This window comes from Nycticebus coucang, chromosome 4 (assembly GCF_027406575.1).
Source record: "Nycticebus coucang isolate mNycCou1 chromosome 4, mNycCou1.pri, whole genome shotgun sequence".
NCBI lineage: Eukaryota > Metazoa > Chordata > Mammalia > Primates > Lorisidae > Nycticebus > Nycticebus coucang.
The window spans coordinates 47116732-47405089 of NC_069783.1; the positions used below are offsets into that span (position 1 = coordinate 47116732).

A 288358-nucleotide genomic window follows, 5' to 3' on the forward strand; every position below is an offset into this window, starting at 1 on the left:
ACTGCTCCTCCATCCATCTCTGATAGTTCCCTCACATTCTGCTTCGGCCTCCTCCCACTGCAGTGCATCTTTCTCACAGACGGAGAGTCATGGTGAGATATGTATCGCAGTAGTCACAATAACACTTGGGCGTATTCCCTCCTGCCTATTGGCAGCTCCTTCAAAATGTAACATTTTTGTTTAGTAAGTTTTATGTAGTTACATTATACATGAGACAGTTACATATTTGTGCAATAATATTTTTAAATTGAAGTTTATTTATTATTTATTTTTTTGTTAGTTCTCTATCACCCTGAGTAGAGTACTGTGGCATCATAGCTCACAGAAACTTCAAACTCTTGGGCTTGAGCAATCCTCTTGCCTTAGCCTCTTGAGTAGCTGGGACTATGGGTGCCCAGCACAATGCCCACCTAGTTTTTCTATTTTTAGTAGAGAACTGAGCTCAAGTGATCACCTCAACCTCCCAGAGTGCTAGGATTACATGTGGGAGATACCCCACCTGGCTATTCTTCTATTTTAATTGTGAATTATTTTGGTTACATAGCTTTGAAATAATTCCAAACACTTACATAGTTTCCTACACGAATAACATATGTTTTACTGAGACAAGAACTTGGAATTTAATCTCCTTTCCCTCAAGAATTTTACATCATATCTTTTTTTTTTTTTTTTATTGTTTTGGGGATTCATTGAGGGTACAATAAGCCAGGTTACACTGATTGCAAACTTTTAGGTTATTAAGCTTATTATTTTTATTTATTTTTTTGTCACCCTCGGTAGAGTGCGTGGCATCACAGCTCACAGCAACCTTGGGCTTAGGTGATTCTCTTGACTCAGCCTCCCGAGTAGCTGGAACTACAGGCGCCCTCCACAACGCCCGGCTAGTTTTTGTTGCAGTTTGGCTGGGGCCGGGTTAGAACCCGGGGGCTTTAGTATATGGGGCTGGCGCCCTACTCACTGAGACACAGGCGCCACCCCATCATATCTTATTGAACCCCATATTTGAGTTATTGACCTCAACGACTGGACTCCAAAATCACAGCCAAGCACCTCATAACACAATGGACATCCATGCCATACTGCGTGTAAAAGGGCAGTCCCATAAGCTTGTAATACCATGTTTTATTGTATCTCGTCTTTGTTTCAATATGTTTAAATACTTACACAAATATGTACCATTATGCTACTGTTGCCTACAGTATGCAGTACAATAACATGCTGTTACTGAAAAGAGGTGTGTAGCCCAGGAGCAATAGGCTACACCATATAGTCTAGGTTGGTGTGAGCACACTATGTTGTCATCCAAGGATAAAATCACCTAACGAGGCATTTCTTAGATTGTATTTCCATTGTTCAGTGATAATGACTTACCTCCTATAAACCTAAGAGTTTGACAGATGCTTTGAGAGCTTGTGCTTGGAAGGGCTGCACTCTTCTGGGGTGCTTCTCCAAGGATTGAGAGCTCACGCTGTGGTACGTGGCAGGGCCACCCTCTGGTAGCCTTTGGGCTCGCCTCAGAAGCCTTGCAGGCCAACATCGACAGTGCTATTTGGCATCTAGAGACTTTGCCAGGAATCTCTTCCATGTTGGTTACGCCATCTCTCCCAAGAATCTCTCCTACTCTCCTATACCTTTACTTGCCACAGAAGCCTGCTTTCTTAACTGAGCATCTAGACTTTGATAATTTTGGAACTCACTCACTACATGATTAATATAGTTCATCTTTCCAGTGTAATCTCTATGAGATTCGTTTTGGTTATTCTCATTCTCCTAAATCATGATGAGAAAAAAATTCCCTTTGTGTAGCAACAAACCATGTGAGTCATGAAATCACACTTTGATCAACTCCTTATTTTAGGCATATTAAACAGTTTTGAGGATTTTTTTTCCTAAGGTTGGTGGCAGCCTGGCCACACTCCCCCCTCCTCTCTGCTCAGGTTGCTTCACAGACAACAAAACAGTCTTAAAGCTAAACAATGAATCAAGAAAACCAAGCACCACATTAATAGTAAATTTAGCAGTTGGTTAAATTACCTTTTGCAGATACTTTAATTATATTAAAATTCACTTATTAGTTACTATACAATTATTTACATAGAATATTATTATATTCTAAGGTGAATAAGGAAGCAAAGTTCAGATGGGTAGCTATGAAAACTATGACTAAATAGTTGTGCTTTATTTACTCCTGCAGGAAGTTGTGGGCATTCTCAAGCTTGTGAAACCAGCAACTGGTTTTATAATTTGCTGAGTGTGAGAACAAAATTTGAAGTGGGATTGCCATCCCCAAATGAAATGATATGAACCCAGGGGAACTCAACTAAGAAAAAGTTTCTTTTCTTCTATTTTTTAACTTAAAATCTGTTTTGTTGGATATAGGTATAGCCACCCCTGCTCCATTTGTAAGGAATATCTTTTTCTGTGCCTTTGCTTTTAGTCTATGTATGTTCTTAAATCTAAAGTGAATTTCTTGTAGATTGCATATAGTTGGGTCTTAGTTTTTTATCCATTCAGTACTCTAGGTGACCTGATTGGAAAGTTTAATCTAATTATATGTAGAATAATTATTGATAGGGAAGGATTTACTATTGCAATTTTGTTAATGGTTCAAGAAAAATTTTAAAACAAAACAAGGAGTGATTGAAGTAATGGCTAAATTTATTCTAAAATATGTAATGCCTGCAACATACCACATATAGCTAATGCAAATGCTGAAGAAACAGGAGCTGGTCCATCCCAAGGACCCATGCTAGAAATAGCACATGATCCAGATGACATGGGCTGAAACATGACAAGGAATCATTTTCTATATGAACTGACAGTAAGGAAGAGAAAAAAAAATTGTTTTTTTGAGATGACTATTGAGTCTCACTATGTTGCCCTTGGTAGAGTGCCGTGGTGTCACAGCTCACAGCAACCTCAAACTCTTGGGCTTAAGCGATTCTCTTGCCTCAGCCTCCCAAGTAGCTGGGACTACAGGTGCCCACCACAATGCCTGGCTATTTTTGTTCTTGTTGTTGTAGTTATTGTTGTATACCAAGCCCGGGCCGAGTTTAAACCCGCCAGCTCTGGTGTGTGTGGCTGGTGCCCTAGCTGCTGAGCTATAGGTGCTGAACTGAGAAAAAAATGTTTTACCAGGAGTCAACATCAAGAATAGGGTGGCGCCTATGGCTCAGTGAGTAGGATGCTGGCCTCATATACTGAGGGTGGTGGGTTCAAACCTGGCCCTGGCCAAACTGAAACAAAAAAAAATAGCCAGGCATGTGGCAGGCACCTGTAGTTCCAGTTACTCGGGAGGCTGAGGCAAGAGGATCGCCTAAGCCCAAGAGCTGGAGGTTGCTGTGAGCTGTGACTCCACAGTACTCTACCACCGGTGACAAAGTAAGACTCTGTCTCTAAAAAAAAATAAAATAAAATAAAAAAGAAGATAAAAATAATAATAATAATAATGGAAAAAGAGTCATTCGTATAGACAAAGTATTTAGATTTGGGTCTTAAGGGGGAGTGGGGGATAGGGGGACGTTAAAAGATCTTCACCTCAGCAGCTACTATCCCAATGTTCATATCTGCAGCTAAACTCAAAGGAACTGAAGAAATTCAAGACATGTCACCCCAAAATATGCTGCTTTTCTAATTGTGTTTTCTTTTGGCTTGGGAAATGGGAAATTTTAAGCTGAAGGCAATTGAGAAACAGCAGGTGCAGGAAAGGTTTTCATGAATGATAGGACAAATTTAGATCAATGCACTACTTTTCCCAAGTATAGTTGTATTTTAGTCCCTAATTCCCCCTTTCCTACATAAATAGGCTAGAAATTCCATTTTATAACAGCTTAACAACAATAAATTCTCTCATGAGAATTTGTACAACCTTCTTATGTTTTTTATATACAGGGTGTATAGTTACTATTTTAAATTGCACATGAAACTTTTAATGAATTCTTTTCATATTTGAGGTACTATTGTTAAAATTAAAGGGGCATATATGGGTTAATAAGACACAGCCTCAGTCCTCCAGAAATTTAAATTTTATCATGTTTATGGTTAGAAATTACTTTTAGGGCGGTGCCTGTGGCTCAGTGAGCAGGGCACCGGCCCCATATACGGAGGGTGGCGGGTTCAAACCCAGCCCCGGCCAAACTGCAACAAAAAAAATAGCCGGGCGTTGTGGCGGGCGCCTGTAGTCCCAGCTACTCGGGAGGCTGAGGCAGGAGAATCGCCTAAGCCCAGGAGTTGGAGGTTGCTGTGAGCTGTGTGATGCCACAGCACTCAACGGAGGACAATAAAGTGAAACTCTGTCTCTACAAAAAAAATAAAAAAATAAAAAAAAAAAAAAGAAATTACTTTTAAAAAATAAACACACACATATATCTTTAAGAGGTTGAAAGGATGTTTGCTTTACAATTTGATTTAATCTTGTTTTTGAAAGCTGGTGAAAGTGGAAAGGAAGCACCCTTAGCTTTTCAGCACCTACTATGGAATGTCCAACATCTGATAAAGTGTCATTTCTTATTGTGAAATGAAAGCATCTGTCTCTTGCTGCAGATATCTTGGAACCATCGTGTAGCTGTAGAAAGCTCCCCCCCCCCCCATTTGAGGCAATATCAGGTGCTTTATTTCCTGACCTATTCACATAAAAATGAATTTTAACCTTAAATAAAAACATTTGAATAAGGAATTTTTCACTAGTTCAACTCAAGTAAATAGATACAAGCCAAAGGGTCTTTGTTAGGAACCTTTTATGTGGCCAAGACAATGTTAGGTGCTACAAATTAGGGAACAAAGGGGACTGTACAAATCACAGGGCACTTAAATTTATGGGAACATGATGTTGCCCATTTCCCAAGCCAAAAGAAAACACAATTAGAAGCAGAGAGCATGGGGTGGGAGATGGACCACAGTGTTTTTATGTGGCATTTATATAGAGTAGAGTGGGTACTGTTTAAAAGTTTTCTGTCTTGATGACCCTTTCTCGGTTCTTTAGATAGAAAACCAGGCTTTTGTTGTGATCATTGATGTTTCTGAGTTGCCAGCCTCTCTTGCACCCAGTATGGGATATAGGAGGCTTTTAAAAAGAAAAGCGGGAATTCTTTACTGTGTCTTGGGGTTGTGAGGTCCATAACTGGGCTCTCACCTTCTCTCCACCACTATATACAGCGTGTATAGTTACTATTTTAAATTGCACATGAACTTTATGGCCACCTTGTATAATATCTAGAATTCATAGCTGTTTTTAGCAGAAGGAATAGAAGAAAGTATATTTACTCCATATTGTCTCTGCCTCTCCTGATATTTGAAGCACCTCAGGCAACAATATAGACTATTCAAGATGCTGCCGCTTACATTTTATAAAATGAGACAAATTAGAAAAGAGGAAAAGTACACTTATCGTGAGAATAAAGCTGGCTGGTTCTCTGCAGGTCATAGCCTTAAGTTCAGACCATTGTTTTTTATCTCCATCTTCTTCAAATTTAAATTTAGGTCAGGGAATTAACTGGAGACAATGAACATTAACCTTGCTAATATTTCAATTCATGTTCATGTATGATTATACACATTATGATTAAAGAAATGAAAATGGAATCATTTGTTAGCTGGAAGTTACTGAATCCTTATCAAGCCCTGATGAGAATGTTGAAAAGTAGCAATGAGGAAAATTGTGTTTGAAGTCATCCTGCACACTGTCTGTGAGTTAATTACAATCAGTAACTTTCATATGTACACAACGTTTACATCTCTTGAATATTAAAATATTTTGAAATAGGCAGTAATATGCTCATTAATAGTGCTCCACTAAGTAATAAGGTCACCAACTGGCCATAGCATTGTGTTATACAGTCGCTTTAACTGAAATCCTATTGGGGTTGGGGGGAGGGATTCATCATGGTGAAAGAGAATCTGATGTTTAAATAAAAGTAAGTTGATTTTGGAGTTGTATGAGAAAATGGAAAATGTTACAAAAGTGCAGAGTATAAAATAAATCAGAAGTGCCAACATTGTAACTATTTCAAAGTTACAGGGCGAGGCAGAGATTATCAGAATTTTCATTTCCTGAAAGATGTAAAAGATGAAACAGAGATGGAGAGACACAGTGCTACTGGGTTTAGTGCATTGGTTGCAAAATATTTAGAAACTAATTATGAATATTTGCTGTCTCAGGCTATATGCTCAAAGACTAACTTGTATTTTTCCTTTTTTTTTTTTGAGTCGCCCTGGGTAGAGTGCCGTGGCATCACAGTTCACAGCAATCTCCAACTCCTGGGTTTAAGTGATTCTCTTGCCTCAGTCTCCCAAGTAGCTGGGACTACAAGTGCCCACCAAAACGTCTGGCTATTTTTTGGTTGTAGTTGTCATTGTTGTTTGGCAGGCCCAGACTGGTTTTGAACCCACCAACTCCAGTTGAGCTACAGGCGCTAAGCCTAACTTGTATGTTTCATTATCAATAAACATTATTTAGAGTCTATGCAGTTATTGAAATATCCTGTATTTGACTGTAAAGTTTAATATGTAAAAGATAATACATTGTCTCTAAACTATCTTTTCATTTACATTTTTATCTAACATATCTTCATAAATATGGCCTTTTATCACAGTTAGCAAAGTGAAATTGTTTCTTTATTTTCAGAATAATATCACTAAAACCTTCAGGCAAAAATAATAACAACATACAGAATGCAAATAAATTAATCTGATTATTAAGATTTGCTTAATTGTTATAAAAACTGGTATTGATTACCATGATATATTAAGTAAACATATATTATAGTCTGTAAACAAAGCAGGAAAGAATGAAAATCTGATGCTCTAAATTGTGATGGGCATTTGGGGAAGAGCTTTGGCACAGGTGTAATAAGTAGTCAAAGAAGGACCAAAGCTCAGCATTCCTTTTTTATTCTTTATTTGCTAACATAAAAAATAGTCACTGCCAAATTGCCTCACTGAGGCATTGGGACCTTGAAATTTCAGTTTTAGCACCCAAAGTGCTTTGTGTATGCAACATACTTCCTCTCTGAGTTTGGAAAATTGACAAAAGAAATCTGACCATTACATAACTATAACAGTCGACCTGTTTCATGACAATCCTGGGTCAAAGCTATCAAATTTCAGTTCATAAAGACTCCTTTACATATTTTTCAAATGCTCTTTTGTCTGATAGGACACTCAAAAGGTTACAATGAGGGAAAACCAAACCTACTTTAGCACAGGCCAATCAGAAATGGGCCCTGTGTTAGTTACTTCATGCCATCTAACGAGTTACCCCAAAATTTAACTGCTTAAAATTACAAATATTTATCATCCCACATAGTCTCTGAGGATCAGGAATCTAGGAGATATTTAGAGGGTAGTTCTGGTTCAAGGTTTCTCACAAGGATACAGTCAGGCTGTCAAGAGAGAGCCTGAATCATCTGATAGTTCAACTGGGGATGGATCTATTCCCAAGCTTACTCGTGCGAGCGCAGGTTTTTGATACTTGCTGACTATCGGCTGGAATCTCAGTTCCTTGCCTTGTGGACCTCTCCCCAGGCTACCCGAGTGTTCTTATGACAGATGGCTGGCTTCTCCTAAAGCGAGTGATCTGAGAGAAAGAGAAAGAGCCCAAGATTAGCCATTTATAACCTAATCTTAGAAGTGAAATGCCATCACTTCTGCTTTATTTTACTGGTCAACCAAAAAAACCATGGTACAGTGGAAGGAGGGGTAAACACCATATTGTGTATACCCGGAAGCAGGGATACCTGGGGACCATGTTGGAAGCTTGCTTCCCCAGGTCCATAGCAGATTGCAACTTAGATTTGCCTAGAATTTGTCTTAACGCATAACCTCATCTAAGGGGAAGAAATTACTAGAGACCATTCAGACAGATTGCAGGGGTCAAAAGGAAAGTTGTTGACATTTCTCTGCCAACATCACACAATCTGAGTTGCATAACCTGAGTATACCAAGTATAATAAGCAGTAAGAATTCAACTCTGAGTCACACTTTTTATGGGTACCAAGGTCCAAGTTTAATTTCAAGAAAATGCAATGATCTACAGTATAGGCCCGAGAAGGGTATGATATATAATTAGGTAAAACAGTATGTTGTCTCAGAAAGTTAGGTGCTTATCAGTTCTATGCATTTAGTAGTTAAATATTAAAACCTTGCTATGAAAAAGATAGAAAACATGAGACCTTTCAGTTTTCTTATTTCCCAGCTTAAATAATTTAATTGGATTTTATAATATCAGTAGGAATCAATGATTGCTTTTAGTTTTCCTTCTTTGGGTGAATGCTTTTGGTAGTATAACCATTAAAAATTACTATAAAAACTTCTTGGATTTTTGTAAAAGAAATTTCTAATACTTTTCATCTTAGGAAAGTTTTCTAAAGGGTCTCATGTCAATCAGCTTCTTGAAACTCACAAACTATAATGTACCTGACCCAGGAAAATCAAACACAAGAGTAGTAGGACAAAATACTTCTACTGCACTTACATGAAAAAATAAATAGACAGCCAATGTTTTTTGAGACAGAGTCTCATTATGTCACCCTCGGTAGAGTGTCATGGCGTCACAGCTCACAGCAACCTCAAACTCTTGGGCTTAAGCAATTCTCTTAACTCAGCCTCCCAAGTAGCTGGGACTACAGGCGATCACCATAACATTTGGCTACAAACAGCCAATTTTAATCCAAATAGGATTAAAAAAATTTGGGGGGGATCAATATAAGGGTACATACAATTGGGTTACATTGTTTGGATTTATTAGGTAGCATCTGAATTTTATTTTATTTTTATTTTTTTTGAGATGGAGTCTCACTGTGTTGCCCTGGGTAGAGTGTTGTGGCATCACAGCTCACAGCAACCTCAAACTCTTGGGCTTAAGAGATTCTCTTGCCTCAGCCTCCCAAGTAGCTGGGATGACAGGCACCTGCCACAATGCCCGGCTATTTTTTTGTGGTAGTTATCATTGTTGTTTAGCAGGCCTGGGCAGGTTCAAACCTGCCTGCCCTGGTGTATGTGGCTGGTGCCCTAACCACTGAGCTATGGGCACCGAGCCTAGCATGTGAATTTTAGTTGAGTCCTTTACCCAGGAGTTGTGCCATATACCCCTACATTGAACTTATTAGGTGGGAGCTTAACCAGGCCCCCTCCTTCCCAGTGTAATTTAATTGTGTTTTTCTCTTTTGTGGGCCTATAGTGGTTCATATACTAGTTTCAAGTTAGTATTGAGTGCATAGAGTGCTTTCTTTTCCATTCTTGAGATGCTTTAGTAAAGAGAAAATTCTTTAACTCCATCTAAGTAAATACAAAAGATAGAGTACCTATCTTTTTTATGGTTGAAGAGTATTCCATAGTATACATATAGCACAGTTTATTAATCCATCCATGGGATGATGGGCACTTGGGTTGTTTCCACATCTTTGTGATTGTGAATTGTACTGCTATAAACATTTGTGATAGGACTTTTAATCATCAAATAACCATCTAGTTAAGTCAAGACCTATGTGCAGGCTAGAAAGGCTATTTTAAAAGGCAGGGTTTACATAGGATTCTTTCTTCTCTATTCTTGTGATACTTTACTAATTTGTTCCACTTCCATCCAGGTTAATACAAAGGATGTAAAGTCTCGGTCGTTTTTAATGGCTGAATAGTATTCCATGGTATACATATACCACAGCTTGTTGATCCATTTCTGGGTTGGTGGGCATTTAGGCTGTTTCCACATTTTCGTAGTTATAAATTGAGCTGCGATAAATAGTCTAGTGCAAGTGTCCTTATGATAAAAGGATTTCTTTCCTTTTGGGTAGTTGCCCAGTAATGGGATTGCAGGGTCAAATGGGAGGTCTAGCTTGAGTTCTTTGAGGGTTCTCCATACTTCCTTCCAGAAAGGTTGTACTAGTTTGCAGTCCCACCAGCAGTGTAGAAGTGTTCCCTTCTCTCCACATCCATGCCAGCATCTGCAGTTTTGAGACTTTGTGATGTGGGCATTCTCGCTGGGGTTAGATGATATAGTAAAGGGTGGAGGGTGGGGTAAGGGGAGAGCAGAGACAGGGAAGGGGGAGGGGATGGAGGTAGGTAAGAACAGAGAGAGTGAGGTGGGGGTGATGGTGTGTGACACACCTTTTGGGGACAAGACACAATTATAAGAGGGACATTACCTAACAAATGCAATCAATGGAACCAGGTTCTTTGTACCCTTAATGAATCCCCAACAATAAAAAAATAAAAACTAACTAACTTACTAAATAAATAAAAAGGCTCAGCGCCTGTAGCTCAGTGGCTAGGGCGCCAGCCACATACACGGGAGCTGGCAGGTTCAAACCCAGCCTGGGCCTGCCAAACAAGAATGACAACAACAACAAAAAAATAGCAGGGCATTGTGGTGGGTGCCTGTAGTCCCAGTTACTTGGGAGGCTGAGGCAAGGGAATCGCTTAAGCCCAAGAGTTTGAGGTTGCTGTGAGCTGTGATGTCATAGCACTCTACCAGGGGCGACATAATGTAACTTTGTCTCAAAAAAAAAAAAAAAAAAAAGGCAGGGTTTAAACATTATCAGGAGATGACTTCTTCCCTGTTCTAACCTCCAGGTTATCTGTGCTTACATTTACCCTCAGACTCAGCTAGGTAAGAATTATTGCAAGTCAAGAGATTGTTTCTGCCTGAGGAGGAAAACAAGCCTGGCTGGTATTGGAGTGCTGACTTTATTTTAGCAGCGCTTTTTTAACCTTCGCTGTATATTAGAATTATTCTCAGGAGGGGGATTCAGGCTCCAAACTTTTTTGAAGCTCCCCAGGTGATTTTAATGAGCACCCAAAATTGAGAATCCTTGCCTTAGGACACTGGGTTTCATTTCAGCGCCCATCAAAATCACCTGGAGAGCAAGTTAAAGTTACCGAACGCTGGGTTCCCCCTACCAGTTTCTGATGCGGTACATATGGGGTGGGACCCAACATTTGCATATTTAGCAAGGTCACAGATGATACTGACGCGGCTGTACCGCATTTCAAGAACAGGTCTTAGAAGAATCTGGCTCTCTTTTTTTTAATTAATATTAAATCCTACTATGAAACTAATTTTTGGCTTTCATATGAAAGTTATAACCCAGTTATAACCTAAGAATATGGGGAATGGGGAGAGGGAGAGGGGAGGAAGAGTCTGGCTCTTGTATTTTTAGATAACAAAGAACGGAGTTCAGCTGCAAGTAGGGAGCAGTGGGAGGAATGAAAATTGGTAAATGGAGAGGACAGATACACTAGCTTCCCTCTTTCCCGTCTAATTTAAAGCTTAAGCTGGACTGGGATCTACCACTTCATTGACCCTCCCTTGTCTTCTCATTCTTTATTTCACAGATTGAGGAAATACAGTCCGTTCAAGGGTGACGTGAAGGGCTCAAGGATGCTTACGCCAGGCCTACCCACCCGTCTTAGCAGGCCTCCTTGCTCGCACAGGCCAACCCCAGCCCCACCCCGCCCAGGCATCATCTCTTACGTAAATCCTGCCCAATTCAATAACCTTCCTTTCCCGCCAGGCCACGCCTCCGGCATCCTCCGCGGTTGCGCTTGCCTCGCAGTTCAAAACGTGCTCCACGTGACCCTTGGCGGTGCCCTGCGTGCTGCGCAGGCGCAGAGGGCCAGGCGCTGGAGCTGCTGTCATGGCCTGCCTCAACCCGGTGGTAAGGAGGACCCCAGGCTCTGTGTGGAGGGAGCGCCTTGGGACTCCGGCTTCACAGCAGCTGAACCTGCACACTCTTTTGTTCCCCCTGAGACTTCACAAACTTTCATAAGAGCAGAAGCTCTTTTTCACCTTCGTGCAGGAGAAAACCGTAAGGGCCAGTAGCTCAAACGGAAGTTGGGCCTGGGCCCTCTGGATAAACAAGCGTCCGTTTTCCTCTTCCCGCTCAAACTGAGGTTGTCTAAGTTGTGTTGAGAGGTGGCGCTCACTCTTGACACTGCTGATTTCCTGTAATGTTTAAAAAATTCACAAGTTCACTTATGTTAATTTCAGTATGGACGCTGGTGGGATAATAGTAACATATTTCATGTTACCCCATCACATATTTTTAGTGTCTTCCCCTACCCTTCCATTTTCTCATCCTGTAATATCTTAATGCTTAAGTGTACAACCCACATGCATTGCCCTCCAACCCCTAACGGGCTCCTGAACCTCACGGTGAGAATTTACAGGCTACAATGCACTTACCTATACCATCAATCTTAATTCGAATTGAAGAAAAGTAATCAATTATTTATTATCAGTTCATCTCAACAGACTTCACATTTCATGAAAGGCAATGTGCTTGTCCAGATCTGTTATTTTACGGGTTTCATATGCAACATAAAAAGGCTCATTTTTAGAGGCATGCTATTTTAAGGTATATCCATTTTATGATAATGTGTTAAGATATGGAAAATATGTATACTGTGCTTGAATTTAAATTTACCAGGTATACCAATTTACCTGATTGTAAATTCCAAGGAGAGTTTTTGTTTTGTTTGTAGAGGAGTTAAGATGGATTTTTGAACTATACGTAGTTTTAATAAAGAACAGAAAAAGCAATATAAGGTCTGACTATAGTCCCAGAAGAGAAACTATGTTCAATACCTACTTTGTGAAAAGTTGTATTCTAATGGATTTTTTTGTTTTTATTAACAATTTTTTTTTTTATTTTTAATTTCAACTTCCTTGTTCATTCTTCTTTGTTTGAAGTACTGTTTTTTATCTTCCTCTGGCGGGTTCTTGATATTAGTAGAGACGGGGTCTTACTCTGGCTCACATGCTGTTACATACAGGTCTTGAACCTCTGAGCTCAGGCAATCCATCCGCCTCGGCCTCCCACAGCGCTGGGACTACAGGCGTGAGCCCCCACGCCCGGCCTTTTTTTTTTTTTTTTACTACTGCTATTACACTGTAAGGATCTTAAAGACATTTTTAGCCTTAGGAGTATTTTCTTCTAGCTTGCTAGCTGAGACTAACACGAAAGCATCAATTTAGTATTCCTTTATCAGGGTAAACAGTTTTAGAAGAAGCAACTCTTTTAGGGACACTTAGTCTTAATGCAGATACTTGTGAGTAACATTTAAATAATGTTACTGATTGGCCTATTCATAGGCTTGCCCTGGATCTTCTGAAGATTAGTTTAAAATGTAGCTTCTATTGGCAGGAGCAGGAGTATTTAGACTGAGTTATTTACTGGGTAGTATGAAAAAGCTATCCTAGAATGGCACAATTTTCATTTTGGCCTGATTGAGCAATTTGAAATAAGAGCAACTCAACTAAATTCCTGTTTTGCCATTTCTTATTAGTGGAACTTCCACTAGATCAATATTGTCAGCACACTTAGCACTGCCATTTTGAACTGGGGGATAGTGTGAAGCACAGTTAACATAGATTTGAAGGACTGTGTGTGTGTGTGTGTGTGTGTGTGTGTGTTTCCTTTCTGCCCATTGTTTCGTTGATATAACCAATGTTTAATGTGGATAGAAATCTGCTTAATTTTGTTTTAATGACATGTTTTTGTCAAGAAGCATTTTAGAATGTTATTTAGTTTCTGCAGTGTGCACATTGTGGAAGAGTAGGGTTTGTTCATGTCCTTCTTAGTCTCTGGTAGGAAATCTATTTTGGTACAATTATACTTTTGCTTGACAATGGTGCAGAATTTTTAATTTTTTGACTTTAGGTATTTCGAAATGGGATGGGCTTTGGTTACTCTTATTATAAGTGCTTACCCCAGTATTACAGCTTGGAGTTTATTTACATTTGTGGAAATAATATGATGGACCCTAAAAAAAGCTCTTTGGGCCACTTTGAGAAAAAGGTAAATTGAAAACAGGTATAACTCCAGCTGCCTCCATTTCCCTTTTAAAAAGGAGTGGAGAAGCTAAATGCTGACGCAAAAGCCAAGTAAGATAAGAGTAACCATACATCTTTATGGGATTATCAGCTCTTATGTTGTTTTGTAAGTCAGCCTTGTAGATAAGCTGAGACTATGGGTCTGAAGCTACCACAATTTGCAGAAAGCTATGACTGTACTGGGAGTAGGATGTACTTAGTAAAAAATTTTATGGTGGCTTTTCTTTAAGCTATAAGATTAGAAAGTGTACGTTGCATATCTTTGAAGGCTAAATTCAAACTAAAATCAAATTTGAGAAATTAAAACTTTTACAATTCCTTTTACGTAGCCTAAACTCTACAGATCTGTAATTGACGATGTAATTGAAGGAGTGCGGGACCTATTTGCTGAAGAAGGTGTAGAGGAACAAGTTTTGAAAGACTTGAAGCAGGTTTGTAGACAATACAAGTTTCTCTTCCTGTCTTTTGTTGTTTTTTCAACTTAAACTGATATGGTTCTAATCCCTCAATTATAGTATGGTACTTACCCATTCATCATGACAATTTAATTTAAACAAACTTAAAAAATAATAAATATGCTAGTACTATTTTAAAAAACAAACTTTTTTTTCTTTTCTGTGCAGCTTTGGGAAACCAAGGTTTTGCAGTCTAAGGCAACAGAAGACTTCTTCCGAAATAGTGTCCATTCACCTCTGTTCACCCTTCAGCTGCCACACAGCTTGCACCAAACATTGCAATCATCAACAGGTTGGATACAGTTAGTAAATTAGTAGTACTATTTGTATCTTCAGAACAAATTCTCATTTGGTGGTGTGTTTTTTTTGTTTTTGAGACAGTCTTACTTTGTCACCCTCTGTAGAGTGATGTGGTATCACAGCTCACAGCAACCTCAAACTCCTGGGCTTAGGCGATTCTCTTGCATCTGCCTCCTGAGTAGCTGGGACTATAGGTGCCTGTCACAATGCCCAGATATTTTTTTTGCTGCAGTTTGGCTGGGGCTGGGTTGGAACCTGCCACCCTTGGTTTATGGGGCTGGCGTCCTACCCACTGAGCCATAGGCGCCACCTTGGTAGTGGGTTTTTTTTATTATTATTTTTTTTTTGAGACAGTCTCAAGCTGTTGCCTTAGGTAGAGTGCTGTGCTGTCATAGCTCACAGCAGCCTCCAACTTTTGGGCTCAAGCGATCCTCTTGCCTCAGTTTTTTCTACTTTTAGTAGAGATGGGGGGTCTCGTTTTGTGCTTAGGCTGTTCTCGAAACTGTCAATTCAAGCACTCCACCCTGGTGGTGGTTTTTAATTAGAGTGGTATTCTTAAGGTTGAAGTCGTCATGTAATTATTTCTATTATATGAGGACAGTATAAATCATCACCATGTAATTATTGATTAAAAAAAACCCTAGGTTATACAAACTAGTTTTTATTTTAAATATTGAATTCTACAAGGGTGATGAGCTTTACTTTAGAGGAACAAGTTATATAGTTTGAGGGATATTGGACACCCATTGTTTGTTTCAGAGAATGTGATTTGGTTTAGTTAAGGATTTTTTTTTTTTTTTTTTTGAGATAGAGTCTCATTTTGTTGCCTTTGGTAGAGTGCCATGGCGTCACAGCTCAGAGCAACCTCAAATTCTTGGGCTTACATGATTGTCTTGCCTCAGCCTCCCAAGTAGCTGGGACTACAGGCGCCCGCCACAATGCCCAGCTATTTTTTTTTTTTTTGGTTGCAGTTGTCATTGTTGTTTAGCTGGCCTGGGCTGGATTCGAACCCACCAGCCTTGGTGTATGTGGCTAGGGCCGTAACCACTGTGCTACAGGCACCAAGCCAGTTTAGTTAAGGATTAATCCAGCGGCCATTGCTAAAGTTGCAGAGGGAAAGGTAAGTGCTTGCGTGTTTGTGCACTCTCTTTTTTACTTTCTATGTATATTTTACATCTGTTATTGTATTGGAAGCAAAATGGAAAGTTACCAAGAATATGGAGATTATTCATGCTGCCTTACTGTTTTGGAAATATAAAATGATGGCTAGATAATGACGGTATGCATTTTATCTTTATTTTAAAATTTATTGAATCTAGATTTCTGCTTTTAGGACAGTGGTTCTTAACCTTCCTAATGCTGTGACCCTTTAATACAGTCACTGTGGGTCGCAATCCACAGGTTGAGAACCGCTGTTTTACAGAAATACTTGTCTGTATTTTGTTTATCAGTTCAAACTGGAAAAGACAAGCTCATAAAAGATAAAACTGATCCTATCCTATCTTTCTAGCTTTTGTTTCTTCTTTTTTCCTCTGATTCTCATGCTACTTATGGATGTATATGTGTGTGTACATACACATACAAGTTTTATCAGGTTTAGCTGAAATTCAATAGAGTTGTGTCTGTAAGAAGTGAGGGTAGATTTTGGATTAAATTATCAATGATAACTAGATGGTATTTTTCATGCTTGGGAAAATTCATGTGAAAATTGTATGTGTCAAGGTGAAGAGGAAATAGGATGCTTTGTACCTCTTCTGTTACAAAATGGGAGAATTTAAATGTGGCAGCAATTATAACTTTTAAAAATCAAGTAGATTAACAATAGTGAATTACCAGGCACAAGTTTTATTTAATACTATGCTGCTGTGGTTATAATCTTGCTTTATAAGAATTAGTTATGACTGGCTTGGCGCCTGTAACTCAAGTGGCTAAGGTGCCAGACACATACACCTAGATAGTGGGTTTGAATCCTGGGCCTGCCAAACAACAGTGACAGCTACAGCCCAAAAATGTCAGGCGTTGTGGCGGGCACCTGTGGTCCTGGCTGCTTGGGAGGCTGAGGTAAGAGAATTGCTTAAGTCCAGGACTTGGAGATTGCTGTGAGCTGTGGTGCCATGGCACTCTACCCAGGGCGACAGCTTAAGGCTCTGTCTCAAAAAAAAAAATTAGTCATGACAGTTAACATTAAGTTGTACATTGAAACATAAAATTAGTCATGACAGTTATTATCATTAAGTTGTACACTGAAACATTTTTCATCAGTTGTTGAGTTCTTGGCTATGCTTTAATTTTTAACTTCACTGTTTTATCAGAACATCCCATTTACTTCTGTATTTAAAGTTCTTTTGGAGTGTTTTTCTTTATTTTATTAAAAAATTTTAAAGATTTTTTTAAACTTAGGGTTGGCCTGAGAGTGTGGTGAGAATGCAGGAGGAAAAGCATAGCTAACATTTCTCAGGTTGTCATTCAAAACTGTAATACTTGATTTTGCCGCAAGATGGTAATATTACCAGTGATTTAAATCACAAAATAGTCTTGCAACTAATTTATCTGGCTGATTTTCACTTCACACCTTTTTCTTAGTTGGTGTCTTAGAAATTAGAATAATAGAAATAATTACATTTAAAATAAAGCAGTTTTTATTCTCTTCTACATCATTTATAATGAAGAGGATTAAGAAGTACACATATCCTTTAAAAATACATTATAGACCTGTGCCTGTCTCTCTTCATTTCTAGGTACACCACAATAAGATTCTTTTTTTTTTTTTTTCACAATAAGATTCTTGAAATAAATAGGTCTCATAAAATTGAAAGTACTTTTAAATTATATCTTATCTTGGTATGCTTTTAAAAGCCTGATTAAAATAAATTTCTTCTTTAATCTTTTAATCTCTTCTGATAACAAATTTAAATTAATTCTACAATTGAATAAGTCTCTTGCTTTTGTCTGTTTCAACTTAAAACTTGTTTGCTCTACCATTTTTTTGGTTTTTGTTTTTACTGTATTGTCCATTTGTTTCGTACTTTCCTCTAGCTTAAGTTCTGAAATTTTTTTGGTCTTAGGACCTCTTAATACTCAGAAAAATTAGGGACCCCAAAGAGTTTACTTAATATATAGGTTGCAAGTATCTATTTACATATGGATTAGAAATTAAAATGAGAAAAAATTTTAAAATGTTATTAATTAAAAAATTCAATTATATGTTAACATAATAACATATAAGAAATAACTGTTTTCCAGAACAAAAGCTATTTTGTGAGAAGAGTGGCATTATTTTACTTTTCTGCAAATCTTGTTAATGTCTGGCTTAATGAGATGTACAAAAAGGAGCTGGATTCTCATATCTATTCCTACTTATTTATTTAAATTTTATTGTATATACTTAAGGTGTGCAACACGATGTTTAGTTATGTATATAGTGAAAAGGGGGTTATAGTCAAGCAAACATATCCATCAACCCACCCATTTTTTTAAATTGTGGCAAGAGTACCTAAAATCTACTCTTTTTAGCAAAAATGTTGAGTACAGTAAGATAAAGTGTAGCCCTCATGTTTTACATTAGAGCTCTAGACTTGTTTATCCTACATGGCTTTGACTTTGTATCCTTTCAGTGACGAGTTTCCATTTTCTCTTTCTCTTCCATCTACATTGATGTGAAAACATAAACCACTATTTTATTCTCTATTTCTGTGTATTTTACTTTTTTAAAAAAATTTACATATAAGTAAGATCAAGCAGTACTTTTGTGTCTGGCTTATTTCATTTAGCATATTGTCCTCCAGATTCACCCATGTTGTGACGAAGGGCAGAATCTCCCTCTCTTGAAAGCTAAATAATCAACTGTATATAAAATATTACATTTTCTTTATTCATTTGTCCATTGTTAGGCACTTTGCTTTTTCTATATCTTGTCTGTTGTGAGCAATGTTGCAAGGAATATGGAATTGCAGATGTCTTTATGAGACAGTAATTTAATTTCCTTTGGGTATATACCTGTAAAAGGGATGGATGAGTTATATGGTAGTTTTATTTCTAATTCCTTAGGAACTCTACACGGTTTTATACAAAGGCTGCAGCATTCTACATTCCCACCAGCGTTCCAGGGTTCCCTCTTTTCTGTACCCTAGTCAGCACACTTGTCTCTTTTCTTTTTGATGATAGCCATCCTAACACGCATGAGGCGATATCTCATTTTAGTTTTGATTTGCATATCCCTGGTGATTACTGATGTTGAGCATCTTATCAAATACCTATTGGCCATTTTTATATTGTCCTCAGAAAAAGATCTATTCAGGTTGGTTGCTTATTTTGTCATAGGATTATTTATTTTTCTGCTATTGAGTTTATGAATTATTTGTATATTTTGTATATTTTAGATATTAACCCTTTATAAGATATATGGTTTGCTTTTCTCCAAATCCATAGGCTATTTTTTTAATCTTGTTGGTTGTTTCCTTTGCTATACAGAAGCTTTTAAGTTAGGTGTAGTCTCATTTTTATTTTTTATTTTTTTTCCTTTTGTAGTCTTGAGTTTTTGGTGTAATGTCCAAAAAAGTCATTGCCAAGGCCAGTTTCAAGGTTTTCCGCTGTATTTTCTTCTAGGAGTTTTATGGTTTCAGGTCTTATGTTTAGGTCCTGTATCCATTTTGAATTGATTTTTGTGTATGATGTAACGTAAGGGTCCACTTTCATTCTTTTGCATATGAAAATTCACTTTCCCAGCACCATTTAGTGAAGCAATTATCCATTTGCCATTGTGTCCTTAGTGTCCTTGTTGATAATTAGTTGATCACATAAGGGTTTATTTCCGGGTTCTGTTCTGCTGGTCTGTATTTCTGCATTAGGTCAGTACCAAGCTGTTTTTTATTTTTTTTTTCTCCCCAACAGATTTAGGGGGTACAAGTGGTTTTTTGTTACATGGATGAGGTCAGTGTAGAGGTCAGGGCTTTTGGTGTATCTATCACCTGAATAATGTACATTGTAACAGGTATTTTTGATCCCTATCCCTCCCACTTTCCTGCCTTCTGAGTTTCCAAAGCCCAAGATACCACTGTCTTTGATCATGTATATCCATTGTCAGCTGCCACTTATAAGTGAATATATGTGATATGGCCATTCCTGAGATACTTTACTTAGCATAATAGCTTCCATTTCCATCTAAGTTGATGTGAAAACATTTTCATTCTTCCGTATGGCTGAGTAATATTCCATAGTGAATATATACCACATTTTCTTTATCCATTCATCAGTTGCCCATATCTTTTCAATTGTGAATTGTGTTGTGATAAACATACAATATGTGCATGTGTCTTTTGGATATGATGGCTCCTTTTCCTTGAGTAGATCCCCCCTAGTGGAATTGCTGGATTGAATGGTAGTTGTGCTTTTAGTTCTTTGAGGAATCTCGACAATGTTTTCTGTAGAGGTTGTACTAATTTACAATCCTAACAACAGTGTGAATGTGTTCCCTTTTTGCTCCATCTGTGCCAACATCAAATGTTTTTTAATTTTTAATTTTTTTTTTTGAGACAGAGTCTCACTTTTGTTGCCCCTGGTAGAGTGCTGTGGCGTCATAGCTCACAGCAACCTCAGACTCCTGGGCTCAAGTGATTCTCTTGCCTCAGCCTCCTGAGTAAGCTTGGGGACTACAGGTGCCCACCACAACACCTAGCTATTTTTTTTTTTTTTAAGAGATGAGGTCTCACTGTGGCTCAGGCTGGTCTTGAGCTCGTGAGTTCAGGCAGTCCACCCACCGTAGCCTGTCAGAGTGCTGGGATTATAGGTGTGAGACACGGCCCCCAGCCTAATGTATTTTTCATTTTTCAGTAAGGGCCATTATTAACAGGGTAAAGTAGTATCTCATTGTGGTTTTATTTTTTTATTAAATCATAGCTGTGTACATTGATATGATCATGGGGCATCATTCACTAGCTTTACGGACTGTTTACCAAGTTTCACATATACCCTTGTAAGGTGCACCGCTGGTGTAATCCCACCAATCCCCTTCCCTCTACCCACCTCCCTCCACCCTTCCCTCCCTTTCCCCCTTCCCCCCCTTTCCCCCTTCCCCCTATTCTTAGGTTGTAACTGGGTTATAGCTTTCATGTGCAAACCCTAAATTAGTTTCATAGTAGGTCTGAGTACATTGGGTACTTTTTTTTCCATTCTTCAGATACTTTACTAAGAAGAATATGTTCCAGCTCCATCTATGTAAACATGAAAGAGGTAAAGTCTCCATCTTTCTTTAAGGCTGCATAATATTCCATGGTGTACATGTACCAGAATTTATTAATCCATTCATGGATCGATGGGCACTTGGGCTTCTTCCATGACTTAGCAATTATGAATTGAGCTGCAATAAACATTCTGGTACAAATATCTTTGTTATGATGTGTTTTTTGGTCTTCTGGGTATATGCCCAGTAGTGGGATTACAGGATTGAATGGCAGATCTATTTTTAGATCTCTAAGTGTTCTCCATATCTCTTTCCAAAAGGAATGTATTAATTTGCATTCCCACCAGCAGTGCAAAAGTGTTCCCTTTTCTCCACATCCACGCCAACATCTCTGGTCTTGGGATTTTGTGATATAGGCTAGTCTCACTGGAGTTAGATGGTATCTCAAAGTAGTTTTGATTTGCATTTCTCTGATGATTAAAGATGATGAGCATTTTTTCATATGTCTGAAGGCCATGCGCCTGTCTTCTTCAGAGAAGTTTCTCTTCAAATCCCTTGCCCAGCCTGCGATGGGATCCCTTGTTCTATTCTTGCTAATGCATTTGAGTTCTCTGTGGATTCTGGTTATTAAACCTTTGTCAGAGACATAACCTGCAAATATCTTCTCCCATTCTGAGGGCTGTTTGCTTGCTTTACTTACTATGTTCTTGGCTGTGCAGAAGCTTTTTAGTTTGATCAAGTCCCAGTAGTGTATTTTTGAAGCTGCTTCAATTGCCCTGGGGATCCTCCTCATAAAATACTCACCCAGACCAATTTCTTCAAGGGTTTTCCCTGCATTCTCCTCTAGTATTTTTATAGTTTCATGTTTTAAGTTTAAATCTTTAATCCAATGAGAGTCTATCTTGGTTAATGGTGAAAGGTGTGGGTCCAGTTTCAGTCTTCTACAGGTTGCCAGCCAGTTCACCCAGCACCATTTGTTAAATAGGGAATCTTTTCCCCACTGGATGTTTTTAATTGGCTTGTCAAAGATTAAATAATGGTAAGTAGCTGGATTCATCTCTTGGTTCTCTATTCTGTTCCAGACATCTACTTCTCTGTTTTTGTGCCAATACCATGCTGTTTTGATCACTATTGATTTGTAGTATATTCTGAGGTCTGGTAGGGTAATTCCTCCTGCTTTGTTTTTATTTCTGAATGATATCTTGGCTATTCGAGGTTTTTTCTGATTCCATATAAAACGAAGTATTGTTTTTTCAAGGTCTTTAAAGTATGACAGTGGAGCTTTAATAGGGATTGCATTGAAATTATATATTGCTTTGGGTAGTATAGACATTTTAACAATATTGATTCTTCCCAGCCATGAGCATGGTATGTTTTTCCATTTGTTAATATTTTCAGCTATTTCTTTTCTTAGAGTTTCATAGTTCTCTTTATAGAGATCTTTCACGTCCTTTGTTAGATAAATTCCCAAATATTTCATCTTCTTTGGCACTACTGTGAATGGGATAGAGTCCTTAACTGTTTTTTCAACTTGACTGTTGTTGGTGTATATAAAAGTTACTAATTTATGAATGTTGATTTTGTAACCTGAGACGCTGCTGTATTCCTTGATCACTTCTGAAAGTTTTGTAGTAGAGTCCCTAGTGTTTTCCAGATATACTATCATATCATCTGCGAAGAGCGAGAGTTTGATCTCTTCTGACCCTATATGGATACCCTTGATCGCCTTTTCTTCCCTAATTGCGGTGGCTAAAACTTCCATTATAATGTTAAAAAGCAATGGAGACAATGGGCAGCCTTGTCTGGTTCCTGATCTGAGTGGAAATGATTCCAATTTAACTCCATTCAATATGATATTGGCTGTGGGTTTGCTGTAGATGGCCTCTATCAGTTTAAGAAATGTCCCTTCTATACCGATTTTCTTGAATGTTCTGATCATGAAGGGATGCTGGATATTATCAAAAGCTTTTTCTGCATTGATTGAGAGAATCATATGGTCTTTGTTTTTTAATTTGTTTATGTACTGGATTACATTTATAGATTTACGTGTATTGAACCAGCCTTGAGATCCTGGGATAAAACTGACTTGGTCATGATGTATAATTTGTTTGATGTGTTGCTGGATTCTGTTTGTTAGGATCTTGTTGAATATTTTTGCATCTATATTCATTAGTGATATCGGTCTATAATTTTCTTTTCTTGTTGGGTCTTTTCCTGGTTTGGGGATCAGGGTGATGTTTGCTTCATAGAACGTGTTGGGTAGTCTTCCTTCTTTTTCTACCTTTTGGAACAGGTTGAGTAATATAGGTACTAATTCCTCTTTAAAGGTTTGGTAGAATTCAGACGTGAAACCATCTGGTCCCGGGCTTTTCTTTTTAGGGAGGTTTTGTATGGTTGATGCTATTTCCGAACTTGATATGGGCTTGTTCAACATTTCCACTTGATTCTGGCTAAGTCTTGGAAGGTGACGTGCTTCCAAGTATTGGTCAATTTCCTTCAGATTTTCATATTTCTGAGAATAAAGTTTCTTGTAATATTCATTAAGGATTTTTTTGATTTCTGAGGAGTCTGTTGTTATTTCGTCTTTGTTATTTCTGATTGATGAGATTAGAGATTTTACTCTTTTTTTCCTGATTAGGTTGGCCAAAGGTTTATCTATTTTATTGACCTTTTCGAAAAACCAGCTTTTTGATTTATTGATCTGTTTGTTGTATTATTCTTTTGTTTTCAATTTCATTTAATTCTGCTCTAATTTTGGTTATTTCTTTTCTTCTACTGGGTTGGGGGTTGGAATGTTCTTCCTTTTCCAGTTGCTTGAGATGTCCCATTAAGTTGTTAACTTCCTCTCTTTCCGTTCTCTTGAGGAAGGCTTGTAGTGCAATAAATTTCCCTCTTAGAACTGCCTTTGCGGTGTCCCAGAGGTTCTGATAGTTCGTGTCTTCATTGTTGTTTTGTTCCAAAAAATTGGCGATTTCTTTCTTAATCTCATCTCTGACCCAGCTATCATTCAGCATAAGGTTATTTAACTTCCATGTTTTTGTATGAGTATGCAGATTCCTGTTGTTACTCAGCTCAAGTGTTATTCCATGGTGGTCCGAGAAGATGCATGGAATAATTTCTATTCCTTTAAATTTACTAAGGTTAGACTTGTGACCTAAGATGTGATTGATTTTGGAGTAAGTTCCATGGGCTGATGAGAAGTATGTGTATTCAGTTTTGTTGGGATGAAATGTTCTGTAGATGTCTGCTAAATCCAAATGTTGGATGGTTAAGTTTAAATCTAAGATTTCTTTGCTCAGCTTCTTGTTGGAGTATCGATCCAACACTGCCAGAGGAGTGTTGAAATCTCCGATGATTATGGAGCTGGAGGAAATCAAGTTGCTCATGTCTGTTAGAATTTCTCTTATAAACTGAGGTGCATTCTGGTTGGGTGCATAGATATTAATAATTGAGATCTCATCATATTGAGTATTACCCTTAACAAATATGAAGTGACCATTCTTGTCCTTCCTTACTTTTGTTGCTTTAAAGCCTATTGTATCTGCAAATAAAATTGCAACACCTGCTTTTTTCTGATTACCATTTGCCTGAAATATGGATGACCATCCTTTCACCCTGAGTCTGTATTTGTCTTTAACATTAAGATGTGACTCTTGTATGCAACAAATATCTGGCCTGAGTTTTTGTATCCAATCAGCTAACCTATCCCTCTTTAGAGGACAGTTTAAGCCGTTCACATTAATGGAGAATATTGATAAGTGTGGTGAAGTTTTGGGTACTGAGTTTTTCAAAAATCCAGTGGGCATTTTTAATCCTTTTGCCAGTGTGGAAATTGGAGTTTGATCCGAAGTTTCTGAGTGAGTTTACTTTTGTGGTATAGGATTGGGTTGGTCATTATGGAGGATAGGTCTGAGAATATCCTGAAGAGCTGGTTTTGTTATGGCAAATTTCTTCAACATATGAATGTCATTAAAGTATTTAATTTCTCCATCATAAATGAAACTCAGTTTAGCTGGATACAAGATCCGGGGTTGAAAGTTATTTTGTTTTAGGAGATTAAAAGTCGGTGACCACCCTCTTCTGGCTTGAAAAGTTTCAGCAGAGAGATCTGCAGTCATTCTAATATTCTTCCCTTTGAAGGTAATGGTTTTCTTTCTCCTGGCAGCTTCGAGGATTTTTTCCTTCATATTAACTTTAGTGAAGTTAATTATATGCCTGGGGGATGTCTTATTGGGGTTGAGTCGTGCTGGGGTTCTGAAGCTGTCTGCTATCTGAATTTCAGAATCTCTAGGCATGTCTGGAAAATTCTCTTTCATAATTTCGTGCAGAAGGGCCTCTGTGCCCAGCGAGGCCACTTCATCTGTTTCTGGAACCCCTATGATTCGGATATTTGCCTTCTTCGAATTATCCCAGAGCTCTCGGAGAGAGTGATCCGTTTTTCCTCTCCATTTCTCTTCCTCTTTGAGAGTTTGGGAGCGTTCAAAGGTTTTATCTTCGATGTCAGAAATCCTTTCTTCTGCTTGCTCCATTCTGTTGCTGAGGGATTCTACTGTATTTTTCAAAATCTTTGAGGGCTGCAAATTCTTGCTTTAGTGTGTCTAAGTCTTTGGTGGTTTTGTCTTTAAATTCGTTAAATTCTTGAGACAGCTTTTGAATTTCTCCTCGAATTCCTAATTCCACTTTGTTAATCTTGTCTGCAATCCAAATTCTGAATTCGATTTCTGACATCTCAGCCAGTTGTTTATGAATGGGATCTTCAATTGCATCTGCCATATCTTTCCTTTGGGGGGGGTTGATCTATTCTGGTTATTCATGTTACCAGAGTTTTTCCGCTGATTCCGCCCCATGGTTGTTTTACTCCCTCTGATTATTTCCCCAGGGGCTTTGTCGAGGGCCCGTACAGTGTTGTGGCCTGAGAAACTGGGGCCCTGTCTGGTGTGGTGGGGCTAAGTCTCTCATTGTGGTTTTAATTTGTAATTCTCTGATTAGTGATTTGATAATTTTTTTCATATATTTGTTGGTCATTTGTCTTTTTTTGAAAAATGTATGTTTATGCTTTTGCCTATCTTTTAACAGATTGTTTTTTTCTTCCTGGTTTTTTGAGTTAATTGTAGAGTCTGGGTATTAGTCCTTTGTCAGTTGTATCATTTGTGAATATATGCTCTCCTTTGTAGGTTGTCTCTTTACTCTGTTGATTATTTCTTTTGCTGTGGAGAAATGGTTTAGTTAAATTAAGTCCCATTTATTATTTTTATTACTGTTAGTTTTTGTCGTATTTGCTTTTGAGGTCTTAGTCATAAATTCTTTGCCTAGGCCAGTGTCCAGCAGAATTTTTCCTGTGTTTTCTTCTAGAATTTTTATGATGGTAGGTCTTACATTTTAGTGTCAATCTGTCTTTAGTTAATTTTTATGTAGTGAGAGATAGGGATCCAGTTTCATTTTTCTGCATATGGTTCTCCAAATTTCGCAGCAACATTTACTGAGTAGGAGATCCTTTCACTAGCATGTGTTTTTGTCCTCTTTGTAGAAGATCAGTTGCTTGTAGGTGTATGGTTTTGTTTCTGGGTTCTCTATTCCTTTGATTTATATGTCTACTTTTATACCATGCTGTTTTGTTTATTAAAGGCTTGTGTAAATTGAAATTGGGTAATAGGATGCGTTCAGATTTATTCTTTTTGCTTGTGATTGCTTTGGCTATTTGGGCTTTTTTTTTTTTTTTGATTCTTTATGAAATTTAGGATTGTTTTTTCCAATTCTGTGAAAAATGATGTTGGTATTCTTGATAGGAATTGCATTGAATCTGTAGATTACTTTGGGCAGTATGGTCATTTAACAATATTTATTCTTCTAATTCAAGAGTATGGGATGTTTTCCATTTGTATCATCAGTGTTTTTGTAGTTAGATCTTTCATCTCCTTGGTTAAATATATTCCTGAGTATTTATTTATTTATTTATTTTGCAGCTATTGTAAATGGTATTGAGTTCTCGATTTGATTCTCAGCTTGGCTGTTATTAGGGACTACACATGCTGCTAAGTTATGTACATTAACTTTGTAATCAGAGCTCTTACTAAATTTATCAATACTAAGAGGTTTTTGAGGAGTCTTCAGGGTTTTCTAGATATAAGAAGATCACATCATCAGCAAACAGGGATTGTTTGACCTCCTCTTTTTCGATTTGGGTGCCCTTTCTTTCTTTTGCCTAATTGCTCTGACTAGGACTTCCTGTACTGCGTTGGATAGGGGCATCCTTGTCTTGTTCCAATTCTTAAGGGGAATGCTTTTAACTTTTTCCCATTCAATATGATGTTGGTTGTGAGTTAGTCACATACAGCTTTTATTATTTTGAATATGTTCCTTCTTTTTGTTGTTGTTGAGGGTTTTTATCATGAAGAGGTACTAGATTTTGTTGAATGCTTTTTCTGCATCTATTGAGGTAATCATATGGTTTTTGTTTTTAATTCTATTATGCGATGAATCACGTTTATTGATTTGTGTCTGTTGAACCATCCATGTGTTCCTGGGATGAAACTTGATTGTGGTGACTTTCTTGATATGCTGTTGATTCAGTTTGCTGGTGTTTTCTTGAGTATTTTTGCATGTATGTTCATGAGGGATATAAATTTGTAGTTTTATTTTTTTGTTGTGTTCTTTCCTAGCTTTGATACTTGGCTGATACTGGCTTCATAGAGTGAGTTAAAGAGGATTACCAGTATTATAGAACAATTACTCTTTCCAGTATTATAGAGCTATTTCCAGTATTATAGAACAATTTCAATAGGGTAGATACTACATCTTTGTGAGTCTGATAGAATTAGGCTGTGAACTCATCTGGGGCAGAGCTTTGCATTGTTGTTGAGAGATTTTTAATTATTGTTTCATTCTTCCTACTTGTTATTGGTCTCTTCAGGATTTCTATTTCTTTCTGATTCAAACTTGAGAGATTGTGTGTTCCAAAAAGTTATCCATTTCCTCTAGATTTTCTAGTTTATGTACATAGAGATATTCATAGTAGTCTCAGTTGATCTTTGTATTTCTGTGATATTAGTTGTAAGGTCTCCTTTTTAATTTCTGATTGAGCTTATTTGAATCTTCTTCTTTTCTTGAATAATGTTGCTAGTGGTCTATTGATTTTGTTCATCTTTCCAAGAATCAGCTTTTCCTTTCATCGATCCTTTGTATTTTGGGGGGCAGGGTTCAATTTCATTTAGTTCTGCCTTGATTTTTGTTGTTTCTTGTTGCCTTCTTTGCATTTTGTTTGTTCTTGTTTTTCTGGGAATGATTTTATTTCTCCTTTCACTTATGAAATTTGGTTTTGCCATATACAAAATTCTTGGCTGACAGTTATTCTGGTTAAGAATTCTAAAGATGGAACCCTAATCCTTTCTGGCTCGTAAAGTTTCTGCTGAGAAGTCTGCCATTAGTCTGATAGGGTTTCCTGTAAGTTTCTTGATGCTTTCATCTTGGAAGATTTTCTCCTTCACTTTGACTTTGGCCAGACCGATGACAGCATACTTTGGTAATACCCTATTTGCAGTGAATCTTGCATGAGTTTGATGACCTTCTTGTATTTGGATGTCTAAATCTCTGGACAAACCAGGGAAGTTTTCTCCTATTATTCCTGCAAATAAGTTTTTCATGCTTTTTGCTTTTTCTTTCTTCCTCAGGAATGCTTATGATTCTTATATTTGGCTATTTTACATAATTCCATATTTCTGCGAGACTTTGTTCATTTCTCTTGATTCTTTTTTCTTTATTTTTGACTGGGTTAATTCAAAATCTCAGTCTTCAAGCTCTGAAATTTTTTCTGTTTGGTCTAGTCTGTTGTTAAAACTTCCCACTGTATTTTGAAATTTCCTAAATGACTCTCTTACTTCCTGCAGTTCTGTTATGTTTTTTACTTAAATACCTATTTCTTTAGTTGATTTTTCATTCATGTCCTGAATCTGTTTGTTTTTTTTTTTTTTTTGCTTTCTTTGCATTGGTTTTCAGCTTTCTTATTGATCCCACTGAGCTTATTTGTGATCTATATTTTGAATTACATATGTGGCATTTAAAAATTTTTTTTTGGTTGGAGTTCATGGATGGAGAGCATTTGATCTTTTGAGGGTGTCAAAATAGCTTGATTTTTTCTTTTATGAATTTCAGAATATTATGAGTACAATTATTTTGGTTATATGAATAGCTTTTTTATAGTTTAAGTTATAAGTTATATGCCCCTCATCTAGATAGTGTGCATTGTACTTGTTAGGTTTTTTTTTTTTTTTGTAGAGACAGAGTCTCACCGTACCGCCCTGGGTAGAGTGCCGTGGTGTCACACGGCTCACAACAACCTCCAGCTCTTGGGCTTATGTGATTCTCTTGCCTCAGCCTCCCGAGCAGCTGGCACTACAGGCGCCCGCCACAACACCCGGCTATTCTTTTGTTGCAGTTTGGCCGGGGCTGGGTCTGAACCCAACACCCTCGGCATATGGGCCCAGCGCCCTACTCACTGAGCCACAGGCGCCACCCTTGTTAGGTTTTTTTTTAAGAGACAGAGTCTCACTTTGTTACCCTTGATAAAGTACTGTGGCATCATAGCTCATAGCAACCTCCAGCTCTTGGGCTCTTGCCTCAGCTTCCTGAATAGTTGGGACTATAGACACCCACCACAACACCCGGCTATTTTTGTGTTGCAGTTTGGGGCCAGGTTTGAACCTGCCACCCTCAGTATATAGGGCTGGTGACCCGCGCACTGAGGCACAAGTGCGCCCTACTTGTTAGTATGATTTATCCCTTCTCTTCTGCCCTCTTTCACCTGTTTGCTTTCTGTTGAGTTTTACCATCAAATGTGCACATGGGTGTTGATCAGTTAGTACCAATTTAATAGTGAGTACATATGGTGTTTGTTTTTTCATTTTTGTGAAACTTCATTTAGAAGAATGATCTCCAGTTCCATCCAGGTTGTTACAAAAGGTATTAATTAGTTCACCAGTTTTTTTTAAATTACTGAGTAGTGTTCCATGGTATACATATACCACATTTTATATTAATCCATTCACTTATTAATGGGCACTTGGGTTGGTTCCACATCTTTGTGATTGTGAATTTTGTAGCAGTAAACATTTAGGTGCATGTGTCTTTTTGGCAAAATGACTTTTTACCCCCACTGGGTAAATACCCAATTTGGAATTGCTGGATCAAATGGTAGGTCTCCTTTTAGTTCTTTGAGGAATCTTCATACAATTTTCCATAGAGGTTGTACTAATTTGCAGTCCACCAACAGTGTATAAATGTTCCACTTTTTCCACACTCGTGCCAGGATCTATTTTGGATTTTTTGATAAAAGCCATTTGTAGTAGAATTAGGTGATACCTCATTGTGGTTTTGATTTGCATTTCCCTGATGATTAGAGATGTTGAGCTTATTTTCATATATTTATTGGCTGTTTGTCTACTTTTGAAAAGCTTTTGTCATGTCTTTTGCCCACTTTTTTATGGGGTTGTTTGAGTTGTTTTTTTTTTTTTTTTCTGATTTGCTTGAATTCTTTATACATTTTGGTTATAGCCCTTCATCACATATGTAGCGTGCAAATACTTTCTCTCATTCTGTATGTTCTCTATTCACTCTACTGATTATTTCTATGTCTGTATAGAAGCTTTTTAATTTACTTAGGTCTCATTTGTTAATTGTTGTTGTTGATGGGATTACCTTTTAGGTCTTCCTCCTAAATTCTTGGCCTATGCTAATGTCTATATGAGTTTTCCCAGCATTTTCTTTTTTTTTTTTTGCAGTTTTTGGCTGGGGCTGGGCTTGAACCCACCACCCCTGGTATATGAGGCTGGCGCCCTACTTCCCAGCATTTTCTTCTGGAATTCTTATAGTTTCATGCCTTAGGTTTAAGTCTGTTATCCATTGTGAATTAATTTTTGTGCGTGGTGGAAGGTATGTATTTTATTTAAGTTTTCTACATGTGGCTGTCCGGTTTTCCTAGCAACATTTATTGAATAGGGATTTCCCCTCCAGTGTATGTCATTGTCTGCTTTGTCAAAGATCAGATGGCAGTATGAGGATGGTTTGATATCTGGGCTTTCTGTTCTGATCCATTGGTCTAGGTCTTTGTTCTTGTGCTAGAACCATGCTGATTGGTTACTATGGCCTTGTAGGATAGTTTGAAATTTGATAAAGTGATGGCTTCCAATTTGTCCTTTTTGCTTAAGGTTGGTTTGGCTATTTTGGTTATTTTCTGGCTCCATATGAAGCACAGAATTATTTTTTCTAGATCTGCAAAAAAATGGTCTTGACATTTTTATGGGGTTTGCATACATTCTGGTACAAATATCTTTGTTATAATGTGATTTTTGGTCCTCTGGGTATATATCTAGTAGAGGAATTATAGGATTGAATGGCAGATCTATTTTTAGATCTCTAAGTGTTCTCCAAACATCTTTCCAAAAGGAGTGTACTAATTTGCATTCCCACCAGCAGTGTAGAAGTATTCGCTTTTCTCCACATCCACGCCAACATCTCTGGTTGTTGGATTTTTTTTTTTATTAAATCATAGCTGTGTACATTAATGCGATCATGGGGCACCATACACTGGTTTTATAGACCGTTTGACACATTTTCATCACACTGGTTAACATAGCCTTCCTGGCATTTTCTTAGTTATTGTGTTAAGACATTTACATTCTACATTTACTAAGTTTCACATATACCCTTGTAAGATGCACCACAGGTGTAATCCCACCAGTTACCGTCCCTCCGCCCACCACCCCCCTTCCTCCCTTCCCCTTTCCCCTTCCTCCTATTCTTGGGTTATAACTGGGTTATAACTCATGTGAAAGCCATAAATTAGTTTCATAGTAGGGCTGAGTACATTGGGTACATTTTCTTCCATTCTTGAGATACTTTACTAAGAAGAATATGTTCCAGCTCCATCCATGTAAACATGAAAGAGGTAAAGTCGCCATCTTTCTTTAAGGCTGCATAATATTCCATGGTGTACATATACCACACTTTATTTTATTTTATTTTTTTTTGTGGAGACTGAGTCTCACTTTATCGCCCTCAGTAGAGTGCCGTGGCATCACACGGCTCACAGCAACCTCCAACTCCTGGGCTTAAACAATTCTCTTGCCTCAGCCTCCCGAGTAGCTGGGACTACAGGCGCCCGCCACAACGCCCGGCTATTTTTTGGTTGCAGTTCAGCCGGGGCCGGGTTTGAACCCGCCACCCTCGGTATATGGGGCCAGCGCCTTACCGACTGAGCCACAGGCGCCGCCCATACCACAATTTACTAATCCATTCGTGGATCGATGGGCACTTGGGCTTTTTCCACGGCTTAGCAATTATGAATTGGGCTGCAATAAACATTCTGGTACAAATATCTTTGTTATGGTGTGATTTTTGGTCTTCTGGGTATAAACCTAGTAAAGGAATTATAGTATTGAATGGCAGGTCTATTTTTAGATCTGTAAGTGTTCTCCAAACATCTTTCCAAAAGGAATGTATTAATTTGCATTCCCACCAGCAGTGTAGAGGTGTTGCCTTTTCTCCACATCCACGCCAACATCTCTGGTTTTGGGATTTTGTGATATAGGCTAATCTTACTGGAGTTAGATGGTATCTCAAAGTAGTTTTGATTTGCATTTCTCTGATTTTTAAAGATGATAAGCATTGTTTCATATGTCTGTAGGCCATGCACCTGTCTTCTTCAGAGAAGTTTCTCTTCAAGTTTCTTGCCCAGCCTGTGATGGGATCACTTGTTCTTTTGTTGCTTATACATTTGAGTTCTCTGTGAATTCTGGTTATTAAACCCTTGTCGGAAACATAACCTGCAAATATCTTCTCCCATTCTGAGGGCTGTTTGCTTGCTTTACTTACTGTGTTCTTGACTGTGCAGAAGCTTTTTAGTTTGATCAGGTCCCAGTAGTGTATTTTTGAAGCTGCTTCAATTGCCCAGGGGGTCCTCCTCATAAAATACTCGCCCAGACCAATTTCTTCAAGGGTTTTCTCTGCACTCTCTTCTAGTATTTTTATAGTTTCATGTCTTAAGTTTAAATCTTTTATCCAGTGAGAGTCTATCTTAGTTAATGGTGAAAGGTGTGGGTCCAGTTTCAGTGTTCTACAGGTCGCCAGCCAGTTCACCCAGCACCATTTGTTAAATAGGGAATCTTTTCCCCACTGAATGTTTTTAATTGGCTTTTCAAAGATCAAATAACGGTAAGTAGCTAGATTCATCTCTTGGTTCTCTGTTTTGTTCCAGACATCCACTTCTCTGTTTTTGTGCCAGTACCATGCTGTTTTGATCACTATCGATTTATAGTGCAGTCTCAGGTCTGCTAGCGTGATTCTTCCTGCTGTGTTTTTATTTCTGAGTAATGTCTTGGCTATTTGAGTTTTTTTCTGATTCCATATAAAACGAAGTATTATTTTTTTGAGATCTTTAAAGTATGACAGTGGAGCTTTAATAGGGATTGCATTAAAATTGTATATCGCTTTGGGTAGTATGGACATTTTAACAATGTTGATTCTTTCCAGACATGAGATGGTATGTTTTTCCATTTGTTAACATTCTCAGCTATTTCTTTTAGAGTTTCATAGTTGTCTTTATAGAGATCTTTCACGTCCTATGTTAGATAAACTCCCAAATATTTCATCTTCTTTGGCACTACTGTGAATGGAATAGAGTCCTTAACTGTTTTTACAGCTTGACTATTGTTGGTATATATAAAGGATACTGATTTATGAATGTTGATTTTGTAACCTGAGATGCTGCTGTATTCCTTGATCACTTCCAAGAGTTTTGTAGTAGAATCCCTGGTGTTTTCCAGATCTACAATCATATCATCTGCGAAGAATGAAAGTTTGATCTCTTCTGAGCCTATATGAATACCCTTGAATTCCTTTTCTTCCCTAATTGCAATGGCTAAAACTTCCATTACAAAGTAAAAGAGCAGTGGAGACAATGGGCAGCCTCGTCTGGTTCCTTATCTGAGTGGAAATGATTTCAGTTTAATTCCATTCAGTACGATATTGGCTGTGGGTTTGCTGTAGATGGCCTCTATCAGTTTAAGAAATGTCCTTTCTATACCAATTTTCTTAAGTGTTCTAATCGTAAAGGGATGCTGGATATTATCAAAAGCTTTTTCTGTATCAACTGAGAGAATTATATGGTCTTTGTGTTTTAATTTGTTTATGTGCTGAATTATACTTATAGATTTACGTATATTGAACCAGCCTTGAGACCGTGGGATAAAACAAACTTGGTCATGATGTATAATTTGTTTGATGTGTTGCTGGATTCTGTTAGGATCTTGTTAAATATTTGTGCATCTATATTCATTAGTGATATTGGTCTATAATTTTCTTTTCTTGTTGGGTCTTTTCCTGGTTTGGGGAATCAGGGTGATGTTTGCTTCATAAAATGTATTGGGTAGTCTTCCTTCTTTTTCTACATTTTGGAATGAGTTGAGTAATATAGGTACTAGTTCCTCTTTGAAGATTTGGTAGAATACTGATGTGAAGCCATCTGGTCCTGGGCTTTTCTTTTTCGGGAGATTTTGTATGGTTAATGCTATTTCAGAACTTGATATTGGCCTATTCAGCATTTCCACTTGATTCTGGCTAAGTCTGGAAAGGTGACGTGCTTCCAAGTATTGGTCAATTTCCTTCAGATTTTCATATTTCTCAGAATAAAGTTTCTTGTAATATTCATTAAGGATTTTTTGAATTTCTGAGGAGTCTGTTGTTATTTCATCTTTGTCATTTCTGATTGATGAGATTAGAGATTTTACTCTTTTTTTCCTGGTTAGGTTAGCCAAAGGTTTATGTTATTGATGTTTTCATAAAACCAACTTTTTAATTTATTGATCTGTTGTATAATTCTTATGTTTTCAATTTCATTTAATTCTGCTCTAATTTTGGTGATTTCTTTTCTTCTACTGGGTTTGGGATTGGAATGTTCTTCCTTTTCCAGTTGTTTGAGATGTCCCATTAATTTGTTAACTTCCTCTTTTTCCGTTCTCTTGAGGAAGACTTGCAGTGCTATAAATTTCCCTCTTAGGACTCCCTTTGTGGTATCCCAGAGGTTCTGATAATTCATGTCTTCATTGTCGTTTTGTTCCAAAATTTTGCAAATTTTCGTTTCTTTTTTTTTTTTTTTTTGTGGTTTTTGGCCGGGGCTGGGTTTGAACTCACCACCTCCAGCATATGGGACCGGCGCCCTACTCCTTGAGCCACAGGCGCCGCCTGCAAATTTTCTTCTTAATCTCATCTCTGACCCAGCTATCATTCAGCATAATGTTATTTACTTCCATGTTTTTGTATGAGTATGCAGATTCCTGTTGTTACTGAGTTCTACTTTTATTCCATGGTGGTCCGAGAAGATGCAAGGAATAATTTCCATTCCTTTAAATTTATTCTGGTTAGACTTGTGACATAAGATGTGATCAATTTTGGAGTATGTTCTGTGGGCTGTCTTATCAGTATGTGTATTCAGTTTTGTTGGGATGAAATGTTCTGTAGATGTCTGCTAAATCCAAATGTTGGCTGGTTAGGTTTAAATCTAAAATTTCTTTGCTCAGCTTCTTATTGGAGGATCTATCCAACACTGCCAAAGGAGTGTTGAAATCTCCGACTGTTATGGAGCTGGAGGAAATAAGTTGCTCATGTCTGTTAGAGTTTCTCTTATAAATTGCGGTGCATTCTGATTGGGTGTATAAATATTAATAATTGAAATCTCATTATATTGAGTATTACCCTTAACAAATATGAAGCGACCATTCTTATCTGTCCTTTTGTTGGTTTCAAGCCTATTGTGTCTGCAAATAGAATTGCAACACCTGCTTTTTTCTGATTACCATTTGCCTGAAATATGGACAACCATCCTTTCTCCCTGAGTCTATATTTGTCTTTTAAGGTAAGATGTGACTCTTGGTATACAGCAAATATCTGTCCTGAGTTTTTGTACCAGTCAGCTAACCTTTGCCTCTTTAGAGGACAGTTTAAGCCGTTCACATTAATGGAGAATATTGATAAGTCTGGTAAAATTTTGGGTATCGAGTTTTCCGAAAGTCCAGTGGACATTTTTAATCCTTTCACCACTGTGGAAGTTGGAATTTGATCAAAAGTTTCTGAGTGAGTTTACTTTTGTGATAGAGGATGGGTCTGGTCATTATGGAGGATAGGTCTGAGAATATCCTGAAGAGCTGGTTTTGTTATGGCAAATTTCTTCAACATATGAATGTCATTAAAGTATTTAATTTCTCCATTAAAAATGGAACTCAGTTTAGCTGGATACAGGATCCGGGGTTGAAAGTTATTTTGCTTTAGGAGATTAAAAGTCGATGACCACCCTCTTCTGGCTTGAAAAGTTTCAGCAGAGAGATCTCCAGTCATTCTAATATTCTTCCCTTTGTAGGTAATGCATTTCTTATGTCTGGCTGCTTTCAGAATTTTCTCCTTCATATTAACTTTAGTGAAATTAATTATGATATGCCTGGGGGATGTCTTATTCAGATTGAGTTGTGCTGGGGTTCTGAAACTGCTATCTGAATTTCAGAATCTCTTGACATTTCTGGAAAATTCTCTTTTATAATTTCACGAAGAAGGGCCTATGTGCCTTGCTAGGCCACTTCATCACTATCACGGATTCCAATGAGGTGGATATTAGCCTTCTTTGAATTATCCCAGAGCTCTCTGAGATAATGCTCTGTTTTTGCTCTTTTACTCTTTGAGAGTCTGGGAGCATTCAAAGTCTTTGTATGCAATGTTAGAAATATTTTCTTCTGCTTGTTTCACTCTGTTACTGAGGGTTTCTACTGTATTTTTCAGATCTTTGAGGGCCACAAATTCTTGCTTCAGTGCGTCAAAATTTTTGCTGGTTTTGTCTTTAAATTCGTTAAATTCTTGAGACAACTTTTGAATTTCTCCTCGAATTTCTAATTCCGACTTTTGAATTGCTCCTCGAATTTCTAATTCCAGATTTTCCTTCATTCTGTTAATCTTGTTTGCAATCCAAATTCTGAATTCGATTTCTGACATCTCGGCCAGCTGTTTGTGAATGGAATCTTTAGTTACACCTGCCATGTCTTTCCTTGGTGGGGTTGATCTGTTCTGGTTATTTATGTTACCAGAGTTTTTCTGCTGATTCCGCCCCATGATTATTTTACACAATTTGATTTTTCCCTTGGAGCTTTGTCAAGGACCCGTACAGTGCTATGGCCTGAGAAACTGGGGACCTGTTTGGTGTGGTGGGGCTAAGTGGTTCTATCTTGTTTTCAGCTGGTCCTTGTCTGACCCTAGTGAAACAATTTCTCTGGGTTGAAGTCTCATCTGTGGAGAAATACCAGCAATTAAGTCACCCCACCCCCCACAGGCAACAATTGGAAAAGGAAAATCAAACCTTCCTACAACTACACACCCACGGCACCACTTGAATAGTCCTCAGGCAATTGGGTCAGTTCAAAAGGTCCAAATCGGTTGTCTCAGTGAGCACCTGTCTCAGGCAGGAGAGTTTAAAAGGTCTCTGGCAACTGGATCGCAGGGGTCTGGTGATAACTCAGATATGACTTGCTCCGCTGCTCCGTGAAGTCAGGAGGACCCACCCAGCAAATAGATTATCTGGGAAGGTTGATCCTGCCTTCCCCACCTTGCACCTTGGTCACATCCAGTCAATGATAGCCCCGCAGGGCTGTGACCTAGTTGCCTCTAGTGAACAGATACTCTAGGGGTTTTTACCTGCCTGAATCACAAGGAAATATCTGCTCAGCAAGGCCGCTGTGCTCTGTCTCTGTCCATCTGGGGGAGGTGAGGCCTAACAATCTCGGGTGCTTGATGGAGGCTGGGGGGTGTTCACTCAGTTCCAGCCCTGCCCCTGATTGATGTTACTGACAGAACAGAACAGAACAACTTTGTGGGAATTTGTTTCTGTCCCTGCTAAATTCCCCTGCAGAAGAAAAGCTGTTTTGAGTTCCCAGGGCCTGCGCCTGTCTTTGCTCCTGCAGGTTTGTATTCGGTTAGCTGTCAGTTCTAGCCTCCTGCCTTCCTTTGTCTATAGGCTGACGATCCCCTGAGGGCTGGGTGCATCTTAGGCTCAGTAATGTGGTCCTCTGGATCAGCCCCGCTCTGGGAATGTCCCAGCTCTGTGCATGCATTTTCTAGTCCCCGCGCTCCACCCAGGCCGGTACCGCCTCAGGCAAACCCTTTAGTCATGGGGCCTGCGTTCCCATCCCAGATCTTTTCTGCAGTGGTTGCCACCTGAGAAGATGCCCTGCCTTCTCTGGTTGCCCAGGGAGACAGGGTGTGTGGCTTTGGAATATCTGGGAGTGAGCCCTATTGTTGCCAAAAATGGCTACTGCTCTGCGCCTCTGGGCACCACCGCTCTGGTGTGGTTCCCTCTCAGACGATCATCCTCTCCTCACTCCAGTGCTGCGGAATCAGCACTGACCAGCTGCAGTCTAGGCCCTGTCCACACCTCTTGAGAAATCACCCAAGAATCTGGATTCCTGGGGGACAGGCCTCCAGACCTCAGAGTGAGAGTGGAGGGAAGCGCTGGGAGCTCAGATTTGCAGGTAGAGAACATATACGGTTTTATACAGTTTTATGCCTGGCAGGAGAATCCCTGGCACCCTAGTAGGGGAGGTAGGTCCAGTTTTTAGAGGGTCTCTTGCATGGAGTGTAGTGGGAGGACCTTTGAACTCTGCTCGTTTGTTTTTGGGGCACTCTGAGCCATTCTCATGGGGGAGGTGACTCCCATCCGCTTGGTGATGGATTTTGTACCTTTTGTTTGTATCCTTGGGGTCGCAGCTCGCCTCAGAGGGGTTGATGTGTGTTCTTCAACCTTCCCTCTCTGTCCAGCTCTAATCTACCAGGTTACGTGCTAAGTTTCTGTCCTTTAACGCTCCTTCTGGACGGGAGCCTCTGTGGAAAGCTGGCTTCAGTCAGCTATTGTCTCCGCCCCCTGTCAGTAACCTCAAACTCTGGGGCTCAAGTGATTCTCTTGCCTCAGCCTGCTGAGTAGCTCAGACTGCAGGTGCCTGCCACAACTTCCAGCTGTTTTTAGAGACGAGGTTTCACTCTTGCTCAGGCTGGTATCAAACTCATGAGCTCAGGCAATCCACCCGCCTGAGCCTCCCAGAGTGCTAGGATTACAGGTGTGTGCCACCGTACCTGGCCCATGCTGTTTGGTCTTCATGTCACAATCTTTTTTTTTTTTTGAGACATTGTCTCACTATGTCACCCTCGGCAGAGTGCTATGGTGGCATGGCTCACAGCACCCTCAAACTCTTGGGCTCAAGTAATTCTCTTGCCTCAGCCTCCCTAGTAGCTGGGACTACAGCACCTGCCACAACGCCTGGCTATATTTTTTGTTGCAATTGTCATTGTTGTTTAGCTGGCCTGGGCCGGGTTTGAAACCGCCAGCCTCAATGTATGTGGCTGGTGCTGTAACTAGTGTGCTACAGGTGCTGAGCCATGTCACAATCTTTTTAATGATACTACCAGTAATTATGGGATAAAGGGAAGGGCAGAACAGAAATATTGAGAGGTTTGTGGTGGTTTTCATCTTTCAATATTCAAACTCCTAAATATAGGTACAAACTGTATGTCTAGTTGTTCTTGACTTAGATCTGTTGAAAATTTTAGCAATGTGGTTGGTTCTTTAAGTGATTTGAGGGTTAGAATATTCAGTTTTGTCATTAGGAGACACCCATATGCTAATGAGTAGTCATAAAGAAGAAATTGACCAGCCTTTGTATTTTTTGAATCATGTGACATGAACATTAAGATTTGGAGTGGTTCAAAGCTGGGCCAAGAACTGTGTAACTATTTATTTTTTATTTTTTATTTTTTTTTTGCAGTCTTTGGCCGGGGCTGGGTTTGAACCCGCTACCTCTGGTATATGGGTTGGTGCCCTACTCCTTTGAGCCACAGGCGCTGCCCAGAGCTATGTAACTATTAACTGCCACAATGTTTCAAAGAATTTTTGATGGTGGGTAGAATGAATACACTTAGGAATGTGAATATGGTGATGCTATATTATCATATGACAAAATTTCTCAGATTATGTTTGTGAGATTTAATTCTTCCTATGTCATAAAATTTATTGTTGTATTAAATATTTCTAGAATGTATAAAGAGCAAAACTATGACTCTTTTACTTTGAGTAAAAATACATTTAAAAATTACTTGGTTATTAAACTCATCTTGAATATTTAAAAAATGTGTTTCAGGCACATTTAATGGTGTATATCACTTGAGAATATATATAAATTGTGCATATAACTTGTGAGTTTAATATTAAAATTAAGTAGAAGCTATATGAAATTGCGCTATAAAATCCTGTTCAAAACTTTTATTCTGATGTCCATGAAGAAACTTTAAGGACTCTCTTATAGGTTTGTTTGATTTCTTTAAATATAGAGAATTATCCTTCAGGATTTATTGCAAGGTATTTAAAAGAAGATGATTGCTGCTATTTTTCCTCAAAAAAATTCATTTAATTGCTAGAGACAGTGTGTGAACAGATTTTTGTTTCCTCTTAGGCTATCACTTAAGCTGTAGCAGTTTAAGCTTTGCTCACTTCAGCTAATTAAGACTAATACCATTGTGTTCCTGCCAGTCCATTTCTTTCTAATTTAGTTTTTAAAAGAATGCCTGTTAATACACAGAACTGTAGATGAGCAGAGAATAAAAATAATTCTGTGCTTCTTTAACCATCAATCTTCAGCCTTCTGTTGTTTTAATGTGGAAAGAATTGTTAGTTTAAAAAATGTTTGTTCTTCTATTTATTATACATGATGGAACTATTCTGTTGTCAGAAACGGATCATTGGGGCAGTATTCTTTAATGTAGTATATGAAGAACAGGTAATAATAAATATTAATATATAAACATGCTAAAAAGCTCTTGTTTTTATTAATTACAAAATAACATTCTAAGATTCATGTTCGGCTGGATAAAATGAACCTTGAGCATTTAAGGTGTGTGGTTACATTAATCAACTGAGATACTCCTACTGTAATTACTATTTGTTCTTTACACATATTTTTTAATGATAGATTACATTTACAACCTGTTGGTCAACATTATAGATGTATTATAAATGGAAGGATGGTTAGCACAGAAAATTGGCCCATGATAAAGGCCCAACGTGCTTTGGTGCACGTTGAATTGATTTCTCCTGAAAATTTATACTCATATAAATTTGTTCATATAAATTCATATAAATGATGTGCATATATATATATATATCTATATATATATATATTTTTTTTTTTTTTGAGACAGAGTGTCATTCTGTCCCCCTGGGTAGAGTGGCATTGTGTCATAGCTCATAGCAACCTCAAACTCTTGGGCTCAAGTGATCCTCTTGCTTCAGCCCCCCAAGTAGCTAGAACTACAGGCACTCACCACAACGCCTGGTTAGTTTTTCTATTTTTAATAGAGATGCGGATCTCACTCTCGCTCAGGCTGATCTCGAACTACTGAGCTCAAGCAATCCACCCACCTCAGCCTCTCAAATGTTTTCTTATATTTTTCTTAGCAGTTGTACTTCATTGCAAAGACTTTAGGAGACATATTCTTGTTCATTTTTTCCTAAAGCTATGTAGTTGTGTTTGCTTACTTGGCCATAAAGTACTGTAAATAACTCTTTGTGAAATGAATAAATTTTTTCATTTTTGAGATTCTGTCTCAGAAAAAAAATCTGTACTTAGCAATTTTATTAAACTAGTAGATTCTAATGAATATATAATTATTTTGTTTTCTATGCAGCATCGCTAGTTATTCCTGCTGGTAGAACTCTTCCAAGTTTTATCACAGCAGAACTGGTATGTAGCTTATTTAAAATTTATTGAATGTTGGCAGAATGCTGGACAGATGTAATTTATAATCTTCTAGTTGATTGGGAAAAGATGTGGTAAGGAATGGGGAGACAGGAATAGCTCCTATAGATAGATGGAGCAAACATTTAGGTGTTCAGACATCTTCTTACCAACTTTTCCTATCTTCCAGAACAGTTGCTAGCATCTGCTAAGACTGTACCTAGGAGGTTAGGGAATTTCTGAAGTTATATTGTATATGTGTAGCATTTTAATATGCTGTATAATGTTGTATACTTGGTAGATCCTAAACAGATAACTTTGAAATGGTATTTTTTGTGATTTCTCCCTCCCCCACCAGAATTGAGTGACATTATAGTTTTTTTACTTTAATTAAACAGAATATTTTGATCATTTTCTTTACCTCTATTTATAGTTTTCCTTTTGGTCTTGGAGGCAGGAAATCAAATACAAATTAACATAGAAAATCAGGCAGAATATAAAATTACAAATTAACATAGAAAATCAAGTAGTTTTTCAGGTGGGGAAGAATAGCAATTTCCTAGTACTAATGTTATATAATCAATTAACTTTTTGATTTTCTTCCAGCCTATGGGCTACTTCTCTAGGGCAAAAGGTTTGGTGGGCTAGTTATTTCCATTTCTTCATTAAGAACAGTTAAAACCCTCCTTAGGATTTTTGTCAAGAATGGTGCTACTTTTGATAAGAGACCAATGAAGAAATATCTCTGAACTTTTGGAATTCATGGAAACATAATTTTTTCTACTTAAATTATACGCTTATAAAAAGTAAACACACAGAAAATTATGAAGTGAAACCTGAAAGAGCACTGTAATCTTATACTCTAAAGGTCACTTGTAGCTGATGTTTATCCACCTAGTTTTCTTTCTTCTCATAGTAAAAATAGGATTACTTTCTCTCCTGTTTCTATATATATATTTTTTTTATTTAGTAATAGAGATGGACTCCTTTCAATGCCAGTAAATATGCAGGATAGATTAGCCTTAGTGAATGTTCCACAGTTTAATTAACCAACATTTGCTGGTGGACAATTTAAATTGTTTTCAGTATTTTTCTACTAGTATTCCATTGATTATACTTCTATATATGTCTTTGCACCTATGTGTGATAGTAAGGAGTGGAATTTCTGGGCCAAAGGTCATACATGCTTTCAATTTTGGTATATATTACAAAATTACCTTTTAAAAGGGTTGTTTGAATATCCACTCATTCAAGTGATGATTTGAGAGCCAGTTTTTATCACATCCTCACCAACACTGAATATTGTTTATCATCTTTTAAAGTTTTGCAGATCTGATAGGAAAAAATATTTTCTTGGCTTTTTTTTTTTTTTTTTTTTTTTTTGAGACAGAGTCTCAAGCTGTCGCCCTGGTTAGAGTGCCATGGCATCTTAGCTCACAGCAACCTCAAACTCCTGGGCTCAAGAAAGTCTCCTGTCTCCGCCTCCCAAGTAGCTGGGACTACAGGCGCCCCCCACAGTGCCCTGCTATTTTTTTTTTTTGGTTGCAGCCATCATTGTTGTCTGGCGGGCCCGGGCTGGATTCGAACTCGCCAGCTCAGGTGTATGTGGCTGGTGCCTTAGCCGCTTGAGCCACAGGCGCTGAGCCTTTCTTGGCTTTTGATTTTGTGTTTTTTTAATTTTAAACCCCTTTGATTTAATTATTATAAAATAAAATTATACACGATCACACTATCTACTTAAAAATACCATTAGTGATCAACTTAGAGACTAGTGGACCCTTATAAATAGTGTGGTTCTTATATTTGACACCTTGAGAAATCTGTGGCCCAGCTAAGTTATCTATGTATTGGGCAAGTTTAATGAGTCAGTATTCAAATTGTTCATTAAGACTTAAGGGCTTCATTGGTAATAACTGTAGAATTCATCTTAGTCTTCAATGGGATGATCTAAATAAAATATTAAAAGGTAATTTTATTTAAAGAACTTAGTCCTCATGTTAAATGTTGTCAAAATATTGTCCTATTGTTCAGAACTTTCGGATATGATACCCCATGAAATCAGTGAAAAAAGATGCGAGTCCTTTTCTAAACTTCTTTCTTTTTTTTTTAAATTTCAGAATGTTTGGGGGTATGCATGTTTTGTTGTAACTTTCTGATGTAATTTCTTAAATTTAGGGCACCTCAAACTCCAATACAAATTTTACTTTTCCTGGTTATCCTATTCATGTACCAGCAGGTATGACACTACAGACTGCATCTGGTGAGAGTATATTCTAAGAATATTTTGTTTTTACCATTGGTACTATTTTCTGGACTTTGTTTCATGATTTTTAATAAACTATATGCTAGAAGTTACAGGAACTTATAATAACCGACTTTAAAAGTAATACTAGAGGGTGGTTGTTACTGTTATGGAGGCCATCTACCACAAAAGATACAGCCTGTGCTGTATTTCATCTCATTTCTCTTTCCCAACATTGTATAAAATGCTTTGTGTTACATAATAAATTTCTCGAATTCAATTCAGTTATGTTATCTAAATTTTAATGAATACAAATTAAATAACATTTCTGGATCCCTGTTACCTCTAATAAAGGAAAACTGAAGATTGAGTTGATCAGCCTTTGCCTCCTTTCATAGTCTCATAGATAGAAGGGTCATCCAAAAGTTTGGGAGATAACCAGCCTCCGCTTTTCAGAGCACTCTGTCTTGATTTGAAGGAGTATTGTACCTATTCTTTGGGTTGTTGTAAAGTTTAAGTAAAGCATCTACCTTGGTACTCAAAAATAAATTCCTTTCCCCCTACTTTTTAGTAGTATTTTAAAGAAACAAAGGAGTTGAAATTTTATTTGATCTTAGCCAAAAGGCTGAGAAGTGATAGGAGAAGATATTTGATAACTTTGAAATTATAAGCTCTTTTTTGTATTCCCTTGTTTTGTAGTTATATGGTATCTTTAATATATGAAATATATTTTATATGATTTTGTTAAAAATCCCACTTTTAGTTAATAGCATTAATTTATTAATTAATTACCTAACGCTAAACGGTAGAAGTGCATGAATTAAATATCGGTGGCTTATATGTATCAAAATGTGCAATATATGCCATTTTGGGAAAAAGCTAGGGTTAAACCAACACAGATATAATTTTAAGAAAATACGAGTATTACATATTTATTGTAGAAAACACAAAACAGTCTGAAGTATAAAAGAAAAACTCTTGTTTTCCACATGCCTGTTGTGGGTGAGTTTTGTTTTGTTTTTTTTTTTGGAAGGAAATTAGAATTCTATTACACATACAATTTTGTTTTCTCCTTTTTTAGATCACCTTTATAAAGTCAATGTACCAATTATGGTGACACAGTCTTCTGGTAGAGCAAATATTATTCAGCATCCAATTCAACAGGTATTTCAGCAGCTTGGGCAGCCTTCAGTAATACAGACTAGTGTTCCACGATTGAACCCATGTTCTCTTCAAGCAACTACTGAAAAATCACAGAGAATTGAAACTGTGCTACAACAACCCACAATTCTACATTCTGGGCCGATAGATAGGAAACACTTAGAAAATGTCACCAGTGATACACTTGTGCCTCCTGGAAATGAGCGTAAAATCATGTCTGAAGCTTTGCTGAGTCAGCAGGAGAGCCCTCAGTTTATCAGTCTTGCAGGCGTTGCATTTCCTCTACAGGTCTGTCAAACAAATCCTAATGTGGAGCCAGTGCTCAGCATGACTCAAAATCTGCATGGTGGGCCCCTCTCTACAGGCCCTCAGGGGCCCCTCCACCAGCACATGACTGATATTCAGCTTCATGTTCTTAAAAATAGGATGTGTGGATGTGACTCTGTAAAGCAAGCAAGAAATATAGAGGATTCCAGCAGCCTACCTGTATCAGAGAAGGTATAGTGCTGTGTTCAACTTCTTGGTATTAGGGCACAAATGGGACCAGTAATTAGAAAATCAGTGTTTTTAAGCTGTAACATCAATCAAAGTTACATGTAATTTGTTTTTTCCTTTACAAGATTGTTTCTTTATTGTTGTTTTTAACCATTGGTTCTTAAAGCTCAGCATTTAGTTTTTAAAATTTGTATGAATTTAAGGGGTACATGTATAGTTTTGTTACATGGGTATATTACTTAGGGGTGGAGTCTGGACTTTTGGTGTAACCATTACACAAACAACGTATATCGTTCTCATTACATAATTTCTCATCTCATCATGCTCATCATTTCTAAATTTTTTTATTTCAATTGATGAATTAGAATACTCTTAAAAAGAAAATGCATTTGTTTTAAGGTAATCTATTTTATCACTCTTTTACATTGTGAATCACTTTTTGTCTTCAGATAAAATGTAAAAGACCCAGAAAATCCCAGTAATTTAATGAATATTTTGAGCTAATTTATTGTGGTACTTAGCATACAAAAGAAGTCCATAAAGTATTTTTCTTTTCTTGTTCTGATTTTCCTGACCTCCCATATGAAAGTTTTTCCTACTCATGTAGGAATTATCTTGCTAGGAATTTTGTTTTTCTCTGACTACTAAAATAAACTTTTACTTAATTTCTTTTGGAATTCAAACCCATAAAAATCAGTTTCTAATTAACTTACCATACTGAAAATAGATTTGAGTTATTGATTTCCAAGGAATTCATAGTGATGGTAGAAAGATAAATGGAAAATTTTGGTTTGTAAAAATTATTAAAAAATTGCATTATCTTTTTACAAATGTAAAATATGTCTTTTGGCTAATTCCATTTAAACAATTCAGTTATTGTATGTTTAAATAGTCAAAGGTTTATGCTCCAGCTAGTGGTTTAGTCATCTAGAATCAGCATACAAATCTGTACCAGTGGACAATTAAGTGCCTAATATCTTTAGAATATTAAAAATTTCCTAGGTAGGGGAAAGATAGGGTACTGTGAAGGACCAATGAACAAAGAAGAAAATTATCAGAAACTGTTTGACCTATTTTAAAATGTTTCAGATAATTCATGAAACCTGTTAGCATGAATTTTCAAAGTTGAAATCTTTTAGCAAATTTGTTTTTAGTTTTGATGTAAAGTATTAAGATTAAAATGTGTTTTTTTGGTAATATTTTCTTCTGATATTTTTCACATAACATTTTGGAAATAAACGTAGGCTGAAAGTATAGTCATAAAACATTTTGTTCTGAGGGAAAAATAACTACAAATTTAAAATGTTTGTTTTTGTTACTACTTTTGGAGACATTTTTCCACTGGATTCTGTGTGAACTTTGCAGATTTTTCGTGCAATAAGTCAAGGACTTATTCGGCTGTTGCACATTGGATGTCATCATGTACTTTTTCTGATATGGAGAAACAGATTAGTTAAAGGATATTAATCAAGGATTGTTTGGGGATAGTGGTTGAGAACTTGAGGTTTGAAGTCATAATTTTCACATTCACTACTTACAGGCAAGCTATGTAATGTTACTCTCTGAAACTCATTTATAATCTATAAACTGGGCAACTTATAATTTTAGGATTATCAGAGGTAATGTATGTAGAATATTTAAAGCTTGTAGTACCATAGTAAGCTTTAGATTAGTACTATTATGCTGTATGGGTTTATTACAACATATTGGGTAACTTATTGAGTCATTTGTTAGTTATAAAATAGGTCTATATTTAAAATGCAAAACCCCAGTATACAAAAGTACTTTATAAAATATATATTTACTGTAGAATACCTTTAACATAGTTAACAATTTGGTAAATTTATGCTAACTTAATTTTCAAAACGTAAGTAGGTTTTTCTTTTTTATGAGTAGACTAAAGCAAGTTACAATTAGCTGTAGTTACTTTTCCTGTTTTGTAGACTATGGGAAATCTTAGAGATCTCTGTAGGTTTAAGAGGTAAGGATCTATATAGGTTTTTAACATTCTATTTTGTAAAATACACATATTATTGGCAACTTTTGATTTAACCCCTCGTAACTTCTCTTTTTTTGTCTTTGATTATTTTCGGTACCTTATAAATGGAATCATATACTGTTTGTCCTCTTGTGATTGTCTTACTTCTTTTTTTTTTTTTTATTAAATCATAGCTGTGTACATTGATATGATCATGGGGCATCAGTGATTCTCTTATTTCACTTAACATAATGTTTTCAAGGTTCTTCCATGTTGCAGCATAAGTCAATATCTCATTCTTTTTTAGTGGTGAATTATGCAATTTTGATAATTTTAAAATTAGTAAGTATTTTTGAAATCTCTGTCTTCTTCTCCATGCCTACTGCCATTGCCCTAATTATTTCTCATGTGGGATAATGTCAGTTATTTATCAGCCTGTATTTCCAAGTCCATCCATCTTAGAGGTTAAGGGCCAAAGGATCAGAATTGTTTGGAATCCCTTTTCTTTCTCTTAATTACTATGTGATTTGGGCATGTTACTCATTTGTAAAATAAGGTAATAGTGTCTACCATAGAGTTGTGACGATGGGAGGATTGGTCAGGCAATTTGAAGCAGTATACTGCCTGGCAAATTGTGAGCACTCCCTGCATGTTAACTATTATCTCTCTTCCTCATGGCATGCAGAGATTTGTCTGAAATGCAGCCTTACCATGTCCTTTCCCTGCTTAACACATCACTGAATTCCTGTCACCAACAGAGTAAATAACACTCAAGATCCTTAATATGGTATACAAGGACCTCCATGTTCTATTCCTGCTGAAGTTTGTTTATTCTTCCTTCCTTTTGTGCTTAGTACTTTATTGGGAACACCAAATTGTTAGCAATACTCTGTTTTAAACTTGTTTCCTATCCCTTCTTTGATTTTGTTATCCTCTCTGTTCAGTGCCTGAATTTTCTCACCACTGTCCTTTCCTTTGGTTAATTACTACTAATTCTTACCTTCTTTGAAATCTTCAATAACTCTTTACTTGACTTGCCCCCCATTATTAGATTGACTGTCACTCTTCCATGTTGTCCTGGTACCCTAAGCATGTGTCTGTCATAATGTAGCACAAAGATACATTAAAATATTTTGTTTGTTTGAGAAATGCATTTTATTTGTGGGTATATCTTGTATACTCAGTACCTAGCAATATATACACACTCACATGTATACTAGAGTATAAGCTATTAAAGGAAACTATAATCAGTTTTATTTGGCTCTTTGGTTCTCAACCCTGGCTGAATACTAGAATCGTTGGGGCATTTAAAAAAAAATTCTTATCTACCCCAAGGGATTTAAATCTAACTGGTCTTGGGTAGGGTTCAGTTATCACTATCTAAGAGCTTCTGAGATAATTATAATATGTAGTTAAGGTTAAGCACTGATGTAGCTCAAAATCAGTGTCTGAGTCCTACACTGATGGATTGAAAGGATAAGAAATTATATAACTTAGGAGAGAGGGAAGGAAGGAGGGGGGTGTGGCCTTGGTGTGTGCCATACCTTTTGGGGACAAGACATGATTGTAAGAGGGACTTTACCTAACAAATGCAATCAGTATAACCTGGTTTCTTGTACCTTCAATGAATCCCCAACAATAAAAAAATTAAAAACGGGTGGTGCCTATGGCTCGAAGGAGTAGGGCGCCAGCCCCATATGCCAGAGGTGGCGGGTTCAAATCCAGCCCCGGCCAGAAACTGAAAAAAAAAAAAAAAAAAAAAAGGGCGGCGCCTGTGGCTCAGTGAGTAGGGCGCTGGCCCCATATGCCGAGGGTGGCGGGTTCAAACCCAGCCCCGGCCAAACTGCAACAAAAAAATAGCCGGGCATTGTGGAGGGCGCCCATGGTCCAAGCTGCCCAGCTTCTCATGAGGCAGGAGAATCGCGTAAGCCCAAGAGTTAGAGGTTGCTGTGAGCCGTGTGACGCCACGGCACTCTACCAGAGGGCAGTACAGTGAGACTCTGTCTCTACAAAAAAAAGAAAAAAAAAAAAAATTTTTTTTTTTTGGGCAGCGCCTGTGGCTTAAAGCAGTAGGGCGCCAGCCCCATATGCCGGAGGTGGTGGGTTCAAACCCGGCCCCGGCCAAAAACTGCAAAAAAAAAAAAAAAAAGAAATTATATAACTTAATTAGGAGTTTTTATTTTTTTCAAATCTAGCCTGATATTCCTCTAAAAGATAAATGTCATATCAATATTATTTGAATTAGAATGCAGTTAAACAGAGCAATTACTTTTTGATTCTCTATAGGCCAGGTAATCTATAATAATATTGTCACTATATTATGATAGATACCTGGATTAAATTCCTTTAAGAGTTAAAGAAGATATTCCCTGCTGTTATGATCCTAGATCATAGAATTTGATGTTGTTTTGAAAATGAAAAATGAATATGTTATGACTTAGGTTTCTGTTGTTTTATATTTATCTTCACCTATGGGTGTGAAGTTCTACCAGTCTTGGAAAAATAGGGTTCTTTTGTTAGAGGAAAGTTTAAAATCAAAAGGCTGGAAACTGGATTTGGCAAACAGTGCTTTATCTTGATGGGTCTTTGGTTGCTTATTGTGCTACCTACACTCACAAGCCACATACAATTGGAGACATCTTGGTTAAGCTGAGAAGCTTGGATATTATGAAGCTGGTTTGTTTTCAAGCAGAGAAAAGAAAACTGAAGCAATACCTCTGTCAGTTGACATCATCTACATTAGAAATGTTGACGTTTCTTCACATTTGACTGGAATTCATAGAAGAATCAGCAGTGACTTTCTTTTAACATTCAACACAATAAAAATACCAATGCTTCTTAGGGCAACCATTGTCTGATTTTAATCATTATTTGCACATTGATACCATCAAAGAATTCTTAAGCTAAGAGCCCCCTTTTTTGAAAACTGGTAATTGACATCTTTGTAATAATGAAAATTTGATAGCAAAAGTTGGTAGTCTGTACACTGATGAAGCTTCCTGAGATGCTTGGCAAGACATGGTTTTGCTGCTTTAGTAAAGAAAGTGTTCCTGTCTGGTTTAGCACATGGCATGCATTAGTGTGAAGACACAGCCAATAATTCTAAAAGAAGTCTCTTCTGCTGACATAATACTCAAATACATTAGAGCTACAGTTTTGAATTACTGTCTTTCCTAAGACATTTATCAAAAGATGTGAGTATAATGTTAAATTCTTCTCCAGGCAGAATTTTTCTGGCTTTCCAAAGAACAGTGCTTAAAGCCCTTCCTTGATCCTTGTGGAGGTATTCACTATTTTTTGAGAGGAACAAAAGCCCCTTATAACAATTTGATCCATAGGAGTTTGCTGATGATCAATTCTATGTGGTGGGTGTTTGGCTATTTGAAAGACTTAAATCCTTCTATTCATGGTTCTGCAGTTTTAATTATGTTCTTTATTTATTTATTTTTATTTTTTTGAGACAGAGCCTTAAGCTATCACCTTGAGTAGAGTGCTGTGGCATCACAGCTCAACAACCTCAACTCCTGGGCTTAAGTGATTCTCTTGCCTCAGCCTCCCAAGTAGCTGGGACTACAGGCACCCGCCACAAGGCCTGGCTATGTTTAGAGACAAAGTCTTGCTCTGGCTCAGGCTGGTCTCGAACCTGTGAGCTCAGGTAGTACACCTGCCTTGGTCTCCCAGAGTGCTAGGATTACAGGCGTGAGCCACGACACCTGGCCAATTATGGATGTTGCTGTAAAACTCCTGGCTATTTTGATCAAATTACCACCTCAGAAGAGACTAGAGTTAGATTATCATGTGAACTTTCCTTTGCTTGGTGGAAGTGCTTCTTAAGAAAGAAATTGAGAATGATAAAACTCTTTTGCAGTTATTTTTTTAAAAAATATTCTTTGTTTTTTCTTTGAGTATATTTTTATTTTTTCAAATTAATATGAGGGTTCAATTTTTAGGTTATATTGTTCTCACTTCCAGGGTAAAGTTCCATTTGTAGAAGAGCCCCTCACCCAGGGGCGTTTTATACACCCTCCCAATGTGCACATTAGGTGAGATCCCGCCTCGTGTGCTCCCTCCTTCTGCCAAATGTCCTCCCCCTCCCTCTTCTTTCTACCCCCAGACTGGATTATATTAGTGTTTTATTGTTCTTATGAGTGTGTAATTGTTTATTATTTTGCAGTTATTGAAATTAAATTTGAATTTGTATTCTTCTCTCACAGAGTAAAGAAGACCTCACTGATTGAAGGAAAATAAGATGATGCTATATAAATTCAATTAGAAGTGTCCTGGAATTTTTAATATTCCTTTATAACCTTGTACTCCTCTGGAAAAGTATCATGGGAGCTCTGATTTATTTTTCAATAAAAGATTTTGTGGTTTAATGTTTTTAGTACTTGTTGCTATAAAAATAAAAAGATAAGTTTGATGTGTGATTTAGGCCTAGGAATAACCTTATAATAATTTACTTTTTTAAAGAATCACATTTCTAGAGGTATAATATATACACAATCAAATTTATCTTTTTTATGTGTATAATTTTTAGATATAGGAATTTTGACAAACACAAGAGTTATGTAACTGTAGCTTAGAGAACATTTACCTCATCCTGAAGAATTCCCTCATGTGCCTTGCTAGTTGGTATCTTCCTTCTGAACTCCAGTTCCTGGCAGTTACTCGCTGATCTTTTTTCTTTTGGTATAGGTTCACTTTTCCAAAAGGTAATGATTCAGCACGTAATGGAGTCGAATGAACACCATTATGCAATATGTGGCTTAGAATAGTATGTTTGGAATTTATCCACATTGTTGCACGTGTCATCATATTCCATTGCGCGGATGTACCACAGTTTGTTTACCAGTTGGACATTTGGGTTGTTTCCATTTTTTGGCATTTGTGAATAAAGCTCTTGAAAACATTTTATGTGCAGGGTGTGTGTGTGTGTACTTTAAAGTAACTACCTGGGAGTACGATTGCTAGCTCATATATTAGATGTATGCTTGCAAGAAACTGTCAAACTAATTTCCAAAGTGGCTGTACTTCCACCAGTAGTATATGGTGGAATTTTGCATTTCTGTCAGCAATGTGTAAGATTTGTAGTTGTTTCATACCCTTGCTATTTAACACTTTTTTTTTTATATAGGCAGAAAGCCTGTATGTGCCTTTACTTGAGCCATATTGGAAAGGCAAGCAGGACTAATGACTTTTCAGTGAGAGACCTGGATAGAACCCCGTGAAATGACCTCTGAGGCTGTGAATGCCTGACAAAGGCCACAGGGGGCAGCTGCTTGCCAAGCAAAACAGCTGCATATCTCAGCGATCTGCTGGTTGTTTTTAGAGATGGATTGCTGCCTCCTGCTGGTCATGTGAAAGGTGTGATATTTAAGCAGCCCCCTCCCTTGAAGCTCTTATCTTTGTTTAAGGAAAGTATTTTAAGGCATGATTTTAATTAAACAGTTAAAAAAGTAATCTTGTAGTGAGGTCATGGAATGTGTATCAGTTAATCCGAAAATTGATTAGGTGCCGGGCTTGGTTGAACCTGGTCATGAGACTGATTTTGTAAGATAAAGTCATTGATTATTGGGTGATGATGTATGGGTGCAGTAGTGGCTATAAAGGGTGGTGGAGAATAAAGCAAGGTTGCCACTTGCTGTGAGCGTGTAAGTGGTCAGCCTTATTACTCAGACTATTTCATTGCAGGACTCATTTCTCTGCGTCACCGATCAATTGGGAGACTTTCACGCAACATTTTTTTTTGGAGAAAAGAAATTTGTGATTTTCATGAAGTCCAGTTTGTCTTTTGACTTCTGCTTCATGTGTCTTATCTAATCAAAGGTTGCAAAGATTTTCTCATGTTTTCTTATAAAAATTTTATACGCTTTCCATTTTTACCCCTGACCCATTCTGCGTTAGTTTTTATGTGTGATGTAAGGTTAGAATTGAGGTTCATTCTTTTTTTTTTCAGTATGGATATTCAGTTGCTTTAGCATCACTTTTTGAAAAGACTGTCTCCATCGAGTTGTCTACAGCACATTGAGTTATTCTCAATACTAATATGAAACTAACATATAAAAAATTACCCACACAAACAATAAAGCACAAATATAGTCTAGCAAGGGGGAGGGGAGAAGAGAGAGGGCAATTGGCAGGATATTACCTAATGTGCACAATGTGAGGGTGTTCAGCATGCCCCCTGTGTGGAGGGCTCAACTACAATGTGAACTTTACCTTGGAAGTGAGAACAATGTAACTTAAAAATTTGTACCCTCATACTAATTTGAAATAAAAAATGGAATAAACTGAAAAAAAATAGCACATTAAGTGTATAAAGCACTTCACCTTTAAAGAATATCAGTTTTTATGTGTGTGTTTATTTCTGAATGTTCACTAGTACCATAATTCTTGATTATGCTAGTTTTATAGTAAGTCTGGATGCTAGAGAGAGTGAGTCTCTCAAGTTCTTTTTTCAAAATTGTTATGGCTGTTCTAATTCTTTTGTGTTTCCATATAAATTTTAGCTTGCCAGTTTTTACCAAAAAGAAAAAGCTTCTAGGACTATGATTTGGGTTGGGTAGAATCTATAGATCAGTAAGGAGAGAACATACATCCTCAAATATTGAGTCTTCAATTCATGGACATGATTCATTTTCCATTTAGTTAGGTCTTTAAAAAATTTTTAAATCACTGGGACACTCCTGATATTTGTGTCTTTGACTTCTTTCATTGTTTTCTGTTTCCTATCATATTGCACATATGCTGTTATTTTTATGTAAGTACTTCATGGTTTTGGGTGCTGTTATAAATGGTACTTTAAAAATAACATCAAAAATTTTTATTCTTATTTTAAGCTTTGTTTGTATTGTAGTTTTTAGAATACATTTTTACAAAGGAAAGGTTATTGAGAAAAAAAGGTAAAAATTTCTAAGGTACTTGAATGTATGTTGCCACAGTGTTTTTAAAAGAAGTTATGCCAATTTTTGCTGCCCCTAAATACCCTGTTATCAGTTTTATCACATACTTGGCAGTATGTTATTATTTTTTTAATTCTATATATTTTTATTATGATAAAATGTATGTAACATAAAATTAACTATTTTAGCCATTTAAAAATTTAAAAAATTATTTAAACCATTTTAACGGTGTAGCGCAGTAAGTACATTCACATTTTGTATACCCATCTCTAGCCCACCCATTTCTAGAAAATTTTCAGCTTCCTAAACTGAAACTTCATGCCCATTAAACTCCCCAATCCTTACTCCTCCCAGTCCCTGGCAACTACCATTCTACTTTTTGTCTCTGTGAATTTGACTTCGTTAGTTACCTCATAGAGGTGGAATCAGGTAGTATTTATGCTTTTATGTCCTTCTTCATTTAGACATAATGGGTGGTCTTCAGGGTTCATCCATATGGTAGCATATATCAAAATTCATTTCCTGTCTAAGGCTGACTAGTATCTTACTTGATCTTAGCCAAAAGACCGAGAAGTGATGAATAATTTAATATCTTATTTGTATATGTTACATTTTGTAAAATGTCATTTGTATATATTACATTCATATATATTACATTTTGTTTATCCATCTGTCTGTGGACACTTGTGTTTGCTGCTATAAACATGGAATACAAATGTCTCTAATAGTCCCCGTTTTCAATTCTTTGGGATATATTTGCAGAAGTGGAAGTATAGGATCGTGAGACAGTTCTATTTTTAATTTTATTAGGAATTGTAGCATTTTCTGAAGAGGCTGTAGCATTTTATTTTATTTTTTTTATTATTGGGGATTCATTGAGGGTACAAGAAACCAGGTTACACTGATTGCATTTGTTAGGTAAAGTCCCTCTTATACTTGTGTCTTGCCCCCAGAAGGTGTGTCACACACTGAGACTCCCACCCCTGGCCCCCTTTTCCTCTTTGCTCTTAGAGACTGTAGCATTTTAAATTCCCACAGGCAGTATTCTGAATTCCCTATATCTTCACTAACACTTGTTATTTTTTTTTTTGTAATAATTGCCATCCTAATGGGTTTGAAGTGATATTTTGTTATAGTTTCAATTTATATTTCCCTGATGATCAGTGAGTGACATTGAACATTATTTCATGTGCTTATTAACTGTTTGTATATCTTTGGAGAAAAGTCTATTCAAGCCCTTGCCCATTTTTTTTTTTAATGTTATAAAACCAAGGTTTACATTAAAGCACAAATACATTACACATTTAATAACATCATGGCAAATATTCTGAGGACAGATATCCACTTATGCTCGTTTATATCCACAGCTGCCACCAGGTGCTGAGGAATTGGCACCAGGTCTGGTTTCATTTGGTCACAGCAACTGTTAGGGACTGGCTTTCCAAAATACTTGTTCTGGTTTACAGCCTACCTTCAAGGGACATATTTCCATGGGGCTTTCTGTACAAACAATAGCAAGAAAATGGCTTATAAGCACAGTCATTTAAGTTTGTATATTGCATTTTGCCCATTTTTAAAATTGGGCTATTGCTTTTCTGTTGTTGAGTTGTAGTTCTTATACATCCTGGATATTTGCTTCTTATCAGATGTATGATTTGCAAATATTTTCTCTCATTCCATTGGTAGCCTTTTCTCTCTTGATAGTATCTTTTGAATAGAGCAGTTTTAATTTTGCTGAAGTCCTTTTTAACTATTTTCTCCTTTTGTTGCTTATGCTTTTGGTGTCATGTCTAAGATATCATTGCCAAATCTAATGTCATGAAGCTTTTCCCCAGGTGTTTTCTTTTAAGAATTTTGCAGACTTAGCTCTTATGTTTAGGTTTTTGACCCATTTTGAATTAATTTTTGGATATTATTCTACATTTAATTAATTGTATTATTTTTGATGCTATCATAAATGGAATTATTTTTCTTATTTCCTTTTGGGTTAATTGTTACTGTATAGAAGTACCGTTCATTTTTGTGTGTTTATTTGTATTCAACTTTGATAAATTCATTTATTAATTCTAATAGGTTTTTTCCCCATGTGTATAGACACTTTCAGATTTTATACGTATAAAAGCATATCATCTACTTTTTTTCCAATTTGATATCTTTTATTTCTTTTTCTTGCCTAATTTTCCTAGCTAATACTTTAAGTACTATAGTGAATGGAAGTGGGGAAAGCAGACATCCTTATCTTCTTCCTAATATTAGTGAAGAATTGTCAGGCTTTCACCATTGAGTATAATTTGTGTGTGTGTGTTGAACCATCATTGTATCCTTAGGTTAAATCTCATTTGGTAATGGTGTAATTCTTTTAACGTTCTGTTAAATCTGTTTGCTAATATTTTTGTTGAGGATTTTTGCTTGAATATTCATCAGGGATATTGGTCTGTAGTTTTCTTGTAGTGTCTTTGGGTTGGTGTTCAGGGTAATGCTGGCCTCATAAAATAAGTTTGGAAATATTTTTTCCTCTTCAATATTTTGCAAGAGTTTGAGGAGGATTCATGTTAATTCTTCATTAAATGTCTGGCACAGTTTTTTAATGAATCTGTCTGATCCTGGGCTTTTCTTTGTAGGGAGGTTTTTGATTAATTACTCAATCTCTTTTAGTTAATCAGTCTGTTCAGATTTTCTCTTTCTTCTTGATTTAGTCTTGGCAGGCTATGTACTTTTAGGAATTTATTTATTTTATTTAGGTTATGTAGTTTATTGGTATGTAAGTGTTCATAGTACTCCTTTAAAGTCCTTTGAATTTCTGTAAAATTAGTAATATCTCCTCTTTCATTTATGATTTTAGTTATTTGAGTCTTATCTTTATCAGTCTAGGTATAAAGATTAATTTTGTTGGTCTTTTTCTGAAGAACCAATTTCTTACTAGTTTTATTGCTTTTTTCTTTATTGTTTCTGGTTATTTTTATTTTGTTCATCTTTATTCTGGTCATTATTATTTCTTCTGCCAGCTTTAGATTTGATTTTTTCCTCTTTCTCTAGTTCCTTAAATTGTAAAATTATTAATTTGAAGTTGATCTTAATATAAGTATATACAATTGTAAATTTCACTTCTTAGCATTGCTTTAATTTTGTCTCCTAAGTTTTAGTATGTGTGTTTTCATTTTCATTTGTTTCATTTCTTTGTGATTTCTTCTTTGAACCCATGAGTTTATAAGGGTGTGTTGTTTGGGTGGCGTGGGGTGTGGCTCAGTAGGGTGCCGGCCCCATATACCGGACGGAGGCGGTGGGTTCAAACCCGGCTCCGGCCAAAAACTGCAAAAAAAAAAAAGTGTGTTGTTTAATTTCCACATATTTATGGATTTTCCAGATTTCCTTCTATCATTATTTTGAGTTATTTGTATTTTTGTTTTTGAAAATTTATTGGTTATTTATTTTTGTTACTTTATTATTAACATTTCTATCATTAATTTCTAATTTAATTCTACTGTAATTAGAGAAGACACTTAATTCACCACATATTAACATAATGGTATAAAAAAAGATACTGAGTATGATTTCTGTCTTTTTTTTATTAAATCATAGCTGTGTACATTAATGCAATCATGGGGCACAATGTGCTGGTTTTATATACAATTTGAAATATTTTCATCAAACTAGTTAACATAGTTAACATTTAACTAAGAACATTTTCTTAGTTCTTGTGTTAAGACATTTATATGCTACATTTAGAGATACACTGTAGGTGTGGTCCCACCAAGTACCCTCCCTCCACCCATTCTCCCCCTCTTCTTGGGCTATAGTTGGGGTATAGGTTTCCTATGAAAGCTATTAATTGGTTTCATAGTAGGGCTGAGTTACATGGATACTTTTTCTTCCATTCTTGAGATATTTTACTAAGAAAAATATGTTCCAGCTCCATCCATGTAAACACGAAAGAGGTAAAGTCTCCATCTTTCTTTAAGGCTGCATAATATTCCATGGTGTACATATACCACAATTTATTAATCCATTCGTGAGTTGATGGACACTTGGGCTTTTTCCATGACTTAGCAATTATGAATTGGGCTGCAGTAAACATTCTGGTACATACATTTTAGTTATAATGTGATTTTTGGTCTTCTGGATATATGCCTAGTAGAGGGATTGTAGGATAGAATGGCAGGTCTATTTTTAGGTCTCTAAGTATTCTCCAGACATCTTTCCAAAAGGAACGTATTAGTTTGCATTCTCACCAGCAGTGCAGAAGTGTTCCCTTTTCTCCACATCCACACCAACATCTCTAGTTTTGGGATTTTGTTATGTGGGCTACTCTTACTGGGGTTAGATGATATCTCAGAGTGGTTTTGATTTGCATTTCCCTGATAATTAAGGATGATTAGCATTTTTTCATATGTCTGTAGGCCATATGCCTGTCTTCTTCAGAGAAGTTTCTCTTCAAGTTCCTTGCCCACCCTAAGATGGGATCACTTGTTCTTTTGTTGCTAATACATTTGAGTTCTCTTTGGATTCTGGTTATTAAACCTTTGTCAGAGACATAACCTGCAAATATCTTCTCCCATTCTGAGGGCTGTCTGCTTGCTTTACTTACTATGTTCTTGTCTGTGCAGAAGCTTTTTAGTTTGATCAGGTCCCACTAGTGTATTTTTGATGCTGCTTCAATTGCCCACAGGGTCCTCCTCATAAAATATTTGCGCAGGCCGATTTCTTCAAGAGTTTTCCCTGCACTTTCTTCTAGTATTTTTATAGTTTCACGTCTTAAGTTTAAATCTTTAATCCAGTGAGAGTCTATCTTAGTTAATGGTGAAAGGTGTAGGTCCAGTTTCAGTCTTCTACAGGTCACCAGCCAGTTCACCCAGCACCATTTGTTAAATAGGGAATCTTTTCCCCACTGAATGTTTTTAATTGGCTTGTCAAAGATCAAATAACAGTAAGTAGCTGGGTTCATCTCTTGGTTTTCAACTCTGTTCCATATATCTACCTCTCTGTTTTTGTGACAGTACCATGCTGTTTTGATCACTGTTGATTTATAGTATAGTCTGAGGTCTGGTAGTGTGATTCCTCCTGCTTTGTTTTTATTTCTGAGTAATGTCTTGGCTATTCAAGGTTTTTCCTGATTCTATATAAAATGAAGTAATTTTTTTGAGATCTTTAAAGTATGACAGTGGAGCTTTAATAGGGATTGCATTAAAATTGTATATTGCTTTGGGTAGTATGGACATTTTAACAATGTTGATTCTTCCCAGCCATGAGCATGGTATGTTTTTCCATTTGTTAACATCTTCGGCTATTTCTTTTCTTTGAGTTCCATAGTTCTCTTTATAGAGATCTTTCACATCCTTTGTTAGATAAACTCCCAAATATTTCATCTTCTTTGGCACTACTGTGAATGGAATAGATTCCTTGACTGTTTTTTTAGCTTGACTGTTGCTGGTATATATAAAGGCTACTGATTTATGAGTGTTGATTTTGTAACCTGAGATGCTGCTGTATTCTTTGATCACTTCTAAGAGTTTTATAGTAGAATCCCTGGTGTTTTCCAGATATACAATCATGTCATCTGCAAAGAGTGAAAGTTTGATCTCTTCTGAGCCTATATGGATACTCTTGATCGCCTTTTCTTTCCTAATTGTGATGGCTAAGACTGCCATTACAAAGTTAAAGAGCAGTGGAGACAATGGGCAACCTTGCCTGGTTCCTTATCTGAGTGGAAATGATTTCAATTTAACTCCATTCAATACGATATTGGCTGTGGGTTTGCTGTAGATGGCCTCAGTTTAAGAAATGTCCCTTGTATGCCAGTTTTCTTAAGTGTTCTGATCATGAAAGGATGGTGGATATTATCAAAAGCTTTTTCTGCATCAATTGAGAGAATCATATGGTCTTTGTTTTTTATTTGTTTATGTAATGAATTCTATTTATAGATTTACATATATTGAACCAGCCTTGAGACTCTGGGATAAAACCCACTTGGTCATGGTGTATAATTTGTTTGATGTGTTGCTGGATTCTGTTTGCTAGGATCTTGTTGAATATTTTTGCATTAATATTCATTAGTGATATTGGTTTATAATTTTCTTTTCGTGTTGGGTCTTTTCTTTTTGGGGATGAAGGTAATGTTTGCTTCATAGAATGTGTTGGGTAGTATTCCTTCTTTTTCTTTATTTTGAAAAAGGTTTAGTAATATAGGTACTAGTTCCTCTTTAAAGGTTTGGTAGAATTCTGATGTGAAGACATCTGATCATGGGCTTTTCTTTTTAGGGAGATTTTGTATAGTTGATGCTCTTTCAGAACTTGATATAGGCCTGTTCAACATTTCCACTTCATTCTGGCTAAGTCCAGGAAGATTGTATGCTTCCAAGCATTGGTCTTTTTCTCTCAGATTTTCATATTTCTGAGATTAGTTTCTTGTAATATTCTCTAAGGATTTTTTGAATTTCTGAGTAGTCTGTTATTTCATCTTTACCATTTCTGATGGATGAATTAGAGATTTTGCTGGGTTTGGGATTGGAATGTTCTTCCTTTCCAGTTGCGTGAGATGTCCCAGTAAGTTGTTAACTTCCTCTCTTTCCGGTCTCTTGAGGAAGGCTTATAAATTTCCCTCTTAGGACTGCCTTTGCGGTATCCCAGAGGTTCTGATAATTCGTGTCTTCATTGTCGTTTTGTTCCAAAAATTTGGTAATTTCCTTCTTAATCTCATCTGTGACCCAGCTATCATTCAGCATAAGCTTATTTAGTTTCCATGTTTTTTGTATGAGTATGCAGATTCCTGTTGTTACTGAGTTCAACTTTTATTCCGTGATGGTCTGAGAAGATGCAAGGAATAATTTCTATTCTTTCAAGTTTACTGAGGTTAGACTTGTGACCTAAGATGTGATTGATTTTGGAGTGTGTTCCATGGGCTGATGAGAAGAATGTATATTCAGTTTTGTTAGGGTGAAATGTTCTGTAGATGTCTGTTAAGTCCAAATGTTGAAAGGTTAAGTTTAAATCTAAAATTTCTTTGCTTAGCTTCTTATTTGAGGATCTATCCAACACTGCCAAAGGAGTGTTAAAATCTCCGACTGTTATGGAGCTGGAGGAAATCAAGTTGTTCATGTCTGTTGGAGTCTCTCATAAATTGAGGTGCATTCTGGTTGGGTACATAAATATTAATAATTGAAATCTCGTCATATTGAGTATTACCCTTAACAAATATGAAGTGACCATTCTTATCCTTCCTTACTGGAAAAAGTTTTCTTTAAGTTAGTTTGGTAAGAGTGTTTTTTAAAAATCATTACTTGATGTCAAATTTTAAAAATTCATTTTTTTCCTTGCATCTATTAAAACCGAATGGGTTTCCTTCTTTCATGTTTTGATACAGTGAAGTACATTGATTGGCTTTTAAAATGTTCAACTTTCAAATGTATTCCCTGGATAAACTTACTTTAGTCACACTGTATTATTCTTTTTATATATTGCTGGCTTCAATTTGTTTAAATTTCTTTGAGGACTTTGGCCTCTTTGGTTATAAGGAATATTGCTCTGTAATATTCTTTTATTATAATGGGTATTAGGGTAATAATGTTTTATAAAACGAACTGAAAAGTATCTGTACCTCTTCTGTTTTCTGGAAGAGTTTGTAACTTTAGGGATCCAGAATTTTTCTTTTTTTTTCTTTTTTTTTTTTTTTGTAGAGACAGAGTTTCACTTTATGGCCCTCGGTAGAGTGCCGTGGCCTCACACAGCTCACAGCAACCTCCAACTCCTGGGCTTAAGTGATTCTCTTGCCTCAGCCTCCCGAGTAGCTGGGACTACAGGCACCCGCCACAACACCCAGCTATTTTTTGGTTGCAGTTTGGCCGGGGCTGGGTTTGAACCCGTCACCCTCGGTATATGGGGCCGGTGCCTTACTGACTGAGCCACAGGCGCCGCCCCAGAATTTTTCTTTGTAGAAAGATTTTTAACTGTAAATTAAATTTCTTTAATTGATATATCTATTTAGTTTATCTGTTTCTGAAGGAAACGTTGGAATTTTCTTTCAGTGAATCTATCCATTTCATTTAAGTTGTAACATTTATTGAAACAAAGTTTATGATATTTCCTTATCTTTTGAAATGTATTAGAATCTGTGGTGGTATTCGTTGTTTAATTCCTAATGTTAATTATTTGTATCCTCTCTTTCTTTTTCTCTACTGTCTGGCTAGAGGTTTTTAATTTTTTTTTTTTTTCTTTTGTGGTTTTTGGCCGGGGCTGGGTTTGTTTTTTTTTTTTTTTTTGAGACAGAATCTCACTTTATGGCCCTCAGTAGAGTGCCATGGCATCACACAGCTCACAGCAACCTCCAATTCCTGGGCTTAAGCAATTCTCTTGCCTCAGCCTCCTGAGTAGCTGGGACTACAGGCACCAGCCACAACGCCAGGCTATTTTTTTTTTTTTTGGTTGCAGTTCAGCCAGGGCTGGGTTTGAACCCGCCACCCTCAGTATATGGGGCTGGCGCCTAACCAACTGAGCCACAGGCGCCGGGGCTGTGTTTGAACCTGCTACCTCCCGCATATGGGATCGGCACCCTACTCCTCGAGCCACAGGCGCCGCCCAGGTTTTTAAATTTTATTGGTCTTTTCAAAACTTGAATTTTTGATCTTACTGATTTTTTCTTTTTTTTCTTTTTCTTCTTTCCTTCTTCGTCTTCATTTTCATCTCACTTTATTGTCCTCGGTAGAGCCTTGGTGTCACAGCTCACAGCAGCCTCCAACACCTGGCTTATGCGATTCTCTTGCCTTAGCCTCTCAAGTAGCTGGGACTACAGGTGCCCGCCACAACACCCAGCTATTTTTTTGTTGCAGTTTGGCCAGATCTGGGTTCGAACCTGCCAGTCTCAGTATGTGGGGCCGGTGCCCTATCCACTGAGCCACAGGCACCACCCTGATCCTTTTCTTTTTTGTTATCAATTTCATTTATTTCTCTTTTTGTTTTTATTATTTCTTATATTTATTTGTTTGGGTCTTAATTTTATCTTTCCTGGCTAGAAGAATATTAGGCCATTGATTTGAGATTTGTTTTCTTTTCTTTTCTAATATAATCGTGTGGTATGGCACATTTCCCTCTAGGCATTGCTTTAGCTATATTGCATAAGTTTTGACATGTTATATTTTCATTTGCATTCAATTAAAATTATTTTCTATTTTTCCTTGTGATTTACTCTTTGATCTATGGGTAATTAGAATTGTGTTGTTTAATTTCTAAATATTTAGGGAATTTTCCAGATTATCTGTTACTGATTTCTAGTTTAATTACTTTGCAGTCAGAAAACGTATTCTGTATGTTTTAAATTTTTCAGTATTTGTTTTATGGATGAGAATATGGTCTGTCTAGGTGAACATTCTCTGTGCTCTTGAAAAGAAGCTATTTGGCTGTCCTTGGGAAAAACATTCTATGAACATCAATGAGGTCAAACTGGTTGGTTTCATTGTTCAGGTCTTCTGTATCTTTACCGAATTCAGTCTACCTTTTCTGTTGATTACTGAGAGAAAAATGTTGGTATCTCCAACTATATTTGTGTATTTGTCTATTTTTTCTTTTTTATCACTTCTTGATTCATGATTTTTTCTGTTTATTTATTTATTTATTTATTTTGAGACAGAGTCTCACTCTGTTGCCTAGTTTAGAGGACTGTGGTGTCACCTACCTCATAGCAATCTCAAACTCCTGGGTTGTAGGATCCTCCTGCCTCAGCCTCCTGAGTAGCTGGGACTCCAGGCACCCACCACAATGCCTGGCTAGTTTATCTATTTTTAATGGAGTTGAGGTCTTACTCTAGCTCAGACTGTCTTGAACTCCTGAGCTCCAGAAATCCACCCGCCTCAGCATCCCAGAGGGCTAGGAGTACAAGCATGAGCCACTGCACCTGGAACGATTCATGTATTTTTGAAGCTACATTGATAGTTATGTAAGTATTTTGGATGGCCTTTTTGAATTGATCTCATTATTGTGCAATTCTTATTTATCTCTGGTAATATCCCTTGTTCTACAGCTTACTTTTTAAAATATTAATGTAGCCGTTTTAGCTTTATTTTTTATTAGTGTCTGTATAGTACACATTTTCCCTATTCATTTATTATTTATTTATTTTTTATCAGATCATAGCTGTGTACATTAATGCAATCATGGGGTACAATGTGCTAATCTATCTGTGTTACTATATTCCAAGTGGTATTCTTGTAGACAATATATGGTTGGGTTTTGCTAATTTAATCTAATCTGATAATCTCTATCTTTTAACTGGGTTGTTTAGATCATTTATATTTAATATACAGTATTTATTAAACACCTTGTCAGTTTTTTTCTTTTTTCTTTTTCCTGCATGCTTTTGATTCTTTCCTTGGCTATGTCACCTCTAGTGATTAACTCTTCAGATGAAATTTTTACTGTGATATTATGTTTTTTTATTTTTCAAATTTCTATTTGACTATTATAGTTTCCATCTTTCTTCTGAAATTCTCCATTTGTTCATGCACATTAGATCATCTAATGTTATCAGTCGTAGTCTGGCAATTCTAACATCTCCAAAGTTGTCTTGATTGCTTTGCTGTTGATGGTTGGGTTTTGTTGCTTTTTTGTTTCTCTCATTGATTTTTAATTGAATGACAGACATCAGGAGAGACTGAGATAAATAGTACTTATACTTGTAAATGGCATTATTATTCTTATAGAGATATATATCTGTACGTCCTATATCTAAGGGCTTTCGCTTCTTGGACTTCAGGCTGCTCAAGAAGAGTTGTGATTTTGTAAATTATTCAGCTTTTGCTCACTGTTAGGGTGGTAATGGCATTCTTTTCATTCCTTTCATCAGAGGCAGCAGTGGGCTCTCCAAGATTTCTTTAATTTATTTGTGAACAACATAAAAAATTATTTTTATTTCTATAATTTAGACTTATCTCTATTTGTGAGCACATAACCATTAATTTTTGCCAAGTGTGACATTCTTTATATTCTTCGTTGAAGGAAATATGTATCAAATGTGGTAAAAATTAATTGGATGTAGAGTTACATATTTTTAGTCTATTAATCTGAATTTTTCTACATAAGATTATTTGGTGGTATTCATATGGCATTCAAAAGGGCAATTGTTCACTCAAAAAATAAATTGAGTATAGTCAGTTGTACCTTAAATTGATATATTGAGATGTACATTATTGGATTAAGCGCCATCTCTACCCTTGCAAACTCAGAAGAAATATAAAGAGAGACCATCTGTTCAAACCTTAGTAAGGCTTTTTGGAATTTGGTAGGGGCCTTCTTCAGCTTCTGTGACCCTGCAAGTTCCCAATACTTCTCAGGCTGATGTAATGAAGGCTCTTTGGGTGCTGATAGCCATCCTTTTCATATCCTTGAGCTACACTTCTGTACCTCATCCTTAAGGCTAAAGTAACCTGTGTATGCACTGTGTGTGTTAACCTATGTGTTTTCAAAACAACCAGTAATAATGTATAATTCTATTATAGTATCTGAAGTTTTTACTAGGCTTTCAAGGGGTCTCTGACTTCTCCAAAAAATGTTACGAATTATTGCTATAAATTCTGTGGCAAATATGACCACATAAAACAGCCAGTACTCTCAAAGAGCTTGAAATTTTGTTGATCTTTGTCCTGTTGGCCTGTCTATGACAAATTAATAGTGAGACAGTATGATGTGGTAGTGAAGAATGTAGTCTCCACAATTAAGCTGAGGTTTTAATCCTGCTTAGTCTTTTTCTGTCTTGTTGATCTTGATAACCATAGTATTATATTTCTCAATGTGTTACATTTAGGTTTAAATTAGGAAATGCTTATAAAATATTTAGCAGATGTTCAGTTGTTAGCTGGGTTTGATAAATAAAAATAAGAGCTATTGATGTGCCTAGAGGTGATTACTAAATTCCCTTTCTATTTTCTCTATTTTTAATTTTTGTTGTAGTAAGATAAATTTAACATAAACTTTACCATTTTAGCCATTTTTAAATGTACAATTCAATGATATTAAGTACATTCACAGTGTTGTACAACTGTCACCACTACCCATTTCTAGAACTTTTTCATCATCTCAAAGAGAAACTCTATACTCATTAACCAGTAACTCGGCATTCCCTTTTTCCTTCCAGCTTCTTGCAACCTCTGTTTCATTTTCTGTCACTCTGAATTTGCTTATTTTGCGTACTTCACAAAAGTGGAATCATACAAGGTTTGTCCTTCTGTGCCTGGCTTATTTAAAATAATCCTTTGTAGGTGGCACCTTTGTGGCTCAAAGGAATAGGGTGCCGACCCTATATGCCGGAGGTGGCGGGTTCAAACCCAGCCCTGGCCAAAAAACTGCAAAAAAAAAAAAAAAAAAAGAACTAAAATAATCCTTAGTATATTCTTTATTCATTAAGATGATGCCATTTATTTTTTCTACTTCATTGAATTATTGTTTTGAACCAAATGAAATAGTTAAAACATACAGGTATTATGTAAGTTTAAGGTAGTATATGTAAAACTGGTAAATATTATTTGAAAACAAGGATCATTTATTATCTGTGATTGTATTTATAATTAAAAAATTATTCCTATGTTACATAGAAATGTTAGGGATGTTCTAAAATTCAACATTAGGAGGTAACATCATTTTATAAGGCAGAAATCTGTTTTAAATATTAAAGTAATACTTATAGAATGTTAAAAGTAATTTTATATTCTGCTTCCATGTTTTATATACTTTGACTTGAAGAACTTTGTTGCATTTCTTTCTCTTTTTAGGATTCTAATTCTCAGATGGATTTAAGCATTCAAGAAACTGATGATGATATTAATGAAATAATTCAAATAGATGGAACCGGTGATACATCTTCCAATGAAGAAATAGGAAGTACAAAAGATGTAGAAGAGAATGAATTTCTAGGGATTATTGATGCAGGAGATCTGAAGGTGCTTGAAGAAGAAGCTGACAGTGTATCAAATGAAGATTTAACTGCAAACAGTAGTGATAATGAAGACCCCAAAGTAGCCAATGTGGAAGAGGTGAGGATCAGTTATCTGTAACACTTACATTTTAGTATAGTATGGAGCCAAAAGGAATAACAAGATTAATCCTGTCTTTAGTCTCTTAAGTGAGACTTACTTGTATTCTGATGTTTAAACCGTTTAATCTTGAAGTGCAGTTGAAACCAGTATTAAGTATTTAGGAATTGGCTTCTGTATTTGTTCGTCTTAACTAGAAGGAGGTTATATAACTAATCATATAGATTTTCTCTAACTCTAATAAATGCAGTAAAATCTGGGTGGGGTATGGTAATTAGAAAATGTGTAAGTAGTATTAGCTATCATTTATGGTATATATAATTTTATGTCTGTACCTGGTAATAATATTAAGTCTTAACCTGCCTTATATTATTTAATAGTATCAGTGTCCTATGTATATTATTATTGTTCTCATTTTACAGATGAGAAAACTGAGATAATGGGGAATTTTATTAACTTACCCAAAGCCAGTCATATAAATAATTAAGTCGCCAAGCTGGGATTCAAACTCAGGCTATTTGAATTTTAGTACAATTCTATGCTGCTGCTTCAAGTTTCTTTATTTCTATATGGCTTTCCATCTTAAAAAAATGTGAAGCATCATGTAATTCTTTAATGTGATCATCTTTTATCTTTAGGACCCTTTAAATTCTGGAGATGATGTTAGCGAGCAGGATGTGCCAGACCTGTTTGACACAGAAAATGTAATCGTCTGTCAGTATGATAAGGTACTAGAGTCACCTTTTGAACTTTGGGTTTATTAACTGCATTTATAGTAGAAAGTTAAGTAAAATGTTAGGAAATGTGATGGTGAGTTATAGTTCACAGTTAAATGAATCTCGAAACATCAATTTAATTGTTTAAATTTTGATGGTATATTTTGGGTCTAGCCCTGTGTTATATGGTCTCAGTGATACCAAAAAAGTGGTAGTCTTTGTCTTAAGGAGGTGACAATCTTTTTTTTGTTGTTGTTGTTGAGGATTCATTGAGTGTACAGAGAACCAGGTTACACTGATTGCATTTGTTACATAAAGTCCCTCTTATAATTGAGGAGGTGAAACAAGATGTTTCTATGGAATACTAGAATGACATAGAATAAGGTGGCAGGTAAATCAGCAACTAAAATGTGTGACAGGTAAATCAGATGTTAAAAGTGGCGCATAAATCACATTCTAACATATGCAGCACAGATCATAAATCCTGAAAGTGGCTAGGAAATACAAGAAATCATTTGTAGTTGGAGTTCTTCACAAATCCTTCATGGGCAACGTGGAGCTTTGAAATGGGCCTTACAGGATTTGTAGGGTATAGATAAGTACAGAGAGTAGGCATTCAGAGTGGAATAGCCTGATAAAAAGCAGAGAAACAAATGGATGTAGTGTGCTTAATGGGTAGTGAAGAGATAGCTCTGCTTGAACAAAATGTTCTCTTACTGGATGTGCAATACTAGGAAGTAAAGGTGGGTTGGAGGCCAGAGTAGAGAGGAGATTGGGATATCGTGAATGCTGGTAGAACAAATCCAAACTTGGTGAGCAGTACATTAGCCTTCTGAGAAAGTAATATTGAGAAAACTGTTATTGGGTTTAATTATTTTAATTGGAAAAAGCAAATGGTTAAGAAAAATAAAAGTAGGGCATACATAAAGTAACCAGAGCCTGGACTGAGGATAGCATTGTAAGAACGTGGAAAAGTCAGAGGTTCTGGATAGACCAAGTCAGTGGGACTTGGTGGTTAGTTGAAGGTGTCTCTCAAGGCTAGACATTAGTAATTTAACATTAACAACTAAAATGTGTATTGCTTTTGTTTTATTTTTATTTATTTATTTATTAAAATTTTTTTTTATTAATATTAAATCATAGCTGTGTACATTAATGCGATCATGGGGCACCATACATTGACACATTTTCATCACACTGGTTACTATAGCCTTCCTGGAATTTTATTAGTTATTGTGTTAAGACAATTATATTCTACATTTACTAAGTTTTACATGTACCCTTGTAAGATGCACCACAAGTGTGATCCCAGCTATATTTTTAAAACACTATAGCTGTGATTGTGTAATAGAATAGGCAGTTTTAGCCCTTAATTCACGAATATATGTCTTTTTAAGAACAGCTTTAAGGTAACTAACATATGTGTTCACCTATTGAACGTGTACAATTCAATTTTTTTTAGCATATTCATGGATATGTGCAATGATTATCAGTCAATTTTAGAACGTGTTCATCACTTCATACTTCAGTTCTCACTGCAGTATCTACCCATTTTCCTGTAGGCCTAAGGAACCACTCATCTCCTTGCTGTTTATTTGGATTTCCGTATTCTAGGGTTTGTACAAAAGTAATAATATGTGGTCTTTTATTACTGGCTTTTTTCTTTCTTTTTTTTTTTGAGACATAGTCTCCCCATGTCACCCTTGGTAGAGTGCTCTGGTGTCACAGCTCACAGCAACCTCTAACTCCTGGGCTTAAGCAATTCTCTTGCCTCAGCCTCCCAAGTAGCTGGGACTACAGGCGCCCACCACAATACCTGGCTGTTTTTTGTTGCATTTGTCATTGTTGTTCAGCTGGCTTGGGCTGGGTTCGAACCTGCCAGCCTTGGTGTATGTGGCTGGTGCCATAACCACTGTACTACGGGTACCAAACCTGGCTTTTTTCATTTAGCACAATACTTTAAAGTTTTATCTATGTTATAACATGTATTAGGACTAAATTCCTTTTTATTGCTAATAATAGTCTATGAATAGATATACCACATTTCATTTTATTAGGACTAAATTCCTTTTTATTGCTAATAATAGTCAATAGATATACCACATTTCATTTTTCTGTTTGTTGATTGGCATTTCAGTTATTTCCACTATCATACTAGTTTCATGGGTTGAGGCACTTATAAAAAAGGCTAACAAAAAAAAAGCTTACAAAATTTATCTAACAGATTATAAATTGTATCTTCTGACCTTGCTCAGTGTGTTGTTATGACTTACTTCCTCACAATGTAACACCACTTGTTCATTCCTGATAATATTAGCTCCATATTCTCTGTTTATTCCTTTGTAGATGTATTGGACTGTTTACTGCTTTTGAATAATCCAAGCATGCCCCTCCCCAGGACCTTTTGTTCCTATTCCCTTTGCGTGGAATGCTCTTGTGCCAGTATCTGCCTGGCTTTGTTCTTCACCTTCTTTACATCTTTGTTCAACTATCACCTCAAAAGTCAAGTCCATCTTGACTCTCCTGTTTATATAATTGCAACACTACTTCTATATTTCTGGTCTTTCATTTCCTATATATTTTTTATAACACTTATCACCTTTTAATAGTCTATATAATCTACTTGTTAAGGTTCCCCCAACCCCCAGTAAACTGTAAACTCATCAAAGGAGAAAGGATTCTTTTATTTATTAGAGACAGAGTCTTGCTCTGTCAGCTTGGGCAGAGTATAGCGACATCATCAGAGCTCACTGCAACCTCAAATTCCTGGGCTCAAGTGATCCTCCTACCTCAGCCTCCAAAGTAGCTGGGACTACAGGTACTCAACACAACACCTGGCTAATTCTTTCTATTTTTGTTAGAGATGGGTATCATTCTTGCTCAGGTTGGTCTCAAAGTCCTGAGCTCAAGTGATCTTCCTGCTGTGGCCTTCCAGAGTGCTAGGATTACAAGTCACTGTGCCTGACCCAGTTCTGTTTTTTTTTTCTTTTACATAATAGTATATATTCTTTATATATGTAATGTATAATATATAAACATGTGTTTATTATATATATCTTAAACTAACATATCTCTAGGCCTTAAAACATTATATGATACGTAGAAACTCAAATATTTGTTGAATGAATGAATAAAATATCTTGAAGTCTTATTTTATAAGAACTAACATTTAGGGTCACAGTAATCCCATTTACCATAGCAAAGAAATGTTAATGATCTTTAATGGTGAAATTAATTAATTTAGACTATTTTTCTCCCTCTAGATTCATCGAAGCAAGAACAAATGGAAATTCTATTTGAAAGATGGTGTTATGTGTTTTGGAGGGAGAGACTATGTATTTGCAAAAGCCACTGGTGATGCTGAGTGGTAAACCTTATGAGTTTAGAACATCTGTTTTGTAAACATCAATGGGACTATGTTGCATATTGTGAACTTATTTTAAATATAGTCCAGCACAGAGCTGCTGAAATTTTTAGTTCACTGTATGGAATTTAATAAAAGTATAATTCAGATGCAGATACAAATACACAATTTTTATTTATTTTCTTTTATGTTTTAATAGTTTTAAAAATACCATCACTAAGTATAGATGCATCAGCATTAAGAAATGTCAAAATTCTTTATTCTTGAAGGAAAATTTATATCAGATTCCAAGTTTCCTTCACAGTAAAGTCATCCTTAGTTATTGGGTTGGGATGGATATTCCTCCCACCTGTCACTAAGCCATGTTACACAAGGTCCTGGGGAGTCTTTTAAGTAGTGAGACATCCAGAAAGGCTTCTCCAGGTCTTCAGACTACATTGGTAAAATGCCACTGTGTAAGCCCTGTTGGTCACCTTGGAAGCAGATGCCTATTCTCTTATTTTAACATGAAAATCTTCGTTGTGGCTGGGATCCTGGTAGTTAAAGATCAGCCTTCCTAGGTTTTTCATTTGTCCCTGGGGAATTGGGAGGGAGCAGGTTTGGTTCTTGTTGTACTTCTTAAAATTTCAGACTTCTTTCTTTTTCCAAATCATGGTGTGTTTTTACTCTTTCTCTACTTTTTTCTGTTTTTTTTCTTGTAGTGGAAGACCCCCTTTGCAAATTCCCCTTCAAAGTCAGTATCTCTTTTTCTTTTTCCTAACCGGGAATCCCATCTTAAATTTAGGCTTTCTAAAACAAAAGTCAAGATGAAATGTTCTCTTCAGGAACCTTATGCTTTAGCAGTCTCATCTGAGATAAAGAAGGCTGTCTTGAAATCAAACAGAGAGAACACACTTAAAACAAATAGCTCTCATTTTCCTGTAGCAATAAAAACAAAGTAAATTAATATCTAGTAAGCTATTTTTTAGTATTCTCTTCCTTGGTAGATTCAAATCCCTCAAAGGGACATTTTCCCCATCATTCTGCTTCTGTTAATGGGTGAGGGACCCAAGGTCTCTACGTCTGAGGCCTCTGGTTTTGGCCCTGAATGGTGTTTGGTTTTTTTCAGGACAGTAACACTCCCATATAAAGCAATGTAGGGATAAGTAGGTTATGGTCTATAAAAGCTCTCTAAGGATTAAATACCTGGATCTAACTTGGTACAGGGCAACCCTCCATGGGGAGTTTAATTTATTCCACCACTTGATATATCCTACTCAGGGCTCAGCCGTTGGTGTATTTCTTCAAAATCTGGATCAGTCTCTTCTGGGTCCTGAATAACATGGATGGGCTAGCTGTTGTCTTTGGCCTAAAGTTGGCAGTTGTGTGAGGATTCATTTATTACTAGTGAGTAGGTGAGTGGCTGGTTCCCCAACTATATTCTCTCATTATGCCCACTGTGTCCTCAGAGTGACTGTTCTTTTTCTTCTTACCACTGCTATTCCAAATCCTTATATAGAACTCTCAGGAGCTATGAGTTCTTTTTAAGAGCATTGACTACCATGAAATGTCCATCTTTTCTACATGGAAAGCAAAAAGAGGGCACATATTCTTTAAAAAAAAACTTTTTTTTTTTTAGAGACAGGATTCTTGCTCTGTTGTCCAGGCTGGAGTGTAACGGCATGATGATAAACTCACTGCAGCCTTGAATTCCTGAGCTCAAATGATCCTTCCACCTCAGCTTCCCAAGTAGCTAGGACTGCAGGCATGTGCCACAGTACCTAGATAATTAAAAAAAACAAACATTTTTTTTTTCTTTTGTTGAGACAATGTCTTGCTAAGGCTGGTCTTAAACTCCTGGCCTCAAGCAGTCCTCCCTCTTTGGCCTCCTAAAGTGCTGGGATTACAGAGGTGAGCCACTGTATGCAGCCAGTACTTACTCTTTATGTCTGTCTCTGAATAGTACCCCCTGCAGGGCTAAGTAGTATATTTTCTAGTCTTCCTGTTTTTTTTTTTCCACCCAGGCCCACCCCCGTCACTGTATTTACCCTAGGCAAACCTTTGCAAATTAAGGGCTGAATTTATTGGCAATGTTTACTCACCTAGGAATTGGGGTTTAAATATGTTGGTTCAAGTGCCTGGGTAGAGGCAATCATAATTTGTTTCTAAAATTCCTTTCTTCTTTTTCACTTGTCAACTTTATAATCTTATTTTGGGCCAAATAACAGTGCCTCAGGTGGTAATCCCAGCACTTTGGGAGGATGAGGTGGGAAGATTGCTTGAGGCCAGGAATTTGAGACCAGCCTGGGCAACACAGCAAGATCCTGTATCTAAAAAAAAAAAAATCTGACTTTGCTTCAGTGATTTTTAAAAATGGTATATTATAATACAAATGCTGTTATTATATTGGTTCTCTTTTTTTGTGTGGTACATTTTGTCATTAGAGATGGTAGTCTTATTTGTGTTTCTACATACCCATTACCTCTCACCTTTAAAAAATGCAAAAAAATAAAAAGTAGACCAAACACAAAACAATAATTTTCCTTACATATTAATATGACAGATGCTAGTTTTCATGGTGACTACAGAGAGAACTAAGAGATCACCAAATTATTTTGGATCTAGTGCCTTTTTGTTAGTTTCAGGTAATGCTATGAAAAAATCCTAGTTCTTAAGAAATTGTCTCAACCAATGATTTTCAATATTTTTTTGGCCAGGACCCCCACTAAGATATATACTTTAATAATCCAGTATGTTCTGTATGTACTTTGACACACATCACACAAATGAAACTTTCAGAAAATCATGTGTGCCTTTAGCACATTGATAGCCTTCTGTATTATCTATTTGATTATTTTAGTCTGATTAAAAACTTAAATTGATTTCACTACTCACAGTTGAATTTTTTTAACCTGTGTGGTAAAGATACACTGAGACAAATCTTAGTCCATTCTGAAAGAGACGATTATTCTTCAAACTCTGTAAGTTGGGGGAGTTTACCTGAAGTTTGGCTTTGCTGTCATATTGCTTTTACTTTTAGAAACCTCTTCATTATGTCCAAAGGAAACATTTCCTGTTTTGTTTAAAAGAAAATACCATAAAGTATGTTTTTAAGTTCTTATAAAGACATTATCTTGGTAAATGTCATCCTGCATCCTTTTATAGGTGGAGAGAGTATCTTTGTAGAGATTACAGTTTGCTGTTTTAAAGGAAATTTGTGGAAGTGTAATGTATCCTAATTTCTATGCCAATTTTTTTCTTTTTCTCATGTTTACCCTCCAGAGGGCTTTCCTATGTGCTTTCTACCTCTCCCTGTATGACTCAGTAAGATCTTATTGGGTCTGCATAGAGTCAGTCTCTTAGGGACCTACAAACTGACCTTTCCTGGCACATTTACTTTACCTGTTTTATTCAGTGTGCTGAATACCTCAGTCATGGCTATAACGTGTATAAACTCACCTACCTGTACAGCTCCCACTCCACAGGGCAGCAACACATTCTAATTGACATATTTAGTTTTAATCATTTAAGCTGTCTAGGAAAACTAATAACTTTTGAATGAATAGCAACAGTTAATTGGGGTGGTAAGCAGGGATTTAGAGGAAGGTTTTTTTTCGACTCATATTACTTGGTTAATATTATCCTGAGTTTCATGTAAATATACGCTAAGCCAGAGGGAACTTTGTGATTTGTGATTTATAACTAGGAAGCTAAGTTATAAGTAGAAAGTCCATGGTAATAACTCTAAGGGGAAAATAGTTAATAAAAATATTGCACATTTTGAGGAAAAGATCATTTTTAATTATGTACACATTTATTGAAATCTTTGTGACAGAGATTCTTAATTTATATCTGGACTTAATTTTTTTTAAGGAAACTAAACCCGTGTACTTTATGGCAAATGGTATCAATGTAGGAGAAAACACCGATGCCTTTTAAAATATTTTGTAAATTTGGATGAGTTGTTCTAGATTGATTAACCCTTTGTAGTCATTTTGCAGCTTACCAGTCAGTGATAATATCAAACATAGTAAAAAAAAAATATATAGAAATACAAATTCATTGAGCATCTAACTTTTTAATGATTTGGATATGAGAGATTACACAGAATAAGAATATTCATGCTTTTGATGAAACTGTCTCATACAGGAAATGCTTCTTAACAAGGACAATTTCATATTTTAGTTATAAAAGCAACAGAGCTGGCTGGGCGCAGTAGCTCATGCTTATAATCCCAGCACTCTGGGAGGCCAAGGTGGGTGGGTTGCTTGAGCTCATGAGTTCCAGACCAGCCTGAGCAAAAAGCAAGAGCCTATCTCTACTAAAAATAGAAAAACCGAGGCAAGAGGATTGCTTGAGCCCAACAGTTGGAGGTTGCTGTGAGCTGTGACACCATGACACTCTACCCAGGGTGACAGCTTGAGACTCTGTCTCAAAAAAAAGGTGACTCAGTTTAAATAATTACTAATCACCTGCTATGTGATTAGACTTGAGGATAAATATACACATATAGAGGGAGAAATAAGTAATAAATGAGCGTGCCATTTATTACCTGGGTGAAAAATTAGGGAGATAAGATAGTAGTTCAGGAATAAGGGGAAAATGACACATGCGTATGACAGTAGGAACATAAAATAACCAGTGTGGAAGACAATTCAAAAGAATAACTGGTATGTCTTAGGGACAGAAAGGATATGGGGATGAAAATGAGAGAGATAGTAAAATGACTCTATAGTTTAAGGTAAAACTTAAATTATGATGTAGAGAATAAAGATCACTTTGCGCAAAAGATCATGAAAGTTATCTTCAGAGTACACATATAGATACTTTGGGCTCAAACTGTATATACGAGTGTGTAATTTAAAGTTTCTACATGAGGATAGATTTTATTTTCTTCTTTGTTTTCCTTTCTTCTTTCTTCTTGTTGTGGTTCTGGAGTTTATATATAAATCAAAGTTTGTGTAGATGTTCAGCAGCATGACTGATTACTATTCTGTTGTATTGCTGAGACAAATTATACAACACTAGCCTATAAGAGATAAGACTGCATTGAATAAAGACAGGTAACGGGTTATAAGACAGAAAAGTCAGACATCTGAAAAAACATTACAGAGAAGAGATTTTATGAAGTTTATAATCTTTTATAATCTCTTTGAATCACTTTACATAATGGTGTAAGGATTGAAAACAGACTGGGAGGTGTAAAGTGTCTAGTTATGTCTATACATTTATTTAATAAAATGTCAAAGGAGAGTATCTTTATAATAAAAGGTTTTTGTTTGTTTGTTTTTTTTTCCTTCTGGATAGATGCCCTGTAATGGGATTGCAGGATCAAACGGGAGGTCTAGGTTGAGTTCTTGAGGTTTCTCCATACTTCCTTCCAAAAAGGTTGTATAAGTTTGCAGTCCCACCAGCAGTGAAAAAATGTTCCTTTCTCTCCACATCTGCGCCAGCATCTACAGTTTTGAGATTTTGTGATACAGGCATTCTCACTGGGATTAGGTGATATCTCAGGGTGGTTTTAATTTGCATCTCTAATAATTAGGGATGATGAACATCTTTTCATATGTTTGCTGGCCATTCGTTTGTCGTCTTTAGAGAAGATTCTATTAATCTCTCTTCCACATTGATGTATGGGATTGTTGGTTTTTTTCTTGTGGATTAATTGGATCTGTATAGATCCTGGTTATTAAGCTTTTGTCTGATTCAAAATATGCAAATATCCTTTCCAATTGAGTAGGTTGTCTGTTTGCTTTGGTGGTTGTCTCCTTGGCTGTACAGAAGCTTTTCAGTTTAATTAAATCCCATTTGTTTATTGCTATTGCTGCTATTGCCATGGCAGTCTTACTCATAAAGTCTTTCCCCAGGCCAATATCTTCCAGTGTTTTTCCTATTCTATCTTTGAGGATTTTTATTGTTTCATGCCCAATATCTTCCAGTGTTTTTCCTATTCTATCTTTGAGGATTTTTATTGTTTCATGCCTTAAATTTAAGTCCTTTATCCATCTTGAATCAATTTTTGTGAGTGGAGAAAGGTACAGGTCCAATTTCAGTCTTTTACATATAGATATCCAATTCTCCCAGCACCATTTATTGAATAGGGAGTCTTTCTCCCAGTGGACACTTTCGTTCGGTTTATCAAAGATTAGGTGGCTGTAAATTGTTGGTTTCATTTCTTGGTTTTCTATTTGATTCCAAATGTCTATGTCTCTATTTTTGTGCCAGTACCATGCTGTCTTGACCACTGTGGCCTTGTAATACAGCCTAAAATCTGGTATAGTGATAACCCCCGGTTTTATTTTTATTACTAAGAGCTGCCTTAGATATATGGTTTTTTTTATGGTTCCATACAAAATGCAAAATCATTTTTTCTAAGACTTGAAAGTAAGATGTTGGTATTTTAATAGGGATGGCGTTGAATCAGTAAATTGCTCTGGGAAGTATAGACATTTTAACAATGTTGATTCTTCCAGCCATGAGCATGGTATGTTCTTCCATTTGCTAATGTCCTCTGCTATTTCCTTTCTTAGGGTTTCATAATTTTCTTTATAGAGGTCCTTCACCTCTTTTGTTATGTGTATTCCTAAGTATTTCATTTTTGGGGGGGCTATGGTGAAGGGAGTTGAGTCCTTAATTAACCTCTCATCTTGGTTGTTGTTGGTGTATACAAAGGTAACTGACTTGTGGACATTGATTTTAGATCCTGAGACATTACCGTATTTTTTGATCACTTCCAAGAGTCTTGTGGTTGAGTCTTTAGGTTTCTCTAAGTAGAAGATCATATCATCAGCAAAAAGGGAAAGTTTGACCTCCTCTGCTCCCATTTGGATGCCCTTTATTTTCTTATCTTGCCTAATTGTCTTGGCTAGACCTTCCATCACTATGTTGAATAGTAATGGTGACAGAGGACAACCTTGTCTGGTTCCAGTTCTAAGAGGAAAAGCTTTCAGTTTTATTGCATTCAGTAAAATCCTAGCTGTGGGTTTGTCATAGATAGCTTCGATCAGTTTAAGAAATGTGCCACCTATGCCTATACTCCTCAGTGTTCTAATTAGAAAAGGATGCTGGATTTTATCAAATGTTTTTTCTGCATCTATTGAGAGGATCATATAGTCTTTGGTTTTGCTTTTGTTGATGTGGTGAATGACGTTTATAGATTTGTGTATACTAAACCAGCCTTGCATCCCTGGGATGAAACCTACTTGATCATGATGTATGACTTTTTTGATGATAAGCTGTAATCTATTGGCCAAGATTTTGTTGAGAATTTTTGCATCTATATTGATTAGTGAAATTGGTCTGAAATTCTCCTTTTTATTTGGGTCTTTTCCTGGTTTTGGTATCAGGGTAATGTTTGCTTTATAGAATGTGTTGGGGAAGATTCTTTCCTCCTCAATTTTTTGGAATAATTTCTGCAGTATAGGAATAAGCTCTTCTTTGAAGGTCTGATAGAATTCTGGTGTGAAGCATTCTGTACCAGGGCATTTTTTGTGGGAAGATTTTTTTATTGTTTCTTTAATCTCAGTGCTTGAAATTGGTCTGTTCAGGAGATCTATTTCATCTGGGCTAAGTCTAGGAAGAGGGTGTGATTCCAAATATTGATCCATTTCTTTCACATTGTCAAATTTCTGGGCATAAAGTTTCTGATAGAATTCAGAGATAATCTCTTGTATCTCTGTGACATCAGTTGTTATTTCCCCTTTATCATTTCTGATTGAGGTTACTAGAGATTTTACCTTTTTTTTATTGTTAAATCATAGCTGTGTACATTAGTGCAATCAAGGGGTACAATGTGCTGGTTTCATATTAGTCTGACCAAAGGTTTATCTATTTTATTTTTTTCAAAAAACCAACTCCTTGTTTCATTAATTTTCTGAATGATTCTTTTGTTTTCAATTTCATTAATTTCTGGTTTAATTTTGGATATTTCCTTTCTTCTACTGGGTTTAAGCTTAGATTGTTCTTCTTTTTCCAATTCCATCAGATGGCTTTTGAATTTGTTGATGCACTCTCTTTCTGATTTTCGAATGTAGGCTTCTAAAGCGATAAATTTTCCTCTCAGGACTGCTTTTGCTGTATCCCATAGGTTTTGGTAACTTGTGTCTTCATTGTTGTTATACTCAAGGAAGTTAATGATTTCCTTTTTTTTATTTCTTGTCTTCTTAAAGACACTTGTACTAGGCTGTTTATCACAGCCCAATTTACAATTGCTAAAATGTGGAAACAACCTAAATGTCCTTCAACCCAAGAATGGATTGGTAAGCTGTGGTATATGTATACCATGGAATATTATTCAGCCATAAAAAATGGAGATTTTTCAGCATTTGTACTAACCTGAATGGAGGTGGAACACATTATTCTTAATGAAGCATCACAGGAATGGAGAAGTATGAATCCTATATATTCAAATTTGATATGAGGACAATTAATGACACAGTGGGGCATGGGGAATGGGGAGACCAGACAGAGAATGAGGGAGGGGATGAGGAAAAGGAAAAGAAGAAAAAAAAAAAAAACAAGAAAAGAAAATAGTGACTAATTCTCACATAAATTGGGTTTAATATTGACCAAAGTGCATTACTTAAACATTAATTTTTAATTCAACTTGTTAATATGTTGTTTAGGATATTGCATCCTCATTTATAAGTGAAATATGTTTGTGTTTTCCCCTTTATAATAATATATTTTCTCCAATTTTAATATCAGGTGTATCCAGATCAAGTAGAATTATTTTAAAGTATTTCTTTTTTTTTCTATTGTCTATAAGATTTGGCATGATCTGTTTTTTGAAATTATCTTTTACATTTATTTATTAGTATTAACTGTCTATTTTTTGAGACTTAAAAAAATAATAAGTTGTTAACTGATGACTCCATACTGAATCTCAGAGTCAAAGCATATTCTGTAATAGACATACTCTTATTTGACAATGTGAATGTTACTTTCTTTCATTATTATTATTATTGCTTAATATTTTGATGTAGCAATTGTCTGATTTCTTTTCTGAATGTGTTTATGTTCGTTCGTTCTTTGAGGTTTTTGTTTCTAGTTCTTATCTTAAACACTGTTATTGTTATTAAATTTTAAGCCTTTTAATTTTGTGAAAGCAAAAAATGGAAGCCTAGTAAACACATGCATATGTAAAAAAAATGTCAAAGGAGAGCTAAAAACTGGAAATAACAGATATACATCAATAGAAGGACAGAAACAGTGTTATATTCATCCAGTGGAACATTAATCAGCAATGACTAGCAATGAACTACTGATTCAAGCAATAACATAGATGAGTAGCAGAAACATTGGGTTGAGTCAAAGAAGACTTACACCAAAGTATATATGATGATCTAAAATAGGCAAAAGTAATCTATGGAAGGAAAAATTGGAGCCATTCTTACCTCTGGGGCTGGAGGTGAAGAATTCATGGAGATAGGGCTTGAGGGAACTGTCTAAGGATGGTAATGCTCTATGTCCTAAGAGAGGTTTGGGTTATATGGGTATAGGCATTTCCCAAAACTCAGTAAATGACATGGTTCAGATTTGTCTGTTTCACCATACATAAATTTTACTTAAAAATGTACATAAATATTGAATGTTGGTTAATAAGAGTGCTGAGGTGTTCAGGGTTAACACTGATATTTGCAAATTACTTTGAAATGCATAAAAAACATGGGTTGAGGATAGATAATGAGTAGATAATTATGTAGATAAGTAATGAAGCTAATATAGTAAAGCATTGTTTCAGTGATGGTCTAAGGATGCACACTATACAATTCTTTCAACTTTTCTGTACATTTGAAAATTTTTATTATAAAATGTTGGGGCAAGTTTGAGAACTCTGAATGCAAATAAAACCCTTGGATGACTATGATCTACCAGTATGGGAGTCAGTGATTAAGAGGCTAGGGTTCTGAATCAGAGCTTTGAGTCTGAATCCTATTAGTTGGATCTTTTATTAGTTTTGAGAACTTCAGTAAATCATAAGTTTTGCTCTTCTAAAAATAGGAATAGTATCTATATCACAGAGTTTTATGAAAATTAAATGGGTTAAATTATGTAGCATATTTATGAAGATGTTCGGCAGATAATTACCTTTCAATAAAGGTTACTGTAAAAAAAGTCAAAGGAGCTTGCAAAAAGCACTGCAATTATCAATAGTTTCATTGCCCTATAAGAGCCAATTCTACTAAGTAACTTTCTAGCAAATATTGGATGTCTTTTTCTATAACCCTTCAAAGGGTAGAAATGATGAAAGTTAATTATTTTTAAATATTTAAATATTTTCTTTCACTTAAATAAATAATGTAGGCTCCAGAATTTTTTTTCCTGATTTCATAACTTCAGAGCAATTCTAACTCAGTACATTTTTGGTGTACCTTTGTCAAAATCCTGAGGTAGGAGATAGAAAAACAAAATGTATTCAGACATAGTTTTTACTTATGGAGAGTTTATAATCTTTATTTATTTATTTATTTATTTTTATTAAACCATAGCTGTGTACATTAGTATGATCGTGGGGTACCATACACTTGGTTCATAGATCGTTTGACACATTTTCATCACATTAGTTAACATAGCTTTTGTAGCATTTTCTTAGTTATTTTGCTAAGACCTTTACATTCCACATTTACTAGGATTCACATATACCCTTGTAAGATGCACCGCAGGTGTAATCCCATTAATCCCCCTCCTTCCCCCTCCCTCCCCTCCCTTTCCCCTTTCTCCCTATTCTTAGGTTGTAACTGGGTTATAGCTTTCATGTGAAGGTCCTACATTAGTTTCATAATAAGGGTGAGTACATTGGGTACTTTTTCTTCCATTCTTGAGATATTTTACTAAGAAGAATATGTTCCAGCTCCATCCATGTAAACATGAAAGAGGTAAAGTCTCCATCTTTCTTTAAGGCTGCATAATATTCCATGGTGTACATATACCACAATTTATTAATCCATTCGTGGATCGATGGGAACTTGGGCTTTTTCCATGACTTAGCAATTATGAATAGGGCTGCAATAAATATTCTGATACAAATATCTTTGTTGTGGTGTGATTTTTGGTCTTCTGGTATATGCCCAGTAGGGGGATTACAGGATTGAATGGCAGATCTATTTTTAGATCTCTAAGTGTTCTCCATATCTCTTTCCAAAAGGAATGTATTAATTTGCATTCCCACCAGCAGTGCAAAAGTGTTCCCTTTTCTCCACATCCACGCCAACATCTCTGGTCTTGGGATTTTGTGATATAGGCTAGTCTCACTGGACTTAGATGATATCTCAAAGTAGTTTTGATTTGCATTTCTCTGATGATTAAAGATGATGAGCATGTTTTCATATGTCTGAAGGCTGTGCGCCTGTCTTCTTCAGAGAAGTTTCTCTTCAAATCCCTTGCCCAGCCTGCGATGGGATCCCTTGTTCTTTTCTTGCTAATGCGTTTGAGTTCTCTGTGGATTCTGGTTATTAAACCTTTGTCGGAGACATAACCTGCAAATATCTTCTCCCATTCTGAGGGCTGTTTGCTTGCTTTACTTACTGTGCAGAAGCTTTTTAGTTTGATCAAGTCCCAATAGTGTATTTTTTTTTTTTTTTTGTAGAGACAGAGTCTCACTTTATGGCCCTTGGTAGAGCACCGTGGCCTCACACAGCTCACAGCAACCTCCAACTCCTGGGCTTAAGTGATTCTCTTGCCTCAGCCTCCCGAGTAGCTGGGACTACAGGCGCCCGCCACAACGCCCGGCTATTTTTTGGTTGCAGTTTGGCCGGGGCCGGGTTCGAACCCGCCACCCTCGGTATATGGGGCCGGCGCCCTACCAACTGAGCCACAGGCGCCGCCCCCAATAGTGTATTTTTGAAGCAGCTTCAATTGCCCTGGGGGTCCTTCTCATAAAAAACTCACCCAACCCAATTTCTTCAAGGGTTTTTCCCTACACTCTCTTCTAGTATTTTTATAGTTTCATGTCTTAGGTTTAAATCTTTAATCCAGTGAGAGTCTATCTTGGTTAATGGTGAGAGGTGTGGGTCTAGTTTCAGTCTTCTACAGGTTGCCAGCCAGTTCACCCAGCACCATTTGTTAAATAGGGAATCTTTTCCCCACTGAATGTTTTTAATTGGCTTGTCAAAGATTAAATAACGGTAAGTAGCTGGATTCATCTCTTGGTTCGCTGTTCTGTTCCAGACATCTACTTCTCTGTTTTTGTGCCAGTACCATGCTGTTTTGATCACTATCGATTTGTAGTACAGTCTGAGGTCTGGTAGCGTGATTCCTCCTGCTTTGTTTTTATTTTTGAGTAACGTCTTGGCTATTCGAGGTTTTTTCTGATTCCATATAAAATGAGGTATTATTTTTTCAAGATCTTTAAAGTATGACAGTGGAGCTTTAATGGGGATTGCGTTGAAATTATATATTGCTTTGGGTAGTATGGACATTTTAACAATGTTGATTCTTCCCAACCATGAGCATGGTATATTTTTCCATTTGTTAACATTCTCAGCTATCTCTTTTCTTAGAGTTTCATAGTTCTCTTTATATAGATCTTTCACGTCCTTTGTTAGATGTTTCATTGTTCTTTAGAGGCAAAACACTATACCAAGCAAATAGGTTAAAATATGCCTTTATCTTAAATTTTAAATAGGTAGAATCTAGATAGAAAAAAGATACATCTCTAGAATAGAATTAATAGAACATCCTGTGTTGATGAAAATGTTCTGTATCTGTGCTGTCTGTCACAGTAACCAGTAGTCACATATGGCTGTTGAGAACTTGAAATGTGGCTAGTGCAATGGAGAAACTACACCTTATTTAATTTTAATGTAGCCATGTATGGCTAGAGGGTACCAGATTGGATAGAGCATCTCTGGAGTGTGTTTCTAAAACTATGGGAGAAAAAAAGCCAGTTATTTATAATTTTCAATCTGTTATGAATTAATATTTTTGTAGAATGCAGTAAAAATTGCTGCAAAGATGAAATGAAAAAATCAAAGACATGCAAAATACTACCTCAGTTTTTTTTATTAGATTCAGTAGGCAAAATAACTATGTCAAAATTGCTGTAAAAATTTCTAAATACTCTCAGCTTATGTATTTTACGGCATGTGCCAATGACAAGTAGTTTTTAGACTGGCAGTGGTCATGGACCACTCTTTGAGCTAAGTAGAGATCTCTTGCCCAATGTCCCTATGAATAATTTCCTAAAACCAAGAAAATTCCTGGTAATTTTCTTTTACAGATTTAACAATTCCATAATATATTACTGATATAATAGTTAGCACTCTTGGTAGCAAGTCTTGTCTGGGACAGCTGGACCTTGACAGTGTAATGTGGACAACTTAAAGGTGGACTGGGAAGGTTTATTTGATCCAGTGAAGCCATTTTTGCAGTTGGAGGTATAACCTGAAAAATCCTTCCTTCTATAAAGTTCAGCCCGATGTTTACAGCAGCCAAATTTACTCAGCAACAGAAAGAAATCTCTTCGGAATGTCTTTGTGAAAATCGCATACAAAAATGGATTGGCACAAGAATTAACAGGATAGAAAAGAACCAGTAAAACTTTAGAGTTGGTTACTGTAATGAAGGGCACTTTGAAGGCAGCTGAGATGGCAAAAAAGGAGATAGGTGCCATGCAGGTGAAATCAGTGAAGATGAGGATTGCCATTTTCTTAGCAATTTTTGTGTCTTTGTTGGTAGCCATCACTTCTGGATTTTGAACTGCAAAATAAATTTTAATGTAGCAAGCACAAATGATGATGAAGGCTACCACATTGAGAATCAGGATGGTTAATATGTAGACCTGTGAGAGAGTGGTTTCCACATCCATGGGGAGGCAAATACTGACCTTCATGTAGTTGCTGACACCCACAAGGGGCAACAGAGCAATTAGAGTAGAAAAGAGCCATCCTCCTAGCATAATTGGAATAGCATGTCTCAGTCTCAGCTTTTGGTCCAGCTGAATAGCATAGGTGATGGTGTGCCATCTTTCTAGAGTGATGATGGTGAGGGTGTAGACAGAAAGTTCACTCGCAAATACAGTGAAAAAGCCAGCAGCACTGCACCCACTCCCTGTCTGCCAATCTATGGCGTGGTTATAATACTGGCCTTTGGTTTGTGAATCAACTGAGGCAATGAGCAGCAGGTACAGTCCCATGCAAAAGTCTGCAAAGGAGAGATTGCACATGAGAAATCGGGGTACTGTGAGTTTATAACGACTGGTCAGGAGAACAAAGAGGACAGTCACGTTTCCCGTGATGGCTAGGATGTTAATCAGCCAAATCAGGACCCTGAGGAAATCATAGCCCATGATATCTTCACAGGGATTAAAAGCATCCGGTTCGGGAGCACATCGGGGTGTCTTGGGTGAGCAGAAACCATAATCATAATCCCAGCCACTCAGTTCACTCTCAGCAAAGATGGCAGAATAACTGCAAGAAGAATATTGGCTTGATGTAAATGTCAGAGAATTTCTACGATTCTGAGTATTTAAAAAATTCAAGAATCATCCTTAATGATTTTTTAAAGCCTAAGAAACAAAGGGAACAAAGCCACAGTAGTCTTAGCCTTACATTTATTTGTTAAGCTATCAGAAAACTCTTGATTTGATATACAAGTTCCTTAAGAAGGGAATGAAAAGCCATTTACACTTTTAATATATGTATGTGTATATATATATATATACATCTCATAGAGGCAAAGACTTAATGAAGCTGCTTACAGAGGATGATTTTCTTTAGAAAACACATTCAGAGACACAGGATATGCTTACTAAATATAAAAGAATCCTTTCTTGGCATTTTCTTAGCCATTTATCTCATTTAGTTGCTAGCAAAACTGGTACTGAACTGTTTGTAGTAGAACATAAATGGAATTGGAAGGCTCATGTTGTTGAAAAATCATCAGCTAGTGGTGGACTTGTTTGCACTTAAGTCCCTGGTTTATCAAATATCCCAATGAGAAATAGGAACCAAGGATAGATTCTTAGAAACCTCCGAAAAGAGGAAAAGTATGGTTGTGGACAGTAGGAAGAAAGTGAAAATAGATACTTCTTAGGGGTATGAGTCAAAGGCAGAAAGTGGACTGTCCCTAGTAAAGGAATGGTCCCTCCTTGGCCACTTTCAATGCCACTGTTACTTCCTGAGTCTAGGTTTTTATCCTTTCTTATGGGGCAATTAGATTAGTTTTTTCCTTACATCTTTCCTCCAATTTTAGCCTTCGCCTAGTCCATCTTATATGGTCCTCCTAAATACAAATTTGTTAATTTCATTTACCCAACTAAAACCTTCCCCAGGTTCTCATGGTTATGGGATAAAATCTAGACTCCCTGTGATGACCTCCACTACTATCTTTGGTCTGGGTTTTACATACCTCCCCAGTCTTAACTCTTAGAAAAATTCAGGGCATGAATTTTCTCTGGAGCTAGACTGCCAGGATGCAGTCCCAGCATGGATGTTCAGAGGCTGTATAAACCTGGGAGAGTTAATTAATCTCTGTGCTTCAAGTTCTTCATTTGCCAAGTAGAGATAATAATCACACCTTCCTTAGAGTGGTGCTAAAGATAAGTGCATTAATATGTGTAGAATGTTTAGAATAATTCTTCACACGATAAAGATTAGAGTTTTATAATCATCTCTTGCAAATACCCCATGTAACCTTCATGAAATGTCTTCTAGCTCTCCGAATTCCCCTGTTTTCATCCCTCTGCCTTTGTGCTCTTTCTTCTACCTGGAATTTCCTTCTGCTCATCCATAGAGACAAGTTCTTCTATGAAGCCTTTCCTGATTTCACTCCCCAAGTATTATTCTTCCTCTCGCCAGTGCTGAACTTAGTATTATGGTTATCAAAACAGTGGAATTAAGTGATGATGCATGTCTGTCTTCTCCCAATTGTCTATTAGCTTCTTGAAGGTAGGGGTGAGGATTTACTTCTAAAATCCCAGTGCCTAGCACAGTTTTGGCTCAGAGTGTTCATAGAATAAATATTGTGGAGTGAATATATCTAAACCAAGATGATTTTCAGGTTCTGAAAGAAATTGAGAGGATGCAGGGACAATGAGCATGTACCGCACGATGCACGTAGGCTCAACAGGTTTTCTCTTTGCCCACTCTCTGCTAACACAACCTTGGGAACTGGAGCAATGGGCATCTTTCTGTCAAGGCCATAATACATATTTGTGTGATGCATAAGGAACATTATGGTTACTTACACGTTAAAAGAGTATTTTACTTTCAAAACCTAATTTCTCATTGTCTATATTGGAAAGTATATACGTTACTCAGTGAGTGGCTAAAATAATTGTTTTGAGAAATACAATACTGAAGGGAATGGACACAGATTTAGAAACTCTGTGACTTGGGACTCCAAAAATGTGTTATTAGCGTAGAGCCCACTTTGGAAGTAGAAAAGGGCTACAGCTATGTAAAAAGACTTCATGGGAACCTCTTCTGTTTCGGTCTTAAATATCTTTGTAAGCAAAAATTTGTCCTTGTTTCATGGACATTCATGTAATTACCTGTTTTTTAATCTTTAGAGAGAAGCCAGTTACAGAGAAATATTAAAGAAAATAGATCATTAGTTTCTTAGCATTAGACAGTATTTTAAAAACCAAGATTAAAGGATGTGACTTTCCCAAGCTCCCTCAGGGGGACAGTGGCAGCACCATAGGCGTCATATCCATAGTTCAGATGCCTTTCCTCTACTTCATTTTCTCTCAGTGCTGTTCAAAGTGTGGTCCCTGCACCACCTCCAGGGTGTTAACACCCTGGCTTTACCCCAGACCCTGGTATTTTCTATGATTTATACAAAATAGTAGCCTTTATTAAAGCAGGTAGAAACTTTTCACCTATTTCTGATTTTCTTTACTCCTTCCCCTTATCAAAACTACTTCAGCTATTAAAAGCACTAATTTAAAACTTCTAAAAATTCTACTACAATATCTGAATAGTTTATATCAACAAGAAAATATGTTCCCTTTCTCTTGTCTTTTGCCTTTTTTCCCCTTCTAGGCATTTGTCTGGCAGTTTTCGTCATTGCTGATTTGTCTTCCAACCAAATACCTGCTTCTTGCTACCTAATTTGTGTCCTGGGATGGCTCCTGAGGACAGCAACCTGCTTATTGACAAAGCCCAGCGTGGAGCTATCTTTAGTACTGGAGGCTAGGATAGGGCATGTGAATGGACTCACACAGACTTAATATTAAGTTAGAGGAAGGACAACAAGAGAGAAAGAAGAAAAGACGGGGATTTTAGGAGTTCAGTGGTGTCAGGCCCAGCAGGGAGGATGCATTGTCTTGAGAGAATAGGGAAGGCTTAGAATTTTTGGCTCTAGAATTTCTAAACTTCAGGGATTTGGAAATGAGCATCTGGTGGGAAGTGGAGGTAGGAGATTTATCATAAAAATATGTTCACATGGAGAAGACTTTTTAAACTTAGATTATGTTAGTTAGCTTTGGGGCTGCTAGAAATTAGGGGACTTGGCTTAAAGCAAGGCTAGCGTAGCAGACGCAGTGTTGTGTGCTCATTTGAGAAGGCTTAGGGTGGGGGCTGATTATTGAGGGTGGATCAAAATCTCCCCTCCCCACAATCATTCCTTGGCTATCATCCAGAAATGGTTACCTGTTGATGAGAATAAAGCCTTACAGTTGCAGAAGGGACTGAGAAAAGAGTGGGAAGGGTGATGAGAATGAACACTGGAGGACAGATGGTGTCAGACCTAAATGAAAGAAAAGGAAAAGAAGGAGACAGAATACCACTTATCTACCCTCGGGGCTGTCACATTCTTTAATAACTCCTTTCATTTTCATGGTTCTCAAAACCAAGTGATATTTTGTATGCTGTTCCACACAGGTGAGGAAAACGTCTCAAAAGTTTTGTCCAGTGATACTCCGTGTTACATGAGTGCTCCTGCCAAGGATTCATATCCAATTCTGAGGAACCACAAAGTTCAGGGTCCTTTCATCATACCACCTTGCTGCTTCTAACCAGGAGATTCGTGGGAAAGGAAAAGAAGAGAAAATAAAGAGATTGGGCGGGAGTCTCAGAGGGGCCTCTAGCTTTGTAATCTGAAACATGGGGGAATAATAAAATTACTAAATCTTCATACATGTGTCATAGGGACACGAAGATTTTTCAAAGCAAGCGTTTTTACATTTGAAGTTAAGTGAAATGCCAAGGCAGCCAACATTTATAGCAGAAAAATGTTAAAAAATTAGTAGAATAAAAATGCAGCTCCCATCCAGTGTATGTTAGTGATAGCATTAAGAGTAATTAAAAGCCCAGGAGAAGATTGTAGTCAAGGTGGCCTACATTTCTTCTAGAAGTTATGTTTGTAATCAGTTAATCTTTGTGGAAGGGATGCTGACATTGACTAGTGAAAATTTCTACAATGAAATTATCATTTAGTATATAATATCAAAATATCTACAAAGAAAATTTTAATTTTTGAGAATTAATAGAAAATAAACGTTTAGGATAAACAGGATTTTTTAACAGTTGAAAGAGAAATTTAGCTAGATGCCAGATGCAAAGAAAAAATTCTCATTTCTAAACTATTAAAAAATACCTTGCAAACATCCCTCTAACCACGAAAATCATTGGCATTGATAATAAGGTGCACACAGCATAAAAGATGACTTCTGTTTCTTTGCATGTAAATACTTACAGTGTTTCATTATTTGATCTCCTTACTATGCTTTCACATTCTTGGGAAATGTTTTCAAAAATAGAAAATGAAAAATTCTGTCTGAAAGAGAAGAGGTTGAAAGGCAGTTGAGCTTTTGGTCTTTAAACCCAATCATGCGTCTTATTTACACTTTGTTCATCCAGATTCTTTACCTGTTACACCAGAATCATGTTCTACGCTATTGTCCTAATTGAAACCCTTCCTGAGGAAAGACTGAAAGGCTTCTGAATTGTCATTAGAGTACTTCTAGCTTGGATAAGATGCTTCTGGATACTAAACATTTTGTATGGGTTCTAGAGATGAAAGAGAAATCTTCATAGCAAATCATGGATTTTTCAGTGCGCTACTGTTGCGGTGTGCTAAGGTTTGCTCCCTTCCTGCTCTCCTTTCTGGATCAGCTTTGATTAACAACTAACCATTTGGAATTCATGGCTTTGAATTATACAACTGGGCATGTCCTTTCTTTCTTTTTTTAATTAAATCATAGCTGTGTATATTAATGCAATCATGGGGTACAATGTGCTGGTTTTATCTACAATTTGAAATATTTTCACCGAACTGGTTAACATAGCCTTCATGGCATTTTCTTAATTATTGTGTTCAAACCCTTATACTCTACACTTAGTAAACTTCACCTGCACCCTTCCAAGATGCACCCTAGGTGTGGACCCACCAATTTTCTTAGTTATTGTGTTAAGACATTTATATTCTACATTTAGTAAATTTCACACGTACCCTTGTAAAATGCACCATAGGTGTGGTCCCACCAATTACCCTCCCTCTACCCATCCTCCCCCCTCTCTCCCCTCTCTCTCCCCCTTCTCCACATTCTCAGGTTATAACTGGGTTATAGCTTTCATAAGAAAGCTATAAATTGGTTTCATAGTAGGGCTGAATACATTGCATACATTTTCTTCCATTCTTGAGATACTTTGCTAAGAAGAATATGTTCCAGCTAGATGTTGGAGCTGATACTTGATGTGAATTTTAGGCTCTTTTTCTTATGTGCAGAAACATGGAAGCTCCTTACTGCTTCATCTTTCACTTTAAGAATTTTACCTGAGGGAAAGAGGAGAAATGCCAGGAAAATACAAGAAGGCCTTTACTTATTTATGTAAGGGAGTACTTAGGTAGGGATGAAGCCTAAGGGAGGCACAAATGAATATGGAAATGGGGGGAAAGAGGGCAGGCTGTAGGAGTGTCAGCCTCTACTGAGGAGGAAGAGAAGTGAGGCAGTTCAGACTGGACCTCTCTGTGTTTCATCTTCTCTAATACTAATGAGACAATTTCTTTTTTTTTTTTTTTTTTATTGTTGGGGATTCATTGAGGGTACAATAAGCCAGGTTACACTGATGAGACAATTTCTTGTAGGGATAAATTTGTACAAAAGCAGGAAAGTGGGGAATATATCAGAATTTTTTGACCTCTGGACTTATTTTAAAAAATTAATGTGTTTTATTGGGTCAGTATTGTAAATCCTCAAACTTGGGTTAAACTGAGTGTGTTTAATGCTGGTGTTGCGTGTGACACTTAGAGAGATTGTTTGTGAACACATCCACAATTAACAGGAAATGTGGGTATTCTTGGCCTTCGGATAATAGTACCAGGTGCTGTCTGCTCTTCTTTGAAATTTTGACCATAGATACCAAGGAAGTCTTAAGACCAGGTGGCTGTGTGTATTATCCTGTTAGAAGAGTGACTTAGGGTTTGCACAGACATTCCAGAAGCCCGCATTTAGGCTCTCTATCCTCACTAATGTTTAAAGTTTCCAGCTTTAAGGGTTGCAGAGGCAGTCAGTTTAAGTTTGTAATTCCAGTCAAGGCAACCTCCATGTAACTACATTCCCGTCTCTTCTGATACTGGTTCATAATTGCATGGTCCTTTTTTTTTTCCTGCCCAGAAGTAGTTGATCTCTTTCATGAAAATGTGACCTCTTCGCCAAAAAAGTCCAGGTGTCCAGGACCAGCTTTATTATAAGCCAGAATCTGTATCATTCACCTACTCAGTCACTTGCCAGCTCTGCTAACTTCTAATCCATCTTCCACCCTGCTGAGTGACATTTTATAGAAGAAAATCTGAGTAATTTTGCTTTAAATTCTTCATGGGTCTCCATCCTCTACATAAGTTGGCCTGGCACTCAGAGGCCATTATGGGCACATTTCCCTGGTTTCCTCTCCTGACTCATTTTCCTCTGTGTACCCATAAATCTTCTTGTTCCAGTTTTTCTGAATGACTTCGATCTATGGTCTCTTGCCTTTGTGTTTTCACGTGAACCATTCTGTCTCTCTTGGCATGCTTTTCTTTACTCTTGTCTGGGCAACTCATCTTCTTCAAGACTCAGCCTAGGTCCCTTCCCTCAGGAGCCTCTGTAAGCCCTGCTGCCATTTGGAAGCTCCTCCTTTCTCTGTGTTCCCAGAGCACTCTGTTCTGTTCTCAGCTCTGTCAAAACATTTGCTTAACACAGCTGTCTGTGACTTATCTTAGTATCTTCAGACTTTTGCATGGTGTTTGGAACATAGTAAGTGTTCAATTCATGTTCTTTGAAGCTCATTTAATGGTGTATGACTCTCTGAATACAGGAAGCATTTTGTTTTCTCAGCTACCCTAAAGGCTTTAGGTAGAACCAAACCTCCTATGCAAGGCACAAATAATACATGCTCATTGATTAATTACAAACAAAGATAGCAGTATCTTAGTATCACTCAGTACCTTGTTTAATTAATTGATTGAGAATATCTCCTTAGGCTGTAATAATAACCCTTTAGGGCAATGTTTTTCTAACTGTGAGATGTGACCCCTTAGTGTGTCATGAAAACTGGCATTAATCACAAACATAAAATAGGGTGAAATAGACAAGAATATATCCAGGTGTATCACATAAAAATAAGCATTGCTTTGCATTATTTAAGTGACATGTGATAGGTATTGGATTGCAGTGTAAACAAGGGTATTTCTTACTATGCATCTCAATCAAAATGTCTGGAAAACAATGCTCTAAGAAAAGAATGAAATTCTGCCACCTTGCCACTCATTCTGAATTTAAGTGAATCAGTAAGGTACCTTCCCCTGGACACACACCCGCCAGGAGCTCATTCCCTTTCTGTTTCCCATACTAAGCTAATACTTAGGAAGCTGAGATTCTGTTCCGAAATAGAAGATGCTCTTCTCTGGGAGAGAAATAGCCTTAAAAAATCTATAATATTTTGTGTCCATTTTTTAAATGAAAGGTGAAGACATTAGTTAAGTTTTATCCTCCTGGGCCTACTTCCTGCACTTTATTAAAAATGATGCTCTCTGATAAGGATTAGAACGAATTGATCTTGGAGATGCAGGTTTTGTACTCCATTTTGCAATTGCTAAAACAGGCTATAATTCAGTTTACCCAGAATTGGCTACAGAGGTCTTCTGGCTGAAGGACGAATCAACTATTTGGCAACGATTTTCACAAGAGAATAGGACATTTTATTTTCTTCTGTCTGTCTCGAAGTGACCCCGTGGCTGTAGAGTTGGCCTAAAAGGCAAGGAGTGAAGGAGCAGGGGGCTGTCTACCCAGTGAACATTTTGAAATCTGAGTTTCTGCACAGCTTGGCAGTGGCAGCCTTTACCTTTTTCTTTTTAAAAAAAATTTAAAAATTTATTTATTTTTACTTACTCTTTTGTTGGCAAGTTTCTAAAAGCACAGCAGTGGCTGGGGTAAGTCAACATAGCGTCCAGGAGATTGGTAAATTTTTCTCTTGATGGCAATTTTTTTAGAGAATAAGATGATGTGGCAATTAGTGTCTGAATGGACTCTAGACCATAGCTCGGCAGGGCCTGCAATTTGGTAGAAGAAACATCCCTGAACAGTAAAGGGAAGAAAGGCTTTTTATTTATTTTATACATTTTATTCAGAGAATGAAACCTCCTCTCAACAACAGTATCAGTCAGGGTTCTGAGGAATCTTTTTTTCATCTTGCTTTCCCCCTGATTTTCCATTTCAGTTACTCTCATTAAAATGTGAATTCAAAAGCCTATATTCTGTGGGTTTTTTCCTCATTATTAATGCACCCCATTATTTTTTTCAAGGTTGAGTAGAGCTCCTTGTACCTGGCATACATTTATTAGCACTGTGTCTCTCTGCCCCTTTCTTGATTCCTTTTCTCCACTGTTTCTCTCTCTCTACTTCTCTCCACTTAACGGTAGTGAAATAATGGCTTGCTTTGTGAGACAGCAGGCACATGCAGTGACATCAGCTTTTGTGTTCTATGCAGGGGGAAATATTCAGGGCTTCAGATGCCTTCGTCTTTGATTGGCCAAGCCCTGCAGGAGAGGTTTTCATGAAGCACAGGTTGGTTATTCTATCAGGAGCTGCTGTGTGGGATTAGCCATCTACCTGGGAAGCAGAATGCACTCAGGTAGAATGACAAACTGGATTCATCTGTTCAAAGCAAGCAAACAACTCAGCTATGTGGAAATCTCAGGCTTTGTAAACAAGGTCTTGAACTCCTCAGTTAAGTAGACTTGAAGCAATGTCCAAGACAATTCAAAACACATGAAAAGTCAGAAGGATGAGGAGTCAGTGGGAATTTAAAAATTCTCCTCATCTTCTGAGTAGCTGCTGCTGCTGCCCTGTGAAGTTTTCCTGCAGCACAGCTGCCCTCAGCAGTTTGCCCCAATACCTAGTGCCTGGTACATGGCAGGGGATCGGTAGGTGATCCTTGGAAGAGGAACTTGATGACGGGGAATGATAACTGGTGTAGGCCTTCAATGGAACAAGGAAGGCAGCAGGGTTTGCCCCAGGGGCTTCAGGCTTTCCTGCTTTTGTGTCCTTGTTGATTTAGGTAACCAGTGTTCTGATTCTGCTTCATACAGTCATAATCTCCCCTGTGTTAGGGGTTGAGCCCAGGGCTCTGCAGATTTGGGTTGGTTGGTTTTTTGAATGGGTATATTTAAAATTAGGATCTTAGAAATGGCAAGGCCTCATCACAAAGGAATATGTCTCTGATAGTGGATTTTCAGTCTCAGTGACACACCAGAGGGGAAAATACTTTTGTGGTGTGGGTGGAACGGATGCTTCCATCCAATCCTAGGGGTTTAATGAGAATAACCACTTGGGAAGGAAGAGGCCTAGGACAGTGCCACAGTTCTAGGCATGACAGCATAGGCATCTGTAGTGCTCACAGTCATTTCTAAGCAGCTAACCAAACAGTTCTTTCAGCAAAGACTCATTCAGGGGTCTTGGTACCATACTAATTCAGACATGTTTCATGTCTGAGCCAGAGGCATCTCTCTTGGGACAGTGGCTGAGCAGGTGCCTGCTTGCTGTAAGAGCCCTGACCACAGGGTGTGCTAGATAGAGACTATTCAGCCAACCTACAAAAATCAGAGTCTGGTGTACTATGAATATGAGACATATAAAAGGACCCCAAGGATAAGGTGGCCAGAAACCAAGAGAGCAAAAAAAGGCAGTGGGCAAGAGCCACAAGGTCATGGAAGCCACAAGCAGAAGTCATGAGATTGAGTGGAGAGCAGAAAGAGTTAGGATTGATAGCAGCAAAAGTTAGGAGGTAGAACGGTTCTGGAATTTTTGTGGTGAGAGGAAGTGTCAGGATGACAGCGTGGGAATTCAGAAGTAGACAGAGTCAGAAAGGATAGTGGCAGGAGCTAGGAGATAGAGGAAGTTGGAGTAGATAGTGATTGGGAGCTAGGAACTAGATCTAGGGCTCAGTAGTGCCAGGAACAGGAGGTAGAGTCAAAGTTGATAGCAGGTAGGAGTTAGGATGTAGGTAGTGAGGAATTAATAGGGGTAGGAGCTAGAAAGTATAGTTTAGGGTTAATAATGGTTGAAGAAAGTAGAGTTATGAGTTGATACTGGCAAGATCTAGTACATGAAGGATAACTGGGATAGTTCATGTCCTTCCCTGGCTCAAAACCCTACAGCCTCTCCATCTCAGAGAAAAGGCAAAGTCTATACATTGGCTACAAGGCCCTTCAGGACCTGGCTGTCTGCCACCCCTCTGTCCTTATGTTCTGTGACTCTCCTCTTTGTTCACTCTGCCATACTGGCCTCCTTGCTGTTTCTCAAACACCCACAGCAAAAGCCTGCTTCAGTGCCTTTGCTTTTGCTGTTTCCTCTCCTAGAATGCTCGTCCTGCAGATATCCACATACCTTGCTCCCTTCTTTCAGGTCTTTGTTCAGATGATACTTTTTTGGGATTATCTTCCCTGGCCATCTTCAAAATGGTAACTCCCCCTCTCCAATCAACTAATACCATTTGGCTCACTCCATATTTTATTTACTTATTTGATTCTTATCTTCTCCTGTTTTATGAAGGCAGAGGTATTTGTCTTGTCTTGTTCTCTGCTATTTCTGTGATGACTAATGCAGCAACTACCACATAGTGTGGGCTCATGAAGAGTTACTGAATAAGTGAATGAATAAACAAACAAATGAACTGATGACCCTGCTCCACTATCTTTGCAGCACTTTTTTCATTAAAAAAATGACATATCAGGCTCGGTGCCCGTGGCTCAGTGGTTGAGGAGCCAACCACATATACCAGGGCTGGCGGGTTCAGGTCTGGCCCAGGCCTACTAAACAAGGATGACAACAATAACAACAACAAAATGACATGTCTATACATTGCTTTGCATGTTTATTGTTGTCTCCTCTGTGTGACTATAATCTCTTGAAGTGCAAGGACTATGGCTGTTTTGCTCACCACTGTCTCTTCAGCATGGTGCCTTGTAAATGAGACATTTCAATCAGTGTTTGTTGAATGAATAGCACTGTGCTATGGTAGGGAGTTATGGACTGGCCCCTCAGGGAGGGTATTATGGTTTCCCTGTGTTGGAGCTGCGGAGAGTCTGGAACCTTTCTCTGCAGGGAGCTGCCTTTCTCCCTGAAGCCTGATTACAGCTGTCTTCCTTCTTTGTAGGTTGTTCAAAAACTTTTTGGAGGCTTCATCAGGATACTACTGATTTAATTTCCTGTTGCTTCTAATTTTTCTGTATGTCTTTACACTAAATCCCCATTAACTGAGGGAGCCTGTCTCCAAACACACACAGCAGCTCAGCCTTGTCCAGCCAAGTGCCAGGGGAAAGTCAGATCTCTGACCTGGGACTCCCATGAGTGGGTTCTGCGTGGGTAGCCACTCTGTCTGACAGCACACCACATCACCATCTGTTTTTGGTGTTATGGGTTGAATTGTGTCCCCTCCAAAATTCTTATCTTGAGGACTAAACCTCATTACTTCAGAACATGACCTTATTTAGAGATAGAGTCTTCACAGAGGTAATCAAATCAAAATGAGGTAATTAGGGTAGATTCTGATCTGATATGACTGGTGTCCTTATAAAAGGGGGCAATTGGCAGATGGACACCACACACCCCCTCTGCTATGTGAAGATTGGAGTTATATTGCCACAACCAGAAAGAACTAGCAGAAGCAAAGAAAGAGGCCTGGAACAGATCCTCCCCTCACTGCCCCCAGAAGGAACCACCCCTGCTGACACTGACACCTTGATTTTGTACTTCCAGCCTCTAGAGCTGTGAGACGAAATTTCTGTTGTTTAATCACTCCCTTTGTGGCACTTTTTTATGGTAGCCCTGACACATTTGGTCTTTCCAACAGCAGCCTTTTTGCACATAGAGGCTGATGCCCACAAAGCAGCGGGGGATGATGTCACTAGACCCCCTCAGCAGGCCTGTGGGGCGCACGGGGTTGGCAGGGGAGGCAGCACCTCTCTACTCACAAGACGCTGGGCCCTGTGGCCCCCTGGAAGGCTCCATTGTGCATCTTCTCCAGGTGCACGTTTTCCTTTAGCTCCCTGTGGGGAAGGACATTTTCCTCAGTGGAGTTGGCACCACACATGTGAACAGTCATAGCCCTGTGTACACATTTTCATCAAACTGTGTGCATGGCGCATAGGGTTAGAGGGGAAAGGGAAGAACTGCAGGAAAAATGGGAAAAAGACATCCATGATGAAATTGTGAAATTGCTGACGTGTGTGTTTGGCCCCACCTGGTTTTTTGCAGTTTCCCCCTCACTTGTGGAACCCTTTGTCCTGCAACTTAAGGTGCTCACCCTCTCCTGTCCTAGAGTTGTAAAGACAGCTGAGGGATGAAAATACTACTCCACGTGACTGAGGCTTAATGGCTAAAGTGCAGCCTGCTCTGTATTGGACTCCCAGCCACTGTGACCATGGAGGCCTCAGAGTTTGCTAAAAGTAAAATATTAAATTTATAGACATTTAAAGAGAAAAAGGAAACTTTTTTCAAAGTTATCCCTTTTGCAATGCAATTTTTAACTCTTTTTCTTTCAGGTATGCATTTCTCAGTGGGTAAGAAAGGAGAAGAATTCAGTCTGTGGAGAAAATTGCCCCACACCGTAGGTTTCCCTGAAGGACCCAGTGATGCCATTTTGGGCTTTTCATCATTTCAGGCTTTTGTCCTCCATTTTAAAAGCAACCTGAAAATCCTTTGTTTCGTTTCTTAGTAAACCACACCCCTCCCTATCTCCCAGAGTGCATCAGAACCCCCCACCCTACCCACCCCCGGCCGTTGAGATTGGCGGGACCCTCTTAGCCTTAAATTCTAGTGTAAGCATAAGAGAGAACCGACCCAAAGGCCACGCTTTGTTTCCCACGTGCTCTCCATCCCAGCTGCATCTGGGAAGGCCGACAGCCCTGGCTCGAGCCTGAATAAACGCCCTCTTGTGATTGCATCTGTCTGGCTCTCTCGTATGGTGACTGGGGACCCCGATTCTCAGGTGTAACACCCCACAGGGCTGGGCAGTGTAAATGAACATCACAAGTGTGTGTGTGGTGGGAGAAGCCAAAAGTGGTTGGCAGCAGCTCCTTGGGGACTCTGTTGCCTTTGGGTACTTCTGCTGAGCACCCTCCTGTGTGGGCCCTGATGCTGGTCTCCAAGCAGAGGCTCTTCTTTGGGTAACTAGAGAGCAGAAGAGCAGTCGTTGGGGTCAGGCCTGCTGAGTACTTTTCTCCTGTAAGTGAAGGGTAGTGACTCAGAGCATTCTGGAAGACCCTGGGCTGTGGACACAGTGTGTATCCATTGTTGGTGTGATGATTTCAAGTACAGGAACATGATTCTGTGTACCACTGTTACAATGTTACACAGCAAAATAGACCAGCACCAGCTCCCCGCTCTTCTTCAGGATAACTAGGTAATTGCCTGTTTTCACCTCAAAGCTTTTCATATTCTTCATTGCCTTTCTGCATGTCTCTACATCTTGCCTGACATTTAAAAACTGCAAAAGCCCTGCATCTCACTCTCTGGGTGGCTGTTTTCCACATGTTTCTACTAAGCATTTTCCTTGGAAACCTGCAGCCCTTTCGTCAGATTGCACCTTTCAGTCTCACACGGTCCCATCTCTGGGTGGATTCCCATTTTAAAGAGATGAGGTTGTCAGAGTCAATTGCTGTTTAAAATCTAAATCAAAAGAAATTTTCCTTCCTAAACCTCAATGGCCCTGATTCGGTTTGTTTTAATTATGTTCAGTTATGGTTATAAATCGCTGAACCCGGGCTCTGTGAGCAAATAATCCTCACGTCGGGCAGGTCAGATTAACTGTTCAAATTTCACGACAGCACATTTTATTAAAACCCAGATCTTTCTTTATATTGATATTAATAACTTTGCATTATGCAACTTAGTCAAAAGAAGATAAATTCATGTCCCCCATTTTCCTGGTGGGGGAGAGGGGAAGGAAGTCACTTTTGAGAGTTCTCCCAAGGACATGACCTTGTGCAGATGTGAGAAGCACAGGCGGGATGACCTTTTGGAGCACAGTGGGGGAACTCACACACTCCACCAAAGTTTTCCTAACCGGGGTGTTCTGGGAATGGTAGGGACTGACTCCGGGGCCCTAAGGTATCTGAGGGTGACCTGGTTGGTCTATTCTTCCCTGTCCTTAGTAGACAGAGTATTTGAGAACTTTGCAGGGTTTCACTGTCATTGTTCTGAGCAAATTTGGATAGGCCTATTTATGAGGAAGAGCTGAATGTAAAAATTTTGCTTGACAGTTTTGAAAACTACTCCTCCATCCCTGTTTAAACTGCAAAATGGGTGAGCATTTCCCTAGAAGAGAATTCATACAGCTTCCCCTGGCCCTCAATCCTGCGTGGCCTGCTCCTGTGAGACCTCAGCTTTGTCTCCAACTCAACTTCTTTTCTTTCCCAACTCAGGACCTTTGCACATGCAGTTCTCTCTTTCTATAGTGAGTGTCCCCTCACAAATGCCAATGTAGCCTCCTTGTCATTCTTTTGGCTCAGACTAAAAATCATGTCCTTGCTGAGGCCATACTCACTTAGCACCTGACCTAAAAGACAGTCATCTACACTCTTTCAGATCCCTGTAATGGGTTATTTCCTTCATAGTGTGTATCACTACTTGGAATAATTTTATTTATCTGTTTACTTTCCATTTTTTCTGTCTCTTCTGCTAGAACAGAAACTTCATGAGGGCAGAGACTATGTCCACTTTACCAGTACAGATCCAGTATTTAACACGGCACCTAGTACATCATTGGTACTTAATAAATATTTGTTGAATGAATATGTGAATGAGATTGGTTTGTGTTCTTGGAAAACTGACTTATGTTCTTGTCTTTCTTGCAACAGTGAGGTATCGAGGGACATAGAAAGTTGACTAATTGGACTTTTTATGTTCCACACCCGTTTTGGCATATCTATCATGAAACACTGCTGACCACCTGAAGTCCTTCCTCCTAAAGTTCTGTCTTCCTTGACCTCCTATGGGGGATGTACTCTATTGGATTCCCTCCCATCTCTGTTTAATTTTACTTTGGTTTATCATCCTCATCTCTTGTTTAGCTCCAATTTTATCCAGTTCTCTTATTTTCTCTCTTGTCCAGGTGGCCCCAGCCACAAAGGACTTCAGCCGTTCTATTCAGGTGACCCTGCTTGCCTCTTTCAGCCTTCTTGGTAACGGAGGAACCTTCTTTAAGTACTCCTCTCTTGCTTCCCATCCCAGAACTTACTTTCTTTTGAGACAGAGTCTCACTTTGTCATCCTTGGTAGAGTGCTGTGGTGTCACAGCTCACGGCAACCTCCAACTCCTGGGCTTAGGTGATCCTCTTGCCTGAGCCTCCCAAGAAGTGGGACTACAGGTGCCCGCCACAACGCCCAGCTATTTTTTGTTGCAGTTTGGCTGGGGCCAGGTTCAAACCCACCTCCCTCAGTATATGGGGCCAGCGCCCTACCCACTGAGCCACAGGTGCCGCCCCATCCCAGAACTTTCAGTGGCTTCTCATTTTCTACAGAAGAGAGTCCAAATTCTTTACTATGGTATCCAAGGTCCTTCCTGCTTTGTCCCTAATTCATCTCTAGAGCTTTCTCAAAAGTACTATTTGCTGTTCTGTGAACACGTCCCATACATCCTGCTCTGGATCGTTCTTCTGCCTTCTATCTTTGCCTGGATAGGGTAAGCCCAGCTCAAAGTTCACCTCTCTCAGGGCCTTTCTCTAACTTCCTTTCTTCTTGCCTGTGAAATCCCAGAGGACTTCACCTTCCTCCGGGCAGGCCTCATGCTTTGCCTTCTGTTTCAGTTACTATTTAGGTTCGCTGTATGTCCCCCTGGAGATGCCTCTTCCCAGGCTGCAAGCCCCTGGGGAGCAGACACCAGGGCTTATTCATTTTCATTTCTTCTTAAAATATAGCGTGTTCCTTCAAACACAGCTGGCACTTGGTAAACACTTGCTGAGTGTACAAAGGAATGAGGTGTCTTGAGAGTGCTGTGCCAGGGGAGGAGATAAAGCCTCTGATTTAAGTTTGGCAGAAACAGATTTAATTGGCCAGAGTGAACCCTCCATTACCTCAAGGGTTCTTGTCAATGAACCTTTCAGTAAGTCATCAAATCAACAAGAAACGAGGGCAAATTCACTTCATAATAGGAAGAACAACTTTTTAAAAGTCACCATTTCTTAAGCATTTGGTATGGGCCAGAGCCTGTGCTGAACACATAAAAATACAATCTTATTTATTTCTTCACTCACAAATAATTATATAAGCAATAACTAATAAATAAGCACCTACTATGTGCCAGGCACTATGTTACTTAAGGGTACAAAATGTACCTTTTCATTTTGGTCAGAGTGTTCTCAAAACAAGCCTGTTTGTAGCTCCATTTTATAAAAGAGGACATTATGGCATGTCTCATAATTTACCATACATAGGGGAAAATGGGAAGTGGTAGCTAAATGTACCTTTGTTTACAAAATATTACAAGATTTTACAAAGAGGTGGCCAATACATAGAGAATATTTTGTGAATGTTTGTAAATAAAGGTACATTTAGCTATAAGTTCTCATTTTCCCAACGTGTGGCAACTGCTGGACACTCCGTAGAAAAGTTGAGTGACTAGCTCAAGGTCATACAAGCTAATAAGTAGTGGGTTTGGTCCCAGTCAGTAACTCTTAGGCCTGTTCTCTTAGCTACCAAACTATATAGCATGATATCAATGCAATAAGATCTTTGATTAAATATCTATAGTTAAAAATAAACAGCATGTCATATACGATTGTACTACTCAACTTCAGATTGGCAGCATCAGCATCTCCTGGAACTTGTTAAAGTTGCACATTCTCAGGCCCTGTGTGGACCCATTGAATCAAAACCTCTGGGAGTGGGGCCCAAGAATCTGCGTTTTAACAATCTGCAGGTTCTTACGTGTGTTAAAGTTTGGGAAGCATTGGTGTGAATCCTTTTAAATCTTTTTTATCTCACAGCACACTAGAACATATAATTAAACTTCCATGGCACACTTATGTTGATCAAAAATAACGAGTAAAAAAAAAGAAAAGATTATACTTACTGTGCTGTGAACTTCTTTTGAAAATAATTTAATTAATGATCTTTAAAAATGTTCACTGCTTACCTAAGATCCTCTCACAGCACAGCAGGGTGCTGCCGCATACCGGTTGAAAATAACTGGTGTAGATCATGATCTGTACAACTTATTTTGATAGGCTTTTTGGTTATTTTCCTTGATTTTGGATTTAGGTGAGCTTTTTTATGTGCTCTTAGTTTTTATTATGCACAACTGGAGGGTGATCAGTGCCTTACCCTACACTGTTATTGTTCCGACATCCCCAGCCTCACAGGCTCTGTGAATGTGTCACTTTTTTAGAAGAGGAGCCACAGAAAGAAAGAGAGGTTGAGAACAATGAAGGAAACGGTAGGGATGTTCCCCTTAAGTTAAAGGCTGTAAACATTGGGGCTGGGGTAGGGCTTGGTGAAATCAGGGCGCTCCCTCACCATGTGGAATATCCCCCACTAGCAGGAGGAGGATGGGACTCTCTGTTGTTGCTGCTTCAGCAGGTAAATAGTGTTACCCAATTTCTCTGTAGTGGGGCTGGGGGAAGAATTTCTTTCTGAAATTGTGTTAACTCTAACACACCATCAACCTCAGTGAGGCAGCTAGAGCAGGAGGCTGTGAGATGGGGGAGGCATAACGTAGGATGTTGAATATTTCAGCAAACTGTCAACTTCAATGTATTGAGACTACATCTGTCTTTGAAATCAGGGTGCTCTGGGGTTTCTAGCCAACTGGTTGCCTAGTAACATGCGTGAAACACTGAGAACTAGCCACTTGAAAGTTTATTTTTGCCCTGAGTTCGTTGCCGAAGATTGAATGTGATTTGGTAGCCGGAATAATATTTCATTTTTATTCATGAGCTGGGGAAATAAGCAAATACTTACAGTGAAATCAGTGTCGTCCCATTGAATGCATGACTTTGTACTTCCTTAAATCCATTTCCATACAGTTTGCTAATGGAGAGAGGAGAGAGGTTTAGGAATGGGAAGGAATGGAAAGACATGCAGTTTTGAAGCACACATTCTTCCTCCCATTTATTAACAAGGTCATTGCTGTCATTCATAGTATCTAGCTGTGTCTCTAATATGTGAGATTCGGAGGCCTGGGTGGATGGAGTTGTTCTTTTTACTCTAGTTTACCTCTACCTCTGCCATCACCACCACCACCACCACCAGTTTACTAAGTATTTATTGAGTGCCAGATACCTCCCCAGCTATTCCATGGTTTAGTCCTTCTAACCATTTCCATTATACTAATAAGAAATAGGCATCTCAGTGTTGTTCTGTAGCGTGCTTATGGTCAAAGGAAAGCACCGGCAGAGCTGGGATTTGAGGCTGGAGCTGGCTAACATATAAGCCTCTCCTCTCGGTCCCACAGCCTACATGGTGTATGGGCTTTCTTGGTTATTGAAAGATGAGGGCAAAGGAAGGCTCAAGCACTGAGTTAGCTTTTCTTCTTGGGTAAGTATGTGATTTGGCTGATGCCAAATTTGGCTCCACAACCAAGATTTCAGTGTCTATGGATAGTGAAATCGATTTGGTTGGGTGCAACTAACATTTTAAAAAATGAAATAGAATAGAGCAAAGGGAAAGTATTAGAGTAGTATGTTGCAAGTAATTGGGGTATTCTTTTTTATGAAATTTTGTCCTATTTTTATGTGGTATATATGTGTATATATAATATACACCTATAATACATATGTATATGTGCATATATATGTATATGTATACATAAACACACACATACATACTTCCACACAGAATAGGATATAAGAGGCCGCTTAAAACACAGATACTGGGTAATGCTAGAGACAAAAAGGAGCCCAGAGAGGATTAAGCAATACCTTTTCATTTTACAAAGAAAGAAATAAGCTTAGGGAGAGGAAGTGAATAGGCTCAGAAAGAGAAAGTGACTTGTCTAAAGCCCACAACTGGCAGGATGAGACCAAAACATATTTTACCTGGGGCTACTTACAGCACATCCCGTTTGGTGGTGGTTTTTACTTTTCTTTCTCCTGATATCCTCATGGATTCCCACCCTCTTCCTGCAGAGCTGTGTTCCTGGCTGTCCTATTCCAAATGTAAACCTTCCATCCTCCAACATTTGCTATCATCCTTCCCTGATTTGTTTTTCCTCTATTGCTTTGTCACCATCTTACTCACAATTATATTTTACTTGTTTATTATCTACATCTGCCAGCTGAACAGGAACATCATGAGAGTAAGGATTTTAAGCTGTTTTGTCTATTGTAGAATCCCTGCATCTAGAACAGTGCCTTACACTTGGGAATGTTATAGTTCTTTCATGTTAAATGAATTGGATGACCAAATAAGTCTATGTAAGATGATTTTCTTACTTTAAGAAAGTTTGAAAGCCACTGTTTTAAATGGATATATTTGTATAGGTTCTTTGTGAACAATGATGTAAGGTCCATGTGAAAAGGTCTCATCTGTGGTGAGATGCAAAATTAGTCTCCTTATACCTGCCAAGACCCTAGATTCCCTTTACAGGATTGCTGGCAACTGCATGGCCAGGGATAGCCTAGAGATTGTGACTTGAGAAATGGTTCAGACACATGCTTCACCTTCTCCTATTCTAGATGGCTGTTGTTTGCAAGGTTATTGTAGCCTTTAGAACTTTACCATTTGGTGTGTGATTATGAGGTCTGACAGTTAAGTTGGTGAACTTGTCACTATACACTTACATTGGCAGCACTGTACAAACAACTCGGTAAGCTTTCATAACCTTGGTATATAAGTGTCTCACAGCTGTGTTTGTGTAGACATGTGGCAGTGTCTTGCTGAGTGGAATTCATGATTGTTGAATGTTTTTGCATGCTGTAGTAAGAATGTCAGAGCTTGACATAGAGCAGCAAAAAAACATTAAATTTCTTATTAACCTTGGCAAGAATGGAAGTGAAATTAGGGACATATTAGTCCAAATTTATGGAGATAATGCCATGAAGAAACGGCAGTGTACAAATGGATAAAACGTTTTTCTGAGGGGACAGAAAGTGTCATTGATGAAGCAAGGTCAGAGTGGCCAGTAATGAGCAGAACTGATGAAAATGTTGCAAAAATTTGTTGAATTGTGTGTGAAATTCAAATTTGTTGAATTGTTGAATTTGTGTGTGTGTCAAAATTGTCAGCTGACTATGAGAAGTATAGCAGACCAAATAAACATTGATAGAGAAACAGGAAAATCTTAACTGAAAATCTTGGCATGGGAAAGGTGTGGCACTTGTATCAAAGCAATGCACAGTTCACACAGCACAATCTGTGAGGGAGTTTTTAGCCAATAAACAAATGATTGTGTTGGAACGCCCTCCCTACTCACCTGATCTGGCCCCCAATGACTCTTTTCTTTACCCAAAGATAAAAGAAATATTAAAAGGAAGACATTTGTATGACATTCAGGACATCAAGGGTAATATAACACAGCTTTGATGGCCATTCCAGAAAAAGAGTTCTAAAATTGCTTTGAAGTATAGACTAGGCACTGGAATTTGTGCATAGCTCCCCAAGGAAGTACTTCAAAGGGGACCATGGTGATATTCAGCAATGAGGTATGTGGCCCTTTTTCTAGGATGAGTTCATGAACTTAATTGTCAAACCTTTGTATGTGCGTGACATTTAAAGTATCTATGAACTCCGTGTAGGTATATTTGTCTGTGTGATCTCTTCATATTAACCCAGAGTACACCTGAAACAAACCAGCATATAAATGAAAGGTGGGACTCAGGTTGAAGTATAATATTTGAACTCTGAAATTCAGAAAATATAAATTATTTATATACATAAATATAATATGTAAATAATTCTTCAAGTAACCTCAGATTAGACTGAGTTCAAAGACAGCAGAGGAGCTAGTTAATTTATTTCTTAAAACCCCTGGGGCCTCACAGAATGCCTTGTACCTAGCAGGAGCTCGGTTGACATTCTGGGTAAAGCAGTAGCTTTGCCCTTCCATAGGGGGAAGAGATTTCCTTGGCTCCCCCTGCTCTCACGTGCTTTCTTCTGGAATTTAGAGTTTAGAGCTTCACATACTAGTTCTTAACTATGTTTCATATTGGATTGTTAGATGCCATTTTCCAATAGTTTTTCTTACCTTTTTATATCGTAGAATCTGAGCGTGTAGGTATGTGCTTTATATCTGTTGTCTGGGATAATTATACACAATTTTGTTGCCTCCTTAGCAGCTCAGTCCCCCTGGAATTCTTTTTTACTTTACACTTAGAATATTATTTAGGATTCTTTTGTCTGTTTAGGGGTTGAATTCCATTATAGCCATCTCTTTTAGATGAAGGAATCATATACTTTTCTCTAATTTTCCTTAAACTTGATTTTTTTTTTTTTTCCGTAGAGACAGAGTCTCACTTTCTTGCCTTTGGTAGAGTGCTGTGGCGCCACAGCTCACAGCAACCTCCAACGCCTGGGCCTAGGTGATTCTCTTGCCTCAGCTTCCTGAGTAGCTGGGACTACAGGCACACGCCACAATGTCTGGCTATTTTTGTTGTTGTTGTTGCAGTTCGGCCAGGGCCAAGCTTGAACCCACCACCCTTGGTATATGAGGCCGGCACCCTACTCACTGAGCCAAGCTTGAACCCACCACCCTTGCTATATGGGGCAGGCATCCTACCCACTGAGCCACAGGTGCTGCCCCATTAAATTTGATTTAGTATAGGCAAGTATTTCTCAAAGCATTTTCCTCCTTCACTGAGTTAGAATCATCTGCAGCCTCAGACGTACTGACTGGGCACTGCAGAACAACTGAATCAGAAGCTAAGAGTGGTGTCTAGGAACATGTGAGGGCTCGTTAGCTCTCCCAGTGAGCCTTGGGCTGCCAATATGGAAACCCTTGTCCCCGCGGGATGACGCAGTTCTTATTTCCATGGTACATCAGATGTTCTGTTGCTCAGAATTGAGTCCTTAGTCCCCTTACTGCTTCTTTACCTTTTAAGTGATGGAACTGTATGTGCAGTGGATCAAGAAAAAGTAGTCCCTCCTCTGCTTTTAGCAAAGCAAAGTGCCCAGCAGTTGTCTACATGCCCATTACCCGGCACAGCTATGTGCTGCCCTGATCCTTGTTTTCATACAAGTTAGGAGATTATACTTTTTTTTTTTTTTTTTTTAGCTCACAATACCATTGCTCTAAGTGCAGCCTCCTGGTTAAGTCTATAGGCATTGAGCTCAATTGCCTGGGTTTGAATCTCAGCTCTGCTGCTTACAACCTGAATTACTTAACCTCTCAGTGCCTCAATTTTCCAATGAAAATACAATAATAGTATGACCTCAAAAAGCTATTATGAGATTTAAAAAGGGTAGATGTATGCTAAGCACATATATTTAGGTTCTAGAATATAATAAATGCTTAATTTGTCAGTCCTGTTATTATTATTACATTTTTCACTAGCCTCCACTCTTCTGACCACAGGAAAAAGATCTCCCCTTCCGTGCTTTGGATGGGATTTCTATTCAATGCAGGCATCCTGTTTAATTGAATTGTCATCCTCCTCTACTAGGGTAGGGGGTCTTCTGTTCTAGGGAGGAACAGGTCAGGTCAGTGGCCTGGGCTGCCCCAAGTCTACTCACTCTTTGATGGCTCTCAACCCCCTTTGGTCTTTGCTAGCATCATGGACATTTTTGCATTTAGACATTTTTCATATCTGCTTTACTTTTCATTTTTTTTTGAATAGCTTCATTTCTGTTGTCCTAACTTTCCAAAGAACACAGCTGTTTCAGTTGCTCTTGTCTCTGTTTTTACCAGTCACACACAATAGAATGTGCTGCTTTGTTTTGATTAAAAGAGTAGCTTTCTTACTTTGGAGAAATTACAGATGCGAGTAGGAGACCTCATGCTGTCAAGCCTGCATAATGCTTTTAATGTCTTTTAAAAACATCTGGAGAGTCACTTCAGATAACTTTTTTTCCAAATTATTGTGGTGTCAAACTTAAGTGAGGAGGGCTTCCTTTGCTTTGCTTTGAGGATTCTGTCATGGGTACAGAAACGAAGATTTCCCCCTACTCTTCTGTTAACAATAGCTACACCGAACTTTAAAGCATTGTCTAAGTTCTCTACTCAAGTGTCAATAATTGTGACTCAAACAGAGAGAATGGCACTTTTTGTTCAGAATAAGACCGGGATTTACATACTAATCACAGATGATAATGTAATTCTGAATGCTACCTTAAAATGAACTCCATATATTCCCAGGCCTCTAAAAGCATTGCAGGGGTCATACTGCGTATTAACAGTATTAGACTTTCTGCCATGGTTCCTTCTTGGATCACCTGGTTTCTGGATGATTTCAAAAAGAACCTAATTTATGTTTACAGATATTCAGAGCCTCAAAAAATAGTTATACTGTCAAAGGTGAAAGCATACTATTTTAGAAAACATGCCCTTTAGTGGTATATCTGTAAGCAGATTTTTATCCAATAATGATACAAACTGCATCCTAAAGAAGGGGACCCTAAATTTACTTTCTTCCCTGTGTGGCACTTTGTTATGTCTGAATAACTCCTCATTTATTAAGATTCTTCTCCAGTGGACGGCCCAGCAGTGTTGTATAGATAACTTTCTCCTGGTTGCTACTATATGCTGCCATAATTCTAGTTGTGAATTACATCAGGGTGCCCCCATTTCCAGGGACTCATAGTCTCTATAGCAAGGGATCCCTTTCCCTAATATATCTATGCCTTTTACCTTTGCGCTGCACTGATTTTTCATGTTTCTCTCTACCTCAGCTAAGTTCATGTCAATTTACATGACTTTACCATATGTGGTAATAAAAAGGGTGATAGGCATCAAAAGAATGATGACATTAATGGATTCTAAGATACTGAATACACTTTTTGAAAAATCCATATTCCATTTTTTACTTAAAAAAAGACAGAACAAGAGAGAGAGGCAAAGGGAAAAGAGGAAACCTCTCCTTTACATAAGAGTATTGGCTAATAAGTGTAGAGGAATGATAATTAAAAATGACTATTTTATAACTCCCTTTGAAATAACTGAATAATCAATGGATGAAAGGTTGGTGGCCAACTGAATACTCACACAAACTCAAGGTATGTCACCGTTTACTTATTAATAATAAAGAGATCTGACAGTTATCACTTTAACCAAGCAGCCACGCTGTAGAACAGTGTGACCTAACGTACCGCCTGGTTTAAAACAGTGGGAGAGATACACTTCCCCTTTGCAGTATTCTTGTAGAAATATTTGACCTGTATTTAGTCATGGCAGTATAGTCAGATGAATCTAAACAACTGGTTTGGGCTCCTCAAAGGATTTCGTGTCATATAGAACAGAGGAAGACAGGGTGACAATTTGGGGCATGGAAGGAAGTGTGGGAGGTGAGGTTGGCAGGATTAAGGGACACAGCAAAAATGCATCGCCTAAACTTTGATTGTATTCTTAGTTTTAAAAAAATCCCTGAAAGTCATTTTCATTTGAATGTGCCCTAGGATAGATGATATCTTTAAGTTTATGTTGGTTTTCTTAGGTATAATGATGGTGTTCTTATGTAGAATATCTCTGTCTGGGGGAGATTCATGTTTAGGAATAAAATGTCATGATGTCTGTAAACTTCTTTTAGATGGTTTGGCAAAAGGGCAATATGTTGTCTATGTTTATATAGAGAGGTGGAAGGGGTATGGCAAACTGTTAATAGTTGGCGAATCTAGGTAAGGTATATAAGGGTGTTCGTCATACTGTTTTTTCCATTTGTCAGAGAAAAGATAAATGGAAAATGACTCCATTTGTCAGTTAAAAATTTCAAAATAAAAAATATTTTAAAGGAGGTGATAAGATGTGTTTTTAAGATGGTTTAAAACAATGTGCTTCCTCTGGGTTGTTAAATATTAGCTCTTTTTTTTTTTTTTTGTAGAGACAGAGTTTCACTTTATCGCCCTTGGTAGAGTGCCGTGGCGTCACACAGCTCACAGTAACCTCCAACTCCTGGGCTTAGGTGATTCTCCTGCCTCAGCCTCCGGAGTAGCTGGGACTACAGGCGCCTGCCACAACGCCCGGCTATTTTTTTGTTGCAGTTTGGCAGGGGCCGGGTTTGAACCCATCACCCTCGGTATATGGGGCCGGCGCCCTGCTCACTGAGCCATAGGCGCTGCCCTAAATATTAGCTTTTAACTGTGAGTAATTGTAATCATGGTAATTACATAGTTGACACGGCGTGATTGGATTCACACAAGAAGGTGTTTATAATCTCGTTGAATGGACAAAGACCGAGGTGTAGTGAGTGGCATGACTTGATTATGGCTGTTTGGTTAGACGTTGAGTCAGGCCTCAGCCAGGCTATTTCAGTGCCCAGCAACTCTCTACTGTGGCTTTTCTGGATACAGCCTGGAATCTTGTCGTGCTTTGTCAGATATCCCTTGTTTGTAGGGTCTTTGAAAATTAATTGCCATGACCTTTCCTTCTCTTTGTGGCATTCAGATGTGAACCAAGGTTGTATCCTTTTTGAGACTGGTATGACTAGTCATCTAGAATATTTTAAAGTTGGTGCAGCTAAATCCTGCTCACTCAGAGGGGATATTTCAAGGTGGCCTCTTGAGGAGATTTAATGAAAAGCCAAAGTGACTCTAGAGGGACATAAGTGCATAATGCATAGTTTTAGCATTAGCCCCACTGAGCTTCTCCAGCATCAAGTGAAGTGCTTGGTTTTCATTAAATGAGCTCACAGTTGGTAAAGATTTGGGTAGGGCGAGGGCCAGACACTTCTACAAAAAGCAAAATCTCAAATACCACTAATAATGAAAAGAGAATGTTTGCTTTCATTATTTTCTAATTAGAGAATTGAACTTTAGAGCTGAGAAAATAAAGCTTTCCTCTTTTAAGCGTAATACCCTTTTCCAGCGGGGTGCTCCACATGATCCTTTGCTTACAGAAGGGCCCATTCAGCGAGAACAAGTGGCAAGCAAATGACTAATTATTTCCCTTCTAGATGAAGGGCCAAGAGTGAGGAGGGAGATGGAAGCACAGTGCCCCACAGGGTCTCTGGGAGAGACGGATCTGCCATCTTAACTTCAGAGGTGAGGCCATTACACCCTGCTGGCATGCATTCTTCCTTTTAAAATCACAACCAAGTGAGTCAGTGGCCCTGTTATAAGAATGCTGTGCAGTGCTGTGTGTACACTCTGAAACGTGAGGTGTGAAAGGGCATCTTGGTTACTCCTGGGGTTTGGGGAATGGCCCAGCCTTGTGAACACACACTTCTCTGTGGAAAGCTCATCCATCCACATTTGTTTTCTTCTTGGTCCTCCTCCATGTCTTCTACCTTTCCATGCCCACGTATGGTACTCCTCTCACCGGCGTACATTTACCTGACAGGAGTACCGATTGGTCCCTGATTATTTTGAGATTTTGGTCAAAATCAAAGGGAATGTTGGATATTTGTGATCTTTCAATAAAGGATACTCTGTGGGGTGTTTTCTTCTTACTACTTTTTTCAGAGTTACCTCCAAGCCCACCTCCTTATCCTAGCACTTGAGGCCCTCTGCAATCCAGTGTCTTGTCTACCCTATCAATTCTCTAAACTTATTTCTCACTCCTTAAACAGGACGTTTGTCCCTCGTGGTAAGTCTCACCCTGCTCTCCTGCCTGTGGCCATGCTTGTGCTGTGCTGTCGCTTCACCTGGACTACTCGCTCCCCTTTCTCTGTATGTAATACCGCATGATGGTTAAGAACCTGCCTCTGGAGCTACAAGGCCAAGGTCCACGTCTTGGGCTTGGATAGATACTTAACCTCAGGGCCTTGGTGTCCTCACCTGTCAGGGGGTTGACAGTCCCTATCTCATGAGATTTCTGTGAAACTTAAATGAGTTTTATTTATTTATTTATTTTTAGAGACAGAGTCTTACTTTGTTGCCCTCAGTAGAGTGCTGTGGCATCACAGCTCACAGCAACCTCCAGCTCTTGGGCTTATCCTCTTGCCTCAGCCTCCTGAGTAGCTGGGACTACAGGCGCCCACCACAACGCCTGGCTATTTTTTGTTGCAGTTTGGTTGGGGCCAAGTTCGAATCTGCCACTCTCGATATATGGGGCTGGCGCCCTACTCACTGAGCCACAGGTGCCGCCCAGAGTTTTAAAAAGTATGTAAAGTAGTACAGGCATTTAATAAGTACTGTATAAATATTAGCTGCTATCATTACACTCACCTGTATCAATGTTACTGATGATACGAGGTCCAAATCAAGTTTCCACTCCACTCTGCAGCCTTCTCTTACTTCTCCAGCCCAAGAGGACCTCTCTGAGATCTTATTTCTACATGTCACAAACTTTCATAGCAAATATCTACTGGCTTGTATTATCCTTTCATTAGCTCATGTTTTTCCTTTCATTGAGACTATGAGCTTTTTAAGGACTTGACTCTTATCATACATCTCTTATGTTCTCAATATAGACATGGGAAACCCCACCTCCTAAGCAATGTGGTACCTCCTCACTCGGAGTTTATTTGATGAACCCCCCGTTTCTGATAGGGACATGATGAATGAGTAGGTACAGATCCAATGCCATGGGGAATTGAAATTACTTTATAAACAGCTGGCAGAGCCATGGTGTGTGAAGGAAGTGACAGGAATAGAGACTGTTGAGAAGGTATTTCTAGGATCAACAGAATCTCCTTTCACGTATTCAAGAGATGCAGGTAAGTGATTTGAAATTATTTGTCGTTGCTCTATATTCTTTTGATTGCAGTACCCTGAGCAGGGGCTACGTGGTTGTGAAACATGACAATTATACATGTAAAATTATACTTGCAAAACCAAAGTACTATACAAATACAGTTTACAATTGATACCAATTTTTGGACTATCGATATAAAAGATTTGGACTATCGATATAAATCTTTTATATCGATAGTCCTCTGAGATGGTCTCTTCTCTTGCTTCACATCTATTTCTTTACGTCAGAGTCATTCCAATTCATGCTCTGTTTTTTTTTTTTTTCATTAGCTCATTTATTGCCCCATCACAATTTTGCCATGGGCTGTAACCAAAGCAGAAAGAGCAAGAGGGATATGGATGTGGAGAACAGAACTAAACGAGGATCACTGGGCTTTAGGTGTAAAGAAATGAGACATATTGCTTCTGAGTGGTGGGGCAGAGAGGGTGCCTCATGTGAAGATACATGGCTGAGAAGAGAATGGGTTATTTTAGTACAGTGCCACTTAAACTTTAATGTACATATGAATCACTTAGAACCTTGTGAAAATGCATATTCTGTGTCAGTAGGTCTGGGTGGGCCTAAGACTTGCATTTCTTTTTTTTTTTTTTTTATTGTTGGGGATTCATTGAGGGTACAATAAGCCAGTTACACTGATTGCAATTGTTAGGTAAAGTCCCTCTTGCAATCATGTCTTGCCCCCATAAAGTGTGACACACACTAAGGCCCCACCCCCCTCCCTCCATCCCTCTTTCTGCCCCTCCCCCATAACCTTAATTGTCATTAATTGTCCTCATATCAAGATTGAGTACATAGGATTCATGCTTCTCCATTCTTGTGATGCTTTACTAAGAATAATGTCTTCCACTTCCATCCAGGTTAATACGAAGGATGTAAAGACTTGCATTTCTAACTAGCTCTCCAAGGATGCTGAAGGTGCTGGTTCCTGGACCACACTATGAAATGCTAAAGTTCAACACTATGAAAAGGACAGTTCATGTGAACCTGGTAGCCTGATGCATGAATGTAAAATAAAAAGACACTATGTTGAAGCATTAAGGACTAGAGGGACTGGCCATAGATGGTGTTGCTTTGGAAATAAAGTGAGAGGGACCCAACGGAAGGTGACAAATAAGAGGGGTGAGAGTCAGGCCCATTGATTGACTACTCTACCTCCTTGGAGTATATCCTTCTAAACTCTTCTCAGTTGAAATCTTGAAATTTCTGTGCTCTCTTTTAACCAAGGCAGCCATTCCCCTCCAGTTTGTATCTTTCCAGCCTCAGAGCCTTGCATTAAAGCAGTGTACAATTTCATCAGTTTGAAATTCAGTCCCTGAAAATCCTCAGGGATCATTTGATTAATTTTAAAATGAATTGGTTGATAGGTTGTTATGTGAACATATGGCCCAGCTGTGATCCACCTGTCTCCTCCCACACTTGCCACTTTAGGTGAAGAAGGTGAGAAATGTGGTAAAACATGAGAAAGAGCTTACCTCCAGCTAGAAATGAGAATGGGAGGAGGCTGTATGGTAGACCTGAATCTGGGAGTTTACTCACAGTGTTACGGATTCGTTATTCATCCCTCGAAAAGCATTTCCTGGTATGGTGGTTATGTGTAAGTTATCACAAATTTCCCTTGAGGAAAGAAATGAGAAATATTTACTTTCCAAATTTTAGCTGCAAATAAGAAACTGTTATGCATAGCAATCAGCCTGGTACTTACAGGATGAAATTAAATTCAGAGGAGAAGATCTTCGTCACATCTGGAAGCTTTTGGATGCCTGTGTTGCAGATGCTTCTGTGATTTGGGTTACGGTAGTGATGTGGGCAGAGAGTGGGTAAAAGGTGATTGTCATTAAGGTATACAGATAAAAAGGGAGTAGAAAGGCATTTTACAAATTCTGTTTTCACATTAAATTTAAAAATATTGAATTTGGCGTTCTTTGTAACACTTTTAAAAGCTGACGAGGACTGTTGAAATTTGAAAGTCCCAAATGCTATGGGGGAAGTTGCTTTAATTACTCTTAGAGATCTAGGGGCTGGGACTGAACTTTCAGATCTTTTTCATTTATATCTCTAACCTGTCTTTTCCTATTCAATCAATTGCACTTTCCTATTGTATTGCATTCCTTTTCTTTTTAATAATTAGTTTATTCCATGCTTTTTGACAGTTCTAGAAAGCATCCCTTTATTCTGGAGCAGGTTTCAACAGCTCAAACACTTCAGGAAGTTTAATCTTACGTGAGAAATCCATGTCCCTTATTATTAAAAATCTTCCTTTATTTAGCTACTCTGCGATTCAGGAAATTCTTTATTTCATTGAAATTGTTAAACATTCTTTTGGTGTTTGGAGCTACTCAAGGTTTCTCTTCTTTTCCTTCCACATTTTTAACCTCCAAAGAGGAGAGATGCTTAAATGATAGGTGAAATAAAAGAATATTTTATTACAAGAATGGGGTTCCTTTAGTGTCTATCCATCTAGATTTTCCTCAACTGAGTTTGAAATTTACCCTGGGCTCTGGACAACTGATATGAACTGCCTATTACCTTGGTGACAATGAAACAAAGCCTGGCTTGTTTCTTTTCTTGTAACTCCAGTTTACACTGATTCTGTGTCTTGCCTATGGCTGGGGAAATCAGTTTAGGCTTAGACTGCAGTGTGTGTTTGCGTTGGGGTAACGAGCTTTGAATGAAAATGCTATTTAATAAAGACAATGATTCTTAGATAATATGGGGCTGCGGTGGTCAAATTTGGTTCTGGGGATTTTCTTACGTTTTCCCAAAGTTGTTGAAGCTGCAGGTGCTTAAGTGCCTTGTAGATCCCCTGTAGGTTTGGAAAAGCGAAACACCTGAGTGTGCTATTGTTCAGAGTTAGACTTGGGAAAGGAGCTATACCATCTCCAGTAGCAGCGCCTGGAGAAGGCCCTGGAGCAAAACTGATGACATGGAACACCAGAGAGAGGACGGTCCTTCTCTTCTGCTCTGTTTTTCTATTTTTGTGTGGTGGTGGTGGTGGTGGTGGTGGTGGGGTGGACTTTATATTTTCAGTGGGGTGGGGATGGGGAGAGGAGTTACGAAATTTAATTTATCAGAAAAGAAGAGTAAGAGGGTATCTCTATTAGAGGGATTTAAATTTTTTCCTTAAAAAAAACTAGGAATGACTTAAAACATGAGAAGATCAGGGTGATAAATTTATAGATTGGATCAAATTTCAGGAATTTTGGTATTGCTGACAAGGCAATGACTCTGTTGGGCTGCAACAGTATTCAATTTATGATGGCAACTGATAGACCTAGTAAGATTTAACGGGAAATAGAAAATAATTATTTAGTTTATATGGCAGTGTCTACCTCAAGGTAATACTTAAAAAGTTTATATTTAATGAATGAATGAACAAATGAGATAAAAGAGATTGGTAATTTTTAACCAGTGATGGGGTTCAAATCAGAATTTTCTCTTTCACTTTCACCTACTCTCTGCCCACCTTAGAGATTCTGATTCCTTTTAAAGTGTTGTGGCCCCCATTCCCCATTCTTGCCACATCTTTAAAAATCACTGCAAAGGGGTATTGTTCTTATTTGGTGTTTGGGACAGAGAAAATGTTGGGAACCACATAGGCATATGTGAAAACACCCAACATGGTGGCTGACAAGAAATGCTGATTAAACTTAAATTAGAAGGCTGAAGAGGAATGTGGAAATAATGCTATGTATGTCATTAAAAAATTCTTCTCAACCTTTTCATCATTTTAATTTTCATCAGATGCCCATTTTCCCCTCCCCAGTTGTTAACAAGCAAAATTCCTTACAGGTATTTTAGCCGGGGAAGATTTGTAAATGCTCCAGGCTCAATGTATACCAGGTTTTTGGTGTTCTGGATTAGTCTGTAAGGAGAGAGGGAAAAACAGGCATCAGTTTAATAAATGTGTATTGTTTGGAATGCATGAGACCATGGTCGCCAGAGGTTGCTGGCTGAAAATAACATCAACAAAAGCAAGTGATTTTGATATGCTTGAGAGGAGCTCCAGAGACTTTAGGGATGGAAATGGCTTGGTGAGAGCCAGTTAGCTATTTCCAGGCAGCTCTTCTCTCTCAACCTTCTGAGAAGCAGGTGTAAGGCTGTTGGCTGGGGGTCTATCCAGCGCTCCTGGACAAATTGGTACTGCTTACTGTGGAGTCTGCTCACTGGGTGTGAAGAGTGTCCACCCTCAGGAGAGATGAGCAAATTAACCACTATTCCTTGGAGGCAAACTAGTCCTTTTTATATAGGTCTGGCAAGCACGCTGACCAATTATACAGCTGGGGACCCAGCAGGACAGAGGCCAGGGGGTTGGATTTGGGGAATTTTATGCCCATTCAATAGATAATTTGCTATATGATGATGCCCAGTCTTCTACCTTCCCTGAGCTAGTGTCCTGTCAGTAAAATTGGTATAATGATATTACATAATCTTCCTCCCTCATAAGTTATTAGGTTTTGTTTAATAGATTAAGTAGAAATAATACAAAGCAGGGTTTTGCTAAGTATGAAAGTATAGCCATATACCACAGTGGCATTATTGCCCTATCTCAGGTCCTACTTCCCCAGTGACTGTCACCCTTTAAGAGTAGCCAAAATTGCTGAGTCCTGTCTATTTTGAAATGGCCAGCAAATGCTTTTGGCTTTCTTAGCCTAGGCAACAAACATCTGAGGGCATGATATTCTTGTTCTACATATATAGGGAAAATACAGCATATTGATTAGGAACATGGGCTTTGGGGTCAGCTTTGTTTTTCATTCTGATTTTACTGATTGTATGAACTTGGATATATCACTTAAACTTCTCTGCATGTCGGTTTTTTCATAGAGTGGTTTTTGAGGAGTAAATATGTGTCTGGCTCACAGTAAGGCCTCAACCTTCTCCTACTGGATCAATTAAGTTTACTATGTTAACAATAATTTATGCTGGTTGGGAAGCTAAATGATTTGTCTACAGCTGTACGGCTGAGAAGTATTGGATGTGATCTGATTTTTCTGACTCCAAGTTTAGGGCGTATTCCATTGCACTATAGTTACCTACCATTGATGCCTATTTCCATCTTTTATATTTTTTTGATTCTTCAGATATGAGTGATATTTTGTGGAAATTATTTTTACCACTCAGTTAAGCAATCATTGGCCTTATAGGGCATTATGTGAGTAGGATGAAAGGGACTTTTATCTCTTAAAGATCTTTTGGGCCAGAGGTGTGGTGCACCCTGTAGTCTCAGCTACTCAGGAGGCTGAGGTGGGAGGACTACTTGAGCCTAGGAATTTGAGGTTAGTCTGGGCAACTTAGCAAGACCCTGTCTTAATTTAAAAAAATCTTCTGTTTTGTTTGGTCTGACCTTAGATGACTCATCCATTAATCCCTTCAGCAAACATTTACTGAGCACCTACATGTGACAAGCACTGTTGTAATTTCTGGAGATGTAGCTATAAACAAAGCAAAGGAGAGCCTCTGGACTTTCTTTGGAGTCCATAAGCTTTCCCTTGGCGTGCTTTATTTTTCTTTCTGTTGATAAATGTTGCTTTGCATCAGAGGAAGCTTCATTTGTCATTAGCTGTCCTGGTGGTTCTCCATATAAACTGCTTTAGCATTACTTAAGAAGTCAGTTAAACTGCAGATTTCTAGGTCTGGGATAGGACTGTGATCCACAACTGCAATGAACCCCACATGTGATTTCACTTCCCAGCCAAGTCCAGACTATAAATACCCAAGTTTAGTGCATTTAAATACCAATTGTTTTTGGATTTTTCCATAATTATTTGGTGAATTAGTTTCTCTTCCCTAGCTATACTGTCATCTCCTGGTGGACATTCATATTTTATCTCCTCTGTGTTCCATTAGCACTTGTACTAGACACATGGCAAGTACTCATATACTTATCAATTATTCTCTTTAGATAATTATTCACTGGACTATCTATAGAGAGGCCTTGTGCTATAGTGGAATATGCAGCATCTTTGAGGAAAGACGGTCTTGGTTGAATCTCAGCCCTGCCATTGTTTGCATGTCACATTGGTTAAGTTATTGCGCCTCTCCAAGTCTCCATTTGTTCCCCACCTCCCCATGAAAGGAATAATTACCCCATTCTGCAGGGTACTTATGAGGGTAAAATGACAAAACATAGAGGAAATGCTAAATAAGAGCTCAAAAAGTATTTGATATTAATACTTTTTACCTTCCCCTTTGAAGGTCCTGAGTAGGAGAAATTTGAGTGCTCTTTTTTTTTTGCGTTTTTGGCCAGGGCTCAGTTTGAACCCACCAACTCTGACATATGGGGCTAGCGCCCTACTCCTTTGAGCCACAGGCACCGCCCAGTTTGAGTGCTCTTTTAAAAGGTCAGGTTTGGACCATACAAGGAAGCAGCAAGGAGTGTGGGTTAGAAGTCACATGTCCTGACTTCTAGTTCCAACCCTGGCCTGACTTGCTGTGTGATGTCTTGCATGTCAGTTAACTTCTTTGGGCCATAGGTTCATCATCTGAAAACTAAATCATATCAGTCTTATCCCATCCATTTTGTGAATTGGGAGAAAATGATAATTTGACAGGGATCCTTTTCAAAACATTAGTACTGAAACATCACGATAACAGCAGTCAAACACAATGAACTCAATATACACATGCCTAACACAGGGCTTTTACATGTAGGTACTCAGGAAGCATTTGCTGAATGGACAAAAATGCCAATGTGGCCCCCAACAAACCAATTTATGACCTCCAAGCTCCTTTCCAAATTTTCCCACTGCCCCAAGTGTTCCACATCCTCCCTTCTGTAAGGCAAGAGCTACTTGGCAGGACTTTACAATGTCAATTTTAATTTCCAGCTTTGTGTTGTGATGTTTCAGAGTTTATACTGCTCCCAGGGAGAAGCAGTTGTCACCATGGCAACCTTCAGGCCACTGCAGTGAGAAAAATTAGTGCCTGCCCAGACCTAGTAATTGCTATAGTCTTTTCCTCTTGGATTCCTAGCAGTGGATGCTTGAATACAAATACCAAGTGGGCTCCAGCCAGTGAGGGTAATAGTTTACAGCAATAAACTATCTATTAGCTGATGCTTACATTTCAGACAAATTGAGGAGGCTGTCAAAGGCTTTAGCTTCTATCCTTTCCAGGGAATCGCTCTGAGAGATTTCACTAGGGAAGAAAGAGGAAAAATAGAAAGAAACATGAAAGAAATGACTGCATCTGCATGATAATGAGCTCTATCTGTGACCCAACATCTGCGGGCTGTACTATGTCCCTCTGAAAAAGAACGGGGACTTGTAAGTTGCCTTCACATCATAAAGGGCTAACAGCTCCCTTTAGGAGCACTGATGGGGTCTGCAACCCAGGTGCACCTGAAATGCAAGTTTCAGTAACCCCTCTTCATGTGACAGGGCTTTCTGTTGTTTATCTGTGTCTCAGAGTAACAGATTGTTAGAAGTGAATAGGCCCTTTGAGAAAACCTAGTCAGATTCCCTGTTTTATAGCTCTGGGAATTGGGGCCCTGAGAGGGGAAGCAAATAGTATTAGTAAGAAATTTCAAGACTAGGACTGGGATCTCTGTGCTTCCAATTTCATCACTGTCGTGAGGCTTTAATTTAGGTTGAATTGTTTCATAATTCTTTTTTTTTTTTTTAATTCTGGTATCATGTTTATTGAGCAAAGAAGTCTTCATATGGTTCTCCTGAGTAACATGTACATTTTGACATTTAAGGTATGCAGGGGCTGCAACCCTCTTTTTTTTTTTTTTTTAATTAAATCATAGCTGTGTACATTAATGCGATCATGGGGCACCATACACTGGTTTTATAGTGCGTTTGACACATTTTCATCACACTGGTTAACATACCCTTCCTGGCATTTTCTTAGTTATTGTGTTAAGACATTTACATTCTACATTTACTAAGTTTCACATATACCCTTGTAAGGTGCACCGCAGGTGTAATCCCATCAAACACCCTCCCTCTGCCCCCCTTCTGCCCCTCCTTTTCCCCCTTCCCCCTATTCTTAGGTTATAACTGGGTTATAGCTTTCATGAAAAAGCCATATATTAGTTTCATAGTAGGGCTGAGTACATTGGATACTTTTTCTTCCATTCTTGAGATACTTTACTAAGAAGAATATGTTCCAGCTCCATCCATGTAAACATGAAAGAGGTAAAGTCTCCATCTTTCTTTAAGGCTGCATAATATTCCATGGTGTACATATACCACAATTGATTAATCCATTCGTGGATCGATGGGTACTTTGGCTTTTTCCATGACTTAGCAATTATGAATTGGGCTGCAATAAACATTCTGGTACAAATATCTTTGTTATGATGTGATTTTTGGTCTTCTGGGTATATGCCTAGTAGAGGAATTATAGGATTGAATGGCAGATCTATTTTTAGATCTCTAAGTGTTCTCCAAACATCTGTCCAAAAGGAATGTATTAATTTGCATTCCCACCAGCAGTGTAGAAGTGTTCCCTTTTCTCTACATCCACACCAACATCTCTGGTCTTGGGATTTTGTGATATGGGCTAATCTTACTGGAGTTAGATGATATCTCAAAGTAGTTTTGATTTGCATTTCTCTGATGATTAAAGATGATGAGCATTTTTTCATATCTCTGTAGGCCGTGTGCCTGTCTTCTTCAGAGAAGTTTCTCTTCAAGTCCCTTGCCCAGCCTGTGATGGGATCACTTGTTCTTTTCTTGCTTATACGTTTGAGTTCTCTGTGGATTCTGGTTATTAAACCTTTGTCAGAAACATAACCTGCAAATATCTTCTCCCATTCTGATGGCTGTTTGCTTGCTTTACTTACTGTGTTCTTGGCTGTGCAGAAGCTTTTTAGTTTGATCAGGTCCCAGTAGTGTATTTTTGAAGCTGCTTCAATTGCCCCGGGAGTCCTCCTCATAAAATACTCGCCCAGACCGATTTCTTCAAGGGTTTTCCCTGCACTCTCTTCTAGTATTTTTATAGTTTCATGTCTTAAGTTTAAATCTTTAATCCAGTGAGAGTCTATCTTAGTTAATGGTGAAAGGTGTGGGTCCACTTTCAGTCTTCTACAGGTTGCCAGCCAGTTCACCCAGCACCATTTGTTGAATAGGGAATCTTTTCCCCACTGAATGTTTTAAATTGGCTTGTCAAAGATCAAATAACAGTAAATAGCTGGATTCATCTCTTGGTTCTCTATTCTGTTCCAGACATCTACTTCTCTGTTTTTGTCCCAGTACCATGCTGTTTTGATCACTATTGATTTATAGTACAGTTTCAGGTCTGGTAGCGTGATTCCTCCTGCTTTGTTTTTATTTCTGAGTAATGTCTTGGCTATTCGAGGTTTTTTCTGATTCCATACAAAACGAAGTACTATTTTTTCAAGATCTTTAAAGTATGACAGTAGAGCTTTAATAGGGATTGCATTAAAATTGTATATTGCTTTGGGTAGTATGGACATTTTAACAATGTTGATTCTTCCCAGCCATGAGCATGGTATATTTTTCCATTTGTTAACATTTTCAGCTATTTATTTTCTTAGAGTTTCATAGTTCTCTTTATAGAAATCTTTCACATCCTTTGTTAGATAAAAATATTTCATCTTCTTTGGCACTACTGTGAATGGAATAGAGTCCTTAACTGTTTTCTCAGCTTGACTATTGTTGGTAAAGGCTACCGATTTATGAATGTTGATTTTGTAACCTGAGACGCTGCTGTATTCCTTGATCACTTTTAAGAGTTTTTGAGTAGAATCCCTAGTGTTTTCCAGATATACAATCATATCGTCTGCGAAGAGTGAAAGTTTGATCTCTTCTGACCCTATATGGATACCTTTGATTGCCTTTTTTTCCCTAATTGCAGTGGCTAAAACTTCCATTACAATGTTAAAGAGCAGTGGAGACAATGGACAGCCTTGTCTGGTTCCTGATCTTAGTGGAAATTATTCAATTTAACTCCATTCAATATGATATTGGCTGTGGGTTTGCTGTAGATGGCCTCTATCAATTTAAGAAATGTCCCTTCTATACCAATTTTCTTAAGTGTTCTGATCATGAAGGGATGCTGGATATTATCAAAAGCTATTCTGCATCAATAGAGAGAATTGTATGGTCTTTGTTTTTTAATTTGTTTATGTGCTGGATTATACTTATAGATTTACGTATATTGAACCAGCCTTGAGACCCTGGGATAAAACTGACTTGGTCATGATGTATAATTTGTTTGATGTGTTGCTGGATTCTGTTTGTTAGGATCTTGTTGAATATTTTTGCATCTATATTCATTAGTAATATTGGTCTATAACTTTCTTTTCTTGTTGGGTCTTTTCCTGGTTTGGGGATCAGGGTGATGTTTGCTTCATAAAATGTGTTGGGTAGTCTTCCTTCTTTTTCTACTTTTTGGAACAGGTTGAGTAATACAGGTACTAATTCCTCTTTAAAGGTTTGGTAGAATTCTGACATGAAACCATCTGGTCCCGACTTTTCTTTTTAGGGAGGTTTTGTGTGGTTGATTCTATTTTAGAACTTGATATGGGCCTGTTCAACATTCCCACTTGATTCTGGCTAAGTCTTGGAAGGTGACATGCTTTTAAGTATTGGTCAATTTCCTTCAGATTTTCATATTTCTGATAATAAAGTTTCTAGTAATATTCATTCAGGATTTTTTGAATTTCCGAGGAGTCTGTTGTTATTTCGTCTTTGTCATTTCTGATTGATGAGAGTAGAGATTTTACTCTTTTTTTCCTGGTTAGGTTAGCCAAAGCTTTGTCTATTTTATTGACCTTTTCAAAAAACCAACTTTTTGATTTATTGATCTGTTGTATAATTCTTTTGTTTTCAATTTCATTTAATTCTGCTCTAATTTTGGTTATTTCTTTTCTTGTACTTTGTTTGGAGTTGGAATGTTCTTCCTTTTCCAGTTGCTTGAGATGTCCCATTAAGTTGTTAACTTCCTCTCTTTCTGTTCTCTTGAGGAAGGCTTGCAGTGCTATAAATTTCCCTCTTAGGACTGCCTTTGAGGGATAATTTGTGTCTTCATTTTCGTTTTATTCCAAAAATTTGGTGATTTCCTTCTTAATCTCATCTCTGACCCAGCTATCATTCAGCATAAGGTAATTTAACTTCCATGTTTTTGTATGAGTATGCAGATTCCTGTTGTTACTGAGCTCAACTTTTATTCCATGGTGTTTCAAGAAGATGCAAGGAATAATTTCTATTCCTTTAAATTTACTGAGGTTAGACTTGTGACCTAAGATGTGATCGATTTTGGAGTATGTTCCGTGGGCTGATGAGAAGTATATATATTCAGTTTTGTTGGGATGAAATGTTCTGTAGATGTCTGCTAAATCCAAATGTTGGATGCTTATGTTTAAATCTAAAATTTCTTTGCTGAGCTTCTTATTGGAAGATTGATCAAACACTGCCAAAGGAGTTTTGAAATCTCCAACTATTATGGAGCTGGAGAAAATTAAGTTGCTCATTTCTGTTAGAGTTTCTCTTATAAATTGAGGTGCTTTCTGGTTGGGTGCATAGATATTAATAATTGAAATCTCATCATATTGAGTATTACCCTTAACAAATATGAAGTGACCATTCTTATCTGTCCTTACTTTTGTTGGTTTAAAGCCTATTGTATCTGCAAATAAAATTGCAACACCTGCTTTTTTCTGATTACCATTTGCCTGAAATATGGATGACCATCCTTTCACCTTGAGTCTATATTTGTCTTTTAAGGTAAGATGTGACTCTTGTATGCAGCAAATATCTGGCTTGAGTTTTTGTACCAGTCAGCTAACCTGTGCCTCTTTAGAGGACAGTTTAAGCCATTCTCATTAGTGGAGAATATTGATAAGTCTGGTAAAATTTGGGGTATCGAGTTTTTCGAAAGTCCAGTGGACATTTTCAATCCTTTCGCCACTGTGGAAGTTGAAGTTTGATCAAAAGTATCTGAGTGAGTTTACTTTTGTGGTAGAGGATTGGGCTGGTCATTATGGAGGATAGGTCTGAGAATATCCTGAAGAGCTGGTTTGGTTATGGCAAATTTATTCAACATATGAATGTCATTAAAGTATTTAATTTCTCCATCATAAATGAAACTCAGTTTAGCTGGATACAGGATCCAGGGTTGGAAGTTATTTTGCTTTAGGAGATTAAAAGTCGATGACCACCCTCTTCTGGCTTGAAAAGTTTCAGCAGAGAGATCTGCAGTCATTCTAATATTCTTCCCTTTGTAGGTAACGGATTTCTTACATCTGGCTGCTTTCAGAATTTTCTCCTTCATATTAACTTTAGTGAAGTTAATTATGATATGCCTAGGGGATATCTTATTGGGATTGAGTCGTGCTGGGGTTCTGAAGCTGTCTGCTGTTTGAATTTCAGAATCTCTTGGCATGTCTGGAAAATTCTCTTTCATAATTTCATGGAGAAGGGCCTCTGTGCCTAGCGAGGCTACTTCATCACTTTCAGGGACTCCATTGAGGCAGATATTAGCCTTCTTTTAATTATCCCAGAGCTCTCTGAGTGAATCATCCGTTTTTGCTCTCCATTACTCTTCCTCTTTGAGAGTTTGGGAGTGTTCAAAGTCTTTCTCTTCAATGTCAGAAGTCCTTTCTTCTGCTTGCTCCACTCTGTTACTGAGGATTCTACTGTATTTTTCAGATCTTTGAGTGCGTCAAAATTTTTGGTTGTTTTGTCTTTAAATTCGTTAAATTCTTGAGACAACTTTTGAATTTCTCCTTGAATTTCTAATTCTGAGTTTTGAATTGCTGCTCAAATTTCTAATTCCAAGTTTTCCTCCATTTTATTAATCTTGTTTGCAATCCAAATTCTGAATTTGATTTCTGACATCTCGGCCAGCTGTTTATGAATGGGATCTTCATTTACATCTGCCATATCTTTCCTTGGGGGGATTCATCCTTTCTCGTTATTCATGTTGCCAGAGTTTTTCCGCTGATTCCGTCCCATGATTGTTTTACACTGTTTGATTTTTTCCCCTGGAGCTTTGTCGAGGATCAGTACAGGGCTATGGCCTGATAAACTGGGGACCTGTTTGGTGTGGTTGGGGCTAAATGGTTCTGCCTTGTTTTCAGCTGGTCTCTGTCTGCCCCAGTGAAACAGTTACTCTGGGTTGAAGTCGCAGCTGTGGAGAATTAAGCTGTGGAGAATTAATAATACCAGCAATTAAGTCACCCCACCCCCCACAGGCAACAATTGGAAAAGGAAAATCAAACCTTCCTACAACCACACACCCAGGGCACCACCTGAATAGTCCTCAGGCAACTGGCTCAGTTCAAAAGGTCCAAATCAATTGTCTCAGTCAGCACCTGTCTCAGGTGGGAGCGTGTAAAAGGTCTCTGGCAACTGGATCACAGGGGTCTGGTGACTACTCTGATATGGCTTGCTCCTGTGCTCTGTGAAGTCAGGTGGACCCATCCAGCAAATAGACCAGTCTGGAGAGGTTGATGCCTCCTTCCCCACCTTGCACCTCTGTCGCACCCAGTCACTGATAGTCCTGCAGGACTTTGACCCAGTTGCCTGTAGTGAATAGATACTCCAGGGGTTTGCAGCTGCCTGAATCACAAGGAAATCTATTTCTACTCAGCTAGGCCGCTGCTCTCTGCCTCTATCTAGCAGGGGGAGGTGAGGCCTGACAACCTCAGGCGCTTGATGGAGGCTGGGGGCTGTTGACTCAGTTCCAGCCCCACCCCAATTGATGTTACTGAATGAACAGAACAGAACAACTTTGCGGGAATTTGTTTCTGTCCCTGCTAAATTCCACTGCAGAATAGAAGCTGTTTTGAGTTCCCAGAGCCTGTGCCTCAGGCCCTGTCTTTGCTCCTGCAGGTTTGTATTCGGTTACTTGTCAGTTCTAGCCTCCTGTCTTTCTTTGTCTATAGGCTGACGATCCCCTGAGGGCCGGGTGCGTCTTAGGCTCAGTAAAGCAGTCCTGTGGGTCAGCCCCACCCTGGGAACTTCCTGGCTCTGCGTGTGCATTTCTAGTCCCGGTACTCCACCCAGGCCGGTACTGCTTCAGAGAAACCCTTTACTCACGGGGCCTGCGTTTCCGTCCCAGATCTGTTCCATGGTGGTTGCCACCTGAGTAGATATCCGGCCTCCTCTGGTTGCCCAGGGAGACAGGGGGTGTGGCTTCAGAATATCCGGGAGTGAGCCCTATCATTGCTAAAAGATGGCTGCTGCTTTGTGCCTCGGGGCACCGCCGCTCCGGTGTGGTTCCCTCTCAGCTGACTGTCCTCTCCTCACTCCCATGCCCCAGAGTCAGCACTGACCAGCTGCAGTTTAGGCCCTGTCCACACCCCTTGAGAAATCACCCAAGAATCTGGAGTCCTGGGGGACAGGCCTCCAGACCTGAGTTAGAGTGGAGGGGAGTGCTGGGAGCTCAGAGTTGCAGGTAGAGAATATATACAGTTTTATGCCTGGCAGGAGAATTCTGTGGCACCCTAGTAGGGGAGGTAGGTCCATTTTAGAGGGTCTCTCCCGTGGAGTGTAGTGGGAGGATCTTTGAACTCTGCTCGTTTGTTTGTGGGGCACTCCAAGCTATTCTCATCGGGGAGGGGACTCCTGTCCACTTGGTGATGGATTTTGTACCTTTTGTTTGTATCCTTGGGGTCACAGCTCACCTCAGTACGGTTGATGTGCGTTCTTCAACCTTCTCTCTTGGTGCAGCTCAAATCCACCCAGTTGCTTGCTAAATTTCTGTCCTTTAACTCTCCTTCTGTTTCATAATACTTAATTCTTATTTTTTCCAAATCCTTTTCTGAGGCTATTGTAAGGTAGTCAACTCTTATTTGTTTCCTTGGCTGTTTTTCTCACAATGTGAGCAGATTGAGGATAAGGAGTATATCCTGTTAGCTTCATATGGCTTGGCATATAGTTACAGTATAAATGAATGAATAAGTGAATGAACTAATGAATACACTGATTTTTTTTTAAGGCACAAAAATAAAGGAACACACTTTGTCATCTACTATCCCCAAGTATTTAGGCAATGTCAGTCTTACCCTAAAATCCCAATGTAAGGTACCATTTGCTACCATTTGAGAAAAAAAATCTCAGATTCACAAATTGTATGCTAAGGTTAATGCTCATTGAAGACTTCAGACTTGATGAGAATATTAACCCACAAAAAGACAGAGCCTAAGGCAGTGAACAACGCAATAATAGATTTGCTTTGCTGAACAACACAATAGATTGTTTTTGGACTGATTCATCGTATTCCTACCTAATGGTTTGCTTATTTAACTGTGGCTGCTTTCCTCAGTAGGAGGTCTTAATGCATCAAAATTTATCAAAACTCAACATTCAAACTTGAGAGCAGAAGATTATGGATTAGGTTTAAGCAAACTAACATGTCCATAAACTGCAGTGAATTTCCTGCAATATGCACTAATTCTTGAAGAATTATTTTTGATATTCTTATTGCTGGATAACAAAGTAGTAGAGGTTCCCCAGACAGTGAGGATTGACAGTATGTCTCTTCTTAGAGATGCAAATCTGCTTCCAAAGTCCAGTGGATTTTAAAGAAAACAGATGCTCTGTGGGAAGTAAATGGCCTTGAGGTCCATTGACTGAGGCTAATATTAAGAAGGATGCTAGAACACTGGATTCCTGAGAGTGTTCTCTATCTATAGGATTTAGAAGCAGAAACTCAAGGACAAATGATTCAAGTTACCTGTGACAAATGTGAGATCACACTACATTATCAGGCTGCTCTGCACTTTCGATAAATACCTTTCATCAATATAACTAAAAATATTGTTTTTTGTTATACACTTATTATATTTTAAATACAAAGATTATCTTCTGATGCATAATAAGCTTCCAACACATACTTCTATGTAGGTGTTATCTAAAAAAGCGGCACAAAGGAATAGCTGCTCCAGCAGAAGGGGAATTTTTATGACTGGAATCTATCTTCTTTTCACTTAAAAAGTATATCATCACTTATCAAAATTCATTCAACTCTTTGAAGTAAGGTTAATTATCTGGATTTTAATGACTCTTGAAAATTCTACCTTTCTTTCAAAGTTCCCTTGATATTATTTGTTTTCTAAAGATAAAAATGCTAGGGTTTTCTAAACATAATTTCTCTTCTAAAAAAACTTTCCCCTTTCAACTCTGTTTTCTTTTAGAAAAAGTTCACTATTTCACTTATGAATGTCTTTTTAACAATTTATTTATTTATTTAATTTATTTTTTTGAGACAGAGTCTCACTTTGTCACCCTTGGTAGAGTGCCGTTGTGTCATAGCTCACAGCAACCTGAAACTCTTGGGCTCAGCCTCCCCAGTAGCTGGGACTACAGGCACCCACCAAAATGCCCAGCTATTTTTAGAGATGTCTCTCTGGCTCAGGCTGGTTTTGAACTCATGAGACCTTGGCCTCCCAGATGAAAGTCATTTGATATGTAGTAACTTACTTACATTTTTACGACCTCATTAAGTCCTCTGAAAGCTTGAGATGGGATTACTTTGACAGGGAGATAGGTGAGTGATCTAGAAAAGAAAAAAGGAAAGGCAAGAGTTTAAAAACTTAAAATTGGATGCCTTTCAAGTTCATGAATACAAAGTATGTCTGTGTATGAGAGAGAAAGAAAGAGACACAACAGAGTTCTCAGTAACTAGATTCATTTTGAGAACTCTATATCAGTGAAGAGATATGCCATCTTGGTCTTTATCAAATAATGTGTAATTCTGTGCTTAAGACCATGAGTGTTGGAGGTTGGACACACTTTAAATCAAATCCCCACTGCCCTACTACCTTGCTGTGTTACCCTGAAAATATTATTTAAGTCCTCTGTTGCAGTTTCTTGTTTATAAAATTGGAATAATAATTCCTGTTTCACAGGGTTGTCATGATGATTTAATCAAAATAACCCATGTAAATAACAGGGCTTGTCACCAAGCAAATGTATAATTACATATTTATATAATATATTATTAGATGTAAGGCATTCTAGAGTAGTCCTATAGGCTTGGTTGGGAGGATGGAAAGAAGTGATCTTGAGAGGAGTGGAGAAATGAATGATAGAAATATAATTGGAAACCACACTGGCAGGAGAAAGAAGATTCCCTAAGAACATGCCTCTGTCTTTGCCTATTTTGTCTTCTCTAGGCAGCCAATTTCAGTATTATCCCAAACAGACCACTTTGGCCCTATGGTCAACTCACATGGACGTCTCCTGTCATTTTGGGGGAACATCCATGAAAGCATTTCCTTTGGACACTCATATCCATAGAAACAGTCTAGGTATTCTTAAAATTGAGATAAAAGCTATGCAGGATTTAAAAGTTGCAAAAAGAGTGACACTCAGCAATAGCAAAACCAGTACAGGATGCTGAATGCTAAAGGACCCCAGGGTTAAGATAATTTAGGAAACAGCATCTGTGAGGTGGGGGTGAATGTTCAGCCCTTTATTGAGCCATCTCTGATGGTTTAAGGTTTTGGTTTGAAGTTTGCCAAAGAGGAAGGGAAAGGACTAGGGCATTTCAAGCAGGAAGTGAATATCAGGAATATGAGAACAAAGGCGGGAGATGCTCCCTTGATTTTCTTTTTTTTTTTTTTTTTTTGTAGAGACAGAGTCTCACTTTATGGCCCTCGGTAGAGTGCAGTGGCCTCACACAGCTCACAGCAACCTCCAACTCCTGGGCTTAAGCGATTCTCTTGCCTCAGCCTCCTGAGTAGCTGGGACTACAGGCGCCCGCCACAACGCCCGGCTATTTTTTGGTTGCAGTTTGGCCGGGGCTGGGTTTGAACCCGCCACCCTCGGTATATGGGGCCGGCACCCTACCAACTGAGCCACAGGCGCCTCCCTGCTCCCTTGATTTTCATGTCCTTACAGTAGAAATTGCCTTAGACACTAGGAAAGAACAACTCCATGATGAGCAGATTTCAATCAGTGATTTGTCTTACAGTCCCAGAAGGGACTTGCTATGGGTATAAACTGCTGGATGAGTTATGCAACCCCCCTGTAACTTTACTTTATCCAACAATGGTGTGAGGTGGGTATTTCCTGTAGAAAGAAGAAGAAATTGGGTCACTAAGAGATTAAGTAACCTGAACAAGCTAACAACCAAGTCTGAGTCCAGGTGCCCTTTCCACTGTGTAGTACTGGCCAAACCATGCGATTCCCAGCCCACTGTCTCTTGGTGAGCAAGGTGAAGGGACAGGCACTGTAGCCTGCTTCTCTTGAGAGGAAGCACATGCCATTCTCTCTAATCCTGTAATGCAGTTTACCAGCAGTTTCTCCCTAGGAGTTAAGCAGAGGAATTTCAGAAATCACATTTCACAAAAATGCTTTCATCCAGAAGTGTCTTAGAAATGAGGCAACATAGAGGAAGTAATCCAAACATGGTCCTCTGGTTCTATTCCTGAAGACAGTCCCACCAAGCACATCATTCAGCACCCAAGCTCATTTAACAGAGGATCTGAGAAGAAATGGGACAGTGGGGGAAGAAATCCTGCAATGGCATGTTTGCTTCCTATATTTCTTCTGGAATCATGTCCGCTCGGCTTCCTGATTAAAAACGCAGTTTTATTGCTCGCTGTACTGCCAAGCCAATAAATTTCTAGAAGAGAAAGCTGTATTCCACTGTACCCCATGCAGCATCAATAAAACTGACAGCCAAATTCTGATTCCAGAATCTTTATTGCTGGGAATAATGCAATGCAGAACATATTTTGGAGAGTGTTTACATAAAAGCTTCAACTGAACCCTTCAGAGCTGTTTATTCATGCAAATGAAGCCCAGAAGCTGGAACCTCTCAGCAGGCAACCTCCTTCTCTAAATGGGAACATGGTGTGGCTCCCGCAGGAGCAGTTTGGTTGAGATTTGACCAGGGAGGTTGCCTGAGTTTTTGATTGAGGTAGGGAGGAGGGATGCAGGAGCAAAGGTCGGACAGAAGCAGGAGAAGCTGTGGATCATGCACTGGCAGTCCCCGGTGACTACAGAACAGCCCTCATCCAAGATGAAATTGTGCAGAGGTGATGTTGATGCTGCAAAGCAGGAAAGGCAGCAGTGATGAGAGTAAAAATAGAGTCCCCACCATAAAAGAGATGCTGAGAGAACAGCAGGTGACTTTGCAGACGTGGCTGGGTCAATAAAGTGGCCTGGGGGCCGGAGAATGGGGAGAGAAGAGGAGTTAGGTGTGCCATGCTTTTCACAACAGATGTGTCTCCATGAAGCAACATGGAGACTGTGGCTCTGTGAATTCAAAACCATTTTCCCTGCTGACTTACATTTTTATGTCAGAGATTTCACATCTTCATTTCTGATTCGTTTTCAGTGGGCAGCAGTTCATAAGCATTCACATGTCTGTCTCCCAGATTAAATTTTTTCACGCAATCTGTGATTTGTTAGTAACCATTTGAAAGTCCTCCCTTTGAAGGTGTTCCCCTCTCTGATGAATGTGTATATGATTCTTTCCATGATGCCATGTTTGGCAATGTGAGTAATGGTCTAAATAACCCTGCAATTCCACACCTGTGTACATGGGAGAGAAATTTCCAAACTGATACTTAAAGGTACCTGTACAAGAATTTTCTTCATAGAATTGTGTCATTAGGGGGTTGGAGGCAACCTGAGCATCCATTACTGTGTGAAGGAGTAGGTAAAATGTGGATAAGACACAAGCAGGTGAGAGTGTAGTAGCAAGTGTAAAGGCTCGCAAAGCAGCCTGGGTAGAGCTTAGAGTCATGGAGTTGAGAGAAACAAGAAGTTACTGGGATATATAAAATAGTATTTGCAGAAGTAGAATACATACATGCCAAACATTAAACATTTTAAAAGAAAAAGCACGAGCATAGGTTAGGATTATTATCTGAGTTGAGAGGAAAAGAAATGGAGCAAGGGGATAAAATAAATAAAAACAGAGGGTTTTTTTTTTTTTTTTTGAGACAGAGTTTCACTATGTCACTCTCAGTAGAGTGTCATGGTGTCACAGCTCACAGCAACCTCAAACTCTTGGGCTTAAGCGATTCTCTTGCCTCAGCCTCCCAAGTAGCTGAGACTATAGGCACCTGCCACAATGCTCAGCTATGTTTTTGTTGCATTTGTTTAACTGGCCCAGGCCGGGTTCATACCCGCCACCCTCAGTGTATGTGGCTGGCGCCATAACCACTGTGCTACAGGTGCTGAGCCCAGAGGGGGACTTTGAATGATCAAATGATAATGTTGCTTCAGTGATCTTCCATACCAGAGAGACAAATGGAAATGAAAGAAGTTTTATTTTAATGTTTTGTCTGCCTGTCTTTACTTCTTTCTTTCTTTTCTTCCTTCCTCCTTGTTTTCTTTTCCTTTTTTTTTTTTTTAAGTTAGGCATACATACATGTATGCCAAGAATTTTGTGAACTTCAGGAACTCTTGTGGAAAAGTCTAGTCAATATCATTTGATATAGAACAGAAGGCCAAGGAAAACTGGGAAAAAAGATCTAAGGCAAGGACAGTTGAGCAGTTTCACTGTCCAGGGTCGAAAAAAAAAAAAGAATAAAAACTATCTAAAGCAAAGAAAAATAAAGGAAGAACAAAGTCCTTTCCATCTCAGCAAAAGAGGATGTGATGACACTTCTAAACCACACTTTTCATCTTGGTGGTAAAGAATCAGGGTTACTAGGCAAACATAAGGTTGAACTTGCAGGGTTGAGAGTTCTGTCTTGAAAAATGAGACGGCTGTGGAAGAACATGGCTGAGGAACCCCAAAGCTACTTGTATTTATTACATTTTCACAGCCCTCAATATGGTTTTAAACCTTGATTTTTAAATAATACAATTATGCAACACAGGTGGCATTTGGATTATAGCCAAATCCTACCTTTCCCAAATGTCTTTGCCACAGAGGGTGAAAAAAGTACTTAGATTGGATAACAAAGGCTGCTGTTGCTTCCTCTGCTCTTGAACATACCTCTACTCATTAAACTCTTTACAGGCCCCAAAGCTTTCTACTTGTGGCTTAAAGTTGAAATACAGGCTGTTGGAGAGATTAAAGATGGCAGCCAAGTAACAGCTTCCCTGCAACTGGGCACGGTGAGTCTGGGGAGATAAGACTCCAGACATCTCTGGCTGGTGGGATCTGCCTATAATCATCCCTTTGAGGGTACAGGAAGTCAGCAAGGGACTTCTGGACCCCAAGATGAGGACAAAAACAGTGGGAAACTGGCAAGTGGTTGTGTGTGTTCGATTGACCTAATCACACTGGCAACTATAAGTACAAGCAGAAAGGCCTTACCTGTGAACTGTTTCAGTGTTTTTGGACTTGGCACTCAGTTGAACTGCCCTGAGGAGAGCTTGAGCAGGAGTGCGGAAAACTTTGGCCATTGTCTGGGGCCCCAGACAGAGCCACTGAGCTGGGTTTCAGGGAGCCATTGTGTGAGAGAACTGCCCCGGCAAGCTCCTCCCTCAAGGCCCCAGAGCAAGGATCAGATGGGACCTAGTAACCTAGAGACTGAGCAGCCTAAAGGCGGGGACTGAGCTGCCCTACAGCCTTAATTAGGGGCAGAGTGAGATGGTTTTGGCACACTAGAGGCTCGGGCTGTTGCCCTGAGTAGAGTGCTGTGGTGTCACAGCTCATAGCAACCTCAAACTCCTGGGCTTGGTGCTGCCCGGACCTCCATAAGATCTGTGCCATGACCCCACACCAACTGGGCGTCTGCATGCCCTGACCAGGAACTGTGGGAGCCGTGCAACCCTGCGTCCTCCCTCCTGTGTCCTCCCAGCCTCCACACTGGCCTGCTCGTCTGGCCAGGGATACTGGTAGCTGCATGCACTCTGGAGCCCTCCCTGCCTCTGCGAGAGCCCTTCCCCTGGCCAGAGACTGCTGGAGTCTTGGGCTCTCTGTGCCAAACTCACTGGGCTCCAGGCACTCCCAGAACCGTGCACACCACCTCCTGCTCTGTTGTTGGATGTGGGTGTGTCACACGCCGGAGCTGCTTCCACAACCAGAACTCCCTAGCTGGAGCAGCCCCAGAGGAACTACACAGGGTCACTCCCTACAACGATAAAGCAATAATAGAGTGATCCTGCTGGGATTTAATCTTGGAGAGACACCTCCCCAACTCTGAGGACGGCCAGAGGCAATGGTGAAAAACAACCATGAGGCGAAATCAACAGAAAAACTCTGCCAATATGAATAGTCAGAGTAGATCAACTCCCCCAAGGATCCCATGCACAAACAAATAGCTGAGATGTCAGAAATCGAATTCAGAATCTGGATAGCAAATAAGATAGAATTAGAACTCCAAGCAGTAACCCAAAAGCTATCTCAAGAATTCAACAAGTTCAAAGACCAAATGACCAAAGATTTTGGCAAATTGAGACAAGAAGTTGCATCCCTCAAAGATCTGAGAAACACAGTAGAATCCCTCAGTAACAGAATGGAGCAAGCAGAAGAAAGGATTTCTGACATTGAAGACAAAGTTTTCGAGGATTTCTGACATTGAAGACAAAGTTTTCAAAAGCTCCCAAACACTCAAAGAGGATGAGAAATGGAGGACAAAAACAGATCACTCTCTCAGAGAGCTCTGGGATAATTAGAAGAAAACTAATATTCGTCTTATAGGGATCCTCGAGAGCAACGAAGTGGCCTCACAAGGCACAGAGTCTCTTCTCCATGAGATTATGAAGGAGAACTTTCCAGACATGCCAAGAGATTCTGAAATTCAGATAGCAGACAGTTTCAGAAATCCAACATGACTCAACCCGAATAAGACATCCCCTAGACACATCATAATCAATTTCACTAAAGTTAATATGAAGGAGAAAATTCTGAAAGCTGCCAGACAAAAGAAAACCATTACCTACAAGGGGAAGAATATTAGAATAACTGCAGATCTCTCTGCTGAAATCTTTCAAGCTAGAAGAGGATGGTCAACAACTTTTAATCTCCTAAAACAAAATAACTTACAACCCAGGATCCTATACCCAGTTAAACTGAGTTTCATTTATGATGGAGAAATTAAATACTTCAATGACATTCACATGTTGAAGAAATTTGCTATAACTAAACCACCTCTCCAGGATATTCTCAGACCTATCCTCCATAAACACCAGCGTAATCCTCCACCACAAAAGTAAACACACCCAGAAAATTTTGATCAAATTCCAACTTCCACAGTCGCAAAAGGATTAAAAATGTCCACTGGACTCTCGAAAGGCTTATCAATATTCTAAATTAATGTGAATGGTTTAAACTGTCCTCTAAAGAGGCACAGGTTGGCTGACTGGATACAGAAACTCAAGCCAGATATCTGCTGCATACAAGAATTACATCTTACATTAAAAGACAAATATAGACTCAAGGTGAAGGGATGGTCATCTAAATTCTAGGCAAATGGAAAGCAGAAAAAAGCAAGCGTTGCAATGCTGTTCGCAGATGCAATAGGCTTTAAACCAACCAAAATAATTAAGGATAAGGATGGCCACTTCATATTTGTTAAAGTTAATACTCAATATGATGAGATCTCTATTATTAATATTTATGCACCCAACCACAACGCACCTCAATTTATAAGAGAAACTCTAACAGACATGAGCCACTCGATTTCCTCCACTTCCATAGTAGTTGGAGATTTTAACACCCCTTTAGCAGTGCTGGATAGATCCTCCAAAAAGAAGCTAAGCAACGAAATCTTAGATTTAAACTCAACCATCCAACATCTGGACTTAACAGACATCTACAGAACATTTCATCCCAACAGAACAGAATACACATACTTCTTATCAGCCCACGGAACATACTCCAAAATCGACCACATGCTAGGCCACAAATCTAACCTCACCAAATTAAAAAAAATAGAAATTATTCCTTGCATCTTCTCAGACCATCATGGAATAAAAGTTGAACTCAATAACAACAAGAACCTGCATACCCATACAAAAACATGGAAGCTAAACAACCTTATGCTGAAGGATAGATGGGTTATAGACAAGATTAAGAAGGAAATCACCAAATTGTTGGAACAAAACAACAATCAAGACACAAATTACCAGAACCTCTGGGATACTGCAAAGGCAGTCTTAAGAGGGAAATTTATAGCACTGCAAGCCTTCCTCAACAAAACGGAAAGAGAGGAAGTTAATAACTTAATGGGACATCTCAAGCAACTGGAGAAGGAAGAACACTCCAACCCCAAACCCAGCAGAAGAAAAGAAATAACCAAAATCAGAACAGAACTAAATGAAATTGAAAACAAAGAATTATACAACAGATCAATAAATCCAAAAGTTGGTTTTTTGAAAAGATCAATAAAATAGATAAACCTTTGGCTAACCTAACCAGGAAAAAAAGAGTAAATCTCTAATTTCATCAATCAGAAATGGTAACGATGAAATAACAACAGACCCCTCAGAAATTCAAAAAATCCTTAACGAATACTACAAGAAACTCTACTCTCAGAAATATGAAAATCTGAAAGAAATCGACCAATACCTGGAAGTACGCCACCTACCAAGACTTAGCCAGAATGAAGTGGAAATGTTGAATAGGCCTATATCAAGTTCTGAAATAGCATCAACTATACAAAATCTCCCTAAAAAGAAAAGCCCAGGACCAGATGGCTTTACGTCAGAATTATACCAAACCTTTAAAGAACTAGTACCTATACTACTAATCCTCTTCCAAAATATAGAAAAAGAAGGAATATTACCCAACATGTTCTACGAAGTAAACATCACCTTGATCCCCAAACCAGGGAATGACCCAACAAGAAAAGAAAATTATAGACCAGTATCACTAATGAATATTGATGCTAAAATGCTCAATAAGATCCTAACAAACAGCCAACAACACATCAAAAAAATTATACACCATGACCAAATGGGATTTATCCCAGGGTCTCAAGGCTGGTTCAATATACGTAAATCTATAAATGTAATTCAACACATAAACAAACTAAAAAATAAGGACCATATGATTCTTTCAATTGATGCAGAAAAAGCTTTTGATAATATCCAGCATCCCTTCATGATCAGAACACTTAAGAAAATTGGTATAGAAGGGACATTTCTTAAACTAATAGAGGCCATCTACAGCAAACCCACAGCCAATATCGTCTTGAATGGAGTTAAATTGAAATCATTTCCACTTAGAGCAGGAACCACACAAGGTTGCCCATTGTCTCCATTGCTCTTTAACATTGTCATGGAAGTTTTAGCCATTGCAATTAGGGAAGAAAAGGCCATCAAGGGTATCCACATAGGGTCAGAAGAGATCAAACTTTCACTCTTCGCAGATGATATGATTGCATACCTGGAAAACACTAGGGATTCTACTACAAAAATTTTAGAAGTGATCAAGGAATACAGCAATGTCTCAGGCTACAAAATCAACACCCATAAATCTGTAGCCTTTATATATACCAACAATAACCAAGCCGAAAGAATAGTCAAGGACTCTATTCCTTTCACAGTAGTGCCAAAGAAGATGAAATATTTGGGAGTATACTTAACAAAGGATGTGAAAGATCTCTACAAAGAGAACTATGAAACTTTAAGAAAAGAAATAGCTGAAGATGTTAACAGATGGAAAAACATACCATGCTCATGGCTGGGAAGAATCAACATTGTTAAAATGTCCATAATACCCAAAGCAATATATAATTTTAATGCAATTCCTATTAAAGCTCCATTGTCATATTTTAAAGATCTTGAAAAAATAATACTTTGTTTTATATGGAATCAGAAAAAACCTCAAATAGCCAAAACATTACTCAAAAATAAAAACAAAGCAGGAGGAATCACACTACCAGACCTGAGACTGTACTATAAATCGATAGTGATCAAAACAGCATGGTATTGGCACAAAAGCAGAGAAGTAGATGTCTGGAACAGAATAGAGAACCAAGAGATGAATCCAGCTACTTACCGTTATTTGATCTTTGACAAGCCAATTAAAAACATTCAGTGAGGAAAAGATTCCCTATTTAACAAATGTTGCTGGGTGAACTGGCTGGCAACCTGTAGAAGATTGAAACTGGATCCACACCTTTCACCATTAACTAAGATAGACTGTCACTGGATAAAAGATTTAAACTTAAGACATGAAACTATAAAAATACTTGAAGAAAGTGCAGGGAAAACTCTTGAAGGAATCGGCCTGGGTGAATATTTTATGAGGAGGACTCCCCAGGCAATTGAAGCAGTATCAAAAATACACTACTGGGACCTGATCAAACTAAAAAGCTTCAGCACATCCAAGAATATTGTAAGTAAAACAAGCAGACAGCCCTCAGAATGTGAGAAAATATTTGCAGGTTATACCTCCGATAAAGGTCTAATAACCAGAATCCACAGAGAACTCAAACATATTAGCAAGAAAAGAACACGTGACCCCATCTCAAGGTGGGCAAGGAACTTGAAGAGAAACTTCTCTAAAGAAGAGAGGTGCACAATGTACAAACACATGAAAAAAAGCTCATCATCCTTTATCATCAGAGAAATGCAAATCAAAACTACTTTGAGATATCACCTAACCCCAGTAAGAGTAGCCCACATAACAAAATCCCAAAACCAGAGATGTTGGCGTGGATGTGGAAAAAAGGGCACACTTCTACACTGCTGGTGGGAATGCACACTAATATGTTCCTTTTGGAAGGATGTTTGGAGAATACTTAGAGACCTAAAAATAGACCTGCCATTCAATCCTATTATTCTTTTACTAGGTTTATACCCAGAAGACCAAAAGTCACAATATAACAAAGACATCTGTACCAGAATGTTTATTGCAGCCCAATTCATAATTGCTAAGTCATGGAAGAAGCCCAAGTACCCATCGACCCACGAATGGACTAGCAAATTGTGGTACATGTATACCATGGAATATTATGCAGCCTTAAAGAAAGATGGAGACTTTACCTCTTTCATATTTACATGGATGGAGCTGGAACATATTCTTCTTAGCAAAGTATCTCAGGAATGGAAGAAAAAGTATCCAATGTACTCAGCCATACTATGAAGCTAAATTAAAGCTTTCACATGAAGGCTATAACCCAACTATAGCACAAGACTATGGGGAAAGGGCCAAGGAAGGGGAAGGTAGGGGGGAGGTATTGGTGGAGGGAGGGTAATGGGCGGGGCCACATCTACGTGCATCTTAGAATGGGTACAGGCGAAACTTACTAATGCAGAATACAAATGCCTACATACAGTAACTAAGAAAATGCCATGAAGGCTACGTTGAACAGTTTGATGAGAATATTTCAGATTGTACATGAAACCTGCACATTGTACCCCTTGATTGCACTAATGTACACAGCTATGATTTAACAATAAAGAAATTTAAAAAAATAAAAAGAAATACAGGCTGTTCCCAAAATTGCCATACATAGGGAATGTGAGAAATTATAGCTAAATGTACCTTTATTTATAAAGGATTCATTATACCGTTTTACATAGAGCTGACCGACATGTACAGAATATTTTGTAAATATTTTGTAAAATTGCATAATGAACATTTTGTAAATAATGGTACATTTAGCTACAGTTTCCCCTTATGTATGGTGACTTTACAGGAGACTTGGGATAGTTTATAGAAGCAATTTCTACCCATGAGGCTTGTAGTTAAGTTGTTCCCAGTCCTGGGATCTTGTGATTGGCCGTGACTCTGGCAAAGCATGACACATTGCCTAGTGCCCCTGTAGTGCCTACCTGCACGCCATGTTGGAGTTTGTTTTTGCCTTGGTCCCTTATCTTGTAGCCTGTTTCGTCTCAGAGTTATTGAAGCAGGTGACCATCCTGTATCGTGCCTTCCCTATTTCCCAATCACCAGATCCTAAGCCTGAATCTCTAGTCCCTATGCTGCTGCCCCAGAACAGTTCCTGCTTGCTATCTGGTTATGATCAACCTACTGTATCTAACTGCTGGGTTCTGACCTTCAAACTGGGCTCCCTGACTCAGATGCTGGGACTATTGCGTGCAGTTGAGTTAGGTTCTAAAGTGGATGTTGGGGTGTGCCACCCAAATCATCCTTTTTTTTATTTTTATTTTTATTTCTTTGCAGTTTTTGGCTGGGGCTGGATTTGAACCCACCACCTCTGTCATATGGGGCCGGCACCCTACCCCTTTGAGCCACAGGCATATGCCCCTCAGCTGATGGGAGGGTGTGTAGCTGAAACTTTCAGCTACAGTTTCTCTCCTGGAAGTGTGCCCTCAGATTAAGATAGCTATTTCACCCACGATTGTATCCTCTCTCCTGGATAGCTCTCAGCCAGTGACTGGACAAGGCATAAAGGCACAGCCCCCTTGTCTCAAGATGGGCCTACTCAGAAGGACATTCCTGTCTTCAGAGAGCCTTCTTGTTAACTCTCACCTGGGCCCCTGGTTTGATCCCCTTCCCAGCCAACTCTAATTGCCAGGCTTCCAGGGGTTGTGTCAGAATCCAGCAATGGGGAGTCTGGATAGAATATACAGAGAAGTAAAGAACATTCAGATAAGTCCAGTTACTTTAAAGAAGATAATGTCACTATATCATGCCCTCCCTCATGGTTTCTAATGCCTCTTGGGTTACTCAGGGATGGGGGTTGGGTCCCTTTTTTTTTCTTTTGAGTCTAATAACAGATGACCTTGGAAGAAGCTGGTTTGTTCAGCTGGCTTGTTAGGGGGAGAGCTTCAGTCAGGAGGGCTCTACTGTTCCCTTCAAGGAAATTAAAGATTTGGAAATCATTGCTTATAAAAACCTCCCAAATTGGGAGACATTTGTATTATCAGAATATTCTTTATTCTCTAGGAGGATTTATCCAAAGTTCCTTTAAATTGCAAACTCTCCGGTAGGGGTGGTGGCTCAGGCCTGTAATCTGAGCACTCTGGGAGGCTGAGGCTGGATGGTCACTTGAGCTCCAAAGTTGAGACCAGCCTGAGCACAAGTGAGACCCTGTCTCTACTAAAAACAGAAAAATGAGCCAGATGTGGTGGCATGCACCTCCAACCTCTAGTCCCAGTTTCTCAGGAGGCTGAGGCAGAACGATGGCTTCCCAGGAGTTTGAGGTTGCATCAAGCTATGATGATGCCTCTGCACTCTAGCTGGGGCAACAGAGCAAGACTCTGTCTCTTAAAAATAAGTAAATAAATAAATTGTAAACTCTCTAGGTGAAGGAAAAATACAGTTTAATAGACAGGCATTGCATAAAGCAAATTATTACTGTAGGGTCTTTAATCTTCTCTTGTTTTTTCAGAGCTTGGGTACAAGATGATTCCTAGGGCAGGACAGCCTTCTTGTCTCCACTGGCTGAGCTGGGCCAGGAGAGGAGAACTAGAGAAGAAACCAGCACCAGTCTGGAGTCTCCAAAGCCTGGGATAGGGTCTTTAGGCACAGTAGCAAACGTTTTACCTTTCCTTCTGCCCCAAACATGGCAGAAGTGAAATGAAATACTCACTACCTTCTCGTTGTTTTTGTTGTTGTTTTGTTTTTTTAGTTTTTTATTAGCAGGGGCTGGGTTTGAACTCGCCACCCCTGGTATATGGGGCTGGCGCCCTGCTCCTTGAGCCACAGGTGCCACTCACTACCTTCTAATTGTTTTAAAAACCAATCTATATTATTGATTTAAGAAACCTACAAACATCCACCTTTTTTGCACAGATGATTAGTTTATTGCTAGGACTACATCCTGAATTTTAATCAGAGGAAAGGGGGAAAAAAGAGACAGATCAGAGATGGTCAAAGCTTTTTTGTCTAATGAATTTATTGGAATGGGCAGGGGGTTATTTAATTATTTAAATTCAAAAGAATATTCATTTTTAAAATTTATTAAGATCTTCCACATTTAATAGAAACTTAAGAATTTTTATGTTCTTTTCAAAGTTGCTAAGTAATTATAATAAACTTGCTTTTATCTTGGAATGAAATAAAAATAGCCTTTCTCTTTTCAAATTATTTTTAATCTTTGAGCTTTTAAAGGCATAGATCTATATGATAACTTCATTACAGAGAATATCTTCACTTATTGGCCTAGTGCCTGCAGCATTTACCAAGAGGGAGCTGAGGCTTCGGTACCTGAAATATGAAGTCGATAGAGATGAACATCCAAAAACGTTAAGCTTTACATCAGAAAATTTTGGAATACTCCTTACAAATACAACCAAGTGTTTCAGATTATTTGACTATTCTCTGTACTTTCTGTATTAGGCTTAAGCAGTCAGAGTGGCAGGGCTGCGTTTAAGTTGTTAGTCCAACCCATCACTTTATACAGGAAGACTCTTAAGTTAGGAAAGGTGAAATGACTTCCCTAAATCCACAAGGCAACTCAGAGGCAGATCTGGGCTAAAACATAAGCCATTTCTTTCATCCCTTATCCAGTGCTGTGTCCTCTATTAATCAAATCACACTAGCACTGTTCATCTGGGGGCTTACAGGATCACCCTACTGCAGGAGCCTCTTTCTTCCTGTGAAAACTTGGCCTGTGAACAGAGCCAGCAGCTTCCTGAGGGTGTGTGCTCATTCAGCTTCCGGATGCCCCTAGGGTCCCTTTCCTCCATGAGCTTTGGAGCCTTTCAGGGCAGTTTTCCTGTCTCCTTGGTCCTCTGCATTTAATGACTACACTACTTTTCCCCCCTTCACTATTATTTGACCATTCCCTCTGTTCTACCACTGAACAATGTCTGGTGGATTCTGTTTTCACACTGTCTCTTGCTTCCTGCCCCCGCCACTCTTGGGCATTCTTTTCTTCACTTTTGTCTATTCTGGAGTCTTCTAATGGTTTCCTCTTGTTCCGTCCTAGCTTTCCCCTGTCCACTCTAGATTATTCTTCTTGATGACTACCACTGTGTCACTCAAATATCTTCTGTGCCTCCCCTTGGCCAACCTGTCTCCAAAAGTCTCAGGCTTGCATTCAAGGCTTAATCTTCATCAGCCAGTCATACTTTTCCAATAGACTAGACTTGCACTGTCCCATAGAGCAGCCAAGAGCCACAAGTGGTCACTGAGCAGTTGAAATGTGTCCAGTCTTAACTGAGAGAGCTGTAAGTATACAATTCATGTCAGGTTTTGAGACTTGGTAAGAATAAGGAATGTAGAATATTTCAATAATAAATTTTGGAGTGATAACATTTATCACTCCAAATACATGTTGGAGTGATAATATTTATACGTATTAGATTAAATGCAATATTTTTTTGAAGCTAATTTCACTTTAAAGACATTTTAAAATGTGGCTATTATAAAACTTAAAATGACTCATTATGACTCACATTATATTTCTACTGAATAGCACCTCTACACAAGTCAGACTGTGCTCCCTCAACTTGCCCCATGCTTTCCTGCCTGTATTCACACTGTTTCTACCATCTGGCACATCTCTACCCTTCTCTGCTGGTCACCTTCCACTCTTGGGCCATCATAAGTACTACATACGTTATGTATTATCTCTTCATCACTAATTGCACTAGCTTTCCCTCTTGAAGTAGCACAGCATAGTAGTTAAGAGTGTAGATTATAGAACCAGAATGCTTGGGTTCAAATCAAAGTTTTTTTTTTTGTTTTTTATTCTTGGGGATTCATTGAGGGTACAATAAGCCAGGTTACACTGATTGCAACTGTTAGGTAAAGTCCCTCTTGCAATCATGTCTTGCCCCAATAAAGTGTGACACACACCAAGGCCCCACCACCCTCCCTCCATCCCTCTTTCTGCTTCCTCCCCTCATAACCTTAATTTTCATTAATTGTCCTCATATCAAAATTGAGTACATAGGATTCATGCTTCTCCATTCTTGTGATGCTTTACTAAGAATAATGTCTTCCACTTCCATCCAGGTTAATACAAAGGATGTAAAGTCTCCATTTTTTTTAATGGCTGAATAGTATTCCATGGTATACATATACCACAGCTTGTTAATCCATTCCTGGGGTGGTGGGCATTTAGGCTATTTTGGCGATTGTAAATTGAGCTGCAATAAACAGTCTAGTACAAGTGTCCTTATGATAAAAGGATTTTTTTCCTTCTGGGTAGATGCCCAGTAATGGGATTGCAGGATGAAATGGGAGGTCTAGCTTGAGTACTTTGAGGTTTCTCCATACTTCCTTCCAGAAAGGTTGTACTAGTTTGCAGTCCCACCAGCAGTGTAAAAGTGTTCCCTTCTCTCCACATCCATGACAGCATCTGCAGTTTTGAGATTTTGTGATGTGGACCATTCTCACTGGGGTTAGATGGTATCTCAGGGTTGTTTTGATTTGTATTTCTCTAATATATAGAGATGATGAACATTTTTTCATGTGTTTGTTAGCCATTTGTCTGTCATCTTTAGAGAAAGTTCTATTCATGTCTCTTGCCCATTGATATATGGGATTATTGGCCTTTTTCATGTGGATTAATTTGAGTTCTCTATAGATCCTAGTTATCAAGCTTTTGTCTGATTGAAAATATGCAAATATCCTTTCCCATTGTGTAGGTTGTCTCTTTGCTTTGGTTATTGTCTCCTTAGCTGTACAGAAGCTTTTCAGTTTAATGAAGTCCCATTTGTTTATTTTTGTTGTTGTTGCAATTGCCATGGCAGTCTTCTTCATGAAGTCTTTCCCCAGGCCAGTATCTTCCAGTGTTTTTCCTATGCTTTCTTTGAGGATTTTTATTGTTTCATGCCTTAAATTTAAATCCTTTATCCATCTTGAATCAATTTTTGTGAGTGGGGAAGGGTGTGGGTCCAGTTTCAGTCTTTGACATGTGGACATCCAGTTCTCCCAACACCATTTATTGAATAGGGAGTCTTTCCCCCAAGGTATGTTCTTGTTTGGTTTATCAAAGATTAGGTGGTTGTAAGATGTTAGTTTCATTTCTTGGTTTTCAATTCGATTCCAAGTGTCTATGTCTCTGTTTTTGTGCCAGTACCATGCTGTCTTGATCACTATGGCTTTGTAGTACAGACTAAAATCTGGTATGCTGATGCCCCCAGTTTTATTTTTATTACTAAGAACTGCCTTAGCTATACGGGGTTTTTTCCGGTTCCATACAAAACGCAGAATCATTTTTTCCAAATCTTGAAAGTACAATGTGGTATTTTGATAGGAATGGCATTGAATAGGTAGATTGCTTTGGGAAGTATAGACATTTTAACAATGTTGATTCTTCCCATCCATGAGCATGGTATGTTCTTCCATTTGTTAATATCCTCTGCTATTTCCTTTCTGAGGATTTCATAGTTTTCTTTATAGAGGTCCTTCACCTCCTAAGGTCCTTCACCTTTGTTAGGTATATTCCTAAGTATTTCATTTTCTTTGAAACTATGGTGAAGGGAGTTGTGTCCTTAATTAGCTTCTCATCTTGACTGTTATTGGTGTATACAAAGACTACTGACTTGTGGACATTGATTTTATATCCTGAAACATTACTGTACTTTTTGATGACTTCTAGGAGTCTTGTGGTTGAGTCTTTGGGGTTCTCTAAGTATAAGATCATGTCGTCAACAAAGAGGGAGAGTTGACCTTCTGTGCTCCCATTTGGATTCCCTTTATTTCCTTGTCTTGCCTAATTGTATTGGCTAGAACTTCTAGCACTACGTTGAATAGTAAAGGTGACAGAGGACAACCTTGTGTGGTTCCAGTTCTAAGAGGAAAAGCTTTCAGTTTTACTCCATTCAGTAAAATATTGGCTGTGGGTTTGTCATAGATAGCTTCAATCAGTTTTAGAAATGTGCCACCTATGCCTATACTCTTCAGTGTTCTAATTAGAAAAGGATGCTGGATTTTATCAAATGCTTTTTCTGCATCTATTGAGAGGATCATGTGATCTTTATTTTTGCCTCTGTTAATATGGTGGATAAGGTTTATGGACTTCCGTATGTTAAACCAGCCTTGCATCCCTGGGATGAAGCCTACTTGATCATGATGAATGACTTTTTTTTTATAATATTCTCTAGTATGGCTTCCATTCCTCTGGGGCATTCTTCTTCCCCTTCTGGAATTCCTATAACTCGTATGTTGGAACGCTTCATAAAGTCTCATAATTCTGACAGTGAACGTTCTGCTTTCTCTCTCTTCTTTTCTGCCTCTTTTACTATCTGAGTTATCTCAAGAACTTTGTCTTCTACCTCTGAAATTCTTTCTTCTGCATGGTCTAACCTGTTGCTGATACTTTCCATTGCATCTTTAAGTTCCCTGATTGACTGTTTCATTTCCTTCAGCTCTGCTATATCCTTTTTATATTCTTCATATCGTTCATCTCTTATTTGATTCTGTTTTTGGATTTCCTTTTGGTTATTTTCCACTTTATTAGCAGTTTCCTTCATTGTTTCCATCATTTCTTTCATTGTTTTCAACATGTGTATTCTAAATTCCCTTTCTGTCATTCCTAACATTTCTGTATAGGTGGAATCCTCTGCAGTAGCTACCTCCCTTGGCGGGGTTGTTCTGGACTGGTTCTTCATGTTGCCTGGAGTTTTCTGCTGATTCTTCCTCATGAGTGATTTCTTTTATCTGTTTCCTTGCCCTAATTTTCCTTTCACTTCCTCTTGCTCTTTAAGTTCTCGTGCCTGTGGACTAAGGGTTCCAGGACCAGAAGGGTGAGAAGGTTGAAGAGCAAAAAAGGGATGAAAGAAAGGAGGACTGAGTGATAAGAAAAAAAAGGAAAAATAGAGAAAGGAGAGGTGGTGGGTAAAAGGAATATTGACAAAAAGAAGAGAGGCACAGAAAGAGGGAGACAGAGCAATATAGGTGTACAGTAGGGTACTTTGACACAACCTTAAAAAAAAAACGCCACCTTCTGGGGGTGCCCAGTTGGGTGGTTCCCTTGAGGTCAGCAGCTCTTTGCTAACCTGATCAGACACAGTACCCCACCTCCACCAAGTAGAGAGGAAAGATAAAAATGCTATAAATCAAAACAAGCAAACAGAAAACTTTATGGGATAAAATTGGGTGAAAAATCAAATAATAGCAGTAGAAACACTAGCAAAAATGAAGTTCTAGTTATTGAAAAAGGCAACAATAGGAAATTATAATTAAAGTAGAAAAATTGAGAAAGAAAAAGGATCTGTATGGAAAAGGTTGAAATTAAAAAACAAAACATCAACAACATCAAAATAAAGAAACAAAAAAAACAACCAAAAAAACACAACCAAAAAGAAAGCAGTATGTATATGTTATTGAATATTGTCTGGGCAACACGTGGTCTTCTGGGGTATCAGATGTTAATCACAGTTCTGATACGACTGGAGGCTGCTGATTTCTCAAACCCCAGCAGGTAGACACCCTAAATCTCTCTTCAGCCCACTTAAAAGGCACTTTGAACTTGTAAACTTGCTGATCAGAAGCTTTCCCAGGAAAGTGTTTGTCACTGAAATCACTGCTGAAGTGGCTATCCACTTACCCAGTATGCCAAAACCAGTCTCACTCTGCCCCTGAGGGTTAGGGCTGTAAGGCGACTCAGATCCCACCCTTAAGCTACTTGGTCTCTGGGTTACCAGCTCCCACCCGATTCTAGCTCTGCGACCCTGAGGGCAGAGCTTGCCGGGGCAGATCGTTCACAATGGCTCCCTGTGACCCACAGCCAAACACTATTAGCTCCGTCCGGCTCAGCGGCTCAGACTGGGGCCCTAGACAATGGCCAAAGTTCTCCGTACTCCAGCTCAGGCTCTCCCCAAGGCAGTTCAACTGAGTGCCAAGTCCAAAGACACCAAAACAGTTCACAGGTAAGGCCTTTCTGGTTTGCAGTCCTGCTGCTACTGAACTTACAGTTGCGGGCAGGTTTAGACGGATTGAACACATGCGACCACTTGCCATTTTTCCACTGTTTTAGTCCTCCTCTTGGGGTCCAGAAGTCTCTCGCTGACTCCCTGTATCCTCACAGGGGTGATGATAGGCAGATCCCACCAGCCAGAGATGCCTGGAGTCCTATCTCCCCAGACTCATGGTGCCCAGATGCAAGGAAGCTGTTACTCTGCCGCCATCTTGCTCTGCCCAGCATCCAACTCAAAGTTCTATTCCACATCTATAAAATGTGTGTAATCTAAAAAACTACTAATTTTTTAGATTAAACATGAAAATGGTTACATAATATTCATAAGCATTCAGCACAAAAACACAATGGGTAGTTTCAGTTCACAGCTGCTCCCTGTAAAAGATTTAGGCTACTTGTCCTATACCTAATATACCTTGGCAGGGGGTGAGGATGGGTGGGTTCAATAATTTGGAATTGGTTCTTCTGTTGGTCACGTGTCACCCTAAAGTCTGTAAACAGGGATCCTCAAACTTTTTAAACAGGGGGCCAATTCACTGTCTCTCAGACCATTGGAGGGCCAGACTATAATTAAAAAAAACAAAACTATAAACAAATTCCTATGCACACTGCACATATTTTATTTTGAAGTAAAAAAACAAAACAGGAACAAATACAATCACACCATCTCATGTGGCCCACGGGCCGCAGTTTGAGGACCCCTGACTCTGTAACATACCTATGACTTGTCCCTGACTCTTGACTCTCCACTGATTATACATAGGCCTGGAAAGGAGGGTATACACTAAATACCCACAGTTGATATCTTCTTTTGGGCTCCTTTTCTTATAGGCCTCACTTGATAACCTTTTACAGCAATGATTTAAAAAAAAAAAAAACCCTCTATTAAATACAATAGAACCTCTGTAAGTTGACCACCCAAGGAACTGTAACAAACTGGTCAACATATGAAGGTGGTCAACATAAGGAACTAGGCCTTTTGTACTGATATGTTCAAGTGGTGCATGTCTGGTCTATGAAAGTTAGACTTGAGATGGTCAGCGTAGGGAGGTGGTCAGCTATGGAGGCTCCACTGTATTTTGACTCTAGGAGGCGACTCTGCAGAGTTTGCATTTGAGCATTGATTTACAAAAATTCAGTGAGTTGGAACTGTCCTATTGGAAAGTGCAATTCAAGTGACTCCTCTAAGACAGCTATTCCAGAATACCCAATAAGCCTGTGAGGAGTTTATGACTTACCATGTGACCTAAGATGTTAAGAAGATTACTTGGGTAATAGATTTTCAAAGTCATTTGTGCAACAACTAAATTAAAAATATAAAGCCTCAGAGGAAAATGGTAAACATATCTAAGCCCTCACTCAAAACCCATTTAAAGTTCTTTAAAGAAACAAAGCAAAATAACTCAATCTCTACCTCCTAAACTAAAATTCTTCTAGCAATAATATAACATGACAAGAATAACTCTGGTAAATAAAGCTACATGTTGAATTCTCCCCAGGGAATGTCTGCATCATCTGTAATGATTTCTTAAAAATATTTTTCAGAAGCAAAGAATATTATGTTGTCAGGGCAGTGACATTGCAGATATGCTTCAGGGAGCTCTTTCATTATAAGCTTCTCTTTCCTGACACTTAAAAACTTTTTTTTTGAGTGAGCATATGAAAGCTGGTTACAACAGAATGCTGCACACTTTTAATTAATTTGAGGATGAGTTTTAAGTGCCTTAAATTACCCTGTGGTTGCCTGGACTGAACCAGGCAACCACATGGTAATTTCTCTGGAAGCATCTCATTGCATCATGGTGAAGCCTCATCCAATCAGATTGTCTCTGTTAAGAATGTGAACCATATAATATAGAGACAAAGAGAAGTCTCTGGAATTGACTCATTGTAAAGGTGATATCTAAAGAGAAGTTTCCTGATCTGTTGCAAAGATGCCAGATATTCTTTTTGGATTTTGTCAGCATACTTCTATATCCTTATCTTTCTATTAAGCACCTCTCTTATGATTTAAATTTGTCAAGTTGATTTCTGGTGCTTGCAAATGAGAAAAGCTTTACCAGAGTCCCACCCAAGGTTTCCACTGCTCCACTGACAATCCACAGACAGGGCATGTGCTATGCTGGTCATCAGTGAGAAGACAGACGGCTTTGGACAGTGATCCCCAGTGGCCTCTCTAAGCCAGCCGGGACTGAGCTTCTGTGATAACCATATTAGCCTGGCTATCCCTATAAAGAGTGAGCCTTAAAGCATGAACCACAGTTCAATGGCACTTCCACCAAAACTTCGTGACTCTGGCTAGAAGAAACAGCTCCTTCCTCTGAACTCCTGCCTTGTTTATCACCTTCATCTAGCTTTTATCACCTTCTGCATTTCCCTGCTGCCATCTGAGAACTGGGCCTCTTTCTCCTGTGTCTGGAAGACTGTAAGCTCCTGGAGTGCAGGGGTGGGTGTTTTTGGATCCTGAATGTTGTCCTGAACACTTCAGTATGTGGTCCCTGAGTGGTCAACAAATCTGACCTGAAGGTTTTCTTTATGTCCAGCCTGAGACTTAGGGATAGGGAATGGGGAAAGAAGAGGATCCAGAATGGGTTTGGATTCTCTAGCTGGGCAGACGGGACTGAAAACAGCCTATACACAGATGCCAGGAGTATGTTTCAGAGGAGCTCTGCCTAGGCTGAAAAAGCCAGATTATCAGACTCCAGGCAATAATGACCTCCCCTATTTTGAGACTATAACTTATTCACCTTATAGGTTGAAAAAACCTAAGGGGTCCATTTCTCTAATTAACATCTCCAGGAGCAAAACTATTCCTTCAGGCTTACCCCTTACATGACAGATACTTACTATTCAACCTCATAAATGGAGTGTGGATTTTTCAGTCTTCTCTGCATCATCAGATTGTTACAATAATACCTTGTAGTTATGTGAAACCTTTATTTCCAAGTACTTTGGGGCCTTTATCTTCACCACAGCCACTCCCACTCAGGGGCAGGAATCATTAAGCTCCTTTTACAGACAGCACAGAGGTTTCAATGCTTACCCAAACCTACAGGGTAAATTAGGGAAAGGGGACCTGGTGCTACAACCCAGATTTGCCTGGGGTTTGTCCTATTGATCAATTCAGTGAATTTGGGGGCTGTGTAGGAGCCTGCCCTGTCATACCAGGGTATCCCTACCCCTATGGACTCAGAAATGCTGTCTGCTACTGGGTGGGACTGGGAGTCCAGGATTAGAGTAATCTCACTGCATCAGAGACAAGAACAAATATAACAGCAGCAAGGGAACTAACCTTCATTCTGAAAGTTGAGTTTTATTTATAAATTGGACTGTTCAGAATTTGGCTCAGGTGGCATTAAAGAAACACGGGTCAGGGCCACATTGAGAGCAGCTGTGGGTGGTTTGCTATCTGGGAGAGGGGAGACAGAAGCTGGGAGTAACTGAGGACCCCTTGGAGAAGTTGCTAAAAGCTGCCCACCAACTCGGAGAGCCCACCTGCCTGGTGGGTGGGATTATTTTAATTCCTTTCTTAAAAAAAAAAAAAAAAAGCTGGGTGGGAAATTTGCTAAAATCTGCATTAAATATGATTTTTCTCTAACTGAGGGGAGCTTCCTGAACAAAGCGCATATGCTTCCATGGAGCCAGCCCTCTTGGGTCTGGGAAGTGAGCAGCAGAGCTTGTCTCCACCGCTGTGACTTAACTGGCTTAACCTCATGTGTAAGATCAGAGTTACACATGGCCAACACACCGTTTGGTGCAGCCACTCTGGGAGATTACATTTTGGAAAGAGACTGTGGTGCTTTATTTCAAGATATGAAAAGAAGCCAATTGAGAGGCGTAGGAAGCAGATAGAGGTGGGTAAAGGAGCAGAACTGGAGCCTTGAATTAATCTGATTTACTGCTTTTGAAATAATAATTTTAAAAAAGAAAGTAAAAACTCAAGAAGTTACTGTTTTCCAAGGAGGGAGTGAGGTCCAGTACCCAAGGGATCTGTGTGTGAATCTTTTGGCTCTATGCTTGCTCTTGCGTTGAGATTTTGAGAACTCTGTTGCTTGTTTTTTTAGTGCTCCTGCTAGCGGGCCATCATTCACTTTCTCTAAAACAGTGGTTCCCAACCTTCCTAATGCCGCGGCCCTTTAATACAGGACCCACAGGTTGAGAACTGCTGCTCCAAAACAATGATTTCTAAATAAATAAAATCTGATCTTTCCTAAGCTTCTCTCAAACAGTCTGTTTATTAGCATAACCGGCTTTAAGAATTGCCTCATAGGCATGGCTGGGAGAGCTGAGTCAGAACTGAGGTTCAAGATCAAGCTCCACCTTAAGCCTTTGGTTTTTAGGGGTCTTGGGGTCTTGCTAGGGAGATAAGATATGAACTTTCTGAATTCTGAGATTTGGGGGGTTGGGGGGAAGCTTCAGGGAAGCTGAGAGTAGGGCCACGCCATCCTACTTACAAGAGCTTGGCAGGCTTCCCTCTGTGGACTCTCTCCTGGGCACTGTTACCTGGTGTCCTGCACCAGAAACCAGTCTGTTGCAGTTCAGTCTGCCTTGGGTTTTCTTTCTTTCTCTCTCTCTCTCTCTTTTTTTTAATTAATGGATCTTGGGCTGGGGATTGATTATTCCCTACTGAGTGAGTTAAAAATAAACAACAGTGGAAACAGTCTAGGTGGGATATACCAATATGGGTAAGCATCAGGTCTTATTTCTCTGAAGCTGATACGTCTCCTATTTCTCATTCCAAGTATAGACTGGGAGTCTACAAATTCTAGGACCTGGATGCTGATGTAACAAAGAACTCCTTCCACTACCCGTAGCACCCTCTACCACCCCATTTTCTAGGATGGAGATTTTAAAAATGACATTTAGATATGGTACATTCTAGCTAATGTACATACTTTCCTTTTGCACTGGTTTATTGTTGCTTTTTAGACAACTGTTCAGTTTAATTACATAGCTTAATAAATACATTGATCATACTACATGCAACATTCTGGGAATCCTGGCCTGAACAAGACCTTTTCAAGTGATTCCCACTCTAGCACAGTAATTCAAAACCAAGGAGGGGTGGGAGCATTTTGCCTTCCAGGCAGCATTTGACAAATACCTAGAGATATTTTTGGTTGCCACAGTTTAGGAGGGCAGCGCTACTAGTACCCAATGGTTAGAGGCCAAGTGTGCTGCTAAACCTCCTATGATGTCCAAAATAACTTCCACAACAAAGAATGATCTGACCTCAAATGTCAGTAATGTTGAGGGTCTCTAGCAGAAGAAGGACACATTGTACAAATGGTGACATTGTGATGTCATATGTGCTACAATATATATAAGTACAGGACATTGAAGTAAGTATGTGGAAGGGGAAGCTGGAGCTGGGGGCAGGTGGGCCAATGGGCACCAGGAAAGTCAGTAGAGGGAAGTGAATCCTAATCAGGGTTTTTACTTAATGTGTTTGCAACCAATAATCAAAGAATGGCTTTTGTTGGAAATTAATTAGGCAAGAACTACATATTGGGATTTTTAATTTTTTTTTTTTTGCACAACTTCCCACATAATTTAATCAAATGTTTTTGATGACGTTATATCTTCCCTTAAAACACTATTTCCTCCAAAGAACTGGAAGAGGCATGAGAGGGAGGAATTCATTCAAACCTTAGTTTTTGCTTCTCAGCAGGAATCTCTAGTCTACTTTAACCAGTGGTTCTTCTGTCAAGACTCCTCTTTTTTTTTTCCTCTCCTTCAAGATTCAGCTTCCTAACTCTCGGCCCAGGAAGCCTTCTCTTGGAGACTTCAGTCCATAGTGATTGATTCATTCTCTGAATTGCTTAGAGCCTTGTGGCCTTTTCCCACACCTACATCTGTCTCTTTGGGTGTGTTTCTACCTAGACTGTGGGCTCCTCAAGGACAGAAACCACATTGCCCTCACATACATTCTTCTATAGCACTGAACACTGTTCTCCTCTAATTTCCATTGAAGTTGGGAGGAAGAGGAAGAAACTAAAGAAAGATGTCAGGAGACTAACATCTTTCTGTAACACTGGACTGATAGACATGCACATTTTATCCTCCCAAAGTCTCTGGATTGTGTCTTTATAATAAAGTCTAAACATTTAATCTCTGTTCAGTAGGCACAACATGCAAACAATAAATTGCCAAAAGAAAAGTAAATTGCCATAATTTTTTTTTTTTTTGTAGAGACAGAGTCTCACTGTATCGCCCTCGGGTAGAGTGCCGTGGCCTAACACGGCTCACAGCAACCTCTAACTCTTAGGCTTACGCGATTCTCTTGCCTCAGCCTCCCGAGCAGCTGGGACTACAGGCGCCTGCCACAACATCCGGCTATTTTTTTGTTGCAGTTTGGCCAGGGCTGGGTTTGAACCCGCCACCCTCGGCATATGGGGCTGGCACCCTACTCACTGAGCCACAGGTACCGCCCTGCCATAATTATTATTAGCATTTTCTTACTAACAGATTTTTCAGATGCTGTTTCCATATCAAGCAGATCAATCTTTCTGTTGTCATAGAGACAAAGATCTTTATATAACCATGGGCAAGGTGAGATTTTTTATTTTTCTCTCTCCCTTCTTCCAGTTGTCTCAAACTAATAAAGGACATTTTTGAAATCACTTCTTAAAATTTTATTTCTTTTCCCAGTTAAAGCAAGTGAAAATGTGGGAGACTATTTTGGTATCACATTTTAGATTTGAAATACCTATGTTTTTAAGAAAATATGGAAAGGGAGGAAAGATTTGAATGACACCCTTTTCAAAATTTGTGAGTAGTGGGCTTATTATAATCCATATACTGGTTTTCTTCCTAAAGAAAATAGTGAACTTCAGATGGAGGAGTTTGTTGGTTGGGTTACTGAGTCCTGAGAGCATAAACAGACATCTGTTGGGGACCGATAATGAATCCTGAGGTGCTCTGCAGGACTCATCTCCTCCAACCCTCAGAACCTAGATGCTCCCTTCTCTCTGCAGAGTCAAATACCATGGTTAAGTTAATGCAAGACCACACCTCTCTTCTGGAGGGCCTATCTCTTAATTTAAGCTCTCTTCTTTTTAGGAACTCCTGATAACATGTTATTCCTAATATTTTTCTATCTTATTGCTTACCATTTTATTCATTCATCACTAAGAAAAGAGGATTTCTTGTCTACTTTTCATGTTCTTTGTCTTAATAATGAGTGATTCCTTTACCTATCTGTCTTCTTCCCTCAGGACTCAGAACTGTCCTTACACTTTCTAAGATTCACCCTTCCCCTATGTTCCTAGACTGATGCTCTCCCATGAATCCCACTGAGATCTTACTCAACTATTCCTCCCTTATCCCATGTATATTTAGTCTGTCCTTCTTCATGGATTCCTTCTTTTCTTCCTCTTTGAAGGAAAAAAAAACCCAAACTTTTCTAAGTCCTTATTTTCTATCTGTCTCTGAGTTTAGGGTTTTAATTTTATGCCTTTTGTAGCAATAAAATAGGTGTTGTGTTGATGGGTTAAGAAAGGGAAGTATATGGCAGAAGGAAGTTTAAAATATACTTCTTGCTCTCCAAGATTATTCCTCCATGAAGAGAAGTGTCTTGGGTCTTAAACTTGAGAGTGTATCAGAATCAGCTGCTAACGTGCAGACTGCCAGGCCCCACTCCCAGAGTTTCCGACTCAGTAGGTTGGGGCTGGGGCCAGAGAGTGTGCCTGTCGTGCAGTTCCCAGGTGATGTTCATGCTGCTAGTCCAGGGCTACACTTTGATAAACATCGTCTTAATGTAACAACCTTCCTCCTGCTGCTTATGCATTTCTTTTGTCATATGGATGTTGGTGTCACTGTGTGGTGCCAGAGAAGTTACCCTGTTTGGGCTTAGACTCCACCTGTATAGAGCTCTCATCTGAAAGATAAGTCACCTTTCAATATGTGGTCTCAGGAAACATGACCTCGTGGTAGCCAGGGGTCACCACTCTTCCCCAAGGAGTCTGAATATTGAGGAGAGGATGCTCCTGGTGGCGGATGCTCAGAATCTCCACCCCAAACATAGTGTGCCCTGTATCATCTTTTCAAGGGGCTCTAGGCTTCTGTAAGTCGTGGTGTGGGGCAGCAAAAGAAAAGTGTTTTTTTTTTTTCTTTTTTCATTTCTGGTTTTGTCATGGAAAGGGTCTTCTCCTGAGGCCAGCACTGAGCGTATCAGCAGGAGCCACTGAGAAATCTCAAAACTGATACTGAAAATCTCAAAACTGCCCATTCTTGCCCTGTCCCTCAAATGGAGGTTCTTTACTCAGTACCAGCTTCAGAGAGGTAGGGAATTTTTTTTTAATTAAGCAATAATTTTTTTTACAAAATCAAGCAAATATAAAAAGATAATTATTAGATAAAGTCCAGAATTACTACTCAGTAGCACTGAGACCTTGAGCAAGTTACTTCGTCTCTCTGGATCTCGTCCCCGCTTGTCTGTATGATAAGGAACAGGCAAGCAAGAAAGGCTGCTAAGGGCACAATCATTCACAGAGCAACACAGAGGCTTGTCAGCGAAGGACAAGGGCTGGAACTTGCATGGGTCTGTGGATTGATTGAACTAAATTCTATCAGCGTGGCCATCACCTGCAAGGAATGGAGCTGACAAGATAATTAATGGAAATTAATTAATATAAGCCCCATACACCCTTAAACTGTCTCTCTCAACCACAGCTATTCCCAGAGGGCCATTAACTCTTCCCCAGGGAGAAGCCCAGCATGTAAGGAGAGTGTACCCTCTAGGAAGCAGGGTCCTGTCAGACTGTTGGGGGCTCAGAGGGAATGGGGGAGGGGTGGTCTCCTATCTGTCCCAGGAGAATTCCATCAGCTCTAATAGAATAAGCCTTTTGAGTATTTTTGTGATACTCTTTTTTCCATCCTTTTCTTTCTTGTTCTCTTTCAACAGAGATCATTTATTGAGATGTAAATCATATAAAAAACACCCACTTAAAGTACACAATGCAATGGTTTTTAGTATGCTCAAACACAACCATCACCACAATCTAACTTTAGAAAATTTTAATCACCCCTCAAACCCATGCTCCCCCTACTGTTCTCCTCCCCGCTTTCCAACCCCTGGCAACTACCAATCTACTTTCAGTCTGTCTGGGCATTTCATATAAATAGATCATAAAATGTGTGGTACTTTTATCTAAATGGAAAAAAGGAGACCTGGTGGCCCTCTGATACACTGCTGCTAATGACTCCCTTCTCTTGACCCCATCACTGCAGGAAATAACTTCCTCTCAACCTGCTTGCCTGCTTGCAATGCGCGCTCCCATTCCCTCCATCAGACCTGTGCCGCGTGCTGGCGGCGGGACACAAGGCCTTTCATTGATTACACCACTAGGCTGAAGTGCAGGACATCTGGGGCACCTGCGGAGCGGTGGCTTGTATGCAGGTGGGCACGCGTTGGGGGAGGCAGGCACGACCGTAGTCCTGGTTAACAGAGCAGGTCATTTCTGGCCGTGGGCCTGAGCTGAGTACCCCATTCCTGGAGGACCACTGGATACCAGAGCGCGCTATAACTTATGCTGACCGGGCTGGCCCCAAGGCGCAAAGACCACGTAGGACTTATCTGGCAGAGAATGTGCTTTTGTCACATCCATGTTCCCTTCCAGCACCGAGAGAAGCCTGAGGCTTCTACACTTAGTGCCGCAGCTCCAGCCAGGAGAAAAGGGCGGGTCTGGGTTGCCTGGGGCACCGGATGGTAAAGGCAGCCCCCCACGCTTTGGTTTCCCTTCCCCATAAAAAGTGGAGGAGTTTGATAGGGCGAAGCACAAGCTTCTAGGCAAAGAAGGCCAAAAGATTAGGGCGGAAAGTTGTCCGGGAGCGAGTGAGGGTCCCGCGCAGGGGGCCGCGGCGGGAGCGCTGCTACTCACAGTCGGGTGAGGCCAGCCCGCGGGCCCGGGCAGCTCAGGGCGCTGTCGGGCGCGCAGGTGCAGGGCTCGGGGCAGCGCGCTCCGCGCAGCGCCAGGGGGAGTGGTGGGGGCAGCAGCAGCAGCAGCAGCAGCGCCAGCACCGGCCGCAGCTCCGGGGACAACTGCCCCATCCCCGGCTAAAGCCTGAGCACTGGCTCCTGCTGCGTGACCAGCGTCCTGGACACCCGGAGGGCGGCCCACACCCCTCTCCCCGCCCCTTGGCCTGCCCACTCCCCACCGTCCTGCGCCTGCTGCCCAGCCCTTCCGCCTTACTTCGCCTCCTGATGAGTCTCTGCCCTGCCTCGACTTGGGACAGTGGCCAGTGACCCCATCCTTTCCTTTCTGCTGCCTTCCCCTGCCCTGTCCTGTCCTCTATATTTGCAAATGGCCTTAGTTATAGGTAGTTATGTAATGGAGAATGCTTTGGATTAGAAGTAGGGGTGTTCTGAGTGCTCCTGCTAGGCTGCAACCGTGAGTGTGAAGCTGGTGTGTCGTGGGCACCTACTGTGGCACCTCTTTTGTTTCATCTTCTCTCTCTGTACCCACATTAGAATGGGCAACGGTGCCCAGCTCAGATGCTTCTGCTTTCCAGCCCCAACCCCTTATCTTCCTTCTTTCTTAACTGTAAGTTCTTCCACACTACAAGTAATTTTCATCCTCCCAATTTCCCAAGATTTCTCTTAGTAGAAATTGCTTTCCCCTTAAAGTATAGCTATTTAGGTTTATCTTACATCTCTACTATAGATGGTGAGGTCTTTAAGAGCAAAATCCAATCCAGATTTATTTTTGTATTCTTTCTGGCATCTCCGGGGGTAAATTCTCAGTCAGGATTTGTTGTATGAATGGATGAGGTGAAACTGCTATAATATATACAGCAGCTGCCCCAATATAGGCTAGACCTTTTGATAGGTGTTCTGCCGCACATCATTTCTGAACTTCACATTGAACTAGCAGGGTGTTTGTAGCAAGAAAAGATGATATACTGAGAGGTATGCGACTTCCCTGAAGTCACACAGTTTGTAAGTTGTGGAACCCTGTTTGAACTCTATCACCCACTCTCTCTCACCAATGCAAGAAACTTCCATGTGATCTACATATGGACTTGGAAAGGAGACAAGATTTTATGGTAACCATGGGGATGTCTAATTTCTCCCTCTTTAATTTGATCATTAAATTCCTTTCCTTCTTCCAAGGACTCTGTTTAGACCAGCAGTCTTGCCAGAAGAGGTGGACTCTGAGAGCTGGGAAGGCATCTAAGGCTGTAATGGCAGGAAGCCTAAGAACATATTTGTTTCATTCTGAACCCACCTCTCAAAGGCAGATTCCCTTCATCACCAGTTTGTTGTCTCTTGCTCAAGGAGGGTAGTTGACTATTATTTAAAACACTCATTTGGTCTTGCCCATGTTGTACTAAATGGCACAAAAAACAATGCTCATGTCTATAATATTGTCTTCTCTGGATGCTTACCTACAATTGCTTATCTGGCGACTTTAATACCTCTGCATACGCGGTTTCCCTTATTTGGTATAATTTTCTCTTCCTTTTCCATTATTTCATTAGATAAACTCCTGGTTGTCCTTCAAGACTCAGCCCACTGTCATTTCTACTTTGAGTCTTCTTGGACTCAACCTACTTGAGTAGTTGTGGCCTCAGCACCTCATTCTATAGCTGGTAATACACTGTAATTATGGGCTTACTTAATGAACTAATATTCATCTTAAGTTTCTCAAGGTCATGTCATACCCTCTACCTCCTAGCAGGTGCTCTGTAATCTGTTGAATATAAAATGAATAAATGAAACCCAGGCTCTGATCTGTAGCAGATACTCAGTAAATTGAGAACAGCCAAACAGCTTTGCTTGGAGAACAGCCAAACAGCTCTCAACTACACTGGAGTTGTCTGGACAAGTATTAAGTAATCTATAACTACTTTGGGGCATGCTTTCTCTCCTCTTAGTTTTGTCCAATTTACTGGGCTTTTTAAATGTTTCCACCAGAAGGAATGAATAACTCAAGGTGGCTGAGTGGCATTTATTTCAAGTCTCATGTTTTATGTGGCCTTTTAAAACTCTGTAACATATCTGTTATATAAAAAGAATGGCTGTTCCTGCCCACCCCTGAATTTTCAAGAACAATGGATATTCCAGGACGAATCATTTAATTCTGTACTCTAGTAGGAGGACTGAGCAATCAGGACACTTCGATTTTCCTTCTGGTTCTGTCATCAACTGTGGCAGTTGGTCTTCAGTTTCTTCTTTTATAGGTGAAGAGTTGGAGTTCACAACCCCTAAGGTTCTTCTGGCTCTAAAATGCAAGGACTTTGTAAGCAGCTCCTGTAGTATTGCTGGTGGGAAGAAATGGGTTTTATATATTGATTTATAGCTTGTCTTGGATTGGAAATAAAATCGGGTTTAGGAAGAGGTAAGGTTGTTCATTTGAAAGAAAGCTCACATCTACAATGCGGTTTTCTTTTGAGACAGAGTCTCATTTTGTTGCCCTGGGTAGAGTGCCGTGGCATCACAGTTCGCAGCAACCTCCAGCTCTTGGGCTTAGGTGATTCTCTTGCCTCAGCCTCCTGAGTAACTGGGATTACAGATGCCTGCCACAATACCTGGCTATTTTGTTGTTGTTGTTGCAGTTTGGCCGGAGCTGGGTTTGAACCTGCCACCCTCGATATGTGGGGCCTGTGCCCTACTCACTGAGCCACAGGCGCCACCCCTACAAAGAGTTTTTCTAAAATTTTGCTATCTAGATTAATTTCAATTGGATCTTAACTATCACCAGTCACTTCTTACAATGTACCCATTATAATAAAATCATACTGATTTGTTTGTTACAATGGAATTTACCTGTCCTATTCATTAGTACGTGACCTACTTAGAGTATTTTTAAATCTAAAGGACTTTGTTTCATGCAATTATTCTTTTCTTTTCATGCAATTATTCTTATAGCTACTTTGTTACAGAACTCCAAAACAGCATAACCCACAAGGATTGTTAATTACATTTTACTGAGGAAATAATGTTCATGGAATTCATAATAAGTTTATCCTACCTTAGAGATAGAAAACTATAGTATCTGATACTATAACTCAGAAATCCTAATAAAACACTCCAAAGTTTTAGAATAGAGCTTCTCATTCTCATATTTTATGTTACAGAAGTATCATTTTGTAATACATTTATTTATTTATTTATTTATTTTGAGACAGAGCCTCAAGCTGTCATCCTGAGTAGATGTGGCATCACAGCTCACAGCAACCTCAAACTCTTGAGCTCAAGAAATTCTCTTGCCTCAGCCTCCCAAGTAGCTGGGACTACAGGCGCCCACCACAATGCCTGGCTATTCTTTGGTTGTAGTTGTTGTTGTTGTTTTGGCAGGGCCGGGCTGGATTCAAACCTACCAGCTCTGATGTATGTGGCTGGCACCTTAGATGCTTGAGCTACAGGCACGGAGCCTCTAATACTTTTAAAAACAAAGATTCCTGGAAGTCTTCCCAAGAGATTCTGATTCAATAGATATATAGTAGGACCTAGAAATCTACATTTTTAACAAGCTTCTCCATGTAAATTTGACACATGGGGTACTCAGAGCATAATTTGAGAAACACTAAAATGGAAATTCTAGAATTAAATTTGTCTTAGTAAGACAAAATTCAAGAATCTTTATTAAGGACTTTGAATGAAGCCTAAAAATTTTGACATATTTTAAAAGAAACATTGGTGTTGGTGAGCACTTCTATACTTGTAGTATTTTGTGTGTGTATATACATGTTTAAATGTTTTAATTTCTGAGTTTTTGTTCCTTTAAGTGCCGTTTACATAGTTTAGTTTTATTTATTTATTTTTGAGGGATGAGGAGTATCACAAAATCATAGGATCTATTTTCTTTATGCCTCAGCAGGTGAACAGCTCTTGAAGTCACACTAACACATTGGAGTTGAAGGAAGTTAGCAAAATAATTTTTAAAATGTCAAGTAAAATAGGCAAGATTTTCGATTCCTGAACACATCTCTGTTAGTAAAATAAATGATATTTCTTTCCTCTTAAAAGGAGAGGTTTTACCTTTCCTTTGGGGAAAAAACGGTAAACGAGGGCAGAGGTATAAAAAATTGCATAAGAAGGCCTCTTCCTCTCTCTTGTCCTTCCCCTTTCTGCCATCAGATGGTATAGAAAGAAGGCCCTCACCAGATGCCAGCCCCTTGACTTTGCACCTGCCAACCTCCAGAACTGTAAGAAATCAATTTCTTTTCTTTATAAATTAAAAAAAATTGCATAAGAAAAGAAAACTACTGTTATACCTCTAAGCTGTTCACAAAACAAGGAGAACAAAAAAGATGCCCCCTGAAAATTCTGTTTTGAAATTTCATGCATCCTTTCTGTTGCTTGTTTAGAAATTTCATCTCTATTTTGATGTCTACATAAGGGTAAAAATAGAGATGTGATAAACTGCTCTAATGCTGTACTGGGGTTCTGGTGGCCTTAGGATGAACTCAGAGCTGCAGACTGCTAGGTACCTGGGTCCTGGCTCTTGGGCCCAGTGGGAGATTAGAATGTGAGAGTCTGGAACAGGAGACTCTTTCTCCCAGACTAATGAAGAATGAAAGCTGGAGAAGAGGTCTTGCCTTTTTGGTCAGGTTGCTGGAGGGGTGGGAGTGAATTAGGGGCTGCGATCCTCCTTGTCTCATGGAAAAAGCCTGTCTACAATGGCAGCAGCTAGAGAAAAACAGAGATGAGAAACAAATGGGGGCAGACAGAATCCTGGTAATGTCCCAGAAGTCTGTGGAAGTGATCATCCCTGAGGCCAGCTCCACCCTTAGACTTTCCAAGTAATAATACACCACCTCTTGCTTAGGCTAGTCAGAATTGAGTCCCTTCCACTCACAACCAAAATTCTTCACCTTCGCTATCAGCTTTGCTGTGAAATTTATTTAATCTGTCTGTTCCCCCTATTTCCTTACAGGTATGAGAGATTTGGGCTTTCCTATTCTTATCTCTGTCATAGGATTCATTATATGTACAGTGAATTTTTCCCCTTTGCACCAGCAGGATTTATTACCATGCTTTGGGAAGAAACAAGTCAAATGCAAATGAATGAAAAAAATGGATGAATGAGTAAATGAGTGCTCAAAGAGGTAATGGTGTAGAACTGTGCCATTCCTCTTTTTAGAGAAACTGAATTTTGCTAAATAATTGACCAAACATTCTTTTTACTTTTGGGGAAGGCGCCTCTTAGTAAACTGAGACATTGGTTTAGAAATTAAACCTCAAGCTAAAATATTACATAGGTCCAAAGCAAGGAAAGAGAGAAAATTTTCTGAAATGATGATACAAGGCAATAGGGAAACAGGATTTAAGTTTTTAAAAGTTGATGTAGAATTAATCAAAGTATTAATTTGGCACAGTATCCTGTGTCACAGGATAGCGGTTCCCTGCCATGCTAATTGGCGGTATTTGGGGAAAAGTTATCAAAGCTCAAGAAATTTGGGGGAAATTGGGTTTAAAAAATTGAGATTCTTTACTAGAGAGCTTCTCAGAACTTGTAATTTTGGAGATCTAAAATGCATATTCCCTGCATTCAGCAACAGGGAATTCAGGGAAAACTGGTTTTCAGAAGTACAATATATGCAGGGGACTGGTGTGTCTTTGAAAAAATTGGAGAACACTGATTAGGGATACATTTTGAGAAAATGCAATTATTCACAAATTTTCAGCCCCCTGGATTTTATGGCCTTAAGAAGCTCTCCAGTGGGTGGAGCCAGAGCTGACCTTAGCATCCATATAGCAGCTTACCATGTGGTAGTGGTGATAGGTGAGACTGCCTGGACCCCTATTCTTCTATCTTCCGTTCCCTAACCTAGATATGCAATGTCTGGGAATTCCAACATTATCAATATATTCCTTGAGGGCATTGCCCTTTCAGGTTCTTTTTTAAAATGAAAATATCACACAGGATGGGAGTACTTTGAGTCAATTGTATCTTCATCTGAATTAGAATAATTTTTGAAAATCCCTGAATGATGGTGGGTTTGTAGAATATAGGAGGAGGGTCCCCACAGAGAGGAGGGAGGCATCCCCACAGGAAGCTTCCTTCCAGCAGAGCTGTGCCAGGAGGCGACCCTATATATGACTCGCTCTCAGATGTTTTCACAACCCAGAGATTGGGGAGAATGAAGAAAACCTATCTTTTTCTCCTGGCTGCTATGTGTGGACATAATGGCCCTTTTCTTTCATCTGCCTCCTCTTAAGCCTATGCAGGGTTTGCTCTCAGGAAGGCTGAGACTTTGTTAGAGCCTGCTGCCACTAATATCTGTCCTTGAATTATGCCTTCAGGACATCATAAGGCATGCAGAGAAACAGAGAGGCCAGTCATTACCCTGGGGCTAGTAAGGCCTTCATCAAAAGTGGTATCTCCTTCAAAGAATAGTTTATAAATAGCAGGAGGTACTGAATTGTGTAGATGGGGCTGACAGATTGGGAGAATGGTGCTCCTGTTTCAGCAACAGGGAATTCAGGGAAAACTGATTTTCAGAAGTACTAAGAGTGCCTGAAGGAGACTGGAATGACTAAGACCAGGAGTACCATTTGGATGTTTAGAGTCGAGGTGACATCTGCCTGAAGAGGTCCAGGAGGCTGCTGAACTGTACTCATGCAGAGCAAGAGAAACATCGACATCCGAGAGATGGATTTGGGAATCCTAAATCAGCAGTGATCAAATTTTAAGAATTACTCTTGAGGCTCGGCGCCTGTGGCTCAAGCAGCTAAGGCACCAGCTACATACACCTGAGCTGGCGGGTTCGAATCCAGCCCGGGCTGCCAATCAACAATGACGGCTGCAACCAAAAAATAGCTGGGCGTTGTGGTGGGCACCTGTAGTCCCAGCTACTTGGCAGGCAGAGTTGGAGGTTGCTGTGAGTTGTGATGGCGATGGCACTCTATCCAGGGTGGAAAAAAAAAAAGAAAGAATCACTCTTGAGAAGTTTCTTAAGAAGCCAGATTGGAGGACTCATGCTGGGAAATTTGCTTCTGTACTTTTGGCATCAGGATGGAAAATGTGCGTTTTAACAGTATCTCAGGTGAATTTATGAAGGGAGAAGGGGCCCCAGTCTGTCTTCTGAAAAATATTTCTCCAGAGTAATAGATGAAACCCACAGAGAAGAGAAGTGGGCTAAGGACAGCACCATGGGAATATATGCACCTACACCGGGAAGCAGGAGGAACCCGTGGAGCCAGAGAAGGCGGAGGCCTGGCAGAGAGCTGCAAGGAGAAATTCAGGCGTGGACCATCCGCCCAGCACGGCAATGTGAAGGACAGGCAAAAATAGAGAACAAGTTTATTCAATCTTGAAATTGAAGATATGAAAATTAAAGAAAACCCTATATAGGAATTTACTTCTAAATTAGCCAAGGAAAGATCATTTAAAGGAAATACCAAATGGTAGAGAAATAATTATAAAACAAAGACACTCATGCATTTAATATGATGTAAGCCTTTTGGGAAGCAATATGGTAGCTCCCATCCAGAGCCAGGCGTATGTGTATCCGTCAATCCAGTAATTCTAATTCTGAGAGTTTTCCAAAGAAAATAATTGAACAGAATAAATAAGCCATGAGAATGGAAAAGTTCTTTTTTTTTTTTTTTTTTTTATTGTTGGGGATTCATTGAGGGTACAATAAGCCAGTTACACTGATTGCAATTGTTAGGTAAAGTCCCTCTTGCAATCATGTCTTGCCCCCATAAAGTGTGACACACACTAAGGCCCCACCCTCCTCCCTCCATCCCTCTTTCTGCTTCCCCCCCCATAAACTTAATTGTCATTAATTGTCCTCATATCAAGATTGAGTACATAGGATTCATGCTTCTCCATTCTTGTGATGCTTTACTAAGAATAATGTCTTCCACTTCCATCCAGGTTAATACGAAGGATGTAAAGTCTCCATTTTTTTTAATAGCTGAATAGTATTCCATGGTATACATATACCACAGCTTGTTAATCCATTCCTGGGTTGGTGGGCATTTAGGCTGTTTCCACATTTTGGCAATGGTAAATTGAGCTGCCATAAACAGTCTAGTACAAGTGTCCTTATGATAAAAGGATTTTTTTCCTTCTGGGTAGATGCCCAGTAATGGGATTGCAGGATCGAATGGGAGGTCTAGGTTGAGTCCTTTGAGGTTTCTCCATACTTCCTTCCAGAAAGGTTGTACTAGTTTGCAGTCCCACCAGCAGTGTAAAAGTGTTCCCTTCTCTCCACATCCACGCCAGCATCTGCAGTTTTGAGATTTTGAGATGTGGGCCATTCTCACTGGGGTTAGATGATATCTCAGGGTTGTTTTGATTTGCATTTCTCTAATATATAGAGATGATGAACATTTTTTCATATGTTTGTTAGCCATTCGTCTGTCATCTTTAGAGAAAGTTCTATTCATGTCTCTTGCCCATTGATATAAGGGATTGTTGACTTTTTTCATGTGGATTAATTTGAGTTCTCTATAGATCCTGGTTATCAAGCTTTTGTCTGATTGAAAATATGCAAATATCCTTTCCCATTGTGTAGGTTGTCTCTTTGCTTTGGTTATTGTGTCCTTAGCTGTACAGAAGCTTTTCAGTTTAATGAAGTCCCATTTGTTTATTTTTGATGTTGTTGCAATTGCCATGGCAGTCTTCTTCATGAAGTCTTCCCCCAGGCCAATATCTTCCAGTGTTTTTCCTATGCTTTCTTTGAGGATTTTTATTGTTTCGTGCCTTAAATTTAAGTCCTTTATCCATCTTGAATCAATTTTTGTGAGTGGGGAAAGGTGTGGGTCCAGTTTCAGTCTTTTACATGTAGACATCCAGTTCTCCCAACACCATTTATTGAATAGGGAGTCTTTCCCCCAAGGTAAGTTCTTGTTTGGTTTATCAAAGATTAGGTGGTTGTAAGATGTTAGTTTCATTTCTTGGTGTTCAATTCGATTCCAAGTGTCTATGTCTCTGTTTTTGTGCCAGTACCATGCTGTCTTGAGCACTATGGCTTTGTAGTACAGACTAAAATCTGGTATGCTGACGCCCCCAGCTTTATTTTTGTTACTAAGAACTGCCTTAGCTATACGGGGTTTTTTCCGGTTCCATACAAAACGCAGAATCATTTTTTCCAAATCTTGAAAGTACGATGTAGATACTTTGATAGGAATGGCATTGAATAGGTAGATTGCTTTGGGAAGTATAGACATTTTAACAATGTTGATTCTTCCCATCCATGAGCATGGTATGTTCTTCCATTTGTTAATATCCTCTGCTATTTCCTTTCTGAGGATTTCATAGTTTTCTTTATAGAGGTCCTTCACCTCCTTCGTTAGGTATATTCCTAGGTATTTGATTTTCTTTGAAACTATGGTGAAGGGAGTTGTGTCCTTAATTAGCTTCTCATCTTGACTGTTATTGGTGTATACAAAAGCTACTGACTTGTGGACATTGATTTTATATCCTGAAACATTACTGTATTTTTTGATGACTTCTAGGAGTCTTGTGGTTGAGTCTTTGGGGTTCTCTAAGTATAAGATCATGTCGTCAGCAAAGAGGGAGAGTTTGACCTCCTATGCTCCCATTTGGATTCCCTTTATTTCCTTGTCTTGCCTAATTGTATTGGCTAGAACTTCCAGCACTACGTTGAATAGTAAAGGTGACAGAGGACAACCTTGTCTGGTTCCAGTTCTAAGAGGAAAAGCTTTCAGTTTTACTCCATTCAGTAAAATATTGGCTGTGGGTTTGTCATAGATAGCTTCAATCAGTTTTAGAAATGTGCCACCTATGCCTATACTCTTCAGAGTTCTAATTAGAAAAGGATGCTGGATTTTATCAAATGCTTTTTCTGCATCTATTGAGAGGATCATGTGATCTTTATTTTTGCCTCTGTTAATATGGTGGATAACGTTTATAGACTTGCGTATGTTAAACCAGCCTTGCATCCCTGGGATGAAGCCTACTTGATCATGATGAATGACTTTTTTGATGATAAGCTGTAATCTATTGGCTAGGATTTTGTTGAGAATTTTTGCGTCTATGTTCATGAGTGAGATTGGTCTGAAATTCTCCTTTTTGTTTGGGTCTTTTCCTGGTTTTGGTATCAGGGTGATGTTTGCTTCATAGAATGTGTTGGGGAAGATTCCTTCTTCCTCAGTTTTTTGGAATAATTTCTGCAGTACAGGAATAAGCTCTTCCTTGAAGGTTTGATAGAATTCTGGAGTGAAGCCATCTGGACCAGGGCATTTTTTAGTTGGAAGCTTTTTTATTGTTTCTTTGATCTCAGTGCTTGAAATTGGTCTGTTCAGGAGGTCTATTTCTTCCTGGCTAAGTCTAGGGAGAGGGTGTGATTCCAAATATTGATCCATTTCCTTCACATTGTCAAATTTCTGGGCATAGAGTTTCTGGTAGTATTCAGAGATGATCTCTTGTATCTCTGTGGGATCAGTTGTTATTTCCCCTTTATCGTTTCTGATTGAGGTTATTAGAGATTTTACTTTTGTATTTCTAGTTAGTCTGGCTAATGGTTTATCTATTTTATTTATTTTTTCAAAAAACCAACTCCTTGTTTCATTAATTTTCTGAATGATTCTTTTGTTTTCAATTTCATTGATCTCTGATTTGATTTTGGATATTTCTTTTCTTCTACTGAGTTTAGGCTTAGATTGTTCTTCTTTTTCCAATTCCATAAGATCTCTTGTGAGATTGTTGATGTGCTCTCTTTCTGTTTTTCGAATGTAGGCATCTAAAGCGATGAATTTTCCTCTCAAAACTGCTTTTGCAGTATCCCACAGGTTTTGGTAGCTTGTGTCTTCATTGTTGTTATGCTCAAGGAAGTTAATGATTTCCTGTTTTATTTCTTCCTTCACCCATCTGTTATTCAACAGAAGATTGTTTAATTTCCATGCCTTTGGGTGGGCTTGAGCATTTTTGTTAGAGTTGAGTTCCACCTTTAGTGCCTTATGGTCTGAAAAGATACAAGGTAAAATTTCAATTCTTCTGATTCTGTTGATATTTGTTTTGTGTCCCAGGATATGATCAATTTTGGAGAATGTTCCATGGGGTGGTGAGAAGAATGTATATTCTTTATCTTTGGGGTGGAGTGTTCTATATGCATCTATCAAGCATAGTTGTTCTAGGGTCTCATTTAAATCTCTTACATCTTTGTTTAATTTCTGTTTAGAGGATCTGTCCAGCTCTGTAAGAGGTGTGTTAAAGTCCCCTGTTATGATGGTATTATCAGATATCATATTGCTCAGACTAAGGTCTGCTTCAAGAATCTGGGAGCATTTAAATTGGGTGCATAAATATTTAGAATGGAAATGTCTTCTTGTTGTAGTTTTCCCTTGACCAATATAAAGTGACCATCTTTGTCTTTTTTGACTTTAGTTGCTTTAAATCCACATGTATCTGAAAATAAGATTGCAACTCCTCTTTTCTTCTGAATTCCGTTTGCCTGAAAAATTGTCTTCCAACCCTTGACTCGGAGCTTTAATTTGTCTTTTGAGGCCAGGTGTGTTTCTTGCAGACAGCAAATGGATGGCTTGTGTTTTTTAATCCAGTCAGCCAATCTATGTCTCTTCAGTGGGGAATTCAGGCCATTAACATTTATTGAGATAATTGATAAGTGTGGTAGTATTCTATTCGTCTTATTTGGTGAGAGTCCATTGCTTAATTTTATCTTTTGCATCAGTGTGGAGGTTAGGTTTTGTCCTTTGATTTCTGAGTTCTTACTTTGCTGCTGACCCATTGTGGTGGTCAGTGTGCAGAACAGGTTGAAGTATTTCCTGTAGAGCTGGTCTTGTTGTGGTGAATTTCCTCAATGTTTGTATATCCGTAAATGATTTGATTTCTCCGTCAATTCTGAAGCTTAGCTTAGCAGGGTACAGAATTCTGGGCTGAAAATTGTTCTGTTTAAGTAGATTAAAGGTAGATGACCATTGTCTTCTTGCTTGGAAAGTTTCATTAGAGAAGTCTGCGGTCACTCTGATGGATTTGCCCCTGTAGGTCAACTGGCGCTTACTCCTGGCAGCTTGCAGAATCTTTTCTTTTGTCTTGACTTTGGACAGGTTCATCACAATGTGTCTTGGAGAAGCTCGGTTAGAGTTGAGGCGACCTGGGGTCCGATAGCCCTCTGAAAGCAGTGTGTCAGACTCTTTGGTGATGTTTGGGAAATTTTCTTTTATAATATTCTCTAGTATGGCTTCCATTCCTCTGGGGCATTCTTCTTCCCCTTCTGGAATTCCTATAACTCGTATGTTGGAACGCTTCATAAAGTCCCATAATTCTGACAGTGAACGTTCTGCTTTCTCTCTCTTCTTTTCTGCCTCTTTTACTGTCTGAGTTATCTCAAGAACTTTGTCTTCTACCTCTGAAATTCTTTCTTCTGCATGGTCTAACCTGTTGCTGATACTTTCCATTGTATCTTTAAGTTCCCTAATTGACTGTTTCAGTTCCTTCAGGTCTGCTATATCCTTTTTATATTCTTCATATCGTTCATCTCTTATTTGATTCTGTTTTTGGATTTCCTTTTGGTTATTTTCCACTTTATTAGCAATTTCCTTCATTGTTTCCATCATTTCTTTCATTGTTTTCAACATGTGTATTCTAAATTCCCTTTCTGTCATTCCTAACATTTCTATACTGGTGGAATCATCTGCAGTAGCTACCTCATGGTCCCTTGGTGGGGTTGTTCTAGACTGGTTCTTCATGTTGCCTGGAGTTTTCTGCTGATTCTTCCTCATGAGTGATTTCTTTTATCTGTTTCCTTGCCCTAATTTTCCTTTCACTTCCTCTTGCTCTTTAAGTTCTTGTGCCTGTGGACTAAGGGTTATAGGACCAGAAGGGTGAGAAGGTTGAAGAGCAAAAAAAGGGGATGAAAGAAAGGAGGACCGAGTGATAAGAAAAAAAGAAAGATAGAGAAAGGAGAGGGGGTGGGTATAAGGAATATTAACAAAAAGAAGAGAGGCACAGAAAGAGGGAGACAGGGCAATATAGGTGTACAGTAGGGTACTTTGACACAACCTTAAAAAACCCCACCTTCTGGGGGTGCCCAGTTGCGTGGTTCCCTTGAGGTCAGCAGCTCTTTGCTAACCTGATCAGACACAGTACCCCACCTCCACCAAGTAGAGAGGAAAGACAAAAATGCTTTAAATCAAACCAAAAGAAGCAAACAGAAAACTTTACGGGGATAAAATTGGGTGAAAAACCAAATTATATCGGTAGAAACACTAGCAAAAATGAAGTTGAAGTTATTAAAAAAGGCAGCAATGGGAAATTATAATTAAACTAGGAAAATTGAGAAAGAAAAAGGGATCTGTGTGGAAAAGATTGAAATTAAAAAAACAAAAGAACATCAGCAACGTCAAAATAAACAAACAAAAAAAACAACCAAACCAAAAACAAAAAGAAGAAAAAAATACACAACCAAAAACAAAGCAGTTTGTATATGTTATTGAATATTGTCTGGGCAACACGTGGTCTTCTGGGGTATGAGATGTTAGTCACAGTTCTGATACGACTGGAGGCTGCTGATTTCTCAAACCCCAGCAGGTAGACACCCTAAATCTCTCTTCAGCCTACTTAAAAGGCATTTTGAACTTGTAAACTTGCTGAGCAGAAGCTTTCCCAGCTTTCTCGCTGGAATCGCTGCTGAAGTGGCTATGCACTTACTCAGTGTGCCAAAACCGATCTCACTCTGCCCCTGAGGGTTAGGGCTGCAAGGCGGCTCAGACCCCACCCTTAGGCTACTTGGTTGCTGGGTTACCAGCTCCCACCCGTTTCTAGCTCTGCGACCCTGAGGGCAGAGCTTGCCGGGGCAGATCACTGACAATGGATCCGTGTGACCCACCGCCAAACACTATCAGCTCCGTCTGGCTCAGCGGCTCAGACTGGGGCCCTAGACAACGGCCAAAGTTCTCCGCACTCCCGCTCAGGCCTTCCCCAAGGCAGTTCAACTCAGTGCCAAGTCCAAGGACATCAAAACAGTTCACAGGTAAGGCCTTTCTGGTTTGCAGTCTCGCTGCTACTGAACTTACAGTTGTGGGCGGGTTTAGACGGATTGAACACACGCGACCACTTGCCGGCTTTCCACTGTTTTAGTCCTCCTCTTGGGGTCCAGAAGTCTCTCGCTGACTCCCTGTATTTTCATAGGAGTGATGATAGGCAGTTCCCACCAGCCAGAGATGCCTGGAGTCCTATCTCCCCAGACTCACGGTACCCAGATACAAGGAAGCTGTTACTCGGCTGCCATCTTGCTCCGCCTCCGGAGTCAACGGAAAAGTTCTTTATATCAGTATCTATATGTATATAACTAATTTGAAATATCCCAAATATTCAGCAACATTACAGTGATATAAAGAAATTATGATTCACTTAATGAAGTATGTAGTCATTTAAAATACTTTGGCTAATTTAGAGGCATAGAAAAAATTGTATATGTTAAAAACTTTGAATACAAAGTAATATTTATATTGTAAGTACAATAATGTAAATACATGTTTCTTTGAAGAGAAAACATTGGAAATAATTTTCTGTCCCAATCCTGTATTTTCAAGTCAGTTAAGTACATGAACCATTTTTCTGGTACCTATAAAGTAAGTGTGGGTCCTGGTTGGTATTCTTGGTAATTATATGGTCCTCAGATGGTCAAGATAGCTCTGTAAACATCCTCTCTGCTCTTCTGCAGGTTCCTTAGGGATTTGGTTTCCCACACTTCCTTCTAACTCAGTGATTTTCAGGTAGTATGCCATAAGAGGATCTTAGGTGTGCCCCCACAACATTTGCTTTTCTTTTTTTTGAGACAGAGTCTCACTATGTCTGCCTCAGTAGAGTGCCATGGCATTACCGCTCACAGCAACCTCCAACTCTGGGGCTTAAGCTATTCTCTTGCCTCAGCCTCCCAAGTAGCTGGAACTATAGGCACCCACCACAACGCCTGGCTACTTTTTTTGTTGTGGTTGTCATTGTTGTTTTAGCTAGCCCAGACCAGATTTGAACCCTCCAGCCTTGGTGTATGTGGCCGGCACCCTATCCATTAAGCTATAGGTGCCACCCATGCCACAAAAATTTTGAATGATCATTAAATTCTTTTCAGAAGAATTCCAAAGTACAGTAAGCATATTCTCTTTTTTTTTTTTACTCTATTTTTGCTCAACATAATCTCAAGGTTCAAGTGTGCCATGAGATGAAAAAGGTTGAAAAACACTGTAATCTAACTCTTGCCTCTTTGGTTTAAGAAGCTTTTGACTGTGTGTACTTTATATTAGCATCTATTCTTTCACACTCCTGAATTTTACCTTTCCCTAAGACTCTTCTTTGACTGATTCTCCCATTTTCAGACAATCTCAGCTATTAAAGCCCACTCCAGCAGTATTTAATGAAAATACTTGTGTTTAAGTTTTTGCTTTAAAAAATTTTGCCTCAAAGTAATGCTCATGCTAAAACTAGCCGAATGGCTTTAAAAAGCCAATATTAGAAAATATAATATTTTATCATATTCCTCCGCTGTGCACCGCCCGGTGGCAATTATTCCAACTGTGTTGTTTCCCCTGGCATTTGCCTCATTTCTCAATAATGTACTTTTCTTGCTACCTGTTTTAATTATCTATTGCTGTATAACAAATCAACACAAGCTACACAGCCTAAAACAATACACATTTATTATCATATACTGTTTCTGAGGCTTGGGAGTTGGGGCACAGCTTAGCTGGTGGAGGACAGGAATACTTGGGGAGAGGAGATGGGGCCTAACCTTTCTATATACAGACTTTCAATTAATAGAGCTGTTTTTAGCCCTCCCCGGCCCCTGCTGTCCTCCCCACCTTCTGTAGTAACTTGTATCTCCAAGTCCTGAGACTTTCTGGATCCTCTAGTCCAATTGGCTGAATGCAGATCCTGCAGATCCTTGTGGTAGAGCTTTCAGGTAACACTGCTCCATCAGCTGCTCCTCCTCCGTCTGCTTATCTTTCAAATATTTGTTAAAAGATTTCACCTATAATTGTACATTACTTTGGGTCCTCTAAGAGGCAGAAGCCAAGATGATCCTGAATGTGTGAGGATTTTATTATGGAACTGACTATGTAAGAGGCAGGAGGAAGGAGCCAGAAAAGGCTTAGAGAGCATCAGACTGAGATGAGAATGAAGGAGAGAGAAGGAATGCTGGGTGGAAGTGTCCTGGGCCACTGTTCAGTCTAAGGAAAGTCCAACAAAGCTGGCAGGAGTACTTGAGCCAAAGTTGGTTTTTGGAGGAGTCCTGTGTCTCCTAGGAATGGGCCTTAGTTTCCCCACCAGGCTCAGTCATTAATTGGGAGCAGCTCTGGGGAAGCGTGGCCTGGGCCCAGACTCAGCTGTGGATTTTAGGTGGATTTCAGAACCCAGCAGTGGGTATCCTTGGTCAATTGCCCTCACCTAGGTGGAGACACGAGCAGTCTTATGGCCACCACAAATCGTTCCTTCTCTAATTCCCATTATCTCCCTGTCCTATCCTTGTGTGTGGTCCTTTTTGATGCAGGAGGGTATATTCTTAAAAAATAAAAAAAAATGTTTACTATATTTTAGTGATGTTTAGGGAAGGAAAGGACAGGAAAATAGATGATTGAATTTCAATGTTCATTTTCCTGTAATTTTAAATAATTTTCCTCCAAAGTTGCTATAATGTGCTTATACTTAAAAAAAAAAAAATGTTTAAAAGAGAAGGAAAAGGTGATCAGAAAGGTCATGCAGAAAGCCAGGGGGGAGGATGGAGGCTGAGAAAGCCAGTGTGATTTGCTAATTAGCAGGTCATTGGTAGGTAAATGTATTGCTCCCTCCACTGTTGTGGAGCCAGAAAGAGACTGAGTAGACACAGAGGAGTGAGTAGGTGCAGTCACACCTGTCAAGGAGTCTGGTGGGAAAGGGAGGAAGAAGAAGAAGAGAGTTAACCTAGGGGTATGCTGGGTATTTTTACAGGTAATTGTAAAAATTCAAAGGAAAGGGCCTTTTTAAAATAGAGAGATCCTAACAGTTTTATTAGTAGATATAAAAAAGAGCCAGAATGGAGGACAAAATTGTAACAACATGGCCAAGGAAGAGGCAGAAGAAGGGATGAGATTAAGAATGCAGGTGTGAGGTGATGGATACTCCAGTTATCCTGACTTGATTAACTCACACTGTAAGCCTGTTATCAAAACATCACACATACTGGGGCAGCGCCTGTGGCTCAGTCGATAGGGCGCCGGCCCCATATACCGAGGGTGGTGGGTTCAAACCAGCCCCGGCCAAACTGCAACCAAAAAATAGCCGGGCGTTGTGGCGGGCGCCTGTAGTCCCAGCTACTCAGGAGGCTGAGGCAGGAGAATCGCTTGGGCCCAGGAGTTGGAGGTTGCTGTGAGCTGTGTGAGGCCGTGGCACTCTACCATGGGCCATAAAGTGAGACTCTGTCTCTACAAAAAAAAAAAAAAAAAAAAAAAAAAAAACATCACACATACCCTGTAAAGAATGCAACTATTATGCAGGCAGAATTAAAAATAAAAAATTTTGAAAGAAACGTGAATGGCTAGTTAACAAAGCAGGAGGGCTGCTATCTCCTTCAAAGGAGGAAGAGCAATGCAGACATAAAGATGTTTCAGTGATATATCAGCTAGGATGGCTTTTAGTTGCAAGAAGCAGAAAACTGATGGCTGTGGGGCTTAAATAAGCAGGGGATCTAGGGAGGTAGGTAGTCCAACATTGGTGTAATGACAATAAGATGCTGCCAGTGACTCAAAATCCTTAAATCTTTCTGTTCCACCATGCTTGGTGAATGAATGAATGAATGAATGAGTGAATGAGCAAAATGATGGGACATAAATATAACAATTTCATTGAAATTGTGAAAAACAATTTTCTTTCAGTGTGAAAAACAATGTGAATGACCAAACTGTGGCCATTTGGTTAAATAACCTGGTGTGCTAACAATTTGAATATCACATTGCTTTTTAAAAATATGTAAATGACATAGGGACATTTAAAAAAGTCTAGATTATGTAATGTTAAGTAAAACCTTAAGGTAATATGGGTACATTTATTTGCAACTATGGAAAATTTATATCTTATGATATTAAGGCAAAAAAAAGACCATCATATCTTGGTACTAGTTTAAATTTTATAGTGAAGCGAGTTGGGCTTTTCCTTTTTTGATGATTCCATGTATTGTTCACTATAAAGTTGTTAAAATATATAAGTATAAAATTTAAAAGCCCATATGGAACATTTCTTGAACTCCTCTAGAAGAAAGGAACTCCATAAGCACACACACACACACACACACACACACACACACACACACACAATTACATTCTGATAACTAGGTTTCAACTAGAATGTTGGTGTGATTCAAGTCTCTTGTGAATTTGTTTGGTGAGTGGTCAGGTAGCAATGAGCAAGTAAGGACTAAGTTAGGTTTTTTGGAGCTGAGAGAAGGCCTGGATCATGTGATATCACCTCTGGGGTTCACGAAGACCCCTTGGCCGGAGGCCTCCTTTATAGGCTGGAGATTCTTTTTCTGGGCAGCAATGCTTTCCTTCATGCTAGGAGAGGCACTGTGATGTTCACAATACATGTATTAATACATGATTATGTCTTTCTAAAGAAAGGGTTTTAATACCTGTGAGGGACAAAGGGTGCAGAAAGGGGAGACTGGCTGCCCTGAAATTTAGTCCCTTCTTCAATGTGCTGAGCTTGAGTCTCAGTTCACATGCTATTCTGTCCCTCACTCTAAATTCTCTCTTTCCCTTTTATTGCCGTAAAGAATTGCTGGGCTGGAAGGGAATGGGTATGGCCTTCTGATTTATCATCCTTCCCTCTATCAGTAGCTTTCAATCATTCTGATGACGTGAGTTTCTCCTATTTTTAAAGCACCAGAAGAGGATTTTTCTCAGTATCCCTCATCATACATTCTTTGTCTGACCAGGACTCACCCCAGAAATGCTTCCTTAAGCTAAATTTCCTAAATTCCTCATTTGCACTGTTACAGCCTGTTCCTTGCTGGAGTGCCATCAGAATTTTTTTTTTTTTAATATAGTCTCACTCTGTCACCCTGGGTAGAGGGCTGAGTGCTGTGGCATCATCGCTCACCACAACCTCAAACTTATGGGCTCAAGGGATCTTCTTGTTTCTTGAGTAGCTGGGACTACAGGCTCCCCCAGCATCTAGTTTTATTCTTTTTTTTTTGAGACAGAGTCTCACTTTGCACCCTCAGTTGAGTTACATGGCATCATAGCTCACAGCAATCTCAAACTTTTGGGCTTAAATGATTCTCTTGCCTCAGCCTCCCAAGTAGCTGGGACTAGAGGCACCTGCCACAATGCCCAGCTATTTTTAGAGAGGAGGTCTGGCTCTGGATGAGGCTGGTCTCAAACTCGTGAGCTCAGGCAATCCATCTGCCTTAGTCTCTCAGAGTGCTAGGATTACAGGCATAAGTCACCATTCCCAGTCTTGTTGTTTTCTATTTTTAGTAGAGACTGGGTCTCATTCTTGCTCAGGTTGGTCTCTGAACTCTTGAGCTCAGGGGATCCACCTTCTTCGGCCTCCCAAAGTGCTAGGATTTCAGAAATTAAGAATTCTTTTTTTTTTGTAGAGACAGAGTCTCACTTTATGGCCCTGGGTAGAGTGCCGTGGCCTCACACAGCTCACAGCAACCTCCAGCTCCTGGGCTTAAGCAATTCTCTTGCCTCAGCCTCCCGAGTAGCTGGGACTACAGGCGCCCGCCACAACGCCCGGCTATTTTTTGGTTGCAGTTTGGCTGGGGCCGGGTTTGAACCCGCCACCCTCGGTATATGGGGCTGGCGCCTTACCGACTGAGCCACAGGCGCCGCCCAGAAATTAAGAATTCTTAATTGTAACTCTTTAGAATTTTTATCTGGCACTCTAACTTAGTGAGGGATTATCTATCCTCTTTCACTGATCAGACTCAGAGGTCTAATAATGTGTTCAGAGACTTAGGAACTCAGGATGCTTGTATAGGTCTATATTTTCCAATCTGAAAAATGGAGAGAGCAATCTCCATCGCTCTCTTCCTCACATGGACCCTGTGAGGACTTAGTAAAATAATATGACTAAAAATACTCTGGAGGGTGGAGGTCAGATTGAGGGAGGGTGAATGGTGGGATCACACCTATGGTGCATATTGCAAGGGTACATGTCGGATCTATTAAGTATAGAGTATAAATGTATTAACACAATAATTAAGTAAATGTGATAAGGTATATATTAACCAGTGTGATGTAAGCATTCCTAATTGTATATGAAATCAGCACATTGTACCCCATAAATGCATTAATGTATACGTGATCTATGTTTTTATGATTTAATTAAAAAAATAAAAATTTTTTTTAAAAAGTAAGAGAAAATATTCTGGGGAATATAAGCAAATTCAAAGTATTATATAAATGCTTCCTTCAGGTGCCACGACCCACGATCGGCGCCCACCTGACCTCCTTAAGAGCGGTGCCACAACCTGTGATCAGTGCCTGCCCGGACCTCCGGAAGAGCTGCGCCAGGACTTGTGACCCGCCATTGGCACATGCCTGGACCTCGGTAAGAGCTGCGCTGTGATCCGTGACCCGTGCACACAGGGCCTCCACATGCCAGAAGCCGCGCAACCCCACGTCCTCCCTCCTACACCCTCCCTGCCTCCACACCGGCTGCTCCTCTGGCCAGGGACTCTTGCAGTCCGGTGCCATCTGGAGCCCTCCCTGACTGTGCGTGGAGCCCTACTCCTGGCCAGAGACTGCTGGAGCCTTGGGCCCTCTATGCCAAAGTCACTGGGTGCAAGGCACTCCCAGAACCATGTGCACCAACAGCTTCCCTGCAACTGGGCACGGTGAGTCTGGGGACATAAGACTCCAGACATCTATGGATGGTGGGATCTGCCTATAATCATCCCTTTGAGGATACAGGGAGTCAGCAAGGGACTTCTGGATCCCAAGAGGAGGACAAAAACAGTGGGAAACTGGAAAGGGCTTGCATGTGTTTGATGGACCTAATCACACTGGCAACCTAAGTAAAAGCAGCAGTGAGACTCCAAACCGGAAAGGCCTTACCTGTGAACTGTTTCGGTATTTCTGGACTTGGTACTCAGTTGAACTGCCTTGGGGAGAGCTTCAGCAGGAGTGGGGAGAACATTGGGCACTGTCTGGGGCCCCAGACAGAGCCACTGAGCTGGGATTCAGGGAGCCATTGTGTGAGAGAACTGCCCTGGCAAGCTCTGCCCTCAGGGTCCCAGAGCAAAGATCGGGCAGGACCTAGTAACCTAGTAACTGAGCAGCCTAAAGGTGGGGACAGAGCTGCTTTAAAGCCTTAACCCTTAGGGACAGACTGAGACGGTTTTGGCACACTGGAGGCTCAGGCTGTTGCCCTGGGTAGAGTGCCATGGTGTCACAGCCCATAGCACCCTCAAACTCCTGGGCTTGGTGCTGCCCGGACCTCCATAAGATCTGTGCTGCGACCCTGCACCAACCGGGCCTCCACATGCCCTGACCAGGAACTGCAGGAACCGTGCAACCCTGCGTCCTCCCTCCTGTGTCCTCTCAGCCTCCACACTGGCCCGTTTGTTAGGCAGGGACACTGGTAGCCACATGTCCTCTGGATCCCTCCCTGCCTCTGCACAGAGCCCTTCTCCCAGCCAGAGACTGCTAGAGCCTTGCGGTCTCTGTGCCAAAGTCTCTGGGTGCCAGGCACTCCCAGAACCATGCGCACCACCTCCCGCCCTGTTGCTGGATCTGGGTGTGACACACTCTGGAGCTACTCCCACAACCAGAACTCCCTGGCTGGGGCAGCCCCAGAGGAGCTACACTGGGTCACTCCCTACGAATATCCAGCAACAATAGAGTGATCCCACTGGGGTCTAATCTTGGACAGACACCTCCCCAACTCTGAGGACAGCTAGGGGCAACAGTGAAAAACAATCATGAGGCAAAATCAATGGAAAGACTCTGGCAATATGAATAATCAGAGTAGATCAACTCCCCCAAGGATCAATGGGACAGACACAGCACAAGATGCCATGCACAAACAAACAGCTGAGATGTCAGAAATCGAATTCAGAATCTGGAGAGCAAATAAGATAGAATTAGAATTCCAAGCAGTAACCCAAAAAATGTCTCAAGAATTCCATGAATTCAAAGACCAAATGACCAAAGATTTTGACACATTGAGATAAGAAGTTGCATCCCTCAAAGATCTGAGAAACACAGTAGAATCCCTCAGTAACAGAATGGAGCAAGCAGAAGAAAGGATTTCTGACATTGAAGACAAAGCTTTCAAACGCTCCCAAACTCTCAAAGAGGAAGAGAAATGGAGGGCAAAAACACATCACTTTCTCAGAGAGCTCTGAGATAATTAGTTTTTCTTTTTTAATTTATTTTTATTTTATTTTTTTAATTAATTTATTTTTATTGTTAAATCATAGCTGTGTACATTAGTGCAATCAAGGGGTACAATGTGCAGGTTTCATATACAATCTGAAATATTCTCATCAAACTGTTCAACGTAGCCTTCATGGCATTTTCTTAGTTATTGTGTGTAGGCATTTGTATTCTGCATTTGTAAGTTTCGCCTGTACCCATTCTAAGATGCACCGTAGATGTGGCCCCACCTCATTACCCTCCCTCCACCAAAACCTCCCCCCTTCCTCCCCCATCCTTGGCCCATTCCCCATAGTCTTGTGCTATAGTTGGGTTATAGCCTTCATGTGAAAGCTATAATTTAGCTTCATAGTAGAGCTGAGTACATTGGATACTTTTTCTTCCATTCCTGAGATACTTTGCTAAGAAGAATATGTTCCAGCTCCATCCATGTAAATATGAAAGAGGTAAAGTCTCCATCTTTCTTTAAGGCTGCATAATATTCCATGGTATACATGTACCACAATTTGCTAGTCCATTCATGGGTCGATGGGCACTTGGGCTTCTTCCATGACTTAGCAATTATGAATTGGGCTGCAATAAACATTCTGGTACAGATGTCTTTGTTATATTGTGACTTTTGGTCTTCTGGGTATAAACCTAATAAAGGAATTATAGGATCGAATGGCAGGTCTATTTTTAGGTGTCTAAATATTCTCCAAACATCCTTCCAAAAGGAACGTATTAGTGTGCATTCCCACCAGCAGTGTAGAAGTATGCCCTTTTCTCCACATCCACAACAACATCTCTGGTTTTGGGATTTTGTTATGTGGGTTACTCTTACTGGGGTTAGGTGATATCTCAAAGTAGTTTTGATTTGCATTTCTCTGATGATTAAGGATGATGAGCTTTTCTTCATGTGTTTGTAGATTGTGCATCTGTCTCCTTTAAAGAAGTTTCTCTTCAAGTCCCTTGCCCACCCTGAAATGGGGTCACGTGTTCTTTTCTTGCTAATTTGAGTTCTCTGTGGATTCTGGTTACTAAACCTTTATTGGAGGTATAACCTGCAAATATTTTCTCCCATTCTGAGCGCTGTCTGCTTGCTTTACTTACTGTGTTCTTGGCTGTGCAGAAGCTTTTTAGTTTGATCAGGTCCCAGTAGTGTATTTTTGATACTGCTTCAATTGCCTGGGGAGTCCTCCTCATAAAATATTCACCCAGGCCGATTCCTTCAAGAGTTTTCCCTGCACTTTCTTCAAGTATTTTTATAGTTTCATGTCTTAAGTTTAAATCTTTTATCCAGTGAGAGTCTGTCTTAGTTAATGGTGAAAGGTGTGGTTCCAGTTTCACTCTTCTACAGGTTGCCAGCCAGTTCACCCAGCAACATTTGTTAAATAGGGAATCTTTTCCCCACTGAATGTTTTTAATTGGCTTGTCAAAGATCAAATAAAGGTAAGTAGCTGGATTCATCTCTTGGTTCTCTATTCTGTTCCAGACATCTACTTCTCTGCTTTTGTGCCAATACCATGCTGTTTTGATCACTATCGATTTATAGTACAGTCTCAGGTCTGGTAGCGTGATTCCTCCTGCTTTGTTTTTATTGCTCAGTAATGTTTTGACTATTCGAGTTTTTTTCTGATTCCATATAAAACGAAGTATTATTTTTTCAAGATCTTTAAAATATGACAATAGAGCTTTAATAGTAATTGCATTAAAATTATATATTGCTTTGGGTCATATGGACATTTTAACAATGTTGATTCTTCCCAGCCATGAGCATGGTATGTTTTTCCATTTGTTAACATCTTCAGTATTTCTTTTCTTAAAGTTTCATAGTTCTCTTTGTAGAGATCTTTCACATCCTTTGTTAGGTATACTCCCAAATATTTCATCTTCTTTGGCACTACTGTGAAAGGAATAGAATCCTTGACTGTTTTTCCGGCTTGGTTATTGTTGGTATATATAAAGGCTACAGATTTATGGGTGTTGATTTTGTAGCCTGAGACATTGCTGTATTCCTTGATCACTTCTAAAAGTTTTGTAGTAGAATCCCTAGTGTTTTCCAGATATACGATCATATCATCTGCGAAGAGTGAAAGTTCGATCTCTTCTGACCCTATGTGGATACCCTTGATCACCTTTTCTTCCCTAATTGCAATGGCTAAAACTTCCATGACAATGTTAAAGAGCAATGGAGACAATGGGAAACCTTGTGTGGTTCCTGCTCTAAGTGGAAATGATTTCAATTTAACTCCATTCAAGATGATATTGGCTGTGGGTTTGCTGTAGATGGCCTCTATTAGTTTAAGAAATGTCCTTTCTATACCAATTTTCTTAAGTGTTCTGATCATGAAGGGATGCTGGCTATTATCAAAAGCTTTTTCTGCATCAATTGAAAGAATCATATGGTCCTTATTTTTTAGTTTGTTTATGTGTTGAATTACATTTATAGATTTACGTATATTGAACCAGCCTTGAGACCCTGGGATAAATCCCACTTGGTCATGGTGTGTAAGTTTTTTGATGTGTTGTTGGATTCTGTTTGTTAGGATCTTATTGAGTATTTTAGCATCAATATTCATTAGTGATGTTGGTCTATAATTTTCTTTTCTTGTTGGGTCTTTCCCTAGTTTGGGGATCAAGGTGATGTTTGCTTCATAGAATGTGTTGGGTAATCTTTCTTCTTTTTCTATATTTTGGAAGAGGTTTAGTAGTATAGGTACTAGTTCTTCTTTAAATGTTTGTAGAATTCAGATGTAAAGCCATCTGGTCCTGGGCTTTTCTTTTTAGGGAGATTTTGTATAGTTGATGCTATTTCAGAACTTGATATAGGCCTGTTGAACATTTCCACTTCATTCTGGCTGAGTCTTGGTAGGTGGCGTACTTCCAGGTATTGGTCGATTTCTTTCAGATTTTCATATTTCTGAGAGTAGAGTTTCTTGTAGTATTCATTAAGAATTTTTTGAATTTCTGATGGGTCTGTTGTTATTCAGATTTTACTCTTTTTTTCCTGGTTAGGTTGGCCAAACCAGGTTTATCTATTTTATTGATCTTTTCAAAAAACCAACTTTTGGATTTATTGATCTGTTGTATAATTCTTTTGTTTTCAATTTCATTTAGTTCTGCTCTGATTTTGGTTATTTCTTTTCTTCTACTGGGTTTGGGGTTGGAGTGTTCTTCTCCAGTTGTTTGAGATGTCCCATTAAGTTATTAACTTGCTCTCTTTCCGTTTTCTTGAGGAAGGCTTGCAGTGCTATAAATTTCCCTCTTAGGACTGCCTTTGCAGTATCCCAGAGGTTCTGGTAATTCGTGTCTTGATTGTTGTTTTGTTCCAAAATTTGGTGATTTCCTTTTTAATCTCGTCTATAACCCATCTATCCTTCAGCATAAGGTTGTTTAGCTTCCATGTTTTTGTATGAGTATGCAGGTTCCTGTTGTTATTGAGTTCCGCTTTGATTCCATGATGGTCTGAGAAGATGCAAGGGATAATTTCTATTTTTTTTAAAATTTGCTGAGGTTAGATTTGTGGCCTAGGATGTGGTTGATTTTGGAGTAAGTTTCATGGGCTGATGACAAGAATGTGTATTAGTTTTGGGGGGATGAAATGTTCTGTAGATGTCTGTTAAATCCAGATGTTGAATGGTTGGGTTTAAATCTAAGATTTCTTTGCTTAGCTTCTTTTTGGAGGATATATCCAGCACTGCTAAAGGGGTGTTAAAATCTCCAACTACTATGGAAGTGGAGGAAATTGAGTTGCTCATGTCTGTTAGAGTTTCTCTTATAAATTGAGGTGCGTTGTGGTTGGGTGCATAAATATTAATAATAGAGATCTCATCATATTGAGTATTACCTTTAACAAATATGAAGTGTGCATCCTTATCCTTAATTATTTTGGTTGGTTTAAAGCCTATTGTGTCTGCAAACAGGATTGCAATGTCTGCTTTTTTCTGCTTTCCATTTGCCTGGAATATAGATGACCATCCCTTCACCTTGACTCTATATTTGGCTTTTAATGTAAGATGCGATTCTTGTATGCAGCAGATATCTGGCTTGAGTTTTTGTATCCAGTCAACCAACCTGTGCCTCTTTAGAGGACAGTTTAAACCATTCACATTAATTGAGAATATTGATAAGCCTTTCGAGAGTCCAGTGGACATTTTTAATCCTTTTGCAACTGTGGAAGTTGGAATTTGATCAAAATTTTCTGGGTGAGTTTACTTTTGTGGTGGAGGATTACGCTGGTCTTTGTGGAGGAGAGGTCTGTGAATATCCTGGAGAGCTGGTTTAGTTATGACAAATTTCTTCAACTTGTGAATGTCATTGAAGTATTTAATTTCTCCGTCATAAATGAAACTCAGTTTAGCTGGGTATAGGATCCTGGGTTGTAAGTTATTTTGTTTTAGGAGATTAAAAGTCAATGACTATCCTCTTCTAGCTTGAAAGGTTTCAGCAGAGAGATCTGCTGTTATTCTAATATTCTTGCCCTTGTAGGTAATGGTTTTCTTTCGTCTGACAGCTTTCAGAATTTTCTCCTTCATATTAACTTTAGTAAAATTGATTATGATGTGTCTGGGGGATGTGTTATTCGGGTTGAGTCGTGCTGGATTTCTGAAACTGTCTGCTATCTGAATTTCAGGATCTCTTGGCATGTCTAGAAAGTTCTCCTTCATAATCTTATGGAGAAGAGACTGTGCCTTGTGAAGCCACTTCATCGCTTTCGGGGATCCCTATAAGACGAATATTGATTTTCTTCGAATTATCCCAGAGCTCTCTGAGAGAGTGATCTGTTTTTGCCCTCCATTTCTCATCCTCTTTGAGCTTTTGGGAGCATTCAAAAGCTTTGTCTTCAATGTCAGAAATCCTTTCTTCTGCTTGCTCCATTCTGTTACTGAGGGATTCTACTGTGTTTTTCAGATCTTTGAGGGATGCAACTTCTTATCTCAATGTGTCAAAATATTTGGTCATTTGGTCTTTGAATTTGTTGAATTCTTGAGATATCTTTTGCGTTACTGCTTGGAGTTCTAATTCTATCTTATTTGCTATCCAGATTCTGAATTCGATTTCTGACATCTCAGCTATTTGTTTGTGCATGGGATCTTGTGCTGTGTCTGCCCCATTGATCCTTGTTGGAGTTGATCTACTCTGATTATTCATATTGCCAGAGTCTTTCCGTTGATTTCGCCTCATGATTGTTTTTCATTGTTGCCTCTGGCCATCCTCAGAGTTGGGGAGGTGTCTGTCCAAGATTAGACCCCAGTGGGATCACTCTTTTGTTGCTTGATCTTTGTAGGGATCAACTCTGTGTAGTTCCTCTGGGGCTGCTCCAGCTAGGGAGTTCTGCTTGTGGAAGCAGCTCCGGCGTGTGACACACCCAGATCCAGCAACAGGGCCGGAGGTGGTGCGCATGGTTCTGGGAGTGCCTGGCACCCAGAGACTTTGGCACAGAGACCGCAAGGCTCTAGCAGTCTCTGGCTGGGAGAAGGGCTCTGTGCAGAGGCAGGGAGGGATCCAGAGGACATGTGGCTACCAGTGTCCCTGCCTAACAAACGGGCCAGTATGGAGGCTGGGAGGACACAGGAGTGTGGATGCAGGGTTGCACGGTTCCTGCAGGTCCTGGTCAGGGCATGTGGAGGCCCGGTTGGTGCAGGGTCGCAGCACAGATCTTATGGAGGTCCGGGCAGCACCAAGCCCAGGAGTTTCAGGGTGCTATGGGCTGTGACACCATAGCACTCTACCCAGGGCAACAGCCCGAGCCTCCAGTGTGCCAAAACCGTCTCAGTCTGTCCCTAAGGGTTAAGGCTTTAAAGCAGCTCTGTCCCCACCTTTAGGCTGCTTAGTTACTAGGTTACTAGGTCCTGCCTGATCTTTGCTCTGGGACCCTGAGGGCAGAGCTTGCCGGGGCAGTTGTCTCACTCAATGGCTCCCTGAAGCCCAGCTCAGTGGCTCTGTCTGGGGCCCCAGACAATGCCCAACGTTCTCCGCACTCCTGCTCAAGCTTTCCCCAAGGCAGTTCAACTGAGTGCCAAGTCCAGAAACACCGAAACAGTTCACAGGTAAGGCCTTTCTGGTTTGGAGTCTCACTGCTTCTTTTACTTATGGTTGCCAGCGTGATTAGTTCGATCGAAAACACGCAACCACTTGCCAGTTTCCCACTGTTTTTGTCCTCCTCTTGGGATCCAGAAGTCCCTTGCTGACTCCCTGTATCCTCAAAGGGATGATTATAGGCAGATCCCACCAGCCAGAAATGTCTGGAGTCTTATGTCCGCAGACTCACCATGCCCAGTTGCAGGGAAGCTGTTACTCGGCCACTATCTTTAATCTCTCCAGCTCTGGGATAATTTGAGGAAAACCAGTATTCGTCTTATAGTGATCTCCGAAAGTGATGAAGTGGCTTCACAAGGCACAGAGTCTCTTCTCCACGAGATTATGAATAAGAAGTTTCCAGACATGCCAAGAGATTCCGAAATTCAGATAGCAGACAGTTTCAGAACTCCAGCATGACTCAAATTATAGACTAATATCACTAATGAATATTGATACTAAAATACTCAATAAGATCCTAACAAACAGAATCCAACAACACATCAAAAATTATACACCATGACCAAGTGGGATTTATCCCAGAGTCTGAAGGTTGGTTTAATGTCTGTAAATCTATATATGTAATTCAGCACATAAACAAACTAAAAAAGAAAGACCAATGATTCTCTCAATTGATGCAGAAAAAGCTTTTGATAATATCCAGCATCCCTTCATGATCAGAACACTTAAGAAAATTGGTATAGAAGGGACATTTCTCAAACTTATAGAGGCCATGTATAGCAAACCCACAGCCAATATCGTATTGAATGGAGTTATATTGAAATCATTTCTACTTAGATCAGGAACCAGGCAAGGTTGCCCATTGTCTCCATTGCTCTTTAACATTGTAATGGAAGTTTTTGCCATTGCAATTAGTGAAGAAAAGGCAATCAAGGGTATCCACATAGAGTCAGAAGAGATCAAACTTTCACTCTTCGTAGATGATATGATTGTATATCTGGAAAACACTAAGGATTCTACTACAAAACTTTTAGAAGTGATCAAGGAATACAGCAATGTCTCAGGCTACAAAATCAACACCCATAAATCTGTAGCCTTTATATATACCAATAATAACCAAGCAGAAAAAATAGTCAAGGACTCTATTTCTTTCATAGTAGTGCCAAAGGAGATGAAATATTTGGGAGTTTATCTAACAAACGATGTGAAAGATTTCTATAAAGAGAACTATGAAACTTTAAGAAAAGAAATAGCTGAAAATGTTAACAAATGGAAAAACATACCATGCTCATGGCTGGGAAGAATCAACATTGTTAAAATGTTCATACTACCCAAAGCAATATATAATCTTTTTTTCTTGTTAAATCATAGCTGTGTACATTAGTGCAATTGCCCGTACCCATTCTAAGATGCACCATAGATGTTGCCCCACCCATTACCCTCCCTCCACCAAAACCTCCCCGTCCCGCAATATATAATTTTAATGCAATTCCTATTAAAGCTCCATTGTCATATTTTAAAGATCTTGAAAAAATAATACTTAATTTTATATAGAATCAGAAAAAACCTCGAATAGCCAAAACATTACTCAGCAATGAAAACAAAGCAGGAGGAATCACGCTACCAGACATGAAACTGTACTATAAGTCAATAGTGATCAAAACAGCATGGTATTGGCACAGAAACAGAGAAGTAGATGTCTGGAATAGCATAGAGAACCAAGAGATTAACCAAGCTACTTATTGTTATTTGATCTTTGATAAGTGAATTCAAAACATTCAGTGGGTAAAAGATTCCCTATTTAACAAATGGTGCTGGGTGAACTGGCTGGCGATCTGTAATAGACTGAAACTGGACCCACATCTTTCACCATTAACTAAGATAGACTCTCACTGGATAAAAGACTTAAACTTAAGACATGAAACTATAAAAATACTTGAAGAAAGTGCAGGGAAAACTCTTGAAGGAATCGGTCTGGGTGAATATTTTATGAGGAGGACTCCCCAGGAAATTAAAGCAGTATCAAAAATACATTACTGGGACCTGATCAAACTAAAAAGCTTCTGCACAGCCAAGAACATAGTAAGTAAAGCAAGCAAACAGCCCTCAGAATGGGAGAAAATATTTGTAGGTTATACCTCTGACAAAGGTTTAATAACCAGAATCCACAGAGAACTCAAATGTATTAGTAAGAAAAGAACAAGTGATCTCATCTCAGGGTGGGCAAAGGACTTGAAGTGAAACTTCTCTAAAGAAGACAGATGCATGACCTACAAACACATGAAAAAAAGCTCATCATCCTAAATCATCAGAGAAATGCAAATCAAAACTACTTTGAGGTATCAATTAACCCCAGTAAGAGTAGCCCACATCACAAAATCCCAAAACCAGAGAGGTTGGCATGGATGTGGATAAAAGGGCACACTTCTACACTGCTGGTGGGAATGCACACTAATACGTTACTTCTGGAAGGATGTTTGGAGAATACTTAGAGATCTAAAAATAGACCTGCCATTCGATCCTATAATTCCTTTACTGGGTATATACCCAGAAGACCAAAAATCACAATATAACAAAGACATCTGTACCAGAATGTTTATTGCAGCCCAATTCATAATTGCTAAGTCATGGAAGAAGCCCAAGTGCCCATTGACCCATGAATGGACTAGCAAATTGTGGTACATGTATACCATGGAATATTACACAGCCTTAAAGAAAGATGGAGACTTTACCTCTTTCATGTTTACATGGATGGAGCTGGAACATATTCTTCTTAGTAAAGTATCTCAATAATGAAAGAAAAAGTATCTGATGTACTCAGCCTTACTATGAAGCTAATTTATAGCTTTCATATGAAGGCTATAACCCAACTATAGCACAAGACTATGGGGAAAGGGCCAAGGGTGGGGAAAGGAGTGGGGAGGTTACACTGGAGGGAGAGTAAAGGGTGGGGGTCACACCTTCGGTGCATCTTAGAATGGGTACAGGCAAAACCTACTAAATGCAGAATACAAATTTCTACATACAGTAACTAAGAAAATGCCATGTAGGCTACGTTGAACAGTTTGATGAGAATATTTCAGACTGTATATGAAACCTGCACATTGTACCCCTTGATTGCACTAATGTACACAGCTATGATCTAACAATGAAAAAAAGAAACTTACATGACATTCCACTTAACATTCAGAGTCTTCCTTTATAGGATAAATAATATTTAAAAAATAAAGTAAAATAAATGTAAAAGAAAAAAAAAATAAATGCTTCCTTCATTGTTCCTGTCTGTCTTTGCCAGTGTTTCATCCTCCTTTCTATACATGGGCTTTGGCACTTGATGGCATTCGCATCAGGAGCCATGCAGCCCAGTAGTGCCCTCCCCCTGACATCTAGCTTGTAGCTGTGCTCAATTCACAGCACTAATTGTTTGGCTTGAATGAATAGATTTCCTGGCCCACTGTCCACTCAGTTTGCTTTCTTTCTTTACCTGCTTTGTCCCTGCTAAACCCCTATAGGTTTTCAGTTCTCAATTTGGCAGTGTCTGGAGTCATCTTTGGTTATTTCTTCTGGTGCTGCTGATGTGCTACTGGCATGTAGTGGGTAGAGCCAGGGATGTTCCAAACATTCTAAATGCACAGGACAGCCACCACAACAAACGATTGTGTGACCTAAATTGTTGACAATTGAGAAACTCTGCTATAAAGTTCTAAGAACTATATACTCTTTTATTTTAAAAACACTGTATCAGGTATATAGGTGTTTGATCTCTACATGTGAAACCATCATTACAATCAAGAAAAGGAAACTATCCATCACTCCAAAAAGATTCCTCCTGAACTTTTGTACTCCAGCCCTCCTCTGGCCACCCATCCCAGTCCCTCAAACCCAGTCAACCAGTAATTTGCTTTTTCTCACTACAGATTAGTTTTCATAGCCTAGAATTTATATAAATGGAATCACACAGCATATGTTTCTTTTTGGCTTCTTTCACTCAGCATAATATTATGACATTTACCTGTGTCATTACTGAACTATTTATTCTTGAAAAGGAAAGAGAAGTTTGTGGTTAAGAACAAAGGGTTATGACTTCAAGGCTCTTGGGTGTCTGTTAGACACTCTTTTTTTTTTGAGACAGTGTCTTACTATGTTACCCTCAGTAGAGTGCTATGCTGTCATAGCTCACAGCAATGTCAAACTGTTGGGCTTAAGTGATTCTCTTGCCTCAGCCTCCCGAGTAGTTGGGACTACAGGTGCCTGCCACAACACCCGGCTATTTTCTTGTTGCAGTTGGCATTGTTGTTTAGCTGGCCCAGGCTGGGCTGGAACCTGCCAGCCTTGGTGTACATGGCTGACGCCGTAACCACTGTGCTACGGGCGCTGAGTCTGTTAGACACTCTTGATGCTTTTACTTGCTGAAGGGGATGTCTCACTTAGCTCTTCCACATTTAATAAATGGATTCCTTAACAAGGGGCTTTGTGAAGACCATAAAAAATGAGTATAAAATAATTGAAGTCATACATTTTTGTGAGAATTATATATACATTTTACTACATTGTTAGCCTCGACTTACTTCTGTACAGCAGTGACATGTGGTTTTGGAATTGGATTCTTGCATAAATCTCAAGTTGCTCCTTTCAAGATAACTGCTAAAATCTTTATGCCTAAGAAAACAGTCTTCCTTCTCATCTGTCCCATAGCTTTTCCCTCCTGTTATTCTGATCCTGTGGTACATGGCTTATTCTTTTCTCACACAGTCTGCTGTGGGGTGGTCCTTTCCTTATATTAACACTTGTACTGTTTTTCTTCCATTAGTTCTTGGTGCTAACACTAAATCCTCTAAGTTCATTTTTTATATAAGTTGTAATTAATATTACTCAGGATGTTTTGCTTTCCTTCTAGCAGTTCATTACCTGGAAAGGCTCTCTTCTGTCTGTGATGGGCATTAGTCATTTTGTCCACCTAGTATCCCCTTTGTTTGGTAACAATGAACAAGAACACTCTGCTCCTTTTTGGTGTATGGGGGGGTCTCCGTGTCCCCTCTTTAATGTGTTTGGTTAACTGACCTATCTAACTGCTCCTTAACCTTCAACTCTCCTACCTAAGAGGTGGTGAGCGCATAACCTGGGTTATGCCTGTCAGATTTTCTCCTGGGAAGTTTAGTCTTCAGTGGAATGCTTTATAGACAGAGGTGGCTGGAGATGAGTCACTCTTCTTTCTTCTGGGAGATTCTGACTGAAATTCTTGGATTTGCTCTTTTCCTGTCATTCTTGAGGACTGATTATTCAGATTTTTTTTCAGTTCTAGGACATTAACCAATGTTCTGTTCACCCATTTAATTATTATTATTTTGTCTATTCTAATTGTGGTTCAAGTAAGAGATTGCCCTAACCTAATTGGTCTTGTTGACGTCATTGAAAAGGCTCAGTTGACTGTCATTAAGAACACCCAGAGAAGGAGAGTGATTTTTTTGGGGGGTGGGGGGTGGGAGTCTAACAAAATACAAGGGTTGGGAAGGAGGACACGAGAAGCCCTGGACTTGGCAAGGTGGTGGCAAGATTTTGAAGAGAGAGTGAATGGTGTAACTAGGGAGGCTGAACCTTAGGCCCCCGGGCTCCTGGTAGCATAAATTCCTTCTTCTTTTTTCCCTAAGAGAGAAACCAGGGTTCATCATGGGTTGAGGCAATGAGGATACCAGCAATAGCCATTATGGACAGAAGGATAAAGGCCCTGACCTTTATTTTCTGAGCACTGTTGAAGCCTCCTAGATTCCAAGGAGACACTGAGGAGAAAGGAGACCCCTGTAATGCCTGACATTAAAATTCTTGTAAGTCTAGGAGGATGGAAACTCAAAATTAAGTTAATGAAAATAGAACTTTTTATGTGCCTTAGTCTGTAGATTGAGATTCATAATGGCTATTATGTACTTAAAAAGTTCTTATCTGTAGATTAATGAGTTTACTGACTGCCAACTCTATTCCAAATATTAGCAAGACTCTTTGGGTAAAACAAAGACTTACATGGCCTTGCATGTCTTCCAAGAACACATAGCTTAGTTGGAGAGAGAAGACTTGAATAGCTAGGAGGAAGTTAGATCCTTACAAGAGATAATTATCAGCTTCTGACAACAACTTAAGGGCTACCACTTGAACCTAATTGGTTAATGAATGGCCTGGTCAATAAGCAGGAGTTCAGCTGCTATAACATTAAAGGGAAATGGAAGAAAAAAAGAAAAACAATAAAGTAATGCCTTTGGTTCCACTGTGGGTGAATTTGCAGAGCTGATTGTTCTGAGAAAAGGAGCAATTTATTCCTGCAGCTTACCACTTCCCAAGGAGCCCATGCTTTGCCAGCCTATGGTCTCAAGGGTCTCCTCTCCAGAGGAGGGGTTCTGGCCACTGGAGCAGCCTGTAGAAACCAAGCAGGCTGATAATGTGCTTAAAGATGTTTTGTGCTCATCCTTTTTCCTGTCTTCCCAGATACATAGCACTTGTCTAGGTCAATGTCAGAGGAGCTTATGTTCCTTTTAAGCAATAAGACCCAGCAGGCAGGGAATTGCTCTGGGATTAGGAGAACTCAGAGTGGCTTTGTGTGTCAGGGACATCGGTCTCTGCTTTCATGCCAGTATCCAGCACAAGGTTGTTTGAAAGCCTTACTTGAAAATTCTTTTAAGTTATGCCTGACTTGGAGTTCTTGGCTCTGATATAGGCAAGGTGAAGAGATCAGATGTAGTACCTTTCAGACCCGGGCTGAGAGGTTGGGTGAACAAAGAAGGGATTTGGGTCATGATAGTGTGGAGTTAGTCTTAGGGTGTTAGGACAAGACATAATAACTTTTTGGAACTTCGTTTTACTTAGTTTTATAGTAAAATGACTACAAGGATATAGGCAGAGTTTTAATCCAAATGAAACACAAACATCTAAATATCTTACATTACGACATTAAGGAGTGGTCAAAAAGGACTGTCCCCATTATAACAGTCCTGGTAAAATCCATTTTCATGGCAGTTGATTTTTTTTTTTTTTTTTGAAAGCAGAATTTAGTTTGCAGAAAGTGATTGCATTTTTGGTTTTTAAGGAAAATCTTTAAGGAAGTCCTGCATGCCTTCTTGCTCTATTCCTCTTTCACCCCTCCATACACTGCCTTGTCTCCCCATGAAAACTGGGAAGATACTGTTTACATTGTGCTTAACAGATGTTTAAGAACTGAGCTGAAAATTTAAATCGATGGGCTCATCACTAAAGAAGAACTGGGGTTCATCCTCCAGTAGCTTCTAGCTGGGAGGGGAAAACCTGGGTTCTGGTTCAGACTTTGCCCCTAAATAGCTGGGTTCCTTTGGGCAAGTCTTAGAATCATAGAGCCATTGTATTGGGATGAAATTAGGAATCATCTAGACAATATTCCTTTGATGAAAATATTCCATGGATAATATCCCTGACTCATCTATAATATCCCCTACTAGTAAGTAGCTAGTATCTGTGTTCTGGGCCTCATTAGTCTTTACAAGGAGAGGAACTGCTCTTTCATTTGAATCAGGGCCTAAGGTGGAGCTGAGAGGGCCAAGATAAGTAGAGGCCAGGACTCTGAAAACTAAACGTGATGATGTCACAGTTTGGCAGAGGCTAAGCCCTAAATACTGGGTCTAAATAAGAGCCTTTACGGAATGAAACTTTATATATACCTTCACTCTTCACAGGTTCACTCTCCCCTGGGAGAAGAAGATTTCTGAGACCTTCAGACACCTGCGTTTTGGCCTGGAGCTGCTCACGGCTCTACCTCAATATTTTTAAGTCAGGATGTTAAGTGAGTTCTCTTCATATTTCAGCTGAGTATTATTCCAAGGTTAAGCAGCCTCAGCTGGCCTCTTCCCCTTTGCTACACATCCTACCACCTCCTTCCCCCTTCTTTATTTACAGCATGCAAACCTCAAGGGCATGCAGTTGGGTCTGGCTGAAATCAGCTGAGTGTTTTCAGGGTTTATCTGAGGAAGAGACCTTGGGTCATTGTCATGGCAATTTTGATAATCCTGACATCCTGCAGATGTGGCTGTCCAGGGCAATCTGAGAGTGCCTCCCACTCTCTAGCCTCAGCCATTGCTTGGAGCAAATGGGGCTGTTTACCCTCTTGTAATCTCCAGGCAAAAAAAGAATTCTCAAAATTTCAGTTAAAAAAATCCTGGGCCAAAAATGTTTTATCAAAAACTTCATCTGGAGTGAGAAAAGACTCTAAAATGGCTGAATGAGTCACTGGAAGGACAGGTCCAATGGCCCATTTCTGCAGATATTACATTGCTTCTTTACTCTATGTTAACATGTCTAATTCACCCTTTTCCATTCCTCCCCCTTTATTGCACCCAGATCCAGAATATGAACTACTTAAGGCCAGGGATCTTTTCTAATTCATCTCCTGATGTCTCCCATGCCCCATATTATGCCTAGGGACTGAGGAAATCCAGTAATGTTTGCTGGATGAGCTAACAAGTGGGCATAAGATTGCAGAAAGATGCACAATGAGATTCCTGGTTAACAGAGATTAGATAAAAGTAGCAATGAGTGGTATGAAGATTTGGGGGTCCAATGAGTGGTATGAGGATTCACAAGCTTCTGGACCAGAGAAAATGTAGCAGTGAAGCTGCTGGGGCAGGATGAGGCTGCCACGCTCTGAGTGTTAGCCAAGGCTCTTGAGCATAGAATTGATACCATGAAGATCATTTCCAAGAAAAACAAACCTGGGCCAAAATGTATGGAGAACTAGACTTAGAAAGAGGTCGGAGGCAGGGAGACTAGCAAAGAGTATGAACACATCTCCTTGAAAAGGCACAGAGTGGGAAGGCAGTGCTGGGGAAGCCCAGGAGAGACCTTCTATTTCAGGTGCATTCATCTGGTGGGAATACAGCCAGAAAAAGATTCAAATGACAAAAGAGTGGGTCACCAACATGTAAATGTTCACAGCAGCTTGATTCATAACAGCTAAGTGTGTAAACAACCCAAGTATCTATCGATAATGAATGGATATAGCCATATGATGACATACCTTGGGCAATAAAAGGGAATGACGTGCTGATGCATGCTTCAGCACAGATGAACCTTGAACATGCTAAGCAAGAGAGGCTCTTCATAATAGGTCATATGTTGAATTATTCTATTCATATAAAATGTTCAGAATAAGCAAATTGATTGAGATATAAAGTAGGTTAGTAGTTGCCAGGGGCTGGAGGAAGGAGAAATGGGTAGTGACTGCCAGTGTGTATGGGATTTCTTTTTGGTGTGATGAAAATGTTCTAAAATTGCACAGTGGTGATGGTTGTATACTGTGAATATACTAAAACCCATCAAATTATACACTTGAAAAGGGCGAATTGTATGGTATATGAATGACTTGTCAGTAAGGCTGTTCATGATCTATGTATATGACTTAATAAAAAACAAAACAAACAAACAAACAAACAAAAAGGAATCATCCCATCCTTAGTCAGACCTAAGGGTTTGTTTCCTGGGCTTTGGAGAAGAGGCAGCAAGGATCACAGAGAATAAGAATCAGCCAACAGACCCATAACATCTGTGTGCAAATCAGTTCTCAAGTTTGCAGATGGCTGTCTTCTCCACCCCCTCTGCCCCCATTTATTTCATATGTAGCTTCGGCAGGGTCCACTGGATTCTGCAGAGTGTTCCACAGTTGAGCCAGCTTCTGCTAGCTGAGCACTGGTGAGGGACCCTCAGGGCTGCCCTGGGCTCCTGTTCCATTGGCTCAGGAATCTTTAAGTTTTCAGGTTTCACCTGCTGTTTATTACAGCCTCTCCTCTAGGACTCCTGTGGGCTGCAGGACAATTTAGAGTAACAGACACTGTCTTCAAAATGACATCTTCCTTATTTCCTGACTGTGGTCCTTAAGTCAAGCTGTGAGCTATGATGCCATTAAAATGAGAGGCTTTCCTAAAGCTGCCACTGCTGTACGGTAAACCAGCTTTCTGGAAAAGAGGTGAAAGGAGTAGTAAATGGCAGAGCTACGGCTAGAGCTCCTGTCTCTCTGACTCCAAAGTAGATGCTTCAGTCACAGGACTGCCTCCACGAGCTCATCAAACACCCACATTAGTTCACATAACCCCTGACTGAAAGGCCTTTCAAGAGGAAACAACTCAAACCACGAGGTGTCTTGGACTAAATTAAGCTGAGGTGGATGTCGTTCTAAAACTATGGCCAATTTCAAGTCACCAATGTGATGTCAGTGAATACAGAGTGAGGATGAGAGACTCAGGAGCGGTCCTTGCCAGGTGGAATTAGCCCCCTCCAGCACACCACTGCTCTCACCTGGTGGCTCTTTCATGTGTGCTTCAGATGTGTTCGGATGGGTTTATCGTAGTGTGAACACATTTAACATTTTTCTTTTCTTGTTTTCATATAGCTTAACACTTGTACAGGCAAAAAGGCCAAGGGATAGTTATTGAGAAAATAATGTACAGGTTTTGATGTGAACAAATCCTACAGTAGGCTACTGACAGAGATGGGGATTTTTGAAAGCTTATGACTATGTAACTTAGAGTCATATGAGTTTATATGAAGTTTGAGTGAAACTCAAATCTTTTGTGTATCAAAACAAAAGATACACAAAAGATACGCTCTGGCTCAGGCTGGTCTCAAACCTGTGAGCTCAGGCAATCTACCCACCTTGGCCTCCCAGAGTGCTAGGATTGCAGGCGTAAACCACTGCGCCTGGCCCTATTAATGTTCTTTATATATTCTGGATACAATTACTCTGTCAGATATATCATTTGCAAGATTTTTTTTACTTTCCAGCCTAGTCCTGGGAATTACTCCTAAAGGAAAAACTGGACTCTTTCTTGATGGCATCAATTTGATACACAAAAGATTTGAGTTTCTTTTTTTAATTAAAAACTTTTTAAGAAAAACTTACATCACAATCTCATTTTAGAATGTTTTCAACAATCCACACAAGAAATTATGTTCGCAGTCATTCTTTCTCTTGCTCCCTCTCCTCACCCATTCTCAGGCACTTAACCACTTTCTATTTCTATTCTGGACATTCCGTTCAAATGGAATCATATAATCTGTATATAGTTGTTTTAGATCTGGCTTCTTTCATTTAGTATAATGTCTTCAAAGTTCTTCTGTGTCATAGCATGTATCAGCAATTTGTTCTTTTTTACTGTCATATTAAGTTGTATGGATATACTTTATTTTGTATACCCATTCCTCACTTACTGGAAATTTGGGTGGTTTCTCACTTTTTGACTTATGAATAATACTGCTATGAATATTAGTGTATAAGTTTTTGTGTATACATAAGCTTTTGTTGATCTTGAGTGTACAGTGAGTAGTGAAATTGCTAGGCTATAGTAATTATATGCTTAATCTTTTGAGGAATTTTCCAACTGTTTTCCAACATGGTTGTATCATTTTACAGTCCACGGTTGTTTCTGAAGGTTCCAGTTTCTCTGCATCCTCATCAATACTTGTTATTGTCTGTCTTTTTGGTTATTACCATCCTAGTAAGTGTGAAGTGGGATCTCATTGTGATTGTGATTTGCCCTTCACTAATAATTAATGATGTTGGACATCTTTTTATGTGTGTTTTGACCACTTGTATATCTTCTTTGGAGAAATGTCTGTTAAAATACTTTGCCTATTTTTAAATTGGGTTATTTTTTATTGGGAGGTTATAAATGTTCTTTCTTTCTTTTTTTTTTTTTTGAGATGGAGTCTCATGTTGTTGCCCTAGGGAGAGTGCTATGGTGTCACAGCTCACAGCAACCTCAAACTCTTGGGCTCAAGCAATTCTTTTGCTTCAGCCTCCCAAGTAACTGGGACTAGAGGTGTCTGCCACAATGTCCAGCTATTTTTAGAGACGGGGTCTCGCTCTGGCTCAGGCTGGTCTCAAACCTGTGAGCTCAGGCAATCTACCCACCTTGGCCTCCCAGAGTGCTAGGATTGCAGGCGTAAACCACTGCGCCTGGCCCTATTAATGTTCTTTATATATTCTGGATACAATTACTCTGTCAGATATATCATTTGCAAGATTTTTTTTTACTTTCCAGCCTAGTCCTGGGAATTACTCCTAAAGGAAAAACTGGACTCTTTCTTGATGGCATCAATTTGATACACAAAAGATTTACTTCTGATAGAGTCTAATTTATGTGTTTTTTTTTTGTTGTTGTTGTTTGTGTTTTTGGTATCATATCTAAGAAACCATGTAACTAACCTAGAATTACAAAGATTTATGCCTGCATTTTATTCTGGGAGTTTTTTAGTTTTAGTTTCTACATTTTGAGTTAATTTTTGTGTATAGTGTGAAGTAGGGGTCTAATTTGAATATACAGTTGTCTTAGCATCATTTCTTAAAAGACTATTCTTTCCCCCATTGAATTGTCTTGGCATACATGTCTGAAATCATTTGAGCATAAAAATGATGGTTTATTTCTGGACTCTCAATTTTGTTCCATTGGTCTACACACAGCTGTCCTTATGCCAGTACCACATTATCTTGATAATGCAATAATGACTATGTAATAAACATTGAAACTATTTTACCATGAATGTATGTGGATTTTGTCAAATGATTTCTCTGCATTTCTTGAGATGATCATGTAGTTTTTATACTTTTCTATGGGTCCTCAAACTTTTTAAACAGGGGGCCAGTTCACTGTCCCTCAGACCTTTGGAGGGCTGGACTATAGTTTAAAAAAAAACCTATGAACAAATTCCTATGCACACTGCACATATCTTATTTTGAAGTAAAAAAACAAAATGGGAACAAATACAATCACACCGCCTCATGTGGCCCGTGGGCTGCAGTTTGAGGACCCCTGGATTGATTGTTGGATGTTAAACAAACTTTACAACCCACTCTTGCTTTTAAGCCTTTAGGATCTACTTAAGTTAATGAAAAAGTTGGAAAAGCCTGGCTGCTTCTCTTAGATTTTGAGGTTTTGCTTTTGAATTAGGTTTAGCCTAACAGTAACTGTATAAATAGCTTGCTGAGCCTCGTCCTGGGAATTATGCCCAGGAGAAAATGGAATCTGGAGTTATGTATCCTTTCTGTGTAGTGGGATAGGCAGTCATCTTGTCCAAGGGATCAGGAGTGGAGCTAGTAGGGTTTTATCCAGTGCATAGTCAAAGATGTTACATAAACGACTTGAACATGACTGGGAGTCTCTGGTAGGTGTGTAGAGCTGTGCCTGGGGCAGAGACCAGATGGAAGGGAGAACACACAAACCAGAGCAGGGAACACTTGATGAAATCAGGAAAGGAGAACCTGAGGGCTTATTGGTCTAGAGTGCTCATACCATGCACTGGGATTGGTTACCCCTGTTAGGCTTTCAGTATATTGTGCCCCGGTCTCTCATCTGGGATAACATTAAACTTGTCCCAGCAAATAGACTTTAGGGACTATGTATATTTTCTGCTTTTGTCTTCTGCCTGTTGTGCTGGTATGTGGCTCAGTTGGGTTGGGTTGGTAGAGTCTACTTTCTGAAAGGCCTCAGGTTTTTGGTCATTAGACCCCTGGGGGTACCAGGAGCTGGTCCTTCCTCTTGGTAACTGTCATAGCTGTGGGTGGATTAGAATGGCATCCACAGTCTCAGCTTAATTTAGTTGAAGGCTGCTCTTAGCCTGAGTCCTTTACTTTCTGAAGGGTATATAGCCAGGGATCTTGCAAATTAATGTGAGTATTTTATGGGTGCACGGGGCAGTCCAGTGAATCAGAGCACCAACTTTGGAGTCAGAGACATAAGAACTCTGCCATTTTCTACCTAACCTCTCTAAATCTCAGTTTACTTATCTGCAAAATGGAAATACTATGAGTTCCTACCTCTTAGGGTTTATCTGACTGTATGAGTTCATATGTAAATGATGCCTAGGCCGTGAGTGTTCCAAGCAGCCATTGGATATAAGTAATAGTGATGATGATAGTACCAGTGCTCTGGCCCTTCTCTCTTCCCTGAGGATTAACTGACATTAGATCCAGTTCACTTTGGAGAGTACAGGAGTTTTCTAGCCTAGGCTTAAAAGTGGGAAAATATAAGAACAGAAAAATTTGTTGACAAAAATAAGTTTGTGGGGATGTGCATAGAAAATGAATTTGCATTTGTATTTGATTTCATTTCTCCAGTCAAGAAAATGCTAATGAGTATGATTAAATTGTGGTGCTTAATCCTGTAACTTAAGAGGGAAAGAAGTCATTAGCAAGTTGATTATTGTTATTAATACTCAAGGTAATCAGGCTCATTTGTAGAGGCTGATTAAAAGTAAATGTCCAAATGAAAACACTGAGTTTAAATTAACAAAAGCTGGAGCCCCAAATACTTAAAGCTATCATTTGTGGTACCACAGTAAGATTAAAATGATTAAGTTATTGGCAATATTTGAATAGGAACAGGTATATGTTGTGTATATTTTGTCTCTCTAAATAAGAATGAGGAATAGAGATTTTCAAGTCTGATACCTGAATGAAAACTTATAATTTTCTTACTCAAATATTAGTAGTTTCACTTCATAACTTTTGTTTTTTTCTGATGGTCATATGGATTTTTACAAATTCTAACATTTCTATCATTTTCTGATAGAAATACTTCAAATGAAGAGACTCCTTTGAATCAGCTCACGGTCATTTATTCTTTATTAGATTGCCTTTTGTTGAGATTAAGCACTTACCACCAATTTACACATGAAATAGCAGATTCTGGAAGGTCTCTAGGACTCTTGGCAGAAGTATAGTGCCTAAGTTTTGGCCATGCTGGCATTTAGTCACCTGCTAAGACGTCAAACCTTTCAGGGCTGGCATACCTTATTTTAAGAAATATGTGTTTTCCAAAAAATAAAATGTTTGCAAGTTAAATCCCATTTTAAATGCTGTGGGGTAGCTCTCCCCTTGCATTCCTGGTCTGCCGGATCCTTTGGAAAGAGCTGCCGAGTGTCGCTATTTCTTATGCCTTCAGTTGTTCCTTGTCTCTTGCCTCTGCCCTTTCTGCCTGGGTTGGTGCTTTGGGGACTCTAGTACCCTAAAGTCCTTTGACAAAGGAATTTCTTTTTCTTCTTCCCTTTCACAGACAAATCCGTCAAAAAAAAAAATAGTTTATTACTTGCTGCTTCTACTCCATCTTGCTTCATTTACTCCTCATCCTTTAACTCCTCACCAAACCTGCTCTTGTGAAGGTCAACACTGTTCTCTACTTAAACCACTTCTCTTTTGACATGGTGCTGCTGTCTACCACCCTCCTTGAAACACTTTGTTCCTTTAGACTGGAACACACCCTCTCTGGTTCTCCTTCTAGCTCCTTAACTGCTGCTGTTCCTTTTCCTGTCTCCCAAATGCAGAGCTTCCCTGAGAATTGGTTCTCAGCTTACTCCCCTCTATTCTCTTTCAGCAATCTAGTCTGTACTCATCCACACAGCTTTAATATGTCCTCTAAACATCACATCTTTATTTATAGTCCCAAGCTCTTTCCCAAGAAAGAGGGACTGTAAATCTAAATCTTTAGATTGATTTTCTAAATACATGTAGTATATCTCTTCCAAGTTTCTAGAAAAATCTCAAATTCAGTGTGACTGACATGGGAGCCATGTGCTCCTCAGGTTTGCCAACATTATCTTCTTTCTAGTCACCAAACTTGAAACAGTCTTGTCACCTTTTGCTCCTTCTCCTTATTTCCAACTCTGCACCAAGTTGCATCCATCCTCAGTCTTGCAACATGTCCTTAACCCAGGCCCCTCATCACCACTGTCCTACCCCATCCTGTCTTACTGTATCCTGCCCCCAGTGCTCTCAGGTAAGTACTTCTGAAGTAGAGTTCTAATCACATGATTGTCCTCATCAACGCTGACCACCCACCTTCACCGAGCATTTTTCAGGCACCAGACACTGCTAGTTCCTTTGTGTATACAGGTCTGACAATTAAGTTCACGAAGTTGCTTCCTTGTGCTTATATTGGAAGCACTGTACAAACAACTTGGTAAGGTTACATAACCGTGGTTTATCAGTGTCTCACAGCTGTGTTCATATCAATGTGTGGTGGAATCTTGCTGAGTGGCTTTCATTATTGTTATCTGTTTTTGTGTGCTGGAGTGACAATGTTGGAGTTTGAATTAGAGCAACCAAAAAAATTTGAAATTTCTTGTTAAACTAAGTGTAAATGAAATCAGGGACATGTTAGTCCCTATTTATGGGAATAATGCCATGAAGAAAATGATAGTGTTCAAATGGATTAAATGTTTTTCTGAGGGGAGAGAAAATGTTCACTGATGAAGAAAGGCCAGGGTGACCAGTAATGAGCAGAACTGATAAAAATGGTGCAAAAATTCATTGAATTGTGTGTTAAAATCATTGGCTGACTGTGAGAAGCATAGCAGATCAAGAAAACATTGATAGACAAACAGGAAAATCTTAATTGAAAATCTTGGCATGAGAAAAGTATGTGCAAAATGGTCCTGAAAAGCAAGAAAGGTCAAAGTTTTCCAGGACCTTTTGGAGAGGCAAGATGGTATTTTGGTCCATGTTATGGCTGGTGATGAAACATGGGTAAACCAATATGATTCTGAAACAAAGCTTCAAAGTGTGCAACGGAAGTCAGTCAGTTCTCCATAACCAAAAAATTTCTGCTAGCCCAAATCAAGAGTCAATACAATGTTGCTAACCTTTTTTGATATCAGAGAGATTATTCATTACGAATTTGTACCAACTGGACGAACAGTTAACCAAGTTTACTATTTGGAAGTTCTGACAAGTCTGCATGAAAAAGTTAGATAAAAATGACCTGAACGTTTCACCAACTTTTCACTGTCTTGCATCATGGCAGAGCACCAGCTCACATGGCACTGTCTGTTAGGGAGTTTTTTGCCAGTAAACAAATAACTGTATTGGCACACCTTCCCTACTCACCTGATCTGGTCCCCAATTAATTTTTTTCTCTACCCAAAGATAAAGGAAATATTGAAAGGAAGACATTTGGATGACATTCAGGACATCAAGGATAATATGATAATAGCTCTGATGGCCATTCTAAAAAAGGGTTCTAGAATTGCTTTGAAGGGTAGCAATTATCAGTGAATAGCTTCCAAGGGGAGTACCTTGAAGGTGACCATAGTGATATTCAGCAATCAATTATGCAGCACTTTTCCTAAATAGAGTGCAAACTTTAGACTACGTACTATCTCATCTAGTGCTCATATCAACTTTGTATATGTGATCTCATCTAGTGCTCATGAGCTCCATTTTATGTAGGAGCAATGGAAGGAGCTTCATTGGTCTTCACCACTGTGGTATAGATCTGTCTGGGCATATCTGGAGGCTCTGGGCTCAATTTATATTTTCAACTAAATATTTTACTTTTTCATTTGTAGGAGAGGAAAAATATTGTTTCCACTACCCATTGTAGGATAAGAGTGTACTAATTTACATACTACCAAATGACATAGGAGCTTTTATAATATTAGGAAATGATACCCCAAGACTTGAAGAAGTGATTAAAACTGAGTGTTTTTATGTTGGGTTTGAGGAAGAGTGGAAAGTTGTGGAGAAGTATAATAGGAGAGGGCAAAGGAAATATGAGCCAAGTGTAATAAATTGGGGAAAACAGAGAGATCTGTTGCTCCTCTTGGTGTCCCTGTGTCTTTGGATATAAGAGAGGGCACCTGTCACGTGGTCTTATTATCTGCTTCAAGGTTAGAAAATGCTTCCTATACAAGTCATTTCTTAAATTCCTTCAGCTTAAAAATTCAGTATGTAGTAATGCCATATTTTGAGGTAGCATGTTCTGAACCCATCACCTTCATACTCCTTTATTCTATAGAAAAACGAAACCATCCTTTTCCCCTATGTTCTTCTGAATTTGTGTCTTTGCTGGTCCTGTTTGCCCACATAGAATGTCCTTTCTTCCTTTCTCTACATATCTGAAATCTGGCCATCCTTCTGGGAAGTCTATTCCAGGAAGCTTTCTTTAATCTTCACCATCAAAATCTGTCACTTTTTCTTCCAAATGGCCATAGGGCTTTATCTGTACCTTTTTAGCCTATATAATGATCTACTTTGCATTAAAGGTACCAGGACTTTTTGCATATGTATTCTCCCCTGCCAGGCTGAAAGCCCATGGAGAGCCAAATTTTGTATTTTCTATCTTGGTATCCATCTTACAATAGTAGATGCCTGGGTGTAATAGGAGTTCAATAATTATTTATAGTATGAATGAATGAATGAATGAATGAATGGCATAAACTAGTGACAAAGTTGTAGGGAAGTCCTTCAAGTTTCCTGTCATCAGAATTTATCTTTTGGGTGTCCAGGTGCTCCTTGTAGGCCCCATTGTCCTTTCTTACAGTATTTCCTTGCCACTCTATTCCAAGCACTTAGTACACTCTTACTTTCCTTAGTTTTACTCTTTCTGACCCAAAGCAAGTCATGTAAGCTCTCACAGTCTCTTCTCCCTAAATATAAAGTAGGCATGATGTCACTGATCTCCTGGGCTGTTGTGAGGATTAAATATATTAATCCTACATAAGAATATAAATAATATGTCTAGCATAGCACAAACTATATACTACATACCCGGTAATTGTTGTTTATTTCCTCCCCATTTCTTCCCCTTTAAAATATTGCTTTCATAATAAGGTTTTAAGGACTAATAAAGATGTTTAATGAGTTGCCATTCTTAGGGGTATTTGCATTTTAGTCTAGGTAATTAGCTCAATCATTCATTTTTTAATTCTATATTAATGGTTTTTTTGGTGGGCCTCTGTGTATTTCATAAACTCTGTTAGATTTTACAATTATGAGATAGCCACATGCAGAAGAATGAAACAGGACCCTTGTCTCTTGCCATATACAAAAACTAATTTGAGATGGACAAAAGACTTAAATGTAAGGTATGAAACCATAACTGTTCCAGAAGTAAATGTAGGAAAGACTCTTCTAGATATTAGCCTAGGCAATGAATTTATGACTGATACCCCCAAAGGCAAATCCAGCAACAACAAAAATAAATAAATAAGAGTTGATTAAATTAAAAAGCTTTTGCACAGCAAAGAAAATAATCACCAGAGTAAACAGACAACCTACAGAATAGGAGAAAATATTCACAAAATATATATCTTATCAAGGGCTATTACTACATATCCAGAATCTACAAAGAACTCAAATAAATCACCGAGAAAAAAAATAACGCTATGAAAAAGTAGGGAAAAGATGTGAACAGAAGTTGTTCAAAAGAAGATAGAAAAATTTTCATTAATGTATGAAGAAATTCTCAACATCAGTATTCATCAAGGAAATGCAAATAAAACTCACAATGAGGTATCAACTTACTCCTGTTGGAATGGTCATTATTAAAAAGCCAAAAAATAATAGATGTTGGTATAAACACAGAGAAGGGAATGCTTATACACGGTTGGTGGGACTGTAAATTAGTACAACCTCTATGGAAAAAGTATGGATTTTCTTAAAGAAACAAATACGGACATTCAATCCAGTGATTACTACTTATCTATCCAAAGGAAAAGAAGTTATTTTATAAAAAAGACACCTGCACTCAAATGTTTATTGTGACACAATTCACAATTGTAAAGATGTGGAATTGACCTAAGTACACATCAATTCATAAGTGGATTAAGAAAATATATGTATACATCGTGGAGTACTATTCATCATAAAAAGGAAGGAAATAATGTCCTTTGGAACAACTTGGATGGAACTAGAGACCATTATCCTAAGTGAAGTTTCTCAGGAATGGAAAAATAAGTACCACATGTATTCTGTAATAATTGGGAGCTAATCAATGGGCACACCTGGGCACAAAGAGATGTGAATGTCATAGGCAATCAAGAAACAAAGTGGGGGGAAGGGAGAGGTAAGCCCCCCCATTGGGTACAAATCAACACTATTTGGGTGTTGGGCACACTAAAAGCCCCAACTTCAGCATTATAAAAGGTATCCGTGTAATAAAAACATTTGTACCCCCTTAATCATTTGAAATCAAAAATGAAAGAAAATATTTGTGGTCAGATGTTCCTGAAATTTTACCCAGTCGTTTGAATCCAGCCACCCAGACCTGGTAAGGTATTTAGGTTGTTTTAATGTTCCACCTCATACTAACATGGTATCTTTCCTATCTGAGAATTTCAGTATCAATGGAATGCCTAAAATGGTTACCAGAGCTGAGAAGTTTATCATCTCTGAAGATAAGGACAGAAGGAAAGAAACTCAGGAAAGACAGCAGGCTAAACCTTGTGGTTTCCCAAATATTGCTGTTTTGTCTTAACAGGCCTGTTTTTATAGCAAAACTATTTGATGGAGGTACATTTGGCATAATTCCCTAAGGATACTGGACCTCATGATAAAATGATTCTGAGTATCCTGTGAGTAGCCAGTGATTTCCTTGGGACCACTTTAGCCATAACAGAGATAGGACCCTACACAGAGCTAGGAGAATTCAGGAGGCAAGACATCAAAGGACTGGGGTTTTAGGAGGGTGTCAGTGGATTAGAACAGGGAACAGCTCTTCCAGACTCCTTAGCACTTTTTATCCAAAGAGCTAAAACTTCCTCTCAACCTCCTTATGAAAAATCAGGCCTCCTTAAGGCATATTTTCTGCCCACTTTAACTCAGAACTCAGAAGCACAGATATTCAAGACATCCTTCACCTAGCTGCAGCTCACCTATTTTTCTTTGTCTGTGGGCCCTTAGTACCACCTTCTGCAGCAATCATGCTACCCTTTTAATCATTCCCCAATTGTACCCTGTTCCCCTGCAGACTTTGGTATAGAAGAGGGAGGTATACTGATTCCAATTTGCATATGAGAAAACTGCAGCTCACAGAGCTTACACAACTTGTCCAAGCTCACTTGGTTAGTCATGGCAGGGCTGGGGTAGAATTTAGGCCTCCTGACTGCCTTAGGTAAGTGGAGGTCCCAGGAGGACCCCTCAGTGCACACTGAATCTCTGCACCAAGGACAGCAACACAGCAGGTGGAAGCAGGGAGGAAGCACTGCCTATCCATTAGGCCGTGCTTATTCCTCACCCGAAGAGTCTCCTTTCCGCAACTTTACCACCTTCTAGAGTCAGCATTTAGTGATGGTTGTAAAAACACAAACAATTTAGCGCACAACACTCTGAACTGTAAACCTGGTAAATAGGATCAGGGAGAAGATTTAAGTGGAAAGGACAACTGCTATAAAGACTTAACAGGAATTCATTAGGCTCCGCAGATAAAGCAGATAAAAGATCCATAACCACTGGCAGGAAGTGAAAAGAAAATCCTAAATCGTTAAGATGCAATGAGGTCCTGCCACAACGCATTAATCAGATCATCCTCCGGGCACTGGCTCTAGTGCTCAGAGAAACCCAGAGAAGGAAGGCTGCGGTGACTGCCGCCATTTCAGATGAGAGCAGGGTCGTGGTGGCAGGCAGGATGTGTTGGAGATTTACTGTCATCTGCCCAATGTTCCCACTGCTCCTTTGCCATTTCTTCATGCATCGATGTAGTACTGTTTTTTGCTTCCTTGCTCTCTTTCCCCTTGAATTCCTCCCTTTCTCCTGTTTTCTCCCTTGACTCCCTTTAAAAGAATTCCCTGCTCTTTTTCTTTCTCTACCCACTTCTGCCTTTACCATCTCTCTCCTACCTTCTCTCTCCGCATTTTAATCCCCCTACTCCTCAGCCTGTCCTTGGACTTGCCTTCCTCCTCTTCCTCACCTTCTCTGCCCTGGCCTTGCAGACTGTGGGATTCAGCGCTGGGTGCTGTGTGCAAGCTGTGTGTGGGGGTGAATTCACCCAACACTCTCTTTGTCTTTCTCACTTACATTTCTTTTAGCATTTATGTATGACTGAGAGAAGTGGAGGGGTAGAGCATAAAATAACCAGTAAATTTAGTCTTAAATTGTTTGCTTTTATCATTAAATTAGATGTCCTCAGATTTCTCTGTAAAACCAAATGTAAGTAGGCTGAAAACTATCTCACTGTTCCTTTGGAAATTTCAAGGAACATGGTTGAAGAGACTATTAACTGTTTTGAAAGGTATTTTTTTTCACCTTAACCTAGTTTTTTTCACCTTAACCTTTTTCTGAAGAAACTGCTTTTTTATTCTCCTATTCTCTGTCCTTTCCTCAGAAGAGATGTAACAGAGTCTCAAGAATTGAGTAATATTTTATTGTAATTTTTGAAGTAATTACTTATAAGTGGAAAGGAAGAAGGAAGGAACTTTGGAACGATGCTGTGTCACTTTTAATAAATCAATAGGAAGAGAGAGGGGGTATTGTTAAGTGACAGAAGAAAAACTGTTCAGAGAACAAACTGTGGGGTGTGTGTGTGTTTGTGTGCATGCATGTGCTGTTTCTGCAGGATCTTGAACTATTCCAGCCTCATGAGTTTTCTAAAATTGATGGCAAGATTGTGGTATGACTAATGCCTGCACTGCCCTTCATAGTAAGGCTCTGCCTGCACCCTGCGCACATTGGGCCACAGTAAAAAGCAATTTTCTATACACCAGGGGGCTGCAGTTTGAGTACTGTAATGATTAGTGATTTCATCCAGTTGTGGTTGACCCCCTGCTCATTTTTATATACTACATGTTAAAAAGGAAGGTAGAAAACTTGAGAGTGCTGGTTGATTGCAATTCCAAGAGGAGCTCTCATGCAGATAAAACATTTTGAGAAAAGCCAGTGTTCTGGGAATTTCAGGGTGAAAACAGGGAGAAATGGAGAAAGAAAAAGAAAATAATCTAACAGGAAGGTTCCCCAAAGTCTTTCTGATGGTGGATAGTGTGTGTATACTTCTGAGGCCTGTTTTGGTGTGCTGGTTCTTTATTGAATGGCTTTCACCTTCTCCCCAGGATCAGATTCTTGTTATTTCTCCAACTTACCCACCGTCCTCATTCTCCTTTCCTCTTCTTTCCCCCTTTCCTTTTTCTCTAGAAAAAAGCTATAAAATGCCTCAATATAGAAGAGGCAGACTCTATATTGGTGCCTGGTTGTCATGGAAACACACAGATTTCAAGACCTTGAGTCCCGCCACAATGATCTAGGATCAGAGTTTGACTGGGTCAGAGGTGAAGGCTATCCCCAGGATTTCTAGATAAGGGAAACTAGGAGATGTAAGGTCATTTGAGGTATAGGTCAGTGCCCACAGGAAAAGGCTAGAAAAATGGCATCTAAATAGTTGTTTCTTCTGTTTCATGCTATTAATAATTACATTTGCTGTTAGGAATATAGATGAATGTGGCTGTCATTATAAGGGAGTGAAAAATAAGAATAATTGCAGTATTTTCTGGTGTTTTCTTATTATTTATAAAATTATATGGTTTATGTCTTCAAGAAACCACCAAAGTTAGAAGAAATTTGGCCAACTCTTCCATATCAAATGTGATGCAAAGTTACTATTTCAATAGGATTTAAAAGTTCAGTTATTTTTAGATGCCAGAGTCATCTTTCTTCTCTCAAATCAGTAGCATCACATTTTACAAAGTACATTGAATTTTATTTTATTTTATTTATTTATTTTTTGTTGTTGCGATTTTTGGCTGGGGCTGGGTTTGAACCCGCCACCTCCGGTATATGTGGCTGGCGCCCTACTCCTTGAGCCATAGGCGCCACCCTACATTATATTGAGATTGTGTCACATTATCCCTGTGTTTCAACCTGGGTAACAGGGGTGTCACCTGTCTCAGACCAGGTCTCCAGAATATTCAGTTTTCATTTCTGTCCAATCTATACACAGGTATGGGGGCTCCCACTGCTGTGTGCAGAGTCAAGGGTCATTTTACTCTTAGAGATTCTGTACCATTCTGGATGGTGGTAGGCAATATGTGAATGGATGGACAAAATGTGATATATATGTATACAATAGAATATTAGCCAAACTTCCCTTAAAAAGGAAGGGAATTCTGACCCATGGTACAGGAATGGACCTTGAAGATGTTACGCTTAGTGAATAAGCCAGTCACAAAAGGACAACTATTATGTCATTCCACTCATATGAGGTACCTAGAATAGACAGAAAGGAGAATGGCAGCAACAGGAGGGAGGAGAAAATGGTGAATTAGTTAAAAAGTACAGAGTTTCAGTCTGAGAAGATGAAAAAGTTCTGGAAACGGATGGTAGTGATGGTTGCACAACAGTGTAAATATGTAATGCCACTGAATTGTGCAACTAAATATTACATGGTAAATTTATTTTATATATATTTTACCACAATAAAAAATTTACTAAATGCTACAAATATATAAGTTTACCTATGAAGGGAAAGACAGAGAATCAGTTGTTTATACTGGGAGGTGTGATATTAAAGACTGGTCTTTGATTAATTGCTTTCCTTTTTTAAATTTCTTTCTTTCTTTTTTTTTTAAGAATAGAGAAGACTTGAGCATACTAAAAAGCTGAGTGAAAAAAAAAAAAAACCAGTATAGATTTGGGGCTTGACAGAGCTGATGGGAGCATAATTGGTGGAGAGAAGCAGAAGTGTCTGCTAAAACAGGTATCTGAGCCAGGCAATTGAGGCTTGCTTGCTCTGAACGGGCTAAAAACAGTTTGGCTAAGCCAGTGGTTCCCAACCTTCCTAATGCTGCAGCCCTTGAATACAGTTCCTGTGGGTCGTGACCCACAAGTTGAGAACTGCTGGGCTAAGCCCTTGTCTTGTTGTCACAGGCTGGAACAATGACTCCTTTCCATTCCTGAGAGCCTTACAAAATAATACATGCCTCAAAAAATCCTACACATACCATTTATACATTTATCGACCAGTTGGAAGAAAGGATATTTTTATATATACAATATTGTCAAGATATTGTTGATCTATTTTAATAGGAAACATGACTACATATTGCTTTTGTTGTTCCTCTAGAGTAGACTATAAATATTTCCCTTATTTTCTAAGACAGTTTGTAGGGGCGTCCAACCTTTTTTTTTTCTCTGCTGCACACTTATATAAGAGTTGTCTTGGGCCACACATTAAGAACACAAAAACTAAGGAAAGCCGATCCTCTAAAAATAAGAGGTCTGTCCATACATAGCAGAACCACAGAAAAGCCAAAAAGAAGTCCTGACGCAATCACCATGCAGCCCACAGGCAGCCGGGTGGACGCCCTTGGTAAAGAGCAAACTCTCTTGCCATCACACGAAAAGGACAAGTTTTAAATGATTTGGACTCTTGGTTTTCAGGGTCATCAGAGTCTATTGTGAATGAATGACAACAAAATCTGCTTTGGGGATTTGAGAAGATGGAACAAGAAAAGAATTCTCTGAGATGATTTTTTTTTTCCCCCAAACTAAAAGGAGGTTGGAAGTCTTAGTGAACCTTGCTCAATCCTCAGCTAATTAGTTCACACTTCTCTCCACCAATTAATGCTCCCATCAGCTCTGTCAAGCCCCAAATCTATACCAGTTTTTTTCACTGAGCTTTTTAGTATGCTCAAGTCTTCTCTATTCTTAAAAAAAGAAAGAAAGAAATTTAAAAAAGGAAAGCAATTAATCAAAGACCAGTCTTTAATATTATACCTCCCAGTATGAACCACTGATTCCCTGTCTTTCCCTTCATAGCTAAACTTATATATTTGTAGCATTTAGTACGATTTTTTATTGTGGTAAAATATACATAAAATAAAGTTACCATGTAATCATATTTAGTTGCACAATTCAGTGGCATTACATATTTACACTGTTGTGCAACCATCACTACCATCCGTTTCCAGAACTTTTTCATCTTCTCAGACTGAAACTCTGTACTTTTTAACTAATTCACCATTTTCTCCTCCCTCCTGTTGCTGCCATTCTCCTTTCTGTCTATTCTAGGTACCTCATATGAGTGGAATGACATAATAGTTGTCCTTTTGTGACTGGCTTATTCACTAAGCGTAACATCTTCAAGGTCCATTCCTGTACCATGGGTCAGAATTCCCTTCCCTTTTAAGGTTGAATAATATTCTCTTATATCCATATACACATTTTGTCCATCCATTCACATGTTGATGGCCATTGGAGTTGTTCCACTTGTGGCTATTATTTTTTTGTTTTGTTTTGTTTTCTTGAGACAGAGTCTCACTCAGTCACCCTGGGGTTGAGTGCCATGTGTGACATCATAACTCACAGCAACCTCAAACTCTTGGGCTGAAGTGATCCTCTTGCCTCAGCCTCCTGAGTAGCTGGGACTACAGGTGCCCACCACAACACACAGCTGTTCTTTTTTTCATTCAGACTGGTTTTGAACTTCTAAACTCAAGCAATCCACCCACCTCAGTCTTCTAGAGTGCTAGAATTATAGACATCAGCCATGGCACCCGGCTACTTTTGGTTATTAGGAACATTGGTGTATCTGTTTAAGTCCCGGTTTTCAGTTCTTTCGGGTATACAACGCAAGTGTAATTGCGAGTATAGCCAAACTTTTAACTTTTGTTTTGCTCTTCAATATAGTCATATTTCATAGTTTTAAAAGTCAAACTTTTCTGTGTGAGGTGGCACTCGTAGCTCAGTGGGTAGGGCACTGGCCACATACACCAAGGCTGGCGGGTTGGAATCTGGCCTGGGCCAGCTAAAACAACAATAACAAATGCAACAAAAGATAGCTGGGCGTGTGGCAGGCGGCTGTGGTCCTAGCTATTTGGGAGGCTGAGGCAAGAGTATTGCTTGGGCCTAAGAGTTTGAGGTTGCTGTGAGCTGTGACACCACAGTAGTCTGCCCAGGGCAGCTGCTTGAGACTTTGTCTCAAATAAAACAAACAACAACAACAACAACAACAAAACAAACAAAATCCTGTTCTGTGTGGATTATAACAAAGAAAAGCAGTTGCCTGTCCTGCTCTCTTCCACTCTGATCCTTTCTTCAAAGTCAACCATTTTAAACTTTTCAGCTGTTTGTTCTGTTTATATTTCTTTTTTTTCTTTTTTTATTATTAAATCATAGCTGTGTACATTAATGCGCTATTTATCATATTTCTAAATTACATGCTGATTTGCTTATTTTTCCACATTGGACACTGTACTGATTTCCCACTACAGAGGATAAGGACTTACTTCTTATATGCTCTTAGACTAGAGTATTTGAAAATGTGGCCACAACAAATTCTCTCATCCCTGTATGAACGTCCCTTTTCAAAGTGCCTTTGTAGCTCCTTCTGTCGATAGGAAGGATCTATTTCCTTCTCCTTTGAATCTGGTCTGGCTGTGTCACTTGACTGGACCCATAGTATGTTCTGGCAATGACACTGTGGGACATCTAAACCTAGACCCCAAGAACCCTTTCATCTTTGCTCCTGGAACACTGCCCTGAGGCTGTCATGTAAACAGGCTCCGTCTAGTGGTGTGGTGGGTCACAGGCAACACAGACAATGTGTCCTGGCTGAGGTCCTTGGGCTTGTGGCACAGAGCCAGCATGAGCCCCCAAACACAAGTGTGAGATCATCCTGGATAGCCTGTCCTAGTGGAGTTCCCCACATAATATCAATCATATGAGTGAAGAATTGTCCATCTGAGGCCAGTCCGAATTGCAAATCTATAGATTCGTAAGCAGATAAAATAGCAGTTGTTTTAACTAGGTTTGGGGATAGTTTGATACATAAAAATAGATTCATGATATACTCATCCATTGCTCATACATATTTCATCCTCCTGTGTCTTCCCAATATAGTTTATCATGTATTTGATGACATCGATATTCATTATTTTTATAATGAACATTAACTAATAATTATGTTAACATTGTTTAATGCTGAGATAAGAACTATATTATGAATACCTTTACTTTTGTTCAACTTATGGTTTTCTGAAGTCATTTTTGTCTTTTTAAAATTTACTTAGCTTTCTTCCAGTCTTGGTTAAGGCTTTCTGTATCTTTGAATAACTGCAAAATGACTCTCAATCCAATCCTTGTCATTATAAACCTGTCAGAACACTTACAATTTTATTTTTTCTGGGAACTGTCCCTCGCAGAGTCTTTTATGCTTCTGCTTTAATCTGGACTGGTTGCCCTATATAAAATGATTGTCTAGCTATTGTCATGGGATTCAGTTTTTATTTACTGAGGATTCTATTGACCTCTTTTGCTCTGAGTCTCCTGTTGGTTCCCACAACTTCCTCTTTCTTTTTGGAAGTAACTTTTTTTTTTCCCAGATTAATATGAGGGTACAAACAATAGGTTACGATGTTAGCATTTGTTGAGTAAGGTTTCTTTTGTAGTTGTGTCCTGCCCTCAGGAGGTGTGCCATTAGGTGGGAGCCCACCAATCCTCCTCCCCTTTCTCTCCTCTCTTCTTTCCCCCAAACTTGAATTAACTCATGTTTTATAGGAACTTATTCTCCAGAAGTTTCTTGAGAAAGCATGCATAGGAAGAATATATTTTTTGAGACTTTGCATATAACAGAATAGCTGTACTTTCACTCTTGATTCATAGTTCAGCTAGGTATAGAATTTTAAGTTGGGCATTTTGTTTTCTGACTATCACTACCATCTAATTTACAATTCTGTCACTGAGAAGTCTGATTCCATTCTTATTTCTATATCTTTGTATACCATTTATTTTTTTCTTCTTAGAATCTTATCCTTAGGAGTCTTAAAATTCACAGTCTTGTCTTGATGTGAATTTTTTTTTTCTTTGGAGTTTTCAATCTGGAAACTCACTTCCTTCTGAAATACTCTTGTATTTCTTCTTTGATAATTTTGTCCCCTGTATTCCTATTTACTTGATTTAGAACACCTAGTTTTGGATGTTAGGCCTCTTAGATTTTCTAGCTCAGTGGTTCTCAACCTTCCTAATGCCACGATATATTTTCATTGTTACAAAGGGTTCATGACCCACAGGGTGACGATCACTGTATTAGCTTTATGTCTTTTTTCTTTTGCTTTCTATGAGATATTCTCAATATTTTCTTTTAGTTCTTTTTTTGATTTGCTCTCCAGATCCTCATATTCAGCTGCCCACTTGATATCTGCATGTGCTTGTTGCTTAGACTCTCCAAATTTAACCCATCTAGGACTAAATTCACCTTTAACAAACTTGTTAAAGAGGCTTGTCTCTTCTGTGGCTGTCTGGATGGAACGACCCTCTTTCAAGGAAAGCCAGCTGTCACTGACACCCTTTTTACTCATACTCTGTCCAAGTCCTACTTACTCTACTTCCTTAATGTTTCTTCAGTCTATCCCCATTATCTCTGCCCTTGCTCAGCCCGTTGCTGGATGTTCCTACATGATGTCAGTACTCTCTCTGCGTGCATCTCTGATTCCTGGAGGACCCCAGTCTAACTGATGTGTTATACTGAGATCAAACTATGAGATTAAACCCAACTGTCACTCTCCTTACCCTTCACTCCAGGCTCCCATTCTACATTGTCCTCATCTTAATTACACAGTTTTTACCTGGGTATTATAGTTGCCTATTCCTTGGCTTGGCTTCCACTCTAGACCCTGAATGATTTCGGGGTAGGGTAATGGTTGTTACTTAGCAAGTTCCTGATAAATATTTATTGCAAAAATCTCTACCCCTGGAGGCAGAACATTCAACTTTGGATTACTCTTTCTGTCAGAACATTTTCCCACATACTAAACTAGAATTTATCATCCTAGAATTTCTATACAGTCATTATACTTGTATTATGTGACCATAAGCCCCAGATTTTCCAGAACATATTATCTGATTTCAAACTTTTACCATTGTGTAAGCTATCATAGGGTTCTGAATTCCAACTCTCACTATTCAAATCACATATCCTAGGTTGTCTCTTACATTTAGAAGTGGCACAAAAACTCTGTGTCCTGATTTTAGATTTGGAAAGTTTTGGAACTGCACAGTAGAAAGCCAGTCTAACCCCTCCTGCCATGGCAGACCTTCAGATATTGAAGAGAAACCATTATGTCCCTTTTTTCCCTATGCTGATTTTTTTTAAGCTGAGTCTTATGGATTACCTTATACTCTGAATCTCTATACCCCTATGAAAAGTATGTGAACCCTAGGTGATGCTACTCATGCAGAATGGATCATCAGATAATCTCCTCTCTGCCTCCAGGCACTGACCTGCTTTTAACACAGCCCAAGTTTTCTTTTGTTCTCTTTGGAGGCAGCCATGTTATATTTATGACTCCTAGTTGTGTTTTTTAAAACCTATGATATGTATAGTAAGCCACATCTCCTGCATCTTACACTTGAACATTGTATTTATTTCTGTTAAAATGCATCTGGTTAGGTTCAGACCATTGTGCAATTTTATATTTTACTCTGGATCCCAATTCTGCCACCCAGTGTATTCTCTGACCCTCTCAGACTTGTGACATTAAAATAATGTTAGTTTGGGTTATTGGCCGGTACTCAATGTGGCTGGAACTTTGAAGGACATTTGTTAAAATAGAATTCTCCTTGTAAGTTGTTTTTCCTCTGAAGCTGTTTGCCTTGTGAATACCTATCTGTGTATTTGAATTTCACCCAGTATTGTATTTCACAGCAGGAACTTGGGGTCAGAAAAATATCTTTAGAGCTAACATATAATTAAGGAATATAGTTTCTCTAAGAAATAGTTTTCCTTTGTAACATTATAGAATGAAGGCTATAGTCCTATTCAAACACCTATTCCAATATTTGCTCATAGCTTTTCTGCCATGTTAGCATTTGCAAGTCCATTTTAGTAATGACACAAGTAGTTATAAATCCTCTTTCTCTATTTCTATCTGAATATTTTTAAGAAGCGATAGACTGCAATGTCCTCTTGGGCAGGGGCAATGCTTCCTACTGCTCTGTCAGGCTATCCCTCCACTCCTCCCCCACAAACAAACTTTCCTAGATAAATATTTTTTCTTTTCTATGTCTATATGTGCAAACCAGAAAGAAGAGTAGTGGCTCTTTTTTCTAGAATGTGTCTTCCCTTCCTATTCTTTGTGGCTAAGATTTCTATTCTTTCTCAAAGGCTACTTAACTTTTACATCTTTTGAAAAGCCTTTCTCCGTATTCAGTTGAGTTTCGATTTTTTTCCCCCCTTGGATTCTTTTTTTTTTTTTTTTTCAGTTTTTGGCTGGAGCTGGGTTTGAACCTGCCACCTCCAGCATATGGGGCTGGTGCCCTACTCCTTTGAGCCACAGGTGCCGCCCCCTCCCCTTTGGATACTTAAGGTATTCATTATGTTAACTGGGTTATTTTTTGTTGTTTTGTTACTGGGCTTAAATGCCACATTGTTTTTTTTTTATTTAAAGGATATAAATATGGTAGCATTATTTTTTGAGCTTGATTATAAACTCACTGAGTGTGGGGACCATATTCTTTTTCTATGAAACTCCCTACTGTTCTTTGCAGAGTGCTAGGCACATTCTATTAATCTAGTTGCACTGAATTTTTGGACAAGTCAAAGAAAATAAATGAGTCTAGGAAGGCAAAATTGGGGGAATCACTACTGTTCTTTAAAACAGTATAAACACATAAAAAAAGTATGTTCTTTGAAGGCCAGCCATAGTGGCTCATGGCATTTAATCCCAGAGCTTTGGGAAGCTAAGTTGGAAGGATAGGCTGAGGCCAGGAATCCAAGACCAGCCTGGGCAACAAGTGAGACCCCATCTTTGAAAAAAGAAAGAGAGTATGCTCTTTGAAGTCTTTAGAGAAATACTCTCAGAGCTGCTTCATTTCCTCACAAAAACATTCTGACTCTAATTGGAGCACCTGTCATGACAAGAATGTTTACATTCTTTCTGTGAAGTCATTAGACAGGGAAAGAGCTATGAAGGAAGGCTCTTATGGCTAGTCCAGGGAGCCCCAACCTAGCTCTGGCACAGAGGAAGGTTATGAAACCACACTTTCCAAGACCTGGCAGGGCACATTTGGGCTCTCTCCACAGTGTCAACACAAGGGGCCCATAATTTGATTTTTCATGTTTTGTACTTTTTTTTCCAGAATAAAAAGGAAAGTCCTTGGCTATTTTAGGACTTCAGTTATATCACCTCTAGCCATTTGGTTTCAAGGTAATGATACATGCTTCTTTCTTTTACCACCCTCATTCATTCCAACTAATCTGTGAGGTCAATGCTGAAGGATTAGGTTTGACTCTCTCTAAAAAGCTCAGTTTACAGTCAGCCTAATCAAGTTAATTTCCTCTCCTAGAGCCCTATGTAATCAATGGGACCATCTACTTCTTTCAGTAGATGTTAGGTATTTATCAAAATCCTAGATCATGCTTGAGGCAAGAGAATTGCCTACGCCCAGGAGTTGGAGGTTGCTGTGAGCTGTGACATCACGGCACTCTACCAAGGGTGATAAAGCAAGACTCTGTCTCTTAAGAAAAAAAAAAAAAAATCCTAGATCCTGCTATGTAATGGAGTTTCCCATCTGCTATGAATGACTTATACCTTGTAAATATGTTCCACACACATTTTGGGGGGATTATTGTGTAGTGAAGAATTGGATTCACTCAGTAAGAAGTCTGGCCTTTATCTCTGCTCTTGGGAGATAACCTCTAAGCCCTTGGAATTTACATAATAAAAAGTATCTTTTCTATTTTTGGTGGGTCCCTCAGACTGCATCTGACCTGACAGTTTATGCTAATGAGGTGATTTATGGGGCCCCTAAATAATTTATGCGAACGGGGTAACTCAGGGTGTATGCTGTTCACACCAAAAAGACCAACCATGTGAATAGAGGATGTGGGCTTTGAGCCATGTGATATCAACCTGACCCTTGGGAGGAGAGAGACATTGGAAACTGAGTTCAATCAGGAGAACAATGATTCAGTCATGCCTACACAGTAAAACAAACAAAAAAACAAAAACCCTTTTGGACACTGAAGCTTATGTGAGCTTCCCTGGTTGGCCAATACTCCATGTGAATGGTGTTTGGAACTCTCTTACTCTATACTTCTTTGTCTTTGATTGGCTCTAATTTATATCCTTTTATATAAAACCATAATCATAGGTGGGGTGTTTTCCTAAGTTCTGAGTCATTCTAGGAAATTATTGAACCTGAGTGTGATTGTGGGAATCTCCAAATTTGTAGCCAGCTGGTCTGAAGTATGAGTGCCCTAGTGATCTCCAAACTTATAAGTGATGTCCAAACTAAGAGAGCAGTCCTGTTGAGACTGTAACATACTCAGATGCTGTTTGTCTAACTCATTGATAGCAGTCTACCAAGAAACAGAAAATAAAAGAATAACAGAAAAAGAAGAAAAATAGCAAAAATATGAACATATTTTTGATATGGAGTCTCACGCTATTGTCCCGGATGGAGGGCATCATAGCTCACAGGAACCTCACACTCCTGGGTTTGAGGCAGGTCCTTCTGCCTCAAGCTCTGAAGTAGCTGGGACTACAGGTACCTGACACCACACCTGGCTAAGTTTTTACATTTTTAGTAGAAACAGGGTCCTGCTCTTCTTTAGGCTGGTCTTGAACTCTAGAGCTCAAGGCATCCTCCTACCTTAGTCTCCCTTAGTGCTAGAATTATGGGTGTGAGCCACTGCACTGGGCCCCCCCAAAATATTTCTGTCAAACATTGAAACCCAGGTGACTCAAAATGAATTTTTTAATTCTTTTTCTCTTAAAATAAGGCTGGGTGAAATCAGAGGTTATTTTTCTTCTGTGTTTCCCATTTAACTTAAAGCATAGAACTCTGAGCGAGTGCCCTTGTTCTTCCAGATGAAAGAAGTAGTCTATACCCTCAGGGGTGTCCAACCTTTTTCCTTTTCTGTTGCACATTGGAAGAATAAGAGTTATCTTGGGTGACACAGTAAATACACAAACACCAAGGAAAGTTGATTAGCTAAAGAAAAAAAAAAGGACCACCACATACTTTTCATGATGACATCACAGACAAGCAAAAAATTCCTCCCCAAATCAGCATGTGGCCTGCAGGTTGGACACCCCTGCTAGATTTTAAGGGCAGAGAATTCTGAATGGGTGAAAGAAGATGGAGGTGATGGTGAAATAATTCCAGATCTCCTCTCAAAATGGAGCTAATTAGGTATCTCTCTCTCTCTCTCTTTTTCTGCAAATGGAGATGCAGTGGCAATCACAGGATCAGTCTGTTTAAGGTAACCATCAATACCCAAGGAGAGAGGGCAAAATGTTCATTACAAGAGAAATGGGGATGGTGAGACATGGGGGAGGGCAAACCACTTTCCTAGGCTTCCCTGCTCCATCTTCTGCCCTCTCAACCTTTTCCTTTTCTCTTCTCCACTTTCTCTCAAATGGGCCTTTAGCTCTTTGCTCTCCCTTCCCTACCTCCCACCCATGCACAGTGATCCTTCATTTCTTGGTGCTGCTGGCTGCTGCTCCTCAACAGCCCAGCAGTTGATAGGGATACTTGCATTTTCACAGGGACAAAAGTTGAGATCAATCATGGGGTGAGGGTAGGGGTTGGAGAGTGGAATTTCAAGCCTCATTCCAGGTCAAGCTGTGGATTCAGTGGCCTTATCAGGCCTTCCAGTGCTCTGTGGAAGTCCAGCCCAGGTTGATTTCTACCCCCTCACCCTAATGCTGCTTTTGGTGATGACCTCAGGCTATGGGAGGGGCTGTAATTCTTCCTTGAGTTGGCCTTGAAAAGAAAAACTAATTTTGCCAGTAGTGTAGAGAGGTGAATATTGGGAATTAGTAAGTGATTCATGAATCATGGTAGCTCTCAGCAGCACAATTCTCAGGTGATTCTAGAGTCTGACCTTGAGTAAGCCCTTCAGAGAAGGTGGCTTGAGGCCACAGCTAAATAAATTGAGCCTGAGTGAGTAAGCTAAGCCCAGGAGGAAGCCAAGCTTAGGGGAAGCCATTCTTCTTGTGTAAATATACAGGGCTGTGCCTTCCTGACAAGTTTGGAATCCTGGACAAATCACTGCTTCTCTGTAGACCTCGATTTCTGTATGCATTAAAAGAAGGTGGTGAGTTAGGAGTCCTTTAAAGATGATTTAAGTTCTAATGCTGTGATAATTTTTAGCCTAGGAATGAGATTAGGAATAAGAGAGATAGCCATTGAAGAATGAACAGTTTACATGAGGTCAGGCTACTTTGGAAGCTCAAATACACTGTCTGTGGCCTGGGAATTTTATTTAGAGACTGTCTGCTTTGGGAACACAAAGGAGAAGAGCTATCCATGGATCTCAGAGTTGGTGTCTTTTGATGGTGGGACCAGTGGAGAAGCAGATAGTGGGAGTGCAATGCAATTGATTAGGAGAAATGGACAAGCTGAGCCATTGCCCACCTTTCCTCCTCAATCTATTGCTGTTGCATAGATAACCTCACCCATGAAGAGAAGAGAATATCTGGAATACTTGCCATTTATTATTTCATGAGTGTTTCTTATTACACTTTCTAACCAATAAGTCCATGTCTAGGGCTAGTCCTCTGAAAATCTGTGAATAAGGTAGTCTTTACCCACTTTCCACGTTCTCTAGCCTCCTCTTGTGCTCTCTCTCATCACAGACTCTCAAGGAAATGACACCTTCCTAAGTAATGGCAACAAATGAACTCCAGCTCTTTCTGCATTGGCTCCAAGTGGAGGAGAATCTCCCGCTGGGTAGGGGTGGGAGGACTGGATTGTTCAGGGATTCATTTTCCTTCTGTAGTTTCTTGGATGAAACCAGCACAAGTGGGTTCAAGAGTACTCTGCTCTGACACAAATGAGGTATGAGTGTGCTTTCCCTTGCTTCTCTAGCCAAGCTGAGCCAAGAGTAGATCTTTTCCTGAGCAGAACTAGAGATATACCCTCACAGGGAAGATAGTAAGTGGTACACTTCCATCTGATAGCTTTGGAAAATGGTGTGTTTGGGAAGCAGAGAGAAAGAAAGACTGTGAATACTAGAGCTTAGCCTTTCCTGAATGATCCCTGAGTAATTTAACTACTACTACTTCACACTCAATCCAGAAAATCAAAAGTCCAATGATTAACCAGTTTTACCCTTCTTGGAGGACCTGACTCTCAATGGTTTCTCCCCATTCCTTCCATCCAAGTGATTTTCCATCAGAGTTCTTTCTCCTTGAGAAAAGTTGTGGTAAATACAATTTACTTCTTGCTGCCTTTTTGCCTTTTTGATGATGGTGTAGCCCCTTCTGTAGGGGCATCCTAGGCAGTTGCTCAACTGATTTGATCTCTACCACAAGCTGAGACTTAAAAACTACCATAGCAAATCACCATGAATTTAGACATTTTGCTTTATAAAAACATCTGTTTTGAGTGCAGGCTATTCCTAACCCATGTTTTAGGGACCCTTGGAACTTTTCCAGCTTGGGCCCTTTTATCCTCAGTGCCTGGTCTCTCTTCACAGGGAGGACATCATCTTTATATATGCTTTACAGACGCCCATGCAGGCATCTAGACCCTGATGTCCAGACCTTTCAGCTCTAGTTTCTTCTTCTAATACATTAGCCTATACCCCGATTACTGGACACTAACAATAACCCTTCATGAGACAATATCTAGCTCCAGGGGTGGCCTTTATAGAATAGCCAGTCATCCTAGAATAAACATACAGAACATAACCCCAATAGTTATGTTACATTCATGGTAATAGGGAACATTTTTCTATTCATCCCACTTCCCTGCCTGCTTGAGCCTTACATTCAAGATGCCTTTACTATTGCTATTCAGAACCTTTTTATTCTTCCTCCACTCATACCTACAAGCACCCAAATTCTTTTTTCAATAAGCTGATGTTACAAAAAAACTGATAAGCTAAATTGTAAGAATGTGCTCCTGGATAAAAACAGCTCAATGGGTAACTCAACTTTGGAGTGACAATGGTTTCAACCCCAAAATGCCAGGTTCTAGAGGTGGAGTTCAGTCATTGTTATGGACCACTGTGAAGATATTATTTTGGGTCAAAGAGGCCTTCCTGCTTCAACTTAAATCACACCTATAAGTAGAAGCTTACTCTAGTTATGCCTGCATGACTCTTGCCTTGTGGCTGGCTGCTTGGTCTATTCGGTAGTAGAGTAAGGAGGGAGATATAAGAACTCTGTTCCTACTAGGAAGCCTCTCATTCCCCATTATTCCAATGGGATTATTTACTAAAACATCAATTTGTATTGGGCTTCCTACAGTTGTGTGTGTGTGGTGATCGTGGTGGCTCACTGCAGTTGCTGGAAGGTATTCAGAACCTCAGGGTAAACGTAACAATCCTTGGAGTATAAATCTTTTCTTGGATATTTGGGGAAAATAAAGCATTATTTAAACATTAACTTGTATTTTGCTTTTGAAGGTGTGGAAGCATCAGAAAGAATGAGAACTCTGTTTTTTCTTTTTTTTTTCTGAATTCTGAGAAAGACATTGTGCTCTCTTATTATAGTAGCAGCTTTAATAGAAACCATTTTTCAGGATTAAAAAAAAAAATCCTGGCTCAGCACCCATAGCTCAGTGGTTAGGGCGCCAGCCACATACATTGGAGACAGTGGGTTCGAACCCAGCCTGCTGAGCAACATGACAACTACAATAAAAAAAAAAAATAGCCGGGCATTGTGGTGGGCACCTGTAGTCCCAGCTACTTGGGAGACTGAGGCAAGAGAATCACTTAAGCCCAAGAGTTTGAGATTGCTGTGAGCTGGGACACCACGACACTCTACTGAAGGCGACAAAGTGAGACTCTGTCTTAAAAAAAAAATTCTAAGCTCTTTGGACTTGTGCTAAGAGCATGTATGCCTATATGCAGGGGTGAGGATTATAGAGAAAAGAGGTAGAAGTGGCAGGGGAGGGAGGTTCTCAGAAGCTTGGGGAGGGTGGAGTGCTTGAGGGGGCCCCTTTCCCTGATTAGTAACTCACAGGCCTGCAGAAGGAAGGCTGCCCTCTGTGCTGGCTCTAGCCTTAGCAAAAGCCCCAGTGGCCCAGCTATAGTTTGGTAGGGAATATGTGCAGCTTCCTTACCTCCTAAGTCCAAGGGGAATGCACAGTTGGGGAATAGTCCAGCAGTGATAAGCAATCCAAATCAAGAACCAGAGGCCCTTCCTCAAATGCCTTGGGTTTGGACCAGACCCTAGAAAAGCAGAAGTATATAGATTATAGGATTAAATAAAATGGTTTCCTGTCAATCTGACAGGGAGAGGAGGGGGGCCTACATTAGATTTAGTTTGTTTTATATTAAAAAATCTAATATTTGTTGAAAACATGGTACATTATTTATATATTGCTGTGTAACAAACTACCCCCAAATTTGGTATCTTACAACAATAAACCTAATAATTAGCTAGGTATCTCTGGCTCAGTTTCTTACGAGATTGCAATGAAGGTATTAGCTATGGTTGAAGTCATCTCGAAGTTTGACTGCTTCTAAGCTCACTCACACAGCAGGACTTAGGTCTGGGTGTTGGCCAGAATTCCCATTTCCTTGCTCTGTGGACCCTACTCTTCACCACATAGCAACGTGATTCTCTTCGTGAAGGGACTGAGGGTGGAGGAATGGGGAAGAAGAGGAGGATGGATTGGAAAAAAGAAAAGTCAGGGTAGCAGGAAGGGAAAGAAGGGCCATGTCCACTAAAGATTTTGAAGAAGAGATTCGACTTGACCTGCACTGGACATTGTGGGTGTGGAGGTGGCAGCAAACACTATGGGTGGGGCTTGGAAGGGGAGGGATGTATTTGGAAACTGACTTGGTTAAAGGGTAGGTTTACATGGAGTTCAGGTTTGGTTTTTTAATCATTGTATTGCTCCTCATCTTCAATGTGTGTTTTGGGGGTGTCTCCTGCCTGCATAGCTCTGGCCGAGGTGTCAGTGGAGAAGCTGAGAGCCCATGGTAACCTAGGAGAAGAGGCCCCTCCTTCAGGGATCTTTCTGTGGGGCCCAGCATTCCTTAATACCTTGTGTGAACTCACACTGTTCACCACTGTGACTTTAGGACATGAACCTGATGAGAAGCATTTTTTCTTTTTCTGGAAGGGATAGCCTTTGGGATCAAAGGGGAAATTGGTTATAACAGAACCAAATAAACTCATCTGAAGGAAGGATGTTAATCAAGGATCCTGAGGAAATAACTAACCAGCTCTTTTGAACTAATTGACCATTCTTTTGGAAAGAGTTAACGTGCCACATAATTATTTTTACAGTCTCAAACAGGGACTTGTTTGAAGCTTCAAATTAAAGGTAGATCCAAGGTTCCATGAGGTGATGGGCAAAGAGACCAAATCAAAAGTTTTCTGAACTTTGAATTTGTGTGATTTGTAAGGAAGAAGGACTATCTTATTTTATTCATTTTATGTCCTAGATGGCTTGTCAGGGCTTAGATGTCACACTTTGGGCATTTAATGAGTTGACATTTTCACGGGCTAACCTGTTAATTAATTTCTGCTCTTACTGCGGCCAGTGTGGGCTCATCCTTCCTTTCTGATCCAGAGTTGGGAGTATGAAGTCTGAGTCCTGTTTGTCTAACCTTTTTGGCAGCCAGCACTGGGCTTTAGAACAGAAATAGGTGCCTATGGCATGGGCTACTTTTGGGGTCAAGGTAGTAGTTGGGTGAGAGGTGAGTCTAGAAGAACCAGATTAGCCTCAGCAAATTTAGGGAGATGGAATTTGTGACTCCGTTCATTGAAACACACCTTCTATTTTTTTGTCCTTTTCTTTTCTCATAGTAAAGAATTGGTTAAATCAGGAAATTATTTTTAAAAAGCCCCAGAAAATATACATTAATATTATCTACCTCTTTACTTACTCACTTACTTAAAATAATAATAAGTTTTTTTTTTTTGGCCAGGGCTGGTTTTGAACCCACCACTTCTGGTATATGGGGCTGGAGCCCTACTCCTTTGAGCCACAGGCGCTGCCCAAAATAATAATAATTTTTTTTAACCTGAAATTCTAGGGAGCACCTGTCTGTTGATATAGGGCCAAGACTCCTCTTTAAGGATATGTCATGAATGACAATTTTGTGTTGTTTTTCTTATGTAAGACTTTCAAAAGGCATCATTTCTGATCTCTAATTTTAGTTTTTTTAAAAAGTAGAGTGAAAGTTATAGACACTTCCAAAAAAAATTTAATATTTTATGAGTCTACCCAATCTTTTGTGGTTGTCTCATTCTTACCTAGCTCCATAATAGTTTTTATTAGCATGTCAGGATGGAGATTTTTCAAGAGTATTCTGCTTAATTTTTTTATAGAAATTCAAACATATTTTATCAGTATACACAATATTTCATTGAACTAGATTCTTACATTAACATACAAACTGACGAAACATATTTGGGAACAATTTACTCTTAGGAAGTATACAACTAAATTGGTGGACTACATGGATGTATTACTTATTACTTACTAGCTTTCAGCTCAGAGTGCTCCATTTTTAAAGGGAATGGAGAGTGTCAGTTCATCTAGAATAAGGGGTTAGTAAACTTTTCTGTAAAGGGCCACATAGTACATGTTTTCCAGCTCTGCAAGACTGTACAGTTTCTTTGATTGACTACTCAGCCCACATAGCACAAAAGCAGCCTTAGACAATGTGTAAATGAATGGGTGTGGTTATGTCCCACTAAAATTGTATTTACCAAAGCAGGCAGCAGATGGGATTTGGCCCATAGTTTGCCAACTCTTGATCTAGAATATTGGTTAAACTAATGTAGATTAAGAGAGTTATTACTCTTCATGATTCACCCCACCAAATGTCTGTTGAATGCCAGTTGTGTACCTCGCTTTTCATAGCTGTAATAGACAAAGTGAGAATGTGAGTCATTCTTCTCAGCTATAATATGATGCAGGCCTCTGTGTTCATTCTTCTTTGGGCTTGATGTCCCAATTATGCCTATTTAATCTCTGGCAAATGTTTGTTTATCTTTCAAACATGTTTCAAAAATGACCTCTTGAGGGAAGCCTTCCCTGTCTGTTATGCCAACTTAGCCCTTCTTTAGATTGCTGCCATGTTACCTAGTGTGATCCCTTATCACAGTGCTTATCATGCCATATTGGAAACAATGGTTTTTATGTTTCTCTCTTTCTCAATGCTGTGACCTTTTGGAGGCATGAACTAAGATGTAGTCATATCCATAAAAGTTTGTACACAGCAGATGTTAAATAAATGTGGAACAAAAGACAAGGTCAGTGTGCAAAGCATGAAATAAACAGACTATTTGAGTAGCCTTTACTATCACTTATGTGTATGTCCATTGACCTTATACTTTTTATTTCTTTTACTTCTTCACTAAGAAGATGGTGGGTGTTGGCAGCTGCTCTTGGCAACTTTTCTCATAATTATATAAAAAAATTTATTTATTATTTATGTATTTTAAAATTTGCATAAAAAATAAAGTAAAATGCATATGTAGCTTTAAAGGTCCAATTGTAGTACAGGACTTATAGGCAGACACCTATTTGGCTATTCACAGCCATTCTCAACCCCTTTGTCCTTGCTTGCTTTCCACCATAGAGGATGAAAGCCCAGACCCTCCCTTCACCAGTCTCTTTCACAGCCAAGGGTGACCACGTGGCCCAGTTCCAGCCCATGAGATATAAGAGGGACTTCTCAAGGGGTCTGAACACTACATTGTCCAGCCTCTCTTACAGATAGTTATGGCTTTGTGACCACATCCCAGCCAGTAGTATATAAGCAAAAGTGTTTCATGGTACCTTTCAGGAACATTTTTAAAGAGGAAGCTCTCGGCTTGGAGTGGTGGCTCATGCCTGTAATCTTAGCTCTTTCAGAAGCTGAGGTGGCAGGATTGCTTGAGCTCAGGAGTTTAAGACCACCCTGAGCAAGAACGAGACCTTGTCTCTACTAAAAATAGAAAAATTAGCTGGGTGTTATAGTGGGTGCCTGTAGTCCCAGCTACTTGGGGAAGTTGAAGCATGAGGATCCCTTGAACCCAGGAGTTTGAGGTTGCTGTGAGCTAGGTTGAGGCCATGGCATTCTAGCCTGTGCAACAGAGTGAGACTGTCTTATAAAGAAAAAGAGAGAGAAAGCTCTCCTGTGCCTCTTTCCTGCATCATCTTTTCTCCTTCCTGCTGTCTGGAATATCAACATGATGGCTAGAAGCTGGAGTTACCTTCTGGAACCCTCAGATCAATCACCGTTGGAAAGGAGGCTATGCTTAGAGGAACAAAAGAGAAAGGAACTTTGCTCACTGAGAAGTTCACGGAGTGAAGCAGCTACAGGAGCCTTGGACTACCTACCTCCAGACTTTCACATGAAACAAAATTCTGCCTCATTCTATCCACTCTTGTTTTGGATCTTTGTCATGAATTACCAGTGCTAATCCCTTTCTGCCCCACAGGTTCTGACTGTGGAAGCATGATGTTTGGAGCTGTGGCAGCCATCTTGCAATCCTGAGTGAACAAGGTTGAAAAGCAATACACTGAGGATGGTAGAGTGGAAAGCTGGAAAGAAATGAGTCCCCAGCAATGTCACTGAGCTGCCAAGTCAACTCGTAGTCCCTCTATTTCTGTACATTTTTAAAAGTAAACAGTAAATATCCCCACATTATAAGCCACAATATTAGTTCAGTCTCTTGTTACTGGTAGCCAAAGGTGTCTTACCTGATTTAGTTTACACAAATCAGTGGTCTCTTGACTCATGCCTGCTTATCTTGATTCTGTCTACTGCAGGGAATCACTTTGAACTCTTAGCTGCTTTTCTTCGCTTTTTATCTAATTACATAAAACGAGAAGATGAAGATTTTGTTCTCTTAAATCATTCCTTTTATACACTTCCCTAGTGTTTTTTCTTCTTTCAATATAGCTAAGCCAATATTTCTGTTCATCATGACTTTTTTCAGTATAATACACAGCTGAGACATACAGTGTTCTACAATTTAATTTCTTTTCTTTTGTAACTTTTCCCTTGGAATTGTTAATTGACTTGCTTTTCATATGCTTAGTTTTCTATGTATCTATCAATAATTCATTGCCATGTATTCCATTAGAGCTATAGAACTATATTCACTCCATTTCAAAACATGAAGTAATCAAACAGTTCCTTTTCTCTGCTAGGAACCATCTCCCTGGGAACCTTTCATGCAACTACCCCAATGTTGACTGGGTGCTATGAGTATTTCAGTGTTTGGTGCACAGTTACTATAGTAGGATTCTTTTGACCTTCTTCCTGTGTTGGGGTCCCTGTTCTTGGTCCCCATATCTTTTATTTCCTGGGTTTTTTTTTTTTGTTGTTGTTGTTGTCGTTGTTGGTTTTGTTTTTTGTTTTTTCAGTTGTGTGGCTGGAAGACATTTTCCTAAAACTTTATAGGAAAGAATACTTGGGAAATTTTTAATTTTTTTAAAGACCTAATAAATCTAGAAATATCTTTATCTGACTTTAATAGGATAACTATTCTTACCAGCTTTTATAGGGGGTGGGGTTGGTGGGTCCGGAAGCTTTTAGCATCTTCCTAATCTCCAGTGTTCTAAAATTTCACAAGGATGATTTGTGTTTGTTGTTTTGTTTATTGCACAGGACACTTACCAGGCCCTTTTAATCTGGAGATTCATGTATTTTGGTTCCAGGAAATTGTTTGTATTATTTCTTTGGTTGTTTATTTCCTCTGACCTTCCTGTGCTTGACTTCTAGAACTTAGGCAAATCTGATGTTAAGTCTTACCTTCTAAATTGGCTCTCTATTTTCTCTTTTTTCCCCATTTTCCACCTTTGTTTTTTGTTCTAATTTCTGAAACATTTCCTTCACTTTATCTTCTAATCTAATAGAATTAGAAGGAAGAATGTTTATATTTTTATGTTTTAAATTTCCTTTATGTTTTTACTTTTCAACTGATCTTTCTTGTTCTCTCATTATATTCCTTTATATGGCATTGTATTCTTTATTCATAGATGCCTTACTTCTATCTTTGAGATAGTGTTTTCTGAGTGTGTTTGAAATTTTCTTCTGCTTTCTTCATTGTCTCTGTTGAGTTCATTTCTTTCTTGCTTGCTTTTATTTCTCTTTTATGTTAGACATTTCCCTCAAATAGCTTTCCATTAAAAGGAAAGTGCTTAAAAAATGATCAGAAGATGTGTATGAGGGAAAGGGGCGGATATACCAAACGGGGGGTGATTATATGTTGATTTAGCTGTTTTGTTGGAGGACCCCTAAGTGTTACCATCTGAAGTCCTTTTTTTCTTGGGCTGGCCAGTTTCTCCAGGGTAAGCCTCACATCTTCTGCCTACAGGTATAAGCTTGGCACATGGGATTCCCAAAACTGGGTCTGGGGTGATTTGAGAAAGTAGAAACAGAAGTGGGAAGGTCTTTCTGACTTTCTCACTTTGCCCTGCTATGAATGAGTTAACTGATCTTCCTTGAAGTAGATCTTAAGAGTCTCATGTGAAAGGTGCCTACCCTATACTCAGAGGAAAGGAACATCCTCCTCTCTCTGAAGACACTGGGACACAAGAATCTGAACACACTGGCTTTGCTAAGTTCCCCCAGTTTATTTAGATCATACCCCTCTTGTCCAATCATACTTCTCTACAACTATCCTCTTCTTTGTCAAACTTGGCGTTAAAATTCACAGATTTCACTGTTTATTTGTGTGTTCATTTCTTGAGGCTTCAATGTCATGTAAAACTTATATTATATCCATTTGTATGCTTTTCTCTTACTAGTTTGTCTTTTGTTACAGGGGCCCCAGACATGAACCTAGTGATGGGTAAGAAAAGCAATCTTTTCTTCCCTACAGGGGTAATATTCTACCTCCATAGAATGCTTTCTGTGTTTTCTTAACCTGGCCCTTCTGCTCATCTCTGGGAGCAGGGTTGAACATAGGAAAAAGTGTGAGATTTAACTTTCTTCCCCTCTCTGGGGCCTTTTAAGCTCTCTGTACTACTTCACTTGGGTACTTTGGACTTGACTTTCTCAGAGCTCTCTGGCTGTGCAAACTTCCACTTTGTTCTTGCCTTCCATGTGGTGATTTCTGCTTCTGTCCCCTCATTGCACAGAATGCGAAGATACAAAATGCCTTCTTTTTTATAAGCATTCAACATGTCATTTAATTTCTCTGCTACCTTGGAAGGCAGGCCTAGGTTTTACTCCATGTTGTAGACAGAGAAACCAACGCTTGGAGAGATGTAGTCTCCTTCTCAAATACACAGATAACAAGTAGCAGAGCTTGTTATGTTAGTTGCTCTGGTTGTAAAGCCCATGCTTGAACTAATACACTATACTACCTCATCGCATTTAATTGCATGAGTATTCATTTATAATTCTCTGTGAAAATGTTTATATAAGATGAGGAATCATCAGAATCAACTTTATGAACACATATTAGCATTTGATTGTACAAGGTACAATATAGATTCTCAGTGAGATGGGAGTGCTGCTTAGAAGGATAAAAGGCATAGTCCTTGCTTTCAAAGAACTTATCTTCTACCTCTCAATGTCAAAGTCTGGAATTGGGAAAGATAAGACTTTGGGATTTCAGGCATGTTATAAAATCAAGGTATAAATAATAGCTATGTTCCCATCTGATCTTCATAGGTATGAAAAGCAATGGAAAATAAGAGTTTATTGGAAAATAAGATTTTACCACCACCCTGTGCAATATGTAGTTATGTTATCATATATATTAAATGTAAGGAAAATGAACACTATGAAGCTGAGTGGCTTGACCAAGATCACATGACTAGAATCCAGTCTTCTAAAGATTAATCTATGTTTTCTCATCTCATTAAAATTTTTTCCAGTCTTATGGAAAAGGTCAGGGTTTTTAAAGCACCTCATAGGGAGACAATATACATAATATCATTTTTGTTTTGTAGCTGAACAAACTAACGTGAAGAGCTATTTTCAAAAATAAATGCCATTTTAGGATGGATTTGAATGGTACCCCCAATTTATTTTTTTATTTTTTTATTTTTGAGACAGTCTCACTTTGTCACCCTTGGGAGAGTGCCATGGTGTCACAGCTCACAGCAACCTCCAACTCTTGGGCTTAAGCAATTCTCTTGCCTCAGCCTTCTGAGTAGCTGGGACTACAGGTGCCCACCACAATGCCTGGCTATTTTTTGTTGCAGTTGTCACTGATATTTTAGCTATCTGGGGCCAGGTTTGAACCTGCCACCCTTGGTATATGGGGCCTATGCCCTACCCACTGAGCCACAGGCGCTGCCTGGTACCCCCAATTTCTAAGCAGGCTGGATCCATGGGAATGGAAGGATCTCAAGATAGCAGGAGGAATAGCCAGCATTTATTGAGCTTCTAATATATGCCAGATACCAGGTCTTGTCTGATCTTTACAACAGTATTGAGAGGTTATTCTCTTTATCTTTTTTGTAAAGATGAAGCTCAGAGAGGCTATGAAACTTTCCTGTTGTCACACAGATCATCAGGCTGTCATTAAATGAGTCCATTTTATTAACATGTGACAAAGTTGATATTCAATTTCCCGACTCTATTATTTTGAAGCCCACAGAAATATGTATTGATAACCTTTTCCTCAGTATCTATGACTTACTGAAATTTCCATAGCTTCTTCAAACTGAACCCAAAGATAAGCTTCTCAGCGAGCATTTTATAGAGATTCTTCTCATTTAAAGAACACACTCTTGTCTTTTCCTCTCTGTTCTTGGAGAAGAGTGAATTGTGTTTAAGGAGAGATTTCTTCAGTGGCTACTTAAATAATGGCTTTTCTTTTTTTTTTTTCCATCTGGGTCTATGGACAATATTTTTAATTACTCTGCTGTTTTTCCCTTGCATTATAAAAGCCATACTATGATAGTTATAAATGTTAAACATTTTATTCATCTGCTAAAATCTCTACCTTAGAGATAATATTCTGTTGGTTTGTATTTACTCAAAAGTGTTATAAATAAAAAATGCAAATAGAAAATGTGTTTGATATGGAAATTCAATAGTTAAGAGGCCCACAAAACTTGCCAGATGTTTGGGGAGAAGCTAGCAGTTCAGGTGGGTAAGTATTTATTGCTTCCTATATGGCAATATGAGCTACTTGGGAGCCATGAAGTAAAAGAAAAAAGAGACCTTTGTCTGTATTGGGGAAAGAGAGCATAGTGGCACTGACTTCGTAATTAGGAAAAAAAAAAAAATCTCAATGCACCAACACATGGTCCTCCTGTCTCAAGAATACCTTCTTATTCTCAGGATAATGACTTTTTATTTCCTTTTGCTTATGACGTAGAGGGGGTTCAAACTTTATGTTTAGTAAGTGACCCAAAGAGAAGTTTACCGGGCATGAGTTTTTATAGTATGTGAATTCTAGGGCTGTTTCTGGAAGCACGTATTGGCTGTCCTCAAAGATAAGGTCAGTAAGCTGCTGTCTACGTCCAAGGCAGCCTCCACGCAGCAGCACACCGTCCCCTCAGGATGGGGAACTCTTTGAGAGATCCAAGTGGCAGTTCTCCTTCCTTCCTGTATTTCACAGAGATCCAGACATATTCCTTGGCTTATCAAATACATGACCTTATTTCGAGCCCTTTCCAATGGGCTCGTTTTCTTGTTTATTACGCTTGCATTTTAAAAAGCCATACAATTTCATTACTCTTAGTTTTCTTTCTATTGTGCTAAATTGATAGCTAGTTCTGGATTTTCCCAATTGTTTTTTTTGTTTCTTATTTTTTTCTTTGGAATGAATAAGGCGCATGTTAACATGTGGGCATTAATTGATACTTTGCCTAGGAATTAGTGTCTCACTGTGGGAAATATAAAAGAATTGAAATGATCACCCAAGTTAGAGTGGCAGGATTAATATTCTCAAACAATCAGAGGAGAAAACAAGGAGCAAGAAGAACTCACTTGTGCCTGCAGTGCTCAAAGTGTTTGTTAGTTGAGTGATTGAGAGAAGACAACAATCCAGAGGACTGAAATAGATGGAAAGAATTCAGCGGGGAGGCAGGATTTCAGAGGAATCTTGACAGATCAGCTGCATTTAGACAGATAAGAGGGAAGTCCTACCCAGAGGGGAGAGCATCAAACAAAAGTGAAGAGTTAAGCAGTGGCTTGCTTCCTGAAGGGGCCAGTTAGAAGATCCCTATCTGGATCAATTAAAATGCCACTGCAGGGAGAAATGAGGAACAGACCTGTAAAATCCACATATTCCTGCCTCTTCCGCTAACCCATGCTGGTCCTTGTTGGTTACTGTTCCTTCCTGTGTGTGGCACTCCTGGCCTCTGGGGAGTTCCCTGCTGGATTTCATCTGTCCTGTGTGTGTGTGTGTGGGGTAGGTGGGGGGAAGGGAGGGGTCAGAGACACACTTGTTTAGAAAAGTAGCAATATATAATAAGTAGTGAAGGTGTCTTTGAGTCTCAACAGGGTGTGTGTGTGTGTGTGTGTGTGTGTGTGTGTATGCACATGTGCACGCAAATGAAGAGAGGAATTGTTGAGTTCCTAACCCTTGCCACCAAACGCCAGAGAGCTTAGGTCAGCATTTCTTTGGCGTGAATTTCCTCTTTGCAGAGTCTTGCATTGTATTTCAAAATTATGCAAAGAGGTTTTTAGCAGCATAACATGCTTAGTTATCCCTTTATTGGGGAGTAAAGTAGATGGTTATAAAGTTAAATAAAACCTAGAAAGTTCCTCCGACTGTGTTTTCTTAAAATCCTTTGTCAAAACAAATAGCCTTGATATGAACATAAAAACTTAAATGGCATTGACTCTAATGAAACAAGGAGCCTAATGAAGTTGAAGTGCTGTGAGAGTGTTGGAAAAGCAGAGCTGCTTTTATCTTACTGGAATGTTTATGTCCTTGCATATCTCCTAATCACACTGTGGTAACGTCATTCAGAGAAAATGCTTTAGGAAAGATTGCTAATAAAAAACAAAAATGATATAGCCTCAAGTTAACAGTGCAGAGTACCCTGAGAATTCGGAGCAAATCTGTTGTCTAGGACAGAGGGCATTGTGCCAGAAGAATACTATCAGAGATGCCTCTGATCTTGTACTTGGGTATGTGACTGTTTGACAACTTTGATAAAGGGATTCTCGGCTGTTCCCAGGCCAATGTCTCGAATTCTACTGCTTAGACATAAAGGCTTTACCATTCTCTTGGAAACCAGCTTTCTATCCACTGTTCTTTATTTCTACAAACAAGACTTCATTCTCCCAGACACTCAGACTCGGGGCTTTGTGTCATCCTTGCTTCTTTCTTTTCTCTTTTCATATCCTGAAGTTACTAAACTTTATCAATTCTTTTTTCAAGGCCTCCAGAATCCTCCTCACTCATTCCATGGCTACAGCTGTGGCTCACCATGTCCAGAGTGGTCGGATGACTCATCTTAAGCTCCATGTCATCATGTCATTCACCTGAACCCAGCTCAAGGATAATCCTGATGGTCAAGGCCCTTGCCCACCCAGTTCTAACCTGCTTTCTCAGCTCCATCCCTTGACATTCCTGTATGAACATGGGACCACTATTACCACCAAGCTGGCACTGCTCATTTTTCACTTAAACCTGGCTTATTCATTCATTCATTGTTCTTTTGTTTACTTGTTGTTCTATGAAGGATGCTGCTTCCCCCCCCCCACATTTGCAGTTTCTTGCAATGGAATGGCTTGTAACTTTTTCAGTCATCCTTTTGAGAAATCTGATAAAGGCCATGAAACTTCCCAGAAAAATGCATAGCCAAAGGTTCATTGTCCCTAAACCTCCCCCATCTATGCTGGAGAAAACATTGTCCTTAAATTCAAAACACTTGCTCAAGGTCAAGTTGAAATCCTCAAACCTCCATGAAATGTTCCTAAATCATAGTGGAGTGATTTCCAGAATGACCACTGGTTTTAAAATTCCTGATCTAGAAATAATAAAGGAAACCAACCATGTTGATATTTAGCAGCCTTGTAGAATGCAGCAAAGGGACTGAACTTAGTGTAAGATCTTGGCACAATTCTGAAGATGATGAGTATGTTTTTGGTGTGTTGATTTTCCCTTTCTCTACTCTCCGGACTCCCTGTTCCCTGACATTATGTATTGGAGGTAGCCCCTCTCCTAATCTGAATCCTAGCCTGAATGGTAGCTCCTTTTTTTTATTCTAGGATTGTTTACAATTAAATCTTATTTCCAATTATGGTATGAAAAACTCAGTTTTCTGATAAAGATAGTGCAGGCATCTGATCATGTGTAAGTAGGGCTCATATTTAAATTTGATAGTAAGATCTTATTGCATACATATAATACAGGCATATTATATATTGTAACAACTGTAATATCCTTTTAATCCCCAACACACACACAGACATAGACATTGCTGGGACTGGATTCTATGTGATGAATCTACAGTTTTACTAACACTAGTCCTGCAGTGAGGAAACCCTCTTTTTCTAAGTTTCCCCAAATAATCTTAGGCATGAAGTTTTTTCATTTCTTTTTTGAAATGCTTATGTCTAAGCATTTTCTTTCTTTTTCTTTTCTTTCTCTGTCACCCAGGTTAGAGTGCAGTGTCTACAGTGGCACGATCTAGCTCTCTGCAACTTCCAATTCCTAGGCTCAAGTAATCCTCCCACCTCAGCCTGCCAGAGTGCTAGGATTACAGGTGTGAGCCACCGTGCCCAGCCATCAGCCACAAAGTCGTTACCACAATGCCATCATGTTCTCCCATAGAGAAAGACTGTGCAGTAATAGGGAAGAGGTGATAAGGAGCTGTATGAGCCACATATCACAGTGTCAAGATTGAGAGTTGGTAGAGAAGTAACAGCTGCAGGGGAGCTCACAGCAGCAAAGGCTGCCTATATATTATAAGCAGCTAGAGCAGCGGGGCAGGGGCACTCACACTAGTGTGGGTCACACAGCTCATGGACAAGCTGGTGCTCTTTGCATATACCATACTCTTTGTGGAACACCATAAAATGGTGATATACTTCACCATAGCAGGCAAACAAGGAACAGTGTCGCCAATAGACACTATGCCTCTACTGTATGTATACAATAAGATCTTACTATCTAAACACATTTGCACCAAAGTGTGGCACATCAGTGGGGAGGAGTTGGAGGATGACTTCTCCAGCTTGCTGACACAGAATGAGAAAGTGCAGAGAAGAGCATAGCTCCAGCCCTCCCAGAGCAGTGACCTTGACTAGAAGTAAAATGAGTAGCCAGGGCTAACTGGAGGACAAAGGGCCCTTTCCCCACTTTTGCTTTTGAAAAAACATTTAGAAAATTTTTTTGTAGAACTACATAAACATCCTGATTCAACCAAGGAAAGAAGGAGGAGGTTCCTAAATAAATGTAACTAGGCTTCCTTCTCACCAGGTGGAGCTAAATAAGATTTAATTTGATTTAGAACTACAAACAAATGTGATATATCTTGCACCCAAGTGTCATCGAGCAATTGATATCATTATAGGTTTTGGTTCTTATTTCGCAGTTGGGGTTGATCATTCCCAACATTGCCTGTGTGAATTCCTGATTCAGAGCGCCTGCTATTGCTTTGTTGGGATCTGGCTCAGGTGTGCCCTATTGTTCAGCTTCTGGTGATCACCTAAACTGCCCTTGGCCCTCTGGGCTTCTGCCAGAGGCTAGAAAATGATGAAGAAGCATATCATTTTTTTCCCTATGAAATGAAGGAAGACCATCATCAGTCAAGTTTGGGTGAGGATTGCTGGGGTTCCGCTCTCATTGAGTGACACAGAAGTTGAGACCTGTGAAGAGTAGCCATTTTCAAACTTCATTGTGCATGTGAATCACCCTGGCATCTTGTTAAAAATGCAGCTGACTCTTTAGGTCTGGTGTGGGCTCTGAGAATTTGAACTTATAACTAGGTCCCCAGTAATGCAGTCCATAGACCACAAGATGGGTAACAAAGATAGAGTATTTGTCTAAATTTCTGTTCCATCTCTACCTCTAATTTGCTTTTTGGCCTGTAAGTTATTTAACTTTTCTGGGTCTCACCTGTAAAAGAAGAGTATTAGCTTCAACATTCCTGGGAAGGACATTAGTTATGTTTTTCTACTCAGTATACATCGCCTCCTCCCAACAGCACTTTGATTTCCTCTGTGTAGAAAACTGTGTGTAGTTGTAATGGGTGGGCTTTCTGTTACGTTGTGGCAGCTGAAGTTGAAGCTGACCCTAGCAGCTCATTTCTAAAGACCTTGGTACAACAAGTGGTAGGATAGGACCTAAGCCTGGTCTGTTGGTTTCTTTCTCTCTCAGAACTTTGAATCTTGAGTAGAGTGAACTTAAGTTAGAGGAACAGTTGAAGTTCATCTATTCCAGTTGTGGGAGCTGGCATCAACAGGCAGTAATTTTTGGAGTCTCCTCATTCCTGTCTGTCCCAAGGTTGGTTTTCTAGTCTTCTCTTCAATCTTGTGAGCAGTCCCATAGCTTTCCAAAAATTCTTTTTTTATTTAAGTTACCAGTTAAGTCCAGAAATTTCATTTCGGTTGCTTACAACTAGAGACTAATTTAATCTTCTAAGCCCCTGACTAGAGAATTATAGGATTCGAGTCCCAAGAAACTTATTGATGAGTTTGATTACTCTTCTGTATAAGAAAAGGAAAGGGGATGTCAGTATAAATTAGAGGCATTCCAAATTATGAAGTTGTGGCCTTTGCTAGGAAATGGCAATGAAGAATTGCAGGTTTTCCATGTTCAAATGAATGATGCAATCAACTCCAATGCACGGGCCTCTGAAGGAAATAGGAAGTCATGAGTCACCACAAGCTTGGAGACGCAACTGAAAGTCTCAAAGGAGGAAGAGCTGGAGGAGTCAGACATAGTGGTGTCTCATGACTATTGATTGACTATTGATTGAAGCACACTCTGGAACAGTGCCCGTATTTGGACCCATAGAACTCCTATGGATTAAAATCAAACAATGACTTTCTAATCACTGAACACAAATAGATGAGAGACCACAAAATAACTGAATTAGCATAAATAAAAGTTTTATTGTAAAAAAAAAAAAAAAGGAAAGGAAAGGGGGCGGCGCCTGTGGCTCAAGGGAGTAGGGGGCCAGCCCAATATGCCAGAGGTGGTGGATTCAAACCCAGCCCCGGCCAAAAACTGCAAAAAAAAAGAAAATAAAAAAAGGAAAGGGCATGAGACTATTTTCCCTAAGGAGGATCTGTGGCTTTGAAGTCCTGGCCATGTGGTTGGGAGTAGGTTACTGGTGCTGGTGAGGGATTTAGATGATTTTCTACCAAACTGGTAATTGCAGGAAGGTAATAGTTTATTCTTCTTGAGAGTCAAGTGGAGACTGACATACAAACTGTGCTTTAGAATCGAGCAGTAAGGCTCCTCATGAGAGGAGGGCCTACTTACACTCAGAAATCACTAAAGGGTAGGGTCAGAGTATGCAAATCAGAAATACTTTTGTGTTACAGGAACGGATGTCCTTTTTTTCTTGTTACCTTTGATTTGAAATATTCCAGGAATCTTTGAAGGATCCAGAAATTACATTGTTCTGATCTCGCCACCTGCCTCTTGCCCTTTGTGTCTCAAGCATTCTGATATTTTTGTTGTCAAAAATTCGTGCTGTATGAGGAGACCTGGCTATTTTCCATCTTAAATAAAGATCCTCTACCTGTCCACTGCAGTGGCTTACTTGATTTGCTTACTCTGACCCTACCCTTTAGTGAGCAGAGTTTTCTGAGGGACTCCAGCATTTTCTTTCCAAAATTGAGAATGGTAGCTAAAACCTGTCAGAGAAGATTCTGGAGAGCAAGACCATAACAGATGGTCTAAGCCATAACAGATCTGAAAGATCACTCACCTTAAATAGTTTGGGGAATGAAGACACCTGACACCTTACCCTCATTACCGACACAGTCACAAGAGTAGGAAATGCCATATGCCCATGTCACTACCTCCTACCTGGTATGGGGGGGGCCCGGAGCTCATGAGCTAAGTTAGGCCACTCTTGCTGGTAGCTTAGGGCATCAGCTGCTATGGCCATCTCCTGTTGCCTGTCAGAGACTGCTAGGAAGGAACTTGCTGTCCAATTGGTCAGTTCGTCATTCGTCTTTCTTGTCCCTACTCTACACTGGGGTTTTCAGGGGCCAGTAAATAACACTCTTCTATTCTCCTCAGTTCTGAGGTGTCAGGAAGATGAAGAAAACACACCAGTTATATTGATAAAACTGTATCAAAGGATGTGGCTTGGGCCACTGGCTGATAGGTGTTCCGGAACTTCCATCCTGGTCTGGTCTGACCGTAGGCCCCCAGCTAACAAGGGGCAGCACCTATTGTGTTAGCTTTCATTCAGAGCAGAGCAGAACACGTGCGTAGCCTGCAAAAGTAAGGGAGAATGCAGTCAGTGTGATTCTGGCTTTCTGTTCTCTAGTTTTAGTGACAAAGTAAATAATTTCTTTACCCCTTTTCAATGATCTTTTCAGTATTAAACTGGCCTGTTTTCCTCCTGAGCAGTTTTTTCCTGCTTGCACTAGCTTCAGTCTTTCTGCCTTCCTCCCATATTTAGCATTCTGAAGGCACAAAACAAGCATTTACGCTGAATATAATGTTTCTAGAATTTCTAATGTCAATGAAACATGGCTATTCTGAATGGCATGGCTCTCTCAGCCATTCACTTTGTGCAACAGGGCCATCTACAAACCATTTGCTGGGGGATGATATTGATTCTACCCAGCAGTGCTCCCTGGGCCAACGTGGGGAGGCTCTCTATTCAGGCTCAGTACTATGCAGGTGCCTTAGTTTTCATAAGAAAATGTCTCTTACAGAAGAAGTGCATGTTCCCACTCAGTAGATTTTTAAGGGATGCGGATATGCCCTGCTATATCTGTACTCTAGATTCCTGCCAGAGACCATGACCTTAAACTCTGTCATTCAGTTTTTATTGAGAGCTCAATTGTGAGAAATAAAACTTTTAGCAGAAATAAAACTTTAGCAGCAGAAAAATTGTATGTCAATTTTAGCCTAAAATCTATCCTCAGATCAAAACCAGCCATCAAAAAACTGTATGTGGACCACTTTCTTGTTGTCTCTTTTAAACTTCTTCATTGGACTTTGGGGTTAAGCAGTGAGGATGGTATGAGAATAAGTCAAAGAAAGCTGCTTAGTGTCCTTTTTGAAGGGGCATTGGTCAGAGTGTTGTCAACTATATCTCACTGTGGTGCCTTCTTATGAAGTCCACAGGAGAAGTTTCTTTCAGACCTAAATACCAGAAAAATCTACCTTTCTCCTGAATAGATGAAATTTGCAACTTTTCATGTTCATTGTGATTATTGTAAATCAATACTTTTCTTTTTGCTTTGGCGCTTTGACACTTAGAAGTGAATTTAGGACACTTAACATCTGTATATGACAATCTGATGCCCATTTTTTAATATATTCATTTTGCTTATACATGCAGATACTCTTTGCCTTATGACAGGGTTGTGTCCAGATAAACCTATTTTAAGTTGAAAATATCATGAGTTGAAAATGCATTTAATACACCTAACCTACCAAACATTATTGCTTAGTCTAGCTTACCTTGAACATACTCAGAACACTTAAATTAGCCCACAGTTGGTCAAAAATCATCTAATGTGTCACACTTTATGGGGGCAAGACATGATTGCAAGAGGGACTTTACCTAACAATTGCAATCAGTCAACTATAACTGATACAATAACCTGGCTTATTGTACCCTCAATGAATCCCCAACAATAAAAAAAAAAAAGAAAGATGAAAGACAAAAAGAAATAGACAAAAAAAAAAATCATCTAATGCTAAGTGTTGACTATCTCGTAATTTATTGAATACTGTGCTGAAAGTGAAAAACGGAATGGTTCTGTGGGTATTCAAAGTATGGTTGCTGTTGAATGCATATTGCTTTTGTACTTAGAGTTGAAAAATTGCACGTCAAACCACTATAAGTTGGAGACCATGTGTGGAATTACATTTTCGTCACAAAGGAGAATGTTCTTTTTTTGGCTTTTATTGTTATTTTTAATAGACACATAATAATTGTACATATTTACAGGATAGGAACAGCGCAATATTACGATGCATGTACACAATGTGTATTGATCAACTCAGGGCTAATAGCGTATTGATTACTTCAAATGTTTATTATTTCTTTATGTTGGGAACATTCAAAACATGCTCTTCTAGCTATTTGAAAATATTGCTGTTAATTAAAGTGCTGCAGAACATTAAAATTTATTCCTTTCTAGCTATACTTTTCGTTTTGTTTTGTTTTAGACAGATTCTCACTCTGGCAGCCAGGCTGGAGTACAGTGGCGTACTCATCTCATTGTTACCTTGAATTCCTGGACTCAAGTAATCCTCCTGCCTTAGCCTCACAAGTAGCTGGGACTGCAAGGGTCCACTCCCATACCTAGCTAAGTATTTTTATTTTTTATAGTGATGGGGTCTTATTGCCTAGGGTGGATAGGTGTACTTTTACATTCATTAGCTAACCTCTCCTCATCTCCCCTTCCCACTACCTTTCCCTACTTCTAGTAAACACTATTCAGAGGAGAATATTCTTACCATTTGCAAACACAGTGATTTCTGGTCTTATTTATTTGGGGTCAATTTTTGCCCATGTCCTCCAGGCCTCTGTCCTTGCCCTGCTTTGGAGCTTATTAGGTCCTCTGTCTTCCCTAGGACACTTCATTTCTAATTATATGTAAGCTGGTTCCACTAGTCTCCTTCCTAGGTCATCTCATAGCACCCAGTCTTGAGGGTGACCCCTGCAGACACATCTCAGGACTTGATTTCTGTGTCACCAACCCATAGGTCATATCGCTCAAGAGCTCCAATTCCAAGGCTTGCGTTGTTGCGTGACCAGAGACGCGAACAAACAGCAGCTTTGCTGTGGGTGTAAACTCGCTCCTGTAATTATTAAGTCAAGAAACAGGCTACACACTATGAGATGGCATGTAGCGAAAAACTTTATTCCAGGTTTTGAATTTATACTCTTCTAGTCACGTAAACACTTAATCTATTATCTGTTATTTTCACCATTACCTTAATTTACCTACCTGAGATCAACTAAAAAGGAAATATCCTGTTACCACATCAACACAATCACTTTTGCAGTAAACATCTTCTTCTAAACACTGACTAATCTCTGGGCAGGTGGGCAAATAAAATCATAAAGAAGAAAGTAAACAAGGGGAACAGAGTTAATGGAAAAATATTTTTAAGCATTCACTCAGTTTACTCAGTATGAAGTAATGACTGTGTCTTCTCCTCAGGGCAAAGCACCTATAGACCTCTGACAATATGTTGTAAACATAAGTCAACCCTCTGGCCCGTATCTCTGAGGAAGGGTGGCATGCCCTTTGATCTCAGGCTTCACGGGTTGTACAGCTTCAGAGAAAAGGCCTAAGGAATTTATAACTCCAAAAAAGCCTAACCCTGCGAGTAACCCAGGGGGGGTCCAGATCTCTTAAGCCTCTGGAAGAAAAGCAAGTCATTTTAAACTCATACTGAATTTACTTTGTGTGCTTGATGTAGGATATGTTTATTTCTAAATATTATCCTACATGCATTTTCTTCTTAGGTATGTCCCCCTCATGTGTTTCCAGGGTAGGAAATGGGGCCACCATTCCCAGAACACCTTCATCAGAGAACTGGGAAACATTGTAGATTTCTGTCTCTTCCTTCTGTTCTCCCACATCCAGTTCATCCCAAATCTGATGGATTTTCCCTGATAAATTTGAACTGCTCCACTCTTCTCCCCTTCCACCATGAGCTTGTCTCATATCGTTTCTAGTCTGGACTGTTGTCCTGCACAGCACCACTCTAACCCATTGTCCATGTAGCTCCCAGAGTCATATTTCTAAAATGCAAATCTGATTATACTAGCTACTTAGAAACCTTCAACATAATTCCATTCTTGGGGAATAAATTCCAGACTTCTTGGGATTGCATAAAAATGCCAGTGTAGGTGTGAGGAGAAGGGTGGCCCACCACTCCAATCTCATTTCTGCCATCCTTCCCTTCACTACCTTTACATTTGACTATTTGGGGTCATTTCCCTGCCTTTCCTTTTATAGGACAACTTCCTAATGCTGGTTCTAAATAAAAGCTAAGTTGGTAGCCTCTTAACTTACTTATGATTGAATTGAGGGACAAGGAATTCCTCCCCCACATCAGTCCTTTCAAGTCACTTAAGATGTTCAGGAGGAGTAACAGCTTTGTTCTGCATTAGCTGTTAACTATTTGGTGCTAAGGTGGATTGTTTAGTTCAATTATACAGTTCCTGAAGGACTGCAGCAAAAAATACATTTGAATGACAGAAGAGCTAGAGAAGTAAAAGTTCTGATTGTGGGTGTGAGGTTTTGGGCAACTCTATCTTGTCTCCCAAGTGAGGGTGCCTAGGGGAGCAGTATGAGGGCAAAAAGAGAAAGAAGGTTTACCTATAGGCAGAGAAGACAAACATGGTTTATATCATGACTTTTCTAAATATTGTAACTGATTCTGATCCTTTTCCTGCACTGCAGTGGCAGATCAGTCATCTGATGGGATGATTCTATTGTGTTTGTTCACTGTGAGGAAAGGGGTGGCATGAGGTTTTTTTTTTTTTTGCAGTTTTTGGCCGGGGCTGGGCTTGAACCCACCACCTCTGGCATATGGAGCTGGTGCCCTACTCCTTTGAGCCACAGGCATCACCCAGGGTGGCGTGAGGTTGGGAAAGCATGTGATGGAGTGAGATAGCCATCAGCCTTACATCAGGGATAATGGCACTATGAGAAGTGACACCTCTCTGCAGAATATTTCTAAGTTCAATATGGTTTAATAAGCATTTGTGTAGTAAATATCTTAATAGATCTTGCAGGGATATTTATTGTCAAGGTGATAGAAGGTCATCTTTAAGATAAGTAAGGTATATCAGTACAATGTCTTACACTAGAAAAATCATACTGAACCCTCAACATCAAAAAGGAAAATATTTTCAAGTTTTTAACACCTGAAGAATCAGAAACAGTCCTGTTGACAACTTTGACTGTCATATGTACCCCTCACTTCCCTGTATTGACCCCCAGTAGGAGCTAAAGGTTCCTACAAGGGAAATGACTCTGTGTCTGTGTCTTGGCACAGGAATGCTCAGGAATATTTTGTGTTTGCTGGCAAAAATGTACTTTCAAGGGGTCAGGTAGCACTAAAAGGAAAAAAGAACCAGTTTATAGGACAAAGTTGTAATTTGAGTATTAAAACATTATATTTATTTGTAGCAAGTTGGCTTTGTGAAAGATCAGATATGCAGAATTGTACTCAAAAGGCAAAGATTAATACAATATATTAAAAAAATTAGTTTTAATACAAAGGAAGAATGAATATAATAGTGGATGTATAAGTTTTAATAATCAGAAGAATGTTAATATATATAGACATTTTGTGTCTTCTATTGGGTCATTAAATACGAAATGTCCAATTTCAAATCAAAAGTTTATTTTGTTATATCTCAAACAAGAAGCAGTACAATTAATCAAAGTATGTGCCTAAGCTATAATGCAGTTCTGCCATCTTAATGGTAGTTTGTTTATGCCAGTGGTGAAGAAGCCCAAAGAACCAGCGGCAATGAAATTGTGAAAGGCATTTTCTATAACTTGTGGAGAGCTGAATATTTTTCCTTCCAAGAAGTGGCTTAAAGCCTGGAAGAAGTGGTAGTTGGTTTATGGTCTGGTGAATACGGTGGATGACAATTTCCAAGTCCAGCCTCTGTGGTTTGAGCATGTTGTTTATGAGACATGTGGTGCAGCAAGAGGATTGGCCCATCTCTATTGACCAAGCTCAGCAGCTTTATCACCAGCATCTTCATTATGTCAGCCAACTGCTTGCAATAGATATCTGCTGTAATGGGTTGACCAAGTTTCACAAGCTGTAGTGGATAATACCAGTGCTGGACCACCAGACAGACATTATTAGCTTTTTAAAATGAATATTGCCTTTGGACTGTGTTTGACACTTTATTTTTATCCAATCATTATGCTAAATGCTTGCAATTGTCGAAAAGAATCCATTTTTCATTACATGTAACAATATGATGTAGAAATGGCTTGCCTTTGTGTCATGACAACAAAGAAAGGCAAGCTTCGAGATGACTTCTCCTCTGACACTTGTTTTTTTATGCAGAACCAATTTATCCAGCTTCTTTACCTTGCCCATTTCTTTCATATGGTCTAATATTATTGGAATAGTAATGTTAGACCTTGCTGCTAATTCACATGTAGATTGAGGTAGATTTACTTCCACTACAGCTTTCGGCTCATCATTATCCACCTTGGTCTCAGGTCACCCATGTGGCTCATTTTCAAGATTCAAGATCACCAGAACATCTCAAACCATCAATGTGCTGTATGTTCATTAGCCACATCCTTCCTAAACATTTTGTTGATATTTTGAGCTGTCTGCACTGCATTTGTTACATGACAGAGCTCATATTAAAAAATAACCCAAGTTTTTCACTTATCCATGGTTTCATAAAGATTGCTCTAAAAAATATTTGAAAGACTCTGGGAGGCCTAGGTGGGGTGGATTACTACAGCTCATGAGTTCAAGAACAGCCTGAGCAAAAGTAAGACTCCCCCCCCATCTCTACTAAAAATAGAAAAACAGAGGCAAGAGAATTGCTTGAGCTGGAGTTAGAGGTTGCTGTGAGCTATGAGACCATAGCACTCTACCCAGGGAGACAGCTTGAGACTCTGTCTCCAAAAAAAAAAAAAAAAATTGAAAGATCATCACAAGCCAAAATGTACATTTGAAAGAATGAAGATATACTTTTACAACACAAACGAACAAAAACCAAGAAGTGTCAAAGATATGAACTGTCAAACTTGGTACTCAAGGAAATCGGCCTCATACTTAATAACCTAATATTGAGTATAACAGTTCTTACATTATGGAAATATTATTAAGAGTTAAAAATGTGTTCCCAAATATTATTAGGAAAAATAGTAAAAACTATTAAGAACAGGACAAATTGCTCAGTTATTCCTAGTACTCATTGTCTCACATAAAAATGACATAGAAGGTGGGTAGGCAAGATTTAATTAGCATGGTGATCAACAAGAGTAAGTTGAGAGAAAGGTCAACATTGTATGAGCAAGGTTTTCAGTTGTCCAGATGTGCTAAGGAGAAGAGGTAATAGCACAGATTTATCTGTTACCTTTTAGGACATGGAACCTCTGAATGGATCTGATACTACTAATAATATAGTAGTAACAGGCCAGGTCACTATAGTGTAACAATACAACTAAGCTTCATGCTGACAAGTAAAATTTAAAGAGTGTAATACCGTATTTTAAAAGGAAATTGTAAATCCTGTGTGAAAAGAAGGATCTTAGAGTCTTACTGACATAATCGGGAAGTTTAATTCTCAAAATAGCTTAACCAGATCCCATGTCAGACCACAAAACAAAGAACACAGAACTTGCAAACTTAATTGATTAGTTTGAGATTTTGTTTTGGTGGGGAGAAGGAGTCTGATAGCGTACCTACTGCAACCTTAGGAAGATAATTTAAGTTAATGTTATTAGCATTAAAAGTAGTTCTAGAGAGCCAGGAAGAAGATGTTGGCCAAGTAACAGCTTCCCTGCAACGGGGCAACGAATCTGGGGAGATAAGACTCTAGGCATCTCTGGCTGGTGGGATCTGCCTATAATCATCCCTTTGAGGATACAGGGAGTCAGCAAGGGACTTCTGGACCCCAAGAGGAGGACAAAAACAGTGGAAAACTGGCAAGTGGTTGCATGTGTTCAATCAATCTAATCCCGCCGCAGCCGTAAGTACAAGCAGCAGTGAGACTGCAAACCGGAGGGCTTACCTGTGAACTGTTTCGGTGTTTTTGGACTTGGCACTCAGTTGAAATGCCTTGGGGAGAGCTTGAGCAGGAGTGCAGAGAACTTTGGGCATTGTCTAGGGCCCCAGACTGAGCTAATAGTGTTCGGCTGCGGGGAGCCATTGTGAGAGAACTGCCCTGGCAAGCTCTGCCCTCAGGGTCACAGAGCAAGGATCGGTCGGGAGCTAGTAACCTAGTGACTGAGAAGCCTAAAGATAGGGACTGAGCTGCCTTACAGCCTTAACCCTCAGGGACAGAGTGACTGGTTTTGGCACACTGGAGCCTTGGGCTGTTGCCCTGGGTAGAGTGCCATGGTGTCACAGCTCATAGCAACCTCAAACTTCTGGGCTTGGTGCCACCTGCACTTCCATAAGAGCTGCACCGTGACCCCCGACCTGTGATCCGCACCCGCTGGGAATCCACATGCCCCGACCAGGACTGCGGGAGCTGCGTAACCCTGCATCCTCCCTCCTGTACCCTCCCTGCCTCCACACCGGCCTGCTAGTCTGACAAGAGACTCTGGTAGCCGTGTGCCTTCTGGAGCCCTCCCTGCCTCTGCGCAGAGCTATTATCCTGGCCAGAGACTGCTGGAGCCTTGGGCTCTCTATGCCAAAGTCACAGGGCACCAGGCACTCATAGAACCATGTGCACCACCTCCTGCCCTGTTGCTGGATGTGGGTGTGTCACAATCCGGAGCTGCTTCCACAATCAGAACTCCCTGGTGGGGCAGCCCCATAGGAACTACACGGGATCACTCCCTATAAAGATCCAGCAACAATAGAGTGATCCCGTTGGGGTCTAATCTTGGAGAGACACCTCTCCAACTCTGAGGATGGCCAGAGGCAATGGTGAAAAACAATCATGAGGCAAAATCAACAGAAAAACTCTGGCAATATGAATAATCAGAGTAGATCAACTCCAACAAGGATCAATGGGGCAGACAGAGCACAAGATCCAAAGCACAAACAAATAGCTGAGATGTCAGAAATCAAATTCAGAATCTGGATAGCAAATAAGATCAAATTAGAATTCCAAGCAGCAACCCAAAAGATATCTAAAGAATTCAACAAATTCAAAGACCAAATGACCAAATATTTTGACACATTGAGAAAAGAAGTTGCAGCCCTCAAAGATCTGAGAAACACAGTAGAATCCCTCAGTAACAGAATGGAGCAAGCAGAAGAAAGGATTTCTGACATTGAAGACAAAGCTTTTGAACGCTCTCAAACTCTCAAAGAGGATGAGAAATGGAGGGCAAAAACAGATCACTCTCTTAGAGAGCTCTGTGATAATTCAAAGAAAACCAATATTCGTCTTATAGGGATTCTCGAAAGTGACGAAGTGGTTTCACAAGGCACAGAGACTCTTCTCCATGAGATTATGAAGGAGAACTTTCCAGACATGCCAAGAGATTCTGAAATTCAGATAGCGGACAGTTTCAGAACTCCAGCATGACTCAACCCAAATAAGACATCCCCCAGACACATCATAATCAATTTCACTAAAGTTCATATCTGAAAGCAGCCAGATGAAAGAAAACCATCACCTACAAGGGCAAGAATATTAGAATAACTGCAGATCTCTCTGCTGAAACCTTTCAAGCTAGAAGAGGATGGTCATCGACTTTTAATCTCCTAAAACAATAACTTTCAACCCAGGATCCTGAGTTTCATTTATGACGGAGAAATTAAATACTTCAATGACATTCACATGTTGAAGAAATTTGCCATAATTAAACCAGCTCTCCAGGATATTCTCAGACCTATCCTCCATAAAGACCTCCACCACAAAAGTAAACCCACCCAGAAAATTTTCATCAAATTCCAACTTCCACAGTTGCAAAAGGATTAAAAATGTCCACCGGACTCTCGAAAGGCTTATCAATACTCTCAATTAATGTGAACGATTTAAATTGTCCTCTAAAGAGGCACAGGTTGGCTGACTGGATACAAAAACTCAAGCCAGATATCTGCTGCATACAAGAAATGCATCTTATATTAAAAGACAAATATAGACTCAAGGTGAAAAGATGGTCATCTATGCTCTAGGCAAATGGAAAGCAGGAAAAAGCAGGCATTGCAATCCTATTCGCAGACGCAATAGGCTTTAAACCAACTGAAATAAGGAAGGATAAGGACAAACACTTCATATTTGTTAAAGGTAATACTCAATATGATGAGATCTCAATTATTAATATTTATGCACCCAACCAGAACGCACCTCAATTTATAAGAGAAACTCTAACAGACATGAGCAACTTGATTTCCTCCAGTTCCATAGTAGTTGGAGATTTTAATACCCCTTTAGCAGTGCTGGATAGATCCTCCAAAAAGAAGCTAAGTAAAGAAATTTTAGTTTTAGACTTAACCATTCAACATCTGGACTTAACAGACATATACAGAACATTTCATCCCAACAAAACTGAATACACATTCTTTTCATCAGCCCATGGAACATACTCCAAAATCGACCACATGCTAGGCCACAAATCTAACCTCACCAAATTAAAAAAAAATAGAAATTATTCATTGCATCTTCTCAGACCATCATGGAATAAAAGTTGAACTCAATAACAACAGGAACCTGCATACCCATACAAAAACATGGAAACTAAACAACCTTATGCTGAGGATAGATGGGTTATAGACGAGATTAAGAAGGAAATCACCAAATTTTTGGAACAAAACAACAATCAAGACACGAATTACCAGAACGTCTGGGATACTGCAAAGGCATTCCTAAGAGGAAAATTTATAGCACTGCAATCCTTCCTCAAGAAAATAACTTAATGAGACATCTCAAGCAACTGGCGAAAGAAGAACACTCCAACCCCAAACCCAGCAGAAGAAAAGAAATAACCAAAATCAGAGCAGAACTAAATGAAATTGAAAACAAAAGAATTATACAACAGATCAATAAATCCAAAAGTTGGTTTTTTGAAAAGATCAATAAAATAGATAAACCTTTGGCCAACCTAACCAGGAAAAAAAGAGTAAAATCTCTAATTTCATCAATCAGAAATGGTAAAGATGAAATAACAACAGACCTCTCAGAAATTCAAAAAATCCTTAACGAATACTACAAGAAACTCTACTCTCAGAAATATGAAAATCTGAAAGAAATCGACCAATACCTGGAAGTACGCCACCTACCAAGACTTAGCCAGAATGAAGTGGAAATGTTGAATAGGCCTATATCAAGTTCTGAAATAGCATCAACTATACAAAATCTCCCTAAAAAGAAAAGCCCAGGACCAGATGGCTTTACGTCATAATTCTACCAAACCTTTAAAGAAGAACTAGTACCTATACTACTAATCCTCTTCCAAAATATAGAAAAAGAAGGAATATTACCCAACACATTCTATGAGGCAAACATCACCTTGATCCCCAACTAGGGAAAGACCCAACAAGGAAAGAAAATTATAGATCAATATCACTAATGAATATTGATGCTAAAATACTCAATAAGACCCTAACAAACAGAATCCAACAACACATAAAAAAAATTATACACCACAACCAAGTGGGATTTATCCCAGGGTCTCAAGGCTGGTTCAATATATGTAAATCTATAAATGTAATTCAGCACATAAACAAACTAATAAAATAAGGACCATATGATTCTTTCAATTGATGCAGAAAAAGCTTTTGATAATATCCAGCATCCCTTCATGATCAGAACACTTAAGAAAATTGGTATAGAAGGGACATTTCTTAAACTAATAGAGGCCATCTACAGCAAACCCACAGCCAATATCGTATGGAGTTAAATTGAAATCATTTCCACTTAGATCAGGAACAGGCAAGGTTGCCCATTGTCTCCATTGCTCTTTAACATTGTAATGGAAGTTTTAGCCATGGGAAGCCATAGGGAAGAAAAGGCAATCAAGGGTATCCACATAGGGTCAGAAGAGGTCAAACTTTCACTCTTTGCAGATGATATGATTGTATATCTGGAAAACACTAGGGATTCTACTACAGAACTTTTAGAAGTGATCAAGGAATACAGCAATGTCTCAGGCTACAAAATCAAGACCCATAAATCTGTAGCCTTTATATATACCACCTATAGCCAAGCCGAAAAAACAGTCAAGGACTCTATTCCTTTCACAGTAGTGCCAAAGAAGATGAAATACTTGGGAGTATACCTAACAAAGGACGTGAAAGATCTCTTCAAAGAGAACTATGAAACTTTAAGAAAAGAAATAGCTGAAGATGTTAACAAATGGAAAAACATACCATGCTCATGGCTGGGAAGAATCAACATTGTTAAAATGTCTATACTACCCAAAGCAATATATAATTTTAATGCAAACCCTATTAAAGCTCCATCGTCATATTTTAAAGATCTTGAAAAAATAATATTTCATTTTATATGGAATCAGTAAAAACCTCGAATAGCCAAGACATTACTCAGCAATACAAACACAGCAGGAGGAATCATGCTACCAGAACTGAGACTGTACTATAAATCGATAGTGATCAAAACAGCATGGTTTTGGCACAAAAGCCAAATGTCTGGAACAGAATAGAGAACCAAGAGATGAATCCAGCTACTTACCATTATTTGATCTTTGACAAGCCCATTAAAAACATTCAGTGGGGAAAAGATTCCCTATTTAACAAATGGTGCCGGGTAAACTGGATGGCAACCTGTAGAAGATTGCCACACCTTTCACCATTAACTAAGACTCTCACTGGATTAAAGGTTTAAACTTAAGACATGAAACTATAAAAATACTTGAAGAAAGTGCAGGGAAAACTCTTGAAGGAATCGGCCTGGGTGATATTTTATGAGGAGGACTCCCCAGGCAATTGAAGCAGTATCAAAAATACACTACTGGGACCTGATCAAACTAAAAAGCTTCTGCACAGCCAAGAACATAGTAAGTAAAGCAAGCAGACAACCCTCAGAATGGGAGAAAATATTCGCAGGTTATACCTCTGTTAAAGGTCTAATAACCAGAATCCACAGAGAACTCAAACATATTAGCAAGAAAAGAACACGTGACCCCATCTCAGGGTGGGCAAGGGACTTGAAGAGAAACTTCTCTAAAGAAGACAGACGCATGATCTACAAACACATGAAAAGAAGCTCATCATCCTAAATCATCAGAGAAATGCAAATCAAAACTACTTTCAGATATCACCTAACCCCAGTAAGAGTAGCCCACATAACAAAATCCCAAAACCAGCCGTGTTGGTGTGGATGTGGAGAAAAGGGCACACTTCTACACTGCTGCTGGGAATGCACACTAATACGTTCCTTCGGGAAGGATGTTTGGAGAATACTTAGAGACCTAAAAATAGACCTGCCATTCGATCCTATAATTCCTTTACTAGGTTTATACCCAGAAGACCAAAAATAACAATATAACAAAGACATCTGTACCAGAATGTTTATTGCAGCCCAATTCATAATTGCTAAGTCATGGAAGAAGCCCAAGTGCCCATCGACCCACAAATGGACTAGCAAATTGTGGTACATGTATACCATGGAATATTACGCAGCCTTAAAGAAAGATGGAGACTTTACCTCTTTCATGTTTACATGGATGGAGCTGGAACATATTCTTCTTAGCAAAGTATCTCAGTAATGGAAGAAAAAGTATCCAATGTACTCAGCCCTACTATGAAGCTAAATTATAGCTTTCACATGAAGGCTATAACCCAACTATAGCACACGACTATGAGGAAAGGGCCAAGGAAGGGGAAGGGAGGGTGGAGGTTTGAGTGGAGGGAGGGTAATGGGTGGGGCAACACTTAGGTGCATCTTAGAATGGGTACATGCGAAACTTACTAAAGGCAGAATACAAATGTCTACATACAATAACTAAGACAATGCCATGAAGGCTACGTTGAACAGTTCGTTGAGAATATTTCAGATTGTATATGAAACCAGCACATTGTACCCCTTGATTGCACTAATGTTACACAGCTATGATTTACGAATAAAAAAAAAAAGTAGTTCTAGTTTAACTTTAAGTTTAATAAATTCTTTAACCCTTACAATGTTTTATAAGGGTTTCGTCTACTTCTCAAAATGTTTAAAGCATTTCTGAGAATATGTCATATTAGGTTTATAGTTATAATTAAATGTTGAGGAGAGTTTGAGCAAAAAAATTTACATTCAATGTTTGAATGCTTAGAAAAGTCTAATTTATTAATTCAGGCATTAATTTATTATTGTGTAGCTAAACTATAAATCTTGATCCATATTGACTCCTTAATATTTAAAAGGATGTTATTTTATAGATTTATAAATTTTATATATCAAGCTTGAAACAATAGTCATAGTGGAAGTTCCTCCCAATGAACAAAAGCCATGACAGAATGTCTTTTTCATGATGTTATAAAGCAGTTACTGCTCTCAAGTTTCTCTCAAATTTATTAGGGGCCATAAGAATAATCTATAAGTAACAGAATTTGAGGCTCACAGCAGGTGTGGTAAACACTGATAAGAGAAAAAATGGTGCTGGATGATGTTTTGGACAACTGGACTTGCCATTCTTTCTCAATGAGCTTTTGAATGATTGGAGAGAAGGCATTTTAAAATTCAGGAATGGATCAGAGGACAGAGGGAAGTTAGCCAGATGATGCTTCAGAGCGTGTAGTAGCTAATCAGAAGGAGACTTATACTTGTCTTAACAACAGATGATACGCTTAAAAATAGGTCTAATGTTTACTACTTTGGTTAAATTATAGCTACACTGCCCAGTTTCCATGAGAATATTAAAATTTTAAAATTATTTTATTGCTGTTGAACTAGTATATATAATCTTTCTATAGATATGTTCCTTTTGTTATTTCCCTTGGATTGTTACAGGGTTCTGGACACCCTGGAAAAATCATATGAAAGAAGTGGGATTTATATCAATCTACAAAAGCAACTCCCTAGTTTAATTAAACTCAAGATGTCATAGGAATGAAAACCTGGTTGTTCCTAAGGCAGGCAGCTTCCTTGGGTGAGTAGGGAATGAAATTGTGAGTGATGGCCACAGCTTCATGGGTGGGACCTGCAGAGTGACAGCAGTTACCCTATACTTGGTGGGCCCTCTCCCAGTATCTGTAGCAGCATGTGCCTTTCCTCATCTAGTAAGGAAAGAGATGACAGCTGGTATTTAACTTTTATGTGCAAATTTTGCAGTGCAAGGGCCTTGGTTCTTGATTATAAAGAGGCTCTTTTCATCTGGTATAGAGAGCACACTACAATAAACAGAACATCTTTCTACTTTAGGCTGGAAGTCCAACAACCGAGAATATGGGACTTTTTATGAAATGATCTTGATGTTTCTGAAAATACCTAAAAGGATAAAATTCTTAAAGCCTTGCAGTTATCATCCAGGAACAGGTATTGCTAGAATGCCTATGATAATAGAAACTTGTTTGTATAATACAGATACCAAAAGTTGGTGGAGAGGACACTAAATGGGGGTAACTGACATCAGAGCGATTAAGATACCTGACCAAGTATCCTACTTGTGGGGTACAGAGATGAGGTTTGAATCCAGGCCTCCTGACTGAGAGTCCAGGGCTTCATCCACCTGCCACACTGCCTCCATGTGTGCTAGTTGGAGGGGGTGACACGTGACATACACATAGTAGACAGCCAATAAATGGTATTAACGAATAATTAGAAAAATAGCACTAACGTAGCAGCCATAGTATCTCCACTCGTGAGATTAGAGTTAAGTTGGGCAAGTGAAACAGACTTGTCAACTATAGAAAGCAGAAAAAAGTCATTGTGAAAACAGTTCTAATTTATATAGGGAAGAAGGTAGATGAAAGAGAGAATTTCTACTCACTCAAATTACTCAAGAAAAGACAAACAGTATAACCAAATGTGGACAAAAAATAGCAATAAACAATGTATAGAATAAGATAGCCAAATGAGCAAGAAACGTGAAAAGAAGTTCAGCCTCACCAGTAATCACTGAATTGCAAATACAGATCTTAATGCTGATAAACATTTATATTGCATATTTATATAACATATTACACTGATAAACATTTAAAAGTTGGTGATACTTATGGGCAAGGACAAAAAGAAATAGATCCCTTCACACAATGTTGGTTGGAGTGACTGATGATAAATACTTTTAGGGGGATGATTTTTTAATATCTTTCAGAATTTAAATTATGCTGATGGTCGACCCAGAATTCTAATTCTAGAAATTCTAAAAAAATCCATGTGATAGCTACAGAGATTTGATATCAGGTGGTTTAGAGCTATATGATTTTGCAGTAGTAGGCCTGCAAAATTGATGCTGCCTGAAAGTTCCTCAAAAGAAGAAATGAAGTATGAACTAGGGTATTTACACTGTGGGATACCATGTGGCAATTAAATATTAAAATTTAAAAATGTCTCTAGGAACAGAAATGGGGCAGATCACTGAATTATTTTGTTAAGGGACAAAAGACATGAAAAATATGTATAATGATCCCTTTGATGCAAAAAAGTGTGTATGTTCATTATGAAGGTAACAAATAATAAAGGAAATCCTAAATTGTCATTAGTGATTACCTTTGGAAAGAGGAGTGTATTTGGGGGTGGGGGTAAAAGGGACAATGTTCCATTTTATACTATATGAGTTTGGACAATTAAGTTTGTGAATTCATCCTAGAAAAAAGTTCTACACACATCATTGCTGAATATCACTACAGTCACCTTCAAATTACTCCCCTTGGCCATCTGGTGACCGTAGTGAAATTTAGCAATGAGCTAATTTAGCACTTTTCTAGGATGAATTTGCAAACTTAATTGTCAGACCTTGTATGACAACAGCTCTGATGGCCATTCCAGAAAAGAAGTTCCAAAATTGCTTTGAAGGGTGGACGAGGTGCTGGAGGCCCCTTAAGGGGGGACCTCAGTAGTGATATTCAGCAATAAGGCATGTAGCACTTTTTCTAGGATGAATTCAGGAATATAACTGTCTATATATTTATAGCCACATCTGTGCCTGTGTTTATACCTATATTTATGTTGATGTCTAACTGTATTGTTTCAGTCTCCGAGTTCATATAGTACTTATCTAGTACAAATTATCTAACAGAAGTTAGATATTTTTTTTTTGGAAAAAAGATAAAGTATGTCTAAAGCTGTGGCACTTTAGCCTAGTCCTGGCTCTGCTCAAACAATAGTCACTTATGGTAGAATGCAGGGGGTGGCGTGAAAGTCTTAAATGGAACAAATGGCTGCTTCTTGCCCCTGGTTTCTTCTCTTCTCTTTGCAAAATAACACGCAGAGGTAGAGATCATCTGGCGGCTCTTGTGTGTGCTTGCCCAACTTTTCCCTGACTTCTAGACATAGCTCTCTAAAGTGACTGGTGCCAGTTTTGAAGGTTTTTTTCCTGTGCCCAGTTTCCCTGTGCTGGGCTGGCACCCCTGGAGCTGTCCATCGTGCTTGCTGCTTTCCGGTGGGGGAATAGCGGTCTGTCTGAGGCTCTGCTTTGTACTCGCTTAGTGGAACCGCAAAGGAGAGCTTCTCAAACTGGGACTAGGACTGTAGACCATGAAGTGAAGACCTGCATTACATTTATCAAATGGAATAGTTCTGCCAAAGGATTCTATTGGGGACCTTGGACTTATTTCCCAGGAAAAAAAGATGAATAGCCTGCTTTGAGCATGTTGCAGCGCTGTGCACTTGGTTCATGCTAATTAGAGGTTGGTGCCAGCATGACACCTGTACCTCTGTGGATGAGAATCACAGCTTCCCTACAGGCAAGGTGGGGAACAGAGAAGCCAGAAAGGCACTGGCCACCAGAGGCTTAGGACTTCCCCCCTACCCAGCTTTTCCATTGATTTTTCATTTATTCAGCAAACATTTATTAGTTTTAACTCTGGTCTGCTCATGAAATTCATCACCAGGCACATATCAAAGGCAACCATATCTGTGGTCGTTTCACACTGCCCTTTCTCTTACCTGTTTTGACTCACTGTTCTTGGCCTCCTTTCTTTTATCCCTGGCTCTGCTCCCTTGGTCCTACACCGTTGCTCCCTATAGTGAGAATTCTTGGATTCATTTGCTTTGAAGGATGACCTAGCATAACTCTTTCTCTGGATAGTGATTGTCTTCAGCTCTTTGGCTTAGTCCTGGCCCATGAAGTCTAAATGAGCTTGGTCAACCCTGTAGGATCATCTAGAAAGTGGAGGGGACCAGATAACTCTATAGTCGGGCATTGTGCTGGGGACTGGGCTGGGTGGAAGAATTAGGGCTATAGACATTCATTATTCATTCATCCAAAATACAGAGAAATTAAAAAATACATAAAATAGCTTGAGCCCAGGAGTTGGAGGTTGCTGTGAGTGGTGATGCCACGGTGCTCTACCCAGGGTGACAGCTTGAGGCTCTGTCTCAAAAAAAAAAAACACAACAAAAAACCCCCCATTAAATATAAAGTCTTCCAGATGTGGAGAACTGCTTTGAAGAAAAAGTATGTAAGAGGAATAAAGGGCAGTGGGGTGGGAGTAGGGGTAGAAAGTTAAGCAAGGTGCAGTGGCCCACGTCTGTAATCACAGCAACTGGGAGGCTGAGGCAGCAGGATCACATAGCTCTGGAGTTAGAGGCCATAGTGAGCTACGAGGACGCCACTGCACTCCAGCCTGGGCGAAGAGCAAGAACTGTCTCTAAAAAAGAAAAAAAAAGGAAAAGAAATTAATCATGATTCAGAGAAGGCCTCACTCAGAAGGCACCAGAGAGAGTCAGCCTTATGGATCTTTTGATAAGATGGCACTCTAGACAATGGGAGGGGTGGGGACAAAGACTCGAAGGTGACATTGTGGCTGGAATGGCAGCAGAGGGGAGCCCGCCTGTGTGTGTAGTGAGCGGGCAGGAGAGCAGGGGGATGTGTTGAGTAGCAGAGTGTGCAGTGTGTACGGGGCTGTGTAGCCCTTCGTGAGGACTGCAGCTTTTGTGGCCAGTGAGCTGAGGGAGACTGCCGCGACTAGTGGGGAAGTTTTGTGAATAAAGGTGGACACCTGATAAGTGCACGGAGTGGGGACCGTCTTAGTCAGAGATGATGGAACAGGTGCCTTTGGGAGGTTGATGAGGAACAGGCAGCTCTGCCCAGGGTGGGAGCAGGTTGAGGACCTGAGTCTGGAAATGTCAGCTGTTGTCCAGGCAGAGAGACTAGCCTGGATGGAGGCTAGTATGTGTGACATTAGGACGTCTTCCAAGAACGCATGACAGCTTGCTCAGGACAGTGGCGTCAGTGTAGAGAGGAAGGAAGGAAGCTGAGAGGAGACTAGAAGGGCCTTTTGTGGTGCAATAAGGTGGTTAGAGCTAATTCTGCACTCAGGAAAAACTTCAGGAGGTTTTCAAATGGGGGATGTGACTTACTCATTGGGAAAATGGAAATAATTTTACTCTTATGCCTGTTTCTACCTCACCTGATAGTGGGCACATTCAGGATCTGGAGAAGGAAGAGGGACTGAGTTCTCACTTCTCACACAGTCCTACCTTCTCTGATGTATAAAGTTGGGGTTTTATCCGATTTATCTACCACACCAGGCTGCTGTGCAGGATAACTGAGAATGTCTGTGAGAGAGCATTGCAGTCTGGTGGAAAATGCATGGCTCTGGAGCTGAACTGTGGTTGGGATGTAGGTCTCACCACACAGCAGCACACACTGGCTGTGTGACCGCAGAGCACATGCAAGACCACTCTGAGCCTCAATTGCTCCATCAGTAAAGCAGGTTAAGTTTTGCTTCCCAGGATTGGTGGAAGGATTGGAGACACTGTGTAGGAAAGGCCTCACCCCGTGGGTCCTGTGGTCCAGATGAGCTGCTCAGTAAGTGTTGGCTATTGTTTTGTGAGAGCGATCATGCTGAATGCATGATCAGATGTAATTTATGACAGCCCTCCTCGAGCAAGATACTATGTCTGGTGCTGTAAGACAGGGCCAATGCTGGTGGGGCACGCCATCTGAGCTGCTTCACTAGTAGTGAGAATGGGTTTGTGCTAATATTCACCTTGTCTGGACCCATTTGTGCCAGTGGTAGGCTGTCTCTCCGTGGTCAGGAGTATGTTCTGGATGCAGAGAGAAAATGTAGCTAATGGCCTCCCAGGGCACCAGGCTCATGGCGGATGTGATATAAGCCGTAGGCTCTGCGCATCTAAGCTAAATAGCAGCCCAGCCTATGGCCATTGGTTCAGACAGGCCAAAGGGAAAGGAGGCTGAAACGTGGGTTCATATAACTAGCTCATAATTTCCTGCTAGTGAGGGGGAAAGGCTTCTTTTGTCTGAATTTAGCAGAGCAATTGTCCACATTGATTGATTTCTCCAAAAAACTTCTCATCTCCCTGTTCAGTTTTGTTTCAGAGCACATGGCTTCTCATTCAAAAGAGAGAAAGAGAAAAATGACTGTCCAGCAGCAGTTTCTCATTTGGCAGGCACCCAGCCATTTTCTCCGGATTTGACAGAATATGATCTCTCACTTAACTCCTTTCTTAATATTGCCCCTGGGCAAGACTGAAGTGAATCAGAGGCTGGTGCAATCATTATCTTGGCTGAAGATTCGCGCCTACAGTTCTTCCTCCAGATTGTTCACTCGAGCCACAGTTGACTTGGAGAAAAACAATCAGAAAACAATGCACTTGCCAAACTGACACGGGGCCCACCGTTGTTTCCAACAGGGCTGCTTCACTTCTGCCTTTTAACAGATCTCCACAGTCATTAGTTATTCATTCATTCAATGAATAATTAAGCATCCGGCCTGGTGCCTAATGCAGATAGTATAATCTATGGTCTCTTCCCTCAGGGAACTTACAGTTTAGTTGGGAAGGAAAGATGTACACAAATAACTAGACTCTCTTTTGGGAACAGGTAAGTGGAGGACAAATAGTAAGAGTAGGATTTGAGAAAGGGGGAAGAGACCTTTTTCTGAGAATTATTTCACAGAGCAGGTGGAATGAATGGTTTAGGTGGGGAATTGAAGGAGTGGGGATATGCAGAGATGGAGATGAGGGAGGCTGTGTGAGTATCAAGCTTGAGTGATGGGAGTAATAAGAATGGTGTGTTTTATAATTGCCTTTTAAATGGAGTTGAAGTATCGTTTGGAGTAATGTAATAGCATTCCATCTGCTTAACCTGATTCCTGTTCCTATGGATTTGGTGTCTATTGGTGTAGAGATCTTGGTCCTCAAAGGTAAGACTTTTCCTGAGCCACAGGAAAAGATCCACTGAATCAGAAGTTGAGACTGTCACCTGGTTGTGTTAGGCTCCTCACACCATTTCAAACAGGAAAAGGTGGTTATAGAGTGGATAGGTAATTCCCTTTGGTTATCAAAGAGAAGACTGGTGGCTACTACATAAAAATAAATGGTGCAATCAAAGGAAGCCTTTATTGTCCATCACAAATGTTCAAATTTATTGTGCAATTGTTGTACCCTTATACAGGAAAAAACTATCAAAGGCTCAGATCCCTTAGAAAAGTCACCCGTCCTGTCACAGCAGAACCTCAGCTGGTTCTTTTAGAGCAGTGGTTCTCAACCTTCCTAATGCCGTAGCCCTTTAATGCAGTTCCTGTGGGTCATGACCCACAGGTTGAGAACCACTGTTTTAGAGGTTCTCATCAAAGGTCGGAGCAACATGGAGTGGGCATTTGTGGTGGTGGAGAGATGTAACAGCTACTGCTCTATGGCCAGCTGGAGAAATCAGTTACAGCCTGTACTTGCATCTTCTTGCTACAATATAACATTTTAAAAACACTTTTTTCCCCATTTTCTTTCTTCTTAGGTTACTTGGGATTGTTTGCCATTTGTTTATCATTTAATCCCTAAGTGTAGACCATATAGATATGGAATTATCTAGGAGCTCTAGCAGCTACCAGGCAGTAGACCATAGTAGCAGCCGAGGACACACACAGACACAGTCATTTATTTTTATCTACTGTAATACTTTTCCTACCTCCTTCCAATCCCTTCTTCTGGTAACAGATGCTATATTCTTGACACTGTTCTGGGTTGGGCTTCAAGTAGTATCCCACGCCTTGCTTCCAGGGATAATTTGGGCCAATTGCCTTCTTTCTTACAGAACTTCTAAACTTGAGCCAAGCCATGGAAGAATGGAAGGCCATTAGAGCTGAATCACCCCCTGGAAATGTCTTTCAATGAAGGTCTGCAGGTTTCTTCTCTTGGGATTTACAGTGCTTCTTTGGTTTGTGTCTTCCCTAGGCCTGACAGCTCAGCTCTTCCTGAAATTTTGTAAGTGATGTCATGGTCCTTTCCAACATTAACACAGGATCCATGAATTCCAAAGCAAACAAGGCCTTCATGCCTTTCAGATACTCCCATTTCACAAATAGTAGAAGGGAAGTGACACAGCACCTTGCAGGAGTGGGAAGCACCACGTGTGGCCTTCCAGGTTCTTTTTTTTTTTTTTTTTTTTTTTGTAGAGACAGAGTCTCACATACCACCCTCAGGTAGAGTGCCGTGGCATCACACAGCTCACAGCAACCTCTAACTCTTGGGCTTACGCGATTCTCTTGCCTCAGCCTCCCGAGCAGCTGGGACTACAGGCGCCCGCCACAACGCCCGGCTATTTTTTTGTTGCAATTTGGCCAGGGCTGGGTTTGAACCCGCCACCCTCGGCATGTGGGGCCGGCGCCCTACTCACTGAGCCACAGGCGCCGCCCGCCTTCCAGGTTCTTAAATGCGACCTTTTGACTGAATCCAAATTTTATAGAACAAATCTTTCTATTAAAAGGGATTCAGCAGAGAAAGATGAACCTTCCTTTCTTCCTTTGGTGCTTAAAAAAGAATAATCTTGAAATCAGAAGACTGTAGCTCTCCTACCCCTGGAAGGCCATCAAGAAAATTGGTGAAGCCAGTACTGGGTCATTTGTTTCTTTTTTCAGTACTCTTTAAACTAATTTATATTATGCTCAAACTGCTTCCTCTAATAAAAACACAGTTGTTTTGCCCTTTTCTTCAAAGCAAAGTGAATGTAATCATGATGGTACAGGCTGTTAAACAAGGGACAATGCAGATCATCTTTGTCCATACTGGGCTTGGAAGCAAAAGAGCAAAAATTAAAAAAAAAAACAAAAAACAAACAACCCCCCTCCCCAAAATAAAAAAACAACAAAACCTGTAAGTGTTGATTAAAGACAGAACAAATTGTCCCCAAAGTTTACAATGTAAAACAAAGCAAATCCTGAAAATTAAGTTGACAAGGATATAGAGCAGTATAATTTTTTCTTAATTAAACTGACAAACATTCCCAGTTCCACATAAATCAATGAAAAACAACAAACTTAACGGCACTAAAAAGGGGGACATTAAGAGTTGCTGAAAGGAGAATCAAGAAGAAAAGCAATGAAGTAATCTTCACTTTGCTGACTTGATTTCCTTGGGGTGGGTGGGTGGCTGGAGTGGGGAGACAAAGAGTGGGTTCTATCGGTTAATCTCTACTGTCCTCCCCAGCTGGAGGTACTTGAAGCAGGTACAGTGTCTACCTTTCTCTACTGTTTGAATAAAAGGAACATAAAATTAAAATAAATATTAAAAGAAGTATCAAAAGAATAAAGAAGAGTTGACCCAAAAGAAAAGCCTGCTTTGAGAAGAGGGTGGGCTTTGAAGGGCCTGGTGTTGTTTCTGTTTTTGTCTCCCAGCCCCACTCTGGGTGGGGGATCCCCTGTGTGCATAAGCTCCTCTTCTTCCACCCTCTGTCCTCTACCTCCCTCAGTGGCTGGTGGCTGGATTCTTGGAAATTCTACTGATGGATTCTCTTCAGGATCTGTTGATATATCACACAAATTCAAACCACTTAAGTAATTCATTTTATTGTATATAACAAATGGCATGTTTTTGAATAAACAGATGCGAAATACAATACATATGCCTCTTGCACTCACATAAGTCCTTGCCAATCAGTATAGGCTATTTCTCAAGGCTCGCTGTTTCTCAATGACTTTGGTATGACTTTGGAATTCTTCTTGACACAGCTTCTAGATAGTCATACCAGCCAATCAGAGCTGGCTCATGATGTAAAATCCGAATGCCATCTCTGGACTAATTAGGAAGGTTGGCTTTAGAGGCAGATGGATGAGAATTTACTTGCTGTGTTTCCTTGGACAATTAAATTGTCCTTGAAACTACCCTTTGTCAATTTTATGAAGGCACTGTGGTAGGAACTGTGGTAATGGAAATATATATGTAAATATATATATATATATATATATATATATATATATATATGTAACCACTGTGGTAATGGAAATACATACGTTCCTTAGCTTGTCTTCTTGTGATTACTTACTACTTGGGAGTCATATAGCTGATAGTCACAAGGATTCTTGGCTGTATTCATTGCTCCCATAGATATGTATTCTTAGCTGTTTTCATTGCACCCAACATTACCCTTGTGAAACCTAAGGCTGGTTTTTGAGTTATCTTCTCTTGAGGTGTCTTGACCCAGACCAGTGGCCCATACCAATAAACTGACTCGACTAGTCTTGCATCCCCCACCCAAGAATGGATTCAGCCAAGAAGACAATTTCTACCCGCTGTGGTTCTGCCCTGAGCCCAGCCAATTAGCAGACACAATTACCTAGCCCTTTTCCCACCAAACTATCTTTAAAAACACTTTCTCCCAAATTCTCACAAGACGGATTCGAGAACTCCCTCCTGTTTCCTCACATGGCATCTGTGATATTAAATTCTTTCTTTGCTGTAACCTCCGCTGTCTCAGTGTATTGGCTTCCTCTAGAGCAGCAGCAATGAATCTGATAAGGCTTTAACACTCTGAGCTTCAAAAATGGGGTGCATAATGTTGTACTAAATTGTACCCTGGATTTGTTTCAATCAGGTATGATAAGACACAGATATGGAAATGATTGTCATGAAGGGAGACTCATATTCCATGCCAGTGTGGCTCCGGAGTGTGGCTCAGGAGACAGAGATGGTGAGCGGAAAGAGTGAAGTGGGTCAGTTCATTGAAACAGGTTGACCAGGTTTGATACTGGCTAGTTTTAATAATTTTAGTCTGCCTCTCAAGATGATTAGGGCAGAGGAATATTGTCTCCTGGAGTATAAAAGCTAGATAGAGGAGCCAGTTTGGAATATCACCTTTGGATTTATTGATTTGCATATCAAAGGGATGCTCTCCGGTGAGCCCTTTATTATCTCCAGAAATTAACTAGTCCTGGGAAGCTCTATCTCTCAGGATTAGCAGGTCCCAAGATGCCAAACCATCACTGAATTAAAAAAAAAGAGAGAGATTAGGCAGCTTCCGTAACTCAGTGGGTAGGGTGCCAGCCACATACACCAAGGGTGGTGGGTTTGAACCCAGCCTGGGCCAGCTAAAACAACAATGGCAAAAAAAAAAAGAGAAAAAAATAAAGAAAAAAATAGCTGGGCATTGTGGCAGGTGCCTGTAGTCCTAGTTACTTGGGAGGCTGAGGCAAGAGAATTGCTTAAGCCCAGGAATTTGAGGTTGCTGTGAGTGTGATGCCATGGCACTCTACTGAGGGTGACTCTGTCCCCATCCCCCAAGAAAGATTAATACAGTTGTCTTAAAGTTTAAGGAAATAGATGGGCAGCTGGGTCAATTTTGAGCTACTAATTGATATCTTCTCCTTCTTCCACCTCCTTGCCCTCTACCCATTGAAGCAGAAGGCAGTGCCCAACAGAAGCTGTGTGGTGAGCAAAGAAGTTGAAGTAGCCAGTGGAGATTTTTCAGCTTTCATTTTTGAAAGCCCAACCCCATTGGAGAAGGTAGAGGTTTTCCAGAGGAGGTAGAAGAGAGAGCTGTGGAAGAAACCTAATGCTTAGGAAAAGCAAGAGGAAGGGAGGGGGTTTTCTCAGACTGAAGAAGAAAAAAGGTTCCCCAGATTCTTTGAGAGGTTCTGAACATCTTCAAGCAGCAGGGATCCAGCCTCACTTCCTGACAGACCCTATAGAAAAATGGTTGCAGGTACATGTGGCTTTAGGTGGGGTTCCCTGCGTTGGCTCTGTTAAGTACACCTCTGAAGATAGAGTGAGGCACTGGCCAGGAAAGCCATGCTGGCTGGTTGGGTGTGCCTGAGAGAGCCTGTGTGCACACAAGACACAGGGCTGGAGGGCCCTGGTTCCTTGGCACTGTGTGTGGCCTCTTGGACTGGCAAAACCCAACGGATGATTGAGGTAAAGTACTCTGCCAGCCTGGTGGTTGGGAGCTGAATACGAAAATGAAATTAATTCGTATAAAATGAAATGGTGCAGTAATTCTTGCATCCTTGAGTCTGGATGGAGATTCATACCTGCCACTTCTTTAAAGTACCCAGAAGAGTGCCAGGCACACAGTGCACAAACACCTTTAACCACAGACACCGTCATAGGAAAGTTAAACCTTATTGTGAAAAAATATCCTTACAATGTACATTACCTGTCTTGGTAAAACTAGTCGTTTCTTTCCATGCTGCTTATTTTCCTCTTGTCCCCTGCCCCAGACTCATTTATCCTCCCTTTCCTGCTGTATTCTGTGTCCCTGCAGGCTAACTTTTATGGGCTGCATGACCCAAGTTACTTTGTTGAGGCTTCTGATTGGGGTTGACCAAGGTGAGTCGCCAGCCAGCAGGAGCTGGGGGTGTGGCAGAGAGAGAACTGGGGACTTTCTCACCACTTTCCTTCCTGCTAGGCACTGGGCGTCTGGCTGTGTCCCTGGGGACCAAAGCTCCTGCTGGGTGGCTCCTCCCTCACCAGGCTACAATGGCGCTGCTTTCTTCCTTGCCCCTTCAGGCCTCAGAGCGGGAATGGCGTCTTCCTGTGGTTTGCTCTGGAAGCTCAACACTCTTTCTTGGTTCTCTTACCCTGTCATTCCTCTGAAGGCAGTCCCAGCATTAAATCCTCTTCATTTGAAACATATGAGTAGAATTGTTTTTTCTAGGACCTTGACCCATATTATATGCAAGATTATTCTTTGGGTTGTTTTCCTAGCAACAGGGATGGTTATAGTGATTTGGTCACTTTGTCCAACTCCAATTCCATTAAGATCCACGGCTCATATCAGGCAGCATGAGGGCTGATTGGAGCTGTGGGTCAGTCTGTGGCTGGCGCTGTGGAGCTGGGTTTGGTTGAACATTGGAGGATGTACAGTCAGGGCCTTCAAAGGTGCTAGCATCAGCCTGACCTGGGTTCAAATTTCACTTCTATTTGAGATTTATTTGCATTTGGATAATTTAAATAACCTCTCTAAGAATTCATTTCCTCATCTTGTAATGTGTGCTTGATATTAGTATTTATAGTTCAAGTTTGTGTCTGTTCTCCTCACAGGAGGTAGTAAGTGTTGTTTTGAGCGTTTATTAATTCTAGCCAAGATTAGATATTAGGCAAAAACTATGGAGAATAACCTTTACCTTTGCGGGTTCTTGCCTGTAAACCATCAGGCTCCTCTTATGACATTGGGACAACTAAAATGAGGGGAGAACAAGAAGGACACCCTTTGTCATCTGCAGGTCATTAATTATTCCCTCCTCCTCCCTTTCTCAGTGGGGATGAATTTCTCAGCACAGAGGGCATCTGAGCTGGTGAGTCTGTGTTGGCACTCCTGCCTTTTGGCTACTCATTGATTTTGACTCAGTTTCTAATTTAGTTGCTAGAATTCTGCCTCCTTCCTCTCCTCCCCACTCTTTTCTCCTTCCCTCCTTTCTCCTTCCTTGGATTTACCAGCCCCCAAACCAGTCCCTGGTACTCAACAGTGAATGAATGTATTCATGAGTGAATGAATGCTTGCCTGTTTTCCTTGCTGTGGGATTCTGAGGGGACTGTGCTCCAGCCAGTCACTGCCCTCTCTGCAGGGTTTATCACCAGCAGCATACCAATTCTCAGCAGGAGTTCAGCCCCCCGGGGAAGCTTCCTTAGTTGGGTCCTCATTACCTGCTCCTCTCTGCTCTGGTTAATATCCTATGCCACCTGCTGCCACAACCTGTCCCTGTGGCCAACCTGTCAGTGTAGACCCTCAATCCCACTGAAAAGGTCAAACTGACCATCCAGTGGGCCTTTGCTGAGGCAGGGGGAAAGCTTTCATTTTAAATGACAATTTTGGATTAAATAGGAGGTAAAACCAAGCCTGGAAACCAAGGTGGGATTTTGGACTTGGTGGATGGAAAATCTTCTTGGCTATAGGTGCTAATTAGTTCATATGACATTGGGCATATGGCTACCACCTCTGGACCTCAGTTTCTCATTCTGTGCATTTAAGGGAATGAAATATCTGACTTCTAAGATTTCCTCTCTACACTGCTCTGCTACTGTGTCTCTTAGATCTGCTTTGCTGGTTGCTACCTAGCCACCAGCTGCTCTAGCTGGGGCCCAGTAGCCTGGGGTGGGAAAAATGCCTGCAGTGTTCTGTGGGAGGCCTAACACAACTCTCTGCCTCATGACGGGGCCATGGAGTCCTTGTACCATTCTCTTCTCTCACCATAAGTCCTTACTTCTTGAGAAGGAATCATTTCAGGAGCAGGGGCTTAGCTGAGCTGGAAAAGGTACCTAGGTTTACAGAACAGAGCTGGGCTTGGAGGAGAGTTAGGGCTTCCCTCACCTGGAGCCTCTCAGATCCTTCATCCATACATGTCTTTCAAAAGGGCCTTTTGGGCTGGAGATCAAAGGTCAATGGAGACCAAAATCTTGGCCTCATTTGTCTTCTTTTCCTCTCTAGATAGCCTGGCAAAGACCAGGCTGCAACCTGACGATACATTTGAATTGAGATAGCCTTTGTCAACAAATCTTTTATAGATGATGGCATTGACATTATACCTCTGTGAGAGTGATTTACTCTTTACAGTAATTTTGACTTAGTTTGTTCTACACAGAGGGCTATTTTAATCATCCTTTCAGTTGTTATTGATGAGGGCTCTTGGAAAAAGATTAGAAGATTAGTTTAAAATTATTCCCCAGACAATTTAAAACAATAATAGGGATGTGAATACAGACTAGAACAAATCAAGGACTACCACAGATGTATGAAAGGCATATTGTTTGATGAATTGGGGACATAATGGTAACACTACTGGCAAGGGTTGGGCCCTCCCTTCTTATTCAGCTTGTCTTGAGGTTGTCCCTTCTTCCCTCCTGGCTCCTGACCCCTTTCTTGTCTCCACCTTTGTGCCTTTGTTTGTGTTCTTCCCTGGTCTGCCATGTTGGCCCCTCTACAGATCTCTTTTTGGTCCTCATGTTCCCCCAGAAGCTTTCTTTAAAACTAGTGTCTTCACTTTCAATTGCCAGGCCAATATTATCTGTAAAAGTGCGCATCATTTTAAGAAGGATTTCTATTAGTTTTCCAAGATATTAATAATTATTCTGAGAAAGACACTGGTGTTATGAAAAAATATCTTTGGGGAATGGCAAGTCAAAGGTAAACAGGTTTTTTTTTGTTGTTGTTGTTGTTTTGTTTTGTTTGCATAACTTACTAGAGACTTTAATATACTATTATGCTTTGTGAATCTCTCAAGAGGAAGACATAGCACGTAGCTTTTTCCAAAGTCCCGTGGTTTATTGCCAGTGATGGGGATGTTTAACATAAGCATTCATAGAGAATACTCACTGGAATATACTCCTGTGATACTACCATGCTCAGTTCTCTATTTCTAATTCAAATTCATGAGATAGTTAATTTGTCTGAATCAGCTAGTAACAGCTGTTTCTGGTTGGGTAGACTCTTGTACCAGGCCATGACAAAGACCACTTAAAATAATGGGAATGTGCTCTCCTTTGGTCTCTAATGCAATCAGGGTCCCTTTTACAGGTGCAAATTTAGCCTTAACACCACTCTTAGAGCAGGAGTGTGGGCTAGGCAGCTCTATCTAGAAGAAAAGCTGGGTCACGAGTGATGTGTATAGGATAGTTCACCACTTGAACAGCCCCCATATATACACTCACGCACACTCACACACACACACACACACACACACACCTCTTTTATACTATATATTTATTTCCAAAGATACTACAACTGAAATGATCTAATTATCATACTTACCAGTACAAAGACACTCTGACCTCCACATGGGAAGAGTACAAAGTCATGGCAAATAGTGCAGGCAGAGTTTTATCAGTCATGAAGCCTCATGTGATCATCAATTCATAGTCTCTCTTGGTGATTTACCTAAAGCAATGGGCCTCCTCCTTAGCAGGGTCTGTGCCTCATGGCCTCAGTGGCAATAAGTGCATGGGTTGCTTAGCATCCGGATTAATGGGTATCCAGATAGTTCCTGCAAGCGTGTAGCAAATTATCATAATCAAACACAGATTTCAGTTGAGGCAAGAAATTTCTCTTTAGGTTAAAGGCAGGGAAGTTGAGTTATATTGTAGATTCTCTTGTGATTGAGTGCTTCACTTTGGAACTTGCTGTGTGGAGTTCAGATGGGCCAAATGCATCTTTGCTTCTTTAAGTCCATGTGGCCTTGGCTGACTCTTTAGGAACCATGCCACCAGAGAAAATTCAGATGCCCACCCTGTGTGCTCTTTTTCATAAAAAAGTCGACCAACCCAGTATTCAAGCTTTATAAAAGCAGATAGTCTATTCATTTGCATTTTAGAGAGTTGGAGAACGTGGTTATGTATATGGATTGAGTTCATAGAGAAGCTTCAAACTTCAACTACTGCATGTACTGTAAACTACCCATTCCTGGCTTCATGGTGGGATGGTTAGTGGGAGTGGTGGGTATATTAGTGCCAAGTGCTGATAAACACAGTGCGGGACGAGGAAAGCAGAATTCAGCACTCCTGGTCAGGGAATTCAAGGCATTTTGACCATTGCTTATCCAACCTGGCTGGTGTTAGTGCCAAAGGGTCTGACTCATGGGTGCAGATGTGTCAAAACTCAACTTTGCGGTTTTACTTATACATGATCTGAGAAATGATGATTACCAGTTAATTCTTTGGATTAAGTATGTGTCTGGTAGAAGCCATGTGGCATAGTTGAAGGTGGACACATTTGGGTATCAGACAGAGCTGGCATTGAATTTTGATTTTGCCATTTAACTAAATGTTTGCCCTTAGACTTATTTTTGTAGACATCTCTAAGATGCTCAATACCCTTATCCATGAAAAGAATATGATAATACCAACTTTGCAGGTTTTCCTGGGTATAGTACAAGACAATGAATGCAAAGGTTTAGAAAAATACCTGGAACCTCCTTGTCTCTCAACAGACTTCTCTGTTTACACTGGCACTGGCACAGGCATCTCCTTCCACCTTTTATCCCCATTGCCTTATTCTCTGTCCCTCTTTGTTAAAGCAGAGAAAAATAATAATTTTCTGAAGGTTATGGAGAGGCAGTTGTACCAAGAAGCTCAAATTCTGCTTGACGTGTTTCACCTTTTCTTTTGGGCTCTTACAGTTTAGTTACTGCTGATACCATCTTGCTTACCTCAGGAGTAAATCCTCCTCTGTACCATGCCCTGACTTTAAATTGCCCCAGCCCGTGCGTGGATATACTCCAAACTCAACTCTGCAGTTTCATTTCTACAGGACCAATGCAGACCGTCTAGGAGAAGGCATCTTCCTGAGAGAATAGCAATCTTTTCCCTTGATTCTCTTAGCACAGCTGAAGCAGCTGGATTTTTCAGGCACTACTAAATATTAGAAGAGAGCAAATAGGAAATAAAAACAAAAGAATAAAAACAGTTGGTTTACATACTTCAGATTTCTGATCCTTGCCCAAGTCGTTTGCACTGAAGGTTTCCAGGCCCTGTGCTTTGATCCTTCCCTATAACCAACCCTCTAGCTGTATGTGTGGTGGGGGGGACTGGCACAACTTTACAGGCTTGAGCTCATTATCCTCAGATCCTTGTTTCTTTTCCTTTGGAGGGGAGAGCTAACACCTGCTTCCAAGCTTTATCACTGCCATTTTCTTACTTTGTTTGCAGTTCTCTGAGGGTTCAGGCTTCCAGTTTAAGAGCCAGTTGGTTACATCCCCGACTAGGTAAAGCCAAAAGTGACTTAGCCTATAGGTTAACTTCTACCTCTTTGTCAGGGTAAGCTCTGATGAGATATGGGTTACATGTCCACATGATGATGATATCCACATACAGCCACTTACGTTTCTCATGTTCTCTTGAAGGGTGGCAGAGAATGACATAGAGCAGTGGTTCTTAACCTTCCTAAGGCCTCCCAATGCTGCAACCCCTTAATACAGTTCTTCATGTTGTGGTGACCCCCAACAATAAAATGATTTTTGTTGCTACTTCATAACTGTAATATTGCTACTGTTATGAATCATAATGTAAATATCTGATGTGCAGGATGTATTTTCATTGTTACAAAAGGGTCCGACCTATAGGTTGAGAATTGTTGACATAGAGGAATTCAAATGTGGAGTCCAGTCAGAGGAGAAGCTGGCAGGGGTTCTGCCAGAAGGTCAGAAATTCTCTGGAAAGCTGAGATTGATGGAAAACCTGGACTAGTGGCTCTGTAGACAAACAGGCAGACAGGCCACTCTGGGATTGTGGGTTGTCATACAGGTGTTCAGGGACCAGAAAAATCATTATCCTCAAGTTAGAAAGCAGGTTCATGGGGGCCAGACTATGCCTGGGCCTCACTTGATGGATGGGAGGGGCTTCTAAGGGATCAGTGAGTTTGGCCTTTTTTGGGCATAGGCTGTGGTGGGGCTAATCTTGAACTTGGTGGGGATGGAGATAGAGTTTTTAGGGGAAACTGGGGAAGGACTGTGGGGGTAATGACGGGCCTCTCTCTTTTAGTCTTATTCTTAGTTCTCCAAAATTTTCCCTATAAAAAGTTCTAGCCATTTCTCTCTTTTCCCAGCTCTTTTTTTTCTTTTTCTCTTCTTTTCTTTTTTTTTTTTTTTAGCCCTGAATGCATAGGAATCCCTTGGGTGCCTATTAAAATTGCAGTTTACTGCAACTCCATTTCACTAAGTCTGGGCTGGGCCAGTAGCCTGAAATTTTAACAGCCACACCAGTTGCTTCTGAGACAAGGGTCTGAGTATTCCACTTGAGGAGCAATACCTTGCAGGGGTCTTCAAACTGCAGCCCATGGCCCACATGAGGCGGCATAATTGTATTTGTTCCCGTTTCGTTTTTTTTTTACTTCAAAATAAGGTATGTACAGTGTGCATAGGAATTTGTTAATAGTTTTTTTTTAAAACTATAGTCTGGCCCTCCAACAGTCTGAGGGACAGTGAACTAGCTCCCTGTTTAAAAAGTTTGAAGACCCCTCAGCCGATGTGCTGCGGCACACTGGTGTGCCATCAGAGGGTCTTAGGTGTGCTGCAAATTATTAAATCATGCACTAAGTTTTTTTTGAAAGAAGTTCAAAGCACAGTAAGTATGTTTTTTTTATTCTTTTTTTTGATCAACATAATTTAAGTGTGCTGAAGTTTATGCCATGACATAAAAAAGGTTGAAAAACACTGCCTTAGAGTACTACATAAAATCTACAATTGGATTTTATTTGAAGAGGTATTAACAATCTGTTCTGAAGGATATCCACATGCCATTGATAACTGTTGCCTAAACCTGAACTTGCTGTTGCCTTTCTGACCCCATCATGAACAATATCCAGGAGCTAAAACTGATGTAAGGAAAAAGTGTACTTCATCATACGCACACATGTATAGAAACAGTTCACACACACGGAGTTCATTTATCTTGACTCTAACTAGCAGGGATTGTCATTGAGGACTTAAAACCCATTTTTATAAATTGATAGTGGCTGCTGGTGTTCCTGACTATGGATTGAAATGAACAGCCAGAAATGTTAATGTTTCCCTGTTTGTGTCATTATTGCTGCAATGTGATATTTCCCACCTGTTCCCCTCCCCAGACTCTAAAAGCCTTTGCAATGTGCTTTATTTATAATGAGGATATGAATAGTAAATGTTTTCCAAGTACAGAGATGATGCATCCACAGGGCCTCAAGATTTAACCATTTCTTCTTTTAGTCCTGGAGCAGAAATGTTTATGGAGACTCAGTTAACTCTCTGCAAGTCTGTGATGTGCAGCACTTGGCTTCCTTGTTTGTGAAATTTGCTGAGGAGATTCTGGAAAGTTGGGGCTTTTCTGGAAGGGTACCGTGATACTATAGGCAGAGACGATGGTATTCCTGGCTGGTTGTGCTGATCCTGGGTTAGCTTCTGGCTTCAAGTCTGAATTACTTTTATGTAAGGTCTCTGACATTATGTTCAGAGGTAATTGGTTATGTGGTTGGAGCAGGCCAATACTAGTACATATTCAGGGGCAGGCTGAAGTCTGAAATCTTGTTCCTGCACCTCACTAGGCAACTGTGTGACTCTAGTCCAGACACTGAATCTCTTGTGGCTCGCTTTTCTTATCTTTAAATTGAGGATAGTACTTGTCTTACTGTCAAAGTCTTTTTGGGGGGTGCTAAATGAGAAACTGGGTGGGAAATACTTGGGGAAATATAAACTTGATCCAAATCCAGGTAGTACAATTATTTTAGGCTTGGTTTCAATAGATATTTATGGTGGGAAAATGCACCACCATCTTTATATTGATGCCTAATGTCCAGAAATCCAGTTAAAAACAAATGCTATTTTATAAAGTCTTAACAATGAGGATTCCAGCTGTGGTGGCTCACTCCTGTAATCCCAGCACTTAGGAGGCAGAGGTGGGTAGATTGCCTCAGCTCACAGGTTCAAGACCAACCTGAGCCAGAGTGAGACCCCTGTCTCTAAAAATAGCCAGGTGTTGTGGTGGGCGCCTGTAGTCCCAGCTACTTGGGAGGCTGAGGCAAGAGAATCGCTTAAACCCAGGAGTTTGAGGTTGCTATGAGCTGTGACCCCATGGCACTGTACCGAGGGTGACAAAGTGAGACTCTGTCTCAAAAACAAAAAACAAAAAACAAAACAAAACAAAAAACAATAAAAACCAACAGTGTTTGGTTGGAATCCCTTCTCTTCTTGATAGTGATTTATTTGTTTTTAAAAACATGTGAACCCAAGAATCTCTCATCTGAAGAACTTAATATATGTGTGAGCTCATTTTTTTGGTATCATGGACATAGGAAGTGACCCACAAAATCTAAGGAATATTGAAAAATCATAACTCTAGACATATCAATGGTTCCATTGGTGACAGCAGAAGTTAGGTACTTGCCATGGAGTGCTAACATTGTCATCGGTCATCTAAGGTGTCTAGTACCAAGGGATCTTTATATCAGGAACCATGAAACCATTTATCAGCTGGGTGAGAGATAGTTTCACACATATCCTTTAGGCAATTAAGTCTGCAACTGAGCATATACTGAGCATAAATCAGTAAACTGAATGTCGCAACATCTGTCCCTGCCAAAGTGCAGGAAATCACTATTTATGAATAGGAGGTTTAATGCATTTGTCAATATCAGCACAGATCCACTGCATTAATATTAGGGCCATCTAGGGTGGAATAATTAAAATGCTGCTACTATATTAGGAATTGGTGAAGATGAAGGTTCTGGTGCAGAATCTACCATTAGCATACCAGGCAAGTGGCAATTTATTTTCCTGTTCTAAAAACAAGGATCATATTGGCAACTCAACCAGTCTCAAGAATTGTTAGCACACTGAATGTGAAATTGCCTAGAAAAGCTTAAAATGTGGGATAAATCTAAGGTATTATTTTCATTTTTTATTTGAGATGTAACATGAATGTCATGAGCAGCATACATCTTAAGTGAACATAAGCTCATTAATTTTTAAAGTTTGATTAAAAAATTTTAATTAATTAAAAAATCTTCTCTGCTGTGCCTTATATGCTTGACCAAGACAGCATTATTATAGTAGGTTATTCTAAGATTGCATTATTCAGGCATTAAAGCTGATATAATAATATTACTGGAACAGGTACTGGCTCCATATCCCCATCTGTCCAATCAGAAGCGTGTATGTGGATTTAAAAGCTTTAAAAGCATTTACATTTGTGAGCATGTGGATGTTAAAAGACATGTAGGAATTATGGTCAGAGTGTGTGTGTGTCTAATAGAGCTCCTATAATAACCATAAGGGGCAGAAACTGAATGAAGAAAGAAAGGATAAGAAGAGAGAGAATGCTGTTATAAAGGGGATTAAACTCCTCCCACCCATTCTGGTAGAAACAGGACTTGTTCAATGTTGGAAAATCATGAGCCAAGCTAAGTGAGCTAAACAGCTCCCTGTGAGGGTTGTGGCCCAGAGGGTGCTAACTGCAGCAGAGAGGTGAGGTAGCCCTGGCAGATGTCATTTCATAAAGTCCTGACTCATAAAACGATGTTCAAATGCAAGAGAGGCGAATGGCTTCTCCAGACTCAAGTATCCCAGGAATTCCCATAATCCTTGGTGTTGAAAATATGTGTGTGATGTTGTGTTTTCTAATTGTCTTAGTATAATTTTGTAAAATGAAGTCTTCTCCAGTATTTTAGACATACCCAGGAGAAAAAGGAAAAGGGAGTAAGTTGGAGAGAGGGCGTTCTCCCTGCCATCTTTCCAAGAAATGGAATCCCTGAAAGAGTTCAGAAAGTTAACAGGGAGGGAGGTGCTGCCCGGTTATATTGCTAAGGAAGAAATCCAGGCGTGACATTGAGTATGTGCATAAGCTTACAGGAAGAGACACCTTGGATGCCTGCTCAGCCAGAGTCAGAGAGGTCTCTCATGAGTCTTTTGTCACCGAAATTCCATTTATGTGTCAGGAAGAAGGAGGCTCCTTCTGTCTTATTACAGAGCTTTGGGGAGTAGGGGTGTGGTGAGCAGTCCCAACTCCGGCTCTTTGTTCCAGGGAGTGTGCTCAGTTTCTCCTCTTCTTCCATCCCAGCTTGCCTTAACCCTGCCTTCATTCATTCGTGCTCAGAAGAAACAGTTTAATACTTTGGTTTCCCAAATCAGTCTGCCCCACGAGCAGCTCCGGGTGCCGCGTGGCTGCTCCAGGTTGCCCTGGCAGCAGGTGTCTGGAGCGTTACTGGAAGTCCTTGAAGTCCTTCAGTTGCCTAAAGCCCGGGATGATTCTCTTTCTAGGAGCGTCAAGGAGGTTAGGAAATAGGAAGAAAGAAGTGGTTAATAGATTGCAAGAGGGACTTTACCTAACAATTGCAATCAGTGTAACCTGGCTTATTGTACCCTCAATGAATTCCCAACAATAAAAATAAATAAATAAATTAAAAAAAAAAGAAGTGGTTAATAACATTTTACCTGTTGCAGAGGCATTTACCACTTGTAGATGTGAGCGATTTCAAATACATAAAGGCCAGTGAGGTGCTACAGTTACAAGAGATAAATGTTCCTTTACTGAGCCTGAAACAAGTTTTGGCTAATAAGAAGTAAGGTGAGGGTTTCTGAGGAAACTACTTCCTTGATATAAGCACCATCCCTCCTCTTTTACTTCCTCCTGCTGCCTGGGATGCAGGCATCATAGATGGAAATCTTGCAACCATTCTAAGGGAACAAGGACAAAGCTCATGCCCTAAGCTTTGCCATGAGCAGAGCAGAAATCTTGAAGTGCTGGAGTCCCAGATAACCATAGTGGAGCTCTCATCTATCACTTCTGGACTTACATGAGGGGAAAACAAATCTCTATCCACTTAAGGCACTGCGATTTAAAATCTGGGTTGTCAAATCCAGCTTCAGTTAAACAGAGAAAGCAGTATCTTGGACCTAATCATTCAGATTGATGCCTTCACTTGTCCTGGTCTCTAAGGCATCCTTGACTTTCTGTGTAAATATTTGGTGAAGGGAAAGGACATTAGATTAATTTACCATTCACTAGTTGTATAATTTTGGAAAAGTCAGGTTCTTTGGGGCTCAATTCCCCCCTACTATGAAGAACAGTGTTGCAATAGATCTCAAAGTCTCTTTCCATTGCTCTTCATCAGAAGATCTTCATCCCGATCTTCTCAAATGGATCTGTGTAGAGTCACACTTTGGGGCAGTAGTTTCTGGTTAGGAAATTGCGAGTGTGACAAATATGAGAAATATCTTTGCTTTTAAAGGTTATTTCTTACTAAGATAATTCAGTTTCCTAAGGATTTTCTTCATACAAATCTTTTGTATTTTTTTGTGGGCTGATTATTGACTTAATTAGTGTAATTAAGCACACTTACAAAATTAGCGCAGATCTGTATAATCAGGTACTCACAATGTGCAATTAGGTAACTACATCTTGTAATTAGAGACTTGAAAATACAGTGCCATTTTAGAGTTCTTATTCTACTTTGTCAAAAATTTGACCCAAATCTACACATAGATCATTTAAGAAATGTGTTTACTCCACAGCTGAGTGGGTGGTTTTTATTCTTGTAAATTATTAACAGCACCTTTTTTTCTCCCTCCATTAGGTAGTAATAGCTTTGTATTGTTTTTTTTCAAATCAAACTTTTTTTGGTCACAGAATTAAAATAAATTTCCTTCATACTTTTTTTCTAAAATAATGTATAACTCAAAAATCAACTAGAGGGTTTAAAAAATGAAAAGAAAGAAATCCTGGTTTCATTTTGGAGCATGTAAAATAGAAGGTGAAAGGCTTAGAAACAGTGATATGAATTCTGAAAAAGGAGATCCAGATATAGCATTTTATGAATAACATTTTATGAATCACATCATCAGTCTCCGGATTAGTTTGACTAATTTTTTAGGTCTACTGCATATAAGTAATTCTTCCTTTTTGACAAGTTCCTTATAGAGGTTCTAAAATAATAGAATTGCTCCATATTTATAAGGTCCCCAGTTTTACAAGTGGATTTGTAAGAATGGTCTTCAAGAGAGTATCCAGAAAATTTCAAAGGGAATCTATTACTTTCTTTCCACTGGAAAGAACAGCATGTCTTATTGTTCTACAATGGGCTAGGAGCTTCATATGAGCAGCTACCATATTGATGGCGTAGAAAACCAGAAAGAATAACTCATATTTAAGACATGAGACGAAATGGTATTGCCTCTAATGCTCCCCTTCCTCAGAACTTGAGTGATCAGCCCCTATAAGATAAAGTGTCCCAGGCTGGGAGAAAGCATACTTAATTCTGGTGCCAGTTCTGCTATTGACCAGGATTGTGTAATTTTTCTGTTTCCTCTCCTGGGATATGTACATAAAATGGTTCTCTTAGTTTGTATAATTGAGTGAATCAAATGGAAAAAAGGTATTAGAAAGGGCTAAGAAAATATATTTAAATATATTAATAATAACAAATATATCTGTTATTATTTGGAAGTAGTGATATCTTTTTGGTGCTCTCCCATTTTCTGTACATAAGTGTCTAACTCTCTTACTTAAGCAAATATAGCTTTTTATAGCTGGCAGGGATCTTTGACAAAATATCCAAATACTCATTTTGCAGATGTAGCCCAGGCCCAGAGGGGTGAAGTGGCTTGTCTAGGGTTCAGAGTTAGCTAGCAACAGAGCTATTTTAGAAAGCAGTTCTTTTGGCTCCCAGAAAGTATCTTTTCCACTTGCCCTTATTACACATGGTTAGTGCAGTCTTTGGGGACTGGAACCGGGGACACCATCTCCCTTCATTAGAAGATTTCTAGGGAGATAGCAGACTCTTTCTCACGCGGACATCTTCCCTACAGAAGGTTTGAATGTTGACGCTTCTCAGCTCCCTTTTCTGAAAGATGGGAAGAGGCAGGCATTGCATTTGAAGTAAGACAAAGCTTTCCTAGGGGAATTATGAAAACTTGGGATGAAGATGAAAAGTCTAGGGTGAATTGGCTCTGCTTTTGGGTTTATGTAGCGTGTGGTAGTCTGGGGATTTGAGATGAGAAGAGAAGGGAGAAGTTGTTAGGGCCGTAGTGGTGATACTGAGTGTAGGGGTTTTTTATCCTACGAAGGGAGGTGGTTTTGTGGCTGTGGATAAAGCAGGCAGAGTGGTAGATTTGAAATTATGGCCCATGAGTACTCTAGTACCAGGTTCTTATAACACGATGCCTTCTTTATGTCTTAGCTTTTAGCAGTTACTACTTAACTCAGATGATTGGGCCTGTCAATCTGCTTCAGGAACTTATTCTTAAAATTGGTAGAAAGAGTACTTTTCTCACAGAATTTGATAAAGAAAATAGAAAGATTCATTGTGGATGACTGACCCTACTCTATGGAATGGATATATAATTTACAGAGGAGTTAACTATAACTTACAAGCAAAACTACTATCACTGTATAGTATGGTTTTTATTACTTTATCTCTCCTTAGTAAGAAATGGAAAAAATGCTAACCATTTCTGGTTCCTATTCGGCTTCTCTTCTTTCAACACTTTGGTTTTTCATTTCTTGCCTATGTTCACTGCAGTTCACATCCCATGCTGAATTGCGTTAGAATGGTTTCTTTATTGAATGATAGGCCTTAATATAAATTAAGGAGACTTTTCAGCCTCTTCAGTGGAATTATTCAACTCAAGGCTGCATTTCTAAATGGGCTGCATTTCTGAAGCTCTAGCTAGCTTCATGCCTCTTCCTCCTGTTCCATGTCATGTTAAATCTTCTGATTTACACTTTTAAAAATTCCTGCTACTTTCCTGATATTGGCAAAATCTGTTGAGTTTTATGTCTTTGTGTTGACCTGTGCTCTGGCAGTAAGAGATTTTCCAGCCCTGAATTTTGTTGGCCAGATGAGAACAAAAGCCAGGAAGTTCAGTCACTGCCTGCAGAAGAGCATCAACTTGCTCGAAATTCTTTCATCATTTGGTTTTGCTGAACAGTGACCTCATATATTTTGTCTACTTTGGGTCAATAGCATTATGTTTTACACTTAACTTAAGGCCAATATGTTGTTAATTGGGAATCTGTGAAGGGTCTGAAATTTTACCCTACCTGCACACTAACAAGTTAGCCAGCCTGAGTGTGTTGTATATTCTCACACACACCTACACACATACATTAATAGAACGCAGAAGACTTCTGAGGTAGAGAGTCATGTGCATAGCAAAAAATGTAGCCAGTTCTTAGCACTGGTTCCCCAAGCCCATCTCCACAGGTGATGTGATGAGGACCAGATGGCACCTGTATATGTAGTGGGGTGCATTACAGGAGAGGAACCCCCAGGTCAGCAAGCTCTGATCTTATATAGGGTTGCTGGTAACCTTCCCATCCTTCACCTCCAGGAAAGAGGTGTTATCTTTGCTCTGAAAAGTAAGTCTGTCCCTCCCTCTCCCTCTTCCCCATATTCTTAGGTTACAACTGGGTTATAGCTTACATATGAAAGTCATAAATTCATTTCATAGTAGGGCTGAGTACATTGGATACTTTTTCTTCCATTCTTGAGATACTTTACTAAGAAGAATATGTTCCAGCTCCATCCATGTAAACATGAAAGAGATAAAGTCTCCATCTTTCTTTAAGGCTGCATAATATTCCATGGTGTACATATACCACAATTGATTAATCCATTCGTGGATCGATGGGCACTTGGGCTTTTTCCATGACTTAGCAATTATGAATTGGGCTGCAATAAACATTCTGGTACAAATATCTTTGTTATATGTGATTTTTGGTCTTCTGGGTATATACCTAGTAGAGGAATTGTAGGATTGAATGGCAGGTCTATTTTTAGATCTGTAAGTGTTCTCCAAACATCTTTCCAAAAGGAATGTATTAATTTGCATTCCCACCAACAGTGTAGAAGAGTTCCCTTTTCTCCAAATCCACGTCAACATCTCTGGTCTTGAGATTTTGTGATATAGGCTAATTTTACTGGAGTTAAATGATATCTCAAAGTAGTTTTGATTTGAATTTCTCTGATGATTAAGGATGATGAGTATTTTTTCATATGTCTGTAGGCTGTGTGCCTGTCTTCTTCAGAGAAGTTTCTCTTCAAGTCCCTTGCCCAGCCTGAGATGGGATCACTTGTTCTTTTCTTGCTTATATGTTTGAGTTCTCTGTGGATTCTGGTTATTACACCTTTGTCGGAGATATAACCTGCAAATATCTTCTCCCATTCTGAGGGCTGTCTGCTTGCTTTACTTACTGTGTTCTTGGCTGTGCAGAAGCTTTTCAGTTTGATCAGGTCCCAGTAGTGTATTTTTGAAGCTGCTTCAATTACCTGGGGGGGTCCTCCTCATAAAATATTTGCCCAGACGGATTTCTTCAAGAGTTTTCCTTGCACTTTCTTCTAGTATTTTTATAGTTTCATGTCTTAAGTTTAAATCTTTAATCCAGTGAGAGTCTATCTTAGTTAAAAGTGAAAGGTGTGGGTCCAGTTTCAGTCTTCTACAGGTTGCCAGCCAGTTCACCCAGCACAATTTGTTAAATAGGGAATCTTTTCCCCACTGAAAGTTTTTAATTGTCTTGTCAAAGATCAAATAATGGTAAATAGCTGGGTTCATCTCTTGGTTCTCTATTCTGTTCCATACATCTACCTCTGTGTTTTTGTGCCAGTACCATGCTGTTTTGATCCCTATCGATTTATAGTATAGTCTGAGGTCTGGTAGTGTGATTCCTCCTGCTTTGCTTTTATTTCTGAGTAATGTCTTTGCTATTCAAGCTTTTTACTGATTCCATATAAAACAAAGTATTATTTTTTCAAGATCTTTAAGGTATGACAGTGGAACTTTAATAGGGATTGCATTAAAATTGTATATTGCTTTGGGTAGTATGGACATTTTAACAATGTTGATTCTTCCCAGCCATGAACATGGTATATTTTTCCATTTGTTAACATTTTCAACTATTTCTTTTCTTAGAGTTTCATAGTTCTCTTTATAGAGATCTTTCACGTCCTTTGTTAGATAAACTCCTAAATAGTTCATCTTCTTTGGCACTACTGTGAAAGGAATAGAGTCCTTGACTGTTTTTTCAGCTTGATTATTGTTGGTATATATAAAGGCTACCGATTTATGAATGTTGATTTTGTAACCTGAGATGCTGCTGTATTCCTTGATCACTTCTAAGAGTTTTGTAGTAGAATCCCTGGTGTTTTTCAGATATACAATCATATCATCTGCGAAGACCGAAAGTTAGATCTCTTCTGACCCTCTATGGATACCCTTGATTGCCTTTTCTTCCCTAATTGTGATGACTAAAACTTCCATTACAATGTTAAAGAGCAATGGAGACAATGGGCAACCTTGCCTGGTTCCTGATCTAAGTGGGAATGATTTCAATTTAACTCCATTCAATATGATATTGGCTGTGTGTTTGCTGTAGATGGCCTCTATCAGTTTAAGAAATGTCCCTTCTATACCCTTTTTTAAGTGTTCTGATCATGAAGGGATGCTGGATATTATCAAAAGATTTTTCTGCACCAATTGAGAGAATCATATAGTCTTTGTGTTTTAATTTGTTTATGTGCTGAATTATATTTATAGATTTATGTATATTGAACTAGCCTTGAGACCCTAGGATAAAACCGACTTGGTCATGATGTGTAATTTGTTTGATGTGTTGCTGGATTCTGTTTGTTAGGTTAATCCTTTCCATCTTTTAAGGACTAGTTTATCAAGGCTACATCATGGCTCAGGCATCCATTCTTCCCTATTGTAGGATAAGTACAACTTCCTATCTGAGCAAGTACAAAACCCTACATCCATCCTATGCTAAGGGAAGAGCATGATCTGATTTATGGGCAAGGAGATTAGCACCCATGAGGCCCAGGGCTCACCTGTTTTAAGGTTGGATCGCAATTGGGAATAAAGTGGATCACACTGGTCTGGGGTCCAGGTAGCCTTAGATTGAAAAGGTTGCTGAAGCTTGGCACCAGTAGCACAGTGGTTACAGCACTGACCACATGCACCGAGGGCAGCGGGTTCATTGTTTAGTTAGCCTGGGCCAACTGCAATAACAACAACAAAATACCTGGGCATTGTGGTGGGTGCCTGTAGTCCCAGCTACTTGGGAGGCTGAGGCAAGAGAATTGGTTAAGCCCAAGAGTTTGAGGTTGCTGTGAGCTGTGATGCCATGGCACTCTACTGAGGGCGACATAGTGAGACTGTCTCAAAAAAAAAAAAAAAAAAAAAGATTGCTGAGAAGGCCAGGGCTATGGATTTTATTTTGGTTCTCTAAAACTAGGATTAAAACATGTCCCCAGCTTTTTCACCTTTGTCCCACCTCTGACCAGATCTCCAGAGAAGGACTTTCAAAGTTTAACATGGATAAGAAATACCCAAAGACCCTGATTCAGTAGGTTTGAGAGGGGATCTGAGAATTTGTGTTACTAACAAGCTCCCAGTTTATGCTGATGCTGCTGTCCCACAGACCACACCTCAAGCAGCACTTTCAGTGATGGGGGTTGTGTGTGTGCGTGCGCGTGAACATCTGTAAATGCTATTTCCCTAGAATTTAGAGTCCAGAAAAGGAACTGATATTTTCTGAGCATATCATCTTATTTCATCTTCATGTGAGAGATAGTGTTTTTTCTTTTCCCATTCTGCAGCTGAGAAAACTGATGTTAGAGAGGTTAGTTAACTTCTGGAAACGAGCAGAAGAGCTGGGATTTGCACTCATTTCTCTTCATTCCAAATTATTCATTTGCCCACTATGCTAAGGTCAAGTACAGTGTTTTGGGTCTGCTAAGAGTGGAACTCACAGACTCTGCATAACTAAGAAGTGCTTTCAGCTGAGATGTGTCATGGATCAGTCAGGGGCATGTGGTCAGCTTGGCCCTATTTGCTCAGAGCTGCTTGGAAAGCAAGACACTTCAAACCAGGAAGTGTGCCTGAAAGTTCAGCTTTTCACCCACTCTGTAATTTTCTCTAAGTTATCCAGACCTCTTAATCCTCTGTGATTTTCAAAACCTAATAACTTTTACGGTCTTTTCTCAATATTTACTACTCAACTGATTGGATTGGTTAGCTTGTAACCAAATGGCATACACAGGTGAGCAGTGTATACTGGGCCTTTGGGGCTGGACGGAGGTGCCAGCCCTCCCTGAGCCTCCCCCAACCTCCACTTCCTCCTGAGTTCTACCTTGCCCTAACCACACTTGTAGTCCCTGTATGATCTCTGAGTTGAGCGTGGCCAGGAACCCATGGGGATGGTTATTTTACGTGCTTACCTTCAGATACTGGGGGCTACCCGAAAGGATGGGGTTTTCTGCCTTCAACTCCGTGAAGGGCCTAGCCGGCGTACAGTGTGGGAGCAACTGCCTCTCAACTGGAAACGTGTCAAGAGTCACTCGGGGAGTTTTATAAAAATTTGGATTCTCAGTCTTACCCAGATCTAGTGATTCAAAATCTTTGTAAGTGGGGATCCCACACTCTGGATCTTTAGAAAGGTGTTCTGTGTGATGTTGATATAGTTGGCTCTTTGATCAGAGCCTGGGAACCTTGTCTGTAGAATAAATATCCTCATCAGGCTGGCATTCGAGGTTGAACTTTGTCACTACTTATTCCTGGACTCCTGAGGGATCATTATGCCTGTCCTAGGCCTCTATTGTCATATCTAAAAAATCAGGCGTTGGGTTAGGTAATGTATTTGGCTGCTTACAGTTTTATATGCCCAAGGCTCAGTTGGGATTGCTCTGGCCCTAGAGAAAGCTGCTGCTGACCTTTTCACCTTCAGCACAAATCCTCTGAAATGTGGCTCCATGTTTAGCCCTTGCTCATCCCCTCCTCAGGTGCAGGAGAACATTGGTCCCCTTCAGGGTGCTGTGGTACAGCCACAGCCGGTGTCTCTGCCCACTCACAGGACTCACCTCCTTCTCTGCCAGTCATGTGGAGATACTGGGCTGTACCCTTTTCAGGGTATTAGTATTTTAATTGGCTTAATTCAATTTGGCCTAAATTCACTCAGCAGTATGATGTGTCTCGTAGTCTGTAGGAGTTTATGAGCTATGATTTCTGTAGGTGAGTGCTTTATCATCTGACTTTAGAAACAGAAACTCGATATATTGATCTTGACAGTGATTCCACATGGGCTTGTAGGTCTCAGGGATGGGAAGATTGAAGTCAGCTGGAGGAGGTGGGCAGGTTTCATGGAGAAGCTCACCAGCTTGGTTTTAGCCAAGTCTTTAGCACTGGTACAGGTTAGATGGGCAGAGAGAAAGGGCAGGTTGATGCAGGAGGAAGGATGGGTCCTGTACACATAAGCCAGGAGACTAACTGGAAGCAACATACTGGGAAGTATGAGATGAGAGTGGCATGGTAGATTGGCACATTAAAGAACTCAAACACCGTCCTGGGGCAACAGGGACACGTGAGGCAGGAATGTGATGAAAGCATCGTTTTTGGAATACAGTTGCAGGTGGCGGCTGACACAGTACTCTGGAGAAGGAGACAGTGATTGTAATATCAGTGCCTGTGGCAGACAGCCCCATTCTGGGTCTGCTTCTGCTTTTTTGGCCTGATGAAAACCCCTTGCCTTAGGTTGAGTTCCTTGGTGCAGGATGACCTCAGGCAATTCATTGTACATCTACGTGAATAATTCTTTGTTCGCAGCACTTTGACCTCCTGATGAGATAATCAGGAGAGAGACCCTCATTCCAGGAAGATCATAATCTAGTAAATAGCTGTGTTCCTGACTGCTAGGTCTTGGCTCCCACCAGCGAGGGTCAAGAATTGTCTGTTTATTCTGCATCCATTCATCCACCCTTTTCCTGAGCCCCTTACTTATCAAAGAGCTAAGGGGAATTCAAGTCACCACAAAATTGTCACCTTGCTCTCATGGACCCATATGGAGAAACCTGTGGACTTGCAATGACACAGCTAACAGTCATCTGCTCAACTGTGAGATCTCTAAGACAGAAGCCCAGGGATTCACTCACTGTGGTGAGAGAGCGGAGAAGCCTTCTTGGAGAGAGTGAGTGTTCATCTTGCAAGAGTGATCAGATGTGCCAGAGCAGTGCAGTCTAATAGTATATGGTGCAGGCCACGAGATGTCATTTTAAGTTTTCTAATAGCTGTATTAAAAATGCAAAAGAAACAGGTATAGTTTGTATGTCTTATTTAACTTCCTATATCCAAAATATTATCTAAACTTGTAATCAATATAAAAAGAGACATTTTTACCAAATTTTCAAGATCCAGAGTATATTTTATACATATGAGGTAATTAAGTTTGTAAACTCATCTTAGAAAAAGTGCTACATACCTCCTTGCTGAGTATCCCTATGGTCACCTTCGTAGTACTCCCCTTGGCCATCTGGTGACCATAGTGAAATTCAACGAGGAGGTATGTGGCACTTTTTCTAGGATGTGTTCGCTAACTTGATGTTGTCTAGTATATCTTGATTTGAACTAGTCACATTTCGAGTGCTTAATATAGTGAGTGCCGCATGTGTTGGACAGCTCAGGAGGAATAAGCAATTTCATGCAGCTATTCGGTCCCTAAATGTCTGATCTAGAGGCTGAGACTCTAGGGTGCTAGGTGGGGAGATGGAGGACTTGGCAGCTGTTGCAGGAGGGAAAAGCCTGGGACTGAGGAAGCAAAGGGCTGTAGGAAAATAAGGAATAAAAATAACTGAAGGTTCTAGGGAGT

General features: G+C 39.5%; 2 protein-coding genes across 3 annotated transcripts; one reads left to right on the top strand and one right to left on the bottom strand.

The window, feature by feature from the left end:
• Positions 1-11536: 11536 nt before the first annotated feature.
• Positions 11537-89412, top strand: GTF2A1L (general transcription factor IIA subunit 1 like). 2 transcript variants are annotated; one of them, XM_053588937.1, is made up of 10 exons: positions 11537-11648; positions 14155-14256; positions 14449-14572; positions 41516-41571; positions 43741-43825; positions 44889-45466; positions 67093-67353; positions 67992-68081; positions 71333-71436; positions 89238-89412. In XM_053588937.1, the coding sequence occupies exons 1-10, from the start codon at positions 11628-11630 to the stop codon at positions 89239-89241; spliced, it is 1425 nt and encodes a 474-aa protein (XP_053444912.1). In that variant the 5' UTR covers positions 11537-11627; the 3' UTR covers positions 89242-89412. The 2 variants fall into 2 exon arrangements, with proteins under 2 accessions (XP_053444912.1, XP_053444911.1); XM_053588936.1 differs by lacking the exon at positions 89238-89412 and having other exon boundaries at positions 71333-71601.
• On the bottom strand, positions 84668-159282 carry LHCGR (luteinizing hormone/choriogonadotropin receptor). The gene is made up of 11 exons (XM_053588935.1): positions 159113-159282; positions 130013-130084; positions 120674-120748; positions 117399-117473; positions 115314-115388; positions 115148-115225; positions 103792-103860; positions 97807-97881; positions 93725-93910; positions 90052-90132; positions 84668-85820 (listed from the first exon to the last, which is right to left on the bottom strand). Exons 1-11 carry the CDS (start codon positions 159280-159282, stop codon positions 84668-84670), a joined length of 2109 nt encoding a protein of 702 aa, XP_053444910.1.
• Between the last annotated feature and the right edge of the window lie 129076 nt (positions 159283-288358).

Excerpts from the sequence above, each read along its gene's own strand:
- GTF2A1L (XM_053588937.1), top strand. The coding sequence starts at position 11,628 with ATGGCCTGCCTCAACCCGGTG. Across the intron at positions 41,572-43,740 it reads GTTTTATCACAGCAGAACTG|GGCACCTCAAACTCCAATAC; the intron begins GTATGTAGCTTA and ends TCTTAAATTTAG. Across the intron at positions 43,826-44,888 it reads GACACTACAGACTGCATCTG|ATCACCTTTATAAAGTCAAT; the intron begins GTGAGAGTATAT and ends CTCCTTTTTTAG.
- LHCGR (XM_053588935.1), bottom strand. The coding sequence starts at position 159,282 with ATGGGGCAGTTGTCCCCGGAGCTGCGGCCGGTGCTGGCGCTGCTGCTG. Across the intron at positions 97,882-103,791 it reads GGGACGACACTGATTTCACT|GGAGCTAAAGGAAAACGTGC; the intron begins GTAAGTATTTGC and ends CCTTCCCCACAG. Across the intron at positions 85,821-90,051 it reads AGATCAAATAATGAAACACT|TTATTCTGCCATCTTTGCTG; the intron begins GTAAGTATTTAC and ends TTCTTCTTGCAG.